Below are 288,358 nucleotides of genomic sequence, written 5' to 3'. Positions count from 1 at the left end.
CAAGTCATGTCAGACTAACTTAATTTCCTTCTATGACAGAATCACTGACTGGGTGGATCAGGGAAATGCTGTAGATATAGTATATCTTGACTTCAGCAAAGCATTTGACAAAGTATCTCACACCATCCTTATTGAAAAAATGACCAAGTATGCAATGGACCAGGCAACTGTTAGGTGGATTCATAACTGGCTTAGTGATCGGACTCAAAGGGTGGTTGTAAATGGCTTCACATCCAGCTGGGTGAATGTCTCAAGTGGGGTACCACAGGGCTCCATCCTGGGACCTGTATTGTTCAACATCTTTATCAATGATTTAGATGAAGGAATTGAGGGTAAACTGATTAAATTTGATGATGACACAAAGCTAGGAGGGATAGCTAATACTAGAGAAGAGAGAGAGAGGATTCAAAAAGACCTAAATAAACTGGAGCAGTGGGCAGCAACCAACAGAATGGTTTTTAACAGGGAAAAATGCAAAGTACTACATCTGGGCAATAAAAATGAAAAAACCATATACAGAATGGGAGGAATAGAGCTAAGCAACAGTACATGTGAAAAAGACTTAGGTATACTAATAGATCATAGACTGAACATGAGTCAACAGTGTGATGCAGCAGCAAAAAAGGCAAATACAATTCTGGGATGTATTAACAGAAGCATACAGTCTAGATCACGTGAAGTCATTATCGGTCTTTACTCCTCTTTGGTCAGACCTCATCTGGAATACTGTGTACAGTTTTGGGCACCACATTTTAAAAAAGACATAGACAAACTGGAGCAAGTTCAGAGAAGAGCGACCAGAATGGTGACTGGTCTGCAAACCATGTCCTATGAGGAACGGTTGCAGGATTTGGGAATGTTTAGCTTGCAAAAAAGAAGACTGAGAGGAGACTTAATAGCTGTCTACAAATATGTCAAGGGCTGTCACATTGTAGAAGGATCATCTTTATTCTCATTTGCACAAGGAAAGACTAGAAGCAATGGGATGAAACTAAATGGGAGGAGACACAGATTAGATATTAGAAAAAACTTTTTGACAGTTAGGGTGATTAATGAGTGGAACAGGCTGCCACGAGAGGTGGTGAGTTCCCCTTCAATGGACGTCTTCAAACAGAGGCTGGACAGACATCTGTCTGAGATGATCTAGTGAATCCTGCTTTGAGCAGGGGGTTGGACCAGATGACCCAGGAGGTCCCTTCCAACTCTACCATTCTATGATTCTATGATTCTATGATTTATACACAGCAGGGGGCCGCACGGTGCCATCTATACACAGCGGGAGGCCGCACGGCGCCATCTATACATAGTGGAAGGCCGCACGGCACCCCCCCAGAGACAGCAGGAGGCCTCACGGCGCCAACTATACTCAGCAGGAGGCTGCACACAGTCACGCACACACACAAACAAATACAGACATATACATACACGCATAAACACATTTGAAACACAAAAATACATATAAACAGACATCACACAATGATATCTGCCTGCACACACACACACACACACACACACACACAAAAATACATATAAACAGACATCACACAATGATATCTGCCTGCACACACACACACACACACACACACACACACACACACACACACACATACACACATACACACACATACACACACAGACTCACCATCCCCCGGCTCCTTTCCTTCTGCCTGCTCTGACTTCTCCGTTGCAGCAGTGCAGGCCGGGCGCGCACTGCGTGACGTCACAGCTAGGAGACATTGCCGCGCAAAGGGCTGTGTCTCCTAGCAGTGACGCGGCCGGGCCAGCACAGGGAAGTTAACTGCTGCAGTGCTGGCCCGGCCGATGAAGAAGTAGCGGCCGTGCGCCGCTGCTGGGGGAGCGGTCCGGGGTCCCCCCTCCCACCACTGCTACCGGTATGTGCCGTGGCGGCCCGCACATATAATGAGGTCAATCCGGCATTAGACACCCCGCCCGGAGCCGCGGGCCCCCTGTAGGCTTGGGGCCCCGGGCGGTAGCCCGGATTGCCCTCATTATAATCCACCTATGATCACTCCTCTTTTAGGATCAATCCAATAATAGAGCAGGGAAGGCAAATCCTATGCTACTGTTCTACTATTGCCATTACAGGGACTCCACTATACATAGGGATCTATGTGTGAACCTTGTTGTGGAGACACAGGGTCTCCCGTGGGCGTAATACTACTCAGACAACACAGGGTGAGGGTAAAACAGTGTGGCAATACTTTATTGAACCACTGGAATAACATATAGAGCAGTCCAAGCAAATACACAAGATGGTGCAAAATTATAGAGTCTCACCCTTTCGCTGGCGCGCCGGAAATAGAGCAGCTGTGACTTTCGAGGCTTCCAGGGCCAACTACCACAACCAGTGGCACCCCCGCTTTTGGTGGGCACCCACAGAGGAGAGGTAGCAGCAAGCTTAGGAAGCTGACAGTCCATAGAAGTACGTGGCCAGGAGACCCAAGGGTCCCAACCTGGCTTTTCCAAGCATATCCATGGGTTTCCAGGCGACCAGTGGGTCCCAACCTGGCTACCCCAAACATATCCATGGAAACAGGTGACCTGTGGGTCCCAACCTGGCTTTCTCCGAGTGTATCCATGGGTTCCAGGCGACCTGTGGGTCCTAACCTGGCTACCCCAAACATCTCCATAGGACCAGGTGACCTGATTGACCTAACCTGTTTTTCCCAAATTTATCCATGGGTTCTATGATAGTCAATAGAACAGATCTTTATCCCTCCAGCCAGGGCCATGGTCCCTTAGGCTAGCATCAAAATCTGTGTCCCTCTGGATGGAGTCATGCTGTCTTGTAGAGCTGTCACTTTGAGTGTTCCTGTCTGTGTTTTTTGTAAAAGACTCCTGATACAGAGGCATACCCCACTTACATAGTTCACAACTGTACTTCAAGACATTATCTTTGTCAGGGGGCAGGTGAGATGAGTTTAAGTCTCCATTGTTTGAGCATTTAATCAATCTGCATTGCTTGTACTCCTCTGCTCTGTCAGGCAACAAGCCACAGAGCCCACACAACATATTTAGCAAACATTCATTGTTCAAGACCAGCATCCCTGTCCTCCAAAGAGAACAGTCATTAAACTGTAGGAGCTGATATAAGGTGTAAATAACAGCCATTCATCAATTAACAAATATCAACTCAACCTACAAGAGAAGTCAACATTCAGACTTATGACAAAAGTCCATGTTTCTTGTCCCACCCGAAGAAAGAAACACGTAAATTCAAGTCAACATAAAAATAAAAGTGTATGGCTCGTGGCCTACTGCATTTAGACGTCTGGTTAATTAAGATTAAAAGCTGTGTCGTCATACTTGTATATGGACTCACCACGTGTATACAGACACAGCAGCATGACAGACAAGAAATCATAAACTGGTCAGTGAAATGTACCATATAAGTGTGTATGCACCTCTGGCATGGAACATATGTAAATAGAATAAACTTCTCTTTTGTTTCCTTTTTTGTTTATATAACTGTTTTTTTCTGACATTCGTCTTGCTGAACTGCAGGTTCAGAGCTCAGTGGGTATTCCCTCTCTCTCTCCATGCCTTCTCACAGTGATCAACTAGTACCAGATTAATCCCTGTGGAGGCTCCTAGGCAGTTGAAATCCTGAAGCTCCTCCAGCAAATTATTTCCTAATATGTTTTACTAACTAATTTACTAACAACAATTTTAATACGTCAATTACATTTTACTAAATAGAACAAAAATTAAGTTAATTAAATTTCAATATAACCCACAAAGGGTCATTAACTATATTGACCTCGAGTGTAGGCCTGTATATACTTGTGCCTGTTCTCAAAGCATCTACTCATGAAAGTGCTATTATAGTCTGGAGTCGTCGAGAACTTGCGGCCACTCTCATCTCCCCCTCTAACAATCACCGTTCTGGCCAATGAAACAGTTGCCATCCCGATCACATAGATGCCTCTCCTCCTCTACTATTTGGAAATTTTCGAATACATCTGACAACAGCCGAAACATCATATTACTGCCGCTTGCTGTAATGTTCACACTGGAGCTCTGTTGCTCCAGTTAGCCTCCATTGTCAGTCGGTTGGTTCTTCTCGCTGTTGTAGATTTCTTTTAACATGAATCAATATTATTTTTAGTCTGTTGCATGGTGGCCCCAACAGTTGCGGGGCCCATAGGCCAGTGTCTACTGTGCCTAGTTGGCACCTGGCATTGTGCTGAACCCTGAATTCCGGCTCTTCCTCCTGCCACTCTCATACTGACATGGCTGACTTAGGAATTCTGGCTGAAAGTGCAGCTCTGGTGTCTAGTCATTGATATACAGTATAACCTACTGCAAGCAGTCCATTCTGATCACAGATACTCCAATAGAGATCATGAGTATGTCAAGAAGCAATTGGGAAAACAAGTATACCCACAGGGCTGATTTTTAATCTGTAAAAACCTGTAGCGCATAGGTCAGCTGCATTCACAACACAAAGCAGTAGATGTATAATCATTAGTGTTGAGCGATACCTTCCGATATCGGGAAATATCGGATCGGATTGGATCGGACTGATACCCAAAAAGTATCGGATATCGCCGATTCCGATACCGGAAACCAATGCAAGTCAATGGGACAGAAATATCGGAATGAAAATAAACCCTTTCTTTCCTTGTAGGTTAATTCTACATGAAGGAAAACAACTAAGAATAATGTAGAATGTATTGGGGGAGGTGGGGGAGACAATAAAGGCATAGAGGTTTAGCCCAATCAAATGGAATAGCAGGAATTAATATTTTTTTTAAGACGTTCTGAGTTACGGAAATATTGACTATGTTAAGTATTTTTATATTTTGTCAGATATTTATGTTTCACTACTTCCATGCTCTTCACCTTCTTTTTTACTTCTCCCATACTTTCTCCTTCATCATCCTCAGCATCAGCATCTTTTTCATCAACTTCTTCTTCACCTTCTTCATCTTCTTCTTCTTCACCTTCTTCGTATTATTCTTTTTTTTTACATTCTTCATATTCTTCTTATTCAACTATTATTCTTCTTCATATTCTACTTCTTCATCTTCTTCATATTCTTCTTCTTCATCATATTCTTATTTGTGACAGGCATTCCTGTAGTTGCTATCTATAAAAGTTTGAACATTACACCTTTCGGTCTGCCCGTCACAAAAGATTTATAACAGGATTTGTCCGCGTTCAGTTTGGCCTGCAGCAGCAGGTCTTTTCCAGGGGCACCACGAGGAGGAACGGACTCACCCCCATACACTGCTTAGTCATCTTCTGCTTATAATTTAGATATTATCTTTTGCTCTGATTTCTAGTCTTATGCTTAATGTTCTTCCGCTTTTTGTTCTGCAGCTTCTTGTACTTCTGCTTCTTGGTTTTCTGTCTCTTGTTCTTCTGTATCTTGGTGGTTGTCTTCTCTTCTTTGTCCTCTTGGTCAACTTCTTCAGGGTCATCTTCTTGGTCTTCTTCGGGGTGGTCTTCAGGGTCGTCGTCTTCGGGGTCCTCGTCTTCAGGGTCGTCGTCCTCGTCTTCGGGGTCCTCGTCTTCTTCGGGGTGGTCTTCAGGGTCCTCGTCTTCAGGGTCGTCGTCTTCGGGGTCCTCGTCTTCTTTGGGTTGGTCTTCAGGGTCCTCGTCAGGGAGATCCAGAGTGATTACCAAGAACCATTTCAAAAAGCTTGAACTTGGAAATGTAGCAGAAGGTACAAGAAGGCTGAGGAACTACCGAGGACCAGCTGACGGTACTGGAACCCGGATGGGTAGCAGAAGGTACAAGAGCCAATGGAACTACCGAAGATCAGCTGACGGTACTGGAACTCGGTTACTAAGCAGGAGGTACCTGTGCCAGAAAGCACTACCAAGGACCAGCAGACATTGGTGGAACTTGGATACCGAGAAGAAGGCACCTAATCCAAAGGCACTGCCGAGAACCAGCTGACGGTACTGGAACCCGGATGGGTAGCAGAAGGTACCCATGTAAAAAAAAGTTTCAAGGCCGCGAGCCGGCCGCAGTTGCCAAAACCCACAGTCCTACAGGGGGTGCTTGTCCTATTGGCACTATGGAACCAGCCTTCATTGCCAGATCCCGCAGCCCACATAGGAGTCACCTAAACTGTAGACACCATAGAGTCGGCTAACCCGACCGCAACACGACAGGACAACGCATTGGAGGCAAAGTGACGTTGACACTACCTGGAAACAGCTGGCGTGCTGGAACCAGGCTGGGCAGGAGGGAGTACCCGTGCCAAAGACACTGCCGAGAACCAGCTGACGGTACTGGAAGCCGGATGGGTAGTAGAAGGTACAAGAGCAAATTGAACTACCGAGGACCAGCTGATGGTACTGGAACCCGAATGGGTAGCAGAAGGTACAAGAGCCAATGGAACTACCGAAGACCAGCTGACGGTACTGGAACTCGGTTACTAAGCAGGAGGTACCTGTGCCAGAAAGCACTACCAAGGACCAGCAGACGTTGGTGGAACTTGGATACCGAGAAGGAGGCACCTAATCCAAAGGCACTGCCGAGAACCAGCTGACGGTACTGGAACCCGGATGGGTAGCAGAAGGTACCCATGTAAAAAAAAGTTTCAAGGCCGCGAGCCGGCCGCAGTTACCAAAACCCACAGTCCTTCAGGGGGTGCTTGTCCTATTGGCACTATCAAAACAGCCTTCATTGCCAGATCCCGCAGCCCACATAGGAGTCACCTAAACTGCAGGCACCATAGAGTCGGCTAACCAGACCGCAACACGACAGGACAACGCATTGGAGGCAAAGTGACGTTGACACTACCTGGAAACAGCTGGCGTGCTGGAACCAGGCTGGGCAGGAGGGAGTACCCGTGCCAAAGACACTGCCAAGAACCAGCTAACGGTACTGGAACCCGGACGGGTAGTAGAAGGTACAAGAGCAAATGGAACTACCGAGGACCAGCTGACGGTACTGGAACCCGGATGGGTAGCAGAAGGTACAAGAGCCAATGGAACTACCGAAGACCAGCTGACGGTACTGGAACTCGGTTACTAAGCAGGAGGTACCTGTGCCAGAAAGCACTACCAAGGACCAGCAGACGTTGGTGGAACTTGGATACCGAGAAGGAGGCACCTAATCCAAAGGCACTGCCGAGAACCAGCTGACGGTACTGGAACCCGGATGGGTAGCAGAAGGTACCCATGTAAAAAAAAGTTTCAAGGCCGCGAGCCGGCCGCAGTTACCAAAACCCACAGTCCTACAGGGGGTGCTTGTCCTATTGGCACTATGGAACCAGCCTTCATTGCCAGATCCCGCAGCCCACATAGGAGTCACCTAAACTGAAGGCACCATAGAGTCGGCTAACCCGACCGCAACACGACTGGACAACGCATTGGAGGCAAAGTGACGTTGACACTACCTGGAAACAGCTGGCGTGCTGGAACCAGGCTGGGCAGGAGGGAGTACCCATGCCAAAGACACTGCTGAGAACCAGCTGACGGTACTGGAACCCGGATGGGTAGTAGAAGGTACAAGAGCAAATGGAACTACCGAGGACCAGCTGACGGTACTGGAACCCGGATGGGTAGCAGAAGGTACAAGAGCCAATGGAACTACCGAAGACCAGCTGACGGTACTGGAACTCAGTTACTAAGCAGGAGGTACCTGTGCCAGAAAGCACTACCAAGGACCAGCAGACGTTGGTGGAACTTGGATACCGAGAAGGAGGTACCTAATCCAAAGGCACTGCCGAGAACCAGCTGACGGTACTGGAACCTGGATGGGTAGCAGAAGGTACCCATGTAAAAAAAAGTTTCAAGGCCGCGAGCCGGCCGCAGTTACCAAAACCCACAGTCCTACAGGGGGTGCTTGTCCTATTGGCACTATGGAACCAGCCTTCATTGCCAGATCCCGCAGCCCACATAGGAGTCACCTAAACTGCAGGCACCATAGAGTCGGCTAACCCGACCGCAACACGACTGGACAACGCATTGGAGGCAAAGTGACGTTGACACTACCTGGAAACAGCTGGCGTGCTGGAACCAGGCTGGGCAGGAGGGAGTACCCGTGCCAAAGACACTGCCGAGAACCAGCTGACGGTACTGGAACCCGGATGGGTAGTAGAAGGTACAAGAGCAAATGGAACTACCGAGGACCAGCTGACGGTACTGGAACCCGGATGGGTAGCAGAAGGTACAAGAGCCAATGGAACTACCGAAGACCAGCTGACGGTACTGGAACTCAGTTACTAAGCAGGAGGTACCTGTGCCAGAAAGCACTACCAAGGACCAGCAGACGTTGGTGGAACTTGGATACCGAGAAGGAGGTACCTAATCCAAAGGCACTGCCGAGAACCAGCTGACGGTACTGGAACCTGGATGGGTAGCAGAAGGTACCCATGTAAAAAAAAGTTTCAAGGCCGCGAGCCGGCCGCAGTTACCAAAACCCACAGTCCTACAGGGGGTGCTTGTCCTATTGGCACTATGGAACCAGCCTTCATTGCCAGATCCCGCAGCCCACATAGGAGTCACCTAAACTGCAGGCACCATAGAGTCGGCTAACCCGACCGCAACACGACTGGACAACGCATTGGAGGCAAAGTGACGTTGACACTACCTGGAAACAGCTGGCGTGCTGGAACCAGGCTGGGCAGGAGGGAGTACCCGTGCCAAAGACACTGCCGAGAACCAGCTGACGGTACTGGAACCCGGATGGGTAGTAGAAGGTACAAGAGCAAATGGAACTACCGAGGACCAGCTGACGGTACTGGAACCCGGATGGGTAGCAGAAGGTACAAGAGCCAGTGGAACTACCGAAGATCAGCTAACAGTACTGGAACTCGGTTACTAAGCAGGAGGTACCTGTGCCAGAAAGCACTACCAAGGACCAGCAGACGTTGGTGGAACTTGGATACCGAGAAGGAGGCACCTAATCCAAAGGCACTGCCGAGAACCAGCTGACGGTACTGGAACCCGGATGGGTAGCAGAAGGTACCCATGTAAAAAAAAGTTTCAAGGCCGCAAGCCGGCCGCAGTTACCAAAACCCACAGTCCTACAGGGGGTGCTTGTCCTATTGGCACTATGGAACCAGCCTTCATTGCCAGATCCCGCAGCCCACATAGGAGTCACCTAAACTGCAGGCACCATAGAGTTGGCTAACCCGACCGCAACACGACAGGACAACGCATTGGAGGCAAAGTGACGTTGACACTACCCGGAAACAGCTGGCGTGCTGGAACCAGGCTGGGCAGGAGGGAGTACTCGTGCCAAAGACACTGCTGGGAAACAGCTGGCGGTGCTGGAACCCAGGGTAAATACTAAAAACAGAGTGGAGCCACTTTAAAATCTGTAGTAGTGTGAATGTGGACAGAGCAGGAGAATTTGCCGGACACACAGCTGGGGATCAGCTGACGTTACTGAACCCCAATAACACTGGAGCAAGCGTTGACTGTGCAGACGGCACTTCTGAGCAGCAACTAGCGGTATTGGAGCCCAGGGTAAATACTAAAAACAGAGGAGCCAGAGGTGTAATTGGAGCAAGTTTTAAATCAGTAGTACAGTGGATGTGGACAAAGCAGGAGAATTTGCCGGACACACAGCTGGGGAACAGCTGACGTTACTGAACCCCAATAACACTGGAGCAAGTGTTGACTGTGCAGACGGCACTTCTGAGCAGCAACTAGTGGTATTGGAGCCCAGGGTAAATACTAAAAACAGAGGAGCCAGAGGTGTAATTGGAGCAAGTTTTAAATCAGTAGTACAGTGGATGTGGACAAAGCAGGAGAAATTGCCGGACACACAGCTGTGGAACAGCTGACGTTACTGAACCCCAATAACATGGAAGCAAGTGTTGACTGTGCAGACGGCACTTCCGAGCGCCAACTGGCGGTGTTGGAGCTCAGGGATAATACTGAAAACAGAGGAGCCAGAGGTGTAATTGGAGCAACTTTAAAATCTGTAGTAGTGAGAATGTGGACAGAGCAGGAGAAATTGCCGTCCAATTATTTATTCTGGAAGAGGACTGGCAAATTCATGAGAGATCCAGGCCTTGTTCATTTTGAGAAAAGTAAGCCGGTCAACGTTATCGGAGGATAGTCGCATGCGACGGTCTGTTAGTACACCACCTGCGGCACTAAAGACGGGTTCCGATAATACACTAGCAGCAGGGCAAGCTAGCACCTCCAATGCATACTGACTAAGCTCTGGCCATTTATCCAGCTTACAGACCCAAAACTTGAAGGGAGAAGAGCCGTCTGGGAGTACACTAAGAGGGCAACGCATGTAGTCTGTCACCATCTGACGGAAACGTTGCCTCCTGCTGACTGGAGCCGTCTGTGATGGTGTAGACATTTGTGGCGGCGGGGACACAAAACTTTGCCACATTTCGGTCATACTGGTCTTGCCTTGTGCTGAGGCGCTGCTTCTGCTCCCTCTTTGTGCAGAGCTTCCTCCACTGCCTCGACGCATTGAGCTGCTTTGTAAAGCACTAGCAGCACTGCTCTCGGTTGGAATGGAGAACATGATGGAATGCACCAGTGCGTCTTGGTACTCCCGCATTTTACGCTCCCTGTTCAACGGTGTTGTGAGGCTTTGTAAGTTGTCCCGGTAGCGAGGATCTAGGAGGGTGGACACCCAATAATCAGCCTTGTTGAGAATGTGGGCGATGCGGCAGTCGTTTCTCAGGCACTGCAGCATGAAATCAACCATGTGCTGCAGACTGCCAACTGGCCAAGAAACGCTGTCCCCTGCTTGAGGCGTGATCTCTGCCTGCTCTGCATCACCCCACCCTCGCTCTAGACCCTGACTACTAGAGCACTGTGTACCTCCCTCCTCTGGACAGATGTCTTCCTCATCCATTGACTCCTCCTCATCCTCCTCACAAAGTGTCCCCTGCCTAGGCCTTTGTGAGGAACCACGTTGCGCAGACTGTAGAGATGGCATTTGTGACTCCTCATCCTCCACCTCTTCCAAAACCTCGTCCCTTAGTGCTTGCTGTGTTTTTTCAAGCAGGCAGATAAGGAGGATAGTCATGCTGACTAGTGCACCATCTGCACTCGCCATCCGCGTGGAATAATCGAAGGCATGCAAAACGTGGCAAATGTCCTTCATAGAGGCCCACTCAGTGGTGGTGAAGTGTGAACGGCGCGCACTGCGACTTGTTTGCGCCTGCTGCAGCTGGTACTCCATTACTGCTGCCTGCTGCTCACACAACCTCTCCAACATATGTAACGTTGAATTCCACCTGGTGGGTAGGTCACATATGATGCGATGTTCCGGAAGACGTAATCGGCGCTGCAGAGCTGCAATGCGTGATCTTGCGTTGCTGGAACGCCGCAAGTGAGCGCACTCTATGCGGAACTTGTGAAGCAGTGCATCAAGATCCGGATAGTCCCTCAAAAAACTCTGCACAACCAAGTTGAGCACATGTGCCAGACATGGGATGTGAGTGAGGTTGCCTAGGCCCAGAGCTGCCACCAGATTTCGGCCATTGTCACACACTACCATGCCTGGCTGGAGATTCGCTGGCACAAACCACACGTCGCTCTGCTGCTTGATGGCATTCCAGAGCTCCTGCGCTGTGTGGCTTCGATTCCCCAAAGAAATTAATTTTAATACGGCCTGTTGACATTTGGCCACGGCTGTGCTCATATCGGTCATCATAACAGGTAACCGTTCACGGGTCGATGTGGAGGTAGACCGTGACGGCTCTTGCAGCGCTGATTCTGAGGAACTGGAGTATGAGGAGGAGTCAATGTGTACAGACTGGATTCCTCCAATCCTTGGAGTTGGCAGAACACGTACAACGCCACTCTCAAGATCTGTACCCGGCTCCACAACATTTACCCAATGGGCAGTGAGGGAAAGGTATCGTCCCTGTCCATGCTTACTGGTCCACGCATCGGTGGTCAGGTGGACCTTGCTACTGACGACGTTTTGTAGCGCTTAATTTTTCCCTCCACATGATGTTGCAGGGCAGGGACGACTTGCCTGCTGAAATAAAAGCGGCTGGGCACGTTGTATTGTGGGACTGCCAATGCCATAAAGTTACGGAAGGTGTCAGTCTCCACCAGCCTGAATGATAGCATTTCAAGGGCCAGTAGTTTAGCAATGCCAGCATTCAGAGCCTGTGCTCGGGGGTGGTTTGCTGAGTATAGGCACCTATTCTCCCATGCCTGTGCTAACGATGGCTGTAGACTGGCCTGGGAGTGTGAGGATGACTGGGAAAGTGGTGCTGTGGGTGGAATTACACTGTGTCTCTGTACAACAGTGCCAGAGATTCTTCCATGGCGATCCTGTGAGGAAGCCGAACCAGCTGTGTGTGAGCTGGAGGAAGAGACTACAACACGAGCTGAAGAGGTGGTAGGTGGCGCTGTAGGTTGGCCTAGGTCTTCAGTGTGTTTTTGTAACTCCACCACGTGCTTGGTCCGCACATGTTTCCACATATTTGTGGTATTGAGGTTGCTGACACTTTTCCCTCTTTTCACCTTCTGATTACACAGCTTGCATTTGACAAAGCAAATGTCATCTGCAACTGTGTCAAAAAAGGACCAGGCACTGCAAGTCTTGGGAGCGCCCGCTTTGGATTTTGGAAGAGCCATGCTCCTAATGGGTGCCGAAATGGAGGCTACAGGCAGCCAAGTCTGCCCCCTCCCTCTCCCTCCTTTTTGGGCTGTTCGGGGAATCTCTTCCTCAGAGCTGCTCCCACCACCTTCCTGTCCCTCACGCCATGATGGGTCAAGGACCTCATCATCTACACCACCCTCTTCAAACAACTGCTTCTCCTGGGTAGTCTCGACAGCACAGTACGCACCAGAAAGTGGCACCTGAGTCTCATCATCAGATGCGTACTGAGCTGCTGACCATAGGCACTGGCCCACCCGCCTCTTCAGATTCAGAGAGACAAAACGGTTGCGCATCACTGTGTAGCACCCTGAGGATTCGGCTGCTACAGGGGTATTGCACCTCAAGCCAGAGGTGTGATATTCCACTCCCGGGTAAGGATGGAGTGTGGAACTGAGCTCAGTAGGCTGCATACACTACATACATCCCATTTCCGGGGGACAGACCGACAGTACTCCCACCAGTTTATGTGCAGGTACGATAGTGTCTGTCCCTGGCTGGAGTGGGAGGGGGGTGGAACATCCCAGTAGTGTAGGGGCAGATAGGGGGAGCAGTCTGGGTAATGCTAGGAGCTCATTGGGTGCTGGTCACCTGAGCTCACACATAGAGGGAGTATATAAGGTGGGAACCATCTTAGATCAGGGTCAGACAGTCAGACAGGCAGACAGCTACTAGTCAGTCTGTTGTAGAGGGTCAAGCAGTCCTGGAAGAAGAGAGAGAGGAGTCAGAAGGACCCAGAGGGGAAGAAGAGGGAACCCCAAGAGCCCAAATACAAGCAACAGGGTGAAGGGTTGGCACAAGGGTACCGGATCCCAAGCTGGTGGAGGGCACTAATCCTCAGCCAGAGACCGGAGGTTGTGGGCAGGATCTGCCACGACCCCCCACTAAATCCACCACGAAGGCAGACCAAGTATAGGGTCAGGGAACCCAGAGGAGGTGTACCCACCAAGAGACCCGAGGGAGCCGGACATAGGTGGATCCCTGGTGGGGAAGGCCAGAGAAAAGGAACGACAGAAAGGGAGCTCAGGATCACGCTCCAGAATTACCTGGGGGTTGGCCGAGTCCAGGACCTGGTGGACGCAGCACGGCTCGGGCGGTCACTCAAGGCCGGAGTGACCAGAACAACAGCAGTAAGTAAAAACCCTGAACTGCACAGCCCGACTCTGAGTCTTATTACCACCCTCACTGCACCACCACAACCACCACCCTCTACAACTGACCCCCTGAGGCTATACCCCTCCCGTTGGGGGTTATACTATCAGAAGCTGCACACACACCATCAGCCTCAGCGGACCCTGCTGCAGCGGCGGCCGTATTGACCGCAAATCAACGGGTGGCGTAGTCGACACTAAAGAACATCCAGCAACATCTGTAGGACTGCCACACACTGAGCTTGACACCCTGGGCACGGACCGGGTCACCGCCACTCGGAGACTACAACCCCCATCTGATCCGGCTCTGGGTATCCCCCAAACAACACTGGCCCAGGGGGCGCGTCAACTTTGGCGTAGTCGGCAGGATTACGTGCCCGCAACAACCGGGTACTGCGTGCCTGAAGAAAAGTTCACCGTTACCTCAAAAAGAAGTCTCCCGCCGGTTCCGGTGGGTCCCCGCCAACGGACCCCATCACAGGTCGATTCCCGCCGGTTGTCCGCCATTTGCAGCTTTTTCCCGCCATCCATGGAGTTTCCCGCCACTGGGAGACGATTCCCGCCATTTCCAAAGATTTCCCGCCTTGGAAGAGCGGACGCCATTATGGGCGTGCCAGAGGGTGGCAAGAGGCCACCTCCCATCGTGGGCCAGGTCGAAGAATGGCGCCAAAAGCGGAAACCGCGCCCACCAACAGAGACTGTGATGCTGGAAGTGTCCATCAGCGTAAGAGAACTGCCCCTGGAACTGACAATCACAAAGTTGCCCCGGGACCACCCTCAATGTGGGCGGAGACTGAACAAAAGAGCGAAGATGGGTGCAGCCTGGAGGAGTCTGGAGAGAGCGCACCCGGAGACAAGAAGTCTGGAGAGGACTCCGGAGAAAGCGTACCCGGAGATGGAGGGAGAGACAGGCAGCACCGACCCAGTGGTCAGGAGCCTGCTGCAAGCAACAACCCCACTAGGCTTAGTGGAGATCCTGGCACAGCTCCCCCGAGACCGGGAGTGTGCACAGACCGCGCTGGAGGGCCTCGCACGGAGGATGGCCCAGGTGCAGCAAGACACGCTGACGGAGTGGAGCCGTGAGATGGCCCAGCAGACCGGAACCCGTCAGCGGAGCACGCCACCCGAGACGAGGAGACAGACCGCCTCTGAGGATGGTGCAGGAGGAGTGAAGGCCGGAGACGGCGCCGAGGAGGGAGCTGAACAGACGGAGGCAGGTAAAGGGGACGTCTCTACCCCGAGCCGAGAAACCGTGTACCTGTCCCAGCTCCCCGTCTCAGAGCCCGAAATTCCCCCTGCCGTGCCCGTCGCTGCATCGTCACCGTGCCGGACTAGGCCTCAAGTAGAAGCCGCGGCCGCGACCCCTGTGACGTCACACGCCTCGACCCTGAGCGCGACCAAACAGGAAATACCAACGGCCTGGTCGCAAGGTCTAGTACCTCCGGGCGCCGCAATTCCAACAGCGCCCCCTACCTCCGCGGAGCCACCGGCCTGGTCGCAGGGCCGAGTAACCCCGGGCGCCGCCGTCCTTACGGTGCCCTTTACCTTTAGGGTGCCCCAAGCCTGGTCGCAAGGCCTGGTCAACCCGGGCGCCGCTACCATCAACGCGCCCTCAACATCTCGAGTGCCGCACCTGGGCGAAGATCTATTTGCCCAGCACACGTGCCCGGATGGGCAGCCCTTTGTATGGCCCCAGGAGTACTACCAACTGGAACTCCAAAGAGCAAGGCCCCTGTGCGAGCCCCTGATTCCGGCTCCGAAGCCGGTCAGGAGAACCCCGCTCCCGCTAGAAGAAGCACAATTCGAGTGGGACCCCACCGGAGGAGACCTCATGGGGTTCACTCAAGAAACGCGGGCAGCCGCAGCAGAGCGAGTGGAGTGCTGCCGCCAGCAGTTGGCAGACTTCGAGCGAGAACGGAAAGAGAGGCGGATCCGAGAGCAGCGGCTGCAAGAACAGAGCGCAGGGCAGAAGAGCCGGACCAGGAGGAACCCCCGTGCAGCTCATGGTCCCCGTACCACCGGGACTGTGATTAAATTCAACCTGCAGCATGGGTGGGGCTTCATAAGAGACCATCATACCCCCGGCGACGTCTTTGTAACCCGCAGAGACGTAGAAAGCCATCTGCCGGAGGGACACAGAGGTCGTGACCTGTACGTAGGGGACGAGGTCACGTTCACCCGGCACAAATGTGCCAAAGGACCCTACGCCCTCCATGTGCATCGCCTGACGGAGGAGGAGCTGCGGTGTGAGGAGGAGCAAGAGGACCCGGACGGGTCTGAAGATAAAGAAGGAGCAGGAGGACGCCGTCGTTAAAGTACGGTAAAGAGACTGTAAATAGTTACCCGTCGGGGTACAGTGAACTGTTGCTGCTTTAAATATGTCCCCGTTGGGACAAGTGTAAACTGTTACCCGTATTTCCCTTAATCCAACTGACCGAGGACTGAGAGCGGTCATTCCTTCCTTATACCTGGCCGAGGACTGAGAGCGGCCACTTTCCCCTTGTAAATAGTTGCGCTTTCTAAGGCGCCCCCTACCGGTTTTATAGGAAACTGTTGTTTTTCTTGAAGAGACTGTCGCACTTTACCCGGTCACAAGTTGCACCGTGGCCGGAGGAACAAGAATGTTATTTATGAAAAGTTTATGCTGATATATATATTGTTTTATATGTTTATGTTTTATGATAAAAATTTGTATGTTTGATGTTTTTGTTCTCTTACAGCCCGAGGACGTGCTGTGATTTACCAGGGGGGAATGTAGCACCCTGAGGATTCGGCTGCTACAGGGGTATTGCACCTCAAGCCAGAGGTGTGATATTCCACTCCCGGGTAAGGATGGAGTGTGGAACTGAGCTCAGTAGGCTGCATACACTACATACATCCCATTTCCGGGGGACAGACCGACGGTACTCCCACCAGTTTATGTGCAGGTACGATAGTGTCTGTCCCTGGCTGGAGTGGGAGGGGGGTGGAACATCCCAGTAGTGTAGGGGAAGATAGGGGGAGCAGTCTGGGTAATGCTAGGAGCTCATTGGGTGCTGGTCACCTGAGCTCACACATAGAGGGAGTATATAAGGTGGGAACCATCTTAGATCAGGGTCAGACAGTCAGACAGTCAGACAGCTACTAGTCAGTCTGTTGTAGAGGGTCAAGCAGTCCTGGAAGAAGAGAGAGAGGAGTCAGAAGGACCCAGAGGGGAAGAAGAGGGAACCCCAAGAGCCCAAATACAAGCAACAGGGTGAAGGGTTGGCACAAGGGTACCGGATCCCAAGCTGGTGGAGGGCACTAATCCTCAGCCAGAGACCGGAGGTTGTGGGCAGGATCTGCCACGACCCCCCACTAAATCCACCACGAAGGCAGACCAAGTATAGGGTCAGGGAACCCAGAGGAGGTGTACCCACCAAGAGACCCGAGGGAGCCGGACATAGGTGGATCCCTGGTGGGGAAGGCCAGAGAAAAGGAACGACAGAAAGGGAGCTCAGGATCACGCTCCAGAATTACCTGGGGGTTGGCCGAGTCCAGGACCTGGTGGACGCAGCACGGCTCGGGCGGTCACTCAAGGCCGGAGTGACCAGAACAACAGCAGTAAGTAAAAACCCTGAACTGCACAGCCCGACTCTGAGTCTTATTACCACCCTCACTGCACCACCACAACCACCACCCTCTACAACTGACCCCCTGAGGCTATACCCCTCCCGTTGGGGGTTATACTATCAGAAGCTGCACACACACCATCAGCCTCAGCGGACCCTGCTGCAGCGGCGGCCGTATTGACCGCAAATCAACGGGTGGCGTAGTCGACACTAAAGAACATCCAGCAACATCTGTAGGACTGCCACACACTGAGCTTGACACCCTGGGCACGGACCGGGTCACCGCCACTCGGAGACTACAACCCCCATCTGATCCGGCTCCGGGTATCCCCCAAACAACACTGGCCCAGGGGGCGCGTCAACTGCATACTACCTCTTCTTCAAATTCTCGAATTCTGCTTGGCTGGCCCCCTCTTTCCAAGCCAAGAGATTCAGAGAACAGAAGTAGAGATGGCTCCTGTCCAGGGCTCTCTGACTGCCTGGGCAATTTGGCAGGTAGTGAAGAGACAGATGGGTGCTCTTCAGTGCTCTGGACCTGAGAGGATCTGGAACTAATTGAAGTCGATGCGTTAACTGCCATCCATCCGACAACGGCTTCAATTTGGTCCTCCCGCAGCAGTGAGGTACGGCTAGCTCCTACAAAGCTGCGCATAAAGGACTGTTCCCTGGTAAAACTGGGGGATGCTGAGACACTGGTGCCCGCAGCAGGCACAGAATCCCCACGTCCTCTCCCTGCAGGCACAGAATCCTCACGTCCTCTCCCTGCAGAAACTCCACGACCACGACAACATGCCTTACTCCCTGCCTTCTTCATCTTGGTAGACTGATAAAGATAGGCAGAAAAGTACTAAGGGCTTAGTGTGCTTATTCCTGAACAGCTGCTAACAGGTATAAGAAACACTAATTTTATAAAGTGTGGACTAGACTTTAATATGAGCTAATGTGGCCTACACAACTGTAAAGTGGAGTGTTTGGTGAACTTTATTTAGGTTTTTTTTGTCACAAAAAGACACTGGATGTGCCCAAAGATGTAATACCGATAGTATCACAAACTTTTTGTAGCTATTACAATGTAGGAAGTTAACCTACAATGCAATAGATGAGGCTACAAAAAATAGGCTAATACTAATCTGGCTGGGGCTGCAGGGCACAATGCTGCAGAAAGGCTCCTCTAACTACTCCTATATAGTGTGTTTGGAACCAATTTAGCTGAATACAGATGGAACCACCACACTAATAGGAGAAATCAGGAAAAATTATGAATTGGCAGAAAAGGACAATGTATGAGGCAGTGACACACACTGAGTGCACTACAACCAGACGTGGCTGAAGCACACACTACAGGGTGAGCTGCACTCACACACACACAGACCTTGCAGACAGCGGTGAACAGTGCAGATGCAGAGCACTGTGCACTAGCGCTGCAAGACAAAAAAAAATTCTCTATCTACTCCTATATAGTGTGTTTGGAACCAATTTAGCTGAATACGGATGGAACCACCACACTAATAGGAGAAATCAGGAAAAATTAAGAATTGGCAAAAAAGGACAATGTATGAGGCAGTGACACACACTGAGTGCACTACAACCAGACGTGGCTGAAGCACACACTACAGGGTGAGCAGCACTCACACACACAGACCTTGCAGACAGCGGTGAACAGCACAGAGAACTGTGCACTAGTGCTGCAAGGCACAGCGATTTATAAAGTAGCTTGGGTAAAGCAGAATAGACCAAATAGGTAGCTAAAACTGTCCCTCAGAACAACAGCGCCCTATCCCTAACTGAATTCACAGCAGAGTGAGCTCAAAATGGCGGTGGCGGCTTTTATAGTGCATCATGACATCATTTCAGCAGCCAATCACAGCCATGCCATTAGTTAAGATGCCTACATGCCTAACAGGATGTGCCCACACTTCTTAGGATCCTCATTGGCTGAATAAAATGAAACTGGCTCATTGCATTATGGGAACTTCCGATTCCGGTATATAATATTGCAAAGTATCGGAATTAAGTATCGGAATTCCGATACCGCGAATATCGGCCAATACCCGATATTTCAGTATCGGAATGCTCAACACTAATAATCATCACTACAAGTACTGTGGGGCTGAGGATTCTCCTGCTTTTTTATTTGCTACATTTGTATCCAGTTGAGGCATCAATCTGAAGTCTGATACAATTTACCTGCAGAAAAACAGTACATTGTAACAAACAGTCATGGCAGAAGTAAGATTTTGTGCTGTGTTCACAGAGAATTGTCTATACTGAACACAGTTGAGAAAATCCCTATGAGATATTAGGCCTCTATGTCAGACATTCCCATAAGTGACTCCTGCTTGCGGTCATGACTGGCCACAGAATGTTCCTGGTTGCAAAAGGCCATGTACAGTATGTAGGACATGCTGAAAACAGTAAGCGAGCGGAGGGCTGAGCTATGGTAGAGTCAAGGAAAGGGCCACCAATGGGTCAAAGTAATCATGGCTGCCATTGTTGCCAAGGCCACTGGCTACCTTGGTCCACACGAGACGAACATCACGTTGATTGTAAATTCCATGAGGTTCATTTGAGTGAAGTGTAGCCACGGGATGGAAATAAAGTCAAAGGTAATGGAAAAAAAATAGGTCAATTGACCTGAATTTCACCTAGACCAACCCATGGATTAAATGACAGGTGTGTGGGTATCTGTGTGTGTCTCCTAGAATTATATACGGGACACACACTGGAATAGTCCAGCCTTATTGTACTGCAATTAAACTGCTGGTTTAAAAAGTTATGAATTTCTAAGGTCACATTTCATTAGGCGATTCCTATAGTGTACTATGTACCATGGATGACGCTCAGCCCCCACACCCGCTCTTTACTATAACGCAGGTTATGCCAGGATAAGAGGGAGTTAAGGAGAGCCAGAAAAAAATTACATCAATACCTATATATACATGAGCGTAATCATATATACCAGTGTTCTACTAGGTAAAAATTAATTACCTTAATGATCTATTAAAGAAGCACTCCCATAAAAATGTTTATCCACTTAATATATTGCAATCATCATATTATATAACACTGTGTATTTACAATTGCTAATTTTACCTTTCTATCCACCTAATTCTTCTGTTTTCCATTAGGTCTGTCATATCACATGATTAAAAACTGTGTAGCTTAATCCTTCTTTGTTCTATGTAGAAACAGGAGGTCAATTTGCCTTTAGGAGTCATCAGTCACTGCAAAAGTCAATGGTAAGGGGAGGGTCAGAGCAGCTGGGTCAGGAATTGAAGAGGGGGATGATTTCTGCAGGAACAATATACAGTGGGTCCGGAAAGTATTCAGACCCCTTTAAATTTTTCACTCTTTGTTTAATTGCAGCCATTTGGTAAATTCTAAAAAGTTTATTTTTTTTCTCATTAAAGTACACTCTGACTGAAAAAAAACAAAACAGAAATGTAGAAGTTTTGCAAATTTATTAAAAAAGAAAAACTGAAATATCACATGGTCATAAGTATTCATACCCTTTGCTCAGACACTCATATTTAAATCACATGCTGTCCATTTCCTTGTTATCCTCCTTGAGATAGTTCTACTCCTTCACTGGAGTCCAGCTGTGTTTAATTAAACTGATAGGACTTGATTTGGAAAGGCACACACCTGTCTATATAAGACCTCACAGCTCACAGTGCATGTCAGACCAAATACTTTCCGTACCCACTGTATATTCTCCCATGAGTGTAGACTCCCCTGTATATCATAGATTTCCTGAAAATAGAGTAGACTCACTGAATATAGCGTAGACTCCCTGAGTATAGAAAAAGAGTGAAAAAATGTAAAGGGGTCTGAATACTTTCCGTACCCACTGTACTTCCTGTTCCTACTTAGAGTAGAGAAAAGAGAGGAATTTACTGAGTAGAAAGGCAAAATTAGCAATTGTAAGTACACAGTGCTATATAATATGATGATTGCAATATATTAAGAGGATGAAAACTTTCATGGGAGTGCTTCTTAAAGCATCACTCCAGTGTTTTTTTTTTCATTTCAGCGCTGGAGTCGTGCTACTTATCTAAATTCCTTGACCTTAGTCTATACTCACCACCCGCAGTCTTAATTTTTTTCCCAGGGTCACTTTGGTCACGTGCCGCCATCTTTTGAGGCCATTGCCCTATCCCCCATGTTCTCCTGTAACATCTGACATCATGTCTCAAGGTAATCCCTGTCATTTATTTCACCTGGACTACAGTGTCTGATCTACCTTATTACAGTGACCAGCTAATTCTGTTTATATCAATTTTTCGGGTCTGTGGGTTATGAACGTATTTAAGTTTATCATCTATTTATAACCTGTGATCTTTTAGATTAGATCCCCTTTGGTGACTTTTTGATGTTACATGCCACAAACATTTGTGTGGAACCATTATGCTCGATTGTTTGACAGGTCACTTATATGGAGTTGCTCTATATGAGGACATATTATGTATAATCAGGGGTGGACACTGACTGCTTGGGGCCCCTGTGCAAGAAAAGTCTCTGGGCCGCCCACCTTTTATGGCGACAAAGCTACAGATGTATATATAGCCACACACACATATACTGTATACCTCTTACATAGCCTACCTTATTATGTACAGTATATTGCTGTCCCTTATTACACAGTGCCCTCTCTTGTTATGTACAGCACCGTCCCTTACATATTGGATTATTTATAGCCCCCTGTCTTTATTACATATCATCCATCCTCTCTTATTAGATATATAATGCAATGATGGCTGATGGAGCATGGGAAAGCTTCTTTTCTGATGGAGGAGCTGATGGACTGGTCTTCTGATTACTGGCTGCTCCATCAGAAGTCATTTTATATCTAATAGAGGACTATTTAATAAAGAGAGGCCACTGTGACTGACAAAAATAACAAGAATACGCTATTTAAGGCACAGCACTGTACATAACAGCAGAGGAAGCTATATAATAAGAGATGGCACCATATAAAACTAGAGAGGATGGTAGGTAATAAGGGAAGGTGTTATACATAATAAAAGAGGAAACTATATAACTAAGGTCGGCGCTACACATAATAAGTGACTACACTATATAGTAAGGGACTGTGCTATACATAATAAGGCTACATTCCTGCATCTGTGTGCAGTGTCGGTGTGCTGCCTGCTTTTACAGACGCATTGAGCATGTCCTATTCTGATCCTCAAAATCAGATCAGAACAGGACAGTTTCTGACCCTCACATATCTCATTCTCAGATCCATGATTTTCATGGATGTGTGAATGGATCTATAAAACTCTACGAGTCCGTGGGCCATTCGATAAAAAAAATCTGGCAGCACACGGACATTTCACACAAATGTGAGAATGCAGCCTAAGGGATTTTACAGATAACATTATCACTCCAAGTCAGATAGTACAGATACAGAATAATATTTACATCCAGGCACTTGATGACTCATCTGATCAGTGTCGGTTTCTGCAACTTCTTCTCCATCTGCTCAGACCTTCATGTCGACATCTCCCAGCCACAACTTGTCTTGTCATGATGATCTCCAGCTTAGAAAATAACAAGGTCACATATATTGTATACATACAAGTGTCTCCCCTACACTGTGCCCCTGACTACAGATATGTACCCCCCCATTAATATACTATTAGCGACTTAGTAATCAAAATATATAGTGATAAGCAGCACTTTGCCCCCCATTAATTGTAATCTCCGCCGCACAATAATAAAAATTATTCAGTCTCTGTGACTCTTCCAAATTAACTGAATGGCTATATGCACACAGAAAATATACAAGGCTTTACAGTACAAAGTGAAACCCCCATTATTGCTCTCCCAGCACCCCCATTATTGCTCTCTCCCAGCACCCCCGTTATTGTTCTCTCCCAGCAACCCCATTATTGCTCTCTCCCAGCACCCCCATCATTGCTCTCTCCCAGCATCCCCATCATTGCTCTCTCCCAGCACCCCCATCATTGCTCTCCCCATTGCCATCATCCCCATCATTGCTCTCCTCATCACCACCATCCCCATCATTGCTCTCCCCATCGCCACCATCCCCATCATTGCTCTCCCCATCACCACCATCCCCATCATTGCTCTCCCCATCGCCACTATCCTCATCGTTGCTCTGTCCATCGCCACCAGCCCCATCATTGCTCTCCCCATTGCCACCATTCTCACCATTGCTCTCCCCATCGCCTCCAGCCCCATCATTGCTCTCCCCATCGCCACCATCCTCATCATTGCTCTCCCCATCTCCACCATCCTCATCATTGCTCTCCCCATCGCCACCAGCCCCATCATTGCTCTCCCCATCGCCACCATCCTCATCATTGCTCTCCCCATCGCCACCATCCTCATCATTGCTCTCTCCATCGCCACCAGCCCCATCACTGCTCTCCCCATCACCACCAGCCCCATCATTGCTCTCCCCATCGCCACCAGCCCCATCATTGCTCTCCCCATCGCCACCAGCCCCATCATTGCTCTCCCCATCGCCACCAGCCCCATCATTGCTCTCCCCACCATTGCTCTCCTCCACCTTCCCTCATTCTCCTGTTCCTCTCCCCAGTTGTTTCAGTATAAAAAAAAATAAAAATAAATAAAAACACCACTTACCTCTCAGCACGCTCCCTTGCAGTATCCTCCTCCGGTGCCAGCAAGTTTCGATCTGACACAGGCCCGCGCTGCATAATGACGTCATCAAGCAGCGTGGGCCTGAGTCAGGGAGGAAGTGCCGGGCAGGAACCAGAGGTGAGAACGGATCCCTCAGCTCCGCTGCCATTTTCCCCCTGATGGCAGCAGAGCTGGAGGGATTGCTCCCTGCCCACCACACAAGAGAGGGCAATCTGGTCATGGGCCCCCCGGAGCCTGTGGCTCTGAGAAGCAGGCCAGGTTGCCTCAATATTATTCGACCGGCAAGGGCCCCCCTGCACCGCAGGGCCACGGTTAAGTTGCACCGACTGCACCGGCGGTAGGTCCACCGCTGTGTATAATACCTCTGCAGGGGTATTCAGCAGATCATTTTCCAGGAGCCGGTACTCACCATGAGGGATTTGTTGTCTCCTTTTTGATATGGTGATTTTTTTCCATCAATTCCTATATCCGTTTTTAGTAGTTTTTCTCTCCTTACTCCATGTTTCCTACTTCCCTATGTACGGTATATATATACAGTTGTGCTCAAAAGTTTACATACCAGGCAGAATTTTTCCTTTCTTGGCCTTGTTTCAGAGAATATGAATGATAACAAAAAAACTTTTTCTCCACTCATGGTTATTGGTCGGGTGAAGCTATTTATTGTCAAACTACTGTGTTTTCTCTTTTTAAATCTTAATGACAACCAAAAACATCCAAATGACCCTGATCAAAAGTTCACATACCCTGGTGATTTTGGCCAGATAACATGCACATAATTTGACACAAATGGGTTTGAATGGCTACTAATGGTGACATCCTCACCTGTGACCTGTTTGCTTTTATGCACACACACTGATTACAAGCAGAGTGAGTTTCTGGGATCCAGACAGACTCTTGTATCTTTTGTCCAGTTTCTGGATTGTGAGTCATGGGGAGAGCAAAAGAATTTTTCAACGGATCTACGGGAAAAGGTAGTTGAACTGTATAACACAAGAAAGGGATACAAAAAAATATCCAAGGAATTGATAATGCCAGTCAGCAGCATTCAAACTGAGATTAACAAATGGAAAATCAGGGGCACTGTAAAAACCAAACCACGGTCAGGTAGGCCAACAAAAATTTTGGCCACAACTGCCAGGAAAATTGTTCGGGATGCAAAGAAAAACCCACAAATAACATCAGCTGAAATTCAGGACTCTTTGAAAGCTAGCGATGTGGCTGTTTCAGGATGCACAATAAGGAGGCACTTGAAGAAAATTGGGCTGCATGGTCGAGTCACCAGAAGAAAGCCATTACTGTGCAAATGCCAATAAGTATCTCGCCTACAATACGCCAAACAGCAGAGACAAGCCTCAAAACTTCTGGAACAAGGTAATTTGGAGTGATGAGACCAAAATTTAACTTTTTGGCCACAACCATAAACATTACATTTGGAGAGAGGTCAACAAGGCCTATGATGAAAGGAACACCATTCCTACAGTAAAGCATGGAGGTGGATCACTCATGTTTTTGGAATGTGTGAGCTACAAAGGCACAGGAAACTTGATAAAAGTTGAAGGAAAGATGAATGCAGCCCGTTATCAGCAAATATTGGAAGCAAATTTGCACTCATCAGCCTGGAAGCTGCGCATGGGACGTACTTGGACGTTCCAACATGACAACAATCCAAAACACAAGGCCAAGTCAACCTGTCATTGGCTACAGCAGAACAAAGTGAAGGTTCTTGAGTGGCCATCTTAGTCTCCTGACTTCAATATCATTGAGCCACTCTGGGGAGATCTCAAGCACGCAGTTCGTGCTAGACAGCCCAGGAATCTAGAACTGGAAGCTTTTTGCCAAGAAGAATGGACAGCTTTACCAACTGATAAAATAAAGAACCTCATCCACAACTACCACAAAAGACTTCAAGCTATCATTGATGTTAGAGGTGACAATACACGGTATTAAGAACTGGGGTATGTGAACTTTTAATCAGGGTCATTTGGATGTTTTTGGTTCTCATTAAGATTTAAAAAGAGAAAACACAGTAGTTTGACAATAAATGGCTTCAGTCAACCAATAACCATGAGTGGAGAAAAAGTTTTTTTGTTATCATTTATATTCTCTGAAACAAGGCCAAGAAAGGCCGAGGTATGTAAACTTTTGAGCACAACTGTGTGTGTATATATACACAGTACAGACCAAAAGTTTGGACACACCTTCTCATTTAAAGATTTTTCTGTATTTTCATGACTATGAAAATTGTACATTCACACTGAAGGCATCAAAACTATGAATTAACACATGTGGAATTATATACTTAACAAAAAAGTGTGAAACAACTGAAAATATGTCTTATATTCTAGGTTCCTCAAAGTAGCCACCTTTTGCTTTGATGACTGCTTTGCACACTCTTGGCATTCTCTTGATGAGCTTCAAGAGGTAGTCACCGGAAATGGTTTTCACTTCACAGATGTGCCCTGTCAGGTTTAACCGGTTCAGGACCGCCCACTGTACATAAACGTCGGCGCTGCCCGGGCTCTGTGCAGCGCCGACGTTTAAAAACGGTGGGTGGTCCCGCAGCGCTCAGGACCCCCAGGGTCCTGCTAGCACTGCGGTACCAGTTCAGAGCGATAGCTCTGACATGTGGCATCATGGGGACCTGAATGGATCAGGTCCCCATGATGTTAACCTGTTCCTATCTTCTAGATGCCGCGATCCATAGCGATCGCGGCATTTAAAAGATAGCAACAGCTGGTGGTCGGCGATCGGGACCCCCCACATACCTCAGGAGCGGCGGGGATCCCGGTGCTGTGACCTCTGACATCATTGAGACCTGATTGGCTCAGGTCTCGATGATGTCAGCGTCACACCAGCCAATCAGAGAGATCACCAGGGAAGTTTGTTTTAGCAACAAACTTTCCCGGGCGATCTGCCTGATAAATACACTGTTTCTCCTCCGATCTCAGTGAGAGAGCAGAGGAGAAACAGTGTGACAAGAGCTGTGTCAGCCTTGCCACTGTGAAAGTAAAAAAAATAAAATAAAAAAGAAAGTAAGAGTTAGGGTTAGTGAGTCTGTCAGATCAGTCAGTCCTGTCAGATCAGTCCTGTCAGATCTGTCAGTCAGTCAGTCCTGTCAGATCTATCAGTCAGTCCTGTCAGATCTATCAGTCAGTCCTGTCAGATCAGTCAGTCAGCCCTGTCAGATCAGTCAGTCAGTCCTGTCAGATCTATCAGTCAGTCCTGTCAGATCAGTCAGTCAGTCCTGTCAGATCAGTCAGTCAGTCCTGTCAGATCTATCAGTCAGTCAGTCCTGTCAGATCAGTCAGTCAGTCCTGTCAGATCAGTCAGTCCTGTCAGATCTGTCAGTCAGTCAGTCCTGTCAGATATGTCAGTCAGTCAGTCCTGTCAGATCTGTCAGTCAGTCAGATCTGTCAGTCAGTCAGTCCTGTCAGATCTGTCAGTCAGTCAGTCCTGTCAGTCAGTCCTGTCAGATCAGTCCAGTCAGTCAGTCCTGTCAGATCTGTCAGTCAGTCAGTCCTGTCAGATCTGTCAGTCAGTCAGTCCTGTCAGATCAGTCAGTCAGTCCTGTCAGATCAGTCAGTCCTGTCAGGTCAGTCAGTCCTGTCAGATCAGTCCCGTCCGTTCAGTCCGGTCCGTTCAGTCCAGTCAAAAAATCTAAAAATAAAATGGCCCGTCAGACTTATACCGCAGAGGAGGTGTATGCCCTGCTGTGTTCTGACACTGATGACAGCGCAATCTCAGATGGCGATGTGGATTTTGAGGGCTTTAGTAGCGGCGACACTGAGAGCTCAGAAATGAGCAGTGATTCTGGTCCATCCTCAAGCCCAAGGACCAGTACAACAATAGGGGCAAATAGCGCTACTGGAGAAACGTCTCCAAATCAGGGAACACTGCCCAGTACAAGCGCTGTCCCTGCTACTAGTGAATTGGCGCACGCCAGTGTACAAGGGGCTTTGCCACATGATCTAGCATTTCCCAGATGGGAGGCTTCGGATTCGGCTGCTCCATTCAGCCCTGATTTCAACGCCACTCCTGGTATAAATGTGGAGGTGGAAGATTTTGGACCAATTCATTTTTTTAATTTGTTTTTTACAGACAGCTTGCTAGAGCATATTGTCGTGCAAACAAATTTATATGCATCCCAATTCATAAGCCAGAATCCCCGATCTTACTATGCTATGGCAAATTTATGGACACCAACTAATGTCCCGGAAATAAAAAATTTTTTAGGACTTACATTTGCCATGGGGCTTGTTAAAAAACCGAGCATTCGATCCTACTGGTCCAACCACCCTGTTCAAGCCACCCCTATGTTTTCAGTCAATCTGCCTAGGACCCGTTATGAAATGCTCATGCGGTTTTGGCATTTTAACGACAATAGTCAATGCCTGCCCAGAAATGCCCCAGAACATGACAGGTTATATAAAATTAGACCCATCATTGAAAATTTGTCAGAAAAATTCTTAAGCCTCTACACCCCAACACAAAATATTTCTATAGATGAGTCCCTTGTAAAATTCAAAGGAAGACTGCACCTCAAGCAATTTATCCCATCTAAAAGGGCAAGGTTTGGAATAAAGATCTATAAAATGTGCGAAAGTTCAACCGGATACACATCCGCTTTCCGCATATATGAGGGGAAAGACAGCCAACTAAACCCACCAGGATGCCCTACTTATCTGGGGACATCTGGAAAAATTGTTTGGGAGCTGATAAGTCAATTTTTTCAAAAAGGCTACAATCTATATGTGGACAATTATTACACCAGCATACCCCTATTTAAAAGTCTGGTTGAACACAACATCGGGGCTTGTGGGACCATCCGTAAAAACCGTCAGGGGTTTCCACAACCATTGGTCAACCAAAAGTTCCAAAAGGGGCAGTCAGGGGCTGTACGCAACGGAGAGCTGCTTGCCCTGAAATATAGGGATAAGAGGGATATTTTTGTCCTCAGCTCGATCCACACAGATGCCACAAGGGCCACTGTAGAACTAGGATCCACCACTCCGAAGCAAAAACCTGTGTCAGTCATTGACTACAACAAACACATGGGGGGTGTGGACCTTGCAGACCAGGTTCTACAGCCATACCAGGTATCAAGAAAGTCCTATACCTGGTATAAAAAGTTGGTTATCTATTTGTTTCAGGTGGCCACATACAATTCTTTTGTGTTGTACAAAAAAGCAGGAAATTCAGATCCTTTTCTTGATTATCAAGAAAAGGTCATTGAAAATCTTGTCTTTCAAAGTGTTAGCCCCGCTCATCCATTAGAATCTGAGGATGTGAAAAGACTCACTGAGCGACATTTTATTGCACTTATTCCAGCAACGGAAACAAGAAGGAACCCCCAGAAAAGATGTCGTGTATGTACTAAGAGAGGAATGAGGCGTGATACCTGCTACTATTGCCCACAATGCCCATCATTGCCAGCCTTATGCGTCACTGACTGCTTTAAAATCTACCACACAGAACCACGTTTTTAAACTGTAAAAATGTATCCCAATTTGTCATTCAAACATTTGGTTCATTTAGTGAATGACATATTCGAGTAGAGCTCACTTAATTTCCAGGGGGGGTTCTCCAGAATCTAAACCTTCCATTGCGTGCTTGTTTCTGGAAATCATCCATCGAGTTAAAATGGTCACTAAACCCATAGATGAATTCCCAGAGGGGTGTCATTTCCAAAATGGGGTCACTTCAGGGGGGATTCTTTAGCTCTGGTACTCTGAAAAGTGCCAGAACAGCATAATCCCCCCTGAAGTGACCCCATTATGGAAATGACACCTCTGTGGGAATTCATCTATGGGTTTAGTGACCATTTACCTACTTATTTTCCCACCACTAGATTAATTTATACAGAGGAGTAGATTGTAAAATTCGGTCACTTGTTGTGGGTTTCCTCTGTTTAGGCACCTCAGGGGCTCTCCAAATGCAACATGGCGTCCGCTATCCATTCCAGTCAAATTTCCATTCCAAAAGTCAAATGGCGCTCCTTACCTTCCGAGCCATGCCGTGCGCCCAAACAGTGGCTTTGCACCACATATGGGGTATCAGCGTGCTCAGGAGAAATTGCACAACACATTTTGGGGTCCATTTTTTCTGGCTGCCCTTGTGAAAATTAAAAATTTGAGGCTAAAGTAGCAGTTTTGTGTTAAAAATGTGTTTTTTTATTTTCACCCTTCAACATTATAAAATTGTGTGAAGCCCCTGGGGGTTCAAGGTGCTCACCACACATCTAGATAAGTTCCTTGAGGGGTCTAGTTTCCAAAATGGGGTGACTTGTTGGGGGTTTCCTCTGTTTAGGCACCTCAGGGGCTCTCCAAATGCAACATGGCGTCCGCTATCGATTCCAGTCAAATTTCCATTCCAAAAGTCAAATGGCGCTCCTTACCTTCCGAGCCATGCCGTGCGCCCAAACAGTGGCTTTGCACCACATATGGGGTATCAGCGTGCTCAGGAGAAATTGCACAACACATTTTGGGGTCCATTTTTTCTGGCTGCCCTTGTGAAAATTAAAAATTTGAGGCTAAAGTAGCAGTTTTGTGATAAAAATGTGTTTTTTTATTTTCACCCTTCAACATTATAAAATTGTGTGAAGCCCCTGGGGGTTCAAGGTGCTCACCACACATCTAGATAAGTTCCTTGAGGGGTCTAGTTTCCAAAATGGGGTGACTTGTTGGGGGTTTCCTCTGTTTAGGCACCTCAGGGGCTCTCCAAATGCAACATGGCGTCCGCTATCGATTCCAGTCAAATTTCCATTCCAAAAGTCAAATGGCGCTCCTTACCTTCCGAGCCATGCCGTGCGCCCAAACAGTGGCTTTGCACCACATATGGGGTATCAGCGTGCTCAGGAGAAATTGCACAACACATTTTGGGGTCCATTTTTTCTGGCTGCCCTTGTGAAAATTAAAAATTTGAGGCTAAAGTAGCAGTTTTGTGATAAAAATGTGTTTTTTTATTTTCACCCTTCAACATTATAAAATTGTGTGAAGCCCCTGGGGGTTCAAGGTGCTCACCACACATCTATATAAGTTCCTTGAGGGGTCTAGTTTCCAAAATGGGGTGACTTGTTGGGGGTTTCCTCTGTTTAGGCACCTCAGGGGCTCTCCAAATGCAACATGGCGTCCGCTATCGATTCCAGTCAAATTTCCATTCCAAAAGTCAAATGGCGCTCCTTACCTTCCGAGCCATGCCGTGCGCCCAAACAGTGGCTTTGCACCACATATGGGGTATCAGCGTGCTCAGGAGAAATTGCACAACACATTTTGGGGTCCATTTTTTCTGGCTGCCCTTGTGAAAATTAAAAATTTGAGGCTAAAGTAGCAGTTTTGTGAAAAAAAGTTAAATGTTCATTGTTTTCTTCCACATTCCAAAAATTCCTGTGAAGCACCTGAAGGGGTAATAAACTTTTTGAATGTGGTTTTGAGCACCTTGAGGGGTGCAGTTTTTAGAATGGTATCACTTTTGGGTATTTTCTGTCATAAAGGCTCCTCAAAGTCACTTCAAATAAGATGTGGTCCCTAAAAAAATGTTTTTGTAAATTTTGTTGTAAAAATGAGAAATCGCTGGTCAACTTTTAACCCTTATAGCTTCCTAACAGAAAAAAATTTTGGTTCCAAAATTGTGCTGATGTGAAGTAGACATGTGGGAAATGTTATTCATTAACTATTTTTTGTGACATATCTCTCTGATTAAAGGGCATGAAAATTCAAAGTTTGAAAATTGCAAAATTTTCAAAATTTTCGCCAAATTTCCGATTTTTTCACAAATAAACGCAAGTGATATCGAAGAAATTTTACCACTATCATGAAGTACAATATGTCACAAAAAAACAATCTCAGAATCAGGGGGATCCGTTGAAGTGTTCCAGAGTAATTACCTCATAAAGTGACAGTGGTCAGAATTGAAAAAATTGGCCCGGTCACGAAGGCAAAAACAGGCTCTGGCACGAAGTGGTTAATAAGTGGGATTTCTTGCCTTATAAATGGGGTTGGGATCCACGTTTTTTGGTTGTATGTGCTGCCATCTTGCGACGGCAACTTCTGACTGACCGGGAGTCAGAGGTAACAGTCACTAGTGCTCAGTGTAAGTCTTGTTCTGACTTACATTACGTTGTCACATCCGGATCTCCCCACAAACACTGGAGCAATCTGGCAAGTCATAAACTGCTAGTGACTGACTATGGCAGTGCCGATAACAGAAAAAAAAGGCAAGTTGGTAAGTATTATACTAAGGGCAGGGATATTAGTTTAGTAGCACAGCTCCAGCGCTGAAATAAAAAAAATCCTGGCGTGGTGCTTTAAAGGGGTTTCAGGATGAATACAAGTTACTACTTATCCTATGAATAGGATAGCTTATTGATCGATGGGAGTCCAACCTCTGTGACCTGCACTGATCTGCAAAAAGGGAAATGTATATCACCGTGAGAAGGAAGAAGCAGTGGGGTTGCTCGACCGCTGCTTTATACATTCCCTGTAGGGCTCTGAGTGCTGCTTTTTCTGGCAGCACCATAGTGAATGAATGGAGTGGCAGTTGGGCGTCTGACCATTTTATAGCAGGCATAAAAGTTATTCATCGGGAATTTAAATTCCCCGCTCTGCCAATTGGTGCATTTCACAGCGATTCAACACTCACCGATCAGCAAGTTATCACTTACCCTTTGGATAAATGATAACATGTTTTCACTGGACAACCCCTTTAAGTTCTGAGAATGTTCCAAAGTCATCTGGTGGGTTAATAATAATATCCAAGGTGGCCTAACAAAAGTAAGCCTAGTAATTGTTATGCGCAATTAATCTACTCAGTAACGATTCACACCTGACCAGCAAATGCGCAGTCACAGACTCGCTTAGCGCAAGCCACCACTGCTAGGCAAGTCCTAAAGGGCCGGGATATTGTTCACCCAGTCCCTGTAAGGAGGGGGGCTTTACAGAGCCCTTCCCAGACTGCTGTCGCAAGGTAGCTGGTGTTTGATGACGTGGACAATGTTAGAGTCAGGATACTAGAGTAAATCCTAAGCTAGCAGCATTAAACCAAAACAAAAACCAAAAGGGAACCCAAAGACAATAGCTAAGGAAGAAGAAAAAGACCATAAGAAACTGCTGAGAAGCAATGTAAACTTTCACCAGAAAGCACTCACCCCACCACTATGCAAGGCAACTGAATAGTATGGCACCCTGCTACTACAGGTACCACAGGACCCAAAAAGGGTGCATGGACGGACTCCTCCACAAGAGGCCCTCATTACATTACAAACACCTCCACCCTTCCACCTCATACCACCAGAGGGAGCCCTGTTCGGGATATATATACGGAGGGTGGAGTTAGGTAGTGAGACAGTGTGCTGGCACTTAGACCAGTGAAGAAGCAGCACGTCTGCTGCTGTGCTGAGGGCCCCGAGTGTTGCCGAGGCAAGGAGAGAGCAGAGAGGAGTTAAGAGGGGGCAGAGGAGCATCTCAGGCTCACCCCAAGACATAAGCCGGACACAGGGTTCTCTACACCCAGTAGGGACAACAGGCATACCAGGAGGCTTCCAGACCCCTGGTCATCCTGAAGCTACCAACAAATACAGGACTAGGAACCACGAAGGCCCCGGCATCCAGGGATAGTGGTTGCCAAAGAAAAGTCCTACTACCAAGTGGTCAGGTGAGAGAGCAACACAACAGAGAAGCTAGACCAAGTTCCAGGCTGTACTTATTACCGGGAACCACAGGTGGTGTCAAGAGACAAACTGTTCACAAAACCCCCTTTTTAAAGAGTGACCCAGAGGACGGGCCCGGGAGCCGACTGCCGTGATATCCTGCAAAGAAGGTAAAAGGCCCGGGTACCGAGTCTCCCCCATATATATCCCCCTGGGCGAGTCAATAGCACTGGATAAAAATCAGGTAATGCATTCCTCGCAGTCATGTCCAAGGAGCCATGCCCTGCTCACCTGAACATCCCACCATTGGCTTACACTAGATAAGGCAGCATCCTGCGTTACCTGGCAATCGGGAGACACAGCATCCCATGTGTAGTTGCACCATCCAAGTGTGCGATAGCTCTGCCCCCAGCATGACTAGACCAGGAGGGAAATCTGGAAACCGGAGGACGATTGTTTCCCTGGCAGGTATTCCTAACAGTAATCTAGAGTCCTACTATTGTTGCGTAAACCTAACTCTACTAATATCCCAGTATGTATTGTGGCTTTATAATATATATCTTATAGTATGCCAGTTATCTCACTGGTTAATAATGATATCTCAGGCGCTTTACTGCTTAAAGGGGTTCTTTAAGAATGTAATAAAATAGCATTCATCACATTATTCAAATGGCAGCCGATCTTAATCATGTGTCAGGCAGACTGACAATTTGATGAAACATTGCTTTCGAGACCTGTGTCTCAACTGATAGAGGAGCTGTATCTTAAGTACGTGTACCTCCGTGAGCTGAGGAGAAGGGCTATGACATCAGGAGAAATAACTCTTCTCAACTAACTGTACACAGAGAACTAAGGCGGGAGAAAAAATCCTTTGTGCTCAGTGAGCCGAGTAGAATAATTATTTCTCCTCTTGTCACAGCCCTAATCCTCAGGTCACAGAGGTAAATGTTGTTATGATACACCTCCTCTGTCATTGGAGACAAAGGTTTCAGAAGCTGTGTTTCTTCAGACTGCAGCCTGTTTGGACACATGTCTGGCACAGTCTGCCATTTGAATTACGTAATGGGAGCCTTTTTATTACATTATTGGAGAACTCCTTTAATACATATGTTTTTGGTTGCCTGTGATAATGATCGCATCCCAGGCAGACTAATAAAATATAATGCTGGTGGATTCCTAATCTATTAACAATGGCTATGGAATTAATAAAATCCATAGGGGCCAATCAAGTTACTAGTAATATTTAAATAGTAATGTTTCTGTTTGGCTAGTAATGTTTCTGTTTGACTAGTTATAATACATCCCTGTCTTCTTATAATAAAATTCATAGTAATCTAGCAGGTTCATGATACTATCCCTAGGCAGCCTAGTGAGTTAATAAAAATGTTGCTGGGGGTCTGGAGGTGGCAATATCACCCTGATTAATTGCTTTGCACTGTTCTTTTAAATTCCTTCACTCTAAGACATGTGCAGAGCCTCATTCCCTCTTGACATGTTTCACACTGTTTCCTTGTTAATGTTTGTGATATATAAAAGTGGAGTTAATCTCACCTGGCGTCAGTGAGAATTATATTGATTAGACGTGAAGCTTATAAAGCTGCAGACTAGGCAGGAAAATATGATCACATCTCTGCGTTAATCCATCGGTTCTTAGTTTACAAGCTTCATTATGAGGATAGTATGCATCAGAAGTCTACAGCCTGGTCCTCTCCAACTGTTCTCAGACTCATATTAGGCCTGGCAGCTCCATGTCCTCATTTACATGTACTCTACTTTACCTTCGATCTGTCCAACACAAATACTAATCTCTTATTCTTAAAAGAACATACACTATATGGACAAAAGTATTGTGCCTCCTCCACATTACACCTAAAGGAGATTTTATGACATCCCATTCTACATCCAAGGTTACATCCAGTCTACATTAAGGCTAAGTGCACATGAAGCATTTTTGATGCGTTTTCACTGCGGTTTTCCCGCCTCAGAAACGCTGCAAAAATGCTTGTTAATATTTTTGCCAGGTATAGCAATGGTAATCCGGATGTGCTGTGCACATGATGCGGAAATTTCCGCTCCGGATTACTATTGCGGTAAAAACCGCAGCAAGACCATTGTGCCCGTGTTTCCGCCGCAAATTCATGCCCAGTGACTTGAACTGAACCACAGCAAAACCGCAGGTATATGTGGATTTGCTGCGTTTCAATTAAAGCCAATGGCCGCAAATTTGCGGCGGAAACGCGGTGCGGGTGGTACCCAGGTCAGAGAGGAGGGCTACAACTCCTCTCATCCGACAACAGCGGGAGAGGCGCGGCTGGGAGGATCAGTAGTCTTCCCAGCAGAGCCGGCTACCACGCGGTGTAAAAAAAAAAAGAATAAAGTAAAAAAACAAAACAAAAAACATTATACTCACCTGTCCGGCGCCCCCAGTGTCCTCCTGGTCCCCAGCGATGTTCTCTCCGGTGGCCAGCGGTATTCTGCGGCGAGCGGGCTCCCTCCCCGCAGTATACTGAGCTGCCAGGACCTGCGGTGATGTCAGCGATCAGCTGATCGCTCACATGACCTCACCCTGGGAATGTTCTGAAGGAGGTTCCCAGGGTGATGGTGGTAAGAGCTCATTGGGGCTCATGAACTGATCTTCAGCTGATGTGATGAACCCCAGTGACCTCCTGCACAGCAATATACACTGACAGGGGTGATTTTACACCCCTGTCAGTATACATTGCTGTATTCTACAGCTGTGACATCAGTGATTGCTGATGCCACTGCTGTAGAAGTGACCCAGATCGCCGTGGGACAGTCGGCGGTACGTGGACTGGTGAGGAATATGGTTGTTTGGTATTTTACGTTTTTTTCAGATTGATGGCTTCGGGGACCCGTACAATAACATTTAAAAAAAAAACAGTGTTTTTTATTTAATTAAAATACTTTTATTCCTGACATGTTTTTATTGAAAAGGTAGAGACCATTTTATTAAGCGGTTAGTAATGGGGGCATCTTATAGACAAGGCTGACGTGAACCCCAAGCCCATTACCTCTCTCGCCACCGCTACAGGGCAGTGGAAAGAGCGCAGGCTAAGCGCCAGATTTGGCGCATCTTATTAATGCGCCATTTCTAGGACTGCTGAGGGATTATATTAATAGCCACGGAGGGGGCCAGGATCCATGGCCCCTTCCCTGGCTATTAATATCAGCCCGCAGCTGTCTAGTTTAGCCTTTTCTGGTTAGATTTTATAGGGGGACCCCACGTCAATTTTTTTCTGTGGTCCCCCTGTAATCTAGCCAGTAAAGGCTAAACAAACAGCTGTGGGCTGATATTAATAGCCAGGGAATATTGTTGGCTAATGGCCTCTTCTCCGGCTTCTAATATCAGCCCCCAGTGGTTGGCTTTCCCTCTGCTAATTATAAAAATGACACGGGAGCCCACAATATATATTTTTTTATTTTAAGTTTCTGTGCCCACAATCCGGACGTAGCAGTTCTTTGGACGCATATTTTTGTTGCGTCCAAAACGTTGCATTCTATTGAATGCAGGTAAATCCACATGTGTTCACTGAACCATGCATATTTACCACATTCAATACTTTCTAGTGGTCAAATTTCTGTTGTGGAGACTAGCGACTCCGCAAGAGAATTTCACATGCTGCAATTCTGTATGGTGATTCGCAGCCTCTAATGCACACATAATGGACATGGGATCTCTAGAGATCCCATCCACTATGCTGTAACATCTGGACGTTGTGGGTTTGACACTGTATAAACACGCAGCGTCAAACCTGCAGCGGCTTCTGACCATGGCCACGTACCCAAACTCATTCGCAGCATGTCAATTTTTGTAGCGGACACTCTAGTCTCTGCTGCAGATTTTGACCATTTGAAGTGTCATTATATGCGGTGGATTCACATGTACCGAAAACAAAAGTGCGGCATTAGAACACAGCGTTTTGGACGCAGCAAAAATACGCTGTGCTAAGTGCTGATCAGGGTGACTTAGCAGCTAACGAAACAACTGTGAGCTGTTATTAATGGCTAGGGACCATGTTTGCAAATGGCACCCTCCCAGGCTAAAAATACCAGCTCACAGCAGCCGCATAAATTACATGACTAGAAATGCTAATGAAGATTGGGCGAATGGGACTAGCTGACACCCAGCTCTTTTGTTTGGTCATGACAATGTGTCAATCAGACCTTTTCATGACCAAACCTAATTAAAGTAAAGAGTTAAATAAACACACAGACACAGAGTAAGCACTTTATTTGAAATACAACAGACACATTCTTTAATCATTTAAATTATATACTCACCCCAGTTCTAACGGTAATCCAAGGTTTAAAGCAATGTCCCACCAAATAACTTTATTTAACTCCAAAAAGCATTCATTGATGTACAAAAACACTTCAAAAAACGCATAAAACGCATCAAAAACACATGGAAAATCCGCATGCGTTTTTCCTGCCAAGGAGATGCGGAAACGTACAGGAAATTTCGGCTTCAAATCCTGACCGTGCGCACATAGCCTAATATGAAGATGCTCCTCCTCTGTGGATATAACATCTCTCATACTTCTGGAAGGCTTTCTACAAGATTTTAGAGGTGTCTGTGGGAATTTGTGCCCATTGATCCAGAAGAGCATTTGTGAGGTCAGACCCTGAGGTTGGAGGAGATGGTCAGGCTCGCAATCTCTAGTTCATCCCAAAAGTGTTGAATTGGAGTTGAGGTCCGAATTCTGTGTCATGTTCTTCACATCATACTCCACCAACAATGTCTTTATGGACCTTGCTTTGTGCACCAGGCCACAGTGATGATACTGAAACAGAAAAGGGCCTTCTCCAAAATGTTCTGGCAAAATTGGAAGCTACAATTGTCTAAAATGTCTCGTATGCTGTAGAATTAAGCTTTCTTTTCACTATAACTAAGAAGCCCCTGAAAAACACTCCAATAGTATTAACTCTTCTCCACCAAACTACAGCTGGCACAATGCAGTCAGGCAGATAACGGATTCACTAAACCCAGACTTGTCCATCAGATGTCAGATTGATTCGCTTGATTCATCCCTCCTTAGAACACATTTTTACTGCACCATAGTCCAGTGGTGGTGGCTTTATACCTTTATCTGACGCTTGGCATTGTGCTTGGTGATGTAAGGCTTGAATACAGCTGTTCGATCCCTGAAACTCATATCATGAAGCTCCCGATTGGGAGCACAGTGCTTGTGCTGATGAAAATACCAGTTTGGACTCTGCAATTATGGAGTCAGCAGAGCGTTGGATACTTTTATGCCTTCTGCTCCTCATTTGGTGACCCCACTCTGAAACTTTACGTTATCTCCACTTCGTGGCTGAGGTGATGGGGGAGTATTCAGAGGGAAGAGATATCATGAACTGACTCATTTCACCGGGGACATCTTATTACAGGATCTCACTGATATCAGTAAGATCATTAAAACAAGTTATTCTTTCACACGTGTCAGTAAATGCAATCGTGCAGGCTCTGATTCATTCTACTCACGATTTGGGATGCAAGAATCTGGTGACAAGTTCCCTTTTAAATAAAATGAGCAATACATACCTATTGAAGCCCCTGAAGTGCCACTTAGCATGGGTGCACTGGTGACATTCTGTCCACAGCATGTGTATGCAGCAACCAATCATTGGTCTCTGTGGTGTAGTGCCATCTACCTCCTGTGACAACCCATGTAGGTGGTATAAAAGTAACTGACTCGCCCCCTGGGCCGTGGGGCACTCGGAACCGGGCAATAGGGAGACGATGGGGGTAGTAGTGGCAACCTGGCCCGTGGCTCAGGGTGGTCAGACCAGTGGCAGTCCTTTATAAGTTTTGAGTAATGTCCGACTACGCCACCCGTGGATTGCGGTCAGTGCTAACCACCGCTGCAGTGCAGACCTCTGGGGCAGATGTAAATGTGCAGCTCCGAATAGTACAACTCCCCACGGGAAGAGTAGGGCCCCAGGGCAGTGTATGATGGATGATGGAGGGGATGATTCCAACCGCGTTAGCCAGGAAACGGAGGCCTCTTAAACAGTTCAGGGTCTTTATTAGAACAGGTAAAACGACCCAGAAACAAGCCCGGCTAGGAGGGGGCCTGGATGTCTGAGAGCAAGTGGGAAGCTGGCCCTGGTCAAGGTGAGGGTGTCGGCCTACCGTGCTCTCTGTGCTCCTTCTGGCTATTTCCCTTCTGGTAATTTAACAGCCCACGTTCCTGAGCTCACCGTGTCCTCTCGCCCATATGGCTTGCAACTAGGGTCCCTTGCTACTCCCGGCCTGGTACGGCTTTGCTGGTCCCTTCTGCTGTGGCGGAGCCTCCGGGCTTCTTAGGCCAAGGAACATACAGTCACCTGCGGACTGGTTATCTGCTGTAGGACGTGGAATCCTCACAGCTTCAGACACCAAAGTCTGGTAGATTAGTTTCTTTATCTGCCAGGACAGACTCACTTCGCCTTTTGTCCCTGGCTCGTGGCTCTCCTACTGCCACACGTCCTCTTAGGCTGCAACACAACTGTCTGTCCCTGCTCTGGGACACCTCTCAATCTAGAGACAGGTCATCCAGTTCTCTCTAACCCTGCCCCCAGCACCAGCTTTTATAGGGGCAGCCTGCTCCCCCTACTGGCCTGAGACAGGAGGCATTGCATGCTAATGTTCCCCTGACTAGAGAACCTCCCCCTTGCTCTCAGACACAGCTTTATTACATTTGTGCCATCCAGGCAAGAGTGACACATAACCATACTTTTACCTAGTGGAGCAGATATAACTAAAAAACAGTTTTATCCTTTGCAGAAGAGAGCAAGATGTTTTTTCTTATATTTTTTCAGTAAATGGTTATATTAATGGTACAATGTGATAACATTATAAATACCAGCAGCCAAAATCATTCCTGGAAATGCGGCACATCCCTAGTCTGGCTGCCAGGTCAATGTTTCCATCCAGATAGATTTATGTAAATAAAGCTTAATCCCCGTATAATGAAACGTTCAGCAAATTTGTAATATACTGTAAGTATCATCTCACCATTCTGAAGATCTCTGTTTGCTGACAGTAAGTGGAAACACTCATTTACACCTAAATTGAGATTACAGCCCTAATTATCCCCACAGCTGTAGGTGTGTTAAACAGTCGTGGCCAAACGTTTTGAGACTGGCACAATTTTTTTTTCACAAAGTTTTCTACTTCTGTTGTTATAGTGGCAATTTGCATTAACTCTATATTGGGGAACATTATTGCTATATTGGGATCAGAATGGGGGTAATATTACTGTATGGAGGCCATAATGGGGGACATTATTACTGTTTGAGGGACATTACTATTGTGTGAGGGGACATTATTCCTTTATGGGGCCAGCTGGAGTACATTATTACTGTATGGGGAAAGTATGGGTCACATTATTACTATATTAGGACCAGAATGAGGAATGTAATACTGTATAAGGGCCAGAAAGGGGGGGCATTATTACAGTATGGGGTCAATTATGGGACATTATTACTATATGGGACCACAAACCACAATGTTGGATATTATTACTGAATGGGGCAAGTATTTATTTATTTATTTTACTCACTTATATAGCACCATTAATTCTACAGCGCTTCACAGACAATATTGACACTTCCCCATTAGGGCTCACAATCTAAATTCCCTTTCAGTATGTCTTTGGAGTGTGGGAGGAAACTGGAGTACCCGAAGAAAACCCATGCAAATCCGTTCTCAGTGTTCTGCCCGGCACTTTCTCTGTGACAAAGGCGCGCACCGCTTGATGACATCAATGTAATTTAGAAAAAGTTGCCGGCGAAGAAGAAAGAAGAAATGCCGTGGGGGGGACAGACGGAGAGATAAGTTCCTTTTTTCCCCCAATACATTGGGGAGAAGACAATGAGGGATGTGGGGGAGAGGACAATGAGTGAGTATTGGGGAGATTACAATGAGCGGGTAATGGGGAGAGGACAATAAGTGGGTATTAGGGAGGGGACAATGAGGGGGTTGGGGGAGAGGACAATGAGGGGGTGGGGGAGAGGACAATGAGGGGAGTGGGGATTGGGATAGGAGTAAGGGGGACTTATAATGGACTCATGAATAGGGGGAGAGAGAGGAGAGAGAGACTTTAGATATGGATGTTAAAAGCTTTGGGTGGTTGAGGAGGGTGCTAAGTCCCTGAAAGTATCATAATAAATTGTGGGATGGGGGAGGATGCTATCAGGGACTAATGATGAGCGAGCACTAAAATGCTCGGGTACTCGTTGCTCGGGTCGAGCAAATTGGAATACTCGGATGCTCGACCCAAGCAATGAGCCCAATGTAAGTCAATGGGAAACTCGAGCATTTTTCAGGCGGCTTCCCCCGGCGGTCTGCAGAGGGCCTAAAAGTTGCCCAAATCGATGGGAACAGAGCTCAAATTACATGGGAACAGCATGGGGAAGACCCCTGGAAGCATTCCTGACTCCCAGGTCACTGCTGTCAACAATGTTTTCAGAGTATTACGCCACTTTTACGGACTCACAATAAAACATACAAAAACAAAACCAAAATGGATTTTCCTGGGAAATATATTAAGGAACATCCTTTCCAGGGTAATGACTTGTATATAAGGCAAAATAAATAACCAAAACCAAAAATACTCCTCCACACCTTGGGCTATGTTCACACGTAGCCTTTTTTGATGCGTTTTTGCACTTTTGCATTGCTTTCAACAAAGACAAATGCGTTCACTGGGAAATGTCATTTTAACATATTACAACCTTATCTGGTCATGTGGTGTGTGACACATCATCAGACACATGCATACAGTGCTGAAAAGACATGAGAACAGCATGGGGGAGACCTCTGGAAGCATTTCTGACTCCCAGGTCACTGCCTAAAAGTGTGCCCATCATAAGAGGTGCATGGCGGGAGGCATCTTCACATGCGCCAAGGATCAATCGATGCAGACTTACAACAATCACCGTCCACGTCCTTGTCCCAGTGCAGCATTGAGTTGTCCCTACCCCATTCCTTGGAATGCAAGCGCAAGTATGCAGCCAACCACCCACCCACCCACAGGCTGCAATACTATACTGCCAAATTTTTGACAGCTGCTTGCTCTTGAAATGTGGCCTTTTAGGCTAGTGGAGGCGGAAGCTTTTCATAACCTCATGCCAGTGGCGGCCGGGTGTCCATACTTGGTCCCCAGCCGCCACTATTTACCCCGGTATCGTCTCCGCCTTCCACAAGCAATGGTCCCACAACATTACCCGTGTCCTCCCCAGTGCACTTACTGGGAAGGACCGCCTAACCACAAACATGTGGACAGGTGAATGTCGCCAGGGACGGTACGGAGCCAGTCCACAGCTTTATTTGCTGAGAGTAGTATTTAGCTCGGTGAAAGGACTGGCATAGAGGGAAACCGTATCTACCCTGGGTGTCATTTCTCCCAGGAAGTCTTCTAATGCGGCTTGTTGCAGAAGCAATGGCAGCCCATCCAACATTAACTCACACTTGTCAGTGGTGCTTTAACACACAAACATCTTTCTTTGCGCATTTAATTTCATGAATACAGAGTTGGACAATGGCCTGATCTGCAATGCGGTTTAAGAAATAACATGCATAAGCATGTCCGATCCACATTAAAAAAGCAGCCATAGAGTGCCCGGAAACTTTTCCCCACACTTTTCTTAGCCAGGGCTGCTTCTCGGCAGGGTTGGACGGGCCCACCAGAGAACCGGTGGGCCCTGGCTTCTCCTTCAGGAGAGTTCATAGTGCCGAGGTGAGGCCATGATGATGATAGAGGCCACCATCTGCTTAGTTTTCTGTTACTTGGAATGCAAGCGCAAGTATGCAGCCAGCCAGCCACCCACCCACAGGCCGCAACACTAAACTGCCAGATTTCTGGGCAGCTGCTTGCACTTGAAATGTGGCCTTTTAGGCTTATGGAGGCGGAATCTTATGGGGGCGACCGGGTATCCATACTCGGTCCCCAGCCGCCATTATTTTTCCCGGTATCGTCTCCGCCTTCCACAAACACGGGTCCCACAACATTACCGGTGCCCTCCCCAGTGCACTTACTGGGAAGGACCGCTTACGTACAAACACGTGGACAGGTGAATGTGGCCAGGGACGGTACGGAGCCAGTCCACAGCTTTTTTTGCTGAGAGTTGTATTTAGCTCGGTGAAAGGACTGGCATAGAGGGAAACCGTATCTACTCTGGGTGTCATTTCTCCGTCACCAGGTTCCGCTCATTGTCACACATGACCATGTCTGGCTGTATGTTCAGCGGTGAGAGCCACAGATAAGGCTGCTGTGTTACAGCTTTCAACAACTCTGCAGCGCTGGGCGGTTTGTCAATTAAGCATGTTATCTTTAGCACAGCATGTGGCCGCTTGGCCAAGGCAGTGCTGCAGTGCTGTCAGCTTGTGACTGATGTGGTCATTTCGGAGATGGAGGAGGAGGTGCAGGAGCTGAACAATGTGATTACATTGAGGTTAAATTGGTGACGCTGTTTTTTATACTAAAGAAAGATCCTATTGTTTTGTTCTTTTTACGTTATTTTTTAAGACAAATGCATTCACCGGGAAATGTCATTTTAACATTTTACATCCTTATCTGGCAATGTGGTGTGTGACACATCATCAGACACATCCTGTTTTATTTATGATGGAGGGACTCTGAAAGTCATAAAGCCTATTTTTATATGGCCATCAGACGGCCCTTACTATTCTTAAAAGGCCAGCAGTCGGCCCTCGCTATTGATAGAGAGCCATCAGCCGGCTATGCTTTGTTGTTCCCATTATTAACAAGTGGGTCTCCTATACTGTTATTGCGTATCCGGTGACTGCAAGGGCTGCCAAAAATTTGGACGCATCCCAATACCCCTTTGAAGAGACATAGAGGAGGGTCTCAGTAAAAAAATGTTCCCATTATAAAGGAGCGGATCTCCTATAGTGGTAATGCCCATGCCATGTTGTGACTGCAAGGGCTGCCAAAATTAGGGAAAAACCCCACTAAGAATTTAAAGACACATAGAGCTGGGCCACAGTAACAACAAATTTCCATAAGAAAGGAGACAGTCTGCTATACAGTTATAGGGTATGCAGTAAGTCCAACGGCTGACCAATCTTAGGAAAAACCTCACTAATAATTTAAAGACACATAGAGAAGGGCCACAGTAACTAGTACAACATGTTCCCATAAGAAAGGAGAGGGTCTGCTATACAGTTATAGGGTATGCAGTGAGTCCAACGGCTGAACAATTTTAGGAAAAGCCCCACTAAGAATTTAAAGACACATAGAGCAGGGCCACAGTAATGACAAACTCCCATAAGAAAGGAGAGAGTCTGCTATACTGTTATAGGGTATGCAGTGAGTCCAACGGCTGACCAATTTTAGGAAAAACCCCACTAAGAATTTAAAGACACATAGAGCAGGGCCACAGTAACGACTAATTCCCATTAGAAAGGAGAGAGTCTCCCATAGTGTTGGCCTATGCAGTGAATGCAAGGGCTGCCAAAAATTTGGAGGCACTTCAATGCCCCTTGGAAGAGACATGGAGGAGGGCCTCATATAAAATGTTCCCATTAGAAAGGAGGGGGCCTCCTATACTAGTAATGCCCATGCACAAGTGTATGGGCTGACAAACATTTACCCCTGGGGGTATACATGAACATACTGTATAAAAAAAAAATTTTTACGGGCATCTTAAACAACCTTTAAAAAATTATGTGGGTGTTGCATCATGAACCACGGTCACCCTGGTGATATGGTGGTGGAGGATGAGGAGAAGGAGGAGGACAAGAGCAAATAGTCAAAATCAGGAAGCGTATACCCATGTGTGGGTGTGAAAAGGTGCATGGGAATACACCTCCCAAGAAAAGACACTGGATTTGAGTTTATGTTACGCTGCTATCATTTGGTGGTGTTGAGAAGTCTGGCCCAATCCACCCTTTGTTCATTTTTATAAAAGTCAGCCTGTCAGCATTTTCAGATGACAGGCGGATGCGCTTATCAGTTATAATTCCACCAGGGGCACTAAAAACCTGCTCTGATAAAACGCTGGCAGCAGGGTAGGCCAGGACCTCCAAGGCATAGAGAGCCAGTTCATTCCACGAATCCAACTTGGATACCCAATAATTATAAGGCACAGAGGAATCACGGTGGACGTTGTTGCGGTTGGCACGGTACTCCCTCAGCATCTTCCAAAACTTTGCACTTCTTGTGAGATTACCCCGCGCCTCAGGGCCTGTGCGATGGGAGGGTCTGAGAAAATCTCCCAGAACTTTGACAGTGTTCCCCTGCCTCTGCTGGATTGAAGTTGTGTCTTTCTCGCCTGTACTCCTTGGTTGTCCAACGAAGTGTGCCCTCTGCCGCCAGCGTTTTCAGATGGGTATTTTTTTAATAGTTCCGCAACAAGAGCCTTCTGGTACAGCCCCATTTTTGTAGACCTGTCCGCCTCAGGAATAAGGATATAAAGTTCTCCTTGTAGCGTGGGTCTAGAAGTGTCACCAACCAGTAATGACTGTCACCCAAAATTTTGAGAACGCGAGGGTCATGGGAAACGCAGCGCAACATAAACTCAGCCATGCATGCCAGACTACTAACAGGCAAGACTTCCGTGTCCTCACAAGAGGATGACTGACCATGCTCTCCTCCTCCTCCTCCTTCTCTCTGTCCTCTGGCCATCCACGCTGAACAGACGGTATGACAGCTGTGCAGATAGTACCGTCTATAGTGCAAGAAACTAGCTCCTGTCCTTCCTCCTCCACCTCTTCCTCATTGTCACCCAATCCACGTTGGAATAAGATGAGGTTGGCTGTGTGTAATCACCCTGTATGATACCGTGCTCCATCTCATCGTACTCCGCCTGCAATGCATCCTCTTTGATTGTGAGCAGAGAGCATTTCAGAAGACAAAGAAGCGGGATGGTGACGCTAATTATGGCATCATTGCCACTCACTATCTTGGTGGAGTCCTCAAAGTTTTGGAGGATGGTACATATGTCTGACATCCATGTCCACTCCTGAGGTCTTATGTGTGGAGTCTGAACTGAATACCGACGGCCTTGTTGATGCTGGTACTCAACAACTGCCCTCTTCTGCTCACAAATCCTTCCCAACATCTGCAGTGTAGAGTTCCAACGCGTGTGAACATCACACACCAGTCTGTGAGCCGGAAGCTGCAAACGCTGCTGAAACATGGCAAGGGCGGCGGAAGCTGTAGCTGACTTTCTAAAATGGGCACACAGGCGGCGTACTTTAACAAGCAGATCCGGCAGCTCCGGGTATGATTTAAGAAACCGCTGAACCATGAGGTTAAGTACATGGGCCAGGCATGGTACATGTGTGAGCTCGCCTCACCTCACAGCCGCCACCAGGTTCCGGCCATTGTCACACATGACCATGCCTGGCTGTAGGTTCAGCGGTGTGAGCCACAGATCTGCCTGCTCTTTCAGAGCTGTCCACAACTCTTCAGCATTGTGCGGTTTGTCACCTAAGCATATTAGCTTCAGCGCATCCTGTTGCCGCTTGGCCGAGGAAGTGCTGCAGTTCTTCCAACTTTTGACTGATGTGGTCATTTCAGAGATGGAGGCTGAAGAGGAGGATGAGGTGCAGGAGCTGTAGACCGTGGGGGCAACCCTGTTTGACCTAGGGCCCGCAATCCTTGGCGTCGGGAAGATGTGTTCAGTCCCAAGGTCCGACTGGGTCCCGGCTTCCACTATGTTAACCCAGTGTGCCATCAGCGAGATGTACCGTCCCTGCCTACAAACACTTGTCCACGTGTCCGTGGTTAGGTGGACTTTCCCGGTAACTGCGTTGTTGAGGGCACGGCTAATGTTTTGGGACACGTGCTTGTGTAATGCGGGGACGGGTGGGGACCGAGTACCGAGGGACGGCCGCCGTCATCAGGTTGCGAAATGCTTCAGTCTCCACAAGCCTAAAAGGCAACATTTCGAGCGCATGCAGTCGTGAAATGTGAGAATTTATTAGTGTGGCCTGTGGGGCGTTGGCTGCATATTTGCGCTTGAGTTCCAAGGACTGGGGTATGGACAACTGAACGCTGCGCTGGGACAAGGACATGGACGTGCTTCCTGATGCTGCTACTTGAGCATGCGCAACGACAGGTGCAGGGCAGGAGGCATCTTCGCATGCACCATGGACAGGGGATTGGCTTGCATGTACAACAGTGGAAGAAGCAATGGTGCCACCTGCAGACACTGTTCCTGGTCCCTGGGGTTCGGCCCACAAAGTCAGGTGCTTTTCTGCCATGTGCCTGATCATGCTTCTGGTGGTCAGGCTGCTCGTTTTGCCACCCCTGCTGATGCTGGCCTGACAGGTGGTGCAAATGGCCTTTTTGGGGTTATCGGCAGAGTCTTTAAAAAACAACCAGACTAGGGAAGACCTAACAGTTGTACTGGCAACTTCCTTCATGTTGGTGTTACGGGGAATGGTTGCCTGCCTTCTGTCTGCGGCCACCACACTGCTTCTTCCTGCCTGTCGGATGCTCTGCCTCCCTCCCCCTGTGTGCTGCTGTCCTCGCTCTGCATGTCCTCCTGCCAGGTTGGGTCAGTTACTATATCATCCAACTCATCTTCCACTTCCGCACCCTGGTCCTCCTCCTGACTTTCTGGCAATTGTGTCTCATCAACGTCCACCTCTTGTGACACTTTCCCACCGTCGCCTTCGTGTGACCGTGGCTGCTCAAATATTTGGGCATTGCTACATGCGATCTCCTCTTGACCCGCTTCAAGTGGACTGGGCGAGAGGCCCGAATCTATAAATGGAAAAGTGAACAGCTCTTCAGAGTGTCCAAGTGTGGTATCATTTGCCGCCGGGCACTCGGCATGGTGGGAGGAAGGAGGATCAGGGTGAGGAATATGCGGTCCAGACTCACGGCTACTGAGACTTGACCGTGTGGAAGAGAGGGTGGTGGTGGAGGCTAAGTGACTGGAAGCATTATCCGTTATCCAACCAACAACCTTTTGACACTGCTCTGGGTTCAATAGTGGTGTGCTGCGGTCCCCTAGGAATTGGGACAGGAAGGTCAGGCAAGAAGATGTGGGTGTTTGTTGTGGCACAATTTCAGCTTGCCCACGGCCTTGTCCTCGGCCTCTGCATGCACCATCACCATTACGTCCAGTTCCCCGTCCCTTGCCACGTGACTTGCCCATTTTAAATGGAGGACAGTATCTTCCACGCTCACTACAAATGACTGAGTTTGGAGCGAACTTACAGTATATGTGATCCATGTGACGGAGAAAACAGAATTTTAAATACCTGGCCTGTAGGTAAATAGTTTGAACAGCAAACTGCGGTGAATTGCTTCACTGACACACTAAAGGAAATTTTTAATGGAGGCCAGAAATGGCAGTACTTTCTGACAACGTATACAGTATGTGATCCGTGTGACGGAGAAAACAGAGTTTTATATAGCTAGATTTCTAGTGCTGTAATAGGGAAAGGACCTGGCTGTATTCTGCAGTGCCAACAAGCAAATGGCGCAGAAAAATGGTGTTCTCTGGATTGCTTTTTAAGCAAATAATGAGGATTAAGATCCAAAAAAGTATTCCTGGCCCCTGAGACCTGGGCCTTTTATAGAAATATCTAACAGCAGAAGGCAGAATTGGAATGGAACCTCTTGTGCTATATGAACTGCAGTCTGCTATATACACTGCCTGCCTGATATCTCTGCAGATGGATTAGTTAGTCCTCAAAAGGACTGTTTGTTAAGATGGATATGTGTAATGTAAGTTTTTTTCCCTACACTACCTAATACACAAGCAAATCTTTCCCTGACGCAGCAGCACCTCTCCCTACTCTGCCTGATTCTGGAGTGACTGTGACCAGCACAGCGGCACCAGGTCTGATATAGACCTGATGACGCTGTGCAGCCAGCCTATCACTGTAATGCAACAACCAACATGGCTACGACATTACAGTGAGTGGCAGGCAATCCCTGCATGTTGATTGGCAGAGCGCCAAACATGCAGGGAGGGGACCCGAGCTCCCGCCGAGCAATGCCGGAAATACAGTACAGACCAAAAGTTTGGACACATCTTCTCATTTAAACATTTTTCTGTATTTTCATGACTATGAAAATTGTACATTTACACTGAAGGCATCAAAACTATGAATTAACACATGTGGAATTATATACTTAACAAAAAGGTGTGAAACAACTGAAAATATGTCTTATATTCTAGGTTCTTCAAAGTAGCCACCTTTTGCTTTGATGACTGCTTTGCACACTCTTGGCATTCTCTTGATGAGCTTCAACAGGTAGTCACCGGAAATGGTTTTCACTTCACAGGTGTGCCCTGTCAGGTTTAATAAGTGGGATTTCTTGCCTTATAAATGGGGTTATATATACACAGACACACTGCATAAACATATAAATAAATATATATATATACAGTACAGACCAAAAGTTTGGACACACCTTCTCATTTAAAGATTTTTCTGTATTTTCATGACTATGAAAATTGTACATTCATACTGAAGGCATCAAAACTATGAATTAACACATGTGGAATTATATACTTAACAAAAAAGTGTGAAAGAACTGAAAATATGTCTTATATTCTAGGTTCTTCAAAGTAGCACCTTTTGCTTTGATGACTGCTTTGCACACTCTTGGCATTCTCTTGATGAGCTTCAAGAGGTAGTCACCAGAAATGGTCTTCCAACAATCTTGAAGGAGTTCCCAGAGATGCTTTGCACTTGTTGACCCTTTTGCCTTCACTCTGCGGTCCAGCTCACCCCAAACCATCTCGATTGGGTTCAGGTCTGGTGACTGTGGAGGCCAGGTCATCTGGCGTAGCACCCCATCACTCTCCTTCTTGGTCAAATAGCCCTTACACAGCCTGGAGGTGTGTTTGGGGTCATTGTCCTGTTGAAAAATAAATGATGGTCCAACTAAACACAAACCGGATGGAATAGCATGCCGCTGCAAGATGCTGTGGTAGCCATGCTTGTTCAGTATGCCTTCAATTTTGAATAAATCCCCAACAGTGTCACCAGCAAAGCACCCCCACACCATCACACCTCCTCCTCCATGCTTCACGGTGGGAACCAGGCAGGTAGAGTCCATCCGTTCACCTTTTCTGCGTCGCACAAAGACACGGTGGTTGGAACCAAAGATCTCAAATTTGGACTCATCAGACCAAAGCACAGATTTCCACTGGTCTAATGTCCATTCCTTGTGTTCTTTAGCCCAAACAAGTCTCTTCTGCTTGTTGCCTGTCCTTAGCAGTGGTTTCCTAGCAGCTATTTTACCATGAAGGCCTGCTGCACAAAGTCTCCTCTTAACAGTTGTTGTAGAGATGTGTCTGCTGCTAGAACTCTGTGTGGCATTGACCTGGTCTCTAATCTGAACTGCTGTTAACCTGCGATTTCTGAGGCTGGTGACTCGGATAAACTTATCCTCAGAAGCAAAGGTGACTCTTGGTCTTCCTTTCCTGGGGCGGTCCTCATGTGAGCAAGTTTCTTTGTAGCGCTTGATGGTTTTTGCAACTGCACTTGCGGACACTTTCAAAGTTTTCCCAATTTTTCGGACTGACTGACCTTCATTTCTTAAAGTAATGATGGCCACTCGTTTTTCTTTACTTAGCTGCTTTTTCTTGCCATAATACAAATTCTAACAGTCTATTCAGTAGGACTATCAGCTGTGTATCCACCTGACTTCTGCACAACACAACTGATGGTCCCAACCCCATTTATAAGGCAAGAAATCCCACTTATTAAACCTGACAGGGCACACCTGTGAAGTGAAAACCATTTCCGGTGACTACCTCTTGAAGCTCATCAAGAGAATGCCAAGAGTGTGCAAAGCAGTCATCAAAGCAAAAGGTGGCTACTTTGAAGAACCTAGAATATAAGACATATTTTCAGTTGTTTCACACTTTTTTGTTAAGTATATAATTCCACATGTGTTAATTCATAGTTTTGATGCCTTCAGTGTGAATGTACAATTTTCAAAGTCATGAAAATGCAGAAAAATCTTTAAATGAGAAGGTGTGTCATAACTTTTGGTCTGTACTGTATATATATATATTTTTTATATTTTTAAAACCATTTTTTTACACTTTCTGCATGCTTCAATAGTCTCCATAGGAGACTAGAAGCTGAAGTTTCTTGATCGTTTCTACTGCATACAGGCCACGAGCAGATCGCCTGTATGCAGGAGAAATGCTCCTGTGCTATGAGCGCCGACCACTAGGTGGCGCTCATAGCTAACGAGACATGACAACCACAGGGGTCTGCTGCAGACCCCGGGTTGCTTGCCCACCCATCAGTGACCCGCGATCACGTGACGGGGTCACTGATGGGCGGGGCTAAGGCCGCGATTCTTGCGCGGAACTGCTAAATGGCGCTGTCAGAGATTGACAGCGGCGTTTAACTTGTTAACAGCCACGGGTGGATCGCAATTCCACCCGCGGCTGTTGCGGTCACATGTCAGCTGTAAGAATCAGCTGACATGTGCCCGGTTCAGTGCGGGCTCAGCGCCGGAGCCCATGCTGAACTGGGGGTGCTGGCCTAGGGCGTACTAATACGCTCTAGGCTATAAAGGGGTTTTAAAGAACCACTCCAATCTATATTTTTTATTAAATGTGTGCATGTAGTGTAGTGTGAGTGTATTAATATACTCGTGTACCTCCTTCTTCTCCGAAACCCAGCGCAGTCTGCTCTTCTTCTCAGTGACGTTACCGCAATTCCAACAAGCTGGCTCACTCTATACGTGACCCGGAAGTGACGTTTGTACTGTAAGTCTAAGGACTGTCAAAAGGAGTCTCTATTGGCTTACATTATAAAAGCCACTTCAAGAGAGACGGCTAGTCAGAATTGCGGTAACGTCCCTGAGAAGCGGAGCAGAACGGCACTGGATCCCAGAGAAAGTGGTATGCAAGTATGTTAACACACTCACAGTACACACCATACACATATTTAATAAAAAATATAGCTGAAAGTGCTTCATGAACTAAAACCTCTGAACTAGGACTGATATTACCACCATACAGTAACCATATAATGCTAATATCAGTCCCAAACCAGTGCTCTGCAAACATATATGTATATACTGTGCAGATTGATTGTTATGATTAATTTTCCTTTTTTTTTCATTTGGCCCAGACCGCCATGACCTCTTCTTCCATTCATAACTCGTCACTTCAAAATGGAACACTGAGACATCTTTGGCTTACTGCTTTGCCAGCCCCCTCCTCACATTTTACCACCTCTGCACATACCATATAGCACTATAACTAGTGCCCTAGACAGTAATAATGCCCCCTCGGTAATAGTATCCTCCTTTTTTGTGCACCACACAAAAACAGTGCCCCTACACAGAAATAGTGTTCCCTCTGTACTTCTTCATCATAATAATCTGTCCTTTCATACAGTTATAGAGCATCCTATAGAAATAATCTTTCCCTGTGCCTCCATATAATAATAATTTGCCCTGTGCCTCCTTATAATAATGATCCCGCTTGACCCCTTATAATAATGACCATGAAGCTCCTTATAATAACACAAACTCCCCGTTGTATTACAATAATAATAATGCCTCTTGTGCTCTCCCTGTAGTGATAATGATTCCCAATTGTGGCTCTGTCGCGCCCCCAGGGCCGTGGGGTTCTCGGCAGCACGGGCCTCTTAGACACTTGGGGATACCACGGTGGCTGGCCCGGTCCGTGGCCCAGGGCGGACAACTGAGAAGAGGGGAATGTATATTGGGATAATAGGTTTGTAAATGTTCGTGACGCCACCTGTGGTGTCTGGTGAGGATCTGGTTAAGGCAGCTTGCGTGGTATAGCTCCCCACAGGTGGAGCTAGGCCTTAGGGCAGCGGGGATGTAAGGATGCAGGACAGACGGGACCCAGCCGGGTCAGAACAAGAACAGGGACATACACGATAGTCACTTCAGTACCTTTTACTGGTGATATTCAAGGCACAATCCGGAGCACTGTAGGGTGAAGGGTGCATATCAGGATCCTCCCCAGTGAGCGGGTATAGGGCCTCCTGTTCCTTGCCTTTGTGTAATAAGTTTCTGACCTGCCTGGAGCTAGGCCTAACTTTGTTTCTGTTCTGCACCTGCTGACTTGGTGATAGGGCCTTCTGTTGGAGATCACTCTCCCTATTCTTTGGGGTCTCCGTGATTCCTGACCCTTGTACGTATCAGCTTTTGGTGTTTCTGGGACATGTAGTTCACCAGGGGTTCCGGTTGTTTTCTACTGGTCATGAAGATCCACGTAGACTCGGACCCGGTGTCAGGTATATGCTTCTGGGTTGAGCTTGTAAAGCTCCTCTGCCCCCTATGTTACTTTCTTCCACTTGCCTTCGGCCCCGCTCGAGGCCCTCACTAGGCTACACACACTGCAGCCAGGACGCTGCTCTTCTTCACCGCTCTCAGAGTGTCGGCACACTCCTAGCTCTCTATCCTGAGCTCTGTGAGTTCTAGTCTGGACTCACTCTACAGACTGTACTGAACTCTTTCTGCAGGAACTGCTAGGCTCTGGCTCGACTGCACTGACTCCTTCTGTGTCTGAGCAGGAACTGCTGAATCACTGAGCTGCCTGGCTCCACCTTCCCTATTTATATCCCTAACGGGCTCCCTCTGGTGGTCTGAGGTGGAAGGTGGAGGTGTGTGAATGCTTATGAGGGCCTCTTGTGGAGGACTCCGTTTATGCACCCCTCTAGGATCTGTGGTACCAAGCGCAGCTGGGCGCCACAGCTCCTTATAAAAATTCCCGCTACTCTGCCTCCTTATAATAATGGTAATGTTAGGTGGTTATATTAGTGTTAGAACTGCGGTTTTTATTAAAGATCAGTATGGTGGTATTATTCACTCACTATGTAGTGGTAATATGTGTTCTGGTCATGGTCGGGCAGTATTTTACCCTTGTATGCAGCATATTAGGTACTAATGGTCTTGGTATAGTGGATTTTGTACAGCAATTATTACACAGTGCAGAGATGCACTTAATGCAAACCACTAAAAATATACATCATGTTTATAGTGTGGGTCCAGTAGATGTGCAGGAGCCATCTGTATTTTATAGTCTGAACGCTGCTGTAATGGAGATAATGACTAACAAGCATGTAACTGTAGTGTGTGCCCTTGAAGCACACATGTCAAACTCAGGCCCGTTGGCCAAATCTAGTCCGCAGGGTGGTTTTATTTGGCCCGCGACACCAGAACCACCACCCCTATGTTGGGCTATTATTCTGTATGTTGGACTGTGTTGGACCCATTATACTGTATGGAGGACTATGTGGGGCCTATTATACTGTATGGAGGACTATGTGGGATCCATTATTCTGCATGGAGGAATATGTGGAGCCCATTATTCTGTATGGGGGACTATGTGGGGCCATTATTCTGTATGGAGGACTATGGGGGGCCTATTATTCTGTACGGAGGACTATGTGGGGCCATTATACTGTATGGAAGTGTGGCGCCCTGTTACGCATTGGTGCCACAGAACCAAGAAGGGTGCATGGATGGACTTCTCCACAAGAGGCCCCCACCCATTCACACACCTCCACCCTACCACCTCAGACCAGCAGAGGGAGCCCATTAGGGATATATTGGGAGGGTGGAGGCAGGCAGCTCAGTTCAGTTTCAGTAGTGTGAGTGTTCAGAGACAGAAAGGAACACATCTCAAGCAGAGAGCGTGCTGACGCTCAGAGAGCAGTGAAGAGAGAAACACGCTGGCTGCTTTGCTTAGGCGAGCCAAGACCTACAGCACGTGTGGAAGCCTAGTGAGGGCCTGAGTGTGGCCGAAGGCGAGAGGAGAGGGAAGAAGTAGCAAGGAGGCAGAGGAGCATACCAGGCTCACCCAGATATATATATACCGGACACCGGGTCCGCGCCTACAGGGACCTTCATACCCAGTAGGAACCACCGGAACCCCTGGAGGACTACAGGTCCCAGGTTCACCAAACGCTGGCTACAGTACCAGGGCTAGGAGTCATGGAGGTCCCAGCGTCCAGGGAGTGTGATCTCCAAAGAGAAGGCCCTACCACCAGGTCAGCAGGTGCAGAGAGAGACAGTAACCAAGCTAGGCCTAGCTCCAGGTAGGTCGGAAGCTTATAGAATAAAACCACGGATCAGGAGGCCCTATACCCGCTCACTGGGGAGAGTCCAAAAGTGCGCCCTTCATCTGGAGTACCCTGGACCGTGCCTGCAGCATCACCAGTAAAGGTACTGAAGCTTACCCCCGGGGAGGAGTCCTGAGGAGATAATTTGCATATTCCCACTGCATTTTGGGGTAAGTGAAGAGTCTCCGCGAGCTCAAAGAACACTGGATTTTGGCTGTTGGAGCTGAAAAGAGGACATCGGTAAATCAGGGGAGGAGTCCTGAGGAGATAATTTGCATATTCCCACTGCATTTTGGGGTAAGTGAAGAGTCTCCGCGAGCTCAAAGAACACTGGATTTTGGCTGTTGGAGCTGAAAAGAGGACATCGGTAAATCAGGGGAGGAGTCCTGAGGAGATAATTTGCATATTCCCACTGCATTTTGGGGTAAGTGAAGAGTCTCCGCGAGCTCAAAGAACACTGGATTTTGGCTGTTGGAGCTGAAAAGAGGACATCGGTAAATCAGGGGAGGAGTCCTGAGGAGATAATTTGCATATTCCCACTGCATTTTGGGGTAAGTGAAGAGTCTCCGCGAGCTCAAAGAACACTGGATTTTGGCTGTTGGAGCTGAAAAGAGGACATCGGTAAATCAGGGGAGGAGTCCTGAGGAGATAATTTGCATATTCCCACTGCATTTTGAAGCTTTTTTTTTAAGCTTTTTTCACTGTTTTCAGAACATTAACAATAAGAACATGGAAGAGTCCAGGAGCCATTTGGTGAGCTGCATATCCTGCTACATGTTCACAGACTTGCCAGTGGAAAAGCCAAACTTCACATGCCAGAAATGCAAGCTTGTGTCCCTGTTGGAGGAAAAGTTGCGAAATCTAGAAGAGAGGTTAACTACCTTGAAAATCATTAAGGAAGGTGAAGAGTTCTTAGACAGAGCGGAATTATCTCTTCATGATTCAGAAAGAGAAGAAATTCGAACTGCACCTGACGAAACAGAGGAATGGAAGCATGTGACCCACAGAAGCAGGAGGATCGAGAGGCAGTCAGCACCCATACTGCTCAGGAACCAGTACCAGGCTCTCACGCAGGAGAACCATGAAGAAATACAGCAAAATAAGACTTTGCCAGCAATGAATAACCTTGTAAGCCCTCAGAATCCTCCTGGATGGAGAAAGAAGAATGTTGTGAAGAAAAAACGGAGAGTGGTGGTCATGGGGGATTCCCTGTTAAGAGGAACAGAGGCCGCTATCTGCAGACCAGACATAACCTCAAGAGAAATGTGCTGTCTTCCAGGAGCATAAATTAAAGATGTGTCTGACAGGATATCAAGACTCTTCAGACCCTCAGATCACTACCCATTCCTGCTAATACATGTGGGGACAAATGACACCGCAAGAAAGGACCTGGAAACCATCTGCAGTGACTTTGAAGACTTAGGCAAGAAAGTGAAAGAATTGGGAGCGCAGGTGGTCTTCTCATCCATCCTCCCAGTGGATGGCCATGGAACAATGAGGTGGAATAAGATTCTACAGGTGAACAACTGGCTACGTCGATGGTGCCGTCAACAAGGATTTGGATTTCTGGATCACGGAATGAATTACCTATACAATGGACTACTTGCTAGAGATGGGGTGCACCTTACGAAGACTGGAAAACATGTATTTGGAAGTCGCCTTGCTACACTCATCAGAAGAGCTTTAAACTAGAACAATGTGGGAAGGGAAGCAAAAGGCCAGAAAAAGCCATACAGCCGACAAATACTATTGAGATCTCTGGTACTGGAAGTGGAAAGGAAGAACAAAGACAAAACAATTTAAATAATAAAAATATGGGAGGAAGAGAAACCAATCACAAACTAAAATGTTTTTATACAAATGCACAAAGCATGGGCAACAAACAAGGAGAATTGGAACTACTAATGCAGGAAAAGGAATATGATGTCATTGGAATCACTGAAACTTGGTGGGACGATACACATGATTGGAATAAAAGGCTAAAAGGATACAACTTATTTGCAAGAAACAGACTTGATAAACGAGGAGGAGGTGTTGCATTGTATGTTAGAAAAGCGTATATCTGCACAGAGATTGAAGCTTCAGAGACTGGGAGTTCTGTGGAAACTGTTTGGGTAAGAATACAAGGAGAGAACAACGGAAAGGACACCATTGTAGGCATTTACTACAGGCCACCTGGGCAAGCTGAAGATATGGATGAACTCTTTATGTATCAAATGACCAAGTTCTCCAAAAAATATGACGTAGTGGTCATGGGAGATTTCAACTATCCAGACATTTGTTGGGAATCTCTCTCAAGTAAAACTAACAGGTCAAGCAAATTCTTATCCTCTCTTGCTGACAACTTTATCTTCCAAAAGGTAGGGGAGAAAACAAGGGGATCTGCTACTTTGGATCTAATCCTTATAAACAGGGAGGAAATGGTTGAGGAGGTAAAGGTGGCTGGGACCCTAGGAGGCAGCGATCATGCTATTATAGAATTTTGGATAACTAGAGGAGGAAGACATGTGAAGACTCAAACTTCAAGGTTAGATTTTAGAAAGGCAGATTTTAAGAGACTAAGAAAGAGAATAGGAGGGATCCAATGGCTGGATGTCCTTAAGGACAAAAATGTCCAGGAAGGATGGGAAATTTTTAAAAATGAGATTCTCAAAGCACAATCGTTAACAATCCCGAAAAGTAGGAAGAATGGGAAGCATTTAAGGAAACCAGGATGGATGAACACAGAACTTAAACACATGCTAAAAAGAAAGAAAGAAATGTTTATTAAATGGAAAGAGGGAGGCATATCTAAAGAAGATTATAATGCAGTCTGCAGATCCTGCAGGGCACGTATCAGGTTAGCTAAAGCTGACAATGAATTAAGGCTTGCAAGAGATGTCAAAAGCAATAAAAAAGGATTTTGGGGGTATGTCAAAAGTAAAAGAAAAGTCAAAGATGCTATAGGATTTTTACAGGATGAAAATGGAGAAATGGTAAGAGAGGATGTTGAGAAGGCCGAACTTTTTAATTCCTATTTTGCATCTGTTTTCTTTCAGAAAGAAAATGTAACATCAACTGATCTTCACTGTCCTTTTAAAGGAATAGAGGAATCCAAGTTATCTGTAAACAGAAAGATTGTGAGGGATTATTTAGCTAACATAATTGAGTTCAAGTCTCCAGGTCCAGATGAATTACACCCCAGAGTACTGAAGGAGATCGTAGAAGAAATTTTAGAACCACTCTCCATAATCTTTGAAAATTCTTGGAGAACAGGAGAAGTCCCAGAAGACTGGAGAAGAGCAAATGTTGTTCCTATCTTCAAAAAGGGGAAGAAGGTGGACCCAGGGAACTATAGGCCGGTGAGTCTGACTTCTATACCAGGAAAGATCTTTGAACAAATTATTAAACAACATGTATGTAAGTACATGGATAAGAATGAAGTGATTAACCAGAGTCAGCATGGGTTTGTAACTAACAAGTCATGTCAGACTAACTTAATTTCCTTCTATGACAGAATCACTGACTGGGTGGATCAGGGAAATGCTGTAGATATAGTATATCTTGACTTCAGCAAAGCATTTGACAAAGTATCTCACACCATCCTTATTGAAAAAATGACCAAGTATGCAATGGACCAGGCAACTGTTAGGTGGATTCATAACTGGCTTAGTGATCGGACTCAAAGGGTGGTTGTAAATGGCTCCACATCCAGCTGGATGAATGTCTCAAGTGGGGTACCACAGGGCTCCGTCCTGGGACCTGTATTGTTCAACATCTTTATCAATGATTTAGATGAAGGAATTGAGGGTAAACTGATTAAATTTGATGATGACACAAAGCTAGGAGGGATAGCTAATACTAGAGAAGAGAGAGAGAGGATTCAAAAAGACCTAAATAAACTGGAGCAGTGGGCAGCAACCAACAGAATGGTTTTTAACAGGGAAAAATGCAAAGTACTACATCTGGGCAATAAAAATGAAAAAAGTATATTCAGAATGGGAGGAATAGAGCTAAGCAACAGTACATGTGAAAAAGACTTAGGTATACTAATAGATCATAGACTGAACATGAGTCAACAGTGTGATGCAGCAGCAAAAAAGGCAAATACAATTCTGGGATGTATTAACAGAAGCATACAGTCTAGATCACGTGAAGTCATTATCGGTCTTTACTCCTCTTTGGTCAGACCTCATCTGGAATACTGTGTACAGTTTTGGGCACCACATTTTAAAAAAGACATAGACAAACTGGAGCAAGTTCAGAGAAGAGCGACCAGAATGGTGACTGGTCTGCAAACCATGTCCTATGAGGAACGGTTGCAGGATTTGGGAATGTTTAGCTTGCAAAAAAGAAGACTGAGAGGAGACTTAATATCTGTCTACAAATATGTCAAGGGCTGTCACATTGTAGAAGGATCATCTTTATTCTCATTTGCACAAGGAAAGACTAGAAGCAATGGGATGAAACTAAATGGGAGGAGACACAGATTAGATATTAGAAAAAACTTTTTGACAGTTAGGGTGATTAATGAGTGGAACAGGCTGCCACGAGAGGTGGTGAGTTCCCCTTCAATGGACGTCTTCAAACAGAGGCTGGACAGACATCTGTCTGAGATGATCTAGTGAATCCTGCTTTGAGCAGGGGGTTGGACCAGATGACCCAGGAGGTCCCTTCCAACTCTACCATTCTATGATTCTATGAGTGTCCGTCTTTCCTCCGGGACCGTCCTGCCATCTCTCCCCTGCACCACCATCCAGTCCACCCCACGCTGCCCTGAGGCCTGCTCCACCTGTGGGGAGCCATTCCATCATAAGCTGCCCTACCATCTGCCTCAGAGGACTGCTCCACAGCGGCGGCTCCCTCTAGCCGCAATCCACAGGTGGCGTCACGAATAATCCCAAAAAACCCATATAATAGAAGTTCCCCTTTTCACTGACCGCCTTGGGTCACCGACCGGGCCAGCCACCGTGATATCCCCCGGCAACCAGAGGCCCGGCTGCCGAGTACCCCACGGCCCTGGGGGCGCGTCATGTTTTGGCGTCACGAACAGGATTTTGTGCCCGTTGCCACCGGGTACTGTGCGCCTTAAGAGACTGTAGTACTCACTGTGGTGAAGTTTTCCCGCCATTCCCGAGATTTCCCGCTATTGTCCGCCATCTTCCTGTCGCCGCACGGGAAGAAGAGGGGCGTAACCGCGGGAATCGGAGAGACGTAACCGCTGGAAGCGCGCGAAGTGGAGGACACGCCCCGCCCCTGACGTCGAACCAGGAAGCGTCAGGTCCTGGAAGGAGCCAGAGGACGCTCTGACGTCAGACGCGAGCGATGCAAGGTCCTGGAAGAAGACCATCGCCCGCGGAGCTGCGGCCTACCTCATAAATAAAGTGAAGAAGGTAGGCTCCGGTTCACTAGGGGGGCGCAACAATGGCCGACGACCAGCAAGCCGCCGGAGCATCGGTTAACGCTCCTGATGCTCAACCTGCGCCCGGCGCTGCACAGGCCGGAGCGGCCGCTCCACCAACAGGGGTCGTGACCCCATTATTACCTATGGCACTGCCGTATATCCCTGGAGCGAAGTGGCTCCCCCAGTATAACGGCAAACCGGACACCCTGTCCGGATTCAAGAGAACAATATGTGGTGTGCTAGACATGTATTCTATGACCGGTAAACAGAGAGCCGCTGTTGTGCTGGGACAATTGACTGGTGCCGCAGAGCGGTTCAAACACTACCTATCCTCCAGTAAGTTCACTGCCTACACTGATAATAACCCCTTGACTCATCTAGAGACAGTCAAGTTGGGAGCCATGGAACAGCGTTGGATGGCCCGGCTGTCAAACTATCAATTCACCATCAAGTACCGGGCAGGCCGCAAGAACGCTAACGCTGATGCCCTATCCAGAATGCCGCACCAGTCGGATACTGAAGAAGAAGTGGATGACCTGGAAGAGATTGAGCTACCTGCCTTCCATAGAAGTGGGATGGTCCACGAGCAGCGCACCTCCAGGAGGTATCGTGGTAAGACACTAAACCCTTTACCTCACCACAGTTGGAAGGAGACCCAGGACAGCGACCCGGTTGTCAGCCGTATCAAAGAACTGATAACCCAGGAGGGTTCCTCCCTGGAGAAGGATGCGTCTCCGCAAGCCAAGCAACTGTGGAATAAGAGAAGCCGGCTGTTTATCTATAGAGAGAAGCTGTGCCGAAGGTATATCAACCCAAGGACCCATGAGATGGTATGGCAGATCGTAGTGCCCAGGACAGACATCCAGATGGTGTTGGAGGCCTACCACGATCAAGCAGGGCACTTTGGCTGGAAGAAGCTGGAAACCCTCCTGAAGAATCGGTTTTATTGGGTTGGAATGCGGAGTTCCATAGAGGTGGTGCCGGGATTGTGGACCCTGTAGCCTCAGAAGGAAAGACTACAGCAGCCAGAAGGCACCCCTGCAGTCCATCAAGACAACCCAGCCCTTGGAGATTGTCACTCTGGACCACGTCAAGCTGTCACCCAGTAGGTCAGGCTACTCGTATGCCCTGACCATGGTGGATCACTACTCACGGTTCCTGGTGGTAGCCCCCGTCAAGGATCGGACGGCAGAGACTGCGGCGAAGACGTTTCAGGCGTACTTCTGCAGGCCCCATGGATACCCGGAGCAGGTGCTAACAGATCAAGGCACTGCCTTCGAAGCCGAATTGTTCAAGGAGTTCTGCCATCTGTACGGGTGTAAGAAGATCCGGACTACACCGTACCACCCCCAAACCAATGGGCTATGTGAAAAGATGAATAAGATTGTCATCGACCTATTGAAGACCTTACCGCTAGAAGAAAGAAACCAGTGGCCAGACTAGCTACCTCACCTGGTAGATCTGTGCAACCACATACCTGTGAGTTCCACCAATTGTACTCCAGCATATCTCATGCAAGCAAGACCCGGAAAGTTGCCCATGGACCTGGAGCTTGGTGTGGTAGAACCCGAAGCAGATATGTCCACTGAAGGCTGGGATACGACGCGACAGGAACAGTACAGGAGAGTACAAGCCTGTGTCGAAGACAGTCTGAATAGGGTAAGAGACAAGCAGGAAGCACAGTACAACAAGAGTGCACCAGCAGAACCCTTTTCACCTGGAGAAATTGTGCTAAAGAGAAAAAGAAGAAACCACAAACTTGATGACCAGTGGGAGAGGGAACCCTACACTGTGTTAAATTCAAGATTTGATAACAGGAAGACCTGTTTAATTACCAAGGATGGAGGAAGAACGACTGCAACGGTATCTAGAGACCATCTGAAGTTGTGTCCAGGTCTGCTAAAGCCCCAGGAAGAAGTGCCTCTCATCGTACCGGAGGAGCCTAAAGAAGCAGTAATACATACTGAATTAGGAGATTTCCCGGCAGATTGGCCCCAACTAGGAGGAGCAGTGATAATACCTGTGATCCACTTCTACCAACAGCCAGAAGACCCTCCACAGCAAGTAAGACCTGTAAGTGCCCCAGAAGAGCCTGCTCAGGAAGAATCCACGGAAGAAGGATCCCCGGTTGGAGCAGAGCAAGAAGGCCCAGACAATGGTACACTTGCCAGTCCCGTAGGGAGGTTAAGGCAGCCTTGCAGTCCCTCCACACCTAGAACTGACAGAATGGGAGGTAGTACAAACACCAGTACCACACGCATCCCAGTACTATGCAGGTCAACACGTAGCACGCAAGGTCAGACCCCTGTCAGATACAGAGAGTAGGAAGACAAACTCTGATAGTATAAATAGTTGCCCCTTGGGGTATAATTGTTCTTGTGTAATTTTCATGTATGTATTGACGTATTTTTGCCTTACAATGGACAATTTAGGTGACATGGACACTTTTCTTGTTGCATTTAGTTACCCGTAAGGGTATATATAAAGGACTCGGTGGCTGAGGACTGTGTGCAGCCCAAAAACTATCATGTAAATAGTTTGCACTCCCTGGATTGCCCCTTTCAGGTAACCACTGAACAAAAACCTGTTTGGCGTGGCGGAAGACATGGTCCAACTCCGGATCACCTATGCCCTGCAGCCACGCCCAGGGCCTACGTGGAGGGTTTACGGACAGGTCCCTCAAACTCCTTTGTACTTTGCAGTGTAATGGACACCCTGTTGGGGGACTCACTGACAATTGCTCAAAACCTCTAACTATTGTACATATATTTGGTATTTATTACGTTTTTGCTACCTGTAACGTTCAAGCAAAGTGCCTCCCATAAAGGGAAGAAATGTGATTGTTATTGTTAACCTGTTTTGAAAAAAAAATGCTTCAGTCCAGGAGTACTGAGTTTTACTAGGGGGGAATGTGGCGCCCTGCTACGCATTGGTGCCACAGAACCCAGAAGGGTGCATGGATGGACTTCTCCACAAGAGGCCCCCACACATTCACACACCTCCACCCTACCACCTCAGACCAGCAGAGGGAGCCCGTTAGGGATATATATAGGGAGGGTGGAGGAAGGCAGCTCATTCAGTTTCAGTAGTGTGAGTGTTCAGAGACAGAAAGGAACACAGCTCAGAGTTGAGCAGAGAGCGTGCTGACGCTCAGAGAGCAGTGAAGAGAGCAGCACGCTGGCTGCTGTGCTTAGGCGAGCCAAGACCTACAGCACGTGTGGAAGCCTAGTGAGGGCCTGAGTGTGGCCGAAGGTGAGAGGAGAAGGAAGAAGTAGCAAGGGGGCAGAGGAGCATACCAGGCTCACCCCGATATATATATACCGGACACCGGGTCTGCGCCTACAGGGACCTTCATATCCAGTAGGAACCCCCGGAACCCCTGGAGGACTACAGGTCCCAGGTTCACCAAACGCTGGCTACAGTACCAGGGCTAGGAGTCACGGAGGTCCCAGCGTCCAGGGAGAATGATCTCCAAAGAGAAGGCCCTACCACCAGGTCAGCAGGTGCAGAGAGAGACAGTAACCAAGCTAGGCCTAGCTCCAGGCAGGTCGGAAGCTTAGAGAATAAAACCACGGATCAGGAGGCCCTATACCCGCTCACTGGGGAGAGTCCAAAAGTGCGCCCTTCACCTGGAGTACCCTGGACCGTGCCTGCAGCATCACCAGTAAAGGTACTGAAGCTTACCCCCGTGTGAGTGTCTGTCTTTCCTCCGGGACCGTCCTGCCATCTCTCCCCTGCACCACCATCCAGTCCACCCCACGCTGCCCTGAGCCCCGCTCCACCTGTGGGGAGCCATTCCATCACAAGCTGCCCTACCATCGGCCTCAGAGGACTGCTCCGCAGCGGCGGCTCCCTCTAGCCGCAATCCACAGGTGGCGTCACGAATAATCCCAAAAACCCCATATAATAGAAGTTCCCCTTTTCACTGACCGCCCTGGGTCACGGACCGGGCCAGCCACCGTGATATCCCCCAGCAACCAGAGGCCCGGCTGCCGAGTACCCCACGGCCCTGGGGGCGCGTCAGAAGACTATGTGGAGCCCATTATTCTGTATGGAGGACTATGTGGGGCCCATTATACTTTATGGAGGACTATGTGGTTCCTATTATACTGTATGGAGGACTATGGGGGGCCCATTATTCTGTAGGAAGGACTATGGGGGGCCCATTATACTGTATGGAGAACTATGTAGGACCCATTATTCTGTATGGAGGAAAATGTGGGGCCCATTATTCTGTATGGAGGAATATGTGGGGTCCATTATTCTGTATGGAGGACTATGTGAGGTCCATTATACTGTATGGAGGACTATGAGGGGCCCAATATTCTGTACGGAGGGCTATGGGGGGCCCATTATTCTGTATGGGGGACTATGTGGGGTCCATTATACTGCATGGGGGACAATGTGGAGCCCATTATTCTGTATGGAGGACTATGTGGGGCCCATTATACTGTATACTGGTTGGCCCGCGACTTTGTCCAGATTCATTTTGGCCCTTTGTGTGTTTGAGTTTGACATCCCTGCCTTAAAGTCAATTCTACTGGTGGGTCATAAGAACCCCAGTCTGAAATAGGTCAGACAAGCTCACTACATCTTCAGCTTTCCATTGAAGAGGTCAAATAGTGGCACTGGAGCTCATATTGTAAAAACATATTAAGGCATATGTAAGAAAATGTGCACTTTGAGATAGCACTGTACAAAAAAGTGCAATAAATGCCAAAAGAAAGTCGTTTGGGTAAACAGGGCCCCAGTTATCCGTTAATGGCAAGGGACAAGCCTATTGAAAATGGGGTCAACTATAGAATTACCAATCACTTAATGTTGAAGAGTTTTACAAATGTTACAAACTCTAAACAGACTTTGTGCTTCTATTTCCTAACAATTACAAGATCCCTGCTTGCTGTCAGTGAATTAAGTATTTCTACTATTGCATAATAGTGGGAGTGTTTGTGTAGGAGGCACTGTGGGGGCATCATACTGTGTGGGTGTAGGAATCACTGGGGTATCCAACTGTATGTGGGAGGCATTGTGAAGCTATTATACTGTGTGGAGGTCAAAAAAGTATGTGTTCCTCTTTTTTGTCTGAAAGTTGAGAGGTATGTTACTACTGTCTGCATATAAGGGTATATGACTTCACTACTGTACAAATATTATAATATTCATCATATTCTATTCATTTTATGGTGACATCTACTCTGAGAATTAAATGTCTTTTGTTTGTTTTTTTGCTGCAATTTTGGAAAATCACATGAAACTGCAATGTCCAAACACAGCCTTAATGTGTAAGGTTAAGGGTTCATCACGCGCTGCTGTGAGAACACAAGATAGACTACATATATAGTAATCTAGTGCCTGTTGCGATTCATACTATAACAGTCTTATCTTTTACTACCACCCCCTGGCCATATGCAGTATTACGACATCATGTGCTGTAACAAATTAATACTTTATCCTCATGAAGCTGAGCCATATCACATGATTTCTGTGGCTTAGAAAATACACAGATAACAGTGATAACTTTCAGAGTGTAGGTAATGTAGAAGACGTGACATGTAGTCCTGTGTAACACCACAGATAACATAGTGATACCTCTATAAGTACTGATAATGTAGTAGGTGTCATATAAATATTTCACAAATTTACAGATTCTATACAGATTACACACCATACTAGGGTATTTTTTCTGCCCTTCGAGGGGCAATACCCTGAAACACAGTGTCTGCAAACTGAGATTCTGATTTTGCAAAGCTTGTTAAAGGGTCAATAATAACTTGTAGGATTGCTGCTTCCAACAGATGGCGCTATAGAGTTCTATTCCTCTTCCTCTCTGAAGAGGCAATTTGCATATTTAATTTCCCAGAGGAGCATTGCACGGTGAATAAGCCTTCTCACATTGGCATGCCAGGGCCGGTATGTCATTCTCCACAAGGAGAAACGTTACCCCTTAGATTAAGTGTACAAGCAGCGTTTTTGATGTGTTTTCGCGGCGGTTTTTCCACACGGAAACGCAGGGAAAACGCTATGTAATCTGTTTGCCAGCTATTGCAAATACAGCATATACATATATAAATACAGCACTAGAATTGCAATCAATAAATGAGTACATCACCAAAACCACCATAAATACATGAATGGAGCACCCAAACCATCATAAGTACATGAATACAGCACCAGAACCACCACCAGTATATGCATACATCACAAAGCTAAGTACAGTGATCCACTGCAATGTCAGGTTAGCCCTCGCATATACACCTATATCTCATGAACCTAAAAATCTCAATAAGACCTTAACAATGGTAAGGGAGTTGTTACAAAACATTATCGGCTTGTGGACCATACAGGAACCACAGTACTGATTAGACACAGTCAACATCACAAATAAACATTTACATCCAGGTTTTTAAAGGTGACATTGTTTTTGATGGGAGTCATTCTCTTTATCTACTGCTCCATCTGGTCACAACTCATCTTTTCTCTCTTTTCTGGTCCTTTGTAGCACATCTCACAATGCTGCCTTTAAAAAAGTGTCATTATAATGACCCTTAAAAGGGTTGTCCACTACGAGGACAACCCCTTCTCAATCTGAATGTTGGCCTCTATTAAAATAAAAACATCTAAACTCACCTCCTATGCCAGCGCCATTCCAGAAGTGTTGGCACTCGTGTTCCCGAGGTCTCACGTGAGGTTGTTATATCACGCGAGCCCTGCTCCCAATAAGCACTAGCATTACTATCCCCACCTTCGGAATAATCAAAAGGAAGTGAGCGGCCAGCTGCAGCTCTCGCTTCCTCTTGATTACTTATATGTCCAAAGGTGGGACAGTGATCCCAATGCTGATTGGGTGCTGGGTTCACGTGGCATAGCAATCTCATATGAGCCGCAGGAACGTACGTGCCAACACTGCCGGCACGGGAGATGAATATAGCTGTTTTTATTTTAACGGGGCAAATATTCAGATTGAAAAGGGGTTATCCTAGTAGTGGAAAACTCCTTTGAATGAAATTGTCCATGCTGTGCCCCTGAATAAATTGCCCCTCCCAATGTCCCTCTTATAATGTTGCGTTTATATTGTCCCTCTTACATGGTCTCCAGACTGTTCTTTTCTGTAAAATAATGCCTTAACACCAGTCCCCCTTATGAACTGTGACCACCACACTGTCCTGACTTATAATCTGTGATTGCCACATTGTTTCCCCATAAACTATGACTTCAATAATGTCCTCCCCTATGAACTATGACCTCCTGACTCTTTCCATATGAACTATAATAGTCACACTGTCCTCCCTTATGAACTATGAACACCACCTCCCTTGCAAACTGTGGTTTCCAAATGATCCCACGTTTACAAACTTTAACCACCACATTATTTCCCCCTCTGCAATCTGTACCTTCTTTCCATACTGTCCCACTCTTCATCCAGTCCCCTTCCCAGTAAATAGCACTTTATTCTTCAAGTCCAATAAGGAGCGCTAACCTTCCTGACTATGCTCATTACCTGTGTGCTGCAGTACAACGTCAGCAGCGTCATGAGGTGGCCTCATTACATTGCTGCACATTGAGATAGGGGCTGACTTATGCTCTTCTGCCTCTTCGGTGTCAAATATCTTCATTTGTACTCATGTTTAAAAGATGAAAATACAATTGAATCTAGGAAGCAGAAAAACAAATTGGTATCCTGCGTTCTACCAGTTCACCGATCCGACTGTCAGTTTCACAATCGGTTCTAATTAACTGGGTAACCGGGTCAGAATATGATCGTTACTGTAATTTTTATGTTATGTGTAATTTTTACATTATGCTTAAATATTACACAGAACACAGAGGGAGCCATATGATCAAAGGGATCCCTCTGCTTCTATTTGCATCAGCTATGAAACGGATTAGTTTTAGACCTGAATTTCGTTTGTTTGTTCCAACAATGAAAGAGAAAAACTAACTTCTGGAATGCTGGTGTGAATACAGCCTTTATATCTTATGCAATGCTAAATAGTACATAAATATTATTATTATTACTTATTACTATAGTGCCATTTATTCCATTGCGCTTTACATGTGAAAGGGATTTACATAGCACAAACAATTACAATAAATTTTGAACAATACAAGTCGGCGACTGGTACAGGAGGAAAGAGGACCCTGCCTGCGAGGGGCTCACAGTCTACAAAGGATGGGTGAGGATACAGTAGGTGAGGGTAGAGCTGGTCGTGCAGCGGTATGGTGGAGAGAGGGTTACTGCAGGTTGTAGGCTTGTCGGAAGAGGTGGGTCGAAACCATATAAATATATGTGGAATAAATGGCGCTATAATAATAGTAAATAATAATAATAATAGAAATGTACTTCTGTCACTTCACTTTATTCTCTCTGTTAAAAGATATAGGTGAAAATTTATGCTGCCAATTTAGACTACACAGTCTACAAAAGAACAAAATATATCAATGGCAAGATTGATTATACTTGCAATTTTTCCATTGTTTAAATTGGTTATTACCCTTGAATCAATAGCAACAGAACTTTGCTTGCTCCTTATCTGCTAAAATAATTAATTGATTTATACCCAAGTTGCCCATGTTTGTGAAGACTAAGAAAATCTGTCATAAAATGTACCTCAATGCAAATTTTGAGATGTCAATCACAAAACCTTACATACAGTGTTTTTTTAAAAAAAAAGAGCTCAACAAAGTGGAGACTTCCAGTAAATCAGGTTTATCAGCAGGTGGTGTCTATACCCACAGCTGAGGTATTCTGTTTCTGACCTGTTAGGTTTCACAAGAAATTAAGAAATACCCCAGCAAAGTGTATGAAGTACAAACTATACAAGCCCTACAAAAGGAATAACAAATACCACTTACAACACTACAGCGGAAAGTAAGTTCAGGGGATCGCAAGTTCAAGTACCCAAAGGAGACTACAAAATAAAGTATACAATAAAAAATAAATAAAAATATAAAAGAAATTAAAAAAGAAAATATAAAAACTTGAATAAAACCCCTTTTCCCATTAAAAATAAAGAAATAAATTTCTGTAAAAGTCCAATCTATCAAAATATAAATTGAAATAACCTGAACAGTAAATGTTGTAAAGAAAAAAAATCAAAACGCCTTAATTGTGGTTTTTGACCACTACACCATCAAAAAAACACTAAAAAGCAATCGAAATGTCATATACATACTAAATTAGTATTCATAAAACAGTCAACCTGGTGTATGTAAACTTTTGACTTTGCAGTAAGTAAAATAAAAATGCCTTAAAACATTCCCTCTCTCTCATTATTCTGGCATTTGGCAAATATTAAAAATTATGGTAATCCTAATTGTCCTAAAACGGGAAAGGTTTATTCTGATTTCATGTCAGATATTGAGAAAAACATGCAGATGTGTCTTTTTATATAGTGTATTTAAACTTCTGGTTTCAACTGTAAATAAAATTATTGTTATTATTATAATATGTGAATGCTATTTTTCTCTGATTTTCCTAATTGGTTGATACAAATAAGTCAGTATAATGTTCAAATCATCAACCATTAGAGTATAAATCACATTTTATTAGACAAACTTCCCAATGATAACAGGCTTTTATTGATTGGGGATTTTATATATATACAGTTGAAACCATGCTGGTAAGTTTGTGTCAATAACCACAAAGAAACGAGTACTGTATCAACATGGGTTGAAAGGCCACTCTGCTAGGAAGAAGCCATTACTCCAAATGAAACATAAAAAAGCCAGATTAATGTTTGCAAATGCACACAGGAACAAAGACCTTAATTTTTGGAGATATGTCCTGTGGTCTGATGAAACTAAAATGTAACTTTTTGGGCATAATGACCATCATTATGTTTGGAGGAAAAAGGGAAAAGTTTGCAAGCCTAAGAACACCATCCCAACTGTGAAACATGGGGGTGGCAGCATCATGTTGTGGGGTTGTTTTGCTGCCGGAGGGACTGGTGCACTTCACAAAATAGTTGGCAGCATGAGAAAAGATGATTATGTGGCAATACTGAAGCAACATCTCAAGACATCAGCCAGGAAGTTAAAGCCTGGGCAGAAATGGGTTATCCAAATGGACAATGACCCAAAGCATACTGCCAAAATGGTAACAAAGTGGCTTAAGGATAACAAAGTCAATGTTTTGGAGTGGCCATCACAAAGCCCTGATCTCAATCCTATTGAAAATTTATGGGCAAAGCTGAAAAAGCAGGTGCGAACAAGGCGACCTACAAACCTGGATCAGTTACACCAGTTTTGTCAGGAGGAAAGGGCCCAAATTCCGACCAACTATTGTAAAAGGTAGACAGATATCCCAAAAGTAAAAATAAAAAAATAAACCTCTATACTCACCTATCCGGTGGCCCCCGGTGGCGATTCTCTCCTCCCAGTGGCCCGCAGTATACTGTGCTTCTAGGACCTGCGCTGACGTCACCGATCAGCTGAGCAGTCTCGTGATCGGTGACAGCGGACAGGTGAGGGATATGGTTGTTTGTTATTTTACTTTTTTCAGGAGATCGAGGGATTCGGGGGACTGGGAGGGTAATAAAAAAAAATTATAGAACCATGTGTTTTTTATTTCATTAAAATACTTTATTCTGGCCATGTCTTTTTTTGAAAAAGCGGCGACCATTTTACTATGCGGTTAGTAATGGGGGTGTCTTATCGACGCCTGCCATTACTAACCTGGGCTTCACGTCAGCCGCCAATACAAGGCTGACGTGAACTCCAACCCCACTTGCCACCGCTACAGGGCAGTGGGAAGAGCGGAGGCTAAGCTCCAGATTTGGCGCATCTTATGGATGCGCCATTTCTGGGACGGCTGAGGGGTGATATTAATCGCCGCCGAGGGGGCTAGTATCCATGGCCCCTTCCCTGGCTATTAATATCAGCCCGCAGCTGTCTAGTTTAGCCAGTTTGCTGGTTAGATTTTATAGGGGGACCCCAAGTAAATTTTTTTCTTGGGTCCCCCTGTAATCTAGCCAGTAAAGGCTAAACAAACAGCTGTGAGCTGATATTAATAGCCAGGGAACATTGCTGGCTAATTGCCCCTTCCCTGGCAACTAATATCAGCCCCCAGCGGTCGGCTTTCCCTCTGCTGGTTATAAAAATGACGTGGGAGCCCACGCCATGTTTTTTTTCTATTTAGGCTCAGTGCCCACGATTTAGATGTAGCAGCGCTTTGAATGCATATTTTTTTCTGCGTCCAAATTCTATTGAACGCAGGTAAATCAACATGTGTTCACTGAACCATGCAGATTTACCGCATTCTATACTTTCTAGTGGTCAAATTTCTGTTGCAGAGACTAGCGACTCCGCAAGAGAATTTGACATGCTGCGGTCCTGAAAGATGCGCTGCATTTCAGTGTCCACGGGTGATCCGCAGCATATGATGCACGCATAGGTAACATGGGATTTCTAGAGATCCCAGGTTTGACGTTGTATAAACACGCAGCGTCAAACCTGCAGCGGCTCCTGACCGTGGCCACGTACCCAAACTCACCCGCAGCATGTCAATTTCTGTAGCGGACACGCCAGTCTCCACTGCAGATTTTGACTGATTAAAGTGTCATTATATGCGGTGGATTCACATGTACCGACAACAAAAGTGCGGCATTAGAACACCTCATTTTGGACAACAAAAATATGCTGCGTCCAAAGCATTACTTGTTGCTGTTCGTGGGGACATAGCGGCTAGCAGCCACATAAATTACATGAATAGAAATGTTAATGAAGTTTGGGTGAATGGGACTAGCTGACACCCAGCTCTTTTGCTTGGTGATGACAAGGTGTCAATCAGACCTTTTCATGACCAAACCCAATTAAAGTAAAGTAAAGAGTTTAAACACACAGACACAGAGAAAACACTTTATTGAATTACAACAGACACATTCTTTAATCATTCAAATTACCAAATATACTCACCCCAGTTCTGATGGTAATCCAAGGTTTAAGTAATGTCCCACCAAATAACTTTATTTAGCTCCAAAAAGCATTCAATGATGTACAAAAACACTTGAAAAAACGCATGTAAAATCCGCATGCATTTTTCCTGCCAAGGAGATGCAGAAACGCTCAAGAAATTTCTGCTTCAAATACGCATCGTGCACACATAGCCTAAGGGGTAACGTTTCTCCTTGTGGAGAGTGACATACCGGCTCTGGCATGTCAAGGTAAGGTAGGCTTATTCGCCATGCAACGCTCCTCTTGGAAATTTAATATGCAAATTGCCTCTTCAGAGAAAAAGAGGACTTGAACTCTATAGCGCCACCTATTGGAAGCAGCAATCCTACAAGCCACAATCAACCCTTTAACGAGTCGTGCAATATGACTTAGGATAAAGTCAAATCAGAATCTCAATTTGCAGACACAGTGTTTCGGGCTGTTGGCCCTCTTGAGTGCAAAGTATGAGAACTAATTTGGCTTTTATCCTAAGTCATATTGCACGACTCTTTAAAGGGTTGATTGTAGGACTGCTGCTTCCAATACGTGGCGCTATAGAGCTCAAGTCCTCTTTTTCTCTGAAGAGGTAATTTGCACACAAATACATGACATACATGAACTTTTCAGCAACAGGTTGCTAAGATTTGTTGAAATCTCATATACTTAGTCTATACTATATTACACTGCGGGTTTCTCGCACACAAATCCTTGCGGAAAATCTGCAGCAAATACTCAATGCGAGTGTGAACACATTCTAAGGATTTTGGGGCGAGAAGAACTCTCATTAAATAAGGAGGGCTCTCTTAATAAGTATGAGGTTCACATAAAGGTGCTGTGTTGTGAGCATGGTGGGCCCAATTCATTCCAGTCCGATACTATGTAACATGGCGCTAGGCGGTAGCCATGGGCAAGGTATACTTCCACGTCCCGGCATGCTACATAAAAACGGGGTCCCGACTGGGTGTGTGTAGTTGTGCTGCTGCGGACACCTTCGGGTTAAGTTCTGCCACAGTTGGTGTAACACCGGACCCCTTTAGACCCACAATGAGGAAACAGACCAGTTTGTAAAAATAAAGTCCTTTTTACTGACAATCAAATTTATGTACAGAGGGTAGCAAGAAATAAGCTTGCTGTATTCTCCTGCACAATTCAGAGGTACATTCTTGGTGGTTATGGACGGCGACACAATACTTTTGATGAACGTTAATGTAGAACTGTTGGTAAAGCTGAGGACCTCCATCTTCCCAGTATAAAGCCACATGGGTCGATGTGTTTCGCTGTAACCACTACGCTCCAACTGCATTTCCTGCGAATAATGTAAGGTAGCTCCTCCGGCAGCCACCTTACTAAACGTGCCGCCAGCCTAGCTGACACTGCCTTACTGACGGCAGATTCCAAGTCTGGCAAACACTAAAGACGTTCCTAAAAGTCTCTTGCTGTAGGTATCCCAACTTGCCTGCTCAAAGAAGAACACTGCCGCCACTGAAGACCTCTTGCTGAAACTTGCTCCCTTTTCCTGGTCTCTTCCCCCACACACACCCGGTGATAAAACCTCTCTGTGAGGGTGTCCTTTCTTGTCTGTCACTCACTAACTACTCCCTAAACCAAAGAAGAACTGCTAAACTGGTCCCTATTACTCCTCCCCAAAAATGCACTGGCCCTAAAGTTAACCCTGTCACCCCTGCCTAACAGAAACTGAAGCCTCCAGGAGGATAACACAAAGAATACAGTACATTTTCATACATTGAGGCTGTGTGCCCACGTAGCGTTTTTCAAGCGTATATGCTGCGGAATTTCCGCAGCGTAAACGCTTGAAAAACGCATGTATATCCGCACAACATGGTCCCCAATGGCATTCCGCAATGTCAATGCCCATGCTGCGGATTTTTCCGCAGCGTATATGGTCAAAAATCCGCAGCATGTTCATTAATTTTGCGGAAGCGCAGCGGAATCAATGTGCGGATGGTACCCAAGTCTGGATGAGAGGAGACTCTCATCCAGACCTGGGTACCAAAGAACCTGTAAAAAAAAGAATAAAATAAAGTTTATACTTATCTTCTGATGTTTTCCCTCCGTCGCGCTGTTGTCTGAAGGACCTGCCACGTCATTGAGTCATGTGACCCACCACATGACTCAATGACGTCACCGCAGGTCCTGCACACAACAGCGTGAGCCACTCAAGCCTCCGGACGGGGCAGAGAATGCATCAGAAGGTGAGTATAAAGTTTATTTTTTTATTTTTTACCATTCTGAACAAGTTGTCAAGCACTTTTCCAAGTGATGCTTGGAGAAGTGCTTGATAACCCGCATGCGGAAATGCATGCAAAGACGCCTCACAAACGCTTCTACCTGGCGGGAAAACCGCATGTAATATCCGCATGCGATTTTCCCACCAGGGAGAAGCGTAAAAAATATGCTTCAGGTCCGCAACGTGGGCACATAGCCTTAAAACAACAGGGGTCTCCAGAGAGGTGCCACATCATCCTCTCCACCCCTACACTTACTTAAAGGGATTCTGTGCAACTTATAGTATATCATGTGTTTACCACGGCATGTTTACTGCATCAGCCATGATAACATCCACCATAACTGAAGTTGCCATCATCCATGCAGATCATTTCTTACAGATCCATTAGCAGCAGTTTCTAGACGACGTCCATCGTGTTCCATGACGCCTTCACATTCCAGTCTTCTCTGAACATCTGCTGGGTGATCTCAGGGCCAGGAGATATCAGGCAGTGCTGGTGATAACTGGTAAACACAGGATTGTAAAAAACATCTAATGATTAGCAAGTTTTTTTTCTGCTTCTACAGTGCGCCATAGGCTTTTATGAAAGGAGACAAAGGTTTTTGGGTATGCAGTGTGTATACTGATTAAAGTTAAAGGGAACCTGTCACCAGAAAAAACGCTATTAACCTGCAGATATGGGGGTAATCTGCAGGTTAATAGCAATCTGAACCTGTCTGGCACCCGCACGTAGCCAAACGCTACAGGGAGAAAGTGAACTTCAGGTTTAAGTCATAGGGGCAGTGCCAACGCCGGTTCAGTCACCGTTCTGAGAAAAAATAGCGGCGGCTATAACCGCGCCCCCAGCCCTGACTGACAGCCAGCCCTAATGCAGAGCCAGTGTTAGTCAGGACCGGGGGCACAGTTACATAGCCGCTCTTTATTCTCAGTGAGGTGACTAAACCTGCACCAGCCCCATCCCCGTGACTGAAACCTTAACACTGCCGGGGGTAAAATATAGTTAATTCTCTCCCCAGTGTTTGGCTACGTGCGGATGCCGAACAGGTTCAGATTGCTATTAACCTGCAGATTAACCCCATATCTGCTAGTTAATATAGTTTTTTCTGGTGACAGTGCTTTGCTCTGCAAAATAAAAGTTCAGAAACATAGATGTATACCCTGCATACAGGAAAGTGGTACTGTGTATTTACAGTAATATATATATATAAATATACACACACACGCACTGCTCAAAAAAATAAAGGGAACACTCAAATAACACATCCTAGATCTGAATGAATGAAATATTCTCATTGAATACTTTGCTCTGTACAAAGTTAAATGTGCTGACAACAAAATCACACAAAAATCATCAATGGAAATCAAATTTATTGACCAATGGAGGCCTGGATTTGGAATCACCCACAAAATTAAAGTGGAAAAACACACTACAGGCTGATCCAACTTTGATGTAATGTCCTTAAAACAAGTCAAAATGAGGCTCAGTATTGTGTGTGGCCTCCACGTGCCTGTATGACTTCCCTACAATGCCTGGGCATGCTCCTGATGAGGTTGCGGATGGTCTCCTGTGGGATCTCCTCCCAGACCTGGACTAAAGCATCCGCCAACTCCTGGACAGTCTGTGGTGACGTTGGTGGATGGAGCGAGACATGATGTCCCAGATGTGCTCAATCGGATTCAGGCCTGGGGAACGGGCGGGCCAGTCCATAGCTTCAATGCCTTCATCTTGCAGGAACTGCTGACACACTCCAGCCACATGACGTCTGGCATTGTCCTGCATTAGGAGGAACCCAGGGCCAACCGCACCAGCATATGGTTTCACAAGGGGTCTGAGGATCTCATCTCGGTACCTAATGGCAGTCAGGCTACCTCTGGAGAGCACATGGAGGGCTGTGCGGCCCTCCAAAGAAATGCCACCCCACACCATTACTGACCCACTGCCAAACCGGTCATTCTGAAGGATGTTGAAGGCAGCAGATCGCTCTCCACGGCGTCTCCAGACTCTGTCACGTCTGTCACATGTGCTCAGTGTGAACCTGCTTTCATCTGTGAAGAGCACAGGGTGCCAGTAGCGACTTTGCCAATCCTGGTTGTAACATCCCTGGCGGTGTGCTTGCATAGTGCACCACCTCCCACTATGCAAGACCGCAATCTTACCTGTCAGTCCAGCCTACAAATCTTGCTCCAGTTCATGCTGTGTGCATATCTCTTGACTGACTGCTTAGGGCGGCGGCCCGGTTACTTCCTGATTCTTATAGCTGCTGTGGGCGCACCCCTAATGTGTCTCCAGCCTATTGCTGTGAGTCACTGGATATTTAAACCCCCTCCATCCAGAAGGAGGTGCCTGAGCAACACCTTCACTCAGTTAGTCTTTGATACTGAATTGCCAGGTCCTGTCCTGTTTCTAGTCTGTTTCCGCCACTCAGGGGCTGTATACCCAGACCTGTTATCTCTGACTTCTAGTCTGTTTCCGCCACTCTGGGGGCTGTATACCCAGGCTCGTTCTTGTATCTCTTTGCAGTAGCAGTTCCTGTCTGAACTGTATCCTAGTCTGTTACCTGTTTGTCTCTATGACCATACCTTCCCTTTTCCTGCAGTATCTGAACCTGTACCTAACTCCAACTCGTTGTCTCTGTACTTCTGCTTGTGAGTTTTGTGTCCACTCGCTACTTCATAGGAAGTACCTTGTGTGTATCTGGTTCTGCTTGTCCCTTTTCCCTTCCTCCGTATCTTCCTGTATTTTCCAGTCTGTTCCATGTGAACAGAGCCCTGTCCTCTCTGCCTTGTCCACCGTATCTGCGGTTTCGCTCCGCTCTGTCTTGCCCACTGCTCTGGCGGTTTCTCTCTGCTCTGACTTGCCCACCGCTCCAGCAGCTTCCCTCTGCTCTGACTTACCCACCACTCCGGCGGTTTCTCTCTGCTCTGACTTGCCCACCACTCCGGTGGCTTCCCTCTGCTCTGCCTTACCCACCGCTCCGGCGGTTTCTCTCTGCTCTGACGTGCCCACCGCTCCGGCAGCTTCCCTCTGCTCTGTCTTACCCACCGCTCCGGCGGCTTCTCTCTGCTTTGCTTTGCTCACCGCTCCGGCGGCTTCTCTCTGCTTTGCTTTGCTCACCGCTCCGGCGGCTTCTCTCTGCTCTGCTTTGCTCACCACTCCGGCGGCTTCTCTCTGCTCTGCTTTGCTCACCGCACCGGCGGTTTCTCTCTGCTCTGACTTGCCCACCGCTCCGGCGGCTTCCCTCTGCTCTGCCTTACCCACCGCTCCGGCGGTTTCTCTCTGCTCTGACGTGCCCACCGCTCCGGCAGCTTCCCTCTGCTCTGCCTTACCCACCGCTCCGGCTGTTCCACTCTGCTCTGCCTTGTCCACCGCACCTGCGGTTTCTCTTTGCTCTGCCTTGCCCACCGCTCCAGCGGTTCCGCTCTGCTCTGCCTTGCCCACCGCACTTGCGGTTTCTGCTCCGCTCTGCTTGCTCATCGCACCAGCAGTTGCTCTCTGCTCTGCCTTGTCCTCCGCTCCGGCGGTTTCGCTTTACTCTGCTTGTCTACCGCATCTGCGGCTCTGTACCTGTCTCCCAGTCTGTACTGGACCCTATCCAGCCTGCGCTCCAACCAGCTAGTACCTCCCGGTCTGCACCCCAGCCGTGCTTGCCAGTATCTCACTGTCTGCATACCAGCCATGCTTGCCAGTGCCAACCTGTCTCCATACCAGCTCTGCTAGCCAGTGCCCACCTGTCTGCATACCAGCAGTGCTTGCCAGTGCCCACCTCTCTGCATACCAGCCGTACTTGCCAGTACCCACCTGTCTACATATCATCCGTACTTGCCAATACCCACCTGCTTGTATGCCAGTCTAATCTGCCTGTTCCTGCATTCCCCGGTGTGGGTCAACAACTGTGACCGGGGTCTGACCTGGAGTCGCACCTGGTCCCTCTGCTCGGTTCCTCCTTGGTCCACGGAGTCGACTAGCCGCCGTGCGACCTTGGTCGGATCGGGTTGATGCTTAGTTACGCCCCTCCAGGCACTCCTCGGTTCATGGTACAGTGGGATCACTAACCACGCTCACTCCAGTCAGTCCGGGCGCGAGCTTAACACTGGTGTTCTGTGGCAAATGCCAAGCGTCCTGCATGGTGTTGGGCTGTGAGCACAACCCCCATCTGTGGATGTCGGGCCCTCATACCACCCTCATGGAGTCGGTTTCTAACCGTTTGTGCAGACACATGCACATTTGTGGGCTGCTGGAGGTCATTTTGCAGGGCTCTGGCAGTGCTCCTCCTGTTCCTTCTTGTACAAAGGAGGAGGTAACGGTCCGGCTGCTGGGTTGTTCCCCTCCTATGGCTCCCTCCACATCTCCTGGTATCTGCTCCATGCTCTGGACACTGTGCTGACAGACACAGCTATCCTTCTTGCCACAGCTCGCACTGATGTGCCATCCTGGATGAACGGCACTACCTGAGCAACTTCTGTGGGTTGTACTGTAGACACCGCCTCATGCTACTGTGCCTCTAAGGGTGAGAGCAATGGCAAAATGAAAAAGTGACCAAAACAACAGCCAAAAAGTATGAGAACAGAGAAATGGTCTGTGGTCACCACCTGCAGAACCACTCCTTCATAGGGGGTATCTTGCTAATTGCCTATCATTTCTACCAGTTGTCTGTTCCAGTTGCACAACAGCAGGAGAAATTAATTCACAATCAGTGTTGCTTCATAACTGGACAGGTAGATTTCACATAAGTGTTATTGAATAGGAGTTAAACAACACAATGTAAGTGTTCCGCTTATTTTTTTGAGCAGTGTATATATATATATATATATATATATATATATATATATATATATATACATATATATATATATATATATACACACATACATACACACACACGTGTGAGCCAGTTTCTTAGTAGCGCTTGATGGTTTTTGCAACTGCACTTGGGGACACTTTCAAAGTTTTCCCAATTTTTTGGACTGACTGACCTTCATTTCTTAAAGTAATGATGGTCACTCGTTTTTCTTTACTTACCCGCTTTTTTCTTGCCATAATACAAATTCTAACAGTCAATTCAGTAGGACTATCAGCTGTGTATCCACCTGACTTCTGCACAACACAACTGATGGTCCCAACCTCATTTATAAGGCAAGAAATCCCACTTATTAAACCTCACAGGGCACACATGTGAAGTGAAAACCATTTCCGGTGACTACCTCTTGAAGCTCATCAAGAGAATGCCAAGAGTGTGCAAAGCAGACATCAAAGCAAAAGGTGGCTACTTTGAGGAACCTAGAATATAAGACATATTTTCAGTTGTTTCACACTTTTTTGTTAAGTATATAATTCCACATGTGTTAATTCAGTTTTGATGCCTTTAGTGTGAATGTACAATTTTCATAGTCATGAAAATACAGAAAAATCTTTAAATGAGAAGGTGTGTCCAAACTGTTGGTCTGTACTGTAGGTGTAGTATTATAGTAGTTGTATTCTTGTATACATTCTTGTATATATATATATATATATATATATATATATATATATATATATATATATACAGGGGTGGACACAGACTGTAGTGGGCCCCTGTGCTAGAAATTTTTGGGGGCCCCCCCTTGCGCTTCATAAGGCAACAAAGTTATGTAAACATAACCCCCCCATGTGCATCTCTCGCCCCCCCATGTGCAGCTCTCCCCCCCGTGCATCTCCCATCCCCCCCGTGCATCTCTCATCCCCCCCATGTGCATCTCTCATCCCCCCATGTGCATCTCTCACCCCCCCATGTGCATCTCTCACCCCCCCATGTGCATCTCTCACCCCCCCATGTGCATCTCTCACCCCCCCCATGTGCATCTCTCACCCCCCCATGTGCATCTCTCACCCCCCCCATGTGCATCTCTCATCCCCCCCCCCCATGTGCATCTCTCATCCCCCCCACTCCTAGTTAATTAATTGTATTTAAAACAAATAAAACTTGTTATACTTACCCCCATGCGATCCCTGCAGAATCCTGGCGCTCGTCCACGTCGCTGCCACCAGGCTCTCCTGACGTTCGGCCATGTGACGGTGCCACATACATAGCCATCAGCTTTTGTTTTGGCCAAAAGATTTTTAAAGCCGCCACCACGATAAGGTAGACTCTTCTGGCCGGGCCCTACTCTAACCTATTAAAATTTTCTTAAAATATCCAATACTCTTTTTAGATATATTTTTATTTAGTTTTCTCTAAGGGAATGTGTCATATACATTTTTTTTTTAAAATGACCAATAATACCACATACAGGGAATACCGCCACACCATGACCAGACCACATATTACCACAACATAGTGACCGAATAATACCACACAAAAGGGGGAAAAACTGCCACACCATGACCAGACCACATATTACCACCACATTACTAATATTACCACCACATTACTAATATTACCATAAGTGTCATTATACACGGGAGCTCTATACATGGTATGTATAATGTAAGTGTCCAGGTAATCTAGTGATCACCAGTGACATTATACACAGGAGCTCTGTATATAGTGTCAGTGTACAGGTAATACAGTGATCACCAGTGACATTATACACAGGAGCCCGGTACATAGTATATAGTGTAAGTGTACATGTAATACACTGACTCACTGGTGACGTCTCTAGGTGAAGTCCTTCAGCTACGCTTTTCTCTTTCATCCAGCACAGACCGCCATCACGTCTTCCAGCCAGGACTTGTCTCTGCATAAAATAACACAGTTATCTAGAGCACATTCCCCAACTTCTACATTACACAGCTGAATACAGACGTGCATCCACCATCAATATATGGTTAGTTATTATGCAACCTACCATTCCAAATATAAATTGTAATCCACCACTGTGCCTCCATTAACTGTAAATAGGCACTTAATATATAATTTAATTAGAACCTCTACTCTTTCCGCCAATTTGTTACCAGTTACACTCCTGCATCCGCAACGCCCCCTACTCTATACTTCCTGCTCCCCGCATTCATTATTTACATGCACCCCCTGCCCCAATTCATTATATCATGTCCGTGCTCTCCCCACCCCATCATTTATCATTTACTGTCCCCCACCCCACATTCATTATGTGCAGCTCGTTATCCCTCTACTCCCAATTCCCCCATGTGCAGCTCATTTTCTCCCAATTCCCCCATGTGCAGCTCTCATCCCCACATGTGCAGCACTAACCCCTCCATGTGCACATCTCTCATCCCCCTCCCCCACATGTGCCCCTCTCTCATCCCCCCCATGTGCACATCTCTCATCCCCCTCCCCCACATGTGCACATCTCTCATCCCCCTCCCCCACATGTGCACATCTCTCATCCCCCTCCCCCACATGTGCACCTCTCTCATCCCCCTCCCCCACATGTGCACCTCTCTCATCCCCCTCCCCCACATGTGCACCTCTCTCATCCCCCTCCCCCACATGTGCACCTCTCTCATTCCCCTCCCCCACATGTGCACCTCTCTCATTCCCCTCCCCCACATGTGAACCTCTCTCATTCCCCTCCCCCACATGTGCACCTCTCTCATTCCCCTCCCCCACATGTGCACCTCTCTCATTCCCCTCCCCCACATGTGCACCTCTCTCATTCCCCTCCCCCACATGTGCACCTCTCTCATCCCACTCCACCACATGTGCACCTCTCTCATCCCCCTCCACCACATGTGCACCTCTCTCATCCCCCTCCACCACATGTGCACCTCTCTCATCCCCCTCCACCACATGTGCCCCTCTCTCATCCCCCCCATGTGCCCCTCTCTCATCCCCCCCATGTGCATCTCTCATCCCCCTTCCCCACATGTGCACCTCTCTCATCCCCCTCCACCACATGTGCATCTCCCATTCCCCCCACTCCTAGTAAATTGTATTTAAAAAAAAAAAAAACTTGTTATACTTACCCCCATGCGATCCCTGCAGAATCCTGGTGCTCGTCCAAGTCGCTGACACCAGGTTCTCCTGACTTCCGGTCATGTGACGGCGCCGTCACATGACCGGAAGTCAGGGGAATCATGAAAGCGCTGCCGCAGCAGCGCAGCGCTGAGATGTCCCGGACGGCTCTTAGCATGGGGCCGGGGGCCCCATGAGGAGAGAGACGCACAAGAGGGGGGCCCCCAAGGGGGCCCCTACCGGCTGGGCCCCATACTGGAGTCAGGGCAGTCATGCCCTGATGGCGGCCCTGCTGGAGGTGCCCCCTCTCCCTCGGGGCCCCCGTTCAATGAACCGGCTGCACGGGCGGTAGTTCCGCCCCTGTATATATATATATATATGTCAAAAAAACTGACCAACACATCCTAAATGTGAACAGGTGCAAGCTGCAGAAACTGCATAAGATATATAAAAAGAAAGCGCAGCAGCACTCCATTATGGCCAAGATACATAAAGACAATAAAACCATTTAATTTAAACTGTGTTATTACTCAATAAGCTTTACTTACAAAAAATGGAGGTTCTTAGCGCATAAATTGGCCAATTCATGTGTGCCCATCAACACCTACAATTTAAATGGGCTGGTAGAATAGAATATACATGCAGTTTCTGCAGCTTGCACCTGTTCACATTTAGGATGTGCTGGTCAGTTTTTTTGACATATTACTATAGGAGGTGGGAACTGCCTCCTGTTTGACCTTGCACTCCCCCCATTTAACCAGCAGGTGATGTATATTCTATTCTACCAGCCCATTTAAATTGTAGGTGTTTCAGCCCAGAAGTGACATGTTCTGTCCAGAGTTATAGGCTTGTAGCCCAAGAGAGGCATGTAGGCAGAGTAGTACCCATCAGATGGGAGGTCACCTTGCAGCGGTTGATGGGCACACATGAATTGGCCAATTTATGCGCTAAGAACCTCCATTTTTTGTAAGTAAAGCTTATTGAGTAATAACACAGTTTAAATTAAATGGTTTTATTGTCTTTATGTATCTTGGCCATAATGGAGTGCTGCTGCGCTTTCTTTATATATATATACAGTACAGACCAAAAGTTTGGACACACCTTCTCATTTAAAGATTTTTCTGTATTTTCATGACTATGAAAATTGTACATTCACACTGAAGGCATCAAAACTATGAATTAACACATGTGGAATTATATACTTAACAAAAAAGTGTGAAACAACTGAAAATATGTCTTATATTCTAGGTTCTTCAAAGTAACCATCTTTTGCTTTGATGACTGCTTTGCACACTCTTGGCATTCTCTTGATGAGCTTCAAGTGGTAGTCACCGGAAATGGTTTTCACTTCACAGGTGTGCCCTGTCAGGTTTAATAAGTGGGATTTCTTGCCTCATAAATGGGGTTGGGACCATCAGTTGTGTTGTGCAGAAGTCTGGTGGATACACAGCTGATAGTCCTACTGAATAGACTGTTAGAATTTGTATTATGGCAAGAAAAAAGCAGCTAAGTAAAGAAAAATGAGTGGCCATCATTACTTTAAGAAATGAAGGTCAGTCAGTGCGAAAAATTGGGGAAACTTTGAAAGTGTCCCCAAGTGCAGTTGCAAAAAACATTAAGCGCTACAAAGAAACTGGCTCACATGAGGACCGCCCCATGAAAGGAAGACCAAGAGTCACCTGTGCTTCTGAGGATAAGTTTATCCGAGTCACCAGCCTCAGAAATCGCATGTTAACAGCAGCTCAGATTAGAGACCAGGTCAATGCCACACAGAGTTCTAGCAGCAGACACATCTCTTCAACAACTGTTAAGAGGAGACTTTGTGCAGCAGGCCTTCATGGTAAAATAGCTGCTAGGAAACCACTGCTAAGGACAGGCAACAAGCAGAAGAGACTTGTTTGGGCTAAAGAACACAAGGAATGGACATTAGACCAGTGGAAATCTGTGCTTAGGTCTGATAAGTCCAAATTTGAGATCTTTGGTTCCAACCACCGTGTCTTTGTGCGACGCAGAAAAGGTGAACGGATGGACTCTACATGCCTGGTTCCCACCGTGAAGCATGGAGGAGGAGGTGTGATGGTGTGGGGGTGCTTTGCTGGTGACACTGTTGGGGATTTATTCAAAATTGAAGGCATACTGAACCAGCATGGCTACCACAGCATCTTGCAGCGGCATGCTATTCCACCCGGTTTGCATTTAGTTGGACCATCATTTATTTTTCAACAGGACAATGACCCCAAACACACCTCCAGGCTGTGAAAGGGCTATTTGACCAAGAAGGAGAGTGATGGGGTGCTACGCTAGATGACCTGGCCTCCACAGTCACCAGACCTGAACCCAATCGAGATGGTTTGGGGTGAGCTGGACCGCAGAGTGAAGGCAAAAGGGGCAACAAGTGCTAAGCATCTCTGGGAACTCCTTCAAGATTGTTGGAAGACCATTTCCGGTGACTACCTCTTGAAGCTCATCAAGAGAATGCCAATAGTGTGCAAAGCAGTCATCAAAGCAAAAGGTGTCTACTTTGAAGAACCTAGAATATAAGACATATTTTCAGTTGTTTCACACTTTTTTGCTAAGTATATAATTCCACATGTGTTAATTCATAGTTTTGATGCCTTCAGTGTGAATGTACAATTTTCATAGTCATGAAAATACAGAAAAATCTTTAAATGAGAAGGTGTGTCCAAACTTTTGGTCTGTACTGTATATATATATATATATATATATATATATATATATATATATATATACATATATATATATATATATATATATATATACATACATACACACACAGGTGCATCTCAGAAAATTAGAATATCATCAAAAAGTTAATTTATTTCAGTTCTTCAATATAAACAGTGAAACTGATATATTATATAGAGTCATTACAAACAGAGTGATCTATTTCAAGTGTTTATTTCTGTTACTGTTGATGATTATGGCTTACAGCCAATGAAAACACAAAAGTCATTATCTCAGTAAATTAGAATACTTTATAACAACAGCTTGAAAAATCGGAAATGTTGGCCTACTGAAATGTATGTTCAGTAAATGCACTCAATACTTGGTCGGGGCTCCTTATTGCATCAATTACTGCCTCAATGCGGCATTGCATGGAGGCGATCAGTCTGTGGCACTGCTGAGGTGTTATGGAAGCCCAGGTTGCTTTGATAGCAGCCTTCAGCTCGTCTGCATTGTTGGGTCTGGTGTCTCTCATCTTCCTCTTGACAATACCCCATAGATTCTCTATGGGGTTAAGGTCAGGCGAGTTTGCTGGCCAATCAAGCACAGTGATACTGTTGTTTGTAAATCAAGTATTGGTACTTTTGGCAGTTTGGACAGGTGCCAAGTCTTGCTGAGGAATGAAATTTCCATCTCCAAAAAGCTTGTCGGCAGAGGGAACAATGAAGTGCTCTAAAATTTCCTGGTAGACGGCTGCGCTGACTTTGGTCTTGATAAAACACAGTGGACCTACACCAGCAGATGACATGGCTCCCCAAACCATCACTGATTGTGGAAACTTCACTCTAGACCTCAAGCAGCTTGGATTGTGTGCCTCTCCACTCTTCCTCCAGACTCTGGGACCTTGATTTCCAAATGAAAATTGGAACTCTGGGACCTTGTGGAGTGTGTCAATGACTGCTTTCTGGACATTTGTCAAGTCAGCAGTCTTCCCCATGATTGTGGAGCCTACTGAAACAGACTAAGGGACCTTTTTAAACGCTTAGGAAGCCTTTCCTGGTGTTTTTTCTTAATTATTTCAATTTACTGAGATTGATTTTTGTGTTTTCATTGGCTGTAAGCCATAATCATCAACATTAACAGAAATAAACACTTGAAATAGATAACTCTGTTTGTAATGTCTTTATATGAGTTTCACTTTTTATATTGAAGAACTGAAATAAATTAACTTTTTGATAATATTCTAATTTAGTGAGGTGCACCTATATATATATTTCATGACTATGAAAATTGTACATTCACACTGAAGGCATCAAAACTATGAATTAACACATGTGGAATTATATACTTAACAAAAAAGTGTGAAACAACTGAAAATATGTCTTATATTCTAGGTTCTTCAAAGTAGCCATATTCTGCCACTGATGTACGTGGGGCGAGATGTGTCTGTGGGATGTGACACGGATCTCTGTATAAGCATTGGCATATAGCGTCAACTCACTGACCTGCGCTCCTGTTCCTCATGAACTGCACGTGGTAATCCGGAATGATGATGCAGTGATGAATTCAACAGATTTATTTACAGTTCTTGATGAGGTGAGATGAGGGAAGGTGAAGGATGAGGAAAGGGTAGGAATTGTAGGTATTAGAAGCACCAGGTAAAGTGGTAACAAGAGAATCCTTTCTCCAGTCCTGCAGCATGTGTAGTCAAGATGGATGTGAAGAAGAAGAAGGAGGTGAGGAGAAGGAGATAGGAGGAGTTACAGACCGAAGGGGTTTGTGGGTAAATCACACGAAGAATACATGTTATAACATACAGTATTATAACAACGGCCAGTAGATGGCAGCAAAGTACAACAATACAATAATCCTGTAACATTAGGTAATGTCCAAAATGGCTGAAAGTCTTTTCAAACAAAAAGCTGGACAGCACACTCCCCATCTGAAATCCCTGGATTTCACTATATTAACAGTCTTGAGGTGGAGGTGTTTTCCTGAAGTACTGAGGGATACCTCAACCTGAAAGACAAACAATGCATGCAATGCAACAATAACATATAACAAACGAGGTAGACGAATGTCTATAGCAGTTCCTGAAGCAATCCAAAGGATGCCCATCTTCAGATTGGAGAAGCCGCACTAGGCCAAACTGTCTCCAACCCAATTGTAATGCAGTGGTTACAGTTCTTGGAAAGTTCCTTGTGGTTGAATGGATAGTCCTTAATTCTCAACCGACATAAGTAAGATGACCTCTGATATAGGCTTAATGAAAGATTTGTGGTCACCTTGCTTCGTGACTGTTACTTCCACCTTGCGCACCTTGCCATCTTCACTTGGAAAGGTTTTCGATATAAGTCCCAAAGGCCATGCGTTTCTTTCTGCTTTCTGGTCTCTCATGAGAACAAGATCTCCTACTTGTAAGCTAGGTTTAACTTGTTGCCATTTTCTCCGTCCTTGTAGAAGATTAAGGTAATCCCTCTTCCATCTACTCCAGAAACAGTTAGTCAGATGTTGCACGTGTTTCCAACGCCTCTGATATTTGTTACCGGACACAGAGTCTTCAGGTGGATTAGGAACGGTTCCAAATTTCTAAGTGAGGAGAGTTGCTGGTGTAAGAATAGCAGGAAATTCTGAATCCGTAGATATGGGAACAAGTGGTCTTGAGTTTACAATAGCAGATACTTCTGCTAAGAAAGTGGTTAAGGTCTCATGAGTGAGTGTCGAGAGGTTTGAGTCCATCAACATAGACTCCAGTATCCGACGAGTGATGCCTATCATTCTTTCCCATGATCCGCCCATATGGGAAGCATGAGGAGGGTTGAAGACCCACGAATAGCCATTGTTTGCCATGAAATCCTGGACTTCTGTTGAATTTAATTGTAGTTCTCGACAGGCACCTACAAAGTTTGTTCCACAATCAGACCTTATTTGCTTGACTGGTCCTCGTATGGCGAGGAATCGTCTTAAGGCATTGATAAAACTGGAGGAATCCATTGATTCTATTACTTCTATGTGTATTGCTCATACACTCATGCATGTGAACAACACTGCCCAGCGTTTACTTTGTGCATGTCCGCCTCTGGTCCTACGTGCAGTGACTTCCCACGGGCCAAAAACGTCCAAACCAATATAGGTAAACGGTGGCTCTGTGCTTGTCCTATCAGCAGGCAAATCAGACATCTGTTGTTGTTGCAGTTTTCCTCTTGCCTTGCGGCACTGAACACAAATATGAATTAAATGGGAAACTTGTCTCTTTGCTCCCACAATCCAGAGGCCTGCAACTCTTAAGGCACCTTCAGTGAAGTGTCTGCCTTGATGTTTGACCTTTTCATGGTAATGTCGTATTAGCAGAGTGGTGATGTGGTGATGGCCAGGAATGATTAGAGGATTCCTTTCTGCCTCCCCCAACTTGGCTTTGTTTAAACGACCACCAACTCTCAGTAAACCCTTCTTGTCAATTACGGGATTTAAGTCGACAATAGGGCTGTTTTTAGGGACATCTTGCTTTTTAAGTATACATTCCATTTCCTTGTGAAAAACATTCTGCTGCACATTACGTATCACAAACAGTTCACTCAGAGCAATGTCTTCTGCAGAGAGAGGCTTATGACAGATGTGCCAACCACGAAACTCAGCGTTACTGTCCTTATTGCAGTAGCATTGTGCGATGTGGACTAACCTTGCAATAGCACGAACAAGCCTTGTCCATCTGGAGAAGCGATCAAATCGACGACAGTCCAAGCCATCCTTTTCCTTGGAATTGGTGATGAGGGTGCTGACGTCAGGACGGATCTCTGGGTCAACGTCTGGATCCTGAAGACTGAAGCTGTCTTCAACGGCAGTCTCTTCACACTGGCCACAAAGGAACTCCGGTCCTGTTAACCAAGAAGAGTTTGCGAAGGCACCAACAGACACTGGCCTAGTAGCAAGGTCAGCAGGGTTAAGATGGGATGGAACATACTGCCATTGCCATTAGAGGATTTCCTGATCCTTTCAACGCGGTTACTGACATAGACATAGAAGCGTTTTGTCTCGTTGTATATGTAGCCCAGAACAACCTTGCTGTCTGTGTAGAATCTTGTGTCATCCATGTGAATAGCTAGTTCATTCTGTATGAAGTCTGCAATCTCGATGGCTAGTACAGCTCCACAGAGCTCAAGTCTGGGTATGGTGTGTTCAGGTTTAGGAGCCAATTTAGCCTTTCCAAATAGAAATACAACATGGGCTTCATTGTTAGAGTCTATAACCTTCAAATAGGCAACAGCTGCAATAGCTTCAGTAGAGGCGTCGGAGAATATATGGATCTCTTTCCTTTGACTCGTAGCAAGAGGTGCTGGAGTATAACAACGTGGTATGTGGATTTTATCTAAGGCACAAAGATTCCCTCCATGACTTCCACTTTAGTTGTTTGTCAGCAGGGAGCGGTGCGTCCCAGTCCTTAATAGACTCTGAGAGTTGCCTTAACAGAATCTTGCCTTGTATGGTCAGGGGTGCAACAAACCCGAGTGGATCGTATAGACTGTTCACCACTGATAGAACCCCACGCTTAGTAAATGGTTTTTCTGTACCACTAACCTGAAAGCTGAAGGAGTCCTTTAGCAAGTTCCATCTCAAGCCCAGACTTCTCTGTACTGGTGGGTTGTCTGAACCTAGATTCAAGTCTCTGAATTCTGAAGCATAATCATCAGAGTGAAAAGCCTTCATGACAACAGCACTGTTGGAGGCAATTTTATGCAATCTTAAATGAGCTTTAGAAAGCATACCTTGTGTCCGTTTGAGCAGATCTATGGCTTCTTCCGCTGTGGGCAGGGATTTGAGACCGTCGTCCACATAGAAGTCCTTTTCAATGAACTGTTGGGCGTCCTTCCCGAATTCTGCTTCACCATCAGAGGCGGTCCTACGTAGGCCATATGTAGCAACTGCAGGAGAAGGGCTGTTTCCGAACACGTGCACCTTCATGTGGTATTCAACCATTTCCTTGCTGGTGTCGTTGTCTCGGTGCCATAGAAAACGGAGATAATTTCTGTGATCTTGTCACACGATGAAACAATGGAACATTTGTTCAATGTCAGCAGTAATGGCAACTGGCTCTTTTCTGAATCTCATGAGCACTCCCACCAGGTTATTAGTCAGGTTGGGACCAGTGAGGAGAACATCGTTCAGAGATACACCATCATGTTTGGCGCTTGAATCGAACACCACTCTGATTTGTTTAGGCTTTCTTGGATGGTATACGCCAAAGGAAGGTAGATACCAGCATTCTTCATTTGCTTGCAAGGGTGGAGCTGGCTCTGCGTGGTCATTGCGAAATATCTTCTCTATAAAGGCTACAAAATGGTCCTTCATTTCAGGCTTATTTCTCAATGTTCTCTGCAGTGACGTGAACCTTGATAAGGCCTGTTCTCGATTGTTAGGAAGCATGGCCCTTGTACCCTTGAAGGGTAAGGGAGCGACCCAACGGTCAGATTCGTTCTTGAAGAATCCACTGTCCATTATTTTAATAAATTCCTTGTCTTCTATGGATAAGGCGACCTTGTTGTCATCTTGTGTTGTGCGAAACACTGTTCTCCCTAAGTTGTCACCATAGGGAGTGGGAATGATGTCAGGCTCTTGGATGAAGTCAGAGAACCTTTCTTTCACTTCGTAGTGATGAGAGCATGGTTTGAAGTGAGTTGTGCGACCATTTTGAAGTACACACGTTTTAAAGGAGTTGACTTCGGATGCCTTGTGACTCTTATCCAGACATACATTGCCCACGATTACCCAGCCTAGATCAAGTCTTTTGGCGTATGGAGCATCATTTGGGCCATTGCATTGTTGGCGCACCTTGTGGACCCTTAGAATGTCTCTCCCCAGTAGGATTAGAATATCAGCATTCGTGTCCAGAGGAGGAATTTCATTAGGTGCCTCAAGTGGGGATGATGAAGCGTGGCTTCCGGAGTGGGAATGTCTTCCTTGTTATCAGGCATCTGGTCACATTCAATTAAAGCTGGCAAGGGTATGCGCACGTTCCCCTTGATTGAAGAGATAATGTACCCAGAGGCTCTCCTACCAGAAGTCTCAATACGACCAGAACAGGTGTTGAGGGTGTACGGAGCCGTTTGTCCTTTTATATTGAAGATCTCAAAGAGTTTTGGCTTTGCTAGAGACCTGTTACTTTGCTCATCTATTATGGCATACATTTTGGAGGCCTTGTCGGGTTGTCCTTCTGGATAGACCTTGACCAGACATACTTTAGCGCAGCATTTAGGACCAGTCCCCTCTCCACATATTTCCATACATGAGGAGGAAACAGCAGTTGCAGCTGGGTCAGGAACTTGTGGCTCCCCGCCATGCTTTTGAACAGGATTGGTTGCGGCAGAAGGTTGTGAATTGTGTGGAGCTGGTGTGGGATGCATAGATGTAATGTGTTTGTCACTACTGCATTCGGTGCACTTAATGACAGCCTTACTGTCCTTAGCAAGGTGGTCTGAAGAGGCGCAACACTTGTAACATATGCTAGCTCTTTGAGAGTATCTCTGCGTTCCTGCAAAGTCTTTGCCCTGAATCCACGGCATTCCTTAAGTGGGTGAGGTCTTTTGTGAATAGGTCACATACGGTTACTGTCCATAGCTTTAGGAGCAACAGTGTTTGTTTTGGTAAAAGAGGGTGCAGTAAGTGGAACGTCAGTCTTTCTAACGGATACTGTGTTTCTTAACTCTCTACGTTTGGTGATATTGTTATCATACCTTGTAGATGATGATGATGATGATAAAGCTGGCGGAGTAGGTTCAGTGAAGTCAAAGCTGGGATCATTCTTCTTCCGAGCTTGATCACTGACGAACCTGGAAAAATAGGAAAAGGGAGGAAAAGACACATTATGCTGTCCTTTATACCGTGAGCCGTGGTCTGCCCATTTATCCTGCATGCCTTTTGGCAACTTGAGAACTACTGGAGTCACGCCATGAGCAATATCAAGGTAGCTCAGTCCTGAAAGACGTTGGTCTAATTTTGCCAATTCTATTTCCTTTAACAGGTCACTCAGGTCTTGCAGTTTTCGATTGTCCTTGATAGTTATTTTTGGGAAGGCTTGCAGTTTCTTAAATAAGGCAGACTCTATGGCTTCTGAGCTGCCATAGGTTTGCTCCAGTCTCTCCCATTCTGCAATAAGACCTGCATCTGAACAGTCCACATGAACTGCCCTTATTGTCTTGATGCGCTCCGCTGATTCAGGACCTAACCAGTTGACAAGCAAATCTAGTTGTTCCTTGCCGGTGAGATTAAGGTCTTGGATTACTGCTTGAAAGGTCGATTTCCAGGCTCTATAATTCTCGGCACAATCATCAAACTTTGAGAGACTGATGTTTATTAACTCCCTGCGAATCATATATCTGGCAAATTCAGACATGTCCGACCTCCCGGTCATAGTTGCAGAATTAACTTGTGGTATCCCTGGGGAATGTAAATTCTCTGGCTTATATGACAGACGGATCAGGATGGAATGATGTGGCATGAGGGTTAAGTTGTGGTTTAGTCTCTATAGGGTCTGCTGGCTGCGGCCTAAATTGTGGGTTAGTGCTGGAAGTTACCTTGTCGGCAGTAGGTGGCGACATTTCTTGGCTTACGGGTGCATCCATGTGGTGGATTGGGGGTGGCGCTGGTACAGATGGTAAATGTTTTAGCACATAGTCTGTAGTGCGATCAGCTGGGTCCTCCATTTCTCCTGGAATAAAGCAGTCCATATTAGCATCTTGACTTAGTGCTTGTTCAAGGACCTTCAGTTTAGCGAGGGAGGCTGCTTCTTCCCTTTCTGCTTGGAGTATTTTTAATTGAGTTTCCATCTCAGCTTCCTGCTTTTTTAATTGGGCTTCGGTCTTGTTTCTTTGAGCTTCCTGCTTTTTTAATTGGGCTTCTACTTCAGCCTCCTTCCTAGCAAAGGAGCTTCTTACTCTAGCTTCCTCTGCAGATGCACGGATTTCCAGTATCTTGTCAGACAATGTTGACTTCCTGGACTGAGATGATCTGGAAGACCGAGATGTGATTTTGGTTGAGGTTGTACGATGTGACCTAACCTCTTGGAGGTGTGCGATGCGGAGTTCTGCCTTATCCTGGGCATCTCGCACTAATGCGGTCTTTTCTTGTAGAAGAGTCTCCCTTTCAGCCAGCTCTGCTGGGGCATCATCCATATCAGTTACTCAGGAATGCAATGTACTTAACAGACAGTCTCTGGTAGCGATCATAGGAGGCAGATAAACTATTCAATTTGGCGGTTAAATCTGCTGCGTCATTGTTAGCACGTGGAAGAGCTGCTAAATAGTGCTCAACTCTGCCCCATAAATGATCTATGTTATCATGTAGCTCATCTCTGGTTGTCTGCAGGTTCTTCTCTGACCTTTTGTGTTGGCTTGGTTACACGTTTGGGTCGTACATCCTGCTCTGCAGTAAGTGTGGACTCTGCTCCTGGAGTATCTGTGGTGTCAGGAACATGATGTGCTTCTCCCACAGAGGGATCCACTGTGCCCTTTGTGGACATGCTTTAGCTAAGATGGTGGACGGTCATAGACTTGCTAGCAGACATGCATATCCACACAGATACTGAAGACTTAGGTCTCTTGTTACTATTCTGCCACCGATGTACGTGGGGCGAGATGTGTCTGAGGGATGTGACACAGATCTCTGTATAAGCAGTGGCATATAGCGTCAACTCACTGACCTGCGCTCCTGTTCCTCATGAACTGCACGTGGTAATCCGGAATGATGATGCAGTGATGAATTCAACAGATTTATTTACAGTTCTTGATGAGGTGAGATGAGGGAAGGTGAAGGATGAGGAAAGGGTAGGAATTGTAGGTATTAGAAGCACCAGGTAAAGTGGTAACAAGAGAATCCTTTCTCCAGTCCTGCAGCATGTGTAGTCAAGATGGATGTGAAGAAGAAGAAGGAGGTGAGGAGAAGGAGATAGGAGGAGTTACAGAACGAAGGGGTTTGTGGGTAAAACACACGAATAATACATGTTATAACATACAGTATTATAACAACGGCCAGTAGATGGCAGCAAAGTACAACAATACAATAATCCTGTAACATTAGGTAATGTCCAAAAGGGCTGAAAGTCTTTTCAAACAAAAAGCTGGACAGCACCAGCCACCTTTTGCTTTGATGACTGCTTTGCACACTCTTGGCATTCTCTTGATGAGCTTCAAGAGGTAGTCACCAGAAATAGTTTTCACTTCACAGGTGTGCCCTCTCAGGTTTAATAAGTGGGATTTCTTGCCTTATAAATGGGGTTGGGACCATCAGTTGTGTTGTGCAGAAGTCTTGTGGATACTCAGCTGATAGCCCTACTGAATAGACTGTTAGAATTTGTATTATGGCAAGAAAAAAGCAGCTAAGTAAAGAAAAACTAGTGGCCATCATTACTTTAAGAAATGAAGGTCAGTCAGTGCGAAAAACTTTGAAAGTGTTCCCAAGTGCAGTTGCAAAAACCATCAAGCGCTACAAAGAAACTGGCTCACATGAGGACCGCCCCAGGAAAGGAAGACCAAGAGTCTCCTCTGCTTCTGAGGATAAGTTTATCCGAATCACCAGCCTCAGAAATCGCAGGTTAACAGCAGATCAGATTAGAGACCAGGTCAATGCCACACAGAGTTCTGGCACCAGACACATCTCTTCAACAACTGTTAAGAGGAGACTTTGTGCAGCAGGCCTTCATGGTAAAATAGCTGCTAGGAAACCACTGCTAAGGACAGGCAACAAGCAGAAGAGACAAGTTTGGGCTAAAGAACACAAGGAATGGACATTAGACCAGTGGAAATCTGTGCTTTGGTCTGATGAGTCCAAATTTGAGATCTTTGGTTCCAACCACCTTGTCTTTGTGCGACGCAGAAAAGGTGAACGGATGGACTCTACATGCCTGGTTCGCACCGTGAAGCAAGGAGGAGGAGGTGTGATGGTGTGGGGGTGCTTTGCTGGTGACACTGTTGGGGACTTATTCAAAATTGAAGGCATACTGAACCAGCATGGCTACCACAGCATCTTGCAGCGGCATGCTATTCCATCCGGTTTGCGTTTAGTTGGACCATCATTTATTTTTCAACAGGACAATGACCCCAAACACACCTCCAGGCTGTGTAAGGGCTATTTGACCAAGAAGGAGAGTGATGGGGAGCTACGCCAGATGACCTGGCCTCCACTGTCACCAGACCTGAACCCAATCGAGATGGTTTGGGGTGAGCTGGACCGCAGAGTGAAGGCAAAAGGGCCAACAAGTGCTAAGCATCTCTGGGAACTCCTTCAAGATTGTTGGAAGACCATTTCCGGTGACTACCTCTTGAAGCTCATCAAGAGAATGCCAAGAGTGTGCAAAGCAGTCATCAAAGCAAAAGGTGGCTACTTTGAAGAACCTAGAATATAAGACATATTTTCAGTTGTTTCACACTTTTTTGTTAAGTATATAATTCCACATGTGTTAATTCATAGTTTTGATGCCTTCAGTGTGAATGTACAATTTTCATAGTCATGAAAATACAGAAAAATCTTTAAATGAAAAGGTGTATCCAAACTTTTGGTTTGTACTGTATATATACACACACATATATATATATATATATATATATATATATATATATATATATATATATATACAGTACAGACCAAAAGTTTGGACACACCTTCTGATTTAAAGATTTTTCTGTATTTTCATGACTTTGAAAATTGTACATTCACACTGAAGGCATCAAAACTATGAATTAACACATGTGGAATTATATACTTAACAAAAAAGTGTGAAACAACTGAAAATATGTCTTATATTCTAGGTTCTTCAAAGTAGCCACCTTTTGCTTTGATGACTGCTTTGCACACTCTTGGCATTCTCTTGATGAGCTTCAAGAGGTAGTCACCGGAAATGGTCTTCCAACAATCTTGAAGGAGTTCCCAGAGATGCTTAGCACTTGTTGGCCCTTTTGCCTTCACTCTGCGGTCCAGCTCACCCCAAACCATCTCGATTGGGTTCAGGTCTGGTGACTGTGGAGGCCAGGTCATCTGGCGTAGCACCCCATCACTCTCCTTCTTGGTCAAGTAGCCCTTACTTAGCCTGGAGGTGTGTTTGGGGTCATTGTCCTGTTGAAAAATAAATGATGGTCCAACTAAACGCAAACCGGATGGAATAGCATGCCGCTGCAAGATGCTGTGGTAGCCTTGCTGGTTCAATATGTCTTCAATTTTGAATAAATCCCCAGCAAAGCACTCCCACACCATCACACCTCCTCCTCCATGCTTCACGGTGGGAACCAGGCATGTAGAGTCCATCCGTTCACCTTTTCTGCGTCGCACAAAGACAAGGTGGTTGGAACCAGAGATCTCAAATTTGGACTCATCAGACCAAAGCACAGATTTCCACTGGTCTAATGTCCATTCCTTGTGTTCTTTAGCCCAAACTTGTCTCTTCTGCTTGTTGCCTGTCCTTAGCAGTGGTTTCCTAGCAGCTATTTTACCATGAAGGCCTGCTGCACAAAGTCTCCTCTTAACAGTTGTTGTTGAGATGTGTCTGCTGCTAGAACTCTGTGTGGCATTGACCTGGTCTCTAATCTAAGCTGCTGTTAACCTGCGATTTCTGAGGCTGGTGACTTGGATATACTTATCTTCAGAAGCAGAGGTGACTCTTGGTCTTCCTTTCCTGGGACAGTCCTCATGTGAGCCATTTTCTTTGTAGCGCTTGATGGTTTTTGCAACTGCACTTGGGGACACATTCAAAGTTTGCCCAATTTTTTGGACTGACTGACCTTCATTTCTTAAAGTAATGATGGCCACTCATTTTTCTTTACTTAGCTGCTTTTTTTTGCCATAATACAAATTCTAACAGTCTATTCAGTAGTGCTATCAGCTGTGTATCCACCTGACTACTGCACAACACAACTGATGATCCCAACCCCATTTATAAGGCACGAAATCCCACTTATTAAACCTGACAGGGCACACCTTTGAAGTGAAAACCATTTCTGGTGACTACCTCTTGAAGCTCATCAAGAGAATGCCAAGAGTATGCAAAGCAGTCATCAAAGCAAAAGGTGGCTACTTTGAAGAACCTAGAATATAAGACATATTTTCAGTTGTTTCACACTTTTTTGTTAAGTATATAATTCCACATGTGTTAATTCATAGTTTTGATGCCTTCAGTGTGAATGTACAATTTTCAAAGTCATGAAAATACAGAAAAATCTTTAAATCAGAAGGTGTGTCCAAACTTTTGTTCTGTACTGTATATATATATATATAAACCCGATAAACCTGACCAGCACCTCCTAGTGTGAACTGGTGCCAGCTGCTGTAACTATAAAATATATTAAAAAATAATGCAGCAGCACTCCATATGGCCAAGATTTGTCTTAACAATGTAAATATTAGATCTAGACTGTTTTTTTGCTCAGCAACAAGTACTTACAAAAAACGAAGGTTTTCAGCGCATTTTTTTAATATATACAGTATATATATATAGACATTGTAGGGATTGTACTCACTTGGGTGTGATGGGAGGCAAACAGGAGGCATGTTCCTTTATATGTCCATAACGGTTTATTTGCTTCATAAACCGGTCAAAAGCAAAATGCAAACAAACAACTTTTAGTGCAGGCAAAAACAAAGAAAACAGACCTTTGAGCAAATCTCTGGTTAGCCAGGGCAGTGGTCACACAGGCTGGTACGCATCCATGGCCCATTCTGGAAAAAAACGCACACAGGAGGCCATCTCCCTCCAGACACACAGACCATGTGCCAAACAAAGGCATCCATTTTAAAGGCTGTTAACCAGATGCAGAGGTGAGGTATGTGCGTAGCTGGACCCGCCCAACTCTCCTAGCTACCCATAACCCGGTCCCAGGTGCACCAAACGATCCTCTTAGTGCTTAAGTGCACTAGAGAAACACTCCAAGTTACATCACAGAGGACAGCCATTTCTGTGACACATACCTCCCATTGACTATGTGACCATTAGCCACCTTACATACCTCCCCACTAGACAGGGGATTCTTGAGAGGGCATCGGCATTACCATGTAGCTTCCCTGCTCTATGTTCTACATGGAAGTTGAAATCCTGTAGGGCTAAAAACCAGTGAGTGACCCTAGCATTTTTACCCTTTGTTTCCCTTATCCATCTGAGTGGGGCATGGTTGGATACCAACCTAAACTTACGTCCTAAAAGGTAGCACCGTAACGTGTCCACCGCCCACTTTATGGCCAAGCACTCCTTCTCTATGATCAAATAATTCCTCTCACATGAGGACAGCTTCCTACTCAGGTAGAGAACAGGGTCTTCCTCCCAGTGAATCTCCTGGTAAAGGACTGCTCCCAAACCGACATCTGAGGCATCTGTTTGGAGTACAAACTCTTTCTTAAAAAGTCAGGGGCAACCAGAACCTGTTGCCTACACAGAGCCACCTTCATTTCTTGAAAGGCCGTCTCCGCCTCTGCAGTCCACTTGGCCATAGCTGATTTTGTCCCCTAAGGAGGTCAGTCAGGGGTGCGGCCATCATGGTGAAGTTTGGGATGAACCTCCTGTAGTATCCCACGATCCCCAGGAAGGCTCTAACCTGTTTCTTTGACAGCGGTCTCGGACAGGTTTTGGATTGCCTCCACTTTATTGATTTGGGGTTTGATCTTGCCTCTACCCAGTACATATCCCAGGTATTTGGCTTCTTCTTTTTCCATGGCACATTTCTTCAGGTTTATTGAAAACCTTGCCTTCCTTAGAGCATCAAATACCTCCTGAACCTTTTCCAGATGACTCTCCCAGTCTGGGATGAAGATAACAATATCGTCCAGGTATGGTGCGGCAAATTTCTTATGAGATGCAAGGATTCGATCCATGGCTTTCTGGAAGGTTGCAGGGGCCCTCTGCAGTCCAAACGGTATCCGGACATACTGTAAGCATCCGTCCGGTGTAGAAAACAAAGTCTTCTCCTTGGCTCCCTGTGCAATGGGGATCTGCCAATATCCCTTTGTCAAATCCAAGGTGGTTATGTACCTTGCTGGCCCAAGTCTCTTGATCAGCTCATCGACGTGTGGCATGGGATATGCGTCGAACTTGGAGACCTCATTCAACTTCTGATAGTCATTGCAGAATCTCCATTCACCATCGGGCTTTGGGACGAAGACAATCGGGCTCGACTAACCACTCTTGGATTCTTCAATGACTCAGAGTTTCAGCATACGAGCCACCTCTTTTGAGATCAACTGTCATCGGGCCTCAGGTATCCAATAGGGCATCAAGTCCACCCGCACATGTGGTTCCATCAGAACCTCGTGTTCTATGACCTTTGAGCACCCCGGCAATTCTGAGAACAGATCCCTGTTCTTCTGCAGCGACTACTGCTGTTTTTGGGCCTTCGTTAGCGTCTGATATTGCGACTCCTCCAACCTCATCTTCTGGTTTGACCAGCAAGCACGGAGCTTCCACAGCCTCTCTGTCTTGCCACGGCTTGATGAGGTTGATGTGGTATATCTGGTACGGCTTACGTTGTCCTGGTTGATGAACCTTGTAGTTCACTTCACCAACTTTTTCCACCACCTCATACGGCTCTTGTCATTTGGCCAAGAACTTACTCTCCACAGTAGGAGTTAGCACGAGGACTCGGTCCCCAGATTGAATTGCCTCACTTTGGCTGACCGGTTGTAGACCCTGGCCTGAGCTTCTTGTGCCTGGAACAGATGTCCTTTTACGATGGGCATCACTTTCGCATCCTCTGCTGCATCAGTGCAACGTCCTCAATGACACTTCTGTGGGGCATGAATTCGGCTTCCCAGGTTTCATTTGCTATATCAAGGAGACCCCGCGGATGTCGGCCATACAGGAGTTCAAATGGCAAGAATCCCTTAGAGGCCTGTGGAACTTCACGGATAAAGAACAGCAGATACGGTAGGAGACAGTCCCAGTCTCTACCGTCCTTTTCTATGGCCTTCCTCAGCATGCTTTTCAGCGTTTTATTAAACCTCTCCACAAGGACATTTGTCTGAGGATGGTACACTGAAGTCCTCAGTTGGGAGATTTGTAGGACCTTGCATAACTCCCTCATCACCTTACTCGAAAAAAGTGTTCCCTGGTTGGTCAGGATCTCCTTTGGTAACCCTGTCCGGCAAAAAATATGGACCAATTCGCGGGCTATACTTTTGGCGGAGGAGTTTCTCAGGGGAATCGCTTCAGGATAGCGTGTGGCATTGTCCAGAATAACCAATATATATTCATGCCCATGAGCAAATTAAACCAGGGGACCGACCAAGTCCATGGCAATTCTCTCGAACGACACTTCAATAATGGGCAACGGCACGATGGGACTTCGAAAGTGAGAGGTGGGGGCGGTTAACTGACATGTGGGGCAAGACCTGCAATACTTTAATATTTTCGTGTGACACCTGGGCCAATAGAACCTCTGCATGATCCGTTCCTGCATTTTTTCCACCCCCAGATGTCCCCCCAAGATATGTGAATGGGCCATGTCCAACACCTTCCATCTATAGGGGTCTGGCACAATTAACTGTTCCACCAGCTCCTTCCTCACTTTCGTGACCCGGTACAACAATTCCCCACTTATCATAAAATAGGGAAACCTTGTGTTATCCCCCTGCTTCTGTGCAACCCTATTTATGACCGTGACATTATTAAAGGCTTCCTTCAGAGTTAGGTCTCTATGTTGGGCAGACCCAAAATTCTCGCTGATCACCCCTAACTCCGGAATGTCAGACTCAGAGGACACTGCCTCCTCATCCCCCACAAGAACACAAAAAGGAAACCTATCTGACTCTGGGTGTGGTGATACTTCATCAGGGTTAACTGGTTTCCTATCTGAGCTAGCGACCCGGAACCCTTCCCCCACAGCTCCCAAAATAAACAAAAGTCCCGGCCCATAATAATAGGGTGCAACAATTCCTGAATGATGCCGACATTGTGGGACTCAGCAGGGCCGCCATCAGGGCATTACTGCCCTTACTGCTGTATGGGGCCCGGTGACCAGAAGCAAAGAGCAGGGGCCTGGGCTGGTTGGGCCCCCCCCCTCTTGTTCTACTGCTCACCGGGCCCCGGAGTATTGTGTTCGTGTGCTGGGCCCCACCGCTGGCGGCGGCGTACATCTCCTCGGCGCAGAGACCCTAGGAGTGCTCACAGTCTTCAATACTGAACGGCCATGCAGCGGCTCCAAGGGAGTCCCTCCTCCCCTTCAGTGACGCACTGGTGAAGGCGTGTATGCAATGACTCATTGCATATGCACTTGCATAGAGCGCAAGGATGCCAGCACAACTGAAGGGGATCGTATGAAAGGGAAGTATGAAAACTTTATTTTTTTTACTAAAATTAATTAAATGTTCTGGGGGGAGAGCACACGATGCATTGGGAATGGGGGGGTGGGAGCAGATTGAGAATTGGGAGTGGAGGGTGGGGAGAGCACATGGAGAATTGTGAGTGGGGGGTGGGAAGAGAACATGGAGAGTTGATAGTGGGGGAGTGAGCACAGAACATGGAGAAATGAGAGTAGGGGAGTGAGCACATGGAGAATTGGGAGTGGGGGAGTGAGCACATGGAGAATTGGGAGTGGAGGGTGGGAAGAGCACATGGAGAATTGGCAGAGGAGGGTGGGAAGAGAACATGGAGAATTGGATGTGGGGGGTGAGCACATAGAGAATTGGGAGTGGGGAGTGGGGAGAGCACATGGAGAATTGTGAGTGAGGAGTGCACATAGAGAATGGGAGGTAGGGAGAGCACATGGAGAATTGGGAGTGGAGGGTGGGGAGAGCCATGATGCATTGGGAGTGGGAAGAGCACATGATGCATTGGGGGTGGGAACAGCACATGGAGAATTGGGAGTGGGGGTGAGCACATAGAGAATTGGGAGTGGGGGGTGAGCACATGGAGAATTTGGAGTGGAGGTTGGGAGGAGCACATGGAGAATTGGGAGTGGGGGGTGGGGAGAGCACATGGTGAATTGGAAGTGGAGGGTGGGGAAAGCAAATGGTGAATTGGGAGTGGAGGGTGGGAAGAGCTCATGGAGAATTGGGAGTGGAGGGTGGGAAGAGCACATGGAGAATTGGGAGTGGAGGGTGGGAAGAGCACATGGTGAATTTGTAGTGGGGTGGGGAGAGCACATAGAGAATTGGGAGTGGGGGGGAGCACATGGAGAATTGGAAGTGGGGAGTGTACATGGAGAATGGGGGAGTAGGGAGAGCACATGGAGAATTTTGAGTGGAGGGTGAGGAGAGCACATGATGCATTGGGAATGGGGACAGCACATGAAGAATTGGGAGAGGGAAGAGCACATGATGAATTGGGATTGGGGGTGGGGAGAGCAAATGGTGAATTGGGAGTGGGGGATGGAGAGAGCAAATGACGAATTGGGTGTGGGGAGAGCACAGACATGACATACTGAATTTGGGCAATGGGTGCATATAAATATAATGAGTAGGGGGAGCAGGAGGTACAGAGTAGGGGGCGTTGAGGATGCAGGAGTGTGACTGGTAATGAATTGGGGGAAAGAGTACAGGTTTTAATTAATTTATATATTTATTAGGTGGGGAATTGGCTATTTACAATTAGTGGGGGGCGCAGGGGTGGATTACAATTTATATTTGGAATGGTGGGTTGCATAATAACTAAGTAATTATATATTAATGGTGGGTTCATATCTGTATTCAGCTGCGTAGTGTAAAAGTTGGGGAATGTGCTCTAGATAACTGTGGGTTATTTTATGCAGAAATGAATCCTAGCTGGAAGAAGTGATGGCGGTCTGTGCTGGATGAAGGAGAAAAGCGAAGATGAAGGACTTCACCTAGAGAAGTCACCGGTGAGTCAGTGTGTTATCTGTACAGTGACACTATACACTATATACTATGTACGAGCTCCTGTGTATAATGTCACTGGTGACTGGTGATCACTGTATTACCTGCACACTATATACAGAGCTCCTGTGTATAATGTCACTGGTGATCAGTGTATTACCTGTACACTGACACTATATACAGAGCTCTAGTGTATAATGTCACTGGTGATCACTGTATTACCTGTACACTTACACTATACACTGTATACCATGTACAGAGCTCCTGTGTATAATGGCACTTATAGTAATATTAGTATTGTTTTTTTTTATTAATGATCAGTATTGTAGTATTTGGTCACTATGTGGTGGTAATATGTGGTCCCATCATGGTTTGGTGGTATTTGTCCCTTGTATGTTGTATTATTCGGTGACAATGTGGTGGTAATATGTGGTTTGGTCATGGTGTGGCGGTTTTTGTCCCTTGTATGTGGTATTATTGGTCATTTTAAAATAAATATGTATGTGACATCTTCCTTTAAAGAAAAATAAATAAAAATATACCTAAAAGAGTATTGGATATTTTAAGAAATGTTTAATAAGTTAGAGTAGAGTAGGGTCCGGCCAGAAGAGTCTACCTTGTCGTGGTGGCGGCTTAAAAAATCTTTTGGCCAAAACAAAAGCTGCTGGCTATGTATGTGATCTGGTGTTCAATGGGAACTGGTAATGTGTGATTGGTGAGGACGTGGTGCAAAAGTGGAGTTTTTACAAGAGTGGGCGGTGGGACTGTAGAAGGTTCGAGGGATGGAGGCAGAGCTGGGGTGAAACCTGCGTGGAGTCTTAAGGGGGCCCGAAAATGTTGCCAGTATGGGGCCCTGAAATTCCTGGTGGCAGCCCTGGGACTCAGTACTGTGGGCTATTTCAATGTCCACTCTGGCCATGGGGTAGTCCTTAGCACCCTCATGAATGCACTGTATGCCAACCTTTTTCCCCAGGATCAGTTGGATAGGAAGGGTGGCCCTCACAAGGGTCACCAGACTCCCGGAGTCTATCAGTACCGTTACCTCCCACCCGTTCACCCTCACGGGACACGCTTGTGGCCCCTCGCTGGGTGGACAGTTCACACTGCAGGCCGGATACGCATAATATGAACAGCGGCGTCCTATGCTGCAGTCCATCTGCTCGGGGGTCAGGGGACAATGGACGGCTATATGGCCTGGGCCGTGGCACTTCAAGCAAATAACATCACCAGTAGGGACCCTGGGCACCACCTCCCCCGCCCCTTTGGACCTTGGACATCCCACCCCCTTTTTGGCCTCTGCCCCTTGTTGGGACCCTCAGTACGGAGTGGACTGCCTTCCCAAGGAACCCTCAACCCCCTGGTATTTCTCGACCAGTCCGACCAGTTCATCTGCATTCTGGGGCTCACCCTGGGCAACCCAAGTCTGTATTGGCCTTGCCAGGGAGTACACAAACCAGTCCATCACCACCCACTCTACCATCTGCGCAGGCGTAGAGGACTCTGGCCACAGCCACTTCTGAACCAGGTGCAAAAGGTCAAACATTTGGGAGCGAGGTGGTTTGTCCCGGTGATACGCCCAGCGGTGGACCCGCTGGGCCCTGACAGACATCGTCACCCCCAAGCACACCAGAATCTCGGTCTTTAGCTTGCCATACTCCTTAGTGTCCTGAAAAGCTAAGTCATAGTATGCTTTCTGGGGCTCCCTCGTCAGGTATGGCGCAAGCATCTCTGCCCATTGCTCTGGCGGAAGTTTCTCCCTCTCAGCAACCCTTTCAAATACAGTTAGAAAAGCTTCCCCATCATCCCCAGGGGTCAGCTTCAGCAAGGCCCGTCTTACCACCTTCCGGACGTGGGAGTCATCTGCTGGACCTGTGGTTGGGGCGCTCGTCCTGCCGTGAATGGCGGTTGCCAGAAGCTGCATCTGCTGCCGCTGCTCCAGCTGGTGCTGCTGGATCTGCTGTAACAACAGCCTGTTGGTCGCCTGCTTGTGCTGCTGCGACTGGATCAGGTGTTTCAGAAGGTCCTCCATTTTGTCTGGGTTCGCTTGCTGACTTGCGGCAGACTTCACCTAGGACATGCAGTCCTGCCTGTAGCAGTCACACGTATCTGCTGGGAATGCTGCCCGCACTGCTAACACCAATTGTAGGGATGGTACTCACTTGGGTGTGGTGGGAGGCAAACAGGAGGCATGTTCCTTTAAATGTCCATAACGGTTTATTTGCTTCATAAACCGGTCAAAAGCAAAATGGAAACAAACAGCCTTTAGTGCAGGCAAAAGCAAAGAAAACAGACCTTTGAGCAAAGGCTCTGGTTAGCCGGTGCTGTAGTCACACAGGCTGGTAGGCATCCAGTACACGGCCTAGTCTGGAGACAACACCACACAGGAGGCCTTCTCCCTCCAGACACACAGACCAAGTGCCAAACAACGGCATCCATTTTAAACCTAGAGGTGAGGTATGTGGGTAGGTGGACCCACTCAACTCTCCTAGCTACCCATAACCTGGTCCCAGGTGCACTAATCAATCCTGTTAGTGCTTACGTGTAGAGATGAGCGTTGTTCTACTCGAACTGTTCGCCAATCTCAAATTCGAGCTGTTTTGGGCGGTGTTCGAGCCGTTCGGCGAACACGAACGATTTGAGAAAAATTCGGCTGTTCGAGGTTATGTTCGATAACTGTTCATGCACCAAAATCATAACTGGATTTTTTCTCAGTAATGATGAAAATTAATGTTAATACGCAGTTTGAGTGTACAGCGGGGTGGGGGGAGGGGCAGGGGATGGATCTCTGCAGGAATAATGAAGATCTCCATTTTTTTTTCTCTTTCCCGCATTTACAGTGGGGAGGTGCAATCTGTCAGCCTATCAGCAGCGCACACACGGAGCGAAGTGCTTTTTTTCACACAAGCAAGGGCATGTGTCATTGGCAGTGTATGTCACATGTCCTTGCCCTATAAGACCAAGCCATTTTCCCCGTCGCCACCATTTTCTCACTGCTGCAGCTGCGTGTTAGACGGCACCGTTGTTGCTGTGTGCGCTATACATTGTTAATTTCAAGCCAATTTTCGCACAAATCTACAGATAGCTTGGGAGTAGGGAATAGTTGTGATTGCAGTCCTTTTAAGGACTAGGTTACAGCATTTCCTACGACTTTTATCAGGCAGGTCTGTGCTCTTAAATAGATAGGTTGTGGGAGTAAAGACTAATTGTAATTGGAGTCCTTTTCAGGACTAGGTTACATCAGTTCCTATCAGTTTTTGCCAGGCAGGTCTGTGCCAGTGCTGTGCAAGTTTTTTTCACAGCATTTGGCTGAATCTAGCAAAGCTAATCCTTTTTGGCCTACTGCAGAGTGTGTTAGTCAGTGGAGTAGCCTATCTGTGTTGCAAGATATACCACCTGTGTATAGAATACCAATTTTTTACTGCACCTAGTGAAGTAAAATCTTTTGGGCATAGCATCATTCTATTAGTCCATCTATACTGACCTCCATCAGGTTGCAAATTGAATATAATTTTTTTCTGCATCTAGCTCTGAAAAAATATTTGGCCTTCTAGCAGTGTGTGGGACTTTCTCTATTAGTCCATCTATACTGACCTCCATCAGGTTGCAAACTGAATATAATTTTTTTCTGCATCTAGCTCTGAAAAAATATTGGGCTTCTAGCTGTGTGTGGGACTTGTTGTATTAGTCTATCTATACTGACCTCCATCAGGTTGCAAACTGAATATATTTTTTTCTGCATCTACCTCTGAAAAAATATTGGGCTTCTAGCTGTGTGTGGGACTTGTTCTATTAATCCATCTATACAGACCTCCATCAGGTTGCAAACTGAATATAATTTTTTTCTGCATCTAGCTCTGAAAAAATATTTGGCCTTCTAGCAGTGTGTGGGACTTTCTCTATTAGTCCATCTATACTGACCTCCATCAGGTTGCAAATTAAAAATAATTTTTATCTGCATCTAGCTCTGAAAAAATATTTGGGCTTCTAGCTGTGTGTGGGACTTGTTCTATTACTCCATCTATACTGACCTCCATCAGGTTGCAAATTGAATATAATTTTTTTCTGCATCTAGCTCTGAAAAAATATTGGGCTTCTAGCTGTGTGTGGGACTTGTTGTATTAGTCCATCTATACTGACCTCCATCAGGTTGCAAACTGAATATATTTTTTTCTGCATCTACCTCTGAAAAAATATTGGGCTTCTAGCTGTGTGTGGGACTTGTTCTATTAATCCATCTATACAGACCTCCATCAGGTTGCAAACTGAATATAATTTTTTGTCTGCATCTAGCTCTGAAAAAATATTTGGCCTTCTAGCAGTGTGTGGGACTTTCTCTATTAGTCCATCTATACTGACCTCCATCAGGTTGCAAACTGAATATTTTTTTTTCTGCATCTACCTCTGAAAAAATATTTGGGCTTCTAGCTGTGTGTGGGACTTGTTCTATTAGTCCATCTATACTGACCTCCATCAGGTTGCAAATTGAATATAATGTTTTTCTGCATCTAACCCAGCCAATAGTTTTGGCCTAATTCCACAGTTTGGCCACTCAGCTCTGCTCGGTTCCCATCCATTGTTTTTTTGTGCAAACAACTCCAGAGTTGTGAATTAGTTAACCACCAAAATCAGTGGAAAAAGGCCTGCTGCTGGTGGAAAGGGGAATCGGCGTGTTGGGAAGGGGAAAAAAGGTTGTGTCCGTGGGGTAGGTGTTAAAGCAACAGTAACATCTGCAGAAGAAAGACCATCTTCCAGCCAAACTAAAATGTCTACTTCTTTTAGCGGACAATGTGATAAGATCCCTTTCTTGCGGCCACGCCAATCGCTACAAATTCCAGATGAGGCACAAAAACAGCAGGTGCTTCAACGGATATCAAGTGCTCCTTTAAGTGGGCTCTCCTCCACATCAACTTCAACATCACAAATACTCCAGTCCTCAAAGGTGTCACCCCAATCGCACTTGCTTCCTCACAGCTCCCAAATCTCCAGCTGCCCGTCTGAGTATGAGGTAGAACAGATGGTTGAGTCTGCAGAGCTGTTTACTCATACTATAGCCTGGGAATCAGAGATCGACTCCAGCGCTTCTGTGAATCCAGACGAGGAAATGATCTGCACTGATGCCCAGAATCTTTATGAGTCGGATCCAGGACCAGACGCAGAAGGTTCTGACCATAATGTAGACCCTCATTCCCAAACTGTAACTCCTGTTGGTGGAGACAATGAGGAAGACGATGATGAGACTCAAATACCTGACTGGAGCGACAACTTTAGTTTTTTGTCAGGGCAGGAACAGGTTGGCTCTGAGGACGACGGGTGTGATAACGCACAGGGTGATGATGATGAGGTTGGAGATCCCACTTACTGTCAACCCACAGTCAGCCAAGAGATGAGGTCAGCAGAGGAGGTGGAGGAAGATGCTAGTGACGACGAGGTCAGGTTGCGCCTTCCTGGACAGAGACGTAGTACTGGAAGCACGTCAACAACTGCATCCTCAAACACAACTCTGCCTCTCACCACAAGTCGTGGTGGCTCTTCAGGTAGCATGGGTGCTAAGCCTTGCATAGCCTGGGCATTTTTTCAGATCGATAAAGATGACCCAACTCGTGTTATCTGTAACATTTGTCAGCAAAAGCTAAGTAGAGGCCAAAAAATACATAGTTTGAGTACTTCATGCATGAACCGGCACATGGACATGAAGCATAAGTTGCAGTGGGAAGAAAAGTGTGCTACAATGCGGCCTAGACGGCCGGGCCAACCACCGTCTGCCATATCTTGTGCATCCGCGGCCTCTTCATCCTCTGTGACTGGGGGGACAGCAGTCACACCTGTTTTGGGGCGCAGACCTGCCACCTCTTTACCCGCAACAGCCAGCGTGATTGGCAGGTCATCATTTTCTTTGGAGGTGGTAACACCAGCTGGTGTTGAGCGCTGTCCGACATCGATAGCACCACCTTTGGATCAAGGCAACCTAACATGTCCGCCTGCATCTTCCTCACAGACCGGCAGTTTGCCGGGGACACCCTTATCAACCCCGTCTAAGCACAATAGCCAGCCCTCGGTCCCTCAGATGTGGACAAGTAAAAGACCATTTCCTCCTAGCCATGAGAAAGCTAAGAGGTTGAATTTCACCATCTGCAAGCTCTTGGCTACAGAAATGCTGCCTTTCCGCCTGGTGGACACAGAGGATTTTCGAGACCTTATGTCCGTCGCAGTGCCCCAGTACCAGATGCCCAGTCGGCACTACTTCTCAAAGAAAGGTGTGCCTGCGCTCCACCAGCATGTCGCACACAACATCACCGCTTCTTTGAGAAACTCTGTGTGTGACAGGGTGCATTTCACCACAGACACTTGGACGAGTAGGCATGGACAGGGGCGTTACATGTCGCTGACTGGGCACTGGGTAACTATGGTGACAGCAGGACAAGGGGCTGCTGTCCAAGTCTTGCCGTCCCCACGAGTTGTGCGTCAATCCTCTTTATGTCAAAGTTCCTCCACTGCTTCTGCCTCCTCAACCCCCTCTCGGTCTTCCACCTGCACCCAAAGCCTGTCTGGTCATGCCACAAGCTTTCTAACTGTGCAGAAGGGATCCTGCACACCTCCTTGCTATGCTGGCAGTAGGGCTCAACGTCATCAGGCGGTTTTTACTTTGAAATGTCTGGGAAATGTGAGTCACACAGCTGAGGAGTTGTGGTCAGCTCTGGAGAACCAATTTCATGAATGGTTGTCTCCACTGGACCTGAAACCAGGGAAGGCCGTGTGCGACAATGCTGCAAACCTGGGTGCGGCCCTTCGCCGGGGCAATGTTACAAACGTGCCTTGTATGGCTCACGTGTTGAACCTGGTTGTCCAGCAATTTTTAGCCCACTATCCCAGACTAGATGGCCTTCTGCAGAGGGCACGGTCGCTGTGTGCTCACTTCCGCCGTTCGCATCCCGCAGCTCAGCGACTTACATCTCTACAGAAGTCGTTGGGCCTGCCACTTCACCGGCTAAAATGCGATGTGCCTACCCGGTGGAATTCAACTCTGCACATGTTGCAGCGACTGTGGCAGCACCGACAAGCCCTGGTGCAATACGTTCTGACGTATAGCCTGGGCCAACGAGATCCAGACGTGGGGCAAATCACGCTGGAGGAGTGGTCTCAGATCAGGGACCTATGCACCCTTCTGCACAGTTTTGAAATGGCGACGAAGATGTTTAGTGCTGACAATGCCATTATCAGCATGACTATTCCGGTGATTTACATGCTGGAGCACATGTTAAACAGAATTCGGAGTCAGGTGGTGGCACAAGAGGAGGTGGAGGAAGTAGAGGAGGAGGACTTGTATGCGGAAGGGCTAACATCTGCAAGGTCCAGACGGTCGGCAGCACCAAGGCGGCAGGCATGTGAGGGTGGGGGAGATGGTTTTACCAGGGCGCATGGTAGCAGCCAAACTAGTGAGGAAGGTGCAGGAGCCCAGGAAGAAGTGGAGGACGAACTGATGGAAGACTCATCAGATGAGGGAGACCTTGATCACATTTCTGTTGTGCGAAGTTGGGGGGAGAGGACAGAGGAAGGAAGCATGATTGTTACCTCGCCACCAACACAACAGGGACTTGGTGCTCCTGGATGCGCAACACACATGAGTGCCTTCTTGCTGCACTACCTGCAACATGACCCTCGAATTGGGAGAATTAGAAATAATCCTGACTACTGGGTTGCCACACTGTTAGATCCCCGGTACAAAAGTAAATTTGCAGAAATTATTCCTGCCATAGAAAGGGATGCACGCATGCAGGAGTATCAGCAGAGACTTTTGCAGAATCTTACATGTGCTTTTCCACAAAACACCAGTGGTGCACGTAGTGAATCTCACAGTTCCAACTTGCCAACCGTGGGACCGTCAAGTGTTCAGCACTCAAACCATAACAGAACCACAGTATCTGCTGGTAACATCAATTTTGCGCAATCATTTCACCACTTTTTTAGCCCATCCTTTGCAAGGCCACAGGAGACAAGAAGTCTGACACATAGTCAACGCCTAGAGACGATGGTACAGGAGTATCTCCAAGTAAACATTGAAGCCATGACTGTGTCACTGGACCCTTGCTCTTTTTGGGCTTCCAATCTGGATAAATGGCCGGAGCTAGCCACTTACGCCTTGGAGATCTTGTCATGCCCCGCAGCCAGCGTTCTGTCTGAACGTGTGTTCAGCGCTGCTGGTGGTGTGCTGACAGATAAGCGCACGCGGCTCTCCACTGATAATGTAGACAGACTCACGTTCATAAAGATGAACAAATCATGGATCCGAAACGACTTTTCTACCCCTGTGTCATCCTGGGGAGAGTAAAAGATGGATGATTGGTTAAAATCACCCTACCAACCGTTTTAAGCTTTCAAATTACTAATCATGTTTATCTGTATCTTGGCTGGAAAATAATTTGGGCTTTGTAGCAGTGTGCAGCACTGATTCTATTAGGCCATCTATAATAAGCTCCACCAGATTTAAAATTACTAATCATGTTTATCTGTATCTTGGCTGGAAAATAATTTGGGCTTTGTAGCAGTGCGCAGCACTGATCCTATTAGGCCATCTATACTAAGCTCCACCAGATTTAAAATTAATAATAATTTTTAGCTGCATATAGCCCGGAAAATAATTTTGGGGCTCCGAGATGCGCAAGACACATAAGTGCCTTCTTGCTGCACTACCTGCAACATGACCCTCATATTGTCAGAATTCGAAGTAATCATGACTACTGGGTTGCCACACTCTTAGATCCGCCAAACTTTTCGATCAACCTTTTCATTTTAATAAAGACCAAAAAAATGGTCATTTTTGAAATTATAAGCATTAGCAGGTTATTAGAAACTGAAATCAAACAGTTTTCAACTCAAAACTTTATTCTAGGTGATGTTACATTTTCACATAGGACCCCTTGTTCGAAAGGAGCTTCTGAACTCTCTCGTCCATTGAATTTGTCAGGTTTTGGATGGTTTCTGCTTCAATTGTTTTGCATGAGGACAGAATACCCTCCCAGAGCTGTTGCTTAGATGTGAACTGCCTCCCGCCATCATAGACACTCCTTTTAATGATGCTCCAAAGGTTCTGAATGGGGTAGAGGTCAGGGGAGCATGGGGGTCACACCATAAGTTTGTCCCCTTTTATGCCCATATCAGCCAGAGATGCAGATGTTTTATGTGCAGCATGAGATGGTGCATTATCATGCAGAAAAATGATCTTGCTGTGAAATACACGGTTCTTCTTCTTGAACCATGGCAGGAAGTGCTGTTTGAGAAAATCCACATACATTATGGAGTTCATCTTTAGCGCCTTCAGGGATCCTAAAGGGGCCGACAATCTCTCTCCCCATGATTCCAGCCCAAAACATTACTCCACCTCCTCCTTGTTGGCGCTGTAGCCGTGTTTGCGTGGGGTGTCCATCAACCAGCCATCCTCCACTCCATCCATCTGGACCATCGAGCGCTGCACGGCACTCATCCGTGAACAAAACAGTTTTGAAATCAGTCTTCATGTAATGTTTGGCCCACTGGAGCCGTTTCTGCTTGTGTGAAGTGGATAGAGGAGGTCGACAGGATGGCGTATGCACAGCTGCAAACCTCTGAAGGACCCTGCATCTTATTGTTCGGGGGACGTTGGAGGCACCAGCAGCTTCAAAAACTTGTCTGCTGCTATGACAAGGCTTTTTTGCCGCTGCTCTTTTAACCTGACGTAATTGCTTGTAGGAAAGAGTCCTCAATTTGCCCTTATCAGCACGCACACGTGTGTACTGTGAATCAGCTACATACTTCTTGATTGCCAAGACACTTCATCCTGATCATCGCACAATGTTGATTGTAGTCATGCCTTGACCTAAACACTCCACAATTTGTTGCTTCTCAGCAGCCGACACATCCTTTTTCTTTCCCATTTTGGCAGAAAATGTAGGCTGCTTAATAATGTGAGACAGCCTTCTTAAGTAGTCTTGCCTTTCATTGGACACACCTGCCAAACTAATTAGCACAGGTGTCTGCAATTGCTTACAGTGATATAAAGAGCCCTGACACACATGACCATCAATGAGTTTAACTGACAAACAAACAAATTCTTCCCTTATCACTCCTAAACACTTTTTGCATAATAATTTGGAACGCGGTGTACATGTGCTTTTCCACAAAACACCAGTGGTTCACGTAGTGAATCTTACAGTTCTAACTTGCCAACCGTGGTCTGTATGGAATTGTTCAATAAAGGGCCCAAAATTAAGATAACATAGATGGGAGAGGTCTCTATGAATAGGAATTCCTAAGTATTTGATACCCTGTGAGGGCCAGGCAAAGGGAAAGTTGGACTGGATGGAATCCTATATGGATTTAGGGAGGGAGACATCGAGGGCCTCAGACTTCGCTGCATTGATTTTAAAATTTTACCATGTAACAAAGTGATCTATTTCAGCCATAACAGCATGGATGGATATATGTGATTGAGTGATATATACTAGGACATCATCAGCAAATAGAGAGCACTTGTACTCGGTGCCTCCCACCTCAATCCACCTAATATAGGGGTTATGGCGAATTGATGAGAGCAGGTGCTCCGTCACTAGGATGTATAAGAGAGGGGACAGAGAACATCCCTGCCTTGTCCCATTGGTGATTGTGAAAGGTGATGAAAATGTTCTGACGCGCCCCCTGGGCCTTGGGACACCCTGAGCCGGACCCTTTTTGGTGGATGCTGGTGGTTGTAGTCTCCGTGGCGGCGACCCAGTTCCGTGGCTCAGGGCGGTCAAACCAGTGGCGGAACTATTTATGTGGTTTTGATGTTTAAATGTCCGACTACGCCACCCGTGGATTGCGGTCAGAGTGAACCGCCGCTCCAGGGCAGACCGCTGAGGCTGGTGTTGTGGGTGCAGCAGAGCGTAGCATAACTCCCCACGGGAGGAGTATAGCCTCAGGGCAGTGTATGCGGAGGATGGGGGTGATGGTGCAGGGCAGCAGCAGTAATGACACGGAGTCAGTGATGCAGTCCAGGGCCTTTACTCACAGTTCTTATTATCCAGACCACGTCTGCAGGTAACGGCTGCCCACGTCGTACTGTGCTCACCAGGTGAGGGGCTCAGACAACTCCCAGATAACTTTGGAGCGCTTCACAGGACCCCCTTTGTGTGTCCTTTGTCTGGCCTTTCTTACCAACCCTTCTGTCCGGCTGCCTCGGGCCTCCTCTTGGTAAACTTGGCGCCAGTTTCCCTGACCCTATGTGGTGCCTTCCTAGCGGGTGTAGCGAGGGGCTGCGCCACATAAAATGTCACAGCCTCCGGTTTCTAGCTGAGGGTCGTTTCCTGCCTCCACTAGTTTCAGGGACCGGTCTCCCCCTTTGGCCTGACCCCTCCACGCAGGTGGATTCGGGCGTGCGGTGGCGACTCGCCCGTCCACACCCCTGGGATCCCTTCATTCCTCGTTCCTGGAGCCTTCTCCGCTCCTCTTCCTTCCTTCTCCCTCTTCCAGGCCTGGGCCTCTGTTACTAGGCCCGCCTCCGGAGCAGAGCTCATGCAGAGCCCCTGCTCCCTGCCACTTCTGCTCAGACTTCTCTGCACTGAACTAAGATGGTGCCCACCTTTTATACTCCCTTCTCAATGCACCCAGGAACTGCTTCCTCCCTGCTCCTGCACTACAGGGTTCCCCTTCCTCAGTGTTCCCTCCCCCCACTCCAGCCAGGGACAGGGACTGTCGTGCCCATCTCAGGGGCATATTGGTCGCCCTGCCCCACGGCAATGTGGTGTAATGCATGCAGGTGTCGGGTCCTGATCCACACTCCATCCTTACCTGAGAGTGAGATATCACACCTCTGGGTGAGGTGCAATACCTCTGTAGCAACCGAGCCCTCAGGGTAATACAGTTCCATTTATCTTCAGCCTAGGTGACGTATTGCGATACAGGGCCGTGATTTTGGCTATAAAAGGGTCCCCTAGACCCCTACCCCAAGCTTTTTAAGAGAATCATATATGGCGTGCCAGGAGACTCTATGGAATGCTTTCTCAGCATCCAACGAGAGTATCTAATTACAAATTTTTAACTGCATCTAGCCCAGGAAATACTTTGTGCCTAGTAGCAGTGTCTGCTAGTCAGCGGATTATCCCGGCTGTTAAGCAAGCTACACCACCTGTAGTTTTGACACTTAATTTTTTCAAAGGAAATGCTTCGGGACCACGGGATACTCAGTGAAGAGCATCAGGAGGCACCCCAAGGCATAGGGGCTGGGACTGGCAGTAGGATGCCTTGCGGTGGACAGCCGAGCTCGATCCTTATAAAAGCTTTTTAACTGCAGCAGCTTTAGTGGACGCTACTGGAGCTGGAATTACGCGGCTGCTGGCATGAGACTTGCCCTCCAATAGATCCTTCTAAATGGATTTAAAGTGTATTCATTCAAATTAGAGAGACAATTTAAATTAAAAAGCTTAGAGCTGCCTCCACCACAGGGGGGCTCGCTCGACCCACCAGCGGACAGGCACCAGTATTGGGAGAGGGGGGCTGGCCGTCAGGGTTCACCGCGGCTCTGGCACAAACCCGGCGACACGGAGGTGGCACGGGCAGGAGCGGACTGAACGTGTCGGCTTCTCACTTTTTGGATTTTAGAAGGGCATGACATGCCTATATCTGTGTCTCCCCCTCCTTTTACTCCTCCACCTCTTTTCTTTTCGCATGACTATATGTACTTGTCACTTTTCCATGTGTTAGTTGTGTCTTCAGAGCAGTTTGTCAGCTTTTGGACACCTTTTGAAGGTGTTTTCTATGTGTTTCTATGTGTTTTTGTTTGCCTGCCATTGGTTTTAACGGTGTTCGAAGGTGTTCGACGAACAGTTCGGCGAACACATGGGTGTTCGACGAACCGAACCGAACTCGAACACTACGGGGGTGGCTCAACACTACTTACGTGCACTACAGAAACACTCCGGGTTACATCACAGAGGACAGCCATCTCTGTGACACCTACCTCCCATCAACTATGCAACCATTAGCCACCTTACAACATATATGTATAAAGAATAAGAGCAGATACTAATGAAGCGCCCCCTGGGCCGTGGGGTACTCGGCAGCCGGGCCGATGGATGCCGGTATGGCGGGGATATCACGGTGGCTGGCCCGGTCCGTGACCCAGGGCAGTCAATAAAAAGGGGGATTATTTATAGGGAATTTGGAAAGTTCGTAACGTCACCTGTGGAATACGGCCAAAGGGAGCCGCCGCTGCCGAGCAGTCCTCTGAGGCCGATGGTAGTGCAGCTTGTGATGGAATGGCTCCCCACAGGTGGAGCGGGCCTCAGGGCAGCGTGGGATGTAATGGGTGGTGGTGCAGGGGAGAGAGACGGCAGGACGGTCCCGGAGGAAAGACCGACACTCACACGGGGGTAAGCTTCAGTACCTTTACTGGTGATGATGCAGGCATGGTCCAGGGTACTCCGGACGAAGGGCGCACTTTTGGACTCTCCCCAGTGAGCGGGTATAGGGCCTCCTGATCCGTGGCTTTATTCCTAAGCTTCTGGCCTGCCTGGAGCTAGGCCTAGCTTGGTTACTGTCTCTCTCTTGCACCTGCTGACCTGGTGGTAGGGCCTTCTCCTGGAGATCACTCTCCCTGGTCGCTGGGGCCTCCGTGACTCCTAGCCCTGGTACTGTAGTCAGCGTTTGGTAAACCTGGGACCTGTAGTCCTCCAGGGGTCCCTACTGGGTATAAGGGACCCCGTAGGCGCGGACCCGGTGTCCGGTATATATCTCGGGGTGAGCCTGGTATGCTCCTCTGTCCCCTCACTACTTCTTCCTTCTCCTCTCGCCTTCGGCCACACTCAGGGCCCTCACTAGGCTTCAGCGTGCTGTAGGCCTCATCTTGCCTAAGCACAGCAGCCTGCGTGCTGCTCTCTCACTGAGCACTAAACTGAACACTGAGCTGCCTGGCTCCACCCTCCCTATATAAGTCCCTAACGGGCTCCCTCTGGTGGTCTGAGGTGGTAGGGTGGAGGTGTGTGAATGTTGTGAGGGCCTCTTGTGGAGAAGTCCATCCATGCACCCTTCTGGGTTCTGTGGCACCAATGCGCAGCAGGGCGCCACACTAACATTTGCACCCAATATTAAAAAAAAGAGCAGTGGTACTGTGCAGTGTTTCATCATGGTAGTAAAATGTAGAATTACAGCAGGCATATAGGCATGAGAAGTGGTACTGCGTAGTGTTTAATTATGCAAGATGAGGACAGTGATACACCAGGCAAACAGAAATATGAAGTTGTACTGTGCAGTGTTTATTATGCTTGAAGCAGGTAGAATTTACACAAGGCATACAAGTATAAGAAGTGGCACTGTGCAATGTTTAATCATGATGGATAAGGATTAAATTACATCAGGCATATAGAAATAAGAAGTGGTACTGTGCAGTGCTTAATCATAGTGGATGAAGGTATAATTATACCAGGCATAAAGGCATGATAAGTGGTACTGTGCAATATTTCATCATGGCAGTAAAGGGTAGAATTACACCAGGCATAGACTCGAGAAGTGGTACTGTGCAGTGTTTAATCATGCAGGATAAGAGTAGAACTACACAAGGCATACACATACAGTATGTGAATTGGTACTGTGCAGTGTTTAATGATGCAGGATGAGCACAGGATTACACCAGGCATACAGAAATAAGAAGTGGTACTGTGCAGTGTGTAATCATGCACGATGAGCACAGGATTACACCAGGCATACAGAAATAAGAAGTGGTACTGTGCAGTGTGTAATCATGCAGGATGAGCACAGGATTACACCAGGCATACAGAAATAAGAAGTGGTACTGTGCAGTGTGTAATCATGCAGGATGAGCACAGGATTACACCAGGCATACAGAAATAAGAAGTGGTACTGTGCAGTGTTTAATCATGCAGGGTGAGCACAGGATTACACCAGGCATACAGAAATAAGAAGTGGTACTGTGCAGTGTTTAATCTGGCAGGATGAGGACAGAATTTCCCTGGCATACAGGCATAAGAAGTGTCACTATAGGCACTGTAGCAGGGAGGCTGTCCTGTGTGTTGCTGGGGGTGTCGTGTCCTTGGTCATGGGTGTACATATATCTCATATCAAGTCCCGGACATGAGATGTTACACAAAGAATCACTGATGCTACAAATGTTTCTTCTGCCCACCAATCTCAGACAGAACAATTCGCCTTTGAGTTGTGGCAGAGACCGGCGACCTTCACCGTGACCTTGAGACTCCTCCAGAGAGCGAGAGATTGTTTATGGCAAAACTTTACTCTGAAAATTATTCATGTCCTGATCAAAATCAAGAAATGCCCAAAAAATCCAAAAAATGTAAACCTCTTCAAACTAATTTACAAACTAATTACTGTATATTTGTTTATGGAGAAGCAGGATGACACAGTCACAGCGCCCATGGGGGATGGCACCCAGTACTCCCAGATCTGAATGTGAAGTTAGACAGATATCTAGTTATACTAATCTCCCATATTTTTGTCAAATGTCATTCAGGACTCTGGGAAAGCTGGGTGACCTGTCAAAAACAGGGAGTAGCTACAGTAATTGTCATTGCGTTATTAAAGAAGTTTTCCCACAAACGATAGTAATATCTATCCAAATGATAGTCCCCTGTTCCTTAAAGGGAACCTGTCACGTCCTAGCTGCCCTCTAGACTGCCCCCATAGCATTGATAGTGATGCAATGTGCATCACTAACAAGCTGTTTATATGAAATTTGGCGCAGCTATAATGATTTTATAAAGTTTAATATACTTAGATCCTACCTGCGTTTTCAGTCATAGGGGTGTGCTTGTCATATTCAGTCATGGGCGGGCGCAGTATTCACTCACTGCTGGCGCCACCCATGTATTTGGTTAATTTAAATGATTAAAGAATGTGTCTGTTGTATTTCATAGAAAGTGTTTTATTCTCAGTGTGTGTGTTTATTTAACTCTTTACTTAGTAATGAGGGTGTCTGGCTGACACCTCTCCATTGCATTAAGCCTAATCCCATTACTCCTAATGCTGCACATGTGTTGTCAGTACATGTGGATCCACCACATGTAATGACATTTCAATCGGTCAGAATCTGCAAAATCAACATGCTGCGGGTGAGTTTGGGTACGTGCCCATGATCAGGAAATGCTGTGGGTTTGACGCTGTATATTTATGCAGCGTTAAACCCGCAGCGGCCACATGTTACAGCATAGTGGATGAGATTTCTAGAAATCCCATGTCCACTATGCAAGCATCTGAGGCTGCGGATCACCCGCGGACACTGACATGCGACACGTCTTTCAGGACCGCAGCATGTCAATTTCTCTTGCGGAGTCACTAGTCTCCGCAACAGAAATTTGACCACTAGAATGTATTGAATGCGGTAAATCCGCATGGTTCAGTGAACATATGCGGATTTACCTGCATTCAAAAGAATGCAGCATTTTGGACGCAAAAATATGCTGCGTCCAAAGTGCTGCTATGTCCAGATCGTGAGCACATACCCTTAAATTGAAAAAATGGCGTGGGCTCCCACGTAATTTTCATAACCATTAGAGGGAAAGTTAACTACAGGGGGCTGATATTACTAGCCTTGGGGAGGGGCCATTAGCCAAAAATGTTCCCTGGCTATTAATAACAGCCCACTGTTTAAGTAGCCTTTACTGGCTAGATTACGGGGGGCCCGAGAAAAAAATGTAAGTAAGGTCCCCCTATAAAATCTAACCAGCAAAGGCTAGGCAGACAGCTGTAAATGATTAATAGCTGCTGCTGTAAAAAATGGATTGTACACAAATGACAAGTGAGTAAAAAAATCGTCTCACTTTTCTGGATGAAAATTGGACCGATTTTTTTTATACTGTCGTGTGACCTTAGCCATTGTGTAACCTATACGTCATGAAAAGCCTATAGCTTATGGCCCACAGTGGTTGTCACCCAGACTTAGTGCTAGTTCAGACGTCCATTTTCCATGTATGAGTTCTATCCTTATTTGTTATGGATAGTACTTTTACCTATGTTAGTCTACAGTTCGGTTACCATGTCTGATTTTTTGCAAAATTGTGAAGACATCTCAATCATTGATCCAAGTGTCTGATTATATTCAGCAAAGCAATCATCTGAGTCTGTGAAAAAATTGGATCACACTCAAATACTATCCATTTTTTCATGGAATTCTAGATAAGAGAAAATAGAGAAACTTTTTTTGTTTCTCATCCAAGAAAAGCTGATCAAACACAGATGAAACGCTGAACAAAATTACTGATGAAACCAGCACCATTTTTATCATACATGAAAAAAATTGGATGTCTGAATGAGGCCTTAAACTTACCTGATTGTCATCCAGTTTTCCCAGAAATACACGTAACTAAGAAAGTCCTTTTCATTCACTGGTCACCAGAGGGCGACTGATCTCAGGTAGAAACCAGCACGTGGTCAAAGTTATGTGACATGTATGTTTAGCCTAGAGCTGTGAAAACAAAGTGTAGACTGAGAAAAATCAGCAAGCGCTCCACCCTGAGCTCCACCCAGACTGTTATGTTACAGCAGGTAGAGAGACAGGTGAACAGACCCGGGTTTGCTGCCTCCGCTTCGTACACAGATTCTGCAGGGAGGACTGTCCTCTCCAGGTAAGAACGTGAGATTTATCTTCAATTTTACTAACCTCCACCTTCCATAAAAAGTTTTAGGTCACTCGGGCAGAACCCGAGCTATTTGAGTAAACAATGAATGGAACAAAAAGTGATACGGTGAGTCTACAGGGAAAGAGAATTGCATATATCGCAACTCCAAAAACTCCATATTGGGCCCATCTGATTTTTAGATGCTCTACATGTTGGAAAACCTTAGTGCAGTTGGCAGATATTTCTCTGCAACTCTATCAATGTAGCAGGAATCTAACATGTATGTATGTATGTGTGTGTTATATATATGTGTGTTATTATAATGTGTGTATGTAATATGTATATGTGAGTTATAATATTCATCAGCCATAACTACAAAACCACCAACAGATGAAAGAGATTGGTGAATATCAGGTGATTAACATCTGTTGATGATGGCAAGAGGTGGGATATAGAAGGTAACAAGTGAACAGTCAATTTGTGAAGCAGATGTCTCGGAAGCAGGAAAAATAGGTGAGTGTAGGGATTAGTGATGAGCAAGCATTCTCGTTACTCGAGATTTACGAGCATGCTCTGGTGTTTTCCAAGTATCTTCAGCATGCTCAGGTGTGCATGATTTGCGACTATTTGACAGCTTTAATACATGTGAGTGTAGCGCCCCGAGGGCTTGGTTGCTACGAGCCCCTCACCTGGTGGACGCAGCACGGCTCGGGCAGTCCTTGCTGACAGAAGTGACTTGGATAACAACTGTGAGTAAAAGACCCTGGACTGCATCATTGGACTCTGTGTGATTTCTGCTGCGCCTGCACCATCACCCCCAGCATCCACTTACACTGCCCTGAGGCTACACTCTTCCCGTGGAGAGTTATCCTACCCCTGTGCTGCACACTAACACCAGCCTCAGTGGTCTGCCTCTCAGCAGCGGTTATCTCTGACCGCAATCCACGGGTGGCGTAGTAGGACATTCACAAATCTATAAATAGACTGCCCAAACATTGGTCTGACCACCCTGAGCCACGGGATCGGGTTGCCACTATTACCCCCATCAGCACCGTACACTAGAAGGCCCCTTTCCGGGTACCCCACGGACCAGGGGGCGAGTCATGAGGAATGCTTGTTTCTTAGGCATTCCTCAAATGCCTAAGAAACAAGTCACAAATCATGCGCACGGCGTGACTCAAACATACTGTAACACCCGTGCATGCTCACCGAAAGGGTTAACAGAACATACTCGCTCATCACTAGTAGGGATCCAAGTAACTCTGACAAGGACTGAAAGGATAGAGTATCTTCAAAACAGCAGTTCTAGTGGGATGTTCCTAGTATGTAGTGATTAGTACCTACCAAAAGAAGTTCAAGGATAGTCATTCGATGAACTATCAATGCCAAAGGCTCCGTGATTCATGAAGATGAGAATGGTCCGATCCCATAGAAGCTGAAAAAGTTACTGCTGACTATGATAGATAGGTGTCAAGACACACAGGGCATCGCAGCTTGTTGTGTATGGGTCAGAGTAGCCACAGACAAGTCATAGTGGCCATTCTGACCTCTGTCCACCATGGAAAGCGTCTACATTGTCCATGTAAGCATCAGAACTGGACCAGTGAGGAATGGAAGAAGATAGACTGTTGTGTTGAGTCACGTTTACGTTGACTTCATGTGGACTCTGTTAATTACCTGGGGAAAAGATGGCACCAAGGTAAACAATGGGAAAGAGACAAACCAAAGTGTAATGCTCTGTCCAGTGTTCTGCAGGGAGAGCTTGGTTCAGGGTCTAAAAAGACCATGCGCAGAAGCCCCAAGACATAATTTGTCTTCTCAAAAAATTACTTACGTTAATTTAGACCCCAAGCGCCCCTCTTAAAGTCCTATGCATTAATTGTATCCCCTTTGTGCTCTCATATAGCAATTATGTTTTTGAACATCCATATAGTAATAATGCATACTGCTGTGACCCCAGAAGCTATAAGCTAACAATGCCCCCTAGAAAGTGATAATGCCCCCTTGTTGACCTTTGAAAATAATAATATCTCTGTGTGCCAGAAGTAATGCCCTCCATGTTCTTCACACACAATAAGGCTGTGTGCCCACGTAGCGTTTTTCAAGCGTTTATGCTGCGGAATTTCCGCAGCGGAAACGCTTGTAAAACGCTAGGTAATCGGCACCCCATGGTCCCCAAGGGGATTCCGCATGTTCTATGCACATGCTGCGGATTTTTCCGCAGCGTTTATGCTGCGTACAAAACTCCGCAGCATGTCATTTAATTTTGCGGAAGCGCAGCGGAACTCCCGCCATTGACTTGCATTGAGACGCATAGAAACCGCGACTGTACATTTGTACAAGTGGCTTCTATGCATCTCTATGTGCGGATGGTACCCAGTTCTGGAGGAGAGAAGACTCTCATCCAGACCTGGGTACCATTGTACCTGTAAAAAAAGAATAAAATAACAAATAAAGTTTATACTCACCTGTCCGGCGTCTTCTCTCTGAATGCCAGCAGCGCTGAAGGACCTGCGGTGACGTCACAGTCATGTGACCGCAGGCCCTTAACCGCTCTGTCTCGCGATATGCCGGCAGCCGGGAACCAGACAGGAAGCAGCGCTGCAGCCACGCCGGGGCCTCGGGGGTGAGTATAGCTTTATTTGTTTTAATTTTTACGGTTTACACTGTATAAATCCATGCTGTTTGCATGGATTTATACAGTGTGACCTAGTTGTCAAGCACTTTCCAAGTGATGCTATCGCCTGGAAAGTGCTTGTCAATCTGCATGCGGAAACGCATGTGAACCCGCATGTGGATCCGCATGTATTCTGCAGGAAAAACGCATGCACAATCTGCATGCGTTTTTTTTCTGCCAGGGAGATGCAGAAATTTTCTGCTTCATTTCTGCATCGTGGGCACATAGCCTAACAATTCCCACCTTTGTGCCCCTAATACAAAATAGTGCCCCCTTCTTTTCCAGAGAAAAAAGACAACTCGTACTCACCCAACAATGATAACATTAAGCGTAGAGTCTGGGTCATATGCCCAGGACTGCCAATGTTAGCAATCCTGATGCCTGGGGTCCTGGCATTCATGTGGATGTTATTTTAAACACTGTATGGACCATTTACCCACTTTCATGGCAGTGGTGTCCCCTAATAGTAGTGGCCACTTATAGCAGAATAATGCACCCGGCCACACTGCACAGATTGTTCAGGGATAGTTTGAGGAGCATGGCAAAGCGTTCAAGGTGTCCACAAATTCCCAGATCTCAGTTCGATCAATGAAAATCGCACCTCACAACTCACAAGACTTAAAGGGGTATTCCCATCTCCAAGATCCTATTCCAATATGTAGTGGGTGTAATAATAATAATTTTAACAAATAGGTATCCATGGTTACGTCCACTGATAAAGTGGATTAACAGCTAGCTGCTAGTGGTCATGGATACCTAAGGTCCTGTATAGCCTGCACATGAGGAAAGAGACATAGTGAATCAAAAATACTATACTACCTTTCTAATTGGAGGTATTTGCTAATATTATTATTACACCTACTAGATATTGGGATAGGATCTTGGAGCTGGGAATACCCCTTTAAAGGATCTGTTGCTCAGTGACAAATTCCACAGGACACCTTCAGAGGTCTCCAGGAGTCCATTACTTGGTGAGTGAGGGATCATTCAGATGTCAGTTATTTTCTCGTACAAGAAAAATGGTCTAAGGCTGAGTTCACACGATGCGTTTTTCATGCGTTTCCGCGGCGTTTTTGCAGTTGCGTAAACGCCGCGGAAACGCATGAAAAACGCATGGTAGAAGGGCAGCAATGTTCCCCAATGGAAATCCGCATGTGCTGTGCCCATGATGCGGATTTTTCCGCAGCGTAAACGCTGCGGTCAAAAATCCGCAGCATGTCAATTAATTTTGCGGAAACGCTGCTCTTTTGCCGCCATTGACTTGCATTAGACCGCATGGAATCCGCATCACTGTATATGTTGATGCGCTTCTAATGTGCGGATGGTACCCGGGTGTGGAGGAGAGGACTCTCATCCAGACCCAGGTACCATTAAAAAAAAAGAATAAAATAAAAAATATATATATTCTCACCTTCTGGCGGCCCGCGCTGCGTCCTGCCGGCTTCCCGGGCACTTCGCGGTTGAATGATGAAGGACCTTCGCTGACGTCAGAGTCATGTGACGGGTCACGTGACGCTGACGTCGGAAGGTCCTAAAGTCTTCACTGCCGGCAGCCGGGACCGATGAAGCAGGACACCGGGGGCCATCAGAGGGTAAAGTATAGATTTATTTTTTATTTTTTGACATTCACACACTATATAAATCCATGCCGGCTGCATGGATTTATATAGTGTGAAGTTGACAAGCACTTTCCAAGTGATGCTAAAATCGCTTGGGAAGCGCTTGTCAACCCGCATGCGGAAATGAAAGTGAAGACCGCTTCATTTCCGCATGTCCCTGGCAGGAAACCGCATGTACAATCTGCATGCGTTTTTTCCTGCCAGAGAGATGCAGAAACGCTCAGGAAAAAATCCTGAGCATTTCTGCATCGTGTGCACATACCCTAAGGCTAAGTGCCCACGATGCAGAAATGCTGCATATTTTTTCCGCATCTCCCTGGCAGGAAAAACGCATGCGGATTTTACATGCGTTTTTTCCTGCCAGGTAGAAGAGTTTGTCAAGCGTTTTTGCATGCATTTCTGCATGCGGGTTATCAAGCGCTTTTCCAACCGATTTTAGTATCACTTGGAAAAGTGCTTGACAACTTTGTCACACTATATAAATCCATGCAACCGGCATAGATTTATATAGTGTGACCAAGTTACTAGTTGAAAAAAATAATAAAAATGGTAAAAAATAATAAAAAAAATCCCATTATACTCACCTTCCCATGGCCCCCGGTCTTTTCTCTGCTGCATCCAATCTCTTGTACGGTTCGCGGTGGTGTGAAAGGACCTTTCATGACGTCATTTAGTCATGTGACAGGTCACACGACCGCCGACGTCAGCGGTCGCGTGACCTGTTACATGAGTAAATGATGTCATGGAAGGTCCTTTCACACCGCCGCGAGCCGCCAGGGAGCCAGGGCACATCGCTAAGGAGACCGGGGGCCATCGGAAGGTGAGTATATGTTTATTTTTTAGTTTAAATTCTTTTTTTAACAGGTACCATGGTACGCGGGTCTGGAGGAGAGTCTCCTCTTCTCCAGACCTGGGTACCATCTGCACATTGAATCGCTTAATATCTGCATGTGCACATGTAGTGATGCGGATATTAAGCGATTCAATGCAAGTCAAAGGCGGCAATTACGCTGCGTGTCCGCAAAATGAATGGGCATGCTGCGTATTTTTCCGCAATGATAATCCACAGCAGAAATTTCCGTAGCATGTGCATAGCACATGCGGATTATCATTGGGGACCATGGGGCACGTATTACCAAGCGTTTTTTAAGCGTTTTCACTGTGGAAATCGCTTGAAAAACACATAGTGGGCACGCAGCCTAAGTTTCATCATTGTTTTTGATCAGATTTCATCAGAGTTTGGTCTAAGTTTCACTAGTTTTTCTCCGATGCTCAAAAAAATCTTTTTCTCCAGCTTCTTCTATAAATCTGTGAAAAATGGATAGCACAAAGATGCACCTGAGGCTGAGAGTGCCCTATATATGTATAATGTCTGAATTAGATTGATCTATAGCATGTACATAGTCAGATTAAGACTAACCTATATACAGTGTCAGGCCACGTTCCCACCTTCAGTATTTGGTCAGTATTTTACATCAGTATTTGTAAGTCAAAACCAGGAGTGGAACAATCAGAGGAAAAGTATAATAGAAACACGTCACCACTTCTCTATTTATCACCCACTCCTGGTTTTAGCTTACAAATACTGATGTAAAATACTGATCAAATACTGAACGTGTGAACTTGGCCATAAATTGGGCGTAGACCGTAGTAGTCAAAGACAATGAGGACACAATAGCATTCATAGCATTATTATGAAACACTGTGGTGTTTTGTGCACACCCCATCTGCTTGTCCCACTTGGACATCTAAATAGCTTTTGCAAGGAATGGTAACACTAGGGACAGTCTTGTGATAGACATGTCAGGAAGCTATGCCATGCTGCACTTACATCCTTTGGTTCATTTATGAATGCATCTTTATGTTATACTGTAGATGTTCTGTGCAGGTTACCTCTAAGAAGAAAGACAGAAGAATTGTTTCAGACACAAAATGTACTTTTAGTAAATCATTTCAAAATATTTTGTACATGCCATTAATGGGAGAGGTTGTAGATCACAGGCTGAGAGCATGGAACAGAAATTTCCTGGTTTATGATCTGTGCACATTTTGTATTTATGTCACATTTGCAACTGCTGACCATAACCATAGCCCACCTTGTACCGATCATATGCCAAAAGAGTGTCCTCCAGTCCTACACAACGGCCAACATATTATTACTGTATAGGAAAGCGCAGTCTGCTACCCTAACCTACACAGGGAAAGCAAATACTGCACAGTATACACATTTTTTACACTGGGAGTCAATAGCCATCATATGGCACTCCCAAAGACATATGTACATCTAAAAATACTCCTGACATGCCTCTAGGGAAGCACAAACTTTAATCGAATCAAGCTTTAAAGGTCATCTGTCAGTAGGATCAACCCCCCTAAGCGGTCTATTTGGGTATGTATGTCATAGTAAGCTGAATAAAATGATACCTTCATATCTGCAATCCAATGTCTTATAACCGAGAAACCCACGTTTTTCTTAATATGTAAATGAGCTGTTAAGATCTATGGGCCGAACATAAATCTCTTGGAGAATCTGCTTCTAGAGATTGTTTTAAATAAAAGGAGGCGTTACCAGTATGAGACATGTAATGACTGACAGTCTGCTCTCCTGATCTATATGTCTCACACTGATGACGTCTCCTTTCATTTAAAATAATCTCTGGAGGCAGATTCTCAGGGAGATCTATGTCTGGCCCATAGATCTTAACAGCTAATTTACATATAAAAAAACATGGATTTCTCTGGAATTAGACATCAGATAGCAAATATCAAGACATAATTTTAGTCAACGTTCTATGACCTACATGCCAGATAGATGGCCTAGGAGGGTTCATCTTACTAGCAGATGCTCTTTAAGAGTAATAAAACGAAGCTGCTTTCCTCCAGAAACAGTTCATGTTCATGGGTTGAGCTTGGTGTTGTAGCTCAGCTAAATTTAAGTGATTAGATTCAATCTGCAATACCGCACATGGGACATCTGTGGCACTGTTTCTAGAAGAAAGTAGCCATGATATTCTAATTCTCTCCAACCTCTTTAAAGGGAACCTGTCAGCAGGATGTACCTCTATAAGCTAATAACAGTGCTGTATGTGTAGTCTAATATTAATTCCTCAAGAGTTTATGTAAAGTTCCCTGCAAAAACTGCTGTAATATCATGCTAACACAGCCAGAGGCGTGATTGATGTCCTAGCTAAGCCCTACCCGCATGCTCACTATGCCCTAAATCCAGCATATGTATGGTAATAGACGCGACTTTGGCCATGGTGTAGAACCCTGCCAGTGAACGGTGACAGGAGATCAGTGCGCATGACTGAAGTCACGTCTGTTACCGTGCATGCGCTGGTGAAGAAAAGAATCAGTATAAAAAAATACATGCACTGCTGATATTAGCTTATATCAGATAAAGGGGGGGTAAATCCTGCTGACTGGTTCAATTTTAAGGGGTTGTCCATTACTTGGAAAACTCCTTCTCAATCACTATGTTCTCCCCCAAGTAAAATAATAACACCTATACTCCCCTCCAGTGCCAGTGCCATTCCTGCGGTATCGATACTGGTTCTCCTGAGGCTTGCATCAAATTATGTCACACAATTCCTGCAGCCAATCAGTGACCATTTCACTGTGTCCTCTTTCAGATGTATTGGATGTCCTGAGGAAGTGAGAGCTGCGGTTGCTCTCACCTCACTTCCTTTGGATGTCTGATTAGTAATGGTGATTGAAAAGATGTTGACTGAGTAGTGGACAACCCCTTTAAGTACCATCATACTGAATGATGAGAGGATACACCAAATATTTGAAAGGCTAGCACTAATCACAGACTAGAATCCTGACTATCCGGAATTTCAGACTATCAGGTGATTTTGGATTACAGGAACCATATGTACTTTAAAAGATTGATTTTGAATCCCTTCATAACCAGGTGATTTTCTGTTTTAGTACTTTCAATTTTTGCTTCTCTTCTTCCAAGAGCCACCTCTTTTTTATTATTCAATCAGCATAGCCATACATGGGCTTAAACATGTAGATTAAGTTCCCAAGATGAGTTTTTTCGTGAGTTTTTGTCACTGAGTATTTTTGCTGAGCAAAAAATGCAGCATCCTACATTTCCTACAAAATGGATGGGATTTATAGAAATCTCCTGCCAACTGTGTGGTTTTTATTTTACTCAGCGCAAACTGATCTGTGGTGTGAGTTTGAACTTCTCAACATGTCAATTTCTCTTGCGGGTACGCTAAGTTTTATGTGCAGATTTTTCCCATACATTTGCATTAGATGTGGAAGATCCTCATATGACTGTATAAATAAAGTCAAATAACAAGAAGTATCAAAAACAAAGCAGTTTTATATAAAACATGACATACCCAAAAAAACAAAATGGAGTGTCAAAAATGCAATAGAAACACATGTACAAAACACACTAGAAAGCGCAATGAGAAAGTAACCTAATTTACTTAACAGATGCAGAAATGGTGCAGAAAATCTGCAACATCAAAAACTCAGAAACACCGCATTTATAAATATGCTTTCTTGTGAGAACAACATTTTAGGTTACAGACCCTTTGTCAGTCTAAATATTAACACAAAAACATAGTATAAATTATTATAATAAAGTATAAAAGGTATACAAAGTAACAATTAAGGTGCCAAACAATCGGAATAGGTAATCAGTAGTGATGGGCGAGCAAGCTCGGCACTGCTTGGTACTCGATTGAGCATCAGGGTGCTCGATCGAGTAGCGAGCAGTGCCGAGTATCGTGTGGTGATCGAGTGCTCGGAAGAAAATTGCTCAACTTTGCCATTCACTTTCATTATGCTCGTCCGAGCGTCTGACGTACTTGATTCGAGTACCGAGCACTCTAGCATTTCACTGCTCGATCAACACTACTGATCAATCATGGTAGGTGAAAAATCAGTAACCCATATATCCATCATATGGCACTATAGCTTGTAACAATTCAGTCTATCAGATATAGCAATCAAAAAACTGCAATGCGGAAATGTTTTTTATAAGAGCCACAGGGAATATAACAGTACAATAGACATGACGTATAACAACAGGAAGCACAAGTATATTGTCATTCACCTGTGGTCATGTGGAGACTGAAGTATGGATGAAAATATAGCTTTTGAGAAAATGATCAATAAGGCTATGTCAACACGATGCGGTTAAATGCGCTTCCGCGGCTGTTTTTCCACTGAGGAAACGCATTAAAACTGCTTGTTAATAGGTCTGCCATGTATAGCAATGGTAATCCGGATGTGCTGTGCACATAATGCGGAAATTTCCACTCCGGATTACCATTGCGGTAAAAAACGCAGCATTTATTGCGTGATTGGGCTAGTATCCATGTCCCCTTCCTTAGCTATTAATATCAGCCCGCAGCTGTCTAGTTTAGCCTTTGCTGGTTAGATTTTATAGGGGGACTCCACGTCAATTTTTTCAGGGGTCCACCTGTAATCTAGCCAGTAAAGGCTAAACAAACAGCTGTGGGCTGATATTAATAGCCAGGGAACATAGTTGGCTAATGGCCCCTTCCCTGGCTACTAATATCAGCCCCCAGCTGGTTATAAAAATGACACAGGAGCCCATGCCATTTTTTTCAAAAATTTTAGGCTCTGTGCCTACCATCCGGACGTAGCATCGCTTTGGACGCAAATTTTTTATGCGTCAAAAATGTTAAATTCACATGTGTTCACTGAACCATGCGGATTTACCGCATTCAATACTTTCTAGTGGTCAAAATTTCTGTTGCGGAGACTAGCGACTCCTCAAGGGAATTTGACATGCTGCGGTCCTGAATGACGTGCCGCATGTTAGTGTCCATGGGTGATCCGCAGCCTCTGATGCACGCATAGTGGACATGGGATTTCTAGAGATCCCATCCACTATGCTGTAACATCTGGACACTGCGGGTTTGACGCTGTATAAACATGCAATGTCAAACCTGCAGGGGCTCCTGATCGTGGCCACGTACCCAAACTCACCCACAGCATGTCAATTTCTGTAGCGGACATGCTAGTCTCTGCTGCAGATTTTGACCAATTGAAGTGTCATTATATGCCGTGGATTCACATGTACCGACAACAAAAGTGCGGCATTAGAAAACCGCGTTTTGGACACAACAAAAATATGCGTCCGAAGCACTGTTGAGTGCTGATCGGGGGGACGTAGTGGCTAACGAAACAGCTGTGAGATGTTAATTATGGGCAGGGAAAATGTTTGCCTAATGGTACCTTCCCAGGCTAAGAATAACAGCTCACAGCTGCCGCATAAATTACATGAATAGAAATGCTAATGAAGATTGGGTGAATGGGACTAACTGACACCCAGCTCTTTTGTTTGGTGATGACAAGGTGTCAATCAGACCTTTTCATGACCAAACTTAATTAAAGTAAAGAGTTAAATAAACACACAGACACAGAGTAAACACTTTATTTGAATTACAGCAGACCCATTCTTTAATCATTTAAATGAACCAATGTACTCACCCCAGTTCTATGGTAATCCAAGGGTTTAATCAATGTCCCACCAAATAACTTTATTTAGCTCCAAAAAGTATTCATTGATGTACAAAAACGCTTCAAAAAACGCATGTAAAAAACGCATCAAAAACGCATGTAAGATCCGCATACGTTTTTTTCTGCCAGGGAGAGGCAAAAACGGTCAGGAAATTTCTGCTTCAAATCCACATCGTGCGCACACAGCCTAAACTGACTCAGATGGTACATAAAGGGGCCGGAAAATATAGTGAAGAGACCCATGGTGTATTATAATATAAGAGAGTAACCAATGAAACCCCAACATGTAGAATGATTTATACAAAAGGCACATGTGCATAGCTCACAACCATCCCGGATTCAGTGAGAGCAGTCCTGCTAGGTCAGGGATTTGTCCCAGTCCTGCTGTCCCGACTTCCACTCACTCTCTTCTCTCCGATATCTTCATCGCTCTGTAGGTTCTCTCTGCATGTACTTACAATTACTTAAATAAACAATTCCTTTGTTGTGATTTGGTCTCCCCAGGTACTGAACCCACAACCTCTATCTATTACAGGAATAGCTAATACTATGAGCCACAGCCTGCACTGACAGATATGGGAGGATTTTGTCTACTTAAAGCTGTATTGCAGCCACAAAACCCATAGGCAGACTATTCTGGTACATACAGATAAAGCTGAACATAGCAGTGTATTTCTATGTCCCAGTATTCTAGAGGGAAAATAAAACAAAGATTTTTTTTCTTCCTATAAAATTACTAAAAAGTAATGAAAAACAATTGCAAAAATGTCATTGTTAATGTACATTTGAAAAAAATGATAAACATGATAAATCAGAAAATAGACATATTTGGTGTACCTGTAATTGTAGCAACCTGCAAAACACAGTGATCAGATTGTTTATGATGATCGGTAAATGGCATAAAAAAATGGCATGATTGTTTTTTTCTCTATTGAACCAATAAAAAAAATGTAATAAAAATGTAACACTGAGGCCATGTTCACACATGACGTAAATGCTGTGTTTATTTCTACTGCTTTTTTTCTGTCGGTGTCTGCACCACACGACGCAGTTGGGTGTTGCTAGGGGCGTGGTCTTTGCCACAGTGCTATGCGCACAACCTGATTTGCCCTTCTTCCTGCTCTTCAAAAGTTGGGAGATATGTGTACAGTGACCAAGAGAGGTAGCCATGGACGAGCTACTGCTCTATAACGCACTGGCACTTTACAGGAAAATCGTGTCCCAGTCGAAATGTGCTGTCAAGTGTGGGGTGCATCACACTCTCTTGTAGGCTGCAGCCCTCTGCTGTCTCCAGGCCTCCATCCGCAGGAGCCGCCACACACAACTCAGGGGACACACAGTTCAATGTAACAAGCAAACCTTTACTGGACAGTTCAAGTTCATGAGACTGTAACACACAGTATTGGTCACAACATTATTATTTGTTTACTTAGAAAAGTACATTTCCAGCATTACTATCCTCTCCTCCTGGACTATTCCCCACGTTTACTGGTTCTGTCACACCCAGGGATTTCCTGTCCAGTCCCGCAGTGTACCCGAGATCCGCTACCTTCCTTTAATGTGGTTCCACATCCAACTTAATCTGTACGCAAGAGGATAAGGCACTCCTCCCAGTACCTGTAACGGCTCTGGAAGTTGCAGGAATGTCCGCAAGAGATTCCAGTAAGACCCACTGCCTTCAATGATAGCTGATTGCCCACTGCAACTTGAACTTGACCTTGGTTACTGTGTTTTCCTATCTGATCTGCTTTCAGGAAGCAGTTCCTTTTAATGGGGCTTTCCCTGCCCACTGTGGGCTAGTCCCAAACCTTTAACTATGTCTGTCCCTACAGAATGTAGTTGGGCAGATCTCCATCACAAATATGATGTATTACATTTACATACATTACACATATTATACCTATAACGCTTCCTGGAGTCTATCTTATGTTCTAAGTCTAAGTTATGTCTTACTCTATAGTTTAAACTAGACAACTTACTTATACATTACACATTTATATATATATATATATATATATATATATATATATATATATAGTACAGACCAAAAGTTTGGACACACCTTCTCATTTAAAGATTTTTATGTATTTTCATGACTATGAAAATTGTACATTCACACTGAAGGCATCAAAACTATGAATTAACACATGTGGAATTATATACTTAACAAAAAAGTGTGAAACAACTGAAAATATGTCTTATATTCTAAGTTCTTCAAAGTAGCCACCTTTTGCTTTAATGACTGCTTTGCACACTCTTGGCATTCTCTTGATGAGCTTCAAGAGGTAGTCACCGGAAATGGTCTTCCAACAATCTTGAAGGAGTTCCCAGAGATGCTTAGCACTTGTTGGCCCTTTTGCCTTCACTCTGCGGTCCAGCTCACCCCAAACCATCTCGATTGGGTTCAGGTCTGGTGACTGTGGAGGCCAAGTCATCTGACGTAGCACCCCATCACTCTCACTCTAGGTCAAATAGCCCTTACACAGCCTGGAGGTGTGTTTGGGGTCATTGTCCTGTTGAAAAATAAATGATGGTCCAACTAAACGCAAACCGGATGGAATAGCATGCCGCTGCAAGATGCTGTGGTAGCCATGCTGGTTCAGTATGCCTTCAATTTTGAATAAATCCCCAACAGTGTCACCAGCAAAGCACCCCCACACCATCACACCTCCTCCTCCATGCTTCACGGTGGGAACCAGGCATGTAGAGTCCATCCGTTCACCTTTTCTGCGTCGCACAAAGACACGGTGGTTGGAACCAAAGATTTCAAATTTGGACTCATCAGACCAAAGCACAGATTTCCACTTGTCTAATGTCCATTCCTTGTGTTCTTTAGCCCAAACTTGTCTCTTCTGCTTGTTGCCTGTCCTTAGCAGTGGTTTCCTAGCAGCTATTTTACCATGAAGGCCTGCTGCACAAAGTCTCCTCTTAACAGTTGTTGTAGAGATGTGTCTGCTGCTAGAACTCTGTGTGGCATTGACCTGGTCTCTAATCTGAGCTGCTGTTAACCTGCGATTTCTGAGGCTGGTGAGTCGGATAAACTTATCCTCAGAAGCAGAGGTGACTCTTGGTCTTCCTTTCCTGGGGCGGTCCTCATGTGAGCCAGTTTCTTTGTAGTGCTTGATGGTTTTTGCAACTGCACTTGGGGACACTTTCAAAGTTTTCCCAATTTTTCGGACTGACTGACCTTCATTTCTTAAAGTAATGATGGCCACTCATTTTTCTTTACTTAGCTGCTTTTTTCTTGCCATAATACAAATTCTAACAGTCTATTCAGTAGGACTATCAGCTGTGTATCCACCTGACTTCTGCACAACACAACTGATGATCCCAACCTCATTTATAAGGCAAGAAATCCCACTTATTAAACCTGACAGGGCACACCTGTGAAGTGAAAACCATTTCCGTGGACTACCTCTTGAACCTCATCAAGAGTGTGCAAAGCAGTCATCAAAGCAAAAGGTGGCTACTTTGAAGAACCTAGAATATAAGACATATTTTCAGTTGTTTCACACTTTTTTGTTAAGTATATAATTCCACATGTGTTAATTCATAGTTTTGATGCCTTCAGTGTGAATGTACAATTTTCAAAGTCATGAAAATACAGAAAAATCTTTAAATGAGAAGGTGTGTCCAAACTTCTGGTCTGTACTGTAATATATATATATATATATATATATATATATATATATATATATATATATATATATATATATATATGTATATTACAGTACAGACCAAAAGTAGGTGTGAGATGGGCGGGATGCCTACTACTCACCATATCTCCACCTCAAGGGTGTAGCTGGAGAAATTAAATCTCCAAGTATTGAGTTTTTTTCTTTGTGTTGTGTGTTTGGAGAAGCAAGTCTCCAGACTGTGTGCAAGAGCTGAAGTCTGCTGCAACAGAAGCTGGTGAATCCCACATGCTATGGACTATGCTATCGTTTAGCTTTTGTTTTGCCAGCAAGACCATGTTTATTTTGTTGAACCTGCAGTGCTTTATGCCGTTTTAAATAAACCTGCAGACGAAAACGTTCCTGTGTCTACTTCTAGAAGCAGCCAAGTGAGTCAATTTACCACACATTGTTCACACTATATTATAACGCGATTGGTGAATTCAGGGGCAGGAACATGATAGTACAGTCCACCATTCTTACATATGCATATGTGTAAAATGATACCAAGAGGGATATGTACCAAGAGCGAGTGAGGGAATAAATCAGAAGGTCATAGTGTTTAGTGAGACAGAATAATGGGTAATTTCACTAAGGCTGTGGTCAGATGGCCATATGTTCTCTCATGCAAGAGAATAGGGCCGATTATGCTAATGATGTAGCGCCCCGAGGGCTCGGTTGCTACAGGAATATTGGACCTCACCCAGAGGTGTGATATTCCACTTCCAGGTAAGGATGGAGTGTGGACCAGGGCTCAGTTAGCTGCACACACATACACTCCCCATTTCCGGGGGACAGCTCGACGGTGCTCCCAGATGCGGGCACAACTGACCATGTCCCTGGCTGGAGTGGGGAGGGGGGAGAGAAACCAGTGGTGTAGCAGCAGAAAGGGGGCGGTTTCTGGAGCACAGGAAGGAGCTCATTGGGTGCAGGTCACCTGAGCTCAGACACAGAGAAGTAGATAAAAGGTGGGAGCCATCTTAAGTAGAGGAGTGGAGTGGAGAGAAGTAGTTCAGTCAGAGCTGACAGGGAACCGCGGCTCAGCCTGAGCTCAGCTCCACGAGGCAGGCCTAGAGAGAAGGCCGGGGCCAGAGAGGAGAAGAGAAGAAGGAGAAGGAAGGAAGGAGAAGAGACAGAGGAGTGGAAGGGCTCCAGAAACAAGAAGGCAAAAGTGACCCTAAAAGTGCAGAATGGTCAGCAACCGTTGCATACCCCATTATACCGGATGAAAGAGTCAGGCTGTGGAAAGGTACCGGATCCCTAAATTGGTGGAGGCGAATCTACCCTCAGCCAAGAACTGGAGGTTGTGCTAAACCTGCTAGGAAGGCACCATATAGGATAGAGGGAAGTGAAGGCCAACGCTTACCCGACACGGTCCGCGGTAGCCGGACAGAAGTCAGGACACTGGTGGGGCACGAGAGGCCAGAGAAAGGACAGAAGGGGGTCCTGTGCCATACTCCTGAATTGCCTGGGGGTTGACCGAGCTCCTCAACTGGTGGACGCAGCACGGCTCGGGCAGTCCTTGCTGACAGAAGTGACTTGGATAACAACTGTGAGTAAAAGACCCTGGACTGCATCATTGGCCTCTGTATGATTTCTGCTGCGCCTGCACCATCACCCCCAGCATCCACCTACACTGTCCTGAGGCTACACTCTTCCCGTGGGGAGTTATCCTATCCCTGTGCTGCACCCCAACACCAGCCTCGGCGGTCTGCCTCGCAGCGGCGGTTATCTCTGACCGCAATCTACGGGTGGCGTAGTCGGACATTCACAAATCTATAAATAGACTGCCACAGCATTTGGTCTGACCACCCTGAGCCACGGGATCGGGTTGCCACTACTACCCCCAGCATCGTACAGAAGCCCGGTTCCGGGTACCCCACGGCCCAGGGGGCGAGTCAATGACACTTGGATGAAACTCTGTCAGAGTTTGATCCGAGTGTTATCTGAGTGTGATTTGCTTCTCTAGCATGGGAACAACGCAAGCAGATAAACAAGAAGGCTGCTGCAAAGAATAAAGGATCAAGTGTAGATGAACTTAAATGGAACCTGTCAGCATGGAAATGCTGTACAATCTATAGGCAGCATGTTATAGAGGAGGAGATGCGCAGATTGATAAATAGTTTTGTGGGAGACAATTCAGTCTAACTTTTATTTGTTGAAATTCCTGCTTATTTGTAGTTTAGGAGTCCAGGGGGGCAGTGACTCCTAATCAGTGACAGATATCTCTGTATCCATACTTATAAAGGAAGACTGTCAATCACTGATTAGGACCACCCGATTGGCTGCTAAACCAATAATAAGCGGGGATTTCAATAATTAAAATACAAGTTAGACTGAATCTTCTAATTACTGTATAGATCAGTCTGCTCAGCTCCTCCTGGTCTATAAGATGCTGCTGGCAGATAGGACTTTATGTACAACATGATGGGCTCCCCTGTTCCCCTCAATTATAGTCACATACAGAATCAATCCCCATAAAAATCAGTGATTGTGAATTTGTTCTCTCAGCAGATATCTTATCATGGGAAATGAAGTGAGCAACTCGGAAGTTGAAGAGGAGCAAGAAGGACCCGTAGAAGAAAGTAATCCTGAGGTACAAAGTGTATATTACAGAGAACCTAAAGTTATCATTTATCTACAATAAAACCACTGATTTCAAAATGTTTTTCTCTCACAGACACCAGTCTTGATAAATACACCCACAAACTGTGTACATACATTATATTATCTATCCTGTTCTGATCCTGAGTTATATCCTCTATTATACTCCAGAGCTGCACTCACTATTCTGCTGGTGGAGGCACTGTGAACATACATTACGTTACTTATCCTGTACTGATCCTGAGTTACATCCTGTATTAAACTCCAGAGCTGCACTCACTATTCTGTTGGTCGAGTCACTGTGCATATACATTACATTACTTATCCTGTACTGATCCTGAGTTACATCTTGTATTATACTCCAGAGCTGCACTCACTATTCTGCTGGTGGAGTCACTGTGTACATACATTATATTACTGATCCTGAGTTACATCCTGTATTATACTCCAGAGCTGCACTCACTATTCTACTGGTGGAGTCACTGTGTACATACATTACATTACTTATCCTGTACTGACCCTGAGTTACATCCTGTATTATACTCCAGAGCTGCACTCACTATTCTGCTGGTGAAGTCACTGTGTACATACATTACATTACTTATCCTATACTGATCCTGAGTTACCTCCTGTATTATGCCCCAGAGCTGCACTCACTATTCTACTGGTGGAGTCACTGTGTACATACATTACATTACTTATCCTGTACTGATCCTGAGTTACATACCGTATTATGCTCCAGAGCTGCACTCACTATTCTGCTGGTGGAGTCACTGTGTACATACATTACATTACTTATCCTGCACTGATCCTGAGTTACATCCTGTAGATCTTTTTATTATAAAAATGAAAAACATAACAATAATAACAGAAACATAACAAAATTAATAACCACAAAATAAACAATGTAATGAAACTGGTCCAGCCGCTCACTCTCCTCACACACATATTATACATATATACAGAATAACAACTACTTACACTATGACATCTGGTCCGGTCCAAACAAAATAATAACAATATAATAAGTGAAATAAACAATAGCCGACAAAAATATATACAAACTAATATATACATATACTTTTTTTAAAAAAAAATGTTTAATTTTTTTTTTTTATATATATATATATTTTTAAATAATATAAAATAAATGCTAACTATACAAATATATACAAGACTAAACTAAGCACTCCACACTCGAGCCCACCAGTCCCAACCCCGGCACTGACCTGAGAGCTGGTCTTGCCTCTCATGCCTCAGTCCATGTCCAACGTCCATAGGCCAGATCAGGCAGTGCCAGTCTTTCACCCAAATAATCAGTGTCCCACAGGGTCGGACTGGGGTGCCTAGGGCCCACCAGGGGAACTGACTCTAGGAGCCCACACTACAGCCCTCCATAAACGGTTTTATTACTTGTTATGCTTTTCTATAATGTACTATAGTTACATGATTGGCCGCGCTGTGAAGCACCAAGCGGCAGGACTTTGTTCGAACAGTCATTCCGTACTGCCAGAGTCCCTTTAATGGTAACTTGTCACCTTGAAAAACGCTATTTATCTGCAGATATAGGGGTAATCTGCAGGTAAATAGGGTTTAAAGCCTGGTTAGACGGCTTAATGGAAAAGCGTTGGCTACACGGAGAAAATTACGTTTTATTCTCCCTGCCGCCACTCGCTTCCTGTTATAAGGTCGGTGCAAGGAGGGAGACATTACAGTCACCGCGAACTACAAAGTGAGGGTGCTGCAATAACGTCCGGCACCTTGATTGTGACACTTCCATGGAGCCCAACTTCAGGCTGAGCTTCATTGAACGACTAACATGGCAGCAGCACCTGGCAACTAGTGCCGAGCGAGCGTGGTCGGATAAGGTGTGATCCCAGCATGCTCGGGTGTTATCCGAGTATCTTGTAGTGCTCTGCTAATATGCTCCCCAGGGTAGCATGTTTTGCGGCGGTAGACAGATGCAACACATGCAGGAATTGCCTGTTTGTTAGGTAATCACTGCATGTGTTGCTTCTGTTTACCGCCGCAAAACATGTTACCGCAGGGACTCGAGCATATTAGCAGAGCACTACAAGGTACCTGGATAACACCCGAGCATGCTGAGATAACACCTTGTCCGACCACGCTCACTCAGCACTACTGGCAACCCATCAGCAACCTGCAACTGCATCACAGGGGGCTGAAGGGAGCAGGTGACTGCATGCACCGGCCATCGTGCTATCTAAATGCCACTGTCAGTGATTGACAAGGGCACTTAAATACTCAAAACAGCAGCAATCAAGGCGAGCTCTGATCACTGCTGTTACAGGCAGACGCCGGCTATGTAACACAGCTGACATCTGCCCGGTATGGAGCAGGCTCAGCTCCTGAACCCGCTCCATACAAGTACAACCCTATGGTTATGACAAGGTTAGCAAATTTCACTTGTCTTTTCCTAAATGTGGAAAGACAAATGGAATTCCCTAACACATGTGAGCAAGTCCTAATAGATTTAGTAAAGGTGCCCCAAGCATATGAATGTTATTACACACCACAATGGACTCTTACATACACGCATCTTACAAAAATACATATTATTCCAGATACGTAGACACATACAAACACGCAGAAGCGCACAAACTCATCAGTACATGAATACATCATCTGAAGCACCATCATTTGTAATGTCAGGTCAGCCCCATATATCTTTGTATCACATAAACCTACAACTCCCAGTATGTAACTAACAATAGAGATACTGGGAGTTGTTATCAGTCATCATCAGACTGCGGACCATACAGGAACCGCAGTACTGATGAGACGCAGGCAGGATCACAAATGAACATTTACATCCAGGTATCTTACCTGAGACGGCTTCTCTGATTAGAGTCGTTCTCTTTCTTTTCTCCCTCTTGTCCAGTCTCCATGATGACTTTTCTCATCCACAGCTCGTCTCTGCAGACTTCCATCTTCTCCGGTCTTCTGCAGCACATCCCGACACGATGCCCTTAAAGATAGCAGTGTCATTATAATGCTCCTGAATAAAAATATCTACACTGAGCCCCTGAATAAACCTAACTCTTACAATGCTCCCTGCACAAAATATGACATACACTCTACCCCTCTTATGGTACCTGCTCTCCACACTGTCCTCTCCTTACCATACTGGCCCCCCTCTTCACACTGTCCTCTGACACTGTGTCCCCCCTATACTGCCCAGTCTCTATACTGTGCCCCTTCATCACACTCCCCCCTCCTCAGCATACTGTTCCCTCCTTGCTGTGCCCTCACACTGTTCCCCCCATACTGCCGCATCACTATACCTTCCCCCACACTACCTAGTCTCTGTGCTGTGTCACCTCACACTTTTCTCCCTCCATACTGTCTCCTCACACTATTCCCCCACTCTCCATACTGTCTTATACATCCCTTCCCCATTCTGTTCCCGCACCCATTCCCACCCCTCCCCTAGTTCACCATACTGTTTCTTCACACATCTCCCCATTCTGTCTCCTAAAATTTCTCTCCCATCTCTCTCCAAATATAATAAAGCTTCGGAAGAGCACACAGACATGCAGAAGCACGCTTACACACATGAAAACAAGCGCACACGGACACATACTAAGGGCTCTTTCACACGTCAGTACATGCGGTGACCGTTTCCACATGTACCAGAGACACTGACACACGTAGACCCATTCATATGAATGCGTATGTGCACATGTCAGTGGTTTCCACTTTTCACAGACCATGTGGTGTCCGTGGGCAAAACACGCTGACATGTCTGTTTTTTACCTGCTACCAACAAAGAACAAATAAAGTAGCACACTGTAACACTGAGTATATAGATATGAAATATGAAATATGAATAGCATAACTGCTGTAGAAAATAGAAATAAATGGAAAAATTTGTGAAAAATTTTTTAGCGCATGTAAATATGAAGTATGAAAAATGAATAGCATTACTGCTGTAAATAAATGAGAAATCTTAGCGCATAAATTGGCCAATTCATGTGTATCTGACAGCCGCGGTAAGGCGTTTCTCGATGTCAGGACCTACCAATGTGAATACCTCTCTAAGAGACCTCCGTCTGCTTATGTGTGGGAAAGTCAGATCCTGATGCATTTAAAACCACCTGCGGCATGGGGGTGGGGGTGGAGTGCTCAGTCAATGCTAAATCTAGTAACAAAGAAAATGACGGCACTTCCACTACAAAAAATAGGTGTGAACAGGTGCTTACTAAGAGCAGCTACCTCCATATATAATGAACAAATAAAGTAGCACACTGTAACACTGAGTATATAGATATGAAATATGAAATATGAATAGCATAACTGCTGTAGAAAATAGAAATAAATGAAAAAAATTTTGAAATTTTTTTTAGCGCATGTAAATATGAAGTATGAAAAATGAATAGCATTACTGCTGTAAATAAATGAGAAATCTTAGCGCATAAATTGGCCAATTCATGTGTACCTGACAGCCGCGGTAAGGCGTTTCTCGATGTCAGGACCTACCAATGTGAATACCTCTCTAAGAGACCTCCGTCTGCGTATGTGTGGGAAAGTCAGATCCTGATGCATTTAAAATCACCTGTGGCATGGGGGTGGGGGTGTTTTTTACCTGCTGTCCTGACCGCAAAATGTCCCGCACACTGATGACAGTTAGCACCCGGTGCTTGGGAAGAGCGCTGAGCGCTGCCCTCATCATAGAACCCTGCAGGCGCTGCGATCAGCACCAGCAGGGTCAATGATGAGAGTAATAGTCTATACCCGCTGTGTCCAACTGTAAAAAGAATAAAATAAAAAAATCCTTATACTAACCTCTACTAAGTGTCACCCGCTGTAATCCGTGCGAGCTCTCACGCCGAGGAGAATGTCTCCTGCAGCGAGTGGGCTCCGGAGCTGCGCTCAACAAGCGGTGCCCTGTCATTCACTAAGCGCAGCTCTGGAGCAAGCTCGCTGCAGGAGTCATTCCCCTCGGCGTGAGCGCTCGCACGGATTACAGCAGGTGACACTTAGGAGAGGTGAGTATAAGGATTTTTTTATTTTATTCTTATTTTTACAGTTGGACACAGACACGGTGGGAGTAGACTACTACTCTCATCATTGACCCCGCTGCTGCTGATCACAGCGCCTGCAGGGATCTATGATGAGGGCAGCGCTCAGCACCCAGCTCTTGGGAACAGCGCTAACTGTATACTGGTTCCCAAGCGCCAGTATGTGTCACTTGGATGACACACAGGTGGACACGGATATCTCCAGTCCCGTAAATATCAGGACATGTGAAAGAGCCCTAATATACACACGCAGATACTCATACTCACAGAAATGGGGACAAGTACACACACAGGCAAGCACACACAGAAATGCACAGACACACTCAGACAATCATACACACAAAAATGCAGACACGCAGGGAAGCACACACACACACGTGTGAAGACACATAAACACACAGGCATACACAATGTACACACACAGGCATATAGACACACACAGGCATACACGCACACATACAGGCATATAGACACACACACATACAGGCATATATACACACACACACAGGCATATATACACACACATGCATATACACACACACAGGCATATACACACAGGCATATATACACACACACACGCACGCACGCACAGGCATATACACACGCACAGGCATAGGCATATGTACACACACAGGCATATACACACACACTGTACACACACTGGCATATACACACACACACACACAGGCATATACACACACAGGCATATAAACACACACACAGGCATATACACACACACTGTACACACACACAGGCATATACACACACACTGTACACACACACAGGCATATACACACACACACAGGCATATACACACACAGACATATACACACACAGGCACATACACACTGTACACACACAGGCATATACACACACTGTACACACACAGGCATATACACACAAGCATATACACACACTGTACACACAGGCATATACACACACTGTACACACACAGGCATATACACACAGGCATATACACACACTGTACACATGTAGCACCCCGAGGGCTCGGCTGCTACAGGGGTATTGCACCTCGACCCAGAGGTGTGGTATTCCACTCCCGGGTAAGGATGGGGTGTGGGACTGAGCTCAGAAAGCTGCATGCACTACATACATCCCATTTCCGGGGGACAGAACTACGGTACTCCCACCAGTTAGATGTGCAGGTACGACAGCGTCTGTCCCTGGCTGGAGTGGGAGGGGGGGAGGAACATCCCAGTAGTGTAGGGGCAGATAGGGGAGGGGCTCTGGGCATAGAAGTAGGAGCCCATTGGGTGCTAGTCACCTGGGCTCACACATAGAGGGAGTATATATGGTGGGCACCATCTTAGGAACAGGGTCAGAGAGTCCAGGAGAAGCTGAGGGAGAGTTCAGCCAGAGAGGGCTGACAGGGAGCTGTGGCTCCGGCTGGGCCCAGCTCCAGGGCCAGGCCTGAAGCAGAGAGAAGGAGGAAGAAAGGCCCGGAGACATAAGACCAAGAGGGAACCCTGAGATCCCAGAATTAAGCCAGAAGGGTGAAGGGTTGGCAGAAGAGGGCACCGGATCCCAAGCTGGCGGAGGCAAAAGTAACCCTTAACCAGGAACCGGAGGTCGTGGTCAAACTTTGCCACGACCCTCACCACATCCACCAGGAAGGTACACCAAGAGTAGGGTCAGGAAAGCCAGAGAAGGTTTTACTATAGAAGGCCCAAGGGAACCGGACAAAGGTGGATCCCTGGTGGGGACGGCCAGCAGAGAGAGAAAGAGAAGGGAGCTCAGGACCACGCTCCAGAACTGCCTGGGGGTTAGCCGAGTTCCACACCTGGTGAATGCAGCACGGCTCGGGTGGTCACTCAAGGCCAGAGTGACTGAAGGAACACCTGTGAGTAAAAACCCTGAAACTGCATCTCACGTCTCTGACTCTCCTTTCTGCACTATCACTACCTCCATCATCCGCACCAGCTGCCCTGAGGCCATACCCCTCCCGTTGGGGGTTATACCATCTATGCTGCACACATACTACCGGCCTCAGCGGACTGTCCTGCAGCAGCAGCCCTAAAGCTGCATTCAACGGGTGGCGTAGTCGACACTGAAACAACATCTACAAAGACTGCCACACACTTAGTTTGACACCCTGGGCACGGACCGGGTCACCGCCACGAGGACTACTACCCCTGTCAGATCCGGCTCCGGGTAAGCCCCTGAACATGGCCCAGGGGGTGCGTCACACACACAGGCATATACACACACATGCAGGCATATACACACACAGGCATATACACAGACTGTACACACACACACTTGCAGGCAGCATATACATAAAAATCCATACAAACACACAAATATTACAGTACCTTGGCTTGTCTCCAGCCCATACAGTGTACAGACACGCTCCTAATGTGGGAGACTGCAGTGCAGGGCGTGCGGTGACGTCACTTTTAGCAGACGTGCGGCCCTGTCTGCTGAGTGTGACGCTGCAGTGCAGCCCCTGCTCTCCTGCTCCCAGGCCCCTCCTGCTACTGTCCTGGGCATCGCGTCGGTGAAAGTGCGTGCGCGCGCCCTTAAAGGGCCCACGACCACTTTTTTTTTTTTTTTTTTAATTCTCCTGTTCCCTCTGCAAGGGGCCCGGGGCCCACTGGGAAATTTCCCAGTGCCCCGCCAGGCCAGACCGAGCCTGGTGTCCCACAAGATGAACCCACCTCCCCCTTTTCCCACCACCCAACCTAACACCTACACCCAAATCCATATCCTTATATATAATATATACAGAAACAAACAATACAATAACAAACAATACAATAACCACTGTAGCACCGGCGTCTCTGCCTTACAGGATGTAACTCAGGATCAGTACAGGATAACTAATGTAATGTATGTGCTTAGTGACTCCACCAGCAGAATAGTGAGTGCAGCTCTGAAGTATAATACAGGATGTAACTCAGGATCAGTACAGGATAAGTAATGTAATGTATGTACAGTGCCTACAAGTAGTATTCAACCCCTTGCAGATTTAGCTGGTTGACACATGCGGAATTAACTTGGCATTGTGACATTTGTACTGTAGATCAGCCTGGAAGTGGGAAATGCACTGCAGCAAATTTTTTTTTTTTTAAAAACGTTAAAAGTTAATTCAGAGTGTCATTTATTATTCAACCCCTCAAACCACAAGAATTCTGTTTGGTCCCCCTAAAGTATTAAGAAGTAGTTCAGGCACCAAGAATAATGAGCTTCACATGTGTGGATTAAAGATCTCTTTTGCCAGCCTTTTCTGACTATTTAAGACCCTCCCCAAACTTGTGAACAGCACTCAGACATGGTCAACATGGGAAAGACAAAGGAGCATTCCAAGGCCATCAGAGACAAGATCGTGGAGGGTCACAAGGCTGGCAAGGGGTACAAAACCCTTTCCAAGGAGTTGGGCCTACCTGTCTCCACTGTTGGGAGCATCATCCGTAAGTGGAAGGCTTATGGAACTACTGTTAGCCTTCCACGGCCAGGACAGCCTTTGAAAGTGTCCTCCCGTGCCGAGGCCAGGCTTGTCCGAAGAGTCAAGGCTAACCCAAGGACAACAAGGAAGGAGCTCCGGGAAGATCTCATGGCAGTGGGGACATTGGTTTCAGTCAATACCATAAGTAACGTACTCCACCGCAATGGTCTCTGTTCCAGACGAGCCTGTATGGTACCTTTACTTTCAAAGCGTCATGTCAAGGCTCGTCTACAGTTTGCTCATGATCACTTGGAGGACTCTGAGACAGACTGGTTCAAGGTTCTATGGTCTAATGAGACCAAGATCGAGATCTTTGGTGCCAACCACACACGTGACGTTTGGAGACTGGATGGCACTGCATACGACCCCAAGAATACCATCCCTACAGTCAAGCATGGTGGTGGCAGCATCATGCTGTGGGGCTGTTTCTCAGCCAAGGGGCCTGGCCACATGGTCCGCATCCATGGGAAGATGGATAGCACGGCCTACCTGGAGATTTTGGCCAAGAACCTCCGCTCCTCCATCAAGGATCTTAAGATGGGTCGTAATTTCATCTTCCAACAAGACAACGACCCAAAGCACACAGCCAAGAAAACCAAGGCCTGGTTCAAGAGGGAAAAAGTCAAGGTGTTGGAGTGGCCTAGTCAGTCTCCTGACCTTAACCCAATTGAAAACTTGTGGAAGGAGCTCAAGAATAAAGTCCACATGAGACACCCAAAGAACCTAGATAACTTGGAGAAGATCTGCATGGAGGAGTGGGCCAAGATAACTCCACAGACCTGTGCCGGCCTGATCAGGTCTTATAAAAGACGATTATTAGCTGTAATTGCAAACAAGGGTTATTCCACAAAATATTAAACATAGGGGTTGAATAATAATTGACCCACACTTTTATGTTTAAAATTTAATAAAATTCAACTGAGCAACATAACTTTTTGGTTTGTAAGATTTATGCTTCTGTTCATAAAACCTACTCTCGTTTGCAGTTTGAAGGCTCTAACTTATTTGCATCTTATCAAACCAGCTAAATCTGCAGGGGGTTAAATACTACTTGTAGGCACTGTATGTGAGGGGTACAGGGTGGTAGTTGTGGCGAGGGGCTGCTGCTGTGCTCCTACACCCTGACTCCCCACAGAGAATAAATAATGTCCAGTCTGTCTTACAGTTTGTGTGTACTGAATAACGCTCACAGTTTTCCTTGAGAGTCCCAGCTGCTCCAGAGTTCCAACCTCAGCTGCAGGCAGACAATCAAGCACAGACTCTTGTTCCTTTTTCAACAGAACAACTTTACTTAACTCTTCCAGTTTAGTTTTGGTCACAGCCACAGCACATTGTTATACAGCAGTCACAGTTTCAATAGTAGATACAGTACAGCACATGTTCTGTTGTTCATCCTGAGCTCTCCCTGCATTCTCTGTTACCTCAGGTTCTGTAATGCCTTCCTCTTCCAATACAGTTTTCATGCTGCCTGGCCCACTATTCTGCTGTTTCAGCATCCCGTTGAACCTACTGGCGGACGTCCACATACTGTATATTCTACCCTTCAGCATGCTCCTCATTCTTTCTCAGGCTCTGGGCCTAATCTGCTTCTACTCAGTCCTCTCTTCTCTCTCTGCATCACTGTTGACCTTCAGCCAAATGTCCCTGAACATCTCCACTTCTCTCAGTTATCCCTCCTGCACATGCTTAAATGTTCCAACTCTTTCAACTATATTCACCTCTATCTGACTAAACCAGGAAGTACTCCTTCTATTTATAACTTTACTACCCCTCCCAACTGGGAAAACCCCTGGACCTAATAACTATACATTACAGTTACCTTACTTCTTACACTGCAGTGCCCCCTACTGAATTTCCTAATCTTATTTTCTACATATAAGTCCTAATACTTTACCCTAATCTTATCATAATATCAAAGCATATAAAGTTGTTGTAAAACCCATAAATAATATAATAATCACATTATTATAAGCAGGGTACACATAAACATTGTTTACATTATATTACATTACAATTCCTACAGACGAAGTCTCTTTAGGGGGGAGACGCATATGACAGCTCCTATCACACCCTTACATGTACACAGTGACTGCACCAGCAGAAAAGTGAGTGCAGCTCTGGAGTATAATACAGGGTGTAACTCAGGATCAGTACAGGATAAGTAATGTAATGTATGTGCACACTGACTGCACCAGCAGAATAGTGAGTGCAGCTCTGGAGTATAATACAGGATGTAACTCAGGATCAGTACAGGATAAGTAATGTATGTACACAGTGACTCCACCAGCAGAATAGTGAGTGCAGCTCTGGAGTATAATACAGGATGTAACTCAGGATCAGTACAGGATAAGTAATGTAATGTATGTACACAGTGACTCCACCAGCAGAATAGTGAGTGCAGCTCTGGAGTATAATACAGGATGTAACTCAGGATCAGTACAGGATAAGTAATGTATGTACACAGTGACTCCACCAGGAGAATAGTGAGCACAGATCTGGAGAATAATTCCGGACATTACTCAGAATTAGTAAATGATAAATAATTAAATGTACACACTGACTACACTAGCGGAATAGTGAGTGCAGCTCTGGAGTATAATACAGGATGTAACCCAGGGTCAGCATAGGATAAGTAATGCAATATATAGTACAGACCAAAAGTTTGGACACACCTTCTCATTTAAAGATTTTTCTGTATTTTCATGACTATGAAAATTGTACATTCATACTGAAGGCATCAAAACTATGAATTAACACTTGTGGAATTATATACTTAACAAAAAAGTGTGAAACAACTGAAAATATGTCTTATATTCTAGGTTCTTCAAAGTAGCCACCTTTTGCTTTGATGACTGCTTTGCACACTCTTGGCATTCTCTTGATGAGCTTCAAGAGGTAGTCACCGGAAATGGTTTTCACTTCACAAGTGTGCCCTGTCAGGTTTAATAAGTGGGATTTCTTGCCTTATAAATGGGGTTGGGACCATCAGTTGTGTTGTGCAGAAGTCAGGTGGATACACAGCTGATAGTCCTACTGAATAGACTGTTAGAATTTGTATTATGGCAAGAAAAAAGCAGCTAAGTAAAGAAAAACGAGTCGCCATCATTGCTTTAAGAAATTAAGGTCAGTCAGTGCGAAAAATTGGAAAACTTTGAAAGTGTCCCCAAGTGCAGTTGCAAAAACTATCAAGTGCTACAAACAAACTGGCTCACATGAGGACCGCCCCAGGAAAGGAAGACCAATAGTCACCTCTGCTTCTGAGGATGTTTGTCCGAGTCACCAGCCTCAGAAATCGTAGGTTAAACAGCAGTTCAGATTTGAGACCAGGTCAATGCCACACAGAGTTCTAGCAGCAGACACATCTCTTCAACAACTGTTAAGAGGAGACTTTGTGCAGCAGGCCTTCATGGTAAAATAGCTGGTAGGAAACCACTGCTAAGGACAGGCAACAAGCAGAAGAGACAAGTTTGGGCTAAAGAACACAAGGAATGGACATTAGACCAGTGGAAATCTGTGCTTTGGTCTGATGAGTCCAAATTTGAGATCTTTGGTTCCAACCACCGTGTCTTTGTGCGACGCAGAAAGGTGAACGGATGGACTCTACATGCCTGGTTCCCACCGTGAAGCATGGAGGAGGAGGTGTGATGGTGTGGGGGTGCTTTGCTGGTGACACTGTTGGGAATTTATTCAAAATTGAAGGCATACTGAACCAGCATGGCTACCACAGCATCTTGCAGCGGCATGCTATTCCATCCGGTTTGCGTTTAGTTGGACCATCATTTATTTTTCAACAGGACAATGACCCCAAACACACCTCCAGGCTGTGTAAGGGCTATTTGACCAAGAAGGAGAGTGATGGGGTGCTACGGCAGATGACCTGGCCTCCACAGTCACAGACCTGAACCCAATCGAGATGGTTTGGGGTGAGCTGGACCGCAGAGTGAAGGCAAAAGGGCCAACAAGTGCTAAGCATCTCTGGGAACTCCTTCAAGATTGTTGGAAGACCATTTCCGGTGACTACCACTTGAAGCTCATCAAGAGAATGCCAAGAGTGTGCAAAGCAGTCATCAAAGGAAAAGGTGGCTACTTTGAAGAACTTAGAATATAAGACATATTTTCAGTTGTTTCACACTTTTTTGTTAAGTATATAATTCCACATGTGATAATTCATAGTTTTGATGCCTTCAGTGTGAATGTACAATTTTCATAGTCATGAAAATACAGAAAAATCTTTAAATGAGGTGTGTCCAAACTTTTGGTCTGTACTGTATATATACACAGTGACTGCACCAGCAGAATAGTGAGTGCAGCTGTGGAGTATAATACTGAATGTACTCAGGCTTAGTACAAGATAAGTAATGTAATGAATGTACACAGTGACTCCACCAGCAGAATAGTGAGCGCAGCTCTGGAGAATAATCCAGGACGTAACTCGGGAGGATCAGTACAGGATAAATAATTGTACAGTATATGCACAGTGACTCCATATTTGATATCGCCTATAAACTTCCACTCAGCGGTCGACATATCCTTTAAGTATATAATGGCCATCTTCCACATATATTAAGTATATAATCTGGACATTAAACACATGTATGCATTTCTACGATTAAAATATATTATAATGATGAGCATGAAAACTTGTTGGTCTGGTTCCCAGTGACATTTTTTTATTGAATGTGTTGAAGACGACAATCACAATGTATTGTTGGATTAGTCACTGTATGAGCAGGACAGGCGTCTCCGTTCTTCATTCCTCGCCTGAAGGCAGCTTGTAACCTTTAGACTGGTAACACTTCTCATATGCATATATGATGCACATGATCAAAGGGACGGTCAATAGTATAAGGAAGGCTGATGTATCTTTTTTTTTTTGCATATTTATATTATGATATGTAATTAAAGGAAAACTGTTGTAACATATGTGCCTGATCTTGCTCCAGCACAATCTGCTATCAAGCATCAGTGCTCTGACTGTGGCCGGCACTTTACAGTGGGAAAAAAGGAAATGGCGTCACATCTGGATGGCGCAATTTCGCAACCATCACCCAGCTAATCCTTCTTGATGTTACTCCTCTTACTGTGACATGTGATGGAAATCTCGCTATTTAGTTATTTTAATTAGTGTGTTTTATTATACAGTCTTAGCCAAAAGATTTGAAACTAATATAAAAACATTTTTTTCAGTTTTTTGCTTCCATGTTTTTAGATGTTTACAATTATATCAGTACAATTATCAGCATTTCATACGTTTTTAAACTTTAATTGACTAATACATCAAGTTTATGAAAGACTCAATAATTACAAAGTTGTACCATATTTTTCAAAACTTCTGCCCTTCGCCCTGGCAGCTGGATATCTGCTTCTGGGCCAAATCCTGACTGATAACCGTTCATTCTTGTCTATCGGTGCTTGGAGTTTATCACAATTTCTGTGGCTTTGTTTGTCCTCCGCTTTTTGAGGATTGATCACAGGTAGAGGCTATGTGCCCACGATGCAGAAATGAAGCAGAAAATTTCTGCGGATCCACATGCGTTTCCGCATGCAGATTGACAAGCGCTTTCCAGGCGATAGCATCACTTGGAAAGTGCTTGACAACTAGGTCACACTATATAAATCCATGCAAACAGCATGGATTTATACAGTGTGAACCGTAAAAATTAAAACAAATAAAGCTATACTCACCCCCGAGGCCCCGGTATGTGCTGCAGCGCTGCTTCCTGGCTGGTTCCCGGCTGCCGGCATATCGCGAGACAGAGCGGTGAAGGGCCTGCGGTCACATGACTGTGACGTCACCGCAGGTCCTCAAGCGATGCCGGCATTCAGAGAGAAGACGCCGGACAGGTGAATATAACTTTATTTGTTATTTTATTCTTTTTTTTACAGGTACAATGGTACCCAGGTCTGGATGAGAGTCTCCTCTCCTCCAGAACTGGGTACCATCCGCACATAGAAATGCATAGAAGCCACTTCTAGAAATGTACAGTCGCGGTTTCTATGCGTTTCAATGCAAGTCAATGGCGGGAGTTCCGCTGCGCTACCGCAAAATTAAATGACATGCTGCGGATTTTTGTACGCAGCATAAACGCTGCGGAAAAATCCGCAGCATGTGCATAGAACATGCGGAATCCCCTTGGGGACCATGGGGTGCGGATTACCTAGCGTTTAACAAGCGTTTACGCTGCGGAAATTCCGCAGCATAAACGCTTGAAAAACGCTACATGGGCACCCAGCCTCACAATGAGTTTGAGATCTGGAAAGTTAAGTTATCACTTTTAGCTTGAGACATGGTCTCCATTATGCTGGAATAAGCATCATCATTACCAAATTGCTCCTGGATGGTCGGGAGAAGTTTCTCTTAACCGGTTCAGGACCGCCCACTGCACATAAACGTCGGCGCTGCCTGGGCTCTGTGCAGCGCCGACGTTTAAAAATGGTGGGTGGTCCCGCAGCGCTCAGGACCCCCAGGGTCCTGCTAGCGCTGCGGTACCGGTTCAGAGCGATAGCTCTGACATGTGGCATCATGGGGACCTGAATGGATCAGGTCCCCATGATGTTAACCTGTTCCTATCTTCTAGATGCCGCGATCCATAGCGATCGTGGCATTTAAAAGATAGTGACAGCTGGTGGTCGGCGATCGGGACCCCCCACATACCTCAGGAGCGGCGGGGATCCCGGTGCTGTGACCTCTGTCATCATCGAGACCTGATTGGCTCAGGTCTCGATGATGTCAGCGTCACACCAGCCAATCAGAGAGATCACCTGGGAAGTTTGTTTTAGCAACACTGTTTCTCCTCCGATCTCAGTGAGAGAGCAGAGGAGAAACAGTGTGACAAGAGCTGTGTCAGCCTTGCCACTGTGAAAGTAAAAAAAAAAAATAAAAAAGAAAGTAAGAGTTAGGGTTAGTCAGTCCTGTCAGATCTGTCAGTCAGTCAGTCCTGTCAGATCAGTCAGTCAGTCCTGTCAGATCAGTCAGTCCTGTCAGATCAGTCAGTCAGTCAGTCCTGTCAGTCAGTCAGTTCTGTCAGATCTGTCAGTCAGTCAGTCCTGTCAGATCTGTCAGTCAGTCAGTCCTGTCAGATCAGTCAGTCCTGTCAGATCAGTCCAGTCAGTCAGTCCTGTCAGATCTGTCAGTCAGTCAGTCCTGTCAGATCAGTCAGTCCTGTCAAATCAGTCAGTCAGTCCTGTCAGATCAGTCAGTCCTGTCAGATCAGTCAGTCCTGTCAGGTCAGTCAGTCCTGTCAGGTCAGTCAGTCCTGTCAGATCAGTCCGGTCAGTCCAGTCCGGTCAGTCTCGTCCGGTTAGTCCGGTCCGTTCAGTCCAGTCAAAAAATATAAAAATAAAATGGCCCGTCAGACTTATACCGCAGAAGAGGTGTATGCCCTGCTGTGTTCTGACACTGATGACAGCGCAATCTCAGATGGAGATATGGATTTTGAGGGCTTTAGTAGCGGCGACACTGAGAGCTCAGAAATGATCAGTGATTCTGTTCCATCCTCAAGCCCAAGGACCAGTACAGCAATAGGTGCAAATAGCGCTACTGGAGAAACGTCTCCAAATCAGGGAACACTGCCCAGTACAAGCGCTGTCCCTGCTACTAGTGAATTGGCGCACGCCAGTGTACAAGGGGCTTTGCCACATGATCTAGCATTTCCCAGATGGGAGGCTTCGGATTCGGCTGCTCCATTCAGCCCTGATTTCAACGCCACTCCTGGTATAAATGTGGAGGTGGAAGATTTTGGACCAATTCATTTTTTTAATTTGTTTTTTACAGACAGCTTGCTAGAGCATATTGTCGTGCAAACAAATTTCTATGCATCCCAATTCATAAGCCAGAATCCCCAATCTTACTATGCTAGGGTAAATTTATGGACACCAACTAATGTCCCGGAAATAAAAAAAATTTTAGGACTTACATTTGCCATGGGGCTTGTTAAAAAACCGAGCATTCGATCCTACTGGTCCAACCACCCTGTTCAAGCCACCCCTATGTTTTCAGTCATTCTGCCTAGGACCCGTTATGAAATGCTCATGCGGTTTTGTCATTTTAACGACAATAGTCAATGCCTGCCCAGAAATGCCCCAGAACATGACAGGTTATATAAAATTAGACCCATCATTGAAAATTTGTCAGAAAAATTCTTAAGCCTCTACACCCCAACACAAAATATTTCTATAGATGAGTCCCTTGTAAAATTCAAAGGAAGACTGCACCTCAAGCAATTTATCCCATCTAAAAGGGCAAGGTTTGGAATAAAGCTCTATAAAATGTGCGAAAGTTCAACCGGATACACATCCGCTTTTCGCATATATGAGGGGAAAGACAGCCAACTAAACCCACCAGGATGCCCTACTTATCTGGGGACATCTGGAAAAATTGTTTGGGAGCTGATAAGTCCATTTTTTCAAAAAGGCTACAATCTATATGTGGACAATTATTACACCAGCATACCCCTATTTAAAAGTCTGGTTGAACACAACATCGGGGCTTGTGGGACCATCCGTAAAAACCGTCAGGGGTTTCCACAACCATTGGTCAACCAAAAGTTTCAAAAGGGGCAGTCAGGGGCTGTACGCAACGGAGAGCTGCTTGCCCTGAAATATAGGGATAAGAGGGATATTTTTGTCCTCAGCTCGATCCACACAGATGCCACAAGGGCCACTGTAGAACTAGGATCCACCACTCCGAAGCAAAAACCTGTGTCAGTCATTGACTACAACAAACACATGGGGGGTGTGGACCTTGCAGACCAGGTTCTACAGCCATACCAGGTATCAAGAAAGTCCTATACCTGGTATAAAAAGTTGGTTATTTATTTGTATCAGGTGGCCACATACAATTCTTTTGTGTTGTACAAAAAAGCAGGAAATTCAGATCCTTTTCTTGATTATCAAGAAAAGGTAATTGAAAATCTTGTCTTTCAAAGTGTTAGCCCCGCTCATCCATTAGAATCTGAGGATGTGAAAAGACTCACTGAGCGACATTTTATTGCACTTATTCCAGCAACGGAAACAAGAAGGAACCCCCAGAAAAGATGTCGTGTATGTACTAAGAGAGGAATGAGGCGTGATACCCGCTACTATTGCCCACAATGCCCATCATTGCCAGCCTTATGCGTCACTGACTGCTTTAAAATCTACCACACAGAACCACGTTTTTAAACTGTAAAAATGTATCCCAATTTGTCATTCAAACATTTGGTTCATTTAGTGAATGACATATTCGAGTAGAGCTCACTTAATTTCCAGGGGGGATTCTCCAGAATCTAAACCTTCCATTGCGTGCTTGTTTCTGGAAATCATCCATCGAGTTAAAATGGTCACTAAACCCATAGATAAATTCCCAGAGGGGTGTCATTTCCAAAATGGGGTCACTTCAGGGGGGATTCTTTAGGTCTGGTACTCTGAAAAGTGCCAGAACAGCATAATCCCCCCTGAAGTGACCCCATTATGGAAATGACACCTCTGTGGGAATTCATCTATGGGTTTAGTGACCATTTACCTATCTACTTATTTTCCCACCACTAGATTAATTTATACAGAGGAGTAGATTGTAAAATGCGGTCACTTGTTGTGGGTTTCCTCTGTTTAGGCACCTCAGGGGCTCTCCAAATGCAACATGGCGTCCGCTATCGATTCCAGTCAAATTTCCATTCCAAAAGTCAAATGGCGCTCCTTACCTTCCGAGCCATGCCGTGCGCCCAAACAGTGGCTTTGCACCACATATGGGGTATCAGCGTGCTCAGGAGAAATTGCACAACACATTTTGGGGTCCATTTTTTCTGGCTGCCCTTGTGAAAATTAAAAATTTGAGGCTAAAGTAGCAGTTTTGTGTTAAAAATATGTTTTTTTATTTTCACCCTTCAACATTATAAAATTCTGTGAAGCCCCTGGGGGTTCAAGGTGCTCACCACACATCTAGATAAGTTCCTTGAGGGGTCTAGTTTCCAAAATGGGGTGACTTGTTGGGGGTTTCCTCTGTTTAGGCACCTCAGGGGCTCTCCAAATGCAACATGGCGTCCGCTATCGATTCCAGTCAAATTTCTATTCCAAAAGTCAAATGGCGCTCCTTACCTTCCGAGCCATGCCGTGCGCCCAAACAGTGGCTTTGCACCACATATGGGGTATCAGCGTGCTCAGGAGAAACTGAACAACACATTTTGGGGTCCATTTTTTCTGGCTGCCCTTGTGAAAATTAAAAATTTGAGGCTAAAGTAGCAGTTTTGTGTTAAAAATGTGTTTTTTTATTTTCACCCTTCAACATTATAAAATTCTGTGAAGCCCCTGGGGGTTCAAGGTGCTCACCACACATCTAGATAAGTTCCTTGAGGGGTCTAGTTTCCAAAATGGGGTGACTTGTTGGGGGTTTCCTCTGTTTAGGCACCTCAGGGGCTCTCCAAATGCAACATGGCGTCCGCTATCGATTCCAGTCAAATTTCCATTCCAAAAGTCAAATGGCGCTCCTTACCTTCCGAGCCATGCCGTGCGCCCAAACAGTGGCTTTGCACCACATATGGGGTATCAGCGTGCTCAGGAGAAATTGCACAACACATTTTGGGGTCCATTTTTTCTGGCTGCCCTTGTGAAAATTAAAAATTTGAGGCTAAAGTAGCAGTTTTGTGAAAAAAAGTTAAATGTTCATTGTTTTCTTCCACATTCCAAAAATTCCTGTGAAGCACCTGAAGGGTTAATAAACTTCTTGAATGTGGTTTTGAGCACCTTGAGGGGTGCAGTTTTTAGAATGGTATCACTTTTGGGTATTTTCTGTCATAAAGGCTCCTCAAAGTCACTTCAAATAAGATGTGGTCCCTAAAAAAATGTTTTTGTAAATTTTGTTGTAAAAATGAGAAATCGCTGGTCAACTTTTAACCCTTATAGCTTCCTAACAGAAAAAAATTTTGGTTCCAAAATTGTGCTGATGTGAAGTAGACATGTGGGAAATGTTATTCATTAACTATTTTGTGTGATATATCTCTCTAATTAAAGGGCATGAAAATTCAAAGTTTGAAAATTGCAAAATTTTAAAAATTTTCGCCAAATTTCCGATTTTTTCACAAATAAACGCAAGTGATATCGAAGAAATTTTACCACTATCATGAAGTACAATATGTCACAAAAAACAATCTCAGAATCAGGGGGATCCGTTGAAGTGTTCCAGAGTAATTACCTCATAAAGTGACAGTGGTCAGAATTGAAAAAATTGGCCCGGTCACGAAGGCAAAAACAGGCTCTGGCGCGAAGTGGTTAAAGGAGGCTTAAGCCCCCGTCTCACATAGCGAGATCGCTAGCGAGATCGCTGCTGTGTCACGGTTTTGGTGACGCAACAGCGACCTCACAAGCAATGTCACTATGTGTGACACTTTGCAACGATCAGGCCCCTGCTGTGAGGTCACTGATCGCTGCAAAATGTCCTGGACCATTTTTTGGTCGTTGCTCTCCCGCTGGTCAGCACACATCGCTGTGTGTGACCAGCGGGAGCAGTGATCAGGCTGGTAACTATGGTAAACATCGGGTTACTAGGGGCACACGCGCACCTAGTAACTCGTTGTTTATCATGGTTACGAGCCTGCTAAAGTGAGCGGTAACCTCCCGCTCACTGTAGCAGAGTGGTAACCATGATAAACAACGGGTTACTAGGAGCGCGTGTGCCCCTAGTAACCCGATGTTTACCATAGTTACCAGCCTGCTCCTGCTTCAGCAGGCTCGTAACCAGGAGCAGGACATCGTGGAAAGATTCTTTCCACGATGTCGCTGTTCCCCTGATCGTTGGTGAGCCTGCCTGTTTGACAGCTCGCCAGCGACCACATAGCGACGCAGCAACGATCCCTGACAGGTCGTATCGTTGTCGGGATCGTTGCAGCGTCGCTAAGTGTGACGGGGCCTTTAGATCCCATTCTTTATTCATCTCAGTGTTCTTAGACAAAATTATGAGTAAGGCCCCTCCATGGATGAAAAGCCCCCATGTCATGCTTCTGGATTAGATCCCTAGAGTTTGTGTTCTGTGGTTGGTTTCTTTTTCTTCCGAGCCATAGGAGACACACCTTTTCTCTGTTGTTTGGGTTCTGCTTTTCTAGCTGCAATCTGCTTAGCTTAACACAGGTGTTTTTATTTGTACGCCTATCACCTTTTTGGTGCAGCTTTATATTCTGTAGCCCTGCTGGTGTTTCCTGGTGATAGATTCATTTTGATGTTCTGACATTCTATTGATGCTTGGATGCTTAGAGACAGTCTGTAAGAGTCCAGCTAAGGGTTTTCACTTTGATATTATCATTAGGAAGTGGGCAGTACATTCGTTAACAGTACTTGCTTTGTTTGGTATTTATTTACTTTACTCAATTTGGAATCTTTGTTTTGTTCAGCACACTTCTCTTCTTTTAGGTAATTTACACTCTGCTCTGCCCTCCGTTTATTTAGGAGGAACATGAAGCAACACATCGGCTTTTTAGGCAGTTTAGGCCAGAGTTGCCATCTCATAGTTTCTGGTTAGGTCTATCTCTGCACCCGCAAGCACCACTAGGGACTGCAGATTCAGGATATCTAGTCTGTACAGGAACCGGCAGGGTCAGTTGCAGTTTTTAGTATATAGCCTATTTTCCAGAATGAGTTGCTACACAGGCATAGCAATACTAGAAGCTGCTAGGGGCATTCAGGGTGAGAAGCCATCGAGTGGGAGCGCCATTGCGTTATCTTAGGGTACCAACCTTTGTGGTCAGTAAGGACAGACCAGGGTCAGAATAGGGCTTTTATCAGTCTGAACAGAGATCTGTCAGGTTCAGGTATTTTTCACCCTGGTTTGTATGCTACCCGTGTGCATGTGCTTGTGAAATCATGACACCCCAGACATGAATGGTCTCAGGATGCTTTACTGTTGGCATGACAAAGAATTCATGGTATCTCTCACCTATTCTTCTCTGGACAATCTTTCTTCTAGATATCCCAAGCAGTCTGAAGGGAGCTTCATCATAGAAAATAACTTAATCACAGTCCAATCCCTGTACTTCCTGCAAAGTTTTTTTCTCTTTTGGGGTCTCTTTCTGATTGTCACACTAGCAATGCTGCAGCCAATGAAAGAGTTCAGTGGTTTTGCCCCAGTTGATGGCTTGAGTTGCTGAGCCCATTGATTGGCTGCAGCAGCTGTGTCGGTTGGCAAAATCTGATGTCTTGGCAGTAAAGAAGCAAAGTCAAAACAGTATGTTTTGATGAGTTTTGCTGCATTTTTTACTGCGTTTTTGTCAGGGTACATTTGTCTCTTGTGCATGCTGATAAAGTTTAGTGCATACAAAAATAACCTGATTCAACTGCTTCAGGTTTTGGCACCAAAAATGCAGCACAACCTGATATCTGTGTTTTTTTTCTGAATTTTTGCTGTGGTTTTGCACCACCCATTGCTTTTTATGGGTGAAAAACGCTGCAAAAACGCTGAAAGCAATGACATTCTGCATTTTGCAAAAAAGCAGCACTTTTACAAAAGTCAGGAAAAAAAACCAAGGTGTGTGTATGAGATTTCTGAAATCTCATAGACTTTGCTGGTATTGTAAACCGCAGACAAAAATTTGCATAAAAAACACAGCAAAAATGCAACATGTGAACATAGCCTTAATGTGACATTAGCACTGCAAACAGTAACAGACCACGAGAGCAGTGGCGGAGACTCAGCACTGTACCCTAGGAAAGAACAGTTTGCTTTTTTAAAACAAACTGCCGCCGGGGGATAAAGGTTTTCTGAAACCAGAAAACCCCTTTAATGGACTTGATGTTGAACTGTTTGACATTTCTTTTACTTTATGTCTCTGTCTGACCTCCTGGGCTTATCCTCCTCACCACAACCCAGCTATTGAATATATCATTGTCTTTATTCCTTCTGTACTAACCTGTCTGTTGGCCATTCTGCTATCAACTTGCTCCACCAGCAGTAGCTACTCGATGGATCCAACCCAGGAGCTTACACAGCAAAGACCAGAACCTGTATCAGGTGAAAGCGTGAACATCAGAGAGTTTCTTGGGACTTGCTAAGTGGAGAGATTTGTGCCAATTCAGTCCATGTTAGCCCAGTAAGGAGTTGATAGATCCATAAAGAACTGTCTACAGTACAATGTACTTTTAATAAAGACATAGGTAATGTCTCTATAGTATGCAGCAGTTTGGAGGGCTAAGTATTTTGTGATTGTGTGATCAAGTTCCCTGTCTATCTTAGACAACCAGCAGTTGAGTATGCTGAAACAATATAGTTGGGCTAAGAACAGTGATTGCTTCAGTAATCAATATGATGGACACATATGACGGGAAACTCCATGGAAAAAAAATAAATTGCTTACACTTGTTATTATTTGTTAGGAAACACCCTAATTAATATTTTCTGACATGAACTGTTACTAAAGAAGTAACCCTAACCCTATCATAACCCTATGTGCAGGCAGGGTTCAGAAGGGACAATACATATCTGCATGATGGACATACAGTCATTTCCGAAAGTGTTGGCACCCTTGAAATTGTTCCAGAAAATGTAGTATTTCTCCCAGAAAATTATAGGTTTTATGCAAAATTATGTTCAATTTGCCTTTTTTTTCTCTTGTTGTTCCAATACACACAAAGGAAATAAACATGTGTATAACAAAACATGTGCAATTGCAATACTTTTCTGGAAGAAATACTTCATTTTCTGGAACAATTTCAAGGATGCCAACACTTGCGGCCATGACTGTATTCTTATGCAGCTCCAGCAGTTACAGGCTAAGCTGCCGGAAGGATGAAGATGGCAGCTGAGACATTCCTTAGTTTCTAGATGTTAGATACAGATTGTGGGATCACTAATAAATATATTTTTTTCTCTGCAGTTTGCTGTTGAGGTGAAGAATGGACCGGTCACCCTGCAGAGTTCACCAGCGCTAAACTCTGCTCCTGGATTGAACCAAGGTATTTATGCACTTAGAATACGCACCACACAAAAAGATATATGGACTGAATGGTGCAGGACATGAAACAGAAAACATAAAATATATATTTATGTATATATATACAGTATAAACACACATGGACAAAAATGTTGGTAACATAAGAAAAGCCCACAATGGTCACTGAAATGACTTGAAGATGACAAAAGTAATTTTCAATTTCAATTTACTGAATATCAACTAATGAACATCAGACATTGCTTTTAATTGTGGTTCAACAACAAAAAAAAATAATAATGAAAATGGCCTGGACAAAAATGATGGTACCCCTAGAAAAGATTGAAAGTAATTTGACCATTGGGACATGTTAAACTAAGATGTGCACTGTAATTAGCATCACAGGTCTCTAGTCTGCCTAGTTAGGCCGGTTTCACACGTCAGGATATTTCCAGTACCAGAAAAAACAGTATCGGAGATGTCCGTGTCCTGTGTGTACGAGGGTGTCACACATGTGGCAACCATGTGCCACCCGTGTACCTCAACAGGATCACACGGACCAGCGCCTGGGAATCAGCGCTACAGTTAGCGCTGTTCCCAAGGGCCGGTGCTGAACACTGCCCTCATCATGGATCCCTGACGGCGCTGCCATCAGCACCAGCAGGGACAATGATGAGGGTAGTAGTGTCCCCACCTGTAAAAATAATAATAAAATAATAAAATCCATATACTCACATCTCCTAGGTGTCCCCCGCTGTAATCCATGTGACCGCTGACTCAGAGGAGCTGGGGAGAATAAGCGGCCCCGGAGCTGCACTCAGTGAGTGACAAGAGCAGCTCCGGAGCGGCTCATTCTCCCCTGCTCTTCGCCAGCAGCGGTCGCATGGATTACAACAGGGGACACCCAGGAGAGGTGAGTATATGGTATATGGTATAAGGTCAATATACATCAGTGTCAGAATGCGCCATCTGTCGCTGTCCTGGCCAAAGTGGACGACCAAGGAGGAAACTACTGTTGAAAGCAAATCACAAAAAAACGAGAATGCAATTTGTCAAAATTTACCGTATTTTTCGGACTATAAGACGCACCGGACCATAAGACGCATCTAGGTTTTAAAGGAGGAAAATAGGAAAAAAAATGTAAGCAAAAAATGTGGTCATGATGGGGGAGGGGGTCTACTGCTGACACTGGTATTGGGGTAATGTCCCCCAATTCTGTTAATATCCTCCATCCTGGTATGTATGGCCCCCATCCCATCCTGGTATGCATGGCACCCCTTTATACCCCATCCTGGTATGCATGGCACCCCTTGAGCCCCCATCCTGGTATGCATGGCACCCCTTGAGCCCCCATCCTGGTATGTATGGCACCTTCTGAGCCCCCATCCTGGTATGCATGGCACCCCTCTGAGCCCCCATCCTGGTATGCATGGCACCCTCTGACCCCCATCCTGGTATGCATGGCACCTTCTGAGCCCCCATCCTGGTATGTATGGCACCTTCTGAGCCCCCATCCTGGTATGCATGGAACCCTCTGAGCCCCCATCCTGGTATGTATGGCACCTTCTGAGCCCCCATCCTGGTATGCATGGCACCCTCTGAGCCCCCATCCTGGTATGTATGGCACCCTCTGAGCCCCCATTCTGGTATGTATGGCACCCTCTGAGCCCCCATCACGCTGCCTACAAAAAAAAATGAACACTCATACTCACCTCCTCTCTCCTCCAGCGCTGTCCCACTCTGCTGCTGACACTCTCACTGTGTGAGCGGCGCATGGCAGGGTGCGCATGGCGTCCCTGCCATGCGCCCTCACACAGTGTGAGACGCTGTGCTGGAATAGTCACTGCTCCCCACGCCGGGACTCTGTGCGTGGGGAGCAGTAACCATTCAGTTTGTTCAATAGCCGGCACACTGTACCGCAGCGCGGCTCCTGCTGCCGCTCTGTGGTCAGTGGGCCTGCTACTAAAGACCATGGATATTCACTATAACCCATGGGAGTGGGTTGTATCGAATATTCATGAGTTTTAATACCGGGCACACTGACCGCAGAGCGGCAGCAGGAGCCACGCTGCGGTACAGTGTGCCGGCTATTAAGAGAAATGAATGCTCATTGCTCTCCACGCCCATGGGCGTGGGGAGCAGGGAATATTCATTTTCTTTAGTAGCGGGCACAGCTAGGCTGCAGCAGGCGGCTGCTGCCTCCTGTGCCCTGCTGATCCCCCGCTGCCGCTCCCCCACACCCACCACCATCCGGCCATACAATAATATAGTATTCGGACTATAAGACGCACCCCCAAAAATTTTGGAGGAAAAAAGTGCGTCTTATAGTCTAAAAAATACGGTATATTGCCAAACCACAAAGCTTCTAGGAGATCATTCTTTGAACAGATTAGATAAAACTGGAGCTTTTTGGCAAGTCACATCTGCTCTATGTTCACAGACGCAAAAATGAAGCAAACAAAGAAAAGAACATTGTTCCTACCGTGAAATATGGAGGAGGCTCGGTTATGTTTTGGGGCTGCGTTGCTGCATCTAGGACAGGGTGTCTTGAATCTGTGCAGGGTACAATTAAATCTAAAGACTATGAAGGCATTTTGGAACGAAATGTGCTACTGAGTGTCAAAAAGCTTGGTCTGAGTCACAGGTTATGGGTCCTTCAGCAAGATAATGACCTAAAACACACAGCTAAAAACATCCAAGAGTGGCTAAGAGCAAAGCATTTTGTTATTCTTAAGTGGTTTATATGAGCCCAGATCTAAATCCTATTGATCATCTGTGGAAGAAGCTGAAGCCTGCAGTCTGGAGAAGGCATCTTCACACCTGAGACACAAGGAGCAGTTTGCTCACTGAGGAGTGGGGCCAAAATATCTGTAGACAGGGGCAGAAGTGTCACAGAGTTACAGAAAGCATTTGTTTGCAATGATTGCTGCAAAAGGTTATCCAACAAAATATTAAGGGGATCCATCACTTTCATCCAAGACATTTTCATTTATTTATTTATTTATTTTCAGTTGAACAACAATTCAAAGCAACATCTGATCTTCATTAGTTGATACTCAGTATATTTAAATTGAAAATTACTTTTGTCAGTTTCAAGACCATTTCAGTGACCGTTGTGAGTTTGTTTTAGGGTATGTGCACACGATGCAGAAATGAAGCAGAAAATTTCTGCATCATTTCTGCATCTCCCTGGCAGAAAAAACGCATGCAGATTGTGCATGCGTTTTTCCTGCAGAATACATGCGGATCCACATGCAGATTCACATGCGTTTCCGCATGCAGATTGACAAGCGCTTTCCAGGCGATGTTAGCATCACCTGGAAAGTGCTTGACAACTAGGTCACACTGTATAAATCCATGCAAACAGCATGGATTTATACAGTGTGAACCGAGAGAGTGTATATACTTACCTCCGATGGCCCGCGCTGTCCTGCTCACTCCGTTCTCCCGGCTGCCGGCAACTTTGAATTGAAAGACCTGCCGACGTCAGCGTCACGTGACCCGTCACATGACTCTGACGTCACCGCAGGTCCTACAACTCACTGCAAGTGCCGGGAACCAAGCGGGAGCGCTGCGCGGGCCGACAGATGGTAAGAATACATTTATTTTTTATTTTATTCTTCTTTTTACAGCTTTTTCAATGGTACCTGGGTGTGGATGAGACTCTCCTCTCCTCCACACCCGGGTACCATCCGCACATTAGAACGCACCAATTACGCAAGTACAAATGCTGTCTTGCGGAATTGGCGCGTTCTAATGCAAGTCAATGGCGGCGAAATCGCCGCGTTTCCGCAAAATTAATTGACATGCTGCGGATTTTTGACCGCAGCGTTAACGCTGCGGAAAAATCCGCATCATGGGCACAGCACATGCGGATTTCCATTGGGGAACATTGCTGCCCTTCTACCATGCGTTTTTCATGCGTTTCCGCGGCGTTTACGCAACTGCAAAAACGCCGCGGAAACGCATGAAATACGCATCGTGTGAACACAGCCTTACTTAGAAGAGTACTAACAATTTGTTCATGTATAGATAGATGTATTTAAATATATTTGTATGTGTATATATACAGTGGGGAATATAAGCATTTGATACACTGACGATTTTGCAAGTTTTCCCACCTACAAAGAATGGAGAGGTCTGTAATTTTTGTCGTAGGTGCACTTCAACTGTGAGACAGAATCTAAAAAGAAAAAACAGAAAATCAGATTGTATGATTTTTAAATAATTAAAATGCATTTTATTGCATGAAATAAGTATTTGATCACCTACCAACCAGCAAGAATTCTGGCTTTCACAGACCTGTTAGTATTTCTTTAAGAAGCCTTCCTACTCTGCACTCATTACCTGTATTTATTGCACCTGTTTGAACTCATTACCTGTATAAAAGACACCTGTTCACACAATCAATCACACTCCAACCTGTCCACCATAGCCAAGACCAAAGAGCTGTCTAAGGACACCAGGGACAAAACTGTAGACCTGCACAAGGCTGGCATGGCCTACAGGACAACAGGCAAGCAGCTTGTTGAGAAGGGAACAACTATTGGCACAATTATTAGAAAATGGAAGAAACACAAAATGACTGTCAATCTTCCTCAGTCTGGGGCTCGATGCAAGATTTAACCTTGTGGGGTAAAGATGATTTTGAGAAAGGTCAGGAATCAGTCTAGAACTACACAGGAGCACCTGGTCATTGACCTGAAGAGAGCTGGGACCAAACATTACCGTTAGTAACACATTACATCGTCATGGATTAAAATGCTCATGCCAGCACATGTCCAGACCCATTTAAAGTTTGCCAATGACCATCTGGATGATCCAGAGGGGGCACGTGAGAAGGTCATGTGGTCAGATGAGACCAAAATAAAACTTTTTGGTATCAACTCCACTCGCCATGTTTTGAGGAAGAAGAAGGATGAATACAACTCCAAGAACTCTGTCCCAACCATGAAGCATGGTGGTTAAAACATCATACTTTGGATGTCCCAACCATGAAGCATGGTGGTTAAAACATCATACTTTGGAGGTGCTTTTCTGCAAAGGGAACAGGACAACTGCACCGTATTGAAGGGAGGATGGACGGGGTCATGTATCGCGAGATTTTGGACAACAACCTCCTTCCCTCAGTAAGAGCATTGAAGATGAGTCGTGGCTGGGTCTTCCAGCATGACAATGACACGAAATACACAGCCAGGCCATCTAATGAGTGGCTCAATAAGAAGCATTTCAAGGTCCTAGAGTGGCCTAGCCAGTCTCCAGACCTGAACCCAATAGAAAATCTTTGGAGGAAGCTGAAACTCAATGTTGCCCAGCAACAGCCTCGAAACCTAAAATATGTGGAGAATATCTGTATGGAGGAGTGGGCCAAAATCCCTGTTGCAGTGTGTGCAAACTTGGTCAAGAACTACAGGAAACGTCTGACCTCTGTAATTGCAAACAAAGGTTTCTGTACCAAATATTAAGTTCTGTTTTTCTATTGTATCAAATACTTATTTCATGCAATAAAATGCAAATTAATTATGTGGAAATCATACAATGTGATTTTCTGGATTTTTTTTTAGATTCTGTCTCTCACAGGTGAAGTGTACCTATGAAAAAAATTACAGACCTCTCCATTCTTTGTAGGTGGGAAAACTTTCAAAATCTGCAGTGTATCAAATACTTATTTTCCCCAATGTGTGTGTATATATATTTTTACACATATAAATAGATACAGTATATATAACTTTGGTTTAGCAGCTGAATTAACCAACAGAGAGACTTTGACAACCTGAGCTTCTAGCAAAGGAATTTGGACCTGAAATATATTAGAAAGTTACTGGATACTAATATACTTTTAGGCCTTATTTACAAAAAATTGGATTGTCTTTCTAATTTAAGTAAATTGGTCCAGTCAGATGGGCATGAGCTTCCTATGTGGTGCCATCACCACTTGTCACTGTCCTCAGTACCGCAAATGTTATGTGTAACATATCTGCAGGGAATTACTCACGTAACATTGCCAGTGCCTCCGAATTCATCCCTGGTGGCTACAGCTGTAAATTGAATGTTATGGCTGTGGGGCCACCACTGCTCCACCATACCTGACAGCATCAGGTTATTATTCTCAGCTGTTGGGCAGATGCAGAATTTATCAGGGGTGAGGCTTTGTAATTTTTTCCAATATGTCAACATTCCTGTGTATATAGAGGGCGTGTGCAGAGAACCGAGCACGACAACTTTACTGATACCGTAACACGGCTCTCATTCCATATAAAGAGGTCACTGACTGTCAGTGCAGGGAAAGAAAATAAGAATGTTTTGTCATAAGATGTAAATATATGTTAGGTATTGCACCACCTTTTGTAACTATAAGAATGATAGAAGTTTCATGGTATTACAACAATTATACTAATGCACAAAGCTGAAGAAATAATGGCACCTGAATAATGTATATTCATACAGAGTATCACACCTCATTATACACAGCCCAGCTTAATATCAGTCACTAGTTAAAGGGTTATTCCCCCCAAAAAAAACAAGTTATCCCCTACCCATACCTTGCTGAATGCTGGGTTGTCAAACTACTAACACCCCCTTAGATTCCAAGATTGGGATTCTGGGTCCCAGAGAATAGTGCTTCTGATTGACCATGCTTGCTTCCCAGAGGGACCACGATCTGAATGCTGTCGGCATGTGTGCACATGTATACTGCCTGAGCCCACCCACAAGTGCACATGGTGGCCTGGCGCTTTCTCCTCCCTGTCTTCTTTCTGCTGATGCTGCCGCTATCTACACTAATAGACAGTGGCGTAACTAGAGTCCCATGGGCCGCGGTGCAAAATTTGGACCGGGTTCCCCCTGCATGTTGGTCAGATGTTTGAGCCCTTGTAGCGTTCTAAATCCTATAAGGGCATATGTGTTTCACCCCCTCCCCCATTATGTAATAATGCCCCTTATCATGTACTAATGTCCCCCATCCTGGGCCCCTTACTGGTATATATATTCCCCATCCTGGGCCCTTTCTAGGTATATATGTTCACCATTCTGGGCCCATCCCAGTATATATATCCCCTTTCCAGGAATACTGTATATGTCCCCCATCCTGGTATATATGACCCCCATCCTGGGATACTTCTTAGTATATATATCCCCCATCCTGGTATATATGTCCATCATCCGGGGAACATCTTTGTATATATGTCTCCCATCCTTATATATGTCCTGCATCCTGGTATACATTACCCCCATCCTGGTATATATGACCACGATCCTGGTATGTATGACCCCCATCCAGGGCCACTTCCTGGTATATATGTCCCTATCCTGGGTCCATCCTGGTATATAAGTCTCCCATCCTGGGCCCCTTCTGGAAAATAAATATATCCCTCATCCTGAGCCCATCTTGGTATATATGCCCCCCATCATGGTATATACGTCCCCCATTCTTGTATATTTGTCCCCCATCCTGGTATATTTGTCCCCCATCCCGGTATATATGTCCTTCGTTCTAACGTTGTTCCTTAACACATAAAAAAAAAAAAAAAATTATTCACCTTCCCTCTCTCCAATCACATGCGGAATCCTCTTCTATAACTATTCCAGAAGCCGGCATCTGATTTCAGCGTGCAAGTGACAGGCAGTGCTTGACATCACTGCCATGCGCCTCCAGTGATCTGTACGCGAAGGTCAGCTGACGGTTTGTGATTCGATCCGGCGGGTACATTTGAGTACATTTCAGCTGAATGTGGCATCCTCAGATGCACATCCAGCTGAAGTAGGCACTTGCTTCAGCGGCCCTCCTCCTGCATGGGCCCAATTCTTTTCTCCTCAGACATCATCTTTATAGGAAAAGTCAGGCCTCCATATACATCTAGTGGTCTATTGATCCTACCGAAATTGAAAGGTTTGGCCAACTTAATCTATGACTCTATGTTGACTTTAGATTGCAGGAGTGTGCGTGATTTCATGATATTGATTACCTAGAGAATACCTTTCCCTATACTTAGCTACATATACCGAAGTAGAAGCCGATTTATTGATTGACAAGCAAGGGTGACTTTAGGAGGACTTCTCAACCCTTTTTACATGCTAAAATGGCTAACTTGTGAGCAATTGGCAGAATAGCTGAATAAAACATAGTTATTTTTTTCTCCTCTGTTGCGGAGATATTAGCTTCTTTTGTTTAAGTATTTATACTAATTTCTCCTTCAGCCAAGGGGGCCTTAACAGAGATTCTACTATGAGGCATTTACTTTTTCCCTTGTATCACATTGCTCAATCATAAGATGTCATTGTAATACAGGAGGTAAAAAAAAAGAAAAAACACCTCCAGAGAAGCTCAGAACCGGCTTTTTTAATGTGATCTGATAAGACTGATGTGTCTAACCTGATCACTCGGAGATCTCCACACTACCGGTGCTTACTGATATTACAAACCCTGAGTGAGAAGGGGAGCTGCACTGTAATGTCATTAAATACAATGCTGTGGATCTATACCAGGTATCAGGGAATACCAGGGACAGCTCCAAAATGTTGTATGTGACACGCTGCAGTTGTCATTTGCCGGTGCTGTCATGTCATTTCATTATGAATTACATGACAGAGGAAGACTAGAATTCAGCTTGTAAGTATTGTGTCACATACAACGAAGTGAATCTATTCCAAGTATTGAGGCATTATTCCCGATACCTTAGATAAATTCACAGCATTGTATATAAAGACATTAAAGCACAGCTCATCACCTTACTGTGCAGACTGAACATTTAATGTAAAACATACGATGCATATTAAATGCTGAAGGTCTTCAAGATGTGGAATTTTGTTCTCTGCACCGAATGAAACAAAACTGAAATTTTTCTGACTATTGAATCCGCGATATTTTTGGAGGAGAAAGTATGAAGCTTTCACTGAAAAGAATATCATGCCTACAGTGAAGCATGGTAGTGGAATTGGTGATGCCTACAGTGAAGCATGGTGGTGGTTTGGTGATATCTATAATGCAGCATGGTGGTGGCTTTGTGATATCTGCAGTAAAGGATGGCGGTGGCTCAGTGATGCCTACAGTGAAACATGGTAGTGGCTCGGTGACACTCTGGGGCTGCCTTGCATCCTCTGACACTAGAAACCTGAAGCATGTGGAGAGGGATTGAATCAAATATCTGGGAATCCTAGTAGAAAACGTCATTCCTTTTGTAAGGAAGCTGAAGATTGGGCATCATTGGACCTTCTAACAGGACAATAAATCCAAGCATACCTCAGTACACCAAGGCTTGGTTGCAGAAGAAGTCCTGGAAAATCCTGGAATCACAGGTCACCTGACTTGAACACCACAGAAAACCTCTGGTGGGATCTGAAAAAGGCGAGTGCAGCACAGAAAACCCAAGAATATTAGTAAAGTTGAAGCCATTGCCCATGAGGAATGAACTAAGATTCCTCAGGAATGCTGCCAGAAGCTGCTGTCTAGCTATGTATATTGTTTGCAGCATGTTATAACAGCCAAGGGGGCTCTACTAAGCACTAAAAATAGAAAACAAAAGCAATCAACTGGAATAAAAGTTGGTGTGCATGCAGCGTGTAGGCGCATATTCACACTGGCCACTATACAGACAAAATCTAAGATAACACAAAATTAACAAATACCCTACAGTAAATAAATAAATAGCCATAGTGCATGAAAATAATATAATATTCCTTAACATAATTTTGATCAAAATAAGTAAAAGCCATCCCACCACGTCACGGTGATCCTATTTGAGATGGTCCTAACCTCTAGTATTAAAATCTTACATGATGTCTAATGATGTATATGTGAATAAGGGCCGAGAAGAACCGATGCCCCAACTAATGGACACCCAGAAGGGGAAAGCTTTGTAAATGTCAAGCTCAAAGAAAAGGGAGGCCATGCACTTATTTGCACAGAATGTAAAAACTGAAACAAAAAACAAAAGCAATGAACTGGAATATAAGTTGGTGTGCATGCAGCGTGTAGGCGTATATATAGGGTACTTGGTTAACATAATTTTGATCAAAAAAACATAAAAGCCAAGAATATTAGTAAACTTGAAGCCTTTGTCCATGAAGAATGAACTAATATTCCTTAGGAATGTTGCCAGAAGCCGGTGTCTGGCTATGTATAATGTTTGCAGCAGGTTATAACAGCCAAGGGGGCTCTACTAAGTACTAAAGATGCTTGTCAATATGGGTTGATTAATTCTGAGACAGCAGTAGTCAAGAAAAGTGACCTATTGTGATGAATTTTGGGAAACCGCTTGTTATATTAGTTGTGCTGTGATAATTACATTCATTAAGGTGATTTAGTGAGTATGGCAAATTTACATTACAATTTGCTTGTTTGATTGGTTTGTCGCAAACAGCAAAAAGTTTGTATATTTCACTAATAAATGTAATTCATTGGGGATTGGATCATTTTGATAGCAGCTGTATATAAAGTACTGCTCGGATTCTTGGGAATTTCTGCTTCCAGACTTTTCCTATCTCCTCCCTGATTAAAGATTTCCATCCACCTTAATATTTAATCACATTACAGATGCTATCTATGCAGAGAAATGTGCACACACACATTTATATTTGGTAACTGGGTGTCTATATGTGTTGGCAGTGACTAAGTGCAGATAAACTATAACCATTATATGTTAGCGGTCTGGAGATCAGCCAGGGGGCAAACAGTATCTGTCATATTCTCTCTCATTCATTTATTTCTAGGCACCAATCTGGAAAACAATAATATCCCATTATTATTGTTATGTAGTGGAAGAAAGGGGCAATTTCAGTGAGTGAAAAGTATTGGGGTACTGATCTGAGACTGATGATGTTACTGTTCCTACATAATTCAAGATACTAAGTAGTAATACACTCCAATAACAGCTCCAGGTTGGGTCCACCAATGCTTAACCCCATCATTTACAAGAGGTGGATGTGGGACCTTTATGCCATGTTATCTGTGAAGCCATTGGGACTCGAGCCACCCCTAGTTCATACTGTAAGGCGTGTAACGAGAGTTAATAGGTCCTTAAGGCTCCTTGTACTTAGGATAGGATGACACCACAGTTTTTTCCAAAAATAGTCCGATTATTCTGACCAGAGATTGACCAGAGTTTGACCAGAGTGGCAACAGGTTTTCTCAGATATGGAGAGAGAAAAAAATTTCTCCAAGTTTCTCCATCTTCTCCATTCTGTCAGTGTGTAAAAATCGGATCGCATTCCGATGTCATCTGAGAGAGGTCCATTTTTTTTTCAAGGCCTCCGATTTTTCCCAAGGCCCACTCGGTCCAAGAAAAAAATTGGACGTGTGCACAGCACCATCAAATAACAAAGGTATGATTGCTATCCGTGAAAACCATGGATAGCACTTGTCTGAGCAAATCAGTTGTGTGCACAAGCCCTTAATGGGACTCTTTCTGCTCATTCTAAGTGCAGCAGTTACTTGATCATTTTAAATTGTAATTTTTAATTTTCTGTCCTTGCTGAAAAGGAAATTCTCTATCCATACATTAACTTCATTCTGAACTTATGCTCATACACAGAAGCCTGAAAAAAACAGATCTGCAGTGTAATGCAATGTGGGCCTCTTAAGAGACAGTAAGTGGATTTCAGAATACCTCTTACTGCACTACACAATGCAGTTGGAGTCTCTAGGTAATACGTTAAAAAAATGTAAGCACCATTTTTCTTTTAGGGTAGTCATCTGAAGTTTTTTCACAGACATGATTCCAATTCACGCATTGTTATTGTTTCCCTTTTATAGTGAGCTCCAAACAAGTGGTTCAACAAGAAAGCATGATCACTTCTTCCCAAAAAACTATAGTCTTAAGTCCTATCTCCAATGGATCTGTTGCTAACCCATCTCCTCCAGCGGCCAAGTCTAAGTTCAGACTAACAATCTCACGTCCTTCCCCTGGGCGCACAAGTTTTCAGCCCAATGGTCCAGAAGATGTTGGCTCTGTGAAACCAGAAATAACTTTACAACAGTCACCAGTAGTGCAAACTCAACTAATGACACCCATAGGTCCTGACAGCTTAGCAAAGGAGAATGTTGGTGGCGTTCAAAATCAGGCTCCCACCTTGGTGGTGACAACCCCAGAGGCCTTGTTATCTTCAACAAACCCCACAGAAGAAGAAATGTCCTTCACAAAACCTAAAGAAGTTAGCATTTTCCAAAGGATATTCAAGATAGAGAAGATGCAGTCAACTCCGCAGCCTGAGGTGACCATAAATGAACCGGTGCTCATTACTGTGGATCAAACTGCAGCATTACAAAGTTCTCCACCGAGCGATGATCTCCAGCCTCAGGTGAGATAGATACTATAAATAACTTACAATTATTGCCTAACAAACTTATTGAGGTTGTAATGATGACTATCTACAAAGCACAGGACTTGGCATCTCCTAACCTGAGTGAATCTTCTTCCTGAGTTGGAAAGGTCATGTCCATTTATCTTGAGGGTTTGCAGACTTTCAGATTCCATTATGTACAAATGGCCTTCAAGGGTCATTCCACCAAATATCAGTTGAATAGTGTTGGTTAAGGGAAGCTATCATGAGAAAATTACCGATTGTTTAAATCAGGTTTTTGTGATACATGTATTTATAAAAAAAATGTTGGCAATGTTTTTTTTCCTATCATGATCTTTATTAAAAGAAAATCAAATTAGTAATCTTACAATTTTCACACTGGCCACTGTGACTTTGACTCAGACTTTGTTTTTTTAGGAAGAGATTTCAGCAGGCTCCTTATCATCTGAAGCAAGATTACAATGACAGATAACACCCCTATACACAACTGATAAGACAGGATCCACCAATCACAATAGGCAATATCACAGCTCCCTTTCCCTTCTTTCATAATGTTTTTTTGTACAGGAACATTAGATACTGCAACATAAAAGATAGGGTCGGGATCCAACCAATGTGGCCATGTACATGTGTTATTTCCTGAAACAAAAGAAAGTTTGAGTCTAAAAAAGCCCCACTGGCCGGGTCAAAAATTGTAGGATTTCTATTTGTATTTTTAATACATATTGTATTATCTAAAAGAAAAAAAAAACATTACCAAAAAAAAAAAAAAACATAAAAACCTGATTTAATTAATAAGTCATTTTCTGATGACACATTCCATTTAAAAGAAATGATGGAGATCCACCAGACATCAACAAATAGTTATTCATGGTCTATAATGCAGTGATACCAAAGAACATCAATAAATGACTCAATGATGTCCAGTGGATTTCTTCCATTCTGAAGCTGACGCTTTGTACATTCACCCAATATTGACCCTTCCTATCAACAAGATCCACCCTACCTCCGTTCACTATGATCTGATATCCAAGGATGCTGAAGCAACCTGGTCTTATATTACTATGCTGATCACAGATAAACGTTTTCAAAAAGCAGTCCCTGGGGCAAACAGCTGATTTTCCAACAAAAGAAATATCCAACCAGGCATCTTACCTGCAGAGTCACCGTTGGGGACATGAAATATTACATTGTACTCATACAGAAAAATGACCACTCATGTCCACTCGAGTCCATCAGGGCATGAGCCACTTGAACAGCGTGTTTAAAGGTTTTGACTCATAGAGGGGTGTCATATGGACAGGCATTGCCTCTAAATAACAGTCCCTATACACCTCCCCTCCATATAGACATTATGGAGGGGAGGTTCAAACTTAAGACACCCCTCTATAAGTCGCTTCTTCTATACTTACACATTTAATACTGGATGGCTCATGCTAAAAGGATCCCGACTGCTATGCTTAGCCCACTCTACTCTCAGGTCCTGATGGTTAAACCCTTTATGCTCTTCTTTAGAGCGCTACTGACTCTTGAAAGTGTGTACCTAACAAAGCCTAAATACCCCTTCTAAAAAGTAACAGTTGATTTAATTTTTTTTACATAAATCAATAGTGCAGGTGAAAATAAGAAACTATGTAATATGTTTTATTACAGAACTCTGCTTATATAACTTCCTGGACTGATCTTTCATTCTCAAAATTCTTAATTCACATGTGAAATTTGTCTTCAGTGATTATAGACTTTACCAATACTGAGATCTGAGATGAAAATTGGTGGTTATCATGAAAACCACCCACTCGCTGCACGAGTGACTCGGATGAGACTGTAAAAGGGAACTCTGTTTCTCACACTCACTCATTCACTAACCTTATTAAATTGAGCATCAATGAGCCGAGTGCGCCACATGGTCAGTTCACACATCTAGACGACACTTCTTGCCGCCAACACTCTCCATTTTATTAGGTCAGAAGGACACCAACCCTGAGTAACACATTAGTACACACACACATAAAGCTTTCTCAAGCATGTGGCACTAGTACACTGCTTGCATTCTGGCATATACAGGGTAACACAGCCAGCCTATACTTTCCCTCTTCGAGGTTGTGGGTACATTTAGAGCATCAAAGAACAAATGTATTACATTTTAGATTTAATATATAAAAAAGGAGTACTGTACTTATAAAGTTACAAAATAATGAAATGACAATAAGACAAAAATAATGCAAAACAAAAATGGATAAATAAAGAAAGAGTGGGTGAGCTATTCGCTTCAGTGGAGTCACCACAGAAATTTGGACAGATCTATAATCCTAGTTGTTCTCCTAGGATCTGACAATAAGTTATTACTGCTTAAAATATTATAAATGGTCTCATCCACACCCCTCACCCCTGTTCCTCATCAGGTAAGAGGAGGATGGCCAATTCTATGCAAGAAAAGATGGGTGCAGGACATAATTCTAATATATGTTATATTTTCCCACAGGAATCTCCTAGTGGAATAATATGAGCACCATATTTCCGAGCATACTTTCACCATCCTAGACGCACCAACACATGATTATGATATATCCATAATGCGGACTTATATTACATTTCTGTGGTTTCTCAAGGCCAAAAATCCTGGCGCTGGGAATCAAAGAAGCAAATTCATCCTTCATGATAGATATATAATAATAATAATAATTTTTATTTCTATAGCGCTGACATATTCCGCAGCACTTTACATTTTAGATATATCCATGGATTGTGTTGACAGCCAATTATTATCGATATGGCATACAAATATGCATTTCAATTCTGCTATATATGGTAATGTCTCTGGTATGGACTGGAGGAGATGTCCAGTCTGCTTTAGGAAACACACAGGAATCATCTGGTCTTCCTGTAGACTGGCTGACACATGAATTGAGAATGAATGATCAGGTCAGGAGTAGAAAGAAGCAGATTTCTCTGATAAGATATATTACAAAGTTGCTTATTTTCAATTGTGCTAGTGATTTATGAAGTAAAAATGAAAATGTTCAAAACCAAATTTTTTGACATTTCAATTTGCTATAAAAATTAAAATGACAGTTTAGTTTTATGGTGGCCGTGCACACTAGATAACAGTAGTTTGATGATTGAGCAACCATTGAACAAATCATTGTTATGCTGACGCAGTCATGCACGTTTCAGTCCATTTTAGTCCATATTGGACCTTACAAGTTGTTCAACATGGCCATACATGATGATGAACTAATGCTCATTCTGATAATATTCTTTCAATAAAAGATAATTTGTCGGCAAAAGATATTTCATCTGGCTTTCAGCTAAAAATATCAGTCATCTTATTTCATACAATACCAGTCTGCCATTGGTCATTCCGTCTTCAGTTTGACTCACAGTCCGATTGTCTAATGTTTAGGGGCACCTTTAAGGCTTTTTCACCATTGCCATATCCATCCAGGAATGACCACAAAACCTTGTAGCAGAGATCCCTACCCTTATTATTATACTTGCTTATGTAGCGCCAACATACAGTATTTCACAGCATTTTGTAACATACCTGGCGGCGTTCTTGCATAGGGCACCATCTCCCACTATGCAAGATCGCAAACTTGATCATCAGTCCAGTCTGCTAGCCTGGCTTCTTTCCATGCTGTCTGCTTGCCTCTGTTCTGGCTGCTTAGGGCGGCGGCCTGGTCACTTCTTGTTTCTTGTAGCTGCTGTGGGCACACCCCTAATGCGTCCTCAGCCTATTGCTGTCAGTCACTGGATATATAAACCAGCTTCACCTGGAAGCTGGTGCCTGAGCAACTTTCATTCAGTGTGCTCCTTGTCTCTGAATGTGCCAGGTCCTGTTCTGTTTCTCCTGCCTGACTGCCTTCCTGGAGGCTGTATTTCCAGGCCTGTCTGAACACGCTCCTAGCCTGTTCGTCCCGCCTTCTAGGGGCCGCATACCTAAATCTGTTATCTGTGGTTCTTCCCTGTCTGTCCGCCTTCCTGGAGACTGTATTTCCAGGCCAGTCTGAACACGCTCCTAGCCTGTTCGTCCCGCCCTCTGGGGGCCGCATACCCAGACTCGCTCCTGTATCTCGCTGCAGTGTCAGTTCCTGTCTGAACACTCAGTTCCTGTCTGAACACTCTCCTAGCCTGTTTCCTGTTTTTCTCTATGTCCGTACCTTCCCTTTTTCTGCAGTCTGAACCTGCACCTAACTCCTACTCGTTGTTGCTGTACTTCCGTTTGTGAGTTTAGAGTCCACTCGCTACTTCATTGCAAGTATCTTGTGTGTATCTGGTTCTGCCTTTCCCTTCCAGTCTGTTCCGTGTGAACAGAGCCCTGTCCCCTCTGCTCTGCCTTTGCTCACCGCTCCGGCGGTTTATCTCTGCCCTGCCTGGCTCACCGCTCCGGTGGTTTCTGCCCGCTCTGCCTTGCTCACCGCTCCGGCGGTTCCTGCCTGCTCTGCCTTGCTCCCCGCTCCGGCGGTTCTTGCCTGCTCTGCCTTGCTCACTGCTCCGGCGGTTCTTGCCTGCTCTGCCTTGCTCACTGCTCCGGCGGTTCTTGCCTACTCTGCCTTGCTCACCGCTCCGGCGGTTCTTGCCCGCTCTGCCTTGCTCACCGCTCCGGCGGTTTCTGCCCGCTCTACCTTGCTCACCGCTCTGGCGGTTTCTGCCCGCTCTACCTTGCTCACCGCTCCGGCGGTTCTTGCCTGCTCTGCCTTGCTCACCGCTCTGGCGGTTTCTGCCCGCTCTGCCTTGCTCACCGCTCCGGCGGTTCCTGCCTGCTCTGCCTTGCTCACCGCTCCGGCGGTTCTTGCCTGCTCTGCCTTGCTCACCGCTCCGGCGGTTCTTGCCTGCTCTGTCTTGCTCATCGCTCCGGCGGTTTCTCTCTGCTCTGCCTTGCTCACCGTTCCAGCGGTTCCTGCCTGCTCTGTCTTGCTCACCGCTCCGGCGGTTCTCGCTCTGCTCTGCCTTTGCTCACCGCTCCAGGCGGTCTCGCTCTGCTCTGTCTTTGCTCACCGCTCCAGGCGGCCTCGCTCTGCCCTGCCTTTGCTCACCGCTCCAGGCGGTCTCGCTCTGCTCTGCCTTTGCTCACCGCTCCATGCGGTCTCGCTCTGTCCTGCCTTTGCTCACCGCTCCAGGCGGTCTCGCCCTGCTCTGCTCTTGCTCACCGCTCCGGCGGTCTCGTCCTGCTCTGCTCTTGCTCACCGCTCCGGTGGCCTCGCCCTGCTCTGCTCTTGTTCACCGCTCCGGCGGTCTCGCTCTGCTCTGCTTGTCTACCGCATCTGCAGTTCTGTTCCTGAGTCCCAGTCTGTACTGGACCTTATCCAGCCTGTGCTCCAACCTGCTAGTGCCTCCCTGTCGGCACTCCAGCCGTGCTTGCCAGTACTCCCTGCCTGCATACCAGTCGTGCTTACCAGTGCCCGCCTGTCTGCATACCTGCCGTGCCTGCCTATACCCACCAGTCAGTGTGCCAGCCTAACCTGCCTGTTCCTGTATTCTCCAGTGTGGGTCAACAGCCGTGTCCGGGGTCTGACCTGGAGTAGCACCTGGTCCCTCTACTCGGTTCCTCCCTGGTGCACTGGCATCGTTAGCCGTCGTGCGACCTTGGTCGGATCGGGTAGATACTTAGTTATGCCCCTCCAGGCACTCTCCGGTTCATGGTCCAGTGGGATCACTAAACACGCACACGCCAGTCAGTCCGGGCGTGTGCATAACACATTTTATAGACATTATCACTGTCCCTAAACCTTGCTCTATCTGAAGTGCTTCTCAAAGGACAATTCTGCAGAAAAAAAACCCCAAGGCTACTAGAACATAAGGTCAACCAAACCCAAACCTGTTAATTTCAGCACAACCAGTCGATCATATAATGTTTATGATGGTATCCAAATTCACCCAAGCGTAGATGCTGGAGAAGAGGAAGATCAGGGTTGTTGTATATTGCAATATGCCCGATCCTTTTCTTCCCAGGGGACGTAAGAAATCAGAAGTGTCTGGCTACGGTTTATAGTACTCTTGTAGGCAGGACAAATGGAAGCTTTGCAGAGCCCAACGTAAGAAAGAGCATGGGAGGGTCGGGAAGGCACTTTGGAAAAATCATGCTGTTATATTGTTTTTGTCACAGTATTAACCTCCAGAGTTTTTTTTTTACTTCAGAATAAATAGAGTACAATGGTCACAAATATCTACGCGGGCAATGACATTTGCCAAACATGTGAATAGTCTCTTATTTTAGAAATAATTACAATCAGGCACAATCGCAGCCAGCCGGGGTTTAATTTAATACTCGGATAACATTAAAGGCTTTGTGGATTTTCCAGTAGTACAAGTCACTCACAGATCCTGGACAATGGGAAATGTTACATGAGCAAACAGAGCCGGCAGCCAAGATGTACACAGGGAGTTAGTGGTGATATTTAGGAAGTGTTGATTTGCGTTGTAAATAAGATCAACCACGTAGACTAAGCAATCAAGGTGCCTCCTAGAGTATAGGGGACACAAGACAGAAGACTTAGCTCCACACAAACCGTGTGAACCATGAAAGCACAATGACCTGGGCAAGAGCAGCAATGCAGAAATTAGCCGCAGTACCACCTATGAACAACAGGGTGTGTCATCACTGCTAGGGAGAAGGGGTATACAAAACTGCACATACACATACTAACACTAGGAGGTCATTCCTCTAACTGAACCAACATGGATTTTAAGGGGACCTCTACCTGAATATATGTGCTTTGTATGCAGGGCAATAACCTATACAGTCCAGTCTATAGTCAATCAGAGGGAACCTCTCATTACATGCAAGAATAATCGAATAGTTTACAATTCTTGGCTGTTAGATTCCCTGGATTATTACAAATCCAGAAAATAAGTACTATAAGGCCACTGCCTCGCTATCAGTATTGGGTCAGTATTCGGTCAGTATTTTTTCTCAGGAGTAGGAGCCAAAATCAGGTGAGGAACAATCAGAGAAAAGGTCTAATAGAAACAAGTCACCAATTCTGTATTTATCACCCACTCCTGGTTTTGGCTCCCACTCCTGAGAAAAAATACTGACCGAATACTGACCAAATTCAGACAGTGAGGCTGTGGCCTTAGAAGAAATCTATCATACATTGTCTACAATACAATAGTCCAGCCCTGCAGATTGAACATTTCCACTCATGCCTTTGGATATATGATGGATCAGTAGAAGTTACAGTCCATCAAATGTGCTTAGCATTGAATGCACAGCTACCTTACCTAAAGTGGGCACCCTCCTCTACAGTCACCCCTCAAATTGTCCCCATATAGACCTCTATTTGTTGTATTAAACAAAATCCCCCTCTCACTCACACCGACGTCATTGAAACAGCAATGAAGACAATGGTGTTAGTGAGAGAACAGCGGCAAAAGTGGTCTTGTCCCACTCCACATCCGCCCTTGTCATTAACATGCAGAAATGCCACATATGTCGCTATCATTACATTAAACGACTTTTTGTCTATTGTTCCAAAGTTTAAAATGAAATGCAGAAATGTGTGACACTATCATGTACAGTGATAATGTATGCCAAGAAAAATGTACTGCATTAGATAGATAGATAGATAGATAGATAGATAGATAGATAGATAGATAGATATCTGCCAAGCCTCCCTCGTAACGACCAAACTATACAAATATAGAAGACAACTGGGGGCAGTACAACAAAAATAGTGAAAATTAGTGGTTGTAATGGCCCATTAAAATGTGAACCTTTCTCACATTTTTGAACCGAAACATTGCCATAATGGGCCATTAAAACCACTATATTGCACTATTTTTGGTATGTTGCCTCCACTTGTCTTCTATATTTGGATAGTTTGGTCGTTACCAGAGAGGCTTGGCACCCTTATTATAATTCTGGTGCTGTTCTAGTTTTTCTATTCAGGCAACATCTGGCTCCAATACTTCAGAGACCTCTACAGAGACATCCCAAAGGAAGGACTAAGTCTATGTGCGCACGATCAGGATTTGAAGCAGAAATTTCCTGTGCGTTACTGCATCTCCTTGGCAGGAAAAGCGCATGCAGAAATTCTGCGCGTTTTTGAAGCGTTTTTTGAAGTGATTTTGTACATCAATGAATGCTTTTTGGAGATAAATAAAGTTATTTGGTGGGACATTGCTTAAACCCTTGGATTACCTTCAGAACTGGGGTGAGTATATTGGTAAATTTAAATGATTAAAGAATGTGTCTGTTGTATTTCAAACAAAGTGTTTACTCTGTGTCTGTGTATTTACTTTACTTTAATTAGGTTTGGTCATGAAAAGCTCTGATTGACACCTTGACATCAACAAACAAAAGAGCTAGGTGTCAGCTAGTCCCATGCACCCAATCTTCATTAGCATTTCTAATCACCTAATTTAGGCGGCTGCTGTGAGCTGCTATTTTTAGCCTAGAAAGGTGCCATTTGCCAACATGGTCCCTCGCTATAATTAACAGCTCACAGCAGGTTCGTTAGCAGCTACGTCCCCTTGATCAGCACTCAGCAGTGCTTTGGACACAGCATATTTTTGTTGCGTCTAAAATGTGGTGTTCTAATGCCGCACTTTTGATGTCGGTACATGTGAATCCACAACGTATAATGACACTTCAATCGGTCAAAATCTGCAGTGGAGACTAGCGTGTCCACTACAGAAATTGACATGCTGCGAATGAGTTTGGGTACGTGGCCGCGATCAGGAGCCGCTGCGAGTTTGAAACTGCGTGTTTATACAGCGTCAACCCGATGTTACAGCATCGTGGATGGGATCTCTAGAAATCCCATGTCCGCTATGTGTGCATCAGAGGCTGCGGATCACCCGTGGACACTGACATGTGGTGCGTCTTTTAGGACCGAGAATGTCAAATTCTCTTGCGGAGTCGCTAGTCTCTGCAACAGAAATTTGACCACTAGAATGTATTGAATGTGGTAAATATGCATGGTTCAGTGAACACATGCGGATTTACATGCATTCAATAGAATGCAACGTTTCGGACGAAGCAAAAATATGCGTCCAAAGCGCTGCTACATCCGCATTGTGGGCACAGAGCCTAAAATTTAAAAAAAAATGGCGTGGGCTCCCGCGTCCTTTTTATAACCAGTAGAACGAAAGCCGACCGCTGGGGGCTGATATTAGTAGCTGGGGAAGAGGCCATTAGCCAACAATGTTCCCTGGCTTTAATATCAGCCCACAGCTGTTTTTTAGCCTTTACTGGCTAGATTGCAGGGGGACCCCAAAAAAATTGACGTGAAGTCCCCCTATAAAATCTAACCAGCAAAGGCTAAACAGACAGCTGCGGGCTAATATTAATAGCCAGGGAAGGGGACTTGAATACTAGCCCCCTCCGAGGCTATTAATATCACCCCTCAGCAGTCCCAAAAATGGCGTGTCCATAAGATGCACCAAATCTGGCGCTTAGCCCCCACTCTTCCCACTGCCCGGTAGCGGTGGCGAGTGGGGTAATGGGGTTGGGGTTCACGCCAGCCTTGTATTGGGGGCTGACATGAAGCCCAGGTTAGTAATGAAGAGGGCGTCTATGAGACGCCACCCCATTACTAACTGCGTAGTAAAATGGTCGCGGCTTTTTCAATAAAAGACACGGCCAGAATAAAGTATTTTAATTAAATAAAAAACACATGGTTCTACAATTTTTTTTTATTACCCTCTGTTTGCAAGTATAGATATTATACCTGCGAGTGTGCTGCGGGTCAATGGGCGCGAATTTGCAGCAGAAACGCCCAAACAATGGTCATGCTGCGCTGTTTACCGCAATGGTAAGCCGGAGCGGAAATTTCCGCATCATGTGCACAGCACATCCGGATTACCATTGCTATACCTGGCAAACTTATTAACACGCGTTTTCGCAGCGTTTCCACGGCAGGAAAACCGCTGCGAAAACGCATCAAAAATGCTTCGTGTGCACTTAACCTAAGCCAAGAACAGAAAAACATAACGGCAAAACTAAAGGCAATGGAGGATTAAGTCAAAAAGTTCCAAAACCCTTTGGATACACCAATTACATTATAGGACGTTACAGAGAGAATCTCTTCCATAAGGTGTAAAAAAAACAGTGGCCTAGATGTTATCCCGCCAGAAATGCTGAAATACAGCCCACCAGAAATACAAGCTGCAATGGCTAAACTATTTAATAGTGTGCTGAGTGCTTCCCTTATACCTGGAACCAAGGTCTGATCATACCCATCCACAAGAGTGAGGACAGGTATGACCCTGCCAACTACAAAGGTATATGTCAGCAGCAACCTGGGAATACTGTTCAACAGCATCCTGAACAAGAGGATCCTCGGTTTCTTCAAAGAACACAACATTCTCACCAAAAGCCAAGTAGGGTTCATGCCAAACCACAGCACTACCGACCACATCTACACCCTGCACAGCCTCATTGAGAGCCACATCCACAACACAAAGCACGGGAAGATATATGCCTGTTTTGTGGACTTTAAAAAGGCCTTCTCAATGTCGCGCCCGGGCCTGTTCCTGAAACTGCTGTAGAGCAGAATAGGAGGAAAGACCTATGATGTCATCAAAAGCTTCTACACCAAGATCCGCTGCAGCATGAGGGTGAACGGGAGAAGAACGGATGAAGAGTCAGACAGGGCAGCAGCCTAAGTCCAACACTCTTCGACATTTACATCAATGAGCTGGCCACCTCTCTGGAATCCTCCACAGCACCAGGTTTCACACTCCATGGTGCCCAGGTGAAATTATTGCTGTATGCAGATGATCTACTGCTGCTGTCACCAACCGAGAAAGGCCTCCAAGACAACCTAAAAATCTTGAAGAAATTCAGCTCCACATGGGCAGTACCGATCAACCTAAAGAAAACCAACATCATGGTGTTTCAGAGGAGAAAGACAAGATTGGACCAGAATTTGAGCTAAACAACTGTACTCTTACAGGAACGGACAAATACACCTACCTGGGCCTTGAAATTCACCAGTCAAGGAGCTTCAAACAAGCCCATGGAGACCATGACTGACAAGGCCTGCAAAACCTTCTATGCCATGCAAAGGAAACTCTACCATCTGAAGCCACCAATGAGTATATAGTTAGTAAAGCCGAATAAAGACTTGCGTCCATCAAGTTCGACCTGTTAGTTCTGTAATTGCTAAAGTTAATCCAGAGGAGGGCAAAAACCCCAAATGATTTAGCCAATCTTCACCTGAGGAAAAATTCCCTCCCGACTCTGAAACCAGCAGTCAGAATAAATCCCTGTATCAACCTACTATTTTATTTTATTTTTAAGTATATGCTGAAATCTGCCTGGTATCTAGAAATGCATCCAGTCCCCGCTTGAACTGGTGTAGTGAATCCGACATTACCGTCTCCTCACTCAGTGAATTCCATATTCTCACTGCTCTTACCGTAAAGAACCCCTTCCTATGCTGGTGCTGGAACCTTTTCTCTTCCAGTCTTAGTGAGTGCCCTCTTGTTACCGTAATATCCCTCCTTTTGAACAAATCCCGGGCAAGATCTCTATACTGTCCCCTAACATATTTGTACACATTTATTATGTCCCCCCTCAACCTTCTCTTTTCCAGGCTGAATAGTCCTAGTTTTGCCAACCTCTCTGGGTATTGCAGTCCCTCCATTCCCTTTATTAATTTTGTTGCCCTCCTTTGTACCTTTTCAAGCTCATTTATATCCTTTCTATATATTGGGGCCCATAACTGAGCACAGTATTCCAAGTGTGGTCTGACCAGTGCTTTGTACAGTGGAAGAACAATGTTCTCCTCCTTTGCAGCTATACCTCTTCTGATACATCCCATTACCCTGTTTGCCCTTACAGCAGCGGCCTGACTTTGGGCACTCCAATTTAGTTTGCTATCAATCAAGATGCCCAAGTCCTTCTCCATCTCTGAATTCCCCAATGATTTCCCATTCAGTGAGTACTGGTGACTTCCATTTTTCCTTCCCATATGTATGACCTTACATTTCTCCTCGCTAAACCTCATTTGCCATTTAATGCTCCACCTACCCAGCTTATCCAAATCCCTCTGTAGGTCTGCACTGTCCTCTTTTGTATTAATTGTTTTACATAACTTTGTGTCATCTGCAAATATTGATATTTTACTATTTATCCCGTTGACTATGTTGTTAATAAAGATATTAAATAACATTGGGCCTAGTACAGACCCCTGTGGTACCCCACTAGTGACGCTTACCCAATCAGAGTATATTCCATTTATAACCACCCTCTGCCTTCTATCCTTTAGCCAGTTAGCTACCCACTTGCAGACATTTTCCCCCAGCCCCATCATTCTCATTTTGTATACCAACCTATTATGTGGCACACTATCGAACGCTTTTGAGAAGTCGAGATACACGACATCCACTGGTTCCCCCTGATCTACTCGAGAGCTAACCTCCTCGTAGAAGTCAATCAGGTTTGTTTGGCAGGAGCGATTCCTCATGAATCCATGTTGGTTCGGGGTTAATAGATTATTAGCATCAAGATGCTCCATGATTGCCTCATTAATAAAGCCTTCAAAAATTTTGCCCACAACGGACGTCAGACTCACCGGCCGATAGTTTCCGGCGTCACTTTTCGCTCCCTTTTTGAATATTGGCACTACATTCGCCTGTCGCCAATCAAGTGGTACAGACCCAGTCTCAACAGAGTCCTTAAATATAAGATATAACGGTCTGTCTATCACATTACTTAGTTCCCTTAGTACCCGTGGGTGTATGCCATCAGGTCCTGGTGATTTGTTTATTTTAATGTTACTGAGGCGTTTCTGTACCCCAGCTTGGGTTAGATTTCTCATACTTAGTGGAGGATTAAGCTTGTCACTTCTCATTTCTCCTGTTAGTTCGATTTCCTTTGTGAAAGTTGACGAAAAAAAATTATTTAATAGATTAGCTTTATCCTCATCTTTCTCTATGATTTTGCCTTCCTCACTTTTTATCGGTCCAATATTATCCGATTTAATCCTTTTACTATTTATATACGTAAAGAACAGTTTGGGATTTGATCTACTTTCCCTAGCAATACGTCTCTCTGTTTCCTCCTTCGCTATTTTTATTTGTTTTTTGCAGGTTCTCGTTTTTTCCTTGTAACTCATTAGTGCCTCCTTACTGTTTTCCTGTTTTAATCTCTTGAATGCCTCTTTTTTGCTATTTAACGCCCCTTTTACGTTCTTATTCAACCATATTGGTTTCCTCTTATTTCTGGCCCTTTTATTCCCATACGGTATATACCTCTCGCACTGAGTATTCAGAATTATTTTGAAGGTTTCCCATTTACTATTCGTATTTCCTTGATTAAGAACTTTGTCCCAGTCTATAAGTTGAAGGTTTTCTTTCAGCTGATCAAACTTCGCCCTCCTAAAGTTTAATGTTTTTGTTGTTCCCTTATTGATAACCCTACTGAAGGGCATTTTGAAGTCGATAATATTATGGTCGCTATTACCTAGGTGCCCCCCTATCTGTACCTCAGTTATTCTATCAGGCCTATTAGTCAATATTAAGTCCAACACTGCCAAGGGAGGGACTGGCTAAAGATCATCAATGCGCACATCGCCCCAATCCTCCTGTATGGCAACGAAGTCTTAGGCCCACACATATACACAGACTGGTCAAGGTGGGATTCCAGCCCAACAGAAATATTCCATCAGGAATTCTGTAAGCACCCTCTCCAGGTCATTCAGAGGACCACCAACAGTGCCTATCGGGCTGAGCAGGGCAGATTCCCCAGAGACCGCCAGATTCTGAGCCAGTATAGACTCAGTGACCACAGTCTGCCCATCTAGTCTGGCCTGCACAGACAGAGCTACAAGCCAGGGGTGGACATACCATCGGTGTGGTCGATGCAACTGCACCGGGGCCCGGAGTTGGAGAGGGGCCCTTGCAGGCAGGCAGCAACCCACACTGCCGCTATGCAGACATTCAGTCAAGATTATGGGCGAGAGTGAAATGGGCCCGGTGGCACCTTCTCCAGGTCATTCAGAGCACCACCAACAGTGCCTATCGGGCTGAGCTGGGCAGATTCCCGCTACACCTAGCAGTTCTGAAGATGGTGCTGTCATTCCAGCTCACCTATAGTAGTAGTCCAAGCTCCCATCGCCAAAAAGCCCTGTTACATGTAAGTGGTCCACACGAACCAGGACCCCTGGAACAGCTCACCCAAACCCAACCAGACAGAAACACCAATCACGGCAGCCTGAGGCAGAATCAGGAAGAAGGTAGAGGAGGGCCAAGAGAGATACATCAGTGAATTAGTTAATTGTAAAGTGCTGCAGAATATGTTGGCGATATATAAATTAAAATTATTATTATTATAGTGACTGGAGGAACGTTATCATCACCTCACAGAAACTGGCCGTGTACATGAGTCTACAGACAGACTACAGACTGGCCCCATATCTGAAGACACTCCTGTTCCCCAGAGACCGCCAGATTCTGAGCCAGTATAGACTCAGTGACCACAGTCTGCCGATCTAGTCTGGCTTGCACAGACAGAGCTACAAGCCAGTGGCGGACATACCACCGGTGCACCGGGGTCCGGAGTTGGAGAGGGGCCCTTGCAGGCAGGCAGCAACCCACACTGCTGCTATGCAGACATTCAGTCAAGATTACGGGCGGGAGTGAAATGGGCCATGTGTCAAGCAGCACAGGGCCCCTCTCACTCTCACCCATCATTTTGATATCCATTACCAGAGCCGGGGAGACAGCAGGGCGCAGAGTGCAGGACTCAGTCAGGACTTCAAAAAGGGGGCGAGTCCAGCAGGGAGAAAGAGCTGGCCAATGAACGCTTTCCCCAGCAGACTGATGAGAGTGCTCACTGCCTTCAGGCTCTGGCTCCTGCATGGCGTGTCCCAATGGTGAGCACTCCCCTGCAGTCAGGGGTCCGGGCCACACAGCACACAGGGGACAACAGTGGAGGAAGAGCAGGACTGACTGTGTATTCTGCTGCCTCCACTGTTCCTTCCAGCAGCAGCTCCTCACAGAGAAGAGGTGGGGGACGAGGCTCACTGCACGGGACAGCACGGCAGCAGCAGGGGCTGAGATCAGTCTTGTCTGCTGTGTCTCCATCCCCCACAGTGGTTTCTGCAGCCCTCTCCAGCTCATTTCTGCACTATATGGCAGACCCCCTACACAGCTCATCTGGACACCTGATATAGAAGAGTAGTATGTGTGTGTGTATCTATGTATGGATGGTATATGTATGTGTATGTGCGGTATATGTGTACATGTGTGTATGTACAGTATATGTGTGTGCATGTACGGTATGTGTGTATGTAAATGTGTATATATATGTGTATCTGTGTATGTAGGGTATAGGTGTACATATATGTGTATGTATGTACGTTATATGTGTACATGTGTATATGTACAGTATATGTGTGTGTATGTACGGTATATGTGCCTATGTACGGTATATGTGTGTATGTATGGTATATGTGTGTGTGTGTACGATACATGTATGTACAGTATTTGTGTGTATGCATAGGCGGATTATAATGAGGGCAATCCGGGCTACCGCCCGGGGCCCTGAGCCTGCAGGGGGCCCGCGGCTCCGGGCGGGGTGTCTAATGCCGGATTGCCCTCATTATATGTGCGGGCCGCCGCGGCACATACCGGTAGCAGTGGCAGGAGGGGGGGCCCCGGACCGCTCCCCCAGCAGCGGCCGCCGCTACTTCTTCATTGGCCGGGCCAGCACTGCAGCAGTCAACTTCCCTGTGCTGGCCCGGCCGCGTCACTGCTAGGAGACACGGCCCTGTGCGCGGCCGTGTCTCCTAGCTGTGACGTCACGCAGTGCGCGCCCGGCCTGCACTGCTGCAACGGAGAAGTCAGAGCAGGCAGGAGGAATGGAGCCGGGGGATGGTGAGTCTGTGTGTGTATGTATGTGTGTGTGCAGGGGTGGATTAAGAGTAGCAAGGGCCCCGGACAGTTTAGCAAGGCGCGGGCCCCCCCCACACACACACATACCTGATTTATCACGTGACATGTCACATGATTCCCTGTGATAGATCATGTGATAGTTCACGTGAAATTAATTTGGCACAATATTAATTATAATATTTTTTTTTAGGCTGTGTGCCCACTATGCGTTTTTTAAGCGTTTCCGCAGCAGCAATTCCGCTGCAGAAACGCTTAAAAAACGATTGGTAGAAGGTCTGCCATGTTCCCCAATGATAATCCGCATGTGCTGTGTACATGCTGCGGAAATTTCCGCTGCGGATTATCATTGCGGAAAAATCCGCAGCATTACCAATTATTTTGCGGAAGCGCGGCGTTTCCGCCGCCATTGACTTGCAGTAGAACGCATGGAATACGCATCCCTGCATCTGTAGATGCGGAATCCATGCGTTTCAATGTGCGGATGGTACCCGTGTGTGGAGGACAGGAGACTCTCCTCCGGACCCGAGTACCATAGAACCTGTAAATAAAGAATAAAAAAAAATATATATATTATACTTACTTTCTGATGGCCCCCGGTGTCTTTATCCGATGCATCCTGGCTTGCCGGCAGCTCGAAGTGGTCGGAAAAGGACCTGCCGTGACGTCATTTAGTCATATGACGGGTCACGCGACCGCTGACGTCGGCAGGCCATCAGAAGGTAAGTATATATTTTTTATTTTTTACCATTCTTTTACGGTCACACTATATAAATCCATGCTGGTTGCATGGATTTATATAGTGTAACCAAGTTGTCAAGCACTTTCCAAGTGATGCTAAAATCGCTTGGAAAGCGCTTGTCAACCCGCATGCAGAAATGCAAGTGAAGTGAAATTTCTGCAGCATGTACACAGAACATGCGGATTATCATTGGGGAACATGGCAGACCTTCTACCAAGCGTTTTTTAAGTGTTTCTGCAGCGGAATTGCCGCTGTGGAAACGCTTAAAAAACGCATGGTGGGCACACAGCCTAAAAAAAAATATTATAATTAATATTGTGCCAAGTTAATTTCACGTGAACTATCACATGATCTATCACAGGGGATCATGTGACATGTCACGTGATAAATCAGGTGTGTGTGTGGGGGGGAGAGGGGCCCGCGCCTTCTAAACTGCCCGGGGCTCTTGCTACTCTTAATCCACCCCTGTGTGTATGTACAGAATATGTGTATGTAAATATGTGTGTATGTATATGTGTATCTGTGTGTATGTACGGTATATGTATACGTATAGGTGTATGTATGGTATATGTGTGTGTATGTATGTAAGGAATATGTTTGTGTGTGTGAACATTTGTTTTTGGTTCATGTATGATACTGTAATTGTAAAAAATATTAGAATCAACATGGCTCTTTAAAGGGTTATTCACAAAATTAATCAAGTTATCCCTGATCCATCAGCTCGGGGATAACTTGCTGGTCACTGGAGATTCGACCACTGGGCCCCCCAGAGATTCTGAGAACAGGGCTCTGCAGTCTCGTCCTGAATGGAGCAGAGTTGTGCCTGCTTGGCCTCTGCTCTATTCATTATCTATAGAGCTGCTTAGCGCTGTGCTCGGATATTTCCATCAGTTCCACAGACAATGAATAAAGTAGATACTAATGATACATATAGCAGACATAGAATGTAATATAATATATACATGGTTGGGCTTTGCTTACTGTCATGTGCCAACTAAAATCTCAGGCACGTCTTGCAGTGTTCTATTCACTGACATAACTAACACTCCAGTTGTCACTTGACTGCAAGTATTACTGCACTGGAACAAACAGAACCGATTCCTAATGAATTTATATTATATATACACACAGTATATATCTCCATCTCGGTAAAAAAATATAAATATTTTTTAGAGGTGTGGGGGAAGTCCAAATCAAACTTTTGCTATGCAGCCTGTGATTTCTATGTACGTCCCTGCAGGGCAGTAATGAGGGCAACCTGGCCTATTGCATGTAGCCGAAGGCTCCGGGGGTCCCATTGCCAAATTGCTCTAATCATAGGCGGCGTGCTGGGTAAGGAGGGGGCCCATAATTATTTCTTGCACAGGGGCCCCAAACTGTCAGTGTCCGCCCCTGCTACAAGCCCAAGGAAGGCAGACTGTGCCCACACTCTAACCTGCAAGCCCTGGAGGATGAGACCCCCTTCCTGCTACACTGCACCAAATACACAGCAGTGAGGGACATTCACTTCAGGACACTCTCTGATCTCTTCCTGGATTTCAGCTCCATTAAGGAAGAGAAGACAACATATATACTGCTGGTGGACGAAGAGAGCGCTGTGGAGATAACAGCGCAATATGCGAGTGCATGCCATAGAAAGAGAACTATGTTATGCCATGGACTTTCATAGCCCTCACCCTGGATGTGCCCCATCCATCGTTCCTATTGTCCCTGCCCATCATCCCCACAGTCCCTATCTCTACTTTACACTTGCTTTTGCAAAACTAATGTGTATTTAGTCCTGATAATAAAGCTTATTTGAATTAGATAGATGATAGATAGATAGATCGATCTCAGCACTAGCAATATGGGATATAAAATAGCATAACAGGGAATAATAACCTGTTAATGTGTCCTACAGTTAGGAAAATGTCTGATAACATGGAATAATCTTTACTACATGAAGAGCTTAAAGAAGTTGTTCACAACTTTCTATTACCCCCCCCCCCCCCTCTTCTTCCCCAATGTATTCCCCCGGGGCCCCTGAGTGATTTTGTTATTACCTTGTGTTGCAGATACTGCCTGTGAGCGGCGATACCGCGGGCCGCTCACAGGCATCACGTGACCCGCCACTGATGTCACGTCAAGTGAGGCGTGACATCAGTGATATGCTCCCCGCGGTGGATGCTAGATTGTGGGCAGGGTTACCTCCCGCGTCACACCCAGCTTCCACGGTGCGCTTTCCCAATGAATGGGGAGAGGGAGAGCGCGCGGTGGATGCTGGGCATCCACTGGTGGAACGCAGAAGAGAGACCCTCGGTTGCATCCGGAATCATGACGTGACATCAGCAGATGTCAGCGCCGACTGCAGCTGGGGGTCACGTGATGCCTGTGAGCGGCCAGTGATAGCGCCGCTCACAGGCAGTAACTGCACTGCAAGGTAATTTCAAAACCACTTAGGGCCCCGGGAGAATACATTGGGGGAGTAATAAAATGTAGTGAACAACACCTTTAATGTTGAGGTGAGTCCGAGAAAAACATCAGCTGCAATTACTTTACATAGAGATTTCCACACGATCTGCTCCGGGAAATTCACTTTTTGAATTGGGAAACATCTCTGTAATCTTCTAAATTTAATTTTTGTTTTTCGTAATGCCATTTACTAATTTATTAATTATGACAACTTTGTTGTTTATCATGTAAAAAGGCTGAAAGTGAATAGACATGGGTAAGCTGAGTTAGTTTTTATTATGTAGAGCACACATTTATGTAGCTTCCGAAACGTATTTGTTTCAGAACTTGGGCTGCCAGTAGATTACATTTACCTGCTGGGTTAACAGGGAGCAGCTAGTCTACAGGTGTACAGTCATGGCCAAAAGTTTTGAGAATGACACCAAAATTATATTTTCACATGATCTGCTGGCCTCTGGTTTTTATTAGTGTTTGTCTGATGTTTATATCACATACAGAAATATAATTGCAATCATATTATGAGTACCAATAGGTTATATTGACAGTTAGAATGAGTTAATGCAGCAAGTCAATATTTGCAGTGTTGCCCCTTCTTCTTCAAGACCTCTGTAATTCTCCCTGGCATGCTCTCAATCAACTTTTGGACCAAATCCTGACTGATAGCAGTCCATTCTTGCATAATCAATGCTTGCATTTTGCCAGAATTTGTTGGTTTTTGTTTGTCCACCAGTCTCTTGATGATTGACCACAAGTTCTCAATGGGATTAAGATCTGGGGAGTTTCCAGGCCATGGACCCAAAATCTCTGTTTTGTTCCATGAGCCATTTAGTTATCACCTTTGCTTTATGGCAAGGTGCTCCATCATGCTGGAAAAGGCATTGTTGGGCGCCAAACTGCTCTTGGACGGTTGGGAGAAGTTGCTCTTGGAGGACATTCTGGTACCATTCTTTATTCATGGCTGTGTTTTTAGGCAAGACTGTGAGTGAGCCGATTCCCTTGGCTGAGAAGCAACCCCACACATGAATGGTTTCAGGATGCTTTACAGTTGGCATGAGACAAGACTGGTGGTAGCGCTCACCTCTTCTTCTCCGAATAAGCTGTTTTCCAGATGTCCCAAACAATCGAAAAGGGGATTCATCAGAGAAAATGACTTTGCCCCAGTCCTCAGCAGTCCACTCCCTGTACCTTTTGCAGAATATCAGTCGGTCCCTGATGTTTTTTCTGGAGAGAAGTGGCTTCTTTGCTGCCCTCCTTGAAACCAGCCCTTGCTCAAAGAGTCTCCGCCTCACAATGCGTGCAGAAGCACTCACACCAGCCTGCTGCCATTCCTGAGTGTAACGGGTCTGGGAGGCGGAACCTCTGAGCAACTATACAAGGGGGCGGTCCTTGTAAGGAAGCGGGTGGCTCCCAGGGAAGACGGGCAGGTAATCACAGCAAGTGACAGGGACAGTCTCTGGGTAGAAGGGCAGGTAGTCACGGCAAGTGACAGGGACAGTCTCTGGGTAGAAGGGCAGGTAGTCACGGCAAGTGACAGGGACAGTCTCTGGGTAGAAGGACGGGTACTCACGGCAAGTGACAGGGACAGTCTCTGGACAGGCAGGTGGTCACGGCTAGTGACGGCAGAGCCTCCAGGTAGGCTAGCAAGCAGGTAGCAGGTGAGCGCTCCTAGGTGAGCAGGCGAGAGTCTCTGGACAGGCAGGTGGTCACGGCAAGTGACGCCGTAGCCTCCAGGTAGGCTAGCAGGCAGGTAGCAGATGAGCGCTCCCAGGTGAGCAGACACGAGTCTCTGGACAGGCAGGTGGTCACGGCAAGTGACGGCGGAGCCTCCAGGTAGGCTAGCAGGCAGGTAGCAGATGAGCGCTCCCAGGTGAGCAGACAAGAGTCTCTGGACTGGCAGGTGGTCACGACAAGTGACGGCGGAGCCTCCAGGTAGGCTAGCAGGCAGGCAGCAGATGGGCGCTCCCAGGTGAGCGGGCAGGCTGGTCCATAGACAGACTGACAGGTGTCGGAAGGCAGACCGTCGGACCGCAGGCTTGCAAGCAGGTAAACTGATATCTGGCAGGTATCAAGCAGGAATCTGACAGGTGACTGGCAGGTATCAAGCAGGAATCTGACAGGTGACTGGCAGGTAACTGGAAACGGGACCTGAGGGCTGAAGCAGAGTGAAGGCTTTGCAACAACATTGCTCGGGCACCTCCATTTTGGAGGAGGTGCCTTATATATGGTGAAGTCCTCCGGCCATTGGCCGGGGACTCCTTAGGACGGCGCGCGCGGCCCCTTTAAGAGAGGGGGAGCGCGCGCACGCGCGCCCTAAGCACCGTGGCCGGGAAGCAGCGCGCGCTGCCAGCAGAGCGGGAGGAAGACGCCGGGCACAGAGCGGAGAGGTGAGGGGAACAGCGTCCCTGCCTAGCAGGAGGCAGGGACGCCGACGCTACAGTACCCCCCCCCTTTAGGCCCCCCCTTCTTTAGGCCAGAGAGAAATTTATCAAGGATGAGAGGGGCATGGATGTTCTCCCGGGGCTCCCACGTTCTCTCCTCAGGACCAAACCCCTTCCAATCTACCAGAAAAAAGGTTTTTCCTCTTACCCTTTTGGTGGCCAGAATGTTCTCTACCTCAAACTCGTTCTCAGCGGAAACCGGAGCAGGAGGCGTACCTGTAGACTTGGAAAAAGAGTTAAGTACCACGGGTTTGAGGAGAGATACATGGAAGGAGTTAGGGATCCGTAAGTTGGCCGGGAGTTTTAATTTATAGGCCACCGGGTTGATCTGTTTGATAACTTCCAGTGGGCCGATAAACCGAGGCCCTAACTTGTAGGAGGGAATCTTGAGCTGGACATATTTGTACGAGAGCCAGACTTTATCTCCAGGACGGAATTGTGGAGGATCCAGGCGTTTCTTGTCAGCGTGTTTTTTCATCCGTTCGGACGACTGAAGGAGTGCGGATCGGGTACTCTCCCAAATGGAGGAGAATTCGCGAACGAGAGATTCCGCAGCCAGATTGTCCACCGAGGTGGAGACGGGAAATGGGATCCGAGGATGCTGACCGAAGACTACAAAAAACGGGGATTTGGAGGAAGATTCGCTCTCGTGATTGTTATAAGAGAACTCGGCCCATGGTAGGAGATCCACCCAGTCCGAATGGTGGGCATTAACGAAGTGCCGGAGGTAACTGGTCAGGTTCTGATTGATCCGCTCCACTTGACCATTGGACTGTGGATGGTAAGTGGAGGAGAAGTCCAGAGTGACGTCAAGCAACTTACATGTGGCTCTCCAGAAGCGTGAGGTGAACTGAACCCCACGATCTGACACGATGTGGAGGGGCAGGCCATTGAGACGGAAGATGTGGCGGATAAAGTCTTTAGCCAGTTCGGGTGCAGACGGGAGACCCGGCAGGGGAATGAAGTGCGCCATCTTGGAGAAGCGATCAGCGACCACCCAAATGACCGTACAACCGGCAGAGACAGGAAGATCCGTTATAAAGTCCATAGCAATATGCTGCCACGGGGCAGCAGGTACTGGAAGAGGAAGAAGGCGCCCGGTTGGCAGGTGTCTCGGAACTTTGTTGCGGGCGCAGGACACACAGGCAGAAACAAAGTCTATTACATCCTTGTGCAGGGTAGGCCACCAGTAATGCCGGGTAATGAGCTGGAGGGTCTTTTTCTGACCGGCGTGGCCAGCTAGCTTAGACGAGTGACCCCAGTGTAGGACCGTCTTCCGATCAGGTACAGTTACAAACGTCTTACCGGGAGGGAGACGATTTAGATTCACGGGAGCCACTTGCATTACTCTGGCGGGATCAATGATGTGCTTAGGTTCCTCCTCTAGATCAGATACCAGGAAGGATCGGGACAAGGCGTCAGCTTTGATGTTTTTGTCTGCCGGGCGAAAATGAAGAACAAAATCAAAGCGGGCAAAAAACAAGAACCACCGGGCTTGGCGCGGGTTAAGTCTCTGGGCGCTCTGAAGGTAAGCCAAGTTCTTGTGGTCCGTGTAAATTATTACCGGGTGAAGAGCCCCCTCGAGCAGGTAACGCCACTCCTCCAGTGCCAGCTTAATGGCTAACAATTCACGGTCTCCAATAGAATAGTTGCGCTCAGAAGAGGAGAAGAGTTTGGAGAAAAAACCGCAGGTTACCATCCTTCCGGAAGATGACTTTTGGGTAAGTACCACCCCGGCTCCGGAGGAGGAAGCGTCAACTTCTAGGAAGAATTGTTTGTTGCCGTCCGGACGATGCAGAACCGGGGCGGAGGAGAAGGCCTGTTTTAAGGAAAGAAAGGCCTCCTCAGCTTCGGGCGGCCATCTTCTGGGATTAGTACCCTTACGGGTGAGCGCAGAGATAGGGGCAGTCCGGGAAGAGAAGTGCGGTATGAAGAGGCGGTAATAGTTGGCGAAGCCCAGAAACCGCTGAATAGCCTTCAACCCCTCTGGTCGGGGCCACTTCTGGATGGCAGACAGTTTCTCAGGATCCATTTGTAGGCCGGTCTGAGAGATTATGTAGCCCAGAAATGGAAGAGAGGTCTGCTCAAAGATGCACTTCTCATATTTAGCGTAGAGGTGGTTCTGCCTGAGCCTGAGCAGGACCTGACGAACATCCCTCCGGTGAGTAGGAAGGTCCGGAGAGAAGACCAAGATGTCGTCCAGGTACACCACCATGCAGGAGTAGAGAAGGTCACGGAAGATGTCATTGACCAACTCTTGAAAGACGGCAGGAGCGTTACAGAGACCGAAGGGCATTACCAGGTATTCATAGTGGCCGTCCCGGGTGTTGAATGCCGTCTTCCACTCATCCCCCTGACGGATACGGACCAGATTATACGCCCCACGGAGGTCCAGCTTAGTGAAGATTCTAGCCCCCCTCAGACGGTCAAATAATTCCGGAATGAGCGGAAGGGGGTATTTATTCTTCACCGTGATCTGGTTAAGGCCTCTATAGTCTATACAGGGACGGAGTGAGCCGTCCTTCTTTTTGACGAAGAAGAAGCCTGCTCCCGCCGGTGAGGTAGATTTCCGGATAAATCCCCGGGCCAGATTCCCCTCAATATATTCTGACATGGACCGGGTCTCCGCTGCGGACAAAGGCTAGATACGCCCACGGGGAGGAGTAGAGCCGGGTATCAGGTCGATTGGACAATCGTATGGTCTATGAGGGGGTAATGTCTCTGCTTCTTTTTTATTGAAGACATCCGCATAAGACCAATAGGGAACCGGTAGACCGGGTAGACTGACTGGGGTAGGAGAAGGACGAGCAGGATGAACGGGAACTAGACAAGTCCTATTGCAGTCCTGTCCCCAGCGAAGGACTTCTCCAGTCTGCCAGTCAAGCACGGGTGCATGTTTCTGGAGCCAAGGTAGGCCTAACAAGAGTGCGTGAGAGAGTCCAGGCAGAACATGAAAGGAGATGCTCTCAGAATGCAGCATTCCCACCTGCAGAGTTATGGATTCGGTGATGAGTTGGATGGGATGTGGTAAGAGGCCCCCATCCATGGCGGCGACAGATAAAGGTACGGCCAGAGGTTTGGTGGGAATGTGGCATTTCTCTACCAGAGACTGAGAAATGAGATTTCCAGCAGCTCCTGAGTCAAGTTGAGCCAGTTCGAAATAGCGGTTCTCTCCGCAGGTGATAGAGACTGACAGCATCAGAGATGGAGAGGGTTTACTTTTGTCTAGGGCGACCTCTCTGAGCAATCCTAGACACAGGCGTTTCCCGACCTCTCTGGGCAGGAACGGATCCGGTGCTCCTTACTGCCACAGTAGAAGCAGCTCCCCTCGGCACGGCGTAAGTCATGACGGGTTTTGACCATCTTGGTCTGGTCGACCTGCATAGGCTCAGGTGAGTGTGCCTGGGGAGTAACGGAGGGAGTGACGGGTTTCTGGAAGGTGGGGGCTAGACGTGGAAACCTCCTCTCACGGGTGACCTCTTTGGCGCGCTCCTGGAATCGGATGTCAATCCGGGTGGCAAGTGTTATTAAGTCGTCGAGAGTGGTAGGAATGTCCCGACCGGCGAGTTCATCTTTAATACGGCCGGACAGACCCTCCCAGAAGACAGACACCAGAGCGTCGTTATACAAGGCCAGCTCCAATGCAAGGGTACGGAACCGTATGGCATATTGGCCCACGGTGAGATCTCCTTGACGGAGGCGTAGCAGAGACGATGCGGATGAGGTCTTCCGTCCGGGTTCGTCGAAGACTTTCCGGAAAGCCGTGAGAAAGGCTGGCAGGTCGGACACCAGGGGATCTCCTCTCTCCCACAGAGGATTTAGCCAAGCCAGAGCCTCCCCCGTGAGGTGGGACATGATAAAGGCTACTTTGGACCGGTCGGAGATAAACTGGTGGGACAAGAGTTCAAAGTGCAGGGTGCACTGGTTTATGAAGCCCCGAGCTTGAGCGGAGTCACCTCCGAAACGAGGAAGTGCAGAAAGCCGGGGTCCGGGACAGGATACCATGGTATTGGTGGGCAGCGGCGCTGCCGGGTTGCGAGTCATGACACTAGCGGTGGTTGCAGGTGGAGCAGACAAGAGTGTCCAGGCGAGAGTTGACACTCCGCAGGTGACTCAGGATGGACTCTTGTTGGGACCTCTGACGGGCTAGTTCATGACATAGGTCCGAGAGCGAGGGAGCTTGGGTGCCACCGGATTCCATGGCCCGAGCAAACTGTAACGGGTCTGGGAGGCGGAACCTCTGAGCAACTATACAAGGGGGCGGTCCTTGTAAGGAAGCGGGTGGCTCCCAGGGAAGACGGGCAGGTAATCACGGCAAGTGACAGGGACAGTCTCTGGGTAGCAGGGCAGGTAGTCACGGCAAGTGACAGGGACAGTCTCTGGGTAGAAGGACGGGTACTCACGGCAAGTGACAGGGACAGTCTCTGGACAGGCAGGTGGTCACGGCTAGTGACGGCAGAGCCTCCAGGTAGGCTAGCAAGCAGGTAGCAGGTGAGCGCTCCTAGGTGAGCAGGCGAGAGTCTCTGGACAGGCAGGTGGTCACGGCAAGTGACGGCGGAGCCTCCAGGTAGGCTAGCAGGCAGGTAGCAGATGAGCGCTCCCAGGTGAGCAGACAAGAGTCTCTGGACTGGCAGGTGGTCACGACAAGTGACGGCGGAGCCTCTAGGTAGGCTAGCAGGCAGGCAGCAGATGGGCGCTCCCAGGTGAGCGGGCAGGCTGGTCCATAGACAGACTGACAGGTGTCGGAAGGCAGACCGTCGGACCGCAGGCTTGCAAGCAGGTAAACGGATATCTGGCAGGTATCAAGCAGGAATCTGACAGGTGACTGGCAGGTAACAGGCAGGAATCTGGCAGGTAACTGGAAACGGGACCTGAGGGCTGAAGCAGAGTGAAGGCTTTGCAACAACATTGCTCGGGCACCTCCATTTTGGAGGAGGTGCCTTATATATGGTGAAGTCCTCCGGCCATTGGCCGGGGACACCTTAGGACGGCGCGCGCGGCCCCTTTAAGAGAGGGGGAGCGCACGCGCGCCCTAAGCACCGTGGCCGGGAAGCTGCCAGCAGAGCGGGAGGAAGATGCCGGGCACAGAGCGGAGAGGTGAGGGGAACAGCGTCCCTGCCTAGCAGGAGGCAGGGACGCTGACGCTACACTGAGCAAGCTCGGCACTGCTGGTAGTCCGATCCCGCAGCTGAAACAATTTTAAGATACGGTCCTGGCGCTTGCTGGTCTTTCTTGGGCGCCCTGGAGCCTTTTTGACAACAATGGAAGCTCTCTCCTTGAAGTTCTTGATGACGCGATAGATTGTTGACTGAGGTGCAATCTTTGTAGCTGCGATACTCTTCCCTGTTAGGCCATTTTTGTGCAGTGCAATGATGGCTGCACGTGTTTCTTTAGAGATAACCATGGTTAACTGAAGAGAAACAATGATACCAAGAACCAGCCTCCTTTTAAAGTGTCCAGTGATGTCATTCTTACTTAATCATGACTGATTGATGGCCAGCCCTGTCCTCATCAACACCCACACCTGTGTTAATGGATCAATCACTAAAACGCTGTTAGCTGCTCCTTTTAAGGCAGGACTGCAATGATGTTGAAATGTGTTTTGGGGGTTAAAGTTCATTTTCTGGGCAAATATTGACTTTGCAAGTACAGTAATTGCTGTTAAGCTGATCTCTCTTTGACATTCAGGAGTATATGCAAATTGCCATTACAAAAAATGAAGCAGTAAACTTTGGAAAAATTACTATTTGTCTCATTCTCAATACTTTTGGCCATGACTGTAGTGTCCCTTTAAATGAAAATTCCAGTGTATACAATGTACATGAAAGGGTGTCAAGTCCATAATACACAAACTTGTAATCCCCAGTCCACCATCTGCAGGGCAGTGAAGGCAGGAAAGCAGCAGAGATTAAGGCGCTGGACTTGTTTGTAGAGTTTATAGTGATAATGACATTTATGGCCGCTTGCAGTAAATCCAGCAGCTGCCAGGGACTTATGATCGCTGCTATAAAATTTATTAGAGTATTCAGAAGAAAGACTCGCATTCCTTCCTGACAATAACTAAACATGGAGACCAGGAGATCTATACCTTCTCACAAGTGAAATATAAACATGGATGAGGTGGAGTGGGACAAATAGATTAAAACTGGTGCAAGTGACTGACAGCAATCATTCCGATATCAGCTTTAATTTTTCAGAAGGTGCAATATAATAACAATATAAGCTTAGGGGCGGACATAACGATGATTCAACCTGTGTCGCTGCACAGGAGCTCAAGAGGTAAGGAGACCCTCTTACATCACCAAAACACATGGAACTGTGCATTATGAAGAGCTATTGGTCCGCAAAGGGCCCATATGCTGCTATTGCACAGGGACCTCTTCTGTCTGTGTCCGCCCCTGAATAAACAAAAGGGTTTGTCTTGCTTTCTGTCTTCTCCAGGTGCTTACTGATTCCAGCCTCTAGGCTTCCTGCCTGCCCAGTAGGCAGTGCACTCTTAAAGACTGACAGTTTGGACGCTGATCCTATCGTTGTGCTTTTCCTAAACTGCAAGCAAAGGAAGCTATAAAATTGGAGGAGAGCGCTGGCTGGATTAATCAATCCAGACAGCTTCAGAGCAGCGCTTACAAGCTCTATAACAGAGAGCTTGCAAGCCCTGCGCTCCTTGCTGAGGAGACTAGACAGTCTATGACTGCAGAGGTGGCCAATAACTTAGACAAAGAGCTGTAAAATATAGATTTAAAAATCTCTCCGTTCTTGAGAGTAAAAAGGATTTTAATAACAAGTAAATTGTAAAGTTTCCACTTTTGAAAGAGAGTTCATGTAGCTATAGTATAACTTATAAAGAAAACAACAGCATGTGCGATAAACTATGGAAGTCATCACGTGACTAAAGTAGGCTTTCTGACCATTTTATTGCCATATCATGGTTCACATGGTCCTCGGCACTTTGCATCTCTTTGTGAAGACCACCTTCTTATCCAGTCCAAATTTCTTATGACAGTTACCGGTTCTACCATTTATTGTGTATACTGGCTAACTTCTTTGAGAATACTAACCCCTAGAAGACCAGATTTCAAGGCAAACATATAAATAGGCAGTTGTGGTAAAAAGCTGCAAATAACAGTGCATAAGGCAAGCAAAGCAGAAGTGTTAATATTTTACTTTACTTTTATCAATTAACAAGATGCAAAGTAAATGAACAAAAGAGAAATCTAAATAAAATCAATATTTGATGTGACCACTGTTTGCCATCAAAGCATCAAATCTTCTCGGTTCAGTTGCTCTCATTTTTTTAAGTAACTCAGCAAAGACATTCCAAACATTTTGTTCTTTTCTACTCTGGAGATAGTTCTTAATGACATTGGCTATATGTTTGGAGTCGTTTTCCTGCTGCAGAATAAATTTGGAGCCAATCAGATGCCTCCTTGATGGAATATGATGATGATTAAGTATCTGCCTGTATTTCTCAGCATTGAAGAACACCAAGAAATAGGCAACATTGAGGACTGGAGACGCAGTGGTCAGCTAAGGAAAGTTAGTGGAGCAGATGAAAGACACTTATTTCCATTCAAAATCTGACGATGTTCAGCAGTGCCATCAGCTCAGAAATCTTAGCAACCAGTGGAACTCAGTTAGTGCCATCTAATGTTCAGAATAGTTTGCCCAAAAGTAGTCTTCTTGGAAGATCAAAGTTTAGTCAAAAACCATACCTTTTACTTGGAAACAAGGCTAAATGACTCAACAGAAACATAGGAACTGGGGTGCAGAAAAGTTACAGCAGGAGCTCTGGACTGATGTCAGAATGTGAAATAATTGGCTTTAACAAAAGGCAGAATGTTCACTGAAGAGCTGTGCAAAAATGAGTGTCAGCAGGAACAGCGAACAATGGTGGAGGGTCCTGGCAAGTTTGAGGGATTTGGTCAATATTCATGGTGTCCTCAATACTGAGAAATATAGGCAGACACTTATATATCATGTAAGACTATCAGGGAGGCATCTTCGACGGGGATGCCGCAACAGAGTGGGGCCAGAAAATCGCGGCGTCTGGTTACAAATACATCTGAGCTACTTAGAACTTCTTCACCTTCCTATTAGCAGTTCACGTTTTCCTTGCTCTATTCTAGCAAGGGTTAAAGAGTCTTGTTTGTCTCCTAAAGCTCTCCATCCTAAGTTGTCTCAGTGTCTCAGTTGTTCTGAGTTCATCACTTCCCTCTGGTTTAAATATTCTCTTCTAAGCTTCAGTTGTTGCCAGTGATAGCTTGCAACTACCTGGTTTCAAGTTGGAGGAGTGAGTTGAGAAAGGAGCAGGCATTTGGAGTTGTTTCAGGAGATATCTACGTGTAGTTGATTTGTGTGTGTGTCTCCCAGTCTCTATTCCCGTTTGGTTTGCCTCACCCTCTCCTTCCCTATTTGCCACTCGATTGTTTGAGAGTGTTTTTTTATGATTCATGTTTTCTTTAATCCCTTTTCTGTTTCCCCTCTGTGTCTCTACAGTACAGCAGGACTAGAGTTCCTGCTATCCTACTCACTAATCAGGGTGGTACTTATGGTAAGACAGGGATAGCAACGTGATCGTCGCACGGGGTGAAGGAACCCGTTTAGCGACGCTAGGGAGCTCAGGGTGGCGTAGGGCAAGTATCAGGGGTGCCCTCTTATATTCATCCCTAGTGGCAGAGCTTCCTCCCCCTCCTGTCTTGCCGTGCACCGTCTTGCTTTGGGTAGAAGCGTGACAGTGTCTGATTCGCTCCAAATTTATTCTGCAACAAGACAACCACTCCAAACATACAGTCAGTGTCATTAAGGACTATATCCAGCGTAAAGAAGAACAAGAAGTCCTGGAAGTGATGATACGGCCCCAACAGAGACCTGATCTCACATCATCAAGCCTGTCTGGGATTATATGAGGAGACAAGGATTTGCATAAGTGACATCCACAGAAGATCTGTGGTTAGTTCTCCTTGATATTTGAACAACCTCTCTGCCGAGTTCCTTCAAAAGCTGTGTGCAAACGTATATAGAAGAATTGATGCTTTGATGATGCTTTGATGGTAAAGGGCGGTCACACCAAATATTGATTTGATTTAGATTTCTCTTTTGTTCATGCACTTATCATTTCCCTATTGCTACACATGTAAAAACGTCAGGAACTTTGCACACATTTTTGCACACAGTGTGTGAGTCCTTCTGCCAATGACAAGAATACCACGTTTAGATAGGGCCTTATGCTAAAGACTCGCTTGTCTCAAAGGCCTTATATAAACTGGGGGAGTATGGGATGCAGCTATATATTCCTGTATTTAAAAAGTTTTCAACGCAATTGAAGGTGGTCGTCTCAAAGAAGTTTCACTGTATACTCTACCCTGCTCAGTGATGAGCGTGCAAACACAAATGAGAGAAGGAAGACGCTTTGTAGCTGGTGGATAATTGGCCATTGAGGAAGTCTGAGCCAATAACCTGGACACGTGTCCCATCTTGCAACTGGTGAACTGCGCTAAAGAAAAGGGGATTTGTTTGGGTGGCCGCGCGGACTGCTCCATGTCTGTGGCCGGCTCTGTTCAGCAGGACAGAATGTTACTAGAGCCATTGGTAAATTGTGAATATATTATGGCCAATAACAATGAGCTGACAATGGCCGATTGTTCGCCCCATGTGGGATCAAGAATGACAGGAATTAGGATTGTGAGAGAGGAATGAGGCAAATAAGGAATAGGGCTGCACTGAGCTGAATAAACAGGATCTGTCTCTCCCTGCAGAGCGTAGATGATTACGACCAGGCAGCAAGTGCAGAGGAGCAGAGTGCATCCGAAGAAACAGAGAACACTCCACCTGCGGAGCTGCACCCAGTCATGAGCTTCTTCAAGACCCTGGTAAGGATTGTGGCTTCTGCTTCTGAAAACTAGCTTAGCATATGGCAGGTGTTCAGTTTAAGGCGCTGTTCTGTGGAAAGTCCTAAAGGCTTGCACTCTGGAGGAGAATGCATTCACCAGGCTGGAGGTTTTTAGTACAATTATTTGAACCAAAAGTTGTGTTGTAAGCAAAATTAAAGATGTAACAGAGGGAATCTAGGTAAATGTAGCGAAGCTGAGTTTGTCATTTAGCATTCTTAATGGTTAGCACAGTATTTTGCCTGTGGTGTTCCTTAGGACTGCAGGTAACATCTGCTACATTATTTGTACTCAGAGAGTTATCACTGTGTTATATGTTGTGTTACATAGGACTGCTAATAATATCTACTACATTAGCTATATGCAGAGGTAACTGTAGGTAACATTACATTATTTGTATTGACAGAGTTATCACTGTTATTTGTAGTGTTACATGGGACTGCAGGTAACATACTACATTATCCATACTCAGGTAGTTATCAGTGAGAGTTATAACTGGGTTATCTGTGGTGTTTCACAGGACTGAATGTAACATCTACTACATTATCTGTACTCAGGGTGTCATCATTGTGCTTTCTGTGGTGTTACATGGGACTGCAGACAACATCTACTACATTATCTGTATTCAGGGAGTTATCGCTGTGTTATCTGTGGTGTTACATGGGACTGCAGGTAACATCTACTACATTATCTGTATTCAGGGAGGTATCACTGTGTGTTATCTGTGGTGTTACACAGGACTGCAGGTAACATCTACTACATTATCTGTACTCAGGGTGTCATCATTGTGCTTTCTGTGGTGTTACATGGGACTGCAGATAACATCTACTACATTTTCTGTATTCAGGGAGTTATCACTGTGTTATCTGTGGTGTTACACGGGACTGCATGTAACATCGACTACATCATCTGTACTCAGGGTGTCATCATTGTGCTTTCTGTGTTGTTACATGGGACTGCAGATAACATCTACTACATTATCTGTATTCAGGGAGGTATCACTGTGTTATCTGTGGTGTTACACAGACCTGCAGTTAATATCTACTACATTATCTGTATTCAGGGAGTTATGACTGTGTTATCTGTGGTGTTACATGGGACTTCAGGTAACATCTACTACATTATCTGTATTCAGGGAGTTATGACTGTGTTATCTGTGGTGTTACATGGGACTTCAGGTAACATCTACTACATTATCTGTATTCAGGGAGTTATCGCTGTGTTATCTGTGGTGTTACACAGACCTGCAGTTAATATCTACTACATTATCTGTATTCAGGGAGTTATGACTGTGTTATCTGTGGTGTTACATGGGACTTCAGGTAACATCTACTACATTATCTGTATTCAGGGAGTTATCGCTGTGTTATCTGTGGTGTTACACAGACCTGCAGTTAATATCTACTACATTATCTGTATTCAGGGAGTTATGACTGTGTTATCTGTGGTGTTACATGGGACTTCAGGTAACATCTACTACATTATCTGTATTCAGGGAGTTATCGCTGTGTTATCTGTGGTGTTACACAGACCTGCAGTTAATATCTACTACATTATCTGTACTTGAGAAAATTACCCATCTATTATCTGTGATGTTACATAGGACTGTGGGTAACTATTGCAATGTCTGCGTTATCAAATATCAGAAACAATATATCGCTAAGGGGTTAAGACAGTGAAAGTTTAGCTAAATTTGTCGAATTGTGTTATTATAGAGAGGGAAATACTGTTAATTATTTTGAGTTGTGGAAAGTTCTTTGCTGTGATTTAGTCAGGAATTCGTTGCTATTGCTCTCACCAGATCAGTCTCATGACACCCACACACTGTTTTATAAACCAGTTTTAATTCAGAGTATTCTGGCACAATCTGCGAGGTCTCGTCTACTCCCACTACCTATGCCTACTTTTCTCAGCACTTTTCAAAAGTGACCAAAAATGGCCAAACATTGCACTTTTTTGCTCATATGAGGTTTGTGACAAAATTAGCACCCTTTATAATGCCATTTTTCTGCCATAAAAACGATAAATTTCCCTTACTATGTGCACATTTAGCCTAGATCATTAGAGAATTAATTACCAGGCACATGAAATGTCATACCCCAGTCGCTACTGGTGCTGCTCTCTTATCAGCAGCGCATCATGTCACTGCTCATACAATGCGCTCTTTGTGGCTGTGTGTTTTGGTGATTGTGACTCTTGTGTCCTGGTGCCCAGAGTTTCCATTGTATCTTTTTTAATACTTTGTATAATAAACAAGAACAGGGTTACAATAAAGTTTATCATTCTACATTTAACCCCTTAGATCAGTGGGCCCAGCCATCTATCAAGCTCCCAAATACACTGGGGAAGGATAAGGGCCTGGGAATGGAATAGATACAAATGGAAACACAGAATAACTAAAAGGGTACAAAGTCGCACTAGTGGGACAGCCTTTATTAACAGACCCTAAAACGTGATGTTTATTGGTGTATTGTACAACCTATAACGTATGGTATATCCTTTATTAAGGGTCAAATTAAAAAGTTAATAAGGTTGTCCAGGATTTAGGATAGGTCATCAATGTCTGATCGGTGGCGGTGACACCCGCCTCCCCCGCTGATCAGCTGGTTTTAGCGTTGGTGGCTGCCGGGTATATGCCCAGTTAGGAAGCTGCACAGCGCAGCTCCATCATCCCTACAGCGGCTGCGGCTGGGTACTGTACATCTACCCCCTATTCCAATCAATAGGAGGTGGATGTGCAGTACCAGACTGTACCACTATTTCATTGACAGAGCTGAGCTGTGCAGCTCCATAAATGAGCAGTGCCGGCTACCGCACCAGGAGCAGCTGATCGGGCGAAGTGCCGGGTGTCGCACCCCCACCGATCAGACATTGATGACCTATCCTAAGTCCTGGACAACCTTATTAACGTTTTAATTTGACCCTATACTTCTGGCGTTTTGAATTTTTTTCTCTTTATGCCATTTACCGATCGGATTAATTATTTTTTTATATTGATAAATCTGGCGATTCTGAAAGAAGCGATACCAAATATGGGTATTTTTGATTTTTTTTTTAATTGTTTTATTTTGAATGGAGTGAAAGGCGGGTGATTTGAACTTTTATATTTTTTTAATATTTTTAAAAACTTTTTTTTTTTACTTTTCACATGCTTGAATAGTCTCCATGGGAGATTAGAAACTGCAATCATCTGATCGCCTGTGTTACACATAACAGGGCTTCAGCTTCAGCCCTGCTTGTGTAGCAGAAGTTCAGCCCTGCTATGTGTAGGGCGGCGCTCATAGCAGATAGGCTATGACATCCACAGGGGTCTTCTGCAGACTCCGGGTTGTCATTCCAACTCATCGGCGGCCCGCGATCATGTGATGGGCATGCTGATGGGAATGGTTTGTGACTCGCTTCCAGAGCGGCCATGTTAAATTTAACATGTTAACAGCCGCGGGTGGGTGGATCACAAATCCACCTGCGGCTGTTAGGGGCACATGACTGCTGATCAGAGCACGCTACATATGTCCCTTCACACTGAAGGCATCAAAACTATGAATTAACACATGTGGTATTATATACTTCACACAAAAAAGTGTGAAACAACTGAAAATATGTCTTATATTCTAGGTTCTTCAAAGTAGCCACCTTTTGCTTTGATGACTGCTTTGCACACTCTTGGCATTCTCTTGATGAGCTTCAAGAGGTAGTCACCGGAAATGGTTTTCACTTCACAGGTGTGCCCTGTCAGGTTTAATAAGTGGGATTTCTTGCCTTATAAATGGGGTTGGGACCATCAGTTGTGTTGTGCAGAAGTCAGGTGGATACACAGCTGATAGTCCTAGTGAATAGACTGTTAGAATTTGTATTATGGCAAGAAAAAAGCAGCTAAGTAAAGAAAAACGAGTGGCCATCATTACTTTAAGAAATGAAGGTCAGTCAGTGCGAAAAATTGGGAAAACTTTGAAAGTGTCCCCAAGTGCAGTTGCAAAAACCATCAAGCGCTACAAAGAAACTGGCTCACATGAGGACCGCCCCAGGAAAGGAAGACCAAGAGTCACCTCTACTTCTGAGGATAAGTTTATCCGAGTCACCAGCCTCAGAAATCGCAGGTTAACAGCAGCTCAGATTAGAGACCAGGTTAATGCCACACAGAGTTCTAGCAGCAGAGACATCTGTTCAACAACTGTTAAGAGGAGACTTTGTACAGCAGTCCTTCATGGTAAAATAGCTGCTAGGAAACCACTGCTAAGGACAGGCAACAAGCAGAAGAGACTTGTTTGGGCTAAAGAACACAAGGAATGGACATTAGACCAGTGGAAATCTGTGCTTTGGTCTGATGAGTCCAAATTTGAGATCTTTGGTTCCAACCACCGTGTCTTTGTGCGACACAGAAAAGGTGAACGGATGGACTCTACATGCCTGGTTCCCACTGTGAAGCATGGAGGAGGAGGTGTGATGGTGTAGGGGTGCTTTGCTGGTGACACTGTTGGGGATTTATACAAAATTGAAGGCATACTGAACCAGCATGGATACCACAGCATCTTGCAGCGGCATGCTATTCCATCTGGTTTGCGTTTAGTTGGACCATCATTTATTTTTCAACAGGACAATGACCCCAAACACACCTCCAGGCTGTTTAAGGGCTATTTGACCAAGAAGGAGAGTGAAGGGGTGCTACGCCAGATGACCTGGCCTCCACAGTCACCAGACCTGAACCCAATCGAGATGGTTTTGGGTGAGTGGACCGCAGAGTGAAGGCAAAAGGGGCAACAAGTGCTAAGCATCTCTGGGAACTACTTCAAGATTGTTGGAAGACCATTTCCGGTTACTACCTCTTAAAGCTCATCAAGAGAATACCAAGAGTGTGCAAAGCAGTCATCAAAGCAAAAGGTGCTACTTTGAAGAACCTAGAATATAAGACATATTTTCAGTTCTTTCACACTTGTTTGTTAAGTATATAATTCCACATGTGTTAATTCATAGTTTTGATGCCTTCAGTATGAATGTACAATTTTCATAGTCATGAAAATACAGAAAAATATTTAAATGAGAAGGTGTGTCCAAACTTTTGGTCTGTACTGTATATATATATTTATTTATATGTTTATGCAGTGTGTGTATGTATATATATATATATACACTGCTCAAAAAAATAAAGGGAACACTCAAATAACACATCCTAGATCTGAATGAATGAAATATTCTCATTGAATACTTTGTTCTGTACAAAGTTGAATGTGCTGACAACAAAATCACACAAAAATAATCAATGGAAATCAAATTTATTAACCAATGGAGGCCTGGATTTGGAGTCACCCCCAAAATTAAAGTGGAAAAACACACTACAGGCTGATCCAACTTTGATGTAATGTCCTTAAAACAAGTCAAAATGAGGCTCAGTATTGTGTGTGGCCTCCACGTACCTATATGACCTCCCTACAGCACCTGGGCATGCTCCTGATGAAGTTGCGGATGGTCTGCTGTGGGATCTCCCCCCAGACCTGGACTAAAGCATTCACCAACTCCTGGACAGTCTGTGGTGCAACGTGATGTTGGTGGATGGAGCGAGACATGATGTCCCAGATGTGCTCAATCGGATTCAGTTCTGGGGAATGGGCGGGCCAGTCCATAGCTTCAATGCCTTCATCTTGCAGGAACTGCTGACACACTCCAGCCACATGAGGTCTGGCATTGTCCTGCACTAGGAGGAACCCAGGGCCAACCGCACCAGCATATGGTCTCACAAGGGGTCTGAGGATCTCATCTCGGTACCTAATGGCAGTCAGGCTACCTCTGGCAAGCACATGGAGGGCTGTGCGGCCCTCAAAAGAAATGCAACCCCACACCATTACTGATCCACCCCAAACTGGTCATGCTGAAGGATGTTGCAGGCAGCAGATCGCTCTCCACGGCGTCTCCAAACTCTGTCACGTCTGTCACATGTGCTCAGTGTGAACCTGCTTTCATCTGTGAAGAGCACAGAGCACCAGTGGCGACTTTGCCAATCCTGGTGTTCTGTGGCAAATGCCAAGCGTCCTGCACGGTGTTGGGTTGTGAGCACAACCCCAATCTGTGGACGTTGGACCCTCATACCACCCTCATGGAGTCGGTTTCTAACCGTTTGTGCAGACACATGCACATTTGTGGCCTGCTGGATGTCATTTTGCAGGGCTCTGGCAGTGCTCCTCCTGTTCCTCTTTGCGCAAAGGCAGACGTAGCGGTCTTGCTGCTGGGTTGTTGCCCTCCTACGGCCCCCTCCATGTCTCCTGGTGTACTGGCCTGTCACCTGGTAGCGCCTCCAGCCTTTGGACACTACGCTGACAGACACAGCAAACCTTCTTGCCGCAGCTCGCATTGATGTGCCATCCTGGATGAGCTGCGCTACCTGAGCAACTTCGGTAGGTTGTAGAGTCCGTCTCATGCTACCACGAGTGTGAAAGCACAACCAACATTCAAAAGTGACCAAAACATCAGTCAGAAAGCATTGGTACTGAGATGTGGTCTGTGGTTCCCAACTGCAGAACCACTTCTTTATTGAGGGTGTCTTGATAATTGCCAGTAATTTCCATCTATTGTCTATTCCATTTGCACAACAGCATGTGAAATTGATTGTCAATCAGTGTTGCTTCCTAAGTGGACAGTTTGATTTCACAGAAGCTTGATTCACTTGGAGTTACATTAGGTTGTTTAAGTGTTCCCTTTATTTTTTTGAGCAGTGTATATATATATATATATATATATATATATATATATATATATATATATATATATACAGTACAGACCAAAAGTTTGGACACACCTTCTCATTTAAAGATTTTTCTGTATTTTCATGACTATGAGAATTGTACATTCACACTGAAGGCATCAAAACTATGAATTAACACATGTGGAATTATATACTTAACAAAAAAGTGTGAAACAACTGAAAAAATGGCTTATATTCTAGGTTCTTCAAAGTAGCCACCTTTTGCTTTGATGTCTGCTTTGCACACTCTTGGCATTCTCTTGATGAGCTTCAAGAGGTAGTCACCGGAAATGGTTTTCACTTCACAGGTGTGCCCTGTCAGGTTTAATAAGTGGGATTTCTTGCCTTATAAATGGGGTTGGGATCATCAGTTGTGTTGTGCAGAAGTCAGGTGGATACACAGCTGATAGTCCTACTGAATAGACTCTTAGAATTTGTATTATGGCAAGAAAAAAGCAGCTAAGTAAAGAATAACGAGTGGCCATCATTACTTTAAGAAATGAAGGTCAGTTAGTGCGAAAAATTGGGAAAACTTTGAAAGTGTCCCCAAGTGCAGTTGCAAAATCATCAATCGCTACAAGGAAACTGGCTCACATGTGGACCGCCCCAGGAAAGGAAGACCAAGAGTCACCTCTGCTTCTGAGGATAAGTTTATCTGAGTCACCAGCCTCAGAAATCGCAGGTTAACAGCAGCTCAGATTAGAGACCAGGTTAATACCACACAGAGTTCTAGCAGCAGACACATCTCTTTAACAACTGTTAAGAGGAGACTTTGTGCAGCAGGCCTTCATGGTAAAATAGCTGCTAGGAAACCACTGCTAAGGACAGGCAACAAGCAGAAGTGACCAGTTTAGGCTAAAGAACACAAGGAATGGACATTAGACCAGTGGAAATATGTGCTTTGGTCTGATGAGTCCAAATTTGAGATCTTTGGTTCCAACCACCGTGTCTTTGTGAGACGCAGAAAAGGTGAACGGATGGACTCTACATGCCTGGTTCCCACCGTGAAGCATGGAGGAGGAGGTGTGATGGTGTGGGGGTGCTTTGCTGGTGACACTGTTGGGGATTTATTCAAAATTGAAAGCATACTGAACCAGCATGGCTACCACAGCATCTTGCAGCGGCAATCTATTCCATCAGGTTTGCGTTTAGTTGGACCATCATTTATTTTTCAACAGGACAATGACCCCAAACACACCTCCAGGCTGTGTAAGGGCTATTTGACCAAGTAGGAGAGTGATGGGGTGCTATGCCAGATGACCTGGCCTCCACATTCACCAGACCTGAACCCAATCGAGATGGTTTGGGGTGAGCTGGACCGCGGAGTGAAGGCAAAAGGGCCAACAAGTGCTAAGCATCTCTGGGAACTCCTTCAAGATTGTTGGAAGACCATTTCCGGTGACTACCTCTTGAAGCTCATCAAGAGAATGCCAAGAGTGTGCAAAGCAGTCATCAAAGCAAAAGGTGGCTACTTTGAAGAACCTAGAATATAAGACATATTTTCAGTTGTTTCACAATTTTTTGTTAAGTATATAATTCCACATGTGTTAATACATAGTTTTGATGCCTTCAGTGTGAATGTACAATTTTCATAGTCATGAAAATACAGAAAAATCTTTAAATGAGAAGGTGTGTCCAAACTTTTGGTCTGTACTGTATATATATTTATATATATATATGAATACAGTATTTTTATCAGGGGCGGACATATCAGGGGCCCAAGAGGTAAGAGGTTAATTTCTACCTCCAATGCATGTGCAATTTTGCAATTTTAGGAGCTCTTGGCCTGCAAAGGGCCTATTTATTGTTCTTGCCCTTTGCTGTCTGCTCCGCCAGTGTAATATGTATATATATATATATATATATATTATATATATATATATATATATATCCTAGGTCACACATCATTCAGCTCCGGCATTGATGTTTCCTCAAGTCCTGAGGCCTGATAGTGTACAAGGTACATTACATTGAAAAACTATTGAAGTATTGTGCATCCTCCACATTACACCAGCAGGAACTTTTATGACCTCCCATTCTAAATCTGGAGACATTAAGATGGAGTTTTCCCCCTCCTTTGCAACTGTAACAGTTTCCAGACACTCAGACACTGATGTTGGAGGAGAGGGCCGGACTCTCGATCTCTTTCTAGTTCAGTGCAGCACAGTCATGGAGAACAGACAAGGACATTCCCTAAACTGTTTGCACAAAGATGGAAGCTGCAATTTTCCAAAGTGTCTTGTATGTTGAAGCATTAAGCTTCCCTTCACTGAAAGCAGAAAGCAAGAAGATGAGGCCGACCCCAGAAAAATAACTCCATAGCATTATCCCTCTTCCACCAAACTTTTCAGCTGGCACAATGCAGTCAGGCAGTTAATGTTGCTAAACCCAGACTCATCCATCATATGCCAGATAGAGAAGTGTGATCCATCAATGCACAGAACACGTTCCCACTGCCCCTGAGTCCAGTGGTGGCGGCCTTACACCACCCCATCTGACACTTGCCATTGTGCCTGGTGATGTAAGGCTGCATGCATCTACTCGACCATGGAACCCCATGTAATGAAGCTCTTGCTGCACAGTGTTTGTGCTGCTGTTTATACCAGAGGAGGTCTGGACTCTGCAGTTATGGAGTCAGCAGAGCATTTGTGAGTTTTTTGCCCTCTTCTCCCCAGCACTCGGTGACCCCGCTCTGTAACATTATGTGGTCTCCACTTCATGGCTGAGTCGCTGAGGTTCCCTCCACTTCTCAATAATATCACTCACAGGTGATGGGGGAAGAATTAGGAGGAAACAAATTTCAAAAACTAACTTATACACCATTAGCATGGTATTACAGGATCCCGCTAGTATCGGTGAGCTCTTTACCACCAGTCACTTTGTCACACGTTAGTAATGGCAGAAGGCATGGTGATAGGCCGGATGTTATACCCCGGGGGCAATAAGATTAAATCTGTCACTAAGTTTTTGTTGTAGAATCCAAGAGCACCATGATATAGGGGCAGTGACCCTGCTTCCAGCAATATATCACTTGCTAGGCTGTGTTTTGCTGTTGCAATAAAGTCAGTATTTTATCAGCAGGAGATTACTAGATGACTAGTTGTCTCGTGCTTCCTGGTCCAACCACGCCCTCACCAATATATCTGTATCTGTCAATATACAGTGTACACAGAAAGCTGTGGGTGGGGTTACACACAGCTCTGCATTCTGAGCTCTGCTAGATCTGCAGCAGAGAAAACTGTGATTCTATCACAACTGCTGCACCAATTAACCCCTTAACAACATCTGACGTACTAATACGCGTCTGTGCCCTGGGACTTAAGAGCCAGACCCGTATTAGTACGTCATCGCGATCGCGCGCGCACACAGGCTGTGCGGGCGCGATCGCCGCCGGGTGTCAGCTGATTGTCACAGCTGACACCCGGTACTATGTGCAGGGAGCGGTCCTGCACCGCTCCCAGCACATTAACCCCTGCGATGCTGCGATCGAAGTCGATCGCGGCATTGCGGGGGCAAGGGGAGGTGATCGGCGATACTCACCTCCTCTTCCGGCTTCCAGCGCAGTCTGCAAAGGCTTCCCGGGTGTTGCCATGACGACCCGATGTCGTCATGACAACATCCGGGTCACCAGACAGCAGGAAGATTGTTTGGACATGCGCAGTGCATCTCCAAACAATCTTCACACTGTGCACCGCTGACAGCCTGCATGGCATAGGGATGGTGCTCCATTCCTATGCCATGCAGGCGATCAGAGAAAAAAAAGTGAAAGTCCCAGAGTGGGACAAAGTAATAAAGTGTATAAACTGTCTGAAAGTGGAAAAAAAAATAAAAAAATTGCAAAAATATATAAAAAAAATAAAAAAAATAATCCACCAAAAATAAAAATATAATGTACCCATCAATAAATATTATTATAAAAAAAAAAAAAAAAAACAATAAAAGTACACATATTTGGTATCGCCGCGTCCGGAACAACCTGACCTATAAAACTGTCCCACTAGTTAACCCCTTCAGTGAACACGGTAAAAAAAAAAAAAAAAAAAAAAACGAAGCAAAAAACAATGCTTTATCACCATACCGCCAAACAAAAAGTGGAATAACACGCGATCAAAAAGACGCATATAAATAAAAATGGTACCGCTGAAAACGTCATTTCGTCCCGCAAAAAACAAGCCGCCATACAGCTCCATCAGCCGAAAAATAAAAAAGTTATAGCTCTCAGAATAAAGCGATGCTAAAAAATATTTTTTTCTATAAAATAGCTTTTATTGTGTATAAGCGCCAAAACATAGAAAAATGATACAAATGTGGTACCGCTGTAAACGTACTGACCCGAAGAATAAAGCTACCTCATCAATTTTACCACACGCGGAACAGAATAAAAAAAAAAAAAAATTCCTGAATTGTTGGTTTTTGTTTATTCTGCCTCCCAAAAATCGGAATAGAAAGTGATCAAAAAATGTCACGTGCCTGAAAATGGCACCAATAACAACGTCAAGTCATCCCGCAAAAAACGAGCCGTCACATGACTGTCTGCCAAAATCTGGAAAAATTATAGCTCTCAAAATATGGCGATGCAAAAACTAGATTTTACAAAAAATGCGTCTTTTAGTGTGTGACAGCTGTCAGTCATAAAAACCCCATATGATTCTAGCATTGCTGTAATCACACCGACCTGAAGAATAAAGTCGTCTAATCACTTATACCGCACAAGGAACGGCGTCAAAAATAAACTCTTGGGTTAGGATTGGGCTAGGGTTAGGGCTGGGTTTGGGGCTAGGGTTGTGCTGGGGCTAGGGTTGTGCTGGGGCTAGGATTGTGCTGGGGCTAGGGTTGTGCTATGGTTAGGGTTGTGCTATGGTTAGGGTTGTGCTATGGTTAGGGTTGTGCTAGGGTTAGGATTTTTTTCAAAAGTAAGAAAAAAAGATGACGATATGGCGACTAGTGTTGAGCCCAAGTGCTCGCTACTTGAGTTTGCATCGGGTGCTCTGGTATGCATTGAGTATCGTGGGTATTTGAGTGACATGCTCAAGTCTCTGCCCCATATGCTTCGCGGCCAAAAAAACTTTACGGGGATTGCCTGCCATGCACGAGCGATCCCCGCATGTTTTTTTTTTGGGTGTCTAATAACCGTGAAACATGCGGAGCAGGGACTCGAGCATGTCACTTGAGCACACGCTGTACATGGTGCATACCTGAGTACCCGATGCAAACTCAAGTAGCGAGCACTTGCGCTCAACAATAATGACAACTTATTCAATATGATGACCTAATGTAAACAAATTCTGTGCCGTACCTCTGGGTTCAAAATGTTCACTATACACCTTAATAAAATCCTTGAGGGGTATAGTTTCCAAAATGGGGACACTTGTGGGGGAGCTCCACTGTTTAGGCACATCACGGGCTCTCCAAACGCGACATGGTGTCCGCTAATGAATTGAATGGAAAATCGGCTCAAATTGTTAGCGGACGCCATATTGCGTTTGGAGAGCCCCTGTCTGCCCAAATTTTCAAAATGGGGTCACTTGTGGGGGAGCTCCAATGTTTGGGCACACAGGGACTCTCCAAATGCAACATGATATCCGCTAACAAATTGTCGGCTCAAATTGTTAGCGGACACCATGTTGCGTTTGGAGAGCCCCTGTGTGCCCAAACTTTGGAGCTCCCCCACAAGTGACCCCATTTTGGAAACTAGACCCCCCAAGGCACCTATCTAGATGCATAGTGAGCACTTGGAACCCCCAGGTGCTTCACAAATTGATTTGTAAAAATGAAAAAGTGAAAAAAAAACACTTTTTCATTTTTATGAATCAATTTGTGAAGCACCTGGGGTTCCAAGTGCTCACTATGAATCTAGATAGGTGCCTTGGGGGGTCTAGTTTCCAAAATGGGGTCACTTGTGGGGGAGCTCCAAAGTTTGGGCACAGAGGGGCTCTCCAAACGCAACGTGGTGTCCGCTAACAATTTGAGGCGATTTTCCATTCAATTTGTTAGCGGATACCATGTTGCATTTGGAGAGTCCCTGTGTGCCCAAACACTGTAGCTCCCCCACAAGTGACCCCATTTTGGAAACTAGACCCCCCAAGGCACCTATCTAGATGCATAGTGAGCACTTGGAACCCCCAGGTGCTTCACAAATTGATTCGTAAAAATGAAAAAGTGTTTTTTTTTTCACTTTTTCATTTTTACGAATCAATTTGTGAAGCACCTGGGGGTTCCAAGTGCTCACTATGCATCTAGAAAGGTGCATTGGGGGGTCTAGTTTCCAAAATGGGGTCACTTGTGGGGGAGCTCCAAAGTTTGGGCACACAGGGGCTCTCCAAACACAACATGGCGTCCGCTAATTATTCAAGCAAGTTTTACAATCAAAAAGTCAAATGGCGCTCTTTCCTTTCCGAGCCCTGCCGTGCGCCCAAACAGTGTTTTTTCCCCAAATATTGGGTATCTGTGTGCCCAGGGGAAATTGCACAACAAATTTTGGGGTCCATTTTTTCTTGTTACCCCTGTGAAAATAAAACAAATTGGGTCTAAAGTAACATTTTTGTGAAAAAAGTTAAATGTTCATTTTTTTCTTCCACGTTCAAAAAATTCCTGTGAAGCACCTGAAGGGTTAATAAAGTTCTTGAATGTGGAATGTGGCACCTTGAGGAGTGCAGTTTTTAGAATGGTGTCACTTTTGGGTATTTTCTGTCATAAAGACCTCTCAAAGTGACTTCAAATGTGATGTGGTCCCTAAAAAAATGGTTTTGTAAATTTTGTTGGAAAAATGAGAAATCGCTGGTCAACTTTTAACCCTTATAGCTCCCTAACAAAAAAAAATTTTGGTTCCAAAATTGTGCTGATGTAAAGTAGACATGTGGGAAATGTTATTTATTAACTCTTTTGTGTGACATATCTCTCTGATTTCAGGGCTTAAAAATTCAAATTTTGAAAATTGCAAAATTTTCAAAATTTTCACCAAATTTCCGTTTTTTTTCACAAATAAACGCAAGTGATATCGAAGAAATGTTTCCACAATCATGAAGTACAATATGTCACGAAAAAACAATCTCAGAATCAGGGGGATCCGTTGAAGCGTTCCAGAGTAATTACCTCATAAAGTGACAGTGGTCAGAATTGTAAAAATTGGCCTGGTCATTAACGTGCAAACCACCCTCGGGGCTTAAGGGGTTAAACGAAGTGATAAATCGCTGGAATTAAAGTCTCTGTCCATACATTATGGTGCTGTCAGATTACATAGCAAAAATCTGCTGACAGATTCCCTTAAAGACGTGTGTCCCATTATTTTTCTTCATATTGGTGTACGTACCACCCACATATTACATATTCCTTCTATTTTTGTCGTCAAGCTTATGGAACACCGCATTGTTCTCCAACACGGCAATTGTACAAATATATACGGTAGTTAGTGTTCTGGACTACTGTCTATAATAGTTAACCCAGGTGCAGGAAGCCCTATAAATATCAGTCCATTATATTCTTCCTAGCACGTAATACAATATTTTAACTTCTTATTTGTTAATAAACAAAGTTATTAATAAACAATATAAGTTATACCTTTTACAATATACCAATAAAATTAGAGAGTTTTAGGGCTTGTTCCACTAGTTTAGTTACTCGGCCTTTTACACTCATATGTTTCAGAGCTACAAATTTCAGCATGCCCTGAGCAAGAGTATTTTTTTAAATTTCATGCACATAATACGTGCCCACTAGGGGCGCTATTCCATCTTCTTAATCCTGATGCCATTCATATTTAAAATTGGTGTTTTAGGAGTTGATTTGGGGGATTGATTCACTTCTATCTAGCCAAGAGACAATTCATTGCTTTAGTAAAAATGTTTCATTTTTAGGTCACACCCAATAAGTCGTTATCAAAATCTGAAGAGGAGGTGAAGACTGAGGGAGCAGACAAGGTATGGAAAGTTTTCATCCCCCATGCTTCTCTGACTTATGTGCGCCCATAATGAATGACAATTTTCTTGTAAACTTATGTGTAGAAGATTGTGGATGAGCTGTACAAGCTCCATTATGTTAAGTATCTTTTGTATATAGTTATAGAGAATGCTGATATAACCTGGACATCTCCTGTATTTAATTATGTACAGTATATACAGCTGGTATAAGGTATACATTTTGTATATAGTGATATGGAGCATACTGGTATAACCCGAGTATATTCTGTATATAATTATATATATACAGCTGGTATAAATTATACATCTTGTATATAGTGATATGGAGCATGCTGGTGTAACCTGGGTATATTCTGTATATAATTATATATGTACAGCTGGTATAAGTTATACATCTTCTGTATATAGTGATATGGAGCATGCTGGTATAACCCGGGTATATTCTGTATATAATTATATATGTACAGCTGGTATAAGTTATACATCTTCTGTATATAGTGATATGGAGCATGCTGGTATAACCTGGGTATATTCTGTATATAATTATATATGTACAGCTGGTATAAGTTATACATCTTCTGTATACAGTGATATGGAGCATGCTGGTATAATCTCGGTATATTCTGTATATAATTATATATGTACAGCTGGTATAAATTATACATCTTGTATATAGTGATATGGAGCATGCTGGTATAATCTGGGTATATTATGTATATAATTATATATGTACACCTGGTATAAGTTATACATCTTATATATAGTGATATGGGCATGCTGGTATAACCTGGGTATATTCTGTATATAATTATATATGTACTGCTGGTATAAGTTATATATTCTCTGTGTATAGTGATTGTTATGATCTGCTACAGGGACTAAGGAAAGACAGGAGAGCTGTCCCTACAATAGAACTAAACTAGATCCCTACGATGTAACGGGGAACCTGATCCTGCGATCAGACCCGCTAAAGTCCTCGGCTAGTCTGTACGAAGACCTATAGATGTGAGGGAGGGATCCCTACAAGAACTAGGGACTGGGATAAGTTGGACACCTCCTAGCAGAAATAGTAGCAGTCAAAGACAAACACACAACAAAAAGCATAGAGGTCAGAAGACCTAGCAAAACTAACAGAGAACGGCAACAGAGCACCAAGCTAGCTCAAGAGTAGTAAATACAATGAAGTCCAGCAAGACCAGGAGGGCGGAGCCGGATTAAATAGGCAAAAATATAAACCTATAAAAGTATTCACTAAAAGTGAAAACAGTCCCAATTCGAATAAAGAGCCGAAAAACAGAGCATTCCCTGATCAATTTTGCTATCACGATAATATAACATATAATATGTAATCACAAGCAAACGGGAATTAAAGAAAAAACTGTGGGATCAGTTTATAAGAAGGTAACAAATTTTATTTTAATATAATAGATATACAGCTAAGAGAATATCGGTTAAAATCGTTTGGAATGACAGAAAATACTGCAATGGTACTATAGAAAGAGTCAGACGCGCGTTTCACCTTCCGGCTTCGTCGCCTCCTGACGCTGTCACACGGGTCCTTCATAACCAGCTCTCCACTACATCATGATTCAAGGTATTCCCATGTTCTATATTTGTCTTGATCTTGTCTCTGACTTGTGGACAAGACAGAATTGGGCCGCACACTACTAACTTCTCGATTGATTGTTTAGTATATACTCTGACACCTTTCTAATACCCCAGAGTTGACTTTATTGAGAAGCTGTATGCAATGTGAATAGGATCCGTGGCTGTTGCACGGACTCCTGTTTACACCTATTCCATATATACTATGATTCTAAGTTAATTATGCAGATAAGACACAATTATGCCGCATACTATTTACTCTTTTGATTGATTGCCAGGCTTTGTATTTATTGCTTTGCTATTCAATTAAGCAGCCTTACTGGGAAGCTATATGTAGTTTGAGCAGGATCCTATGTGTCTTTCTTTTCTATGTGTGCTGGATTATTTTTAGCAGTCTTTCTATAGTACCATTGCAGTATTTTCTGTCATTCCAAACGATTTTAACCGATATTCTCTAAGCTGTATATCTATTATATTAAAATAAAATTTGTTACCTTCTCATAAACTGATCCCACAGTTTTTTCTTTAATTCCCGTTTGCTTGTGATTACATATTATATGTTATATTATCGTGATAGCAAAATTGATCAGGGAATGCTCTGTTTTTCGGCTCTTTAGGCAAAAATGGTCATGTGACCAGCAAACTAAAAAAAACCTAACAGGAGAGTTCTAACAGTGATATGGAGCATGCTGGTATAACCTGGGTATATTCTGTATATAATTATATATGTACAGCTGGTATAAGTTATATATTCTCTGTATATAGTGATATGGAGCATGCTGGTATAACCTGGGTATTACCTGTATATAATTATATATGTACAGCTGGTATAAGTTATACATCTTCTGTATATAGTGATATGGAGCATGCTGGTATAACCTGGGTATATTCTGTATATAATTATATATGTACACCTGGTATAAGTTATACATCTTCAGTATATAGTGATATAGAGCATGCTGGTATAACCTGGGTATATTCTGTATATAATTATATACAGTATGTACAGCTGGTATAACCTGGGCATATTCTTGTGTATAGTAATGTGGACCATGCTGGTATAAGGCTACATCATTTGATGTATGTGTCAGGGAATCTCCCATTACTTACATACCTTTTATTACTGTATGAGAAAGTGCAGTAATTGTACTTTCCTATACAGTTGGCCAACACAACAATGTATATTGTAGCATGTACTTTTTTTTTCTCTTTAAACAATGTGTCCAACAGGTGACTTCTACTACTGCACAGCTATGCTCCACAATGCAGATAATGATGTGCATAGAGCATACCCCGGGCATCTTACTGTTTGGAAATGGATGACTGCTGATTTATAATGATATCATAAACATAATAGTGCTGTAATTGACAGCTGGACACTGGGGAGCTGCCAGCACCAGAGCACAACTCAGCTCTAACCTTTCATACAGCCTCCTGGCATTTGCATATCCTGCTGGAGAGCTTGTTTATTTTCCGGTCAGGCTGAGCAAGCATGCCGAGCCCAGTTTTTGGACACGAAGCATTACAGACATCTCTCCATCTGTCAGGCTCCTTGTACAGAAAAGCTTCCAACCAAGGAGTAAAACTGATATAGGATGAACGGCGATGTTCCTTAGAACCAGTAATCGCATTCGTATGGAATGAAGAGTCATGTCTCCATTGTACACAACCTGCTGTAAAGAGGGGGCCGTGGTGTGAACGAGCTGAGGCCTTTTATACAAAGTTGTAGTAAATCTCTTAGCTGATGTCATAGTGTCTGCCTGTGGATTAGGCCACAGCCCCACTATCAGTATTTGGTCAGTATTCGGTCAGTATTTTTTCTCAGGAGTGGGAGTCAAAACCAAGTGAGGAACAATCAGAGAAAAGGTATAATAGAAACAAGTCACCAATTCCGCATTTATCACCCACTCCTGGTTTTGGCTCCCACTCCTGAGGAAAAAATACTGACCGAATACTGACCAAATACTGATAGTGGGGCCATGGTCTTAAATAAATAAACAGAAGTGCTCCTATGTGTGAATCAGTCCAGACAGGCTTACTCAAGTCCAATACTGAAAAGGCTCACCTCAAATCGTTGTGCAATCTCAGGCACAACTCTGATGTTTTAGAAAACAGATTTTTTAGAAAGGGGATATCCCAAACAACTTATAAAATATGCTTTAGACAAAACCAGAAGGCTTACGCAGAAGGATTGTTTAGCTAAGATTGCCACAAAACCGTCTCTGTACACAATAGGTTCCAATTTAGTTTTGTAACAACTTTTAATAAATCCTATAAAAAAGCGGAAGAAGCCATCAGAAAACATTGGTTTATTTTGAGAGGTGATCCTATTTTATCAAAAAATCTACCTACTGATCCAGTGGTAGTCTACAGACGCAATAAGAATCTGAGAAATAGGATAGCGCCTAGTCAGATTAATTATCATTTAGGAGAATGTATATAACTTATTGACCAATAATGGAACTTTCAAATGTGGCAATCAAAAATGTAAGAGTTGTAAATGGATACAGTCAGGCAAAAAAACAATTTATATCAGACACAGGGGAGTGTTATTTGATAAAAAAAAAAAAAAAATTGTCAAAGCTCATATGTGATTTATGTCCTACAATGTCAGTGCAAACTGCAGTATGTGGGATGGACCACTATGCCAATACATCTTAGGAAGAATAAACATAGGTCAAACATTAAAAATGGAGTTACGCTATGGAGTTAGCCTATCGAGGCAATTTTTCATGAACAAATATCGGTCAGCTTCACGGATAGATATCAAAGGCCGATAAATAGAGAAAGTTATTGGATTTTTAAATTATCTACATTAGTCCTTGAAGAATTAAATGAATGTATAGAGCATACAGGCTAATATACACTGGCAGTATATAGGTTAATATGCATTGCATTGACAATGGGACAAGTTTGCTGTGGAGCTATAAAGCAGCAGGGATGGGGTTAAATAATTAATAATTTGAGCACCCACACCTGGTTGAGGGGTTTTATAAGAATGTTGGTTAATTTAAATGTATATTTTTATTTCTACCTGATGAGAAGAGCGGTTGGCTCTAGAAACGTGTTGTTTTAATAATTCATTGCCGAATTGGCGAGTTCTAATGCAGGTCAATTGGATCGTAATTTTTTATTTTTTTTGTCATTTTTTATTTCAATGCCTGTGCATTAAAGCTGACCAGAGATAGCTTTACACATGGAAATAGCAGTATGGCCATATAGGTGCCTGTCAGCTAATAAAAACTATAACTTTTTTATAGAGATCGGATGTACCAGTCATGAGAAATCTAGCCTAGAAGCCATACGTATAGCAGGCTGGAAGTGCACTGGAGGAGTGTCCATGCACTTGGAAGAAGGCATTCAAGTGCATTGACACGCCTCCAGTGCACTGCCAGTCAGATTTGCTTATGGATTTTAGGTTAGTTTTCTCGTGACTGGCACGTCCGATCTTTATAACAAAAGAAGCATTTTTATTACTGGATGAGCACTTATATGGCCATTTCGCTACTTCCATATGTAAAAATGTGCTGCCAGTTTCCCTTTAAGATTTTATTCTGATTAACTCTACAGGGGAAATTGACATCTTGTGAAAAGATTTAGTGCTGAATTACAAATGTTTTATTAAAATAATTTTGCCATAGAGTGAATAAATAACAATGTCAAATTGCGATATTACAGTTTAAATAATATACTGATATACAGGTGTCAACATAATGGACCCATACAGTGTAATTATCATAGTGCCATACAGTGCATAAATATTACCGCTATACATTTTTAAAATTATGCTTCCATAAAGTATATTACAGTGCCCAAATAATACCATCAAACTATTTCTAAAGCATCCTGGTACAATGATCAAACTCTACCACACACTACTGCAATTCATTCTCCTATTAATAGTGCTGTATAGTGCATAAATATTATGACTATAAATTATTTTTTTATTATACAGCCATTTAGTATATTTTAATGATGAAATAATGCAATGCAGTATAAGTTATATATATATGTCTATATATATGTATATATGCATATATATGTAAATTTATATATAGATATATATCTATCTATATTCTGTATAATACAGTTTCCAAATTATACTGATGAAGTTATCAAATAATACCATATGATGCTACCATAAGAGTGAGTACATAATACTACCATACTGTAATGGTAAATAATATTACCATACTATCCTAATAATACTGCTGTATAGTGCATAAATATTACCACTGCAGTTTTTCTTTACATTAGACTGCCATAAAGGTATACTAGAGTATCTAAATAGTACAATTATACAATGTCGGTATAATACCGATACAGCATCCAAAAAATCATATCATACAACAACAAAATAAAATCAACCCATATACACAACTACTGTAAAACAAAAAGATTTAGAAAAGACTTTTGTGTGTGAATGAGGTATCAGTTTTTTGGGGAATGGAAGAAATTTCGAGAAAGAAACCATCTAAATGGACTCTGAGCACTGGCCACCTCCTCCCCCATTGGAACACCAATCCTGGAACTATTTTAAGGCCACAGCCCCACTATCGGTATTTGATCAGTATTTTTTCTCAGGAGTGGGTGATAAATGGAGAATTGGTGACTTGTTTCTATTATACCTTTTCTCTGATTGTTCCTCACCTGGTTTTGGCTCCCACTCCTGAGAAAAAATACTGACCGAATACTGACCACATACTGATAGTGGGACCGTGGCCTAATGTGCATGTACAAATACATTTTACAACAGTAGGATGCTCGATGGTAGATAAAGGGTGTTGATCTATGGACCCCAAATATTTAAAAAAAAATTTAAATCACATTTCTTTTTTTTCATACACACCCTTTTCTAAACGTATAAGCCCATCTACTCCATTAATGAGTTCAACAGTAGCGATGGCTCTTCTAGAGATCTTATTGAAAAATCAGATAGGATCCTTCTCATTCATTTCCCAGGCAAAGGATTCACATTATGGCTCCTTATTGGTAGGAGGAATATGGAGTGCGGCTCCTTCTTTCAGTCTAAGACAATAATGCGAGATCTCTACCACTATTTTTTAAAGAACATGGAGAGCCAATTGCTTGATATGGTTTAGTCAGGAAAAAGGTTCCCTCATCTTGGCTTCTCAGGAATTTGTCATAAGCACAGACTTGCGTCACTGTCAAGCCTCAAAACAGCAGCATAGACCACTGTGTCACTAATAGATTTAGTTTTGGGCCTAATCAGGGATTGGAAACAAAGGGACTGATTAAAAAAAATTACAGTCGTAATGAAGGGGCTTGGTGGGGTAAGACGCACTGAATTTATTAAGAGATAAATGCCACTTAATGAATTTGGCGCATCTTCTCTATAGCGCACGCCTTGCCAGAAATGTTACTCTAGTCAGGGATTAGAGTAACATTTTTGGTGTAAGTTACATCACTAAAGTGGTTTCATTTATGATGGATTCGGCAGGTGGGCACCACCACACCCCAACATGTCCATGCTATGCCTTTGGCACAGCTGGCCAAGAATAAGTACCCCCATAAACATTAGATAGTTGTTGGATCAATGATCGCTTAGCTAACAGTTATCACTCCCTGCTCCTTCAATACACAGCAACACTGGCTCAGTTGAGTGCTCAGTGTTCTTTATGAGAGAGCTACTGCCTGACTCCTCTGGCAATGGGTCATCTCCCTGCCAAACAAAAGGGGGACGTCAACTGTTGGGGAAGAGTCGGGAATCCCCCATTACATGTTATATTGACGGTCAAGCTCGGCGATATTGGCTGACTTTACTCCAGTGTATTTGGGGCTCTACAGTTCTGACCGGCCGACATATCTGTCCTTTTTAGGTATATTAGAACTTGATCCTACATTGCTATGGAGAAGTTCTAGTGAACATTTTGAGGAAAGATGGCATTTGATGTATTATACTGAACGTGGGGTGAGGTTTTGTTTTTTTTTCCTTTATTCATAATAAGCACACATGATGGGTGGCCTTCAGACCACAATTTTATACCAACGATTCACCACATATGAAATGCATGATAATGCCGACATTGCCCTAAAAAATAATACACCAGACTATTACTGCCAAAGTCACCAAGCTATAATTCATCAATGATCCAACATTTTTTCTAAGGTGTTTATGACCAGAGTTTCTTCATCATCATCATCATCATTATTATTATTACATCAAAAAAGTTACCTACAATATATCTGAAAGAATGAAAAGTAACCAATGTGCCCTTCTCTACCTCTCACAAGAAGAAAAAAGAGAATGGAGGTTTCAGAAAATCATCTTCTAAAAAGGAAAAACATAAGAGTTCTGTGCAACAAACCTCTGAGATGGAGGCCAAAAACCTGAAGAAGTCGGAGAGCCCCAAGTCTGGGACACTTAGCAGATTGTTTAAGCAGAAGGTTTGTAGAGACCGTTAGAAATCACTGACTTACAACAGATGGTGACTGCTGGAAGGACTTTTGGGGTCCTGACAATAATTAACCATCTGCAAAACAGTGTTTCTGGGTCATTCACTAATCCACTAAGGTCATGACACCCCTCAACTGTGTGTGAGCTTTTACCATGTTAGTATTAATTATACTAATGAATGTCATCAAATTGACGGCGAGCTACTTATCTAAAGAAACTCACATTATATCTGGAAGTTCTGTGTCTTCTAATGAAACTAATTGCTGATCAGATATTTGGAATCACCTTTAGGTGACGCACTGCCTGCGAAGAAGCTGAAAAGTAAAATCTTCACTTTGTATAATGTCTGAAAAGTTTTATCTAAAGCCAGAAATACTGCCTCTACCTGTGGGACAAATGTTTTTTTTACAATCAGGGAATGGAAAGTTTATTCCTACAGTTCTTAAAATTTTAAAAAATCCTGAACGTTTACATTTTTTTAGGAAAGTGTGAAGTGCCATATTACAAAAAATAAGATATTACATTGAAAAGTATATAGTTATTAAAAGCATATAGTATAAAAGTATAAATATATATAATACATTATTATATATATATATAATTATGTATAGTATAAAAGTATATAGTATATAGTTATGCATTATTATAGTTTGACTTTTTTCCCACAACCTAGTGTACATGTACAGTATGACCTATAATAGTCACATTTCGGTCACCCCTGACTATCGCGGTTTTCACTAAATGTTGATGTGATATCCTCATTATTATCTACTAGTCAACCCAACATTGAGATTTCCAATTTTCACTTTTTTATAGTGACCAGTCCCTAGCGAGGTTCCCTTTCACAGTACTGCAATAAAAGTAGTGTTCCACAGTTATGTATTTACAGGCTTAAAGTAATTGATCAAACTAAGATTAATATAAATATTACTATTAATATATGGATGTAAATCCCTTGTATTCAGTTAGCCTGAAGTCAGGATATCAACAAATAGTGAGTCAGCTCCTTAAAAATACAATATTTTCCTAGGTCTTGATTAAAATATAAATAATGTATTAAGGCTAAAATAACATAGAATATGGAGATAAAAGTTAGGGGGAAGGGGGGTGTTGAGGGCAGTCCTGCTTCCAGGGGCGGAGCCCCGCTATTGATCGGGTTGCTGTTAGCAGTTGTGTCACCTGGGTGACTGTTTAGAATGCTGGAGAGTTTAGGGTGAGGTAGTGGTCATTCCCTGAATGGAAAGAGAAGAAGATAAAGATTAGAGTTTTAGTGGTAATCAAAAAGTAAATGTATCAAGGACCCAGTAGTTAATACCTGGACCGTCTCTAGGGTCAGGGTGTACTATGGAGTTTCCGTAGGGTGCTGATAAACCCACTTGGGAGGAGGCTGAGAAGAGAAATAAGAGGATAAAGTATAGGTTTATATGTAATAAAACCCGGTTGTTATATTTGTCATTACCTGAAACTCAGGTTGGTGTTCATGATCCTCCTAGGGACGTATTGGAGGTCAGTGAAAAGAAGGTATAGTTATGTGAGATTGTTGGGTCACCTTGATAGCCTGGATAGAGGAGGCTATCATGCATGCACATACACTCACAAATTTAATCAATAAATAATAATAAGTCGGAGTTCTTCTTTAATGGATCCAGAAAGGTGAACAAAAATAAATGATGCTCACTTCCCAGCCCGACACCACTCCTCTATGTTCCCCACCAGTTTGCTGGGGTCAACACTGTTTCTTCCACTTGGACAATATGTGAATGCTACAGCTGATCAGCAGCCGCTGATTGGCTGCAGTGCTCATGTGACGACCTTGCTGGATCTTGATTATAACAGACAGACGTGCGTTGCAGCGCTGAGCATAGTTGAGTGGGGCCCATTAAAGGCAATATCCCTGAGCTCATTAACTCTAAGAGGTATGTTTTGGTCATTATTCGTCTATACTGTGACGCGCTATTCTATCAGTTTTGTAGCAAGTGGCTTGGCAAAATGGATAGAGCTCTATACAGAACATTTCAGAATTCATCCATCTACTTCTATCAACAGTCACATCATCAAGAAACACTAGTGACTCAGTTGACCCGGCAGCCATATATACCCGTGAGATAGCACTGCCTTCACCATGTATGATGGATGATGTGGTTGTGTACGGTTCACGTCCCATCATAAGACATTCATGTTGATATCATACATTCAAGGAATATATTTTCAGAAGCATTTTAGATGTCTTTTAATACAGTCTAATATGGATATTCTGCTCTTCACTGTTGCCATTGGTCTCATTTTAGGAAGATCCTCTGAATTTACATTGATAAAGGTGTCTCTTAAATGTAGCCATGATATGTCCACCTCCCTGAGAGTGCTGCTGTCTCGCTAGACGTTGTAAAAAAATATTTATTTTTTCTTCCGAAGGAAATAATTGTGTGACCATCAACTTTAGTGTCAAATTCATTGTTGGTGTATGGGGAACAAATTAGAAAAATTCTGTCACTTTCTAAATATTCTGGACACCGCTGTGTCTACCTAGTTCCCTCCAACCACAGCAATGCATACAATATAGGTAAGGTGTAATGTACTAGGATCGAAAAATAGCAGAATGTCTTTTCCATTACAAGTGACAGGCCGATGTCTGTTTCCATTGCGGGAAGTGGTGACCACCAAAAAATAAAAGCGACGTGATCAACGACAAATGATCAAATTCTCGCTTGATATTACAGCAATAATCGTGATCGATCTTTCGGGTGATCATCACACCATGTGAAAGGCCGATTACTGCATCAGCTCCTTATTATTAACATTAACTAATTCATCATAACAATCAGAAGATAATCGCTTCCTTGAAATACTAGAAACGCGTTAATTGCTCTTCAGAATCAAATGATGTATTTTTATTTTCTTGACAGTCGAAAAAAGACGAGCAGCAGACAAGCGGCAGCAAAGTAAGTAGAAGTTGTGATGTATTCTGTCCATCTGCTTGATTCACATGATTTACATTATAAGCTTATTAACTTCCTCTAATTAATATATAATAATAAGCAGTAACCATCCTGCCCGTCACAGATTCTCATTTGGACACATACATACATAGAGGCATATCATGTATTTGTAGCAATTATTAAGTGAGATGTCTAAGGGCTATATTTCATAAATAGGGTGACTTCTTTCTGGGGCTGTCACTATTCAAAGCCTGCACTGGAAGCCACTTATTGTATGAGGACACAATCATATCACACTGCTGTGTCTCATAATTCAGTCATTGTTCAGCTTCTACCCCGATCTCCAGTCAGATCATAAGTGGTATCAAGAGGAGACGTACACCAGTAATTAATACTATGCTCTTCTATAATGCAGAAAGTAGAGGAGATAGATAGATAGATAGATAGATAGATAGATAGATAGATAGATAGATAGATAGATACAATAGATAGATAAATAGATAGATACATAGAAAAAGTGGGGGAAATAATTATTTGCTCCCTTGCTGTTTTTGTAAGTTTGCCCACTGCCAAAGACACGAACAGTCTATAATTTTAAGGGTATGTTAGTTTTAACATTGAGAGATAGAATATCCAAAAAAATCAAGAAAATCACATTGTATAAATGAGATACATTTTTTTGCATTTTGCAGTGAGAAATAAGTATTTGATCCATCTGGCAAACAACACTTAAAAGGGTTGTCCACTACTATTCAAAATAGCCCAATATATTTTTATGATGAAAAGAAGCTTCTTTCTAATTATCTCCCGCTGCTGTGTCAGCCTGTGAGCGGCGCTATCGCGGGCCGCACGTGACCCCCCCACTGACGTCACGTAAAGTGAGGCGTGACTCAGCGCTGGGGTCCCCACGGTGGCTGCTGGGTTGTGGGCGGGGTTACCCCACGCGTCACCACCAGCATCCACCGCGCGCTTTCCCTATGAATGGGGAGAGGGAAAGCGCGGGGTAGATGCTGGGTGTGACGCGCGGGATAACCCCACCCACAACCCAGCAGCCACCGTGGAACGCAGAAGAGGGACCCCCGGCTGCATCCGGAATCATGACGTGACATCAGCGGATGTCAGAGCCGGCTGCAGCCGGGGGTCACGTGATGCCTGTGAGCGGACAGTGATAGCGCCCCTCACAGGCAGAAACAGCAGAGGGAGGTAATTAGAAAAAAGCTTCTATTCAGCATAAAAACACATTGGGCTATTTTGAATAGAAGTGGACAACCCCTTTAATACTTGGTGGCAAAACCCTTATTGGCAAGCACAGCAGTCAGACGTTGTTTGTAGTTGATGATGAGGTTTGCGCACATGTCAGGAGGAATTTTGGTCCACTCCTCTTTTCAGATCATCTCTAAATCATTAAGATTTTGAGGCTCTCTTGGCAACTCGGAGCTTCAACTCCCTCCATAAGTTTTCTATTTGATTAAGGTCTGGAGACTGACTAGGCCACTCCATGACCTTACTGTGCTTCTTTTTGAGCCACTCCTTTGTTGCCTTGGCTATATGTTTTGGGTCATTGTCTTGATTGAAGACCCAGCCACAACCCATCTTCAATGCTCTTACTGAGGGAAGAAGGTTGTTGGCCAAAATCTTGCGATACTGAACCCCATCCATCTTCCCTTCAGTACGGTGCAGTCGTCATTTCCCCTTTGCAGAAAAGCACCCCCAATGTATAATGTTTCCCCCACCATGCTTTACGGATGGGACGATGTTCTTAGGGTTGTACTCATCCTTCTTCTTCCTCCATACACGGCGAGTTGAGTTAATGCCAAAGAGCTCAATTTTTGTCTCATCTGACCACAACACCTTCTCCCAATAACTCACAGAATCATCCAGGTGTTCATTGGCAAACTTCAGAAGGGCCTGCACATGTGCCTTTTTGAGCAGGGGGACCTTGCGGGCACTGCAGTATTTTAAACCTTTAAAGCGTAATGTGTTACCAATGGTTTTCTTGGTGATTGTGGTCCCAGCTGCCTTGAGATCATTAACAAGTTCCCCCCGTGTAGTTTTAGGCTGATCTCTCACCTTTCTCATGATCAAGGATACCCCACGAGGTGAGATTTTGCATGGTGCCCCAGATAGATGTTGATTGACAGTCATTTTGTATTTCTTCCATTTTCTTACTATTGCACCAACAGTTGTCTTCTTCTCACCCAGCGTCTTACTTATGGTTTTGTAGCCCATTCCAACTTTGTGCAGGTCTATGATCTTGTCACTGACACCCTTAGAAAGCTCTTTGGTCTTGCCCATGTTGTAGAGGTTAGAGTCTGACTGATTAATTGAGTCTGTGGACAGGAGTCTTTAATACAGGTGACTATGTAAGACAGCTGTCTTTAATGGAGGTAACGAGTTGATTAGAAGCGTCTAACTGGTCTGTAGGAGCCAGAACTCATAATGGTTTGTAGGGGATCAAATACTTCTTTCTCACTGCAAAATGCAAAAAAAATATCTAAATTTATACAAAGTAATTTTCTTGATTTTTTTTAATATTCGATCTCTCATTGTTAAAACTAACCTACCCTTAAAATTATAGACTGTTCATGCCTTTGTCAGTGGGCAAACTTACAAAAACAGCAAGAGATCAAATACTTATTTCCCCCACTGTAGACACGATAGATAGATAGATAGATAGATAGATAGATAGTATACAGTGGGTACAGAAAGTATTTAGACCCCTTTAAATTTTTCACTCTTTATTTCATTGCAGCCATTTGGTAAATTCTAAAAAGTTTATTTTTTTCTCATTAACGTACACTCTGCACCCCATCTTGACTGAAAAAAAAAACAGGAATGTAGAAATTTTTGCAAATTTATTAAAAAAGAAAAACTTAAATATTACATGGTCATAAGTATTCAGACCCTTTGCTCAGACACTCATATTTAAGTCACATGCTGTCCATTTCCTTGTGATCCTCCTTGAGATGGTTCTACTCCTTCATGGGAGTCCAGCTGTAGACTAGATAGATACGATAAATAGATACTATAGATATATAGCTAGATCAATAGATTCATTGATAGATACTGTAGACAGATAAATAGATATGATAGATTGATAGATATTTAGATACATTGATAGATACATACTGTAGATAGGAGACAGATAGCGAGACATAATAATAACAATAATACTCTATTTCCCGTCTATGTTGGTATAATTGTTACTTAATTGTACTAAAAGCTTTTTACTAATGACTAATCTCTGTTGTAGGTTGTGGTAGAGCAGTCTGTTGTGTCTGTGTCTGTAAACTCAGGGAAGTCGCCCCCAGAACAGGTAGTAATCCAGGACCCTAAATCCTCTGATGTCCCAACACAGATCACAGCCTCAGAAGGAGAAAGCAAAGCTGCTAAGGAGTCCACAGCCTCGCGACCCAAACTATTCTGGAGGAAGGTCAGTACAATCAGATATAACCCAGTAACAAGGAGCGCCTGGATGCCTTTCTTGATAAATATAATATTACAGGTTATGGGTACTAGATTTTGGAGATAGGACGTTGATCCAGGGAACTAGTCAGATTGCCGTATGTGGAGTCGAGAAGGAATTTTTCCCCTAATATGGGGCAATTAGCATATGCCACATGGGGTTTTTGTCTTCCTTTGGATCAACATGTTAGGTTATAGGTTGATCTTAATGCACTTCAATGTGTCTTCTTTCAACCTTAAAACTATGAAATATTATCTCTGCACACAACATCTCAGCATCATAAAGGTTATTTCAAGATCATTGACGACTATACAGAATGATAATTATGGGGATATTAGGTTTTATTTTTTCAGATCAACTGCTACAAAATGCCACAGTAGAAATGTATGGTGCACTTACAGTTGAAACCAAAAGTTTACATACACCGTATAAAAAGACACATATGCATGTTTTTCTCAATATCCGACATGAAATCAGAATAAACCTTCCCCGTTTGAGGACAATTAGGATTACCAAAATTTTTAATATTTGCCAAATGCCAGAATAATATGAGAGAGAGAGGATGTTTTAAGACATTTTTATTACTTACTGCAAAGTCAAAAGTGTACATACATTTCATTAGTATTTGGTACCATTGCCTTTAAACTAAATGACATGGGTCAAACGTTTGGGATATCCTTCCACAAGCTTCTCACAATAGTTGGTCAGAATTTGGGCCCTTTCCTCCTGACAACACTGGTGTAACTGATCCAGGTTTGTAGATCTCCTTGCTCGCACCTGCCTTTTCAGTTTTGCCCATAAATTTTCAATAGGATTGAGATCAGGGCTTTGTGATGACCACTCCAAAACATTGACTTTGTTATCCTTAAGCCACTTTGTTACCGTTTTAGCAGTATGCTTCGGGAAGCTTCTAAACACATGACATCATCATATGGGTAGTCCAGAATTGTTTAACCCCTTAATAGCCTAGGGCGTATTAGTACGCCCTAGGCTATCATCCCCGGCTCAGTGAGGGCTCCAGCGCTGAGCCCGCACTGAACCCGGCACATGTCAGCTGTTTCTTACAGCTGACATGTGCCCGCAACAGCCTCGGGTGGAATCGCGATCCACCCGCGGCTGTTAACCAGTTAAATGCCGCTGTCAATCTCTGACAGCGGCATTTAACAGCGCCGTGCTGGAAGCGCGGCATTAGCCCGGCCCATCGGTGACCCCGTCACGTAATTGCAGGTCAGTTTTAGCATTCAGTGAACGTGGTGAAAAAAAAACAAAAAACGTGGAATTGCATTTTTTTTGCAATTTCACCGCACTTGGAATTTTTTTCCTGTTTTCCAGCACACGATATGATAAAACCAGTGATGTTGATCAAAAGTACAACTCGTCCTGCAAAAAATAAGCCCTCACATGGCCATATTGACCGAAAAATAAAAAGGCTATGGCTCTGGGAAGAAGGGGAGCAAAAAATGAAAACGCAAAAACAGAAAAACCCAAAGTTATTAAGGGCTTAAAGGCATAGTAATCTTAGTGTATGTAAACTTTTTACTTTACAGTAAGTAATAAAAATGCCTTAAAACATTCTCTCTCGCTCATTATTCTAGCACTTGGCAAATATTAAAAATTATGGTAATCCTAATTGACCTAAAACGGGAAAGGTTTATTCTAATTTCAAATATTGAGAAAAACATGCATATGTTTCTTTTCATATAGTGTATGTAAACTTCTGGTTTCAACTGTAGATAGGCAGATAATTGGCAACGAGTGTTAATAAGAATGCTCATTCCTGCCCATGCCAGCAATCACCTGACGAATGAGTAAAATGCTTGTTTGTCAGGTGATTGGGTCTTTAATCCCGACATAAATATCATTATTATCGGCAGTGTCACTCCATGTAAGGCTATGTGCCCACGTTGCGGACCTGAAGCATATTTTTTACGCTTCTCCCTGGCGGGAAAATCGCATGCGGATATTACATGCGGTTTTCCCGCCAGGTAGAAGCGTTTGTGAGGCGTCTTTGCATGCATTTCCGCATGCGGGTTATCAAGCACTTCTCCAAGCATCACTTGGAAAAGTGCTTGACAACTTGTTCAGAATGGTAAAAAATAAAAAAATAAACTTTATACTCACCTTCTGATGCATTCTCTGCCCCGTCCGGAGTCTTGAGCGGCTCACGCTGTTGTGTGCAGGACCTGCGGTGACGTCATTGAGTCATGTGGTGGGTCACATGACTCAATGACGTGGCAGGTCCTTCAGACAACAGCGCGACGGAGGGAAAACATCAGAAGATAAGTATAAACTTTATTTTATTCTTTTTTTTACAGGTTCTTTGGTACCCAGGTCTGGATGAGAGTCTCCTCTCCTCCAGACTTGGGTACCATCCGCACATTGATTCCGCAGCGCTTCCGCAAAATTAATGAACATGCTGCGGATTTTTGACTGCAGCATATACGCTGCGGAAAAATCCGCAGCATGGGCATTGACATTGCGGAATGCCATTGGGGACCATGGGGTGCGGATCTACATGCGTTTTTCAAGCGTTTACGCTGCGGAAATTCCGCAGCATATACGCTTGAAAAACGCTACGTGGGCACACAGCCTAAACAGGGAATGTGCTGCTGATAACACGATGATGTGTGCAGACAGACCTATCATATTAATGGTCGTTCTGTTCCCATCAGTATTTGCCAAACCAGTAAACAAGTGTCAATGGACTTGCATATAGTCGGTCAGCGCTCGATAAGGTGCATTGATGAACTAAAATTGGCACATCTAAGTGTACCATAATTTGGTAACAGAGAAGCCAGGGGAAGAAAAGGGACAACTACTCTGTGCACATTTCTGGTATATAAAAATAGTCATATTTGAAGTTCATTCAGCCACTGAATTTAGTATAAGGCTGAGTTCACACGATGCGTATTTCATGCGTTTCCGCGGCGTTTTTACAGTTGCGTAAACGCCGCGGAAACGCATGAAAAACGCATGGTAGAAGGGAAGCAATGTTCCCCAATGGAAATCCGCATGTGCTGTGCCCATGATGCGGATTTTTCCGCAGCGTGAACGCTGCGGTCAAAAATCCGCAGCATGTCAATTAATTTTGCGGAAACGCGGCGATTTCGCCACCATTGACTTGCATTAGAACGCGCCAATTCCGCAAGACAGCATCTGTACTTGCGCTATTGGCGCGTTCTAATATGCGGATGGTACCCGAGTGTGGAGGAGAGGAGAGTCTCATCCACACCCAGGTACCATTAAAAAAGCTGTAAAAACAAGAATAAAATAAAAAATAAATGTATTCTTACCTTCTGTCGGCCCGCGCAGCGCTCCCGCTTGGTTCCCGGCGCTTGCAGTGAGTTGTAGGACCTGCGCTGACGTCAGAGTCATGTGACGGGTCACGTGACGCTGACGTCGGCAGGTCTTTCAATTCAAAGTTGCCGGCAGCCGGGAACTTTGTAAAGCAGGACAGCGCGGGCCATCGGAGGTAAGTATATACACTCTCTCGGGTCACGCTATATAAATCCATGCTGTTTGCATGGATTTATATAGTGTGACCTAGTTGTCAAGCACTTTCCAGGTGATGCTAAAATCGCCTGGAAAGCGCTTGTCAATCTGCATGCGGAAACGCATGTGAATCTGCATGTGGATCCGCATGTATTCTGCAGGAAAAACGCATGCACAATCTGCATGCGTTTTTTCTGCCAGGGAGATGCAGAAATGATGCAGAAATTTTCTGCTTCATTTCTGCATCGTGTGCACATACCCTAATATTTACGGACAGTCATGGCCAAACTTTTTGAGACTGACAAATTTTAGCTCTCACATTGTTTGCTGCTTCATTGCTTTTAGATCTTTTAGTCGGATGTTTCTCTGGTTAGTGTAGTACAATTCAGCATTTCATAAGATGTTTTTATTGACAAATACATCAAGTTTATGCAAAGACGCAACATTTAGTGTTGGCCCTTATTTTTCAAGTCTTCTGCCCTTCATCCTGGCAGCTGGATATTGGCTTCTGGGCCAAATCCTGGCTGATGACAGCCCGTTCTTGTCTAATCAGTGCTCAGAGTTTATTACAATTTCTGTATTCTGTTTGTCCTCTTGCTTTTTGAGGATTCACCAGTCTCTTAATGGAATTGATATCTGGGGAGTTTCCTGCCATGGACGCAAAATTTCAACGTTTTGTTCACCGAACCACTTAGTTATCACTTTTGACTTGTGACTTGATCTCCATCTGCTGGAAAAAAAGATTGTTCATCACCACATTGTTCCTGGATCATTGGGAGAAGTTGATCTTGGAGGATGTTAGATCCCATTCTTTTTTCATGGCAGTGTTCTTAGGCAAAATTGTGAGTGAGCCCCCTCCATGGATGAAAAGCCCCCCCACACACATGAATTTTCTCAGGATGCTTTACTGTTGACATGACACAGGACTCATGGTAATGCTTACTTTTCTTCTCCAGACAATCATTCTTCCAGACATTCCAAACAGTTTGAAGGCCAGTGGCGTACCGCCAATGGCGGCAGTTCACGCGACTGCTATGGGGCCCGTGAGCCAGAGGGGCCCGGTGCCAGCGCCCGCACCAGGCCCTGCCTATCATCCCCATTGTCATCATAAGCAATGATAATGGAGGAGGGAGTGTCAGCTGACCCTTCCTCCCCCATAATTCCTCCTCTGCGTCTGACGTCTCAGCGCGGCGGGCGCGATGACGTCATTACATAGCACCCATTGTGCTGAGATGTGCGGTGCTTCACACCACACACTCAGGAGACCGGAGCATCGGAACGAGGAGAGGCGAGTATTGTAATTTTTTTTAAATCAGTGACTTGTGACCATAATAGAGTATGGAGGACCATGGGAAGTGCATTATATTCTATGGAGGATCATGAAGGGTGCATTATATTTTATGGAGGACCATGCGGAGTACATTATATTCTATGGAGGACCATGCAGGGTGCATTATATTATATGGAGGACCATGGGGAGAGTATTATATTATATGGAGGACCATGGGGAGTGCATTCTATTCTATGGAGGATCATGAAGGGTGCATTATATTATATGGAGGACGATGGGAGAGCATTATACTATATGGAGGACCATGGGGAGTGCATTATATTTTATGGAGGACCATATGGAGTGCATTATATTCTATGGAGGACAATGGGGAGAGCATTGTATTCTATGGAGGACCATGGGGAGAGCATTGTATTCTATGGAGGACCATGGGGAGAGCATTATATTATAAGGAAGGCTGTGTGGGGCCATTATAATATTTGGAGGGCTATGTGGGGCCATTATAATATGTGGGGGCCATTATACTGTATGCAAACAATTATACAGTGTGAAGGTTTGTGTGGGGTCCATCATACTGTGTGGAGGGCTGTGTGGGGGCCATTATATTGTATGGAGGGCTAGTGTGGGCCATTATACAATGTGGAGAGGTGTGGGGCCATTATACTGTATATATGCCCATTATACTGCATGGAGGGCTGAATGTGGGTCACCGTTGGGGGATCATCATACTGTTTGGGGTCACCATACTTTGCCTTGGGAGTTGAGGTGGGGCACTGTAGGGTCATTATACCGTGCATGTGGAAGCTAATGTGGAGGAATTCACCATGGGGGTATCATACTGTGTTTGGGGGGCACTTTTGTTGGCAATCATACTTTATGGGGGCAATGAAAGAAGAATCTAGGACTTCAGCAGGAGTAAACCTACTTTGTAAAGGCTGCAAAGTTGTGAGATCTGCTCCTCTGTGACCCCGACAAATATTTCATTTTTTTATTTCATTTTTTTTGGGTGTGGTGGGGGCCCAATTAGAACTTCTGCTATGGGGCCCCATGATTTCTATGTATACCCCTGCTGAAGGGGCGTCAGAGAAAATATTTTTGCCCCACTCCACTGCAGTCCAATCCCTGTACTCCCTGCAAAGTTATTTTCCCATCTAGAAGAACTAAAGCAGAAAACTTTGTGAACACCAAAATTTGTCAGTCTCAAAACTTTTGGCCACAAGTGCACATGTAGAGCCATTTACTGCAAATAATTATGTAAGTGATGACCAAGACTAAAAGGTTTTATTAGCCTCCCAGTATAAAAAAATCTATGTTCCGTGCTGACATATTTATTTTATTTGTGCTTTTTGAGGAACGGCGGAATAATATCACCTGTGTAGTCATGAGAAGACTGGGCTGTGGGTCAGAACAATAGAACAATCCTTGTATTGTACATGTTATGGGATCTCTGTGTGCTGCTCCGTGGACTGGTCACATGTGACATTTCTTGCAAAAACAACCCAGAAATTGGGAACATTGTGTCAGCCTGAGAATGATATTTTATATGGAAGGTTTAATGTTTTCTTTTTTTCACGATTGGATGATGATGATGATGTTATAAGAGCCCCAATTACAGGGCTATGTTCCCACAATGAGCTTTTGGTGCATTTTTGACTCTGCATATTTTTAGATAGGATTTCTGGAAATCTCCTGGCCTCTGTACTTTTTTTTTACTCCGCGTAAAGTGACCTAAGGTGCGTGTTTACCATCTGCAACATTTCAATTTTTCTTGTGGGTACGCTGAGTTTTATGTAGAGATTTTCCCCATAGACTTGCATTAGATGCGGAAAATCCACAGGTAAGAAACACACATGCTTTTTTAGTGCGTTTGAGTCGGAAACGCATTAAAAACCCATGTAATCTGCACCTAAGTACATCAATAAAGTTTTCTCAAAGCCAAATACCAGAAAGTATCAATAACTAAGCAGCTTTATCTAAAACACGACTTACCAAAAAGAGACAAAAAAATCAGTGTCAAAAACGTGATAAAATCATGTTAAAAAAACACAAAAACGCAATGAAAAACCCCAAGTAACCTAATTTAAATAAAAGGAGCAGAAATGGTACAGAAATTCTGCAACCTCAAAAGCTTATTATGGGAACATAGCCTTAGGGCAGGTGCAGACGACTGTTTTCTCTCCATCCGAGAAAATTTGTCCAATTATGCTAATCAGACTCTGATCAGAGTGGTATCCGATTTTTTCAGAAGTGGAGAGAGAAAAAAAAAAAAAGTTTCCCTACCTTCTCCATGCAGTCAGTCGTGAAAATCAGACCAATTTTTTTCACGGACCCATTGACTTCAATGGGCAAGTGCCATCTGATTCTCAAAGGCAAATCGTGCATGCTGAAATTTTTCCCTCGGACATGTGCACAGCCCCATAGAATAACATGGGTATGAGTGCTGTCCATCAAAGCCACAGATAGCACTCGTCCGATTTATACGGTCGTCTGAAACTGCCCTAACCGATACTGTAATCCTAGTATAATCCATTATCTCTACTGACACTGGTCACAAGTCTAGGTAGCATGTGATAAACTGCCCGAGAGTATACCCAGCAGCGGGTAGAAGAGAGGGAGCAGATTAAAGAGTTTGCTTTATCATATTCTTTACCTTTTGAAGAAAAAAATATATAAACTGGACCACCTCTTTTAGGCTATGTTCACATGCAGCATTTTTTATGCAGTGTTTTTTATGCAAATTAAAAGCTACTTTTCACAGTACCAGCAAAAGCTATGAGATTTCAGAAATCTCATGGCCATGCTTGTTTTTTCTTTCCTGACTGAATTTGAGACCTGCAGCGTTTTTTAAATCTGCAGCATTTGAATTCTTTCAGCGTTTATGCAGCAGTTTTCACCTATATAAAGCAGTGAAAAAGTGAATAAAAAACTCTGCAACAAACATTTTTGAAGCTTTTTTGGTGAATAAAACTAACTTTATTAAACATGCACTGTAGACAAAGCACACATGTAATCTGCACCCAAAAAAGCTGCAAAAAAAGGGGGTAAAGACAGTGAAAAATTCCACAAAATGGGCATTTTGAATGCAGCGTTTTTACTGGCAGAAGAGCAGGTTTTGGTTGCAGATAAATATGGAAAAAAGCATGTAAACATAGTCTACATTTTATAGGTAACCAATACATTTTTTCCTATTCAGATCTTCAACAATTGAGCTCACACTTGTGTCTGTGCTGAGGACATAGTACATGATTCACATCTAATGGGGTCCTGCACATACATTTTGTGTGTTTTCGCTTGTATTGTAACAGTTTTCTGATTTACAAAATAATATGTTGGCCAAGGCGAACTTACAGTGAAGGTCCATTTAGGTGATCAGATTTCTCCCCATAAATGACTGCAATTCGAATATTCGAATATAAACAAGTCGATCAATGTTAATTTCTGGCCTGTACGCACCGGCCAATACACACTATATGGGGTCAGAATCGTTAGAACTTTGTAAGAACAATCGTTAATTCAATCTTTTTTTCCCCATACCGTGTGCTTATTGGTTGCAGCACTTTCCCAAATTACACGGATCAATGTGTTGCCAAAGAAGACTATTTGATGGCCTGCATGAGCAATCCAACATCGGCTGATCGGTAGCATGTATGCACAAGCTGATGATTGGGAAAGAGCCCGTGTAATATGAAAGCGGTTGTTTAGTGTTCACTCTTCAAGAGCGCACTACTCTCCAGCCTCCTGTCTTCCTGCTTGTTTTGTGGTAGTGTGCTTCAGATGATTGTCAGTTCGAACTAGAGCAGATGTGGGCAAAGTGCGACCCGTGGGCCACACGCGGCCCTTTGGCTGTTCTGGTGCAGTCCGCGGACCAGAGGGCTTTATGCAGTGGCATCCCGCCCCACACGGCCGCCCTCCACCTACTGTCTCACTTTCTCTGATATCTGCATCCTTGGGATACTGATACTGGTGAAATCAATGATGGAACAAGAAGCAGACGGCTCCCTCTTCCATTATTGAGCCTATGTGTCTGAGAGCGCTGCAGGCGCGATGGCATCATTATATCATGCCAGCTGTGCCTCACCGCTCAGTGCAGACCGGAGCTGAGGAAGAACAGGGTGAGGTGAGTAGTGTGTACTTTGTTTTTTTATTTTAAATACATTTTACTGCGCATGTGGGACATGTTGGGGAGCTCATACCGAACATGAGGGGCTGTGTGGGGATAGCATATTGTGTTGAAAACTGTTAATCAAGGTACAAGGACTTCATAGCAGGAGCATATGATTTGCTACTTTATTAAAAGCAGTAAATGTTATGGTGTTGATTCGCTGCTACAGGTAAAGAATAAAAGTTACAATAAGCCCTATCATAACGTGTATTAACAGTAGCAGATATAATTCTGCTCAATATTCAGTCATAAAAATTAATATAAAACAATAACAATGAGCAGAATTAAGTTTGGGCCCCCAAAACAGTCAGTCTCATGTGGCCCCTTGGAAAAATGAATTGCCCACCCCTGGACTAGAGGCATGGTTGTGACACTGGCCCGAACTGTTCGCTCTTTGATGCTGCAAGCAGAGTCAGTCTTGTCTCTGCAGAATCAGAGGAGTGCAGTGTCACAAAGCTCCAGTGATGCGCTCGCAAACTGTAAAGAAAGAGGGGTTCTAAGCACTGCGCTTCTTGCTTAGAAGACCAGCCACCGCTGATGGGCTGCAGGGGTGGCCAGTTACTAAGCAATGAGCAGTGAACAATAGAATTAAAAATTCCTCCATTCTTGAGAACAGAACATTTTTTAATGAATGATAAAATTGCAAAGTTGCTTATTTTTACAAGCAGTTTGCAATTTTACCCATTTTAAGGTAATCTGTCAGCGCTATCCACCAACCTAATCCCCAAACTGTTTATATGGTCATGTTGCTCCCTGAAAAATAATGTTATACACACCTTCAATGATGCAATCAGTTGCTCACTGACTGAAAAAAACCACTGGTTTAAATCATATGCAAATGAAGCTTAAGTGCTCTTGGCATGATCAGAGTACTTCACAAGTCTCTGCCTCTCTGGCTATACTCCCTGCAACGCTCCACTTTCCTCTGCTTGACGGACAGCTCATCAGGATTGACTACACAGTCAGTAAGCTCTCAGTCAAGGAAAAGAAGGTGGGGATGGGCGGAGAATAGAGCCAGAGAGGCGAATACTTGGGAAGTGCTCTGATCATGCCCAGAACATTAAAAGCTTTATTACATATGAATTAAACCAGTGTGTTTTTTTTCAGTAAGGGAGAAACAGATTGTATAAGTAAAGCGGTGAATGATATTTTTCAAAGCGCAACATGACCATATAAACAGTTTGGGTGTGGATTGTGCGGACAGGTTCCCTTTAAGAAAATGAAATAACCCTTTTAACAATTGTCACAAACTCAATGTTTTGATATTTTCTTAGAAACCGGATAATTGTGGGAGGGTGGTTTTTCACATGTAAAAACAGCACTGTGTGATTATTACTTTTCCATCAGCTGCAGTAAAACAATATATCAGATGAAACAAGTGATAATCCAGCCTCTGGCGTGGTCCAAAATGTTCTTTTATACATTAACTTTATAGATGTTAAAAATCCATTAACAAATTATCTAACATATAACTTTTCTTTAGTCTTTTAAGGGAGAACCACAGTCCAATAAAATCCAGGAGAATGTAAGTCCATTGCATTATACAGGGTAACAATGAGCCATCACAGGCAAACTCATCAAAAATTATCACCAAGTTCATTGATAAAATTTCATTCTAACTATTAAATCATCTTATACAAATTTCTATATATATATATTCCCCAAATTGGCTGATCTATTCCCCAAATTATATAGCTATTAGAATTAATATTTCTTCCTATGTATTTATTGTTTCATTTCCTATCAGAAATTACATTGATTATTTATAGCAGGATAGAAGATTAATATACTGTATTTATATAGGTAGAAGAGAATTTAAAGACAACCTGTCACCTCGGAAAACACTACTTACCATCAGATGTAGGGTTATTCTGCAGGTAAATAGTGTAAACAATGCTTTCTGGCCACATTACTGAAAGTGCTTATACCAGGAGAAAATTTATTTATTTCCTTCCAGGAGCCACCAGCTTTTAGTCATGGAGGTGTGCACGGAGCAGCTACACTCACTGTTCATTATACTGTGAGCTTCGGTTGTAAGCATGCCCCGGAACTTTAATAGAGAGTCAGTTCTGCAGCACATCTGTGCAAAATGAGCAGTCAAAGTGCCGGGCATGTCCCTTACAGCCGCCGCTCACAGTATAGTGAGTGGTGCAGTGAGCGGTGACTGTAATCGCTCCCTGCACCACACCCATGATTGAAAAATGGCGCCACCCAGGAGGAAAATGTTCATTGTCCCCTAGTAGTTGCGCTTTCAGTAAGGTGGGTGGTCAGCATTTTAATGCGATCTATCTATAAATTAACTCTATACCTGCAGGTAAATAGCATTTTCAAAGGTGACAGGTTCCCTTTTAGATGAAAAAAAGCATTGGAACCTGTCACCTCAAGAAATGCTATTTACCTGCACGTATAGTGGTAATCTGCAGGTAAATAGTTTTTAAACCCTATGTAGCTGCTGGCCTACTGGAAGCGTGGATACAGGGAGAAAATTAACTTTTATTCTCTCTGCAGCCTCTCGCTCCCAGTCATCGGGTCTCTGCAGGGAGCGGTTACAGTCACCAATCGTTATACTGTGAACGCGGCTGTACTGCTATATCTGCAGATAAATAGTGTTTCTCAAGGTGACAAATTTCCTTTAAAGTGATAACATATATATACAGTATCTGTAGAGGGATATTTATTTATTCATATTTTCTAATAAAACAGTTTGAGATCAGTTTCCAGGATTTATATCACATAAGTGATGCAATGTAGTATATCCACCCAATCTAAATATACAGGATGATATCATTACAGAGGTTATATCATACCCCTCCACTGTTAAAGAGGTATTCCCAAATCAAACATTTATGTGCACCTTTGGGATTCACACCTATGTTAATAACATGGGTTCCACTTGCTTGGCTGTTATAACTGTTACACTAGTAAATGAAGAAAGCAATGTACGGGAGCAGCCACCTCCTCATTTGCTTGGTTGTATGCTGTGACAGGTGGCCACTTCACTAGATATAATGGAGGAGATCAGGGGACCCAAGTTGTTAGATGTGGCTCCAACTTACATCTACTCTATGCTATCAGATAATTATGCCATATTCTGATTTGAAAACACCTATTTAACCATTACTAACTATACATCCATGTTGTAGGGTGTAGAGGAGCAGGCAACACTATCTGCGTCTGCAGACTCAACCCCAGAGCAGATCTTGGTCGAGGACACTAAACTACCTGACACAAACATCCAACCACAGGAGAATGAGAAACCCGTGGTGGAGCCACCGTCACGCTCAGTTCCTTTCTGGAGAAAGGTTTGAAAAAAATCTGGTGCTTTCTACATGGGTTATATGCTGACTTCATCTTCCACCCAAAGCTTAGGTTTACATACTCTGCTCAACTAACAAGGGCAACCTTTATTGTCTTTTCAGTCTTGCTTCCCTAGACAAGAACTTGCTACACATACAATGCTACATCATTTTGTATTTCAAGGGAATGTTCACACTATTTTTTATATATATATAATTGAATGGGATCAAAAATCTCTGGTGATCATTTTATAATTTATTTATATAGTGTTCTGAGACTAGGTCTTCTGATAGAGAACTCTACAATTGTGTCTGCAGCCACCAATAGCGTAAGCTCAGGAGGTTACTGCAGACTGTTCATTCATTGACCTCAATAATAACACTGCATACAGTAAGCTCCTTAGCTCCCTCTAGTGGTGACTATGAAGCAAAAATTTTACACTGTATGTAGAGAATTATATGATTGTGATTAGAAAAACTAAGCTTTGGTTAATGTTAAAGGCTTCTAAATATAATAAGGTGGCAGTCACTTCATTTATGAGAAGGATTGTTTTATCACTAGTCTAGACGGATTTCTTTACTCTAAGGACAGTGACACTGGGGAACCAACTGCCTCAGAAAGTTGTGATGGCTGATTTGATGAAAGATGTTAACAGAGGCCTGGAAGCCATAATATTACAGGTCACTTGCACTAGATTACTGGATATTGGTGGTTCATCTGATCTGTCATATTCAGAGTTGGGAAGGACCTTTTTTTTTCCTGTAAGATGAAGTTCCTTGTCTTTTACATCTTGAGGGTAAATATTAGATCAATACACATCTTCTTTCAATCTTACTGACTGTGTTACTATCCAATCTTTCCAATTATGTTGTCTGATATCTGTCTGCTAACATCCTAACTCTATTAATTTATTAATATTTGTTTCTAGTCTTTTAAAGGAGATCCCCAACCTCGTAAAATACAAGACAATGTAAGTGAACCCTGTAGAACAAGTACACATTTTATCCAGTAATGGGGTAGTAAGGAGCAAAATGACAAAGTATATACTACTATCCTACAATGGTGATTTCTATTACTGTAACACTATTTCTATGTATAGCCATCTTAGGGTTAGTTAACTATTGCATGCCACATGTACCATTTTGCTTTTATGCCACATGTTGAGCCCACTTGTTAATTTTTGCATCCTAAGACACTGATAATAGATCTCCCCCAATATCACTACCTATCTGTAGTCTTACCCTATTACAGTTGGGATATGTCATAACGTGTGACCTCCTATATAACACCTCCCTCCCATCTAATGACTAATCTCTGTTATAGGTTGTGGTAGAGCAGCCTGTTGTGTCTGTTTCTATAAACGCGGAGAAGTCGGCCCCAGAACAGGTTCTCACACCAGACACAAAACCTTTAGAATCTGACTCACAGCAAACTGAGAGTGAAAAACCCCAAAAAGAAGCAGTGGCCCGTTCTGTGCCCTTCTGGAGGAAGGTTGGCAAAATTAAATGATATAATATCAATGTCATTAATTGTATCTCTTATTGGACTAGAATGAAGAGTTGGAAACTGATAGCTAGCTTATTACGTCCATGATTGTGAACTCAGCCCTGCTATGCACCTAGGCTAAGGCTAGGACCACAAGCGAGCATCATAAAGAAGAATTACCCCTGCATTCATGGCTGGGACAAGGGGTGAACAGAAGAGGTAGTTAGCTAGGGCACAGCTGGCTCCTCAGCCAAAGGAGGCCCTTCTTAATGCCCCTGAACAGCTGTTGCACCCACCCAACATTACTCCTTATCTAAGGTAAAGGGTTACAAGAAAGAGACATAATTGAATGAATAGTCAGCTTGTTCTTTATTCCTTGCATGGATTATAGATTTCAGGAAGTAAGTTAACTGCTTGGTGGCAGCTTACATGTGAGGGACCAAGTGTGAGCTTGGAGTTGTCAGCTGATCTGTGACAGGGTTGTCATTGGGAGCACTGTAATCATAGCATGAATCAGTGTAGGTAGTATTGATGGAGAGTAGTGTGGTAGCTATAAATTGGATAACAATATGGCTGGCACCAATGTGGTTAATAGTGATGGGAGCATTCATGAAGGTAATATAGTTGACATTCATAAGGGGCTTGTGCTCTTTTTGGGGGCATTATTCCTGTAATTACAGACGAGCTTACACTATTGAAGAAATATCAAAAATAATGCTAAAATAAAGAAAAAGGAGTATGCCAACGGCAAGAATCACCAATAAAATGGTATTTATTAATCATCCCAAGACTAAAAAAAACATTTAAAAAGTCCCATTGACTAGTACCAACCAGGGGCCCCTGGAATAAGGGAAGACTGCCTCCTGCTCTGCATTACAATACAGTGCTTACATTTTTGAGTAGACTCAGCAACGCGTTAAATGCACCAAAGTTAGTAATAACTACGGTATGTAATAAATACAAAGTAATAATTCCATAAAGTTATACCAACAATAATCTATGGGCATGAGATGTAAAGTGCAGGATTTATAATTTGCAAGAATTGAAAAAAACAGCCCAGATGTATCAGTACAACAGTGAAATATATATCATTTCTTTTAATAAGGAAAACCAAACTAATACGGATAAAGTAAAAAATACATGTAAGGAGCAAAAGGCACCATTATAGTAGTGGGTAATAAAAGAGTTGGTTTAGATATTATAGAAATTATGCCCTTAAATAAATTCTGCAAAAATATAACAAGAATGCTAAAGAGAAAGTGATGGTGTCCATTAGATGTGGGGTAAATAAAGACACAGGAGAAGGCAAAAGTAGAACAGGGTAGACAAACTCCCTACGTGTATCGCCACTAACAAAGTGGCTTCCTCAGGGGAAAGGTTAACAAGGATATAACAGAAAGAACATCACTATGACAGATCTAGTTTTGCCTCAAGTGTTTTTTTTATTTTTCCAAATAAAACACCTCATGTGCCTGCATATGTGTAAGGAATAGTGTTATGAAATGCTTGAGTGCTCGACACTCGAATCGAGCACGTCGGACGCTCGGACGTGCTCGACTCGAGTAGTGAGCATAATGGAAGTGAATGGCAAACTTGGGTATTTTTCCAGAGGATGGAAAAATTCTCTCTCTCTCTCTCTCTCTCTCTCTCTCTCTCTCTCTCTCTCTCTCCCCCCAGCTCAGATAATTCAAATCAGCTTCTTACAGGGACCAGAACACTCGATCACCACGTGATGCTCGACACTGCTCAATACTCAATCAAGCTCCCCGATGCTCGATCAAACATCGAGCATTGAGCAGTGCCGAGCACGCTCGCCCATCACTAATAAGGAACATTCCTGCTCAGAACCGTTCATTGGGTGCACATGTCAGTGATAGTACCTCTAAAGACATAGCGATGATGGCAATGTGAAATAGTGGTGCTCCCTGTGAGAAGACATAGATATGAGTAATGTAATAGGTGATGCAGCAAGATGTAGTATTTTATTTAGATCTGGAAAAAAAAATGAAAAAAACAATCTGTTGGAGTGCAGTTCTTTCTGTGCATATAGAGTAATGGATGAGCAGGGGTCAGCTCTCCCTGAACCCCCCCCCCCCCCGACTAGTAAACCTTAGAGAGTTCTACTGACTGGGTTCCTGAATACTGTTAAGATGAATCTGTCTAGGATAAACAGGAGGTGGGGTGGGCACTGGGCAGTATGGAGACACTGATATGGTGGGTCCCTTGGCAGGTTTCACTGTTTTAAAACTATATCAATTACACCAATTTTTTTTAAAAATAAAAAAATTAAAATGTGTGAGTAAGTATAAACATCTCAGAAAAACAAATGTATAAATTGTGAAAGACGCAACTTTTGCAACTTATTTCGCTTTACTTTTAGAGCTTTTCAAACTAATAAAAGTGACAATTAACAGATTTTTTTTTCTCCAGTCTTTTAAAGCAGATCCACCGCCACAAAAAGTCTCTGAAAGTGTAAGTTAAAATAGGCAGGAATATATAAAAGCTCATAGTCCTCTCTACAAATCATCCTGAAGCCAGGTTCAGATTTGGTCCAAGTGGAATCATGTAAACTACCCAAGTCACTGGCATTGGACTGTGTGCTGTTCTTGTGCAGTCTGTCAACAGGATAACATAAGGACCTCATACAGTAAATGGTTGTCTGAACGAACCCTAAGGCTATGTTCACATGCTGCATTTTTTTTTACTGCAAAATAAAAGGTGCTTTTTACAAGACCAGCAAAAGCTATGAGATTTCAGAAATCTAATGCACACACTTGTTTGTTTTTTTTCCTGACTTAGGCTACGGTCACACTATCAGTATTCGGTCAGTATTTTTTCTCAGGAGTCAGAGCCAAAACCAGGTGAGGAACAATCAGAGAAAAGGTATAAGGGCTCATACTGATTTGCGAGAAAAACGGACTAGTGCAATCCGATAAAAAAATCGGGCTCATACCCATATGTGAGAAAAAAAACGGTCTGATGTCCGGACCGAAAAAACGGACAAGTATAATGCGATTTTCATGAGAGGACAATGCAATTTTTCACACCTAGCATCCGTATGACATCCGTATGCAATGCGTTTTTTTTCTCAGCAACTATTATTCTGCAATCATTTACAGGACCATTTACAGTGTTTTATGCTACAGTATGGTAATGTATCCGTAAAAATCAGATGGCATATGTATGGTCTGCATGCCGTCCGTTTTTTTTACTCGCACCCATTGACTTCCATTGGCTAGTCTCGTCTGAGATACACAGCATGTTGCGATTTTTTTCTCATCCAGATTCCAGCTGAGAAAAAAATTGCAGATGAGCAGGGACTCATAGATTAACATTGGTCAGAGTGCAATCCGATTTTTTATCTGATTGCACTCGTCCGTTTTTTCACGCAGATGAGTATGAGCCCTTAATTTGAGAACAGCAGTCTTTTTGATGCCAATTCTTTCAGCGTTTTTACGGTTTTCATCCATAGAAGGCAATGGGAAAGTGAAAAAACACTGCAAAAAAATGCAACGGCATTTTTCGTGGTGTTTTTGATGCATTTTTGGTGAATATAACTAACTTTATATTTTATAGATTTTTTTATTATTATATTTATTTATTACATGTACTATGGACAAAGCATGCATACCCAAAAAGCTATGAGAAAAAAAGCATAAAAAACTCAACGAAAACATCGCCAAAATCGTTTTGAACACAGCATTTTTACTGCCAAGAGAGGAGATTTTGGCTGCAGAAAAAAAGCAGCAAAAACTTTGCGTGTGAACATAGCCAAAGGATATGTACACACAACATCTTTTTCAGGTCAGCTCCAAAACCCACCTGAAAAAGCGATTAAAAAAATTGCTAAAAAGAATTAACACATGCAGTGCAATTGTAAAAATGATTTGTTGTTCATATGTTCAGTGCTTTTGAACTTCCTTTTAACAGCTTCAGGTTTCAAAAGCCACAAAGAGGTTAAAAGAAGTGACCTGTCCATTCTCACTAGTTTATGGCACATTAGTTTATTCACATGCTCACTAGTTTATACATACAAGTAACAAATAAGTCGCCATAAAACACGATCGTTTAGACGCCAAAAAAGACCCTTCATGAAAAACTCTGCCGGCCTTTTCCAAAAGTGTCTTCTGTTTGTAAAACCAAGTGCACACGTTCAGTATTTGGTCAGTATTTTACCTCAGTATTTGTAAGCCAAAATCAGAAGTGAAACAATCAGGAAAAGTATAATAGAAACACGTCACCACTTCTGTATTCATCACCCACTCCTGGTTTTAGCTTACAAATACTGAAGTAAAAAATTCACCAAATACTCAACGTGTGCACGTGGCTAAAAATTTTCGGATGCACTGGCACACATTCAGTATTTGGTGAGTTTTTTACCTCAGTATTTGTAAGCCAAAACCAGGAGTGGGTGATAAATGCAGAATTGGTGACTTGTTTCTATTATACGTTTTCTCAGAATGTTCTTCATCTGTTTTTGGCTCTCGCTCCACTCCGGAGAAAAAATACTGACCGAATACTGACCAAATACTGATAGTGGGGCCGTGGCCTTATAGTTTTCCTCTGATTATTCCACTACTGATTTTGACTTACAAATACTGAGGTAAAATACTGATCAAATACTCAATGTGTGCACGTGGCCTAACAGTCAGTGGTTGCACATACTCTTGGGGTGAGCACAGACTTTGAAACTATTTTGTGTTGCAATTCCTGCCACAAATTTGCGCTAAATTCCACATGTGTTATTTTGCAATTGTCTTGTACGTTGATTGGGGCTGAATAATATTAGCATCAGGACTAAGGCAATGTACACATGGTCAGTATTTGGTCAGCTTTTTACCTCAGTATTTATAAGCCAAAACCAGGAGTGGAACAATCAGAGGAAAAGTATAATAGAAACACGTCACCACTTCTGTATTTATCACCCACTCCTGGTTTTGGCTTACAAATACTGAGGTAAAAAACTCACCGAAAACTCAACTTGTGACAGTGGCCTAAGTAATTCCAATACAGAAAATAGTAATTAATAATGTATACTGTATGAGTACAATATAGTTATTATAATATACAGAGCATGTGTATAATTGCCATAATTATGTTTGTTTATAGGTGATATTATATTCAGTGCATATAGTAAAGATATACCGTATATTATGTATATAATAGTAATATAAAGGGTGTGTATAATATAATAGTAATACTACACAGTGTATATGGTAATACATTGCGTCTATAATAGTATATGTTATACAATAGACACAGGAATATTATATAGTGTTTGTATTTAGTATAATAATAGTGATAAGTGCACTATATACTTATTATGTTAGAAATACAGTATATAAGTTACCACTTATGAAGATTGCTTCCTTTAGTACATTCTTAGTAGTTCTGTGTCTTTGTCTCCTGCATGTAATGACTAACCTTCGTTGTAGGTTGTGGTAGAAGAGCCCGTTGTGTCCGTTTCTGTAAATTCGGAGAAGTCCCCCCCAGAACAGGTTCTCACTCTGGAAACAAAACCCTTAGACTCTGTCACACAACAAGCAGAGAGTGAAAAACCTCAAAAAGAAGCCGCGGCCCGGCCAGTGCTGTTCTGGAGGAAGGTCAGCCACATGTAACAGACGGGTCCTCCTAGCCCTCTTCTCTATAGTTACAGTATATATACACACGTGGTCAAAATTGTTGGTAACGCTCGTTTAATAAAAGAAAAACCCACAATGGTCACAGAAATAACTTGCATCTGACAAAAGTAATAAGAAATTAAAAATCTATGAAAATGAACAAATGAAAGTCAGACATTGCTTTTCAACCCTGCTTCCACAGAATTTAAAAAAAAATTAAACTCATATATAGGCCTGGACAGAAATGATGGCACCCCTGAAAATAATGTGACAAAAGGGACATGTTAAATCAAGTTGCATCAACTAATTAGCATCACAGGTGTCTACAATCTTGTAATCAGTCAGTGGGCCTGTATATAGGGCTACAGATACTCACTGTGCTGTTTGGTGACATGGTGTGTACCACACTCAACATGGACCAGAGGAAGCAAAGGAAAGAGTTGTCTCAGGAGATTAGAAAGAAAATTATAGACAAGCATGTTAAAGGTAAAGGTTATAAGACCATCTCCAAGCAGCTTGATGTTCCTGTGACTACAGTTGCACATATTCAGAAATTTAAGATCCATGGGACTGTAGCCAACCTCCCTGGACGTGGCCGCAGGAGGAAAATTGATAATAAATCAAAGAGACGGATAATACGAATGGTAACAAAAGAGCCCAGGATAACTTCTAAAGAGATTAAAGGTGAACTTCAAGCTCAAGGAACATCAGTGTCAGATCGCACCATCCGTCGTTGTTTGACCCAAAGTGGACTTTATGGGAGACGACCAAGGAGAACACCATTGTTGAAAAAAAATCATAAAAAAGCCAGACTGGAATTTTCCATACTACATGTTGACAGGCCACAAAGCTTCTGGGAGAATGTCCTATAGACAGATGAGACAAAAATGGAAGTTTTTGGCAAGGTACATCAGCTCTATGTTCACAGATGGAAAAATGAAGCATATCAAGAAAAGAACACTGTCCTTACTGTGAAACATGGAGGAGGCTCTATTATGTTCTGGGGCTGGTCTGCTGCATCTGGCACAGGGTGTCTTGAATCTGTGCAGGATACAATGAAATCTCAAGACTATCAAGGGATTCTAGAGAGAAGTGTGCTGCTCAGTGTCAGAAAGCTTGGTCTCAGTCGCTGGTCATGGGTCTTACAACAGGATAATGACCCAAAACACACAGCTAAAAACACCCAAGAATGGCTAAGAGGAAAACATTGGACTATTCTGAAGTGGCTTCTATGAGCCCTGACCTAAATCCTATTGAGCATCTTTGGAAAGAGCTGAAACATGACGTCTGGAAAAAGCAACTTTCAAACATGAGACAATTGAAGCAGTTTACTCTTGAGGAGTGGGCCAAAATACCTGTCGAGAGGTGCAGAAGTCTCATTTACTGCTACAGGAATCGTTTGATTGCAGTGATTGCCTCAAAAGGTTGTGCAACAAAATATTAAGTTAAACGGGTTTTCCCACAAACAAAAGTTCATTTTAAAAATTGGCTGTGTCTGACCGTGTACGGAACATACCACAGCTCCTGGGCAGGGGAGGAAGCAAAAGACAACACAGACATTACAGCAGGGGATCACAGAGGATTCATGTTGTGAGGTAAAATATTTCACTGCCTGTTTTTAAACAATGTTTTACCTCACAAAATTAATCCTCTGCAATCCTCTGCTGTAATGTCTTTATACTCTTTTGCATCCTCCCCTGCCCAGGAGCTGTGGTATGTTCCGTACACGGTCAGACACAGACAATTTTTAAAATGAACTTTTGTTTGTGGGAAAACCCCTTTAAGAGTATGTTCATTTCTGTCCAGGACTATTTCATGAGTTTAATTTTTTTAAAATTCTGTGGAAGCAGGGTTGAAAAGCAATGTCTGACTTTCATTTGTTCATTTTCATAGATTTTTAATTTATTATTACTTTTGTCAGATTCAAGTTATTTCTGTGACCATTGTGGGTTTTTCTTTCATTAAACGAGCGTTATCAACAATTTTGACCACGTGTATAAGATACGTATATCAGCCATATGTTCACGTCACTTTAAGGGCTCACTCACACTGCTGTATATTCTCTCATGCAAGAGAATCAGGCTGATTATGCTAATGACACTCAGCTCAAACTCTGTCAGAGATTGATCCGAGTGTCATTTGAGTGTGATACGATGCTCTCGCATGAAATCACATCACAGATGCAGAGAAGATGGAGAATGTAATTTCTCCATTGTCTTTGTGAGCGTACATCGGACTGCAGTCGGATGATATCAGAGTGCATTGTGATGTTTCACATGCACCCATAGACCCATAGACGTATGTAATGGTTTTTAACAGGGAAAAATGCAAAGTACTACATCTGGGCAATAAAAATGAAAAAAGCATATACAGAATGGGAGGAATAGAGCTAAGCAACAGTACATGTGAAAAAGACTTAGGTATACTAATAGATCGTAGACTGAACATGAGTCAACAGTGTGATGCAGCAGCAAAAAAGGCAAATACAATTCTGGGATGTATTAACAGAAGCATACAGTCTAGATCACGTGAAGTCATTATCGGTCTTTACTCCTCTTTGGTCAGACCTCATCTGGAATACTGTGTACAGTTTTGGGCACCACATTTTAAAAAAGACATAGACAAACTGGAGCAAGTTCAGAGAAGAGCGACCAGAATGGTGACTGGTCTGCAAACCATGTCCTATGAGGAACGGTTACAGGATTTGGGAATGTTTAGCTTGCAAAAAAGAAGACTGAGAGGAGACTTAATAGCTGTCTACAAATATGTCAAGGGCTGTCACATTGTAGAAGGATCATCTTTATTCTCATTTGCACAAGGAAAGACTAGAAGCAATGGGATGAAACTAAATGGGAGGAGACACAGATTAGATATTAGAAAAAACTTTTTGACAGTTAGGGTGATTAATGAGTGGAACAGGCTGCCACGAGAGGTGGTGAGTTCCCCTTCAATAGACGTCTTCAAACAGAGGCTGGACAGACATCTCTCTGAGATGATCTAGTGAATCCTGCTTTGAGCAGGGGGTTGGACCAGATGACCCAGGAGGTCCCCTCCAACTCTACCATTCTATGATTCTATGATTCTATGAGTGCGCGCGATCCGAATATCAGAGCCACTAACGGCATGCTGCCATTGTTTTCTCATGATAAATCAGCATGAGAAAATAATCACAGGTCTGCACTGCTCCTTTGTATAGCATTGGGCCGAGTGCTATCCGATAAAACATCAAAGAGCACATGGCCGTGTTATCCACTCGTGTGAGCGAGCCCTTATAGTTTACATTTGGTGGAAACGATGAATGTGCACACTGTACAGGAAGGAATCAGACTTGTTCTTTTTTTTCATCAATTTGTTCAGTTCATGCATTTTTTGCAGAAACTTTTCATTTCCTAAACAGCATAAAGCTAGGGTCACGCGACCATATATTCTATCATCAGACAGAATCAGATCGATTATTCTAATGACACTCTGGTCAGAGTGTGATCATAGTGTGGTCCGATTCTCTTGGATGAGGAGAAGATGGAGAAAAAAAATGTCTCCATCTGCTCCATTTTGTAAGTCCATGCAAATTGGACTGCACTCAGATGTCATCCAAGTGAAGTCCGATGTTTCCCACGGACTCATTGACTTGCACGGCCGAGTGCGATCTGAGTATCTTGGGCAGACAAACTTAGTCCAAGAAAAAATCGGATATATACATGGTCCCATAGACTAACATCGGTCTGAGTGCAATATGATGTTTTGTCGGATCGCATTCGGACCGAAAATAAGGTCAAGTGCACGAGCCCTAATACAGATACATTAATGTCCTATGTTTATGGTACGGGGCACATCCACAGATCTGTATTATGGTGCTGTAAGGTGCTCTGCATGCCTCTATTTCTCCACATTGGGCTGTCTACAGCATTAGGCTAAGTTCACCCAAAAGTATAAAAAAAATGGTCTGATTTTCATCCAGAAAAAACGGCTGATTTTTATCTGTATAGTCGCCTGTATGCCATCCGTTTTTATACATCAGCAATGAATAAAATTTACAAGCCCAAATACAGTTTGCAATGTATCCATAAAAAATCGGATGCTATATGGATGTTCTGTATGGGATCGGATTTTATTTAAGCACCTATAGAGTTGCATACATGAGTCTCATCGGAAATACAGAAGATAATAGTGCCAGCTGCTATTCGTTTTTACATTCGGTCCCTGGGAAAAACCTTTAATCTGAACAGTCAAATTGAATTACATTGGTCAGAGTAAGGTCATTTTTTTTCAAGGACAGCACTAGAACCAAAAATATGGTCGTGCGAACGGAGGCTTATTCTTATGTGCATAACTTAGTCATGTGCATAAGACCTAATGCTGATTTATACCATCACCCATAGCAGCAATTCCTTACTAACAAGAAACTTCTCTCTCTAGTCTTTCAAAGGAGACCCACAACCCCCTAAAGTCCAAGTCCAGGAGAATGTAAGTTTAAGAAAAAGCGCTAACTATAAGCAATCAATCAATAAATGGACAGGGGGAAAAAAATCTTAAAATGCACTAAATGGAGAAAAGTATTGCTCCTCATGCACTTTACATCTACAGGAGCTTTAGGACATCCCACTCGTGTAACAATATTATGGCACGTCAGCGCTGCAGCCTATCAACAGCCGCAGGGAAGTGTGAGCACTGCACCACTTACATGCCATAGTAATGTCACACGAGCTACTGCAGAAACAGCACCGACATCACTAGAACGGCGCTGGAACTGATATATGTTACTTTTGTTTTACATGGAGCAAGGGGTAGTCCAAGTAATGGGCATCCATATTAGTATGGAATTTGCCCACCCCAGTTGAAGGTAAAACAGGCTTCACATTTCTGCCATGAGATGGCCTGGCTCACAATCTCCGTTCTATTTCTATGGGGTTAAAGTCATGTCTGTCTGACAGTAATAAAAAAGATAGGGGGCCAAACTAGGCAGGAGTCACCTCTCCAGGGACCCCATAACAGCCACAGTGGGTGACTCTGTTGTATGTATGCCTCTGCATCTAAGCCATTGAAGCAGTAGAGGAATGGTCCTATGAAAGGGAAGCTGTCAGAAAATTTTTGCTATATAATCTGAGAGCAGCATGATGTAGGGGTTGAGACCCTGATTCCAGCAATGTATCATTTGCCGGTCTGTATGCTGCCATTTTTATACAATCACTATTTTCTCTACTGCAGAGCTCAGAATGCTGAGCTGTGTATAACCCCGCCCACACCTCTGATTTCTGTGTACACTGTATATTAACAGAATGCAGCAATCAGTGGTGGAGGTGGGGTTGGACTAGGAGGCATGAGACACATAGTCCTCTAGTGATAATCTCCTGCTGATAAACCACCGATTTTATTGAAGAAGCAAACACTGCCCAGTAAGTGACATCGCTGGAATCAATGTCCCAGCCTCTATATCAGACTATTCTCAGATTACATAACAAAAACCTGAGATTCCCTTTAATTAGAAAAAAACGTAATATGGATAAAGTAAAAAATACATGTAAATTGCAAAATGTACCACTATAATAGTGGGCAATAAATATATAAGAGAGTTGCTTTAGATCAGGGGTCTCAAACTCGGCTGGGTATATGGGCCGCATATGGAAAAAATTTGAATTTGGGGGGCCGCATTCTTTGTTCAATGTGACATTTTTAGTGATACCATTTTTTTTGTATACACCTTTTGAACATTTTTGCCGTGTTTATTTTTTTATGGCTTGGGTCGTTATGGATGTGGCGATAATAAACGTGCACTTTTTTGTGTTTACTTTAGTTTACATATAAAACAGCATTTTTAGTGCCCAATATTTTTTCATGCTTTTTTATTTTTTTTACAATTTTATTTCCCCCAATTGGCCACATACAGTAATATTGTCTTACAATTAGCATCATATAGTAATAATGGAAAACATCTTGTAGTAATGTTCCCCATCCAAGTCCCCATCTTGTACTAATGTGCCCCATCCAGGTCCCCATCCTGTGGCAATGTTCCCCATCCAGGTCCCCATCTTGTGGCTCTGTGCCCCATCTTGTGGCTCTGTGCCCCATCTTGTGGCTCTGTGCCCCATCCAGGTCCCCATCCTGTGGCTATGTGTCCCATCCAGGTCCCCTCTTGTGGCTCTGTGCCCCATCCAGGTCCCCATCCTGTGGCTATGTGCCCCATCCAGGTCCCCTCTTGTGGCTATGTGCCCCATCCAGGTCCCCTCTTGTGGCTATGTGCCCCATCCAGGTCCCCTCTTGTGGCTATGTGCCCCCTGTGTTGTTCTTCACACACATAAAATAGAAAAAAAAAAAAAATGATGATTCTCACCTGTCCTCCGTTCCCTCGGCGGCCTTCCTGCAGATGTGGCCCGCAGGCACCACAGAGTCCGACCCCTTCACGATCCCGACCTGGTCCAGGAGGAGCCGCCGACAGCAGCGCTGCATTGCCACACAGAGACTGTCTCCCAGCACTGCATTTCCAATGCCAGCCGCTGGCCAATCAGAGGCCAGCAGCTGACATCTGCATATGGCAATGACGTCATACTCGCTGCGCCGACACGCAGATATTAGCTGCTGGCCTCTGATTGGCCAGCGGCTGGCATTGGAAATGCAGTGCTGGGAAACAGTCTCTGTGTGGCAATTCAGCGCTGCTGTCGGCGGCTCCTCCTGGACCAGGTCGGGATCGTCAAGGGGTCTGTGCCTGCGGGCCGCATAAAGCAGCCTCAGGGGCCGCATGCGGCCCTGTGGCCACGTGTTTGAGTCCCCGGCTTTAGATATAATAGAAATTATGCTCTTAAAAATTCTGGCAGTATATAACTTGAGTCCTAAAGAGAAAATGATGGTGACCGTTAGTTAGATGTGGGGTAAAGACCCAGAAGGCAAAAGCAAAGCAGGGTGGCTTTCTATGTACACTGTACATTGACAGAAATCAGTGGTGGGGAACAGGGAAGGACCAGGAGGCGGAGGCACCTAGTCCTGTAAGGATAATCTCCTGCTGATACAACACTGATTCTATTAAATCATCAACACACAACCTATTAAGTGACACATCGCTTGAATCAGGGTCTTTGCCCTACATCATGGTGCTCTCAGATTAGGTAGCAAAAACCTACTGACAGATTCACTTTAATAGGTGAGAATAAAGAGACACAGAATTAGTAATTTTCATTAAATGTTTCATCATCCAAGCCAGGATGAGATTTCTAGTGTAATATATTACCCCATACTATTAACACGTCATTAAATAAAAATATTTTGACTTTTTCATGCTGCTTATTAGATTTCCTATATATTGTTTAACATTTTCTCAGAAAATAGTAATTCTGCCTGATATTTGGGAACACTTGATGTTTTACTGTTCATCTTCTGGATTCATTCATTAATGGACCTCAATGTCTTTCTCTCAGTCCGTACCAGCAGAGGAACCCCAGACAGTTCAACTAACACTGACTGTAAGTGTCATTAACATCTAACGCTCTGGTATTATCAGTGTTCACGTGTGTCTGAGTTTCTGCTTTGTTGGGTCTCACGTTTACAAATTATAAACTAAGCACAGGATAGGTGAGAAGTATCTGATCGTTGTGTGACCTGCTGCTTGGACCCCACCGATCATGAGAACTGGGGTCCTGTGTCACTTAATTAAATGGAGCAGCAGTCGTGTATATGTTCTGATAGCCACTCCAATCATTATCTATGGAAGTGGTTCCATACAGACTATAAAGGGGGCTGGCTTAGCTACTGAACTGAGCCCGACACCCAGACATCTGATAGGTAGGGAACGGAAATTCTCTCCTGTGTTAAGCAAATGCCGGTGTACATAGTGGGGCATTGATGGAGCTTGGTTCATGAAAGCATAATAATACTTTTCAATTTTAAAGCACTTTCCATCTAGCTGGACAACCCCTTCTATTACGGAGTGGACACTAGTATAAAATGCTGAGGGCATGCACAATTCTTGATACTTGTTACGTTACCCGTGACATGTGTTACTTATTGTACATGATACAGATAAACATTCCGAAGATAACTTTCTGGTTCTCATCCATTCTCTTCCCCGGACAGATTTGTGATGGTCGGAGATGCATAAGATTTACAGATCTATTTTCCCGTTTAAAACTGATAATATCATATTACCCATAAATGTAGAGTTCTTCAGAACCAGAGCCCCAGAGCAGCAAGTCCAACCCCGGAGAGAAAGGAGCTACTGCCGGGAGAAAATCTCCAGAGGCTCAAAACAAGAAGCCAGAAGAAGGAAAGACCACCAAACCCAAAATCATGATGTTCTTCAAACAGCTGGTAAGACGTCCAAGAACATGAGCTCAATTCCTGTGTATTCACTGAGACCTCCTATGTCATAGAAGATGCCTAAAGATTATGATATGAAAGGATGCACTTACATTTAGCCACAGCTGCACTTTAGTTTTGGTTTGGTTTAGCTTTCCACCATTGATACATTCTTTTATTAACATTGTTGGGTCGGTCAGAAAGTCTCCAGACTTGTATATTTTTAGCAGTTTTATTGGGTTATTTTATCATTTTATTTTACCTAAGAGCCAGAAAAAAAAAAAAAACTCTTGTATTTTACTTGTTATTATAGTCAGTGATGGGTGATGGAAATAATATCAGCGGAGAGGAGAGTAACGAGAAAAGCAACCAGGAGCCTGTAAGTGAAGACTTTATGATACAGCTGGCTCTGGTGATGGGATTTACTGTAAATCAAGCTGAAATCACAGATTATAGATGTACACAACAAATCTATCTTCTCAAAACCATTTATCTATGAAATCTAACTGTGTATCTACCTCCTGAATACATATTGCAAACACAATAATCAGCTTCTTTTCTTTCTTCTTAACTGTTTCATGTGGTGATCACGTTGCATGCGTTTTGTATAAAAAATATGTCAGTTTTTAAGAGGTTAAAATTCTTAAAAAATAAGTTTTATAATTTCTAAATATTTCTAATGAAGCACCGCGCTATATTTACCTTCTACTACCACTGATCTTGTATATTAGATGTCATGAACACTTTATAAATGACCACTAGAGGGCACACCTAATATAGTTTTTCTGCACAGCTATCATTCTTTTTTTACTGGAGGTGGTGTTAAAGGGGTTATCTGGGACTTCTGGATTGTTTTGCTTTGGGTCTAAGAACATAGTCGCTAAATACCTGCCTGTTGTGCACTGTGACAATCTTTTCTCACCCAGGCGGCGATTCTTTTGCTTCTTGTGACGTCTCGTCGACAGAGCAGCTTCTTGACTTCCGTCGACAGTGCATCACTGCCGACATCATACTGATTGACAGCCTGCTCCCCACAATTAGGCAGCTGTTAGCCGGCTGACAATCAGCATGACATCGGCCATTGACGAAGCAGAGCGGAATAGAAGAAACTGCTCTGACGACGTGATGTCACCGGAAGCCACTGAATTTCCGTCAGGAGTGGTCCATGACTGCTCTGAGCTGGAACAGATCGTCGCAGTGCAGAACAGGTAGATAGTTAGCAATTACATTCTGATAAATTTTTAGCCCTATAGCAAAAAAAATAAATAACCCAAAGTCTTGGATAACCCCTTTAAGTTTGCTGGTACTGAAATACTTATGCACCAGACAGAGCTGCTCCTTTGGACACCTTGTGAGGGCTGCTTCATTTTAATTTTTGGGTATATTGTGTACTTTGTAGAACCTTGAAGAAGATTCTCTCCTATGTAGAAAGTGATTTACAGCTTCCAGCAGACATTTCTGTTATTTGTAAGGGTTTATTTTATCTGGATTAGCTGAGTATCTTCAATAAGTTAGACTTTAAATTGTTTTCTCAAGTTGTCTCCTGAGCAGCAAACAGCTTTCCAATCTCTTTCACTTCCTGGTTCCTGGGGAGGGCTCTCCTCCTTGAGTGACAGTTCTGGTGAAAAGAACTGTAGTAACAGGGCTCACTTACACTTGCAATTAAATCAGACAAGTACAATCCTATAAAAACATCGGATTGCACTCGGCCCAATGTTAAACTATGGGAAAGCTCACATCAGCGATTATTTTCTCATCCTGCAAATGGCTGCGAGAATCAGATCGCACTCACCCATGCAAGTCTATGGGTGCGTGTGAAACATTGCTCTGCACTCGGATGTCACCTGAGTGCAGTGTGATTCCCACAATTACTTTTTCCGTCTCCTCCTTACCTGTGCTGCAATTCTCTCATGCTAGAGGATCAGAGCACAGTGCACTGCCACTTGGCTTACGCTCGAAGTGGAACTGGAGCCAAGTGTCATTAGCATATCACATCCAATGCTTTCGGATGCTATACACTACTGTGACTCCGGCCTTAGTAGAATTATAAAGATCAGCACAAGTCCTGCTGTGACACCTTCAGCTATCAGCGATTTGTTCTAAATCTACACTGTTATCACTAGATTCACATATGTGCCCTCGTAGCAGATTTGATGCAGAGCATTTTTGCCTCTCTCTGGCAGAAAAAACGCATGCAGATTTACATGCCTTTTTTCTGCCAGAGAGAAGCGTTTTTTTCAGCGTTTACCCATGCGTTTTTTCAAGCACTTTTCCAAGTGATTTTGAGCATCACTTGGAAAAGTGCTTGACAAGTTGGTCACACAATATAAATCCATGCAACCGTCATGGATTTATATTGTGTGACCAACTTTAAATGCTGCATCTATAGTAAAAAAAAAGAATTAAAAAGTTGCAAATAAAAAAAAAACCTGTATATTCACCTCTCCGACGGTCCCCAGTCTGCTCCCGGCGGCGTCCTCTCTCTTCGGCGTCCCGCGGTGTACTGGCAGGACCTGCGGTGACGTCATTTAGTCAGCTGATGGTCAAGCGACCATCACCTGACCGCTGACGTCAGCGGTCGCGTGACCATCAGCTGACTAAATGACGTCACCGCAGGTCCTGCAAGTACACCGCAGGACGCCAAGGAGAGAGGACGCCACCGGGAGCAGACTGGGGGCCGCCAGAGAGGTGAATATACAGGTTTTTTTTATTTTTAACTTTTTTATTTCTTTTTTTCACCGCGTACTAGCCGGAATGAGAGGAGTTGTAGTCTCCTCTTCATCCTGGGTACCACACGCACCGCGATTACGCTGCAAATTCGCGGCCATTGAATTTAATTGAAACGCAGCAAATCCACATATACCTGCGGGTTTGCTGCGTTTCAATGTTACTCAATGGCCGCGAATTTGCAGCGTAATCACGGTAGAAATGGTCATGCTGCGTTTTGCAATTCAATGCGAAATCGGCACGCTAATTAGCGCATCATGTGCACAGCACATCCGAATTCACATTGCTTTGCATGGCAGACGGTTTTACAAGCGTTTTCGCGGCCGTAAAAACTCCGCAAAAACGCTACACAGGCACATGGCCTCAGAGATAACAGGCCAATTTAACAAGCACATAGCTCTGGATAGTGAGAGCCATGATTAGGAGATTTGGTCTGAAACCAGCCTATGGTAGGGGCTGCTGATTTTGCAAGATTTATAATTGCAGCTTGTCAGGAACGGAGAGGCAGGGCAAGGGAGGTAAGTAGCTAACTGCTGTATAAAATCACTGGGCTGGAGAGAGCTTACTGGTAGGTTAGGTGTTAACCCTTCTACAGAAATGTAAAACACTTGGCCAGGGTCTGGTGGCCGAGCTCCATAGAAACCATCTATACACTATGAAAGATAAAAAGTCTCTTTGCAGGAGAATGACAGCACATAAAAAAAGCACATCAGGTACAAACTTGCTTATTTTCATGGTATCTAATCAACTAAAGAAAGTTAATAACATGAGAATACTCCTTCAAGATTACAGTTATCCCAGACCCCTATGTGCCACAAGTCACCACACAAAGCTTTCCCAACATATTTTTGTGTGTCTATGAGCAAAAACATATTTCCTATTCAATCCTCAGCTCTTAATCTCTACCCCAATTCTGAAAAGGACAAACCAAGCATGATCATCACTAGATTGTTTTTAAGTTCTTGTATGCATTCATTTTACATTTTCAGACCCTGGACATTACAGATGGAGTGGAGATCAGTAAGAACGAGAAAACTGTGGTCACTGCTGTGGTGGAACCACCACCACCCCCACCACTGAAAGGAAAGGACAATGTGAAGGAGAAGAAAGGTTCAGCAGAGAAACTGAACAAGCAGGAGAGTAGAGAGAGTGCAGAGGCAGTCGCTTCTGCCCAGATACAAGCTCAAGACCCAGCGCAAGTGGATAACGGTGTAGGGGCATCTAAAGACGGCCAACTGAAGAGGACAGAGAAGAGGCAGTCCCTGGGCAGTTTCTTCAAAGCCATTGTGAGTTCACCATAAATGTCTCCAATATCATCAAGTAGATTCCAACAATTTAGAGAAGGAAGCCTGTTTAATCACCATTTTTATGGTGATTTATTTTTCTTAAAGGGAATCCATTTTTCTTAAATTGAATCTGTCAGTAAGCTCAACTTCCCAAACCACATATATGTAGATTGAAATGTAAATCTATCAATCTTTATACCTTTTAGCTGTTGCTTAACCCCTTCACGCCACAGTCAATTTCCATTTTCTTGTTTTCGTTTTTTTCCATCCCTTTTTCCATGAGCCTTAACTTTAGTATTTTTTCTGTCCACATAGCCATATGACAGCGGATTTTTTTGTGGGACGAATTGTACTTTTGACTAACACCATTCATTTTATCATGCGACGCACTGGAAAGCGGAAAAAAAACTCCAAGTGTGTTCACATTTTTTTGGAATTCCACAATTGTTTTTTGGGTTTTTATTTACCATGTTCACTACATGGTAAAACCGACCTAGAAGTATGATTTTCCAGGTCAGGAAATTTGTAAAAAAAAAAAAAAAAGAAAATTTTTGCTTGTGTCGCCATTTTCCAAGACCCGTAACGTTTTCAATTTTCAGGATCTGGGGCTGTGTGCGGGCTTATTTTTTGCATCCTAAGCTGATGTTTTAACTGATACCATTTTGGGGTACATACGATGTTTTGATCGCCTTTTATTGCAGTGTTGTAGCGACCAAAAAAATCATAATTCTGGTGTTTCAATTATTTTTCTCATTACGCTGTTTACCAATCGGATTAATTTATTTTATATTTTGATAGAACATAGCGATACCAAATATGTTTTTTTTTAATTGCTTTATTTTTAATGTAGCAAAGGGGTGTATATATTTTTAATTTTTTTCATATTTTTAAAACATTTTTTTTTTCGTTTTACTGTCTCTTAGAGGACATGAAGTTGTTATTGTCCGATCGCTTGTGCTATACATAGCAGTGCATCAGCATTGCCATGTATAGCAAAAATCACGTTCTCCTATGAATGTCAGCTACAGACTGGCTCTTACAGGAGAACCGTTTTGACAAGTACAGAGGTCTCCAGCTGACCACCCGCTGTCATGGCTACCCATTTGCAGATCACAATCACGTCATAGGTGCGCCGATGGGTGCGGGGAATGATGTTCCCTCTGTTGACCTGCATTAAATGCCGCTGTCAGAAATTGACAGCGACATTTAATAGGTTAATAGCCGCAGGCAGAGTTCTGCTTCACCCACAGCTGTTAGAGGTATATAATGGCTGAATAATTCAGCGAAGGCCATTTCTGGGATTATACCTGTAGATTCCCCCACATTCCCCAGCTAGATCCATATATTTGAAAGTGACACCTTACCCTGATTCTGGGTTCTAGGGTATCTCATTATGAGACTCCATTACGTTTTTTAATTGCATTAGGTGCTTATTAGAGGAAAATCTGTGGATTATCCAGATTATCTAATATTTATGAGTGTCTTAGATATATTCTCATATATCTTCCCTCTCGGGGTGGGAAGGAATAAAATCATTGTAATAATCTGATGTGTATGAGCACCACATTTTACAAAAGACATTGAAAAACTGGAGCAAGTTCAGAATACAGTTACCACGATGGTGAGTGGACTGCAGTCTATGTCCTACAAGGAACAGTTAAAGGATCTGGGAATGTTTCGCTTGCAAAAAAGAAGACTGAGAGGAGACTTAATAGCTGTCTACAAATCTACAAATATCTGAAGTGATGTCACAGTATAGGGGGATCATCCTTATTCCCATTTGCACATGGAAACACGAGAAGCAATGGAATGAAACTGAAAGGGAGAAGATACAGATTAGATGATATTAGAAAAAACTTTTTGACAATGAGGGTGATCAATGAGTGGAACAGGCTTCCATGAGAGGTGGTGAGTTCTCCTTTAATGGAAGTCTTCAGAGGCTGGACAGACATCTGTCTGAGATGGCTTAGTGAATCCTGCATGGAGCAGGGGGTTGGATACTATGACCCTGGAGGTTCCCTCCAACTCTAACATTCTATGATTCTATGACCCACTGTACTGATTCAACCCTTTTCTCTAATTGATCATTTCAGGGGCCAAAGCGCATGTGTGATGCCGAGGTGCAGACAGACCCAGTCACCATCTTCCCTGCAGAGAAGACTAAATGACTATTTATAAAGCTGAGACAGCGCTGGCTGCGGCGGGAATGAGGGCGGACGACGCTAATGTATATTTCCGCTGTAATCTGTACAGAGATATTTCGGTACATTCCTCAATGATACAATGGAGGGAAAACGCAAGTTTGTGACAGATCTCCAGGGTTTTATATATTATTCACATCTGTCAGGGCTGTGAGCAGTTTATTATCTCCCTAAGGTTTCCTAGTATCATAGCAGAAAGTAATAAACTTGTAGGAGGTGTGAGAATGTGTGAATGTAATGACCCCCCGTAAACGCTACAGTATCGCAATGCAGTAGACAGCTTAAAGGGGAATATTCAGATCAGGAGACAATACACATAGAGATCAAAATGCTGGGACTTTTACAAGTTCCTAAAATAAAGGGGTCAACATTTGTAAGAAGCCCTCAGTGTAGTGAAAAAAGTCCATACACGCAGATCTCATTTCATGACATATCTGAAGGCTCCACACGTTTCAGAAGGTTCTGCACGTTACATCAGGGTCATTAATGGAAGGAACAGAATGTTCAGAGTTTTACACATGCTATAATGTCAGGAGAATATGATTCTTTTTTTTTTTACGCTTGGTATGTAGTTTTTATAAAACCAGCAGTAGGGGACGGTATTGCCATAGACTAAATCACTGTATGATAACTTACACCACTTGATTCTTTAAGATTGAATTGACGATCACGTCTAATGTGAGCTGCGGTTGATTGATTAGCTAATGAGCACTAACCAGCCTGGATCTGATAATCACCTGCCGGTGACATTGCTATCTATAACGTTATGTGTACTGTATGGTCTCCATGCCTGGTGTCCTCTCCTTGTAATATTTGCTCCCTGTTGTTTTCCACTGTCTTCAGTAATAAAGTTTTCCTTGGTGTACAGCGTATTCCAAACAGCTGCTGTCTGAGCCACGTTACACTAGGCCATGGTGTGCACATTGTGCTGCGTTATATTTTATTCTGCTGGTTTGTATTGCGCCATCATATTCTGCAACGCTTTACAGACATCATCATCACGGTCCCAGTTAGGGCTCACAATCTACATTCTCTATCAGGATGTCTTTGGAGTGTGGGCGGAAATCGGAGAACCCGGAGGAAACCCACGCAAACACGGGGAGAACATACAAACTCTTACAGATGTTGTCCTTGGTGGGATTTGACCCCAGGACCCCAGTGCTGCAAGGCTGCAGTGCAAGCTACTGATGTTACATTATGTCATGGTGTATACATTGTGCCACGTTACCACAGTGGCCCAAGAGGTAAGGGGGCCATTTCTACCTCCAAAGGTGGACTTATGCATTATGATGAGCTATTACACTGCAAAGGGACCATATACTGTTCTTGCACAGGGGTCCTCTTATATCTATGTGTATTACTGAACGTTACATTAGGCTACATTGTGTTGTAGGGAATCCTCATTCTGAGAGCGCTTATGGTAGGTACAGGCACGAAGTAGCTTGGTGCTAAACAATGGTAGATTTATTAAAGTCCATAAATCTTCACAGAAAAGAAACTTACTTTCCTTGGCACAAAGGTAAAAATAAAACAAACAGTCCTCTGTAGAGCAGACACGGGCTTATCCTTCTAAAGCACAGTAACTTCTGGTCCGACTCTCCACAGCAGAATTCCCAGTATAAGGCTGTGTGCCCACGATGCGTTTTTAATGCGTTTCCGCAGTGGTTTTGTAGCTGCGGAAACGCATTAAAAATGCATGGTAGAAGGGCAGCAATGTTCCCCAATGATGATCCGCATGTGCTATGCACATGCTGCAGAAATTTCCGCTGCGGATTATCATTGCGGGAAAAAACGCAGCACTACCAATTATTTTGCGGAAGCGCTGCTTTTTTGCCGCCATTGACTTGCATTAGAGCGCGCCAATTCCGCAAGACAGCATCTGTACTTGCGTAATTGGCGCGTTCTAATGTGCGGATGGTACCCGGGTGTAGAGGAGAGGAGAGTCTCCTCCACACCCAGGTACCATAAAAAAAAGAATAAAATAAAAATTAAAGATTATATTCACCTTCCGACGGCCCCCGGACTCCTTCTCTTCGCTTGCTGACAGATCGCGCAGGACTGAAGGACCTGCGCTGACGTCACAGTCATGTGACGGCAGGTCTTTTCAGTACCGCGATCTGACGGCAGCCAGCACAGGAGCGCTGCAAGTCTCAGGGGCAATCGGAAGGTAAGTATGGTTAAAAATAAACTCTCTCTCGGGTCACACTATATAAATCCATGCCGTTTGCATGGATTTATATAGTGTGACCTAGTTGTCACTAGCACTTTCCAAGTGATGCTAATCGCTTGGAAAGCGCTTCTAAATCCGCATGCGGAAATGTCAGTGAATAACGCTTCATTTCCGCATGTCCCTGGCAGGAAAACGCATGTACAATCCGCATGCGTTTTTTTCTGCCAGGGAGATGCAGAAACGCTCAGGAAAAAATCCTGAGCATTTCTGCATCGTGGGCACATAGCCTAAGGCTGCGTGCCCACGTTGCGTATTACAAGCGTATATGCTGCGGAATTTCCGCAGCGTAAACGCTTGTAAAATGCATGTATATCCGCACCCCATGGTCCCCAATGGCATTCCGCAATGTCAATGCACATGCTGCGGATTTTTCCGCAGCGTATATGCTGCGGTCAAAAATCCGCAGCATGTTCATTAATTTTGTGTTTCCGCATGCGGATGGTACCCAAGTCTGGAGGAGAGGAGACTCTCATCCAGACCTGGGTACCAAAGAACCTGTAAAAAAAAGAATAAAATAAAGTTTATATTTATCTTCTGATGTCTTCCCGGTGTTTTCCCGCAGTCGCGAGGTGTGTGAAGGACCTGCCACGTCATTGAGTCATGTGACCCATCACATGACTCAATGATGTCACCGAAGGTCCTGCACACAACAGCGTGAGCCGCTCAAGACTCCGGACGGGGCACAGAATGCATCGGTAGGTGAGTATAAACTTTATTTTTTACCATTCTGATTCTTTTTTTTTAACTATTACTTGGTCACACTATATAAATCCATGCCGGTTGCATGGGTTTATATAGTGTGAACAAGTTGTCAAGCACTTTTCCAAGTGATGCTTGAATCACTTGGAGAAGTGCTTGATAACCCGCATGCGGAAATGCATGCAAAGACGCCTCACATACGCTTCTACCTGGCGGGAAAACCGCATGTAAAATCCGCATACGATTTTCCCGCCAGGGAGAAAAGTAAAAAATATGCTTCATTTCCGCAACGTGGGCACATAGCCTTACACAGGTCTTTCTTCCTCCCAACCCAGCCCCCAGTGAGGCAGCATCAGCTGCATTATATAGCCCATTCCAAGTTCTGGAACTGGAGGTAGCAGAACAGTCAATCCCTGACAGTGTAAAGTGCTGCAGAGCGGTAGTCGCGACCGAGCTGCTGTCTGGTTTCTCTCTGCCACTTTACAGACAAGGGATGTCCCAGTCCCAGGGTGCTGTAGGGTGTGGAGTGCATCACACTCACTTGTGGGCCGCAGGCCTCCTCTGCCTCCAGGCTTCCGTCCTCAGAGACGCCGCATACAATGCATGGGCCAACAAGTTCTTTGTAACAGTCAAACATTTACTATACAGTCCAAGTTCATCAGGTGGGATAGGGCACAGCAATTCACACTTATTTCTTCCTTAGTACAACTCCTTTTCAGCCCTGCCACTCATTTGTTTTCGACTACCCCCAAGCCTGCTGACTCCATCAGCCTCAGGGATTCGTTGTCCACTCCAGCAGTGCATCCGGGACCGACCACATGCCCCCCACATAATTCCACATCCACTGAGCTTGTGATGTCAGAATACCAGACCCGCTCCATGGTACCTGGCCTGAGCCCTAGGCTTTGGGCGTTGTAGGAATGTCCATCTGGGAACTCTATTCGGCCTCCCCCTGCCTAGACCGGTTTGCCCATGCTGCCCCTAGCAACCCACCGCACCTGAACTTGAACTTCACTATGCACTTCACTAACTGACACTGAACACCCTCTAAGCAAGAAGTGCCCCCCTTTTATTAACACTAGTGCCAGCCCACTGGGCTAGTTCTATCCTTAACAATTTCCTGTCTTATATCATAAATCTATTATCTATCCTTATTCTATATCTTATGCTATCCTAAGCTTTAACATATTTATTTTAACATACAGTGCTGGCCAAAAGTATTGGCACCCCTGCAATTCTGTCAGATAATACTCAGTTTCTTCCTGAAAATGATTGCAATCACAAATTCTTTGGTATTATTGTCTTCATTTCATTTGCTTGCCAGGAAAAAACACAAAAGAGAATGAAGCAAAAATCAAATCATTGATCATTTCACACAAAACTCTAAAAATGGGCCAGACAAAAGTATTGGCACCCTCAGCCTAATACTTGGTTGCACAACCTTTAGCCAAAATAACTGCGAACAACCGCTTCCGGTAACCATCAATGAGTTTCTTACAATGCTCTGCTGGAATTGTAGACCATTCTTCTTTGGCAAACTGCTCCAGGTCCCTGATATTTGAAGGGTGCCTTCTCCAAACTGCCATTTTGAGATCTCTCCACAGGTGTTCTATGGGATTTAGGTCTGGACTCATTGCTGGCCACCTTAGAAGTCTCCAGTGCTTTCTCTAAAACCATTTTATAGTGCTTTTGGAAGTGTGTTTTGGGTTATTGTCCTGCTGGAAGACCCATGACCTCTGAGGGAGACCCAGCTTTCTCACACTGGGCCCTACATTATGCTGCAAAATTTGTTGCTAGTCTTCAGACTTCATAATGCCATGCACACGGTCAAGCAGTCCAGTGCCAGAGGCAGCAAAGCAACCCCAAAACATCAGGGAACCTCCGCCATGTTTGACTGTAGGGACCGTGTTCTTTTCTTTGAATGCCTCTTTTTTTTTCCTGTACACTCTATGTTGATGCTTTTTCCCAAAAAGCTCTACTTTTGTCTCATCTGACCAGAGAACATTCTTCCAAAACGTTTTAGGCTTTCTCAGGTAAGTTTTGGCAAACTCCAGCCTGGCTTTTTTATGTCTCGGGGTAAGAAGTGGGGTCTTCCTGGGTATCCTACCATACAGTCCCTTTTCATTCAGACGTCGACGGATAGTACGGGTTGACACTGTTGTACCCTCGGACTGCAGGGCAGCTTGAACTTGTTTGGATGTTAGTCGAGGTTCTTTATCCACCATCCGCACAATCTTGCATTGAAATCTCTCGTCAATTTTTCTTTTCCGTCCACATCTAGGGAGGTTAGCCACAGTGCCATGGGCTTTAAACTTCTTGATGACACTGCGCACGGAAGACACAGGAACATTCAGGTCTTTGGAGATGGACTTGTAGCCTTGAGATTGCTCATGCTTCTTCACAATTTGGTTTCTCAAGTCCTCAGACAGTTCTTTGGTCTTCTTTCTTTTCTCCATGCTCAATGTGGTACACACAAGGACACAGGACAGAGGTTGAGTCAACTTTAACCCCTTAAGCCCCGGAGCATTTTCCGTTTTTGCATTTTCGTTTTTTGCTCCCCTTGTTCCCAGAGCCATAGCGTTTTTATTTTTTGGTCAATATGGCCATGTGAGGGCTTATTTTTTGCGGGACGAGTTGTACTTTTCAACGCCATTACTAGTTTTACCATATCGTGTACGGGAAAAAAATTCCAAGTGCGGTGAAATTGCAAAAAAAGTGCAATACCACAGATGGGTTTTTTTTTTATTTTTTTACCCCGTTCACTGAATGCTAAAACTGACCTGCCATTCTTATTCTACAGGTCATTACGAGTTCGTAGACACCAAACATGTATAGGTTCTTTTTTATTTAAGTGGTGAAAAAAAATTCCAAAATTTGGTTAAAAAAAAAAATAAAAATAGCGCCATTTTCTAAGACCCGTAGCGCCTCCATTTTTTGGGATCTGGGGCTGGGTGAGGGCTTATTTTTTGCGCACCGAGTTGAAGTTTTTATTGATACCATTTTGGGGTAGATACGATGTTTTGATCGCCCGTTATTGCAATGTTGCGGGGACCAAAAAACGTAATTCTGGCGTTTAGAATTTCTCTCGTTACGCTGTTTACCGATCGGATTAATTCTTTTTTTATATTGATAGATCGGGTCATTCTGAACGCGGAGATACCAAATATGTCTGTTGTTTTTTTTTATTATTTTATTTTGAATGGGGCGAAAGGGGGGTGATTTAAACTTTTATATTTTTTTAATTTTTTTTATATTTTTAAAAACTTTTTTTTTTTTCCACTTTTTGCATGCTTCATTAGTCTCCATAGGAGACTAGAAGCAGCAACTATCCTATCGTTTCTGCTACATACAGGAGATCAGCAGATCCCCTGCATATAGCAGAATTGGTCCTGTGCTATGAGCGCCGACCACTAGGTGGCGCTCATAGCGACCAGATCATGACAACCACAGGCGTCTGCTGCAGACCCTGGGTTGTCATGCCCACCCATCGGTGACCCGCGATCACGTGACGGGGTCGCCAGTGGGCGGGGCTTAGGACGCGCTTCCAGGAAGCGCGCGTTAAATGCCGCTGTCAGAGATTGACAGCGGCATTTAACATGTTAACAGCCGCGGGTGGATCGCGATTCCACCCGCGGCTGTTGCGGACACATGTCAGCTGTAAGAATCGTGCAGCAGCCCTCACTGAACAGGGGGGAGGCCAAACGTGCGTACTAATACGTCACCCGTTGTTAAGGGGTTAATCCATGTTAACTGGCTGCAAGTGTGATTTAGTTATTGCCAACACCTGTTAGGTGCCACAAGTAAGTTACAGGTGCTGTTAATTACACGAATTAGAGAAGCATCACATGATTTTTCAAAGGGTGCCAATACTTTTGTTCACCCCCTTTTTTTAGGTTTGGTGTGGAATTATATCCAATTTGGCTTTAGGACAATTCTTTTTGTGTTTTTTTCATTGAAGACAAATTAAATGAAGAGAATAATACCAAAGAATTTGTGATTGCAATCATTTTCAGGAAGAAACTGAGTATTATCTGACAGAATTGCAGGGGTGCCAATACTTTTGGCCAGCACTGTATAAAAGGCACGATGGTATTCACATAGCGCGTCTGTTGTCTTCAGGGGTAGGAACAGAGTAAGACAGTCCATATCCCTACACCAGCTCTAATGGCCGCTCCTAAATCCCGGACTCAAAATCCGTGCCCATTAAAAACACTTCTCAGCATTATACTTGCTGGAGCCTGCTTCTCTGGGTCCTACATCACCAGGGCTAGGCACCTCGGTGACACACCCATCCCGACCAGGACCTGCCTAGCTGCCACCTTACAGTGTATAAAGTGTCATTTTACATAAGGCCACGTTGTGCACATTGTGAAACCTTACATCAGGCTAAAGCTAACCTAGACTTTTTGCAGCAAACTTAGGGACTCATGCGGCAGCTGCTAAGTAGGCAACTACCCTAAGCCTATTTTTCATTACAATAATGTAAACCTTAAAGGGGTTGTCCATTACTATGATGATGATATTCACATGAATAGGAGCTGATCTTCAGTACATAGTTTGTGCATATGGTGGGTGTGCAGCCCCAACTATCTGATATTAATAACCTATTCTAAGGAGAGATTGTCAATATCAAAGTGATGGAAACCACTCTATTGATCAATTTTCAAGAGATTTTCATTATAGTCTATGGAGAAAAAAATAACTACTACTATTTACATAGCAACCTAAAATCCAAGCTTTTCAAGTCACGCAATGTTAAAACCAAGTTGGCCATATTTTTTCATCTGTATTACACCTGCAAGTCCCGATCCGACCCTGGGCCTGGTGATCTTAGCTAACCCAGTCATATATGTCTGATATGTCAAGTAGATGCGCTGCATAAGTAAATTTCAGAAAAGGTTATAAAAATGTAAATTGTTCTACAATATAGCAGGTTATGGATGGATTCAACACATACTGGAGTCCAGTACGAATGTAGGCCCATCTGCAACTTAATCCCTTCACCCCCCAGCCTATTTTTGCCTTTCTGACTAGGTCAATTTTTCTCATTTCTGACCAGTGTCACTTTATGAGGTTATAACTCTGGAACATATCCCAGTGACAATTCTTTTGTGACATGTTGTACTTCATATTAGGGGTAGATGTAAGTCGATATGATTTGCTTTTATTTAGGAAAAATATTGAAAATTTCATAACAAATTTTAACATTTTGCAATTTTCAACTATTTTTGTGTGATATAAAGAGATAGTTATACCACACAAAATAAATAATAAATAACATTTCCCACATGTCTACTTCATCATCAACATCAGCATAATTTTTTAAACATTTTTTTTTTTTTTTTTTTGGAAGTTTGAATGGTTAAAATTTTCTCAGCAATTTCTAATTCTTACAACATTAACAGATCAATTTTTTAGGAATCACATCCCATTTGAAGTGACTTTGACAGGCCTATATGACAGAAAATACCCAAAAGTGACACCATTTTGAAAACTACACCCCTCAAAGTGCTCAAAATCACATTCATTCTGCCTCATTATAGGGAATCTTCCACCAGGGGTTTCGCCTGAATCACGTATTTCAGAGATTTACACGGAATCCCCGGTGTAAGCTCTCAGCGTAGAGCGCAGGATAAATGTGCGCAGAACCTTAATGCGATCTTTGGGAGGCAGAATGAACAAATCAACAGCAGGTGAAGAATTGGTTTTATTTAATTTTACGCCGTTCCTCGTGCGGTATAAGTGATTAGATTACTTTATTCTTCGAGTCGGTGCGATTACAGCAATACCACATTTGCAGCTCTGGTAAAAATTAAGAGACCACTGAATAGTTTTCTGTTGGAAAGCATGCCAAGACGCCTGAAAGCTGTGATTAAAACTCATTGTTAGTCCACCAAATATTGATTTCTGAACTGTTCCTGAGTTAAAGCATGAGTAATTTAAGGTCTGAAAACACTGTTTCTTTTTTTAGTATTTATCATTTGCTGCAAATAAATACAAAATTTTTAGCTTTAAATTTCGCAGACATGTTGTCAGTAGTTTATAGACTAAAACAACAATGTACATTTTACTCAAAAATGTACCTATAAAGAGAAAAATCAGAGAAACTGAAAATTTTGCAGTGGTCTCTTAATTTTTGCCAGAGCTGTATATAGGGTTTTTCTGTTTGGCTGCTGTCACACACTAAAAATCGATTTTTATTGCAAAAAAAAAAGTTTTTGCATCACCATATTTTGAGAGCTATAATTTTTCTATATTTCTGCCGACAGAGTCATATTAGGGCTTTTTTTTGCGGGTTAGGTTGACATATTTATTGGTATTATTTTTGGCCAAATAACATTTTTTCCTAGCTTTTTATTCAGATTTTTTTCAGTGTGGGGTAAAATTTATAAGGCAGCTTTATTCTTCGGATTAGTACGATTACAGCGATACCACATTGATATAATTTTTATATGTTTTGCCACTTTAATAAAAACTATTTTGTAGAAAAAAAGAATTGTTTTTGCATCGTTTTATTCTGAGAAATATAACTTTTTTATTTTTCCACTGACGGGGCTATATTGCAGGTTATTGCTGGACAAGATGATGTTTTTAGAGATACCATTTTTATTTCCATTCAACTTGTTGATCGCATTTTATTCGGCGGTATTTATTGCCACGTTTTTTATTACATTTTTTACAGTGTTCACTGAAGGGGTTAACTAGTGTGAGATGTTTTATAGGTCGGGTCATTCTGGATGCAGTGATAACAAATATGTGTATTTTTTTTCCCCATAAATATGTGTTATGTGTATTTATTGCCATAACATTTTTTTTATTTTTTTGTTCTTTAATTTGTGATTTTTTAAAAATATATATATATTTTTTTTACTTAGTTCTTCTATGGGACTTTAACTTTTATTACTCTGTTCGCTGCTATAATGCATTGCAATGCATTTTACATGTCAGTTTTAGCATGGTCTAAGCAGGCCTCCTTAGCTGGCAGACCCGGATGTCGTCATGATGACCGGGCCCTCGCATTGACATCGTGGGGATGCCGATCGGAAGGGAGGGGGAGCCCACTCTCTCCCAGCGTTCTAAATGCAGCGATCGCTATCAATAGTGGCATTTAGGGGGTGAAATGACCCAGGGTGGCCGTGACAGCCGGAGCTCAGCTATCACTTAGGCCTAGCTCCCAGCGGCAATCGCCATGATTTACCTATACGTCAAAGGTCGGGAGCCCCTATCCGACCATGACATGTAGGTACGTCAAAGGTCCACTTCTGGGTAGGTTACTTAGCCTGTTCCCAAGAACCTGGAATCTGAGGGGCACTTATTCCACCCAGTGCAGTTGCTGGGAGTCCTAGTGGAGAATACCTGTATGAGAATTCTCATGATAAGGCCTTAGATTAAATGGGACATCCATTACTTCACATTTTCAAGATGTCTACTTGCTGTCAGTGAATGAGAAACATTTCTGATTGTTTCCTGCAGATGCAAGACGGAAGAGTGATGCATCCTTCACAAGACTGAGCTCCACCATAGGGGCATCAAAAATAAAACATGAAGCTCGTGTGCACCCTCACACATCTATAATTACATCTCAAATCGCTACTTCTACAACATACTCTATAGTCGCCTGGAGAGGTCAGGATGGATCATCCCATAGGACTTATAGTGAATCTGTCATCACCAGAAATGCTATTTACCTGCAGATATAGATTAAACTGCAAATAAACAGCATTAAAACCCTGTGTAGTCGGCTAACTGGATGTGCGGCTACACAGAAAGCTATGTTTTAATCACTGTGTAATCTCTGTGTAAGGGCTCTCTCAGAGTCACCGGGGCAGTTCCGAGGAGTGATTATATCACCTCTCTGTATACTAGGAACACAACTGTAATTATGTCCAAGTGCTTTGAGTGAAAGCCTTCCTGCTGTGTGTGTGTGTGTGTGTGTGTGTGTGCAGAGTAAACTGTCACTCAAAGTACCTAGGCATGATTACAGCTGCGCTCCCTGTACACTGAATCCAGCACTGATGGGATCTGGTAGGTCCTGAGTTATCAATCAGAGATGAGACTAGAAAAAGATGCAAAAGTTTCTTATGTATGGTTGTCCTGAAGAAGGAGTCGGTATGACTCTGAAATGCGTTGACAATAAACCTACATGTTGCTTTATTATTGGATTGTCGAGACTCTAGAGAGTGCAGAATTACTTCCATTCTCCCGTTATTTAATCAATCAGGGATTTAGAGAGAGAACCAGGCAATCCAATTCAAAGCAGAATTTGATAATTTCATATCATCTGCAAAAATTCTGTGCAAAATAATGGGCCAACGTGTTGGTCAAATTACCTTGATTATGGTTAAAACATATGTACATACAGTACAGACCAAAAGTTTGGACACACCTCATTTTAAGATTTTTCTGTATTTTCATGACTATGAAAATTGTACATTCACACTGAAGGCATCAAAACTATGAATTAACACATGTGGAATTATATACTTAACAAAAAAGTGTGAAACTGCTGAAAATATGTCTTATATTCTAGGTTCTTCAAAGTAGCCACCTTTTGCTTTGATGACTGCTTTGCACACTCTTGGCATTCTCTTGATGAGCTTCAGGAGGAAGTCACCGGAAATGGTTTTCACGTCACAGGTGTGCCCTGTCAGGTTTAATAAGTGGGATTTCTAGCCTTATAAATGGGGTTGGGACCATCAGTTGTGTTGTGCAGAAGTCTGCTGGATATACAGCTGATAGTCCTTCTGAATAGACTGTTAGAATTTGTATTATGGCAAGAAAAAAGCAGCTAAGTAAAGAAAAACGAGTGGCCATCATTACTTTAAGAAATTAAGGTCAGTCAGTCTGAAAAATTGGGAAAACTTTGAAAGTGTCCCCCAGTGCAGTTGCAAAAACCATCAAGCGCTACAAAGAAACTGGCTCACATGAGGACCGCCCCAGGAAAGGAAGACCAAGAGTCACCTCTGCTTCTGAGGATAAGTTTATCCGAGTCACCAGCCTCAGAAATCGCAGGTTAACAGCAGCTCAGATTAGAGACCAGGTCAATGCCACACAGAGTTCTAGCAGCAGACACATCTCAACAACAACTGTTAAGAGGAGACTTTGTGCAGCAGGCCTTCATGGTAAAATAACTGCTAGGAAACCACTGCTAAGGACAGGCAACAAGCAGAAGAGACTTGTTTGGGCTAAAGAACACAAGGAATGGACATTAGACCAGTGGAAATCTGTGCTTTGGTCTGATGAGTCCAAATTTGAGATCTTTTGTTCCAACCACCGTGTCTTTGTGCGACGCAGAAAAGGTTAACGGATGGACTCTACATGCCTGGTTCCCACCGTGGAGCATGGAGGAGGAGGTGTGATGGTGTGGGGGTGATTTGCTGGTGACACTGTTGGGGATTTATTCAAATTGAAGGAATACTGAACCAGCATGGCTACCACAGCATCTTGCAGCGGCATGCTATTCCATCCGGTTTGCGTTTAGTTGGACCATCATTTATTTTTCAACAGGACAATGACCCCAAACACACCTCCAGGCTGTGTAAGGGCTATTTGACCAAGAAGGAGAGTGATGGGGTGCTACGCCAGATGACCTGGCCTCCACAGTTACCAGACCTGAACCCAATCGAGATGGTTTGGGGTGAGCTGGACCGCAGAGTGAAGGCAAAAGGGCCAACAAGTGCCAAGTATCTGACGCGCCCCCTGGGCTGCGTGGGGAACCCGGAACCGGGCCCTTTTGTGGGATGCTGGGGGTTGTAGTCACCGTGGCGGCGACCCGGTCCCGTGGCTCAGGGTGGTCAAACCAGTGGCAGTCAATTTATGGGTTTTTTGTGGTTTAATGTCTGACTACGCCACCCGAGGATTGCAGTCAGTGCGAACCACCACTGCAAGGCAGATCGCTGGGGCTGATGGTGTATGCAGCTGAGGTAGTGTAACTCCCCACGGGAAGAGTGCAGCCCCAGGGCAGTGTAGTAGATGGTGGGGGTGATGGTGCGGGCGTCCCAGTACTAGTAGTGCTGACGCGGTGAGAAAGCACAGAGACAAGGTGTTGCAGTTCAGGTTCTTTACTCACAGTTCTCATCCAGGTCACTTGTGCACAGATAGGACCGCCCGAGCCGTGCTGTGTCCACCAGGCAGGGGGCTCGATCAACCCCCAGGCAATTCCGGAGTGTGGCACAGGACTCCCTTCTATCCTTTCTTCAGCCGTGCCCCACCAGTGACACTACTTCTGTCCAGCTGCCTCGGGTCTTCTCCTGGGAGGACTGGGTGTCCACTTCCCTGACCCTATGTGGTGTGCCTTTCTAGTAGGTGTAGTGAGGGGTTGCACCAATATATGGTCACGACCGCCGGTCCTTGGCTGAGGATTAGTCGCCTCCACCAACTTGGGATCCGGTACCCTGTTCTGCCAACCCGTCACCCGCAATCTCCTGGGTCCTTAGGGTTCCTTCTGCCTTCGTGTCTCTGGGCCTCTCCTGGTGTTCTGTTCCTTCTTACTTTCCTTTCTGTTCCTTTCTGTTTCCGTTCCTCTCCTCTGGCTCTGGCCTCCACTCCAGGCCTGCCTCGTGGAGCTGGGCCCAGACTGAGCCACAGCTCCCTGTCAGCCCTCTCTGGCTGAACTCCTTCTCTTCTCCTCCTGACTGAACTTCTTCTCTTTCAGTGCTGGCTGGGCCTCACAGGCTAGGCCCGCCTCCGGAGCAGAGCTCCACAGAGGCCCTGCTCTGTCACTTCCTCTCTCAGACTGAACACTGATCTAAGATGGTGCCCACCTTATATACCTCCCTCTCTGTGTATGAGTCCAGGTGACTTGCAACCAATGGGCTCCTACCTATGCCCTGAAACCGTCCCCTCCTGCTCCTACATCACTGGGTTTTCCTCCCCCCTCCCCACTCCAGCCAGGGACATGTTCTGTTGTGCCTGCATTACTGTACTAATGGGAGCACCGTTGAGCTGTCCCCCGGAAATGGGGTGTATGTGATGCATGCAGCTAACTGAGTCCCGGTCCACACACCATCCTTACCCAGGAGTGGGACATCACACCTCTGGTTGAGGTGCAATACCTCTGTAGCGACTGAACCCACGGGGCGCTACACATCACTGGGAACTCCTTCAAGATTGTTGGAATACCATTTCCGGTGACTACCTCTTGAAGCTCATCAAGAGAATGCCAAGAGTGTGTAAAGCAGTCATAAAAGCAAAAGGTGGCTACTTTGAAGAACCTAGAATATAAGACATATTTTCAGTTGTTTCACACTTTTTTGTTAAGTATATAATTCCACAAGTGTTAATTCATAGTTTTGATGCCTTCAGTGTGAATGTACAATTTCCATAGTCATGAAAATACAGAAAACTCTTTAAATGAGAAGATGTGTTCAAACTTTTGGTCTGTACTGTATGCATATCAGAATAAAAGAATATGTAATGCAGAGAAAACGAAAAAATTAGATGCAAAAAAATAAAAATATGGAAAAAATATACAAAGATCAGCTATCACACATGGTTATAATTATGTATGCAAAGAGTTTTATGCAAATAAATGAGGGGTCGCTCACTGTTCTTATGGTGGGTGTTCAGAAGAAGACAATTCCAAAATCGAATAGAAAAAACTTCGGCACTCCAATGTAGATGCTTGAATCACAGCCATTCCGTAGGCACCCCATGCAGCAGGATATTGCAGGATTCTCTCTGACTACTAGGCCCCTTGTACTGAACTTCACAGATTCTGTCTCCTGTATACTAGAAGTGAATTGCCTTGAGAAAGACCAAAAGGTCGAAACGTTGGTAAGCACACTGCTTGTAAAAAGCATCTACATTGGAGTGCCAAAGTTTTTTCTATTCGATTTTGCAAAGAGTTTTATTCCATGATCATACCACACAGATATGGAATTATAGATATGTATGTATGGTGTATGAATATATACATACAAAAAGGAAAAAAAAAGAATGTACATACTGTACATATCGTGCATGGGGTCATATAAGTAGTAGAAAATTTACAAGACTAGGAATTAAAGAAGGAAAAAAAGAGAAGCGTGGAGAAAAAAAAGAGAAGAAAAATTGTCAAATACCAGGCAAAAAAATGAGGAAACCTACATCCCACTATAAAAAAAGAAGTAAAAAGGAGGAAAAGGAATAAAGGAGAACTAATGGGTTAAATAATTAATTAATTAATGTCAAACAATCATAACAAAGACTCTAAAGTTTCAGGAAGACTGGGAGAAAACCATAAAATATTGCTACATTTTTTATTGCTTTTTCTGCAGGAAACTGCTGGAGTTTCAGTTTTTCTGGATGATCAGACGTAGGATTATAGCATTTTCACTAGATTATAGCTTGTTCTTAGAGAGAATATGTCATTGCAAAACTATGATTTCAATAAATTTTTATGTTAATCATATTTAGATCTATATCTACATTTATACATTATCTATATTAAAAATCCAGAAATCCTTACAGTTTTTACATTTATTCCAGAATGTTCATTATAGTCTGACACTTCCTGCTCTGTAGAAATCTCTTCTCCTCAGTCTCATTATCATCGCAGACAGGATTACAACAACATGTATCATCTCTATACATAGATAATATAGGAACCACCATATGAAGTCTCAGCTCCTCCCGTCCCTGTACAGTGACCTCTGCACAGGTCACAGAGCATGTCCACAACACTGGGTCAATGAATGTCACGCTGTCTCTGTGTACTGGAGGTAGGGGGCCTAAGCTGACCCTAAGCTGGGGCCCTGACTAATCCCTCTACCTGGAGGTACTGTTAAAGGTACAGAGGTCCAGGCCGCCAGCGTAACCCCTACCTCCTGAGGATCCCTGCACCTAAGTAATCTAGTCCTGAGAAGGACCCAGATCACAACAAAAGGGGACAGGTATAAATATGCCCACACTCAGTACTTAGACGAACGAGACAGTACAAGGGTAAAACCAAAACCACCTTGCATACAAAAACTACACAACTACAACAGAGGGAACACCAACGGGAAAGGAGATAAATGATAAAGCGAGGAAGGGAAAAAACACTCCAAACACACTTAGCTCTGAAACTTCAAATACCATGATCCGCTCTGTTAGTCTGCATGAAATGCTTTCACCGACACTTCCCCAACAGACCGGCAGGCATTTGAAGGAGTCCCACTACAGCAGCATTGATTGCAGCTGGGCGAGGCTGGACCTCGTCTAGCACAGAGAGAGAGAAAGTTAACTCCCTCACTGCCGAAAAACACAAAGCACCAAAAACTCAGCTGCGAGAAGTCAGGCTGTGTAATCGTGACGATCTTCGTGGCGACACACCCGTAACAATGAGTCTGTTGTTCTCTATGACTATTTGGCTGCTGTAAGGTTATGTGCCCACGATGCAGAAATGCTCCGGATTTGTCCTGAGCATTTCTGCATCTCCCCTGGCAGAAAAAAACGCATGCGGATTGTACATGTGTTTTTCCTGCCAGGGACATGCGGATGTGAAGCGTTCTTCACATGCATTTCCGCATGCGGGTTGACAAGTGTGGCGCCCCTGAGGGTTCAGTCGCCACAGAGGTACTGCACCTCACCCAGAGGTGTGGTGTCTCCTTCTCTCAGGTAAGCAGGGAGTGCTGCCCGGAACCCCAACACCTGCATCCAACACTACACTGCTCCAGGCCGGCTGGAAGGGCAAGATGCAATGTGTTTTCCTGCTGAGCTCTGACCCTGGCTGGAGTGGGGGGGAACCCAAAGGTAGGGGGAACCAGTAGTGGGTGTGGGTGGAGGAAGTAGTTAGGGGGAGCACTTTGGTAGGAGTATAAAATAGGGAAGCCATCTTAGGGTGGCAGATAAGATAAGATGAGTTGAGTTCGGTAGGACAGTTCAGAAGAGCAGTCCGGGAGCAGAGTCTCAGTAGGAGCTCTGCTCCACAAGTAGGGCCCAGTGTCAGAGGCCCAGGAGGGGAGCAGGGAGTAGGCTCCATTCTAAGAAGGGATCCTAGGGAGTACGGCGAGTGAAGGACGGCACCCGTATGCCCCGCATCTGTCAGAAGACAGAGGGATCGTAGGCCGCAGGAAGGGGACCGGCTCCTGGCCCAGTTGTGTACTTCAAGTCCCGGCTGGAAAAAACGGAAGCTTCTGGCTTATATAGTCGGTTGCCGAAGCCGCATCCCCAGAAGGGTCAAGCAGGTCCGGGATCCGACGCACAGGAGGGACTTTAGAGCACCCGAGCGGGATTGAGAGTGGGCAGCGCAGGGCAGGAGGGAGAAAGACCCAGTGTGAAGACGGTCTTGCTAGGAACACGCGAAAGTGGGGTTCTGCCAGGTACCCCTGATCTACCTGAGGAAGTACTGAACCCCTGCCTGGTGAATGCAGCGCGACGGGGGAGGCTGACACCTGTACAGTGCACCAGTGGAACCCTCATAAGAACTGTGAGTAAAAACTTGGATGACTGCACTGCCTCTGTCCATTCTTTGATCTGCGCCACCGTTCCCTCCCTGCACTACAACGCCCAGCGCAACCCACACGACCTCACGCTGCCCTGGAGCTAGCTCTACCTGTGGAGAGCCACACCATCCCTGCTGCCGCAACACCAGCTCCAGAGGACTGTTCCGCAACGGCGGACCCTTTGGCCGCAATCCACAGGTGGCGTCACAAACACTTAAATCCCCTATGAATATTCCCCATTTTACTGACCGCCCTGGGTCACGGACCGGGCCAGCCACTGTGATATCCCCCGGCAACCAGAGGCCCGGCTGCGGAGTACCCCACGGCCCTGGGGGCGCGTCACAAGCGCTTTCCAAGCGATTTTAGCATCACTTGGAAAGTGCTTGGTCACACTATATAAATCCATGCAACCGGCATGGATTTTATATAAATCCATGCAACTGGCATGGATTTATATAGTGTGACTGAAAGAATGTTAAAAAATAAATCTATACTTACCTTCCGATGGCCCCCGCAGTCTTGCTTCACTCCGTCCTGGCTGCCGGCAGATCGCGGCACACTGAAGGACCTGTCGACGTCAGCGTCGCGTGACCCGTCACATGACTATGACATCAGCGCAGGTCCTCCAGTCCATCGCGATCTGCCGGCAAGGGAGGACGAGCGCAGCGGGGGCCATCAGAAGGTTAGTATAATGTATATTTTTTATTTTATTCTTTTTTTACAGTTTTCTATGGTACTCGGGTCCGGAGGAGAGTCTCCTCTCCTCTAGACCCGGGTACCATCCGCACATTGAACGCATGTATTCTGCATGTGCTTACAGTGGCATGTAAAAGTTTGGGCACCCCTGGTCAAAATCACTGTTATTGTGAATAGTTAAGCAAGTTGAAGATGAAATGATCTCTAAAAGGCATATTGTTAAAGATGACATATTTCAGTTGTATTTTAGGCAAATATATATATATATATATATATATATATATATATATATATATATATATATATATATATATAGTCTTTTTTTTTCATTTTAAAAAATTACAATAAGGGAAATGGGCCTATGCAAAAGTTTGGGCACCCTTGGAGATTTGTGTGCTTTGATAATTTTGACCAAGGTTTCTGACTTTAATTAGCCTGTTAGGGTTATGGCTTGTTCACTACCATCGTTAGGAAATGCCAGGTGATGAAAATTTCCCAGCTTTATAAAAACCAAGCCTCCTCTAACTTTATGCCAAAAAAACAGCAGCCATGGGTTATTCTAAGCAGCTGCCTAGCACTCTGAAAATGAAAATGGTGGAGGCCCATAAGGCAGGAGAAGGCTAAAAGAAGATAGCAAAGTGTTTTCAAGTTGCCCTTTCCTCAGTTTGAAATGTAATTAAGAAATGGCAGTTAAAAGGAACAGTGAAGGTCAAGATAAGGTCTTGAAGACCAAGCAAAATTTCAGTGAGAGCTGTTCGTACGATTGCTAGAGAGGCAAATCAGAACCCCAGCTTAACATCAAAAGACCTACAGAAAGATTTAGCAGACTCTAGCTTTGTGGTTCATTGTTATACTGTTCAGAGACACCTGCACAAATATGACCTTCATGGAAGAGTCATCAGAAGAAAACCTCTCCTGCAGCCTCACCATAAAATTGAGCATCAGAAGTATGCAAAAGAACATCTAAACGAGCCTGATACATTTTGGAAACAAGTTCTGTCGACCGAAAAGGTTAAAATAGAAGTCTTTGGCCACAATGATCAAAGGTATGTGTGGAGAAAAAAAGACCACCAAATTTCAGGAAAATAGCATCTCGCCAACTATTAAACATGGGGGTGGATCAGTCATGCTTTGGGGTTGTGTTGCAGCCGATGGTACAGGGGACATTTCACGGGTAGAGGGAACAATGGATTCAATGAAATTTCAACAAATTCTTGATGCAAACATAACACCATCTGTTAAAAAGCTGAAGTTGAAAAGAGAATGTCTTCTACAAATGGCTAATGATCCTAAACAAACATCAAAATCCACAATAGGCTACCTCAAAAGGTGCAAGCTGAAGGTTTTACAATGGCCCTCACAGTCCCCTCACAGTCCCCTCTTCTGAACATCAATGAAAATCTGTGGCTAGACCTCAAAATAGCAGTGCATGCAAGATGACCAAGGAATCTCACAGAACTGGAAGGATTTTCCAAGGAAGAATGGATGAAAATCCCTCAAACAAGAATTGAAAGACTCTTGTCTTGCTACAAAAAGCTTTTATAAGCTGTGATACTTTCAAAAGGGGGTGCTACTAGGTACTAACCCTGCAGGATGCCCAAACTTTTGCATTGGTCCATTTTCCTTTTTCGTCATTTTTAAAATGTAAAAGATTAAAAAATATATACTTTTTGCCTAAAATACAAAGGAAATGTGTCATCTGTAACTTCAGGCCTTTTAGAGATCATTTCATCTTCAACTTGCTTAACTGTTCACAATAACACTAACTTTGCCCAAACTTTTACATGCCACTGTATCTAGTGAAGCGGAATACATGCGTTCTAATGCAAGTCAATGGCGGCAAAAAGGCAGCGCTTCCGCAAAATAATTGGTAGTGCTGCGTTTTTTTCCGCAATGATAATCCGCAGCGGAAATTTCCGCAGCATGTGCACAGAACATGCGGATTATCATTGGGGAACATGGCAGGCCTTCTACCATGCGTTTTTTAAGTGTTTCTGCAGCGTTTTTGCCGCTGCGGAAACGCTTAAAAAACGCATCAGCCTAAAGCATATTTGTAAATGCTGT

At 44.6% G+C, this 288,358-nt stretch overlaps 1 protein-coding gene across 10 annotated transcripts; it reads left to right on the top strand.

Annotated features, from left to right (window-relative positions):
* Nucleotides 1-121,052: 121,052 nt before the first annotated feature.
* On the top strand, nt 121,053-269,129 carry BCAS1 (brain enriched myelin associated protein 1). 10 transcript variants are annotated; one of them, XM_073682748.1, is made up of 21 exons: nt 121,054-121,207; nt 138,199-138,283; nt 161,634-161,712; nt 173,437-173,981; nt 205,214-205,327; nt 219,932-219,994; nt 227,858-228,007; nt 230,921-230,956; nt 234,207-234,386; nt 244,848-244,889; nt 246,508-246,666; nt 247,590-247,631; nt 247,985-248,152; nt 250,577-250,618; nt 253,582-253,749; nt 258,184-258,231; nt 261,174-261,218; nt 261,913-262,062; nt 262,364-262,429; nt 265,767-266,063; nt 268,157-269,129. In XM_073682748.1, exons 1-21 carry the CDS (start codon nt 121,116-121,118, stop codon nt 268,229-268,231), a joined length of 2,646 nt encoding a protein of 881 aa, XP_073538849.1. In that variant the 5' UTR covers nt 121,054-121,115; the 3' UTR covers nt 268,232-269,129. The 10 variants fall into 10 exon arrangements, with proteins under 10 accessions (XP_073538852.1, XP_073538849.1, XP_073538853.1 ...); XM_073682752.1 differs by having other exon boundaries at nt 227,855-228,007; nt 234,312-234,386; XM_073682746.1 differs by having other exon boundaries at nt 227,855-228,007.
* The last annotated feature ends 19,229 nt before the right edge of the window (nt 269,130-288,358 follow it).

This window comes from Phyllobates terribilis, unplaced genomic scaffold, assembly GCF_046119375.1.
Source record: "Phyllobates terribilis strain yellow unplaced genomic scaffold, ASM4611937v1 Scaffold_5__5_contigs__length_657084704, whole genome shotgun sequence".
Taxonomy (NCBI): Eukaryota; Metazoa; Chordata; class Amphibia; order Anura; family Dendrobatidae; genus Phyllobates; species Phyllobates terribilis.
This window is presented reverse-complemented; position numbering and strand designations above follow the sequence as displayed.

Bases quoted from the DNA above. Each gene is read 5' to 3' on its own strand.
- BCAS1 (XM_073682746.1), top strand. From the start codon at position 121,116: ATGTTACAGCAGGTAGAGAGACAGGTGAACAGACCCGGGTTTGCTGCC. The intron at 121,208-138,198 runs GTAAGAACGTGA...TTGTTCTCTCAG, and splicing joins GGGAGGACTGTCCTCTCCAG to CAGATATCTTATCATGGGAA. The intron at 253,750-258,183 runs GTCAGCCACATG...TTCTCTCTCTAG, and splicing joins CAGTGCTGTTCTGGAGGAAG to TCTTTCAAAGGAGACCCACA.